The 257,778-nt window shown below is 40.1% G+C and overlaps 4 protein-coding genes, 2 non-coding genes and 1 pseudogene across 8 annotated transcripts; 5 read left to right on the forward strand and 2 right to left on the reverse strand.

The window, feature by feature from the left end:
* Nucleotides 1-339: 339 nt before the first annotated feature.
* Nucleotides 340-19,779, forward strand: LOC100751364 (bile acid receptor). Its single transcript, XM_027393819.2, has 10 exons — nucleotides 340-403; nucleotides 3,507-3,869; nucleotides 6,161-6,301; nucleotides 9,099-9,241; nucleotides 9,332-9,436; nucleotides 9,570-9,669; nucleotides 10,533-10,646; nucleotides 12,198-12,320; nucleotides 13,039-13,152; nucleotides 18,609-19,779. Exons 1-10 carry the CDS (start codon nucleotides 340-342, stop codon nucleotides 18,854-18,856), a joined length of 1,515 nt encoding a protein of 504 aa, XP_027249620.1. The 3' UTR covers nucleotides 18,857-19,779.
* Nucleotides 6,366-6,532, forward strand: LOC113833218. The gene has a single exon (XR_003480788.1). It is a non-coding gene; the product is annotated as a U1 spliceosomal RNA (small nuclear RNA).
* Nucleotides 19,780-24,458: 4,679 nt separating the features above from the next.
* Nucleotides 24,459-131,070, forward strand: Sycp1 (synaptonemal complex protein 1). The gene is made up of 32 exons (XM_027393520.1): nucleotides 24,459-24,566; nucleotides 26,702-26,786; nucleotides 26,951-26,994; nucleotides 27,321-27,377; nucleotides 28,863-29,027; nucleotides 30,741-30,808; nucleotides 32,464-32,537; nucleotides 37,061-37,119; nucleotides 46,212-46,281; nucleotides 46,864-46,937; nucleotides 49,770-49,878; nucleotides 58,143-58,237; nucleotides 58,670-58,854; nucleotides 60,852-60,919; nucleotides 62,688-62,749; nucleotides 83,482-83,586; nucleotides 85,169-85,272; nucleotides 87,549-87,666; nucleotides 88,597-88,667; nucleotides 93,428-93,509; nucleotides 97,154-97,216; nucleotides 98,999-99,061; nucleotides 99,214-99,276; nucleotides 107,348-107,464; nucleotides 107,932-108,042; nucleotides 109,419-109,511; nucleotides 110,085-110,159; nucleotides 116,016-116,072; nucleotides 122,446-122,625; nucleotides 128,492-128,635; nucleotides 130,761-130,838; nucleotides 130,933-131,070. Exons 1-32 carry the CDS (start codon nucleotides 24,459-24,461, stop codon nucleotides 131,068-131,070), a joined length of 2,985 nt encoding a protein of 994 aa, XP_027249321.1.
* Nucleotides 131,071-136,331: 5,261 nt separating this feature from the next.
* LOC100752615 lies at nucleotides 136,332-137,578 on the forward strand (annotated as a pseudogene).
* Nucleotides 137,579-167,167: 29,589 nt separating this feature from the next.
* Tshb (thyroid stimulating hormone subunit beta) lies at nucleotides 167,168-172,338 on the forward strand. Of its 2 annotated transcripts, none has more exons than XM_035451721.1 (3): nucleotides 167,168-167,309; nucleotides 171,424-171,586; nucleotides 172,014-172,338. In XM_035451721.1, the coding sequence occupies exons 1-3, from the start codon at nucleotides 167,260-167,262 to the stop codon at nucleotides 172,266-172,268; spliced, it is 468 nt and encodes a 155-aa protein (XP_035307612.1). In that variant the 5' UTR covers nucleotides 167,168-167,259; the 3' UTR covers nucleotides 172,269-172,338. The 2 variants fall into 2 exon arrangements, with proteins under 2 accessions (XP_035307612.1, XP_027249320.1); XM_027393519.2 differs by lacking the exon at nucleotides 167,168-167,309 and adding an exon at nucleotides 168,341-168,458.
* A 6,734-nt stretch (nucleotides 172,339-179,072) lies between these two features.
* On the reverse strand, nucleotides 179,073-216,551 carry Tspan2 (tetraspanin 2). Of its 2 annotated transcripts, none has more exons than XM_027393818.2 (8): nucleotides 216,400-216,551; nucleotides 199,305-199,407; nucleotides 191,374-191,471; nucleotides 188,834-188,908; nucleotides 187,514-187,612; nucleotides 186,300-186,371; nucleotides 182,655-182,738; nucleotides 179,073-181,443 (listed from the first exon to the last, which is right to left on the reverse strand). In XM_027393818.2, the coding sequence occupies exons 1-8, from the start codon at nucleotides 216,466-216,468 to the stop codon at nucleotides 181,378-181,380; spliced, it is 666 nt and encodes a 221-aa protein (XP_027249619.1). In that variant the 5' UTR covers nucleotides 216,469-216,551; the 3' UTR covers nucleotides 179,073-181,377. The 2 variants fall into 2 exon arrangements, with proteins under 2 accessions (XP_027249619.1, XP_027249618.2); XM_027393817.2 differs by lacking the exon at nucleotides 216,400-216,551 and adding an exon at nucleotides 202,621-202,730.
* Nucleotides 216,552-249,465: 32,914 nt separating this feature from the next.
* On the reverse strand, nucleotides 249,466-249,624 carry LOC113833217. The gene has a single exon (XR_003480786.1). It is a non-coding gene; the product is annotated as a U1 spliceosomal RNA (small nuclear RNA).
* Nucleotides 249,625-257,778: the final 8,154 nt, after the last annotated feature.

The following is a 257,778-nucleotide window of genomic DNA, read 5'->3' on the forward strand; positions in this document are numbered from 1 at the left end:
CATGGGTTCTGGGAATTGAATTCAGGCTGCCAGGCTTCTGTTGCATCTTGAGCCATCTAATCAGTTTAAAATTTTCATTAAAAAAGTGTAACTTTTTGTTGTATTTTTTGGACAGTCTTGCTATATTGCTCGGGCTGATCTTGAGCTTACTATGTAGTCCTGGAAGGAAGGTTACCCCGCCTTTGTTGAAATTACAGGCATGTACTACCATGCCTGGCTTTACATTTTATTTTAATAAAAACATAAGTAATCTGTTGCAGTTCTCCCCCACTGCAGGTTTTATTCTGAAAGTGTCTAGCATTGCTGAAGAAAACAAAACCGTGGACACTGGACCAGAGAATGGCAAATACCTATGTCACTGCATCTGATGGGTACTGTCTTGCTGAACCCACACAGTATTATGGTATGTAATAAAAAACTGCAGTACGACTGTTAATAGAATATTTGTGTGTGTGTATGTGTATGTGTATGTGTATGTGTATGTGTATGTGTATGTGTGTGTGTGTGTGTGTAGAGATGGCTTAGCAGCTAAACTAAGCAGAAAAGCACTGACTGCTTTTCCAGGGGAATAGAGTTTCATTCTCAGTACTCATATACTTTCTCACAACTGTCTGTACCAGTTCCAGGGACTTCAGTCTCTTTCTCGGTCTTCCTCAGCACCAGGCACACAAGAAGGGCACAGACATACATTAAGGCACAGTTCTCTCTCACACAAAATAAACAAATGTAAAAAAATGTGTTCAATTAAAAAATTAACTTGAAAAAATTGAAGCTAGTTTTAAGGACAAAAAGAGTCAAACTTTTATGTTAAAATGTACATGAGCCTTACAGTAGTCATGGTTGATAAATCGTTTTTCTTTAAAGATTTATTTGTGTTATTTTTAATTGTGTGTGTGTGTGTGTGGGGGGTTCCCACAAAAGCCAGAGGCATTGGATCTGCTTGGAGTTGGAGTTACAATAGTTGTGAGCTGCCATGTGGGTGTTGGGAATTGAATCCTGGTCCTCTGTAGGAGCAGAATTCATTTTAATGGCTGAGCCCCTCTTCAGTGCTTGCAAAAAAAATTGTAAAGATCTATTTACTCAGTTTATGTGTATATCGTGTGTGACTGCATGAGTCTTTTGTATACCAAATGAATGTAGGTGCCTGGGAAGGTGAGAAGAGTGTGTCAGGTACCCCGGAGCTGGCGTTACAAGTAGTTGTGAGCCACCATGTGGGTGCTGGGAACTGAACCCCTGATTCTTTGCAAGAGCTATATGGGCTCTTAGTTACTGGGCCATCTCTCCGACACCCAGCTACACTTGAAATTTTAATCTTAATAAAAATCTTGTAAAACAGAAGGAAATGAAGAAAGAATGCAAGGGACACTAGAAATTTTCTACACTTAGACTAAACCTGTGATATAGATGTAATCTTACATATAATTTAAAAAGGAACTTAAACTCTTATTTCCACAGGGGGAGAAAGAGCTAATTATTTAATTTGGACAGTCAGCAGCAATGGTCCTTTTCTTTTTTTAAAAAATAGGTAACTATTTTACTGATTCTTTCCTTTTTTCCTGGTTTGTTCATGGTGCCAGTGATTGGAACCAGGTCTTGTGGTGCTAAGGGAGGACTTTACTACTGAACGTTTACTTCCCAGAAACAGTTTTCTTCTATCAGGCTATTTGGTAGTATTCAACACCCCACTGTTATTGGATGCTATAGAATTGCAAATGATTTGTGTGAGTGATTTTATGTGAATAAAAAGTATCCTGCTTGCTGATCTTGATGGTAGAATTTTGAAGCGAAGTTTAACTCTAACCATCCAATGACTCAGCACCAGGAGAATACAATTACCAGGTACAGACACAGAGTAACCAAACATTGCTGGGTTCTTTTGGAGCTAATATTTTGAATTAAGTCCAGTAATTTTCCTGAAAGCAGGGAGTAAGTTAGCTCTTGGAAATTCTGATGATCATGACAATAATATACTGTGAGCCATCTTATAGTTTATATGTATTTTACATTTTTGTTTATTTATTTTCTTTGCCAAGCTTTTCACTCTAGGCTACTTGACCTCTGAGACTGTGGAAATTCAATGACTCTCATCTCTTTGTAGGAGTGCTGAGATTACAAATGCACACCATTGCATCAGGCAATGGACTCTGGGTATCTTACGGGCAGAGCCATTTTGAGGACCCCCCAGAATATGCTTTAAAAAAAAATCATGCGTGTGTGCGTGCATGCGTATGTGCATGCGTGTGTGTGTGTGTGTGTGTGTGTGTGTGTGTGTGCGCGCGCGCGCGTGCACGCTCGCGCTCACGCATGCTCAAGCACATACATACATACATACATACATACATACATACATACACACACACACACACACACACACAGGTATATTCATGCTACAGCATAAATATAGAGGTCAGAAGCCAACCTTGATTGTCATTCCATCCTGTTTGAGATAGGATCTCTTTTTGGCTATTGCCATTCTAAGTCCATCTTTCATCCGGCGGAAGGTGTGCTGGGACTACAGACGCACATCTCCAGTCCAGCCGTAAGTGGGTTCTGAGACCCATCAGGCCTTCACGCTGTACAATGAGCACTCTTTCCTTTTGGGATGAGTTAATTTGTTAATTTATATGGGTTATGGCCTGATTGTATTAAAAACAGTTGTAATGGGGTTAGAGACAGGTGTGGTTCAATAGGTGCATGGAGTTGGATTGTTTTTCAGACAAAGGTATTTTAGAGCTGATTGCCCGGTGGGATCTGAAACAAAGTCCAACAGGCTTAAGGAGCATGGCATTCTTTTATTTTTAATTAAAAATGTTTTATTTATTTATTTAGGAGACAAGATCTTATTATATAAGGGTGTTCGGTTTAAGGTCCATCATTGGGAAGTTGGGAGAGGGAGATATTGTGCCCTTAGGGAGTGGGTACAAAGCTGACATTACCAAATTAGAACAAGAGGCACTCTTCTGTGTGGCTTGGGTGGGCAGGTGTTTGCCAAGTCCCAAGAACATTTGTAGATAAGGAGCCTAGGCAATGGGGTGTGGCTGTGGTCAGCCTACTTCTGGGTGTGTGTGTGGGATGCTGAATGTCTTCTTACTGTGCCTGCAGCCTTCTCTGCTTAGGTATTTGCTTACTAGAAGGCATGTTTCCAAGAGGGGCAGACTTCCCATTTATGTGTTGTGACAATAACCATAACAAAGGAAATGCAAAAAGTAGGGGGAAAATCCCTCAAGAATCTGGGAAAGATTCACTTTTCCTTAAGGAGAGAGACTAGCACCACTAGCTACTAATGTCCTTTCTTCTGGCTACTGATCCACCTCTGTCACTTCTGGGGTGACAGCATTTATTAGATGTTATAGTTCCATTTACTGATTTCCTATTATGCTGGACAGCAAGCCCTAAGATGTAGTGTTGAACTAACTTTCTATTGAGTATAAAATATTCTGAAGTTTGAAAACAATTATGAGCATTTGACTTTCATGATTTATTCTTTTTTGTGTTAATAAAACTAGATATTTTGCCAGAACAAATCCATTATCAACTGTGTGACACCGATTTCCAAGAAGCATCCTATTGTCAGTATTCTACTGCTCAGTTCCCTCCAGCTTTACAGTCGCCATCTTTTCAAAGCCATTTCAATACATATGGCTTGGATCCACAGTACGGTAGTGGTGGTTGGTGTGGACTTGATGCCTGTGAAGCAAGTCAGTCCACTTACATGTTTGTTCACGATGATGAAGATGGATTCCCTGGGATACAAAGGTCCAGACCAACTTGTTCGTTACGCTGGAAGGGACAAGATGAGCTCTGCGTGGTCTGTGGTGATAAGGCATCAGGATATCACTACAATGCACTAACCTGTGAAGGCTGCAAAGGTAAGGGTTAAGTCACCACAAAATGGACAGCACTGTGCACACCTGGTGCACACACACAGGCAGAACACCTACAAACATAAAAAAATACTTCATAGAACTCCCCAGGAATATATCACTTCTTGGCCATTAGGCTAAGATCAAGTGTAAAACATGAGAAATGCCGGATGTTAGTGGCGCACGCCTGTAATCCCAGCACTCGGGAGGCAGAGGCAGGTGGATCTCTGTGAGTTCGAGGCCAGCCTGGTCTACAGAGAGAGTGCCAGGATAGACTCCAAAGCTGCACAGAGGAACCCTGTCTCGAAAAACCAAAAACCAAAAAATTAACAACAACAACAACAACAAAAAACAAAACAAAACAAGAGAAACAAAACCAGGGAGAAGCAAGTTTAAAGGGATCAATCTGTGATCAAAAGTAGGAGAATAAAATGCTAAGTTTAAGATTAAGTCCCTCCCTTCCTCCCTCCGTCCTTGCCTTCCTTCCTTTCTGTTTTTCTTTGTTGGCTTTTTGAAACAGGGTCTCAGTGTGTAGCTCTGCAGGCCTAGAACTCACTATGTAGACCAATTTGGCCTCGAACCCACAGAATTCTGCTTGCGTCTTCCTTCTAAGTGCTGGAATTAAAGGCATGCAGCACTATGACAGGTCCTAGGGTTAATTTCTTTTTCTCTTCCCCTTCCACTTATTCTCCTTCTTCTCCTTTTTTTTTTTTTTGAGAAGGTTTCTCTATGCAGCCCTGACTGTCCTGAAACTCACTGTAAAAATCAGGCTGTCCATCTGCCTCTGTCTTCAAAGTGCTGATATTAAGGGCACCCACTACCAGGTCTGTCTCTTCATTTTTGAAGATGACTTTCACATTTCAGTATAAAACTAATTAGTACAAGCAAAACTTTTCCCTATTCCTAGAAGAATTCCATACTGGAACAAAACATGACTTTTTTTTATTAAGATCAGTATGTTAGCCATGACATCTTTTTATGTGCTTGAAGTAATTTACACTCTTGGAGAAAATCTGAAATAAATGACTTCTCTGATACTGAGTCAAAGGATTCTTTAAAATGCTTTGTAAAGAAAGAACAAGGGCTGGAGTGGTGTGGATCAGAGGCTAAGAACACTGGCTGCTCTCCCAGAGGTCCTGAGTTCAATTCCCACCAATCAAATTGTGCCTTACAACAGTCTGTATTGAGATCTGGTGCCCTCTTCTGGCATTCAGGGATACATGCAGGCAGAACACTATACAGAAAAAAAAATCTTAAAAAAAAGAGAACAAACTGAAAGTCTGAAAGCAAAGGTCAGTGTTTGCAAAGAGTGAAAGAGTTTTCTATTCTAATAGTTGCGAAGCAGTCCAGCACTTCATTAATCAATAAATGTAGGGATGGGAATGCAGGCAGGCCATAGCACCCTCAGAAACAAAACAACCCAAACAAGGGAAAACAGGCCAATATAGCATAAATAAACGTGTGTGTCCAGGATTAAATTTTACCTCTAAATCTTGCAACTCAACACTTAACAAAGAATAGCCAAATGGAGACTATAGGAAATGAGATAACAGCATCCTGAGTAGGGTAGCTGGGCAAGGGATAGCCTGCTTTCGAAAATCAGCATTTCACTGTTGAAACCCACCAGAGGCAGTTTTAAAAACGGAAGCTGAGCTTTTACTTCCTTGGTTGAATTGAGATTGTGAAACTCCATCCCTCTTTAGAAGGGGCGTTGACTAAGCTTGGTCACCTCACTGGAGCGAGTCGGAAATGGCAGGGATTGCCGTTTACAATAAGGAGTGAAGGAGGAAAGTGAGGGAGGAGAAGAGCTTTCTCAAGGAGGTAGTTAGTGCTACAGAAGCGTGCTGGGGAACTCCTGACTTTGCCCGCCGAAATCAAATTGTGGGGGTCTTAGAAAAGAGAGGCTTTTCTGACATTTTTGTTTATGTGACCACGTATTGTCTCAAAGGAACCTTGAGCGATGCTTTGTGGGATCGATATTCTGTAGACTGTAATTTGAAAAATTCTTTTAGGTAATTTACCTATAGTAGGATAGAGTGCTGCCTTAATGTGGTAAGAGTATTTAGTTTAATCTCCAGATGTTAGGATCATCCTCAGGATGGATTGAGTGAGTATACCAACTGGAAAGAATTTGATAATTTTCCAGCTTAATTTATACTTAAAAAATTATTGGGAGAAAAAAATCCTCTCGTTTTATTGAAATAATCTAGTAAGCTTGATACCTATAAATGTAAAATGTTAATAAAATGAGAAGTAACTAAAATATCAATATTAAACTTTGAAACTTTTGTTGGTAGGTTTTTTCCGACGTAGCATCACCAAAAATGCAGTTTACAGTTGCAAGAATGGTGGCCACTGTGAAATGGATATGTATATGCGCAGAAAATGCCAAGAGTGCAGACTGAAAAAGTGTAAGGCGGTGGGGATGTTGGCAGAATGTAAGTGCCATTGCGTTTGTGGCTTGGTTTTGTTTTTCTGAGGGGAAGTTAACTTTTTCCAACTTTACTTACCTGGCAAAGGAGACATTGTGGTAACAGTGGTGGCAAGGCTCACCCAGGGCAAGGCTCACCCAATGCACTGGGATGTGCTGACCCCTATGATTTCCACCAATGTGGGAAACTTGCCTAAATTATTTGGATTAGTGGGAGGACTGCTTTTGCACTCTCCTCTTTATAATAACATTGGATTTAAAAATAATAAAATAAGCTTACTGAGGATATAAAGCATTCTGCAATAGTTATTTTGAACATTGTCATATTTTATATATGGGCACATGCACACCACACATATATGTACATTGATTGCTCAACATGGATGGCATTATAAATTTAAGTAGTGATTTCCATAAATGTTGCTCTGTACTGTTTTGCTCTAATCTTGGAATCGGTCATAGTTTCATCTTAAGTAGAAGTTCTTTTGACACTGGAGAGTTAGCTCAGCAGTTAAAAGCACTTGTTGCTCTTGCAGAGGGCCCAGTTCCTAACTTCTGCATGGCAGTTCACAATCATCCATAGCTCCAGCTACAGAGGGTCCAATGCCCTCTTCTGACCTCTACAGGCACCAGGCATGCATGGCAGTGTGCATACATACATGCAAGCAAGACACACACATAAAACAAAATAAATCTAAATAGTAATTTTAAAAGATCTTGTATTTGTATATTACTTAACCTAAAATTATATACTGAATGGAAAAGTGCAAAATTTAAAGTTAGTAGTTGTCAAAATCCAGGCATGTATAGTCCACTAATAGTTAACACATGGGTATCAGGACCTGTCTCCAAATACCCTCACATTAGAGGTTACTGCTTTAACATATGAGGTTTGGAGACACCGTTCAGTCCAAAGAAACCTTTGAAAATGTTGTCTTTTATTTCTTAATTTAATTTATAGACAAAACCTCATAATGTAGCTGGCCTGGAACTTGTTAAGTATGCCAGGCTGGCTTCAAACTCATAGAGATTCTCTTGCCTCTGCCCTCCAAGTTCTGGGATTAAAAAAATATGCCACCACACCTGGCCCAAAAGTTGCCTTTTAACCTGTGTCAGAAAATGTGTGTGGAAGGGAACTCAGAGTCTTCTGAGGGACTCTCTAATAAAATGAACCGTCCTTCACTTTAGCTTAAAGGAATTTTGGCAAGATGAAGCAAGAGAATTGATGGGTACAATTATCGTGATTGGTGAGCATAAGCCTTATTCACATGTTATTCCCACTCATTCAGACCCTGCCACCATTGCCATAGCTCTTCATACTACATTTACCCAATGGTCCTAAAATTGCCTTGTGTTCAGTATTTGAGCATCCATTTCCTCTTCTTCCCCTTCTCTTCTTCCCTTTCCCCTTATTCTCCTCCTCTTTCTCCTCCTTTTCCCTTCTCTTTTGACTCTTCTTCTTCCTTCTTATTTTTCCTTCTTGTGGCATTGAAGGTTGAGCTCAGGGTTCCCACATGCTTGAAAATGTAACCCTAAGCTACACCCATAGACTCCTTTTCTACTTTAAAAATAATTGAAGACAGGGTCTATCGGAGTTTCTAAGGCTGGCATTCAACATGTGATCCTCTTCTCATAGTCTCTTGAGTAGTTGGGGTTATAGGTGTGTACTACCATGTCCAATACTTGATATATTTAAAATGGTTTCCTATTTTTGGGTATTCTTGTTCTCTGACAAATAATAATATAGAAGGGTTTGAAGGTTTTTGTTTTGTTCTACATGTAAGTTCTTCATTTGTTTTTATTTAATAGTTATGTTTTAAATACTTATGAAAATGACGGGTATATTAATTAATACTTGCATAATTTTAGTAGTGATTTATGGTAGCTGTTGCTAGCCCAGTAAAGGCACTAATGGAAGATTAAACCTTCTATAAAAACAATAATTCCCAGGCTGGAGAAACAGTTCAGCAATTAAGAGCATGCACTGCTCTTGCAGAAGACCTGAGTTCAGTCTCAGCACCCATATTGTGTGGCTCACATTCAGCTATAATTCCAGCTCAAGGGGACGTGACACTTCTGGCTTCTGTGGGCACCTGCGCTCATGTGTGCATCCCACACACAGACTCATATAAAGAATTAAGAATAAATCTTTAGGGCTGGAGAGATGGCTCAGAGGTTAAGAGCGCTGACTGCTCTTCCAGAGGTCCTGAGTTCAATTCCCAGCAACCACATGGTGGCTCACAATCATCTGTTATGAGATCTGGTGCCCTCTTCTGGTGTGCAGATATACATGGAAGCAGAATGTTGTATACATAATAAATAAATAAATTTAAATTGATTAAAAAAAGAATAAATCTTTAAAAGCAAACAAACAAAACAATCTTCAAATAAATATTATCCACATTTGAAAAATAACTAAATGTTTTGTCTGGCTTAGAGGAAAACTTGACAGCTTATTTAGAAACTCCTCAGGTAGTTTTCCTTATGTCAAACCATTGATAAAAGTTATAAATAAAGTAGTTCTACTACTCTATAAAATGACAATCTATCTCACTTCCAAGATGCAATTAATGTGCAAATTTCTTATGTAAAAACCTAAACATAATTTGGAAATGAAGACTTATTAGTTTTGTCTGCGTAGCTATTTCAAGTAGAGGAGATAGATAGCTGTGACGGGAAAGGAATATAGGACAGTTAGTTGATGCACACAAGAAGTCTCTGATCATTTAAGAGAGTTTTTATCAAATCCTACAGTGTTACTTTCTGAGACAAAAATACTTTGTGTCAATTTTGTAACATCACAGGTTTGCTCACAGAGATCCAGTGTAAGTCAAAGAGACTTCGTAAGAACTCCAAGCAGAAGATTGCCCTTTACTCTGACCTGCAAGTGGAAGACGAAGGCACAGATAGCAAGCTTGTATCATCCACCACGAGATATGGAAAAGGGGCAAGACCTTTCTTCTATACGTTGCCAGTTTCTTTTTTGACAATGTGTGTAGTAGGCACACATTATAGGTGCCCCTCTGTTTCCTTACAGGTTCAGGAAAGCTTGGCACTAACTCAAGAGGAACATCATCTTATGAATACCATAGTGACTGCCCATCAAAAATTCATGACTCCTTTAGGGGCAGCAAGTCTGCTTGTATGTATCCATTAAGGGCAAAAAAGAACTTGTAATGAATGTTATTAGGAAATGATAGCAAAAATGGCTAAAAACTTTAGTAATTATATGAAAGAAAAACTACTTATTATTTTTATTTCTGTTTGTGGATTAGCTGCAGGAGTATTCCAACCCTGAAGTAAGTTTTCTGAGACTCTCAGAGGCAGCAGTTCTAAACATACAGGGGCTGATGAATTTTACCAAGGGACTGCCAGGTAAAGTTCTGTTTCATTATTTTTTAAGATTTCTTTATTTTTACTTTTGTGTTATGCATGTTTTGCCTGCAAATATATATTCATATCATTTACACACCCTATCATGGAGGCGAAAAGAGAGTGTGAGATTCTCCGGACCTGGAGTTACTGATGGTTATGAGTTACCATGCGGGTGCTGGGAACCAAACCCAGGTCTTCTGTAAGAACAACACATGTTCTTAACTGCTGAGTCATCTCTCCAGGCCCCAATTCCCTGTTTTTAAGATAAAGGGGTAGTATAGCAAAACAAAACCCTCTAATGTGGGGCTGGATATGCAGCTCAGTGGCAGAGCACTTAGACAAGTGTGTGTGAGGCTCTGGGTTCAGTAGAAAACCTTTATTTTCCAGTAATGCTTCTTCTAACTAAAAAAAAAAAAAATTCTTATTTTATCTACCTCAATTAATCATGTGGGTGAAAATCTAAATATTTACAAAATTATTATAATGATGTAGTTTTTTTTTAGATGAAACAGGAAACAAAGAAAATTCCCTGTATAATACTAGAACAAACCATAGTGGACTAAAACTTAGTTATATATAACTCAGTTTCATTATATATTTGCAGGTACAGTAACTCATTGTAAAATTATGTTCTTCAAGGCTAAGGCAACTATGCTTGAGTTGTTCTTGCTATAAAAAAGTGTCACCTAGTTCTGATAAAAGTGCTCTAAGATATTGCCATGTAGAATCAATAATTTATTCAAATTTGAATTTATATGCTATGGCTATTCCCAAGAAACATTTAGGGATGATGAGTAAAGAAATATTTTTAAACATTTAATTTATGAACATTATCTTTTGATTATCTTATTTATTTTTTTAAGGATTTGAAAATTTAACCAATGAGGACCAGACTGCATTACAGAAGGAGTCAAAAACTGAAGTGATGTTCCTTCATGTAGCTCATCTTTACAGTGGGAAAGAATCAACCTCTGGAAGTAAAAAGAAAAAAAAAAGATGCCATTTAACTTTAACATAGTCATGTTAAATTTAGCAACAAATTATATGTCACACACACACACACACACACACACACACACACACACACACACAGCCCAGGCCTACTAGAGCTCATTATGTACCCAAGGAGCATCTTGAATTCCTGATGCTCCTGCTCCCACCTGCCAATCAATGAGTTTACAGACGTATTCATGTACACTGGCTTTATGTGGTGCTGGGGATGGGACCTAGGGCCTTGTGCATGTTAAGCAAGAAGTCTACTGATTGAGTGGCATCATCAGTCTCTTTAATTTTTCATTTTACCAGTTAGTGTAGGAACACATGTCTCATGATAGCTGTTTATAGATAGTCTTCTAATATATCCATCCAGCATTTTCTCTCAACAAAGTCATTCTTTTTAAAATTGTAATTTTTTTATTCTTGGGAGAATTTCATACATGTATTCAAAGTATTTTGATCATACTCACCTTACTTCCTCCCCCACCAACTACCCCAGAATTCCCCACACATCTTTCTCCTAATTTCATGTCCTCCCTTATCCTTCTTAAAAATAATCCAGTGACTCTACTTAGTTCTACTCATATGTGGGCTCATCCATTGGAGTTTGTAACCTTCAACCCCTAAAGAAAGAAGCTAGACTCTCCCTCCTCTAGCAGCTGTCAAATGCCAAGAGCTCCTTAGCTTGGGTGGGGGCTGCTGTGCCCCTAAGCCGGGCTCTTCTAATGAGGAAGACTTTTACCAGCGTTGAAACACTAAGGTGCTGGTGACTTTAAGTTTAAGACACAGTGGCGCTCTGGGTGAAGGCTGAATGCTTGCTTTGAACTCACAACTAATTTGTGGAACACCTCTGTGGTGGTGTAAAGTGCTAGTTAGGCTAAGTGTTGAACCTAGTATCCAATCACCTCACTTCCATAAAAAATGAAACATGTTTTTTAAAAACCAACCAACCCTTTGAATAGAGCAGGAAACCCATCATTGTTCTAGTATGTGTATGCGATAATTCAAACCATAAAGTTCTGTGTTGGTTGAAGGTGTGGGAAGAAGCAAAACGACAAACACAAAAACAACAAAACATTTTGCCAGCCATGCCAGCTGCCTTCACTAACTGCACTTGCTACAGTGCTAACCTTTTAAAACTTATTTACTGGTTGTTTTCCCCAGCATATACTGTACGGTAGTGTTGCTAAAGGGGAGGCCCTTGATAACGTAGTCCATGATTGCTTGAACAGTGTTTGCTTAAGAGTCTCCACAGTCTCTGATGCCCTAGAGTAATGTGTAGAGGGTGTCTGTGTTTAAGAAAGTCATTCTTTATAGCATCATGGGAAACTCATTTTGGGGGGTCTTCTATATACTTTCTACAAAATATGAGCTATTAATCTGGGTTCATGTTCCAGTACCAAAAATGATATTATTTTAGGGGAATGGTTTTCACATAGTAGTCATGTTAGATTCTAAAACGATACTGCATTTACTCTCTGTATAATGATGAGAGTAAAAAATTAAGAGTTTGTATTTTTTTCTTTTGCTAGGTATTATGAGACCATCAAAGCCCTCAGCTCGTACAAGGGAGGTGCATAATCAGAGCAGTGAAGAAAATGTTTATTCTTTGGAAAACTTTTTCAAGCAAGGCAGTTCTTCTGCTACTCTAACTGGTAACATTGTGCAATACAAAGTATCATGCTGGGTGGCCATGCTTCCTTTTCTCCCCTTCGTTTCATTTTGTTACAAGGAGAATGCCCTGGGCTGTTCTGCCCACAGGTTTTCTGTTAAGAGTGTTTCAGTGGTGGTGAAAGGATTTGTAGACACAGTCAATGTATTTGTTAATGTTAGGTAGGTAACCAGTTAGCATTCTATTTGTAACTATTTTCGTTTGGCTACATCACTGCAATTGTTTCCCTATTTAGGTGGGAAGCTATTTGGGGCCTCTGGATCATTCTTTGGGGTGCTTTTCAAAGTTTTCCAGGATGCTGATGTTGTCATATACAGCCAACATCACAGTATCAACCACTTTTATAGATAGAAGGTGAGCCTTACCATGGATAATACAGAAACACCAGAGAGGGGCTTCTGCATGCTATAGCCTCTCAGTCCCACAGCCTTTTGTTTGGTCCATGTTGTGACTGACACCCTGCTATTGTTCTGGTCTTTCTTAGTAGCACACCTAATGAGCCCACTACTGAGGTTCAGGCATGGCGGTCCAGGGCACAGCAAAGGGAATTGTCCTTGCTGGCAGTCACACAGGCAGCCAGCTTGAGTCCCACCTTCATTTCATTTTTCTTATACTAGTTTGAGAGAGAACAAAAGATATTCATGATGTGTTTGCTTCTGTGCTACACTCTGATGAAAACGCACTTGTATTAATCTCTTTAGGCATTACTGAAGAATTCGTTACCTCACTAACTTACTTCTACAGAAGAATGAGTGAACTCAATATAACAGATACGGAATATGCTCTGCTTACAGCAACAACAGTGCTTTTCTCAGGTAAACGCTGTCAGCAAGAAGGTGACATCTGCATGGGAAATCATGAAGTTCTTGGTTATTAAACTTAATTGAGGTTGAATGTACCGATTATATTCCATCACAGTTTGCTGTATGAGTACTCCTTTAAGCACACCATTGTGTGGTAGTTTCTTACATATTTAAAAATGCTTTCATGTCCTTGGATATACTCTCCCAAGTCCTTGATAGAGAAAGTTTCTAGGGAGTTAGCTATATTCTAATCTCCATTTTACTCCTCTTACACTTGAATCGTCTACAGTTCCATTTCACTCCATTTTCTCCAGTTCACCACAACCTGTCAATAGCTTCAGGATCTTGGCATTGCTGATCCCACTGGCCAATTCTCAGTCCTTATCTTACTTGACCCATCAGCTATATTTGGTAGAGAAGCCCATAAGCTCTTAAAAGAAAACAAGAGGACATCCTGTTTCCTGTGAGTCTTTGGGTGGAGTTTTGCAGCCATGGTGAAGATCTCTGGTGTGTTGGGAGGAATCTTCATGCTATCTTCTTGACTTGTCTGTAGCATACATTACATACTGGCTCCAGGTTAAAGTGAGGCAGTTGATAAGCATGGGTAACTCACTGCTTCAAGCCAATGAAATCGTCCTGTCTTAATTGATCAAGACATATTTGTGTTCTTTTTCATTCTAACTTTCGATGGCATCAGGGTTCATGAATGCTCACTAAGTATGCTCATTCAAAGTTCAATCCCATAGGCTCCAGTGCAGCTACATTTCATTTTCCACTTTCTAGTATTATGCTTCATTCTCTCAGAGAAGCTTTGTAAGCCACTGTGCAGTGAAAAGGGTAGAGGAGATAAGCCTGGATTTAGAGGGCTGGAGGGATAGCAGTGTTTATTGTCATCTGGACTTGAATGTTTGGAAAACCAGCTAAGAGTGTTACTAGGAAAAGTTTACCCAAGTTGGACCATAAAACTCTTCTTTTTTTCAGTTCAGTGTAAGAATTAAGCAACAAATTCTGGATGGTGCTGCAACTTCAGTGCTCCACTCCCAGGAGTGGAGTTAGTGGCTAATATTGTCTGTGGCTAACATCGTTTACACATTTTTTTTTTTGAGACAGGGTTTCTCTGTGGCTTTTGGAGGCTGTCCTGGAACTAACTCTTATAGACCAGCCTGGCCTCTGAACTCACAGAGAACTGCCTGCCTCTGCCTCTCGAGTGCTGGTATTAAAGGCGTGCGCCACCAACGTCTGGCCAATAGTTTTAATTGAAGTTTTCTGATAACAACTTCATCACTTTTATCACTTCCCTTCAGTCAATCCTTGTTTAATATCCTTTTCCAGGGCTGGTATTTTTATTCCCAACAATTTATCCTGTCATAATCTTGGCATTCCTACTCACTGTTACATGGAAAATGTTAGGGTCTCCTTGTAGACTGTAGTCCAACTAACAACTTGCCTCCAACTTTGTTAATATTCAGCACTGTTGCAAACAGAACTAAAATCGTGCAAAAACCTGCAAAAACAAGCCACTCTCAGAACTTTCCACTCCAAACCAAACAACCTGACCACTATATTACTCATGTGTCGTGACCCACGATGTCTCAGCCTTAGTCCATGAGGTTCTACCTGAGTGGGGGTGTGTGGACTTGGAAGCTCCAAGCAACCCAACGGCGATAAAGACCAAACACAGGCATCTTGTCATCTTCAGAGAGCTCTCAGTTCCATGTTGTGGAACTAGAGTCATTTCTTTATTAGCCATCTTTTCTGGTGTTTCTTAACTGTCCTGCCAATACCACGAGGGAATCATCCTCTTTTTGTTCCCTCTCTGCTCTGGCTGCTCACCCCTTAACCCCTAACCTTCTGTCCTCACAAGTTATTCATACCTCTAGCTCCTCTGCCCAGGTGAGGGTCTATCCAGATGCTTAGGCACATACAGATGCAAATAAGAGGCATATTACCTTGAGGCTATGGTAAACAGTAGTAGCCTAGTGGCATTAACAATACAATGGTGACCCTGAGCTTCCTGGAGCCACCGCTGTTTACAGCAGCCAGAGACTGGGACCCAAAATATTCCATAACAGAGATATTCGGTCCCCCACATTCATGTAGGTGTTTTTCTTTTGTTAGACATTTAAAAAAACATTTATTTATTCATTTAGTGTGTGTGTGTGTGTGTGTGTGTGTGTGTGTGTGTGTATACATGTCACATATATGGAGGTTGGACAATTTATGGGAGTTGGTTCTCTCCACCACATGGGTCTTGGGGGTTGAACTCAGATAGTCAGGCCTTGAGAGCTTTCTTTTTGTGTCACTGACCCTCAGGAACATCATCCTCTCTTGATTTTTCCCTGTTCATTGGCAATTCTTCCTATGTCTCCTTTATTATTCTGTCTTCTTCATCTCTCACAATGAGAAACGTTTAAGTTGTTTTGAGATGAAGGTACCAGCTTCCCTTTTGGCAGCCATAACGGCCGAACACGTGCTCCATGACCTTGTCTTAGTCACTAGAAAGTCAGATGCCTGCCTCGTGACAAGGAACCAATCAGAAGTTAGTTGGTGGTGCTATGCTTTACGACCCTGGGTGTACTTTACGGACAAGCACACAGCAATGATGCAAAGCATAGCAACCACCCTGGGAGGGCCTATGGGCCATAACAACCAATTGGCCAATCAACACAGGGCAAGCCCTCCAAGCCTGGAGGCACACCAATCCTGAGCCTGTGCGTACCCCTAGACACTCCCCTTAAGCTGTCCTATAAGATCTCTCCGGAGGCCCTAGGAGCTGTCTTTGCTAGCCATCCGCCATGGCGGGTGGGTGAAAGACCCGAGCTAACATGGGATTAGCTTGTTAAATTACAATAAAGCCTCGTGCAGTTTGCGGCAAGCTCTCGAAGCTGCCTGGTGTTTGGGGTGACCACGGTCGTGGCCTGGGACCCTGATACATGAGTTTTCCGGGGGTCTAACAGAGACTCAGTCTACTTTTAGATTAACTCATTATTTTATGTGTGTGTTTTGTCTGCAACTGGTGCACCACAAGTGTGCCTTGGCTGCTGAGGTCAGAAGATGTCAGATCCCTTGGCACTGGGTTACAGATGGTTGTGACAAGGTTCAGTTTTCTTCTGCACTCACTTCCTTCATGACTTCATCCTATCTCTTGGCATTAAAGGTCTGTGTGTATCTGATACCAACTACATTTCATTTTCCACTTTAATAAACCAGAGTTTATTAAATAGCCTCCTGCAGATTTCCATATGACTGAGCAGGTATATCAGGTTTAAAATACCCAAAGCCAAACTCCTGAGACTTTTGCTACCTATTATATTTCTCCTGCACCTGTACTAAACTATATCTTCATCTTCCAAATTGCATGTGCAAATTTAAAAAAATCCTTACCTTTTCTTTCTCCTATACTAATATCGAATATGCACCAAATCTGTTGGCTCAACCCTAAAATATATCTAGCACTTAACCATTTACTGCTTCTTTCTTTTCTGTCTTTCTGTCTTTCTCTTTCTTTCTTTCTTTCTTTCTTTCTTTCTTTCTTTTCTTTCCCTCCTCCTTCTCCTCCTCCTCCTCCTCCTTCTCCTCCACCTCTTCTTCCTCCTCCTCCTCCACCTCTTCTTCTTCCTCCTCCTCCTCCTTTTCTTCTTCTTCTTCTTGAGACAGGGTTTCTCTGTGTAGCCCTGACTGTCCTGGAACTTGTTCTGTAGACCAGGCTGGCCTCGAACTCAGAGATTCATCTGCCTCAGCATTCTGAATCCTGGGATTAAAGGTGTGTGCCATCACTGCCTGGCTTGCTTCCTACTGTTTCTAGCCCGAGCAGTGTACTTGAATCTACTGATCTAACTAGATTTTCTGATTCTATGCCCTATAGATTTTCTCTCTGTTAGCACGGAGGGAGATTCTCTGAAAATGTAAGTCAGATCATGTCCCTCCTCTGTTTGTACCTATTCCTATTTTGCATAAATTAAAGCCCAAGTTCTTTCTGTTATTCTCTATTGCTCCTTTTCAGCCTCTATCTGGCTACACTGTTTCTGACATAGAAATCCATTGAGCACTGCAAGCTTGTGCTACAGGCCTACTATTCTGATGCATCTTTTCCTCTTTTTGCTCAGAGGCCCACACGATGCTCTCTTTCACCTTTGTGTTATTTTATTTTATTTATTTAATTTTTTTTGCCTTCACCATTTTGGGTTTCTGTTAAATGATGCTAAATTCCTAATCAGTCTTTGCAAAATAGCCACTAGCCCTCCACCCCAGAGTCCTATCTGTTTCCTTGTTTACTTTTATCTATAGCACATCAGTATTTTATTTTATTTTATTTTATTTTTTTGGTTTTTCGAGACAGGGTTTCTCTGTGGCTTTGGAGGCTGTCCTGGAACTAGCTCTTGTAGACCAGGCTGGTCTCAAACTCACAGAGATCCACCTGCCTCTGCCTCCTGAGTGCTGGGATTAAAGGCGTGCGTCACCAACGCCCAGCTAGCACATCAGTATTTTATTTTTGCTTTTTAAAAACTATTTTTTATTCATTTATTTTTATTTTTTCTCTCTCCATTTTTTATTTAAATTAGAAACAAGATTATTTTACATGTCAATCCCAGTTCCCTCTGCCTCCCCTCCTCCTCTGCCCACCCCCTCAACTGACACCCTACCTATCCCATACCTTTTCTTTTAGTTTTATTGATGTGTCTCACTTTTCTTTTAGTTTTATTGATGTGTGTCTCACTTGACTGCATACGTACTTCATGTGTGCAGTGCCTGTGAGTCCAGAAGAAGGTGCCAGTTCTCCTGGAATTGGAGTTACAGATGATTGAGAGCCACCATGTGGGTGTGGAAATTGAAGCCCACTATTCAGGAAGAGTGTCCAGAGCTCTTAACTGCTGAGTGGTCTCTCTAGCCTTTCTCTAGTCTTTGCTTTCTAAGATGTTTGTCTCTCCCCCTCTCTACCCATTATATATTAAGGATATAAGTACAATAAAAGGAGACAGTTTTGCCTGTGAGGTTCCTTGCTGCATAGTTAGCAAAGTGACTGGATGAATGAAGGCTGTTGAAGTTTTCAGAACTTCCCAGTTGGCTTATATCTTATGGAAGCAACCCAAAACCTTTCGCCCTCTGTTTCCTATTGACTGTAGAGACTTTACTTGCTATTTTAAAGTCTCAGGAAAGCCCTTCATGCCTGTTATATTCCCAACGTTACTCAAGGATCCTTTCCTTCCCATGTGACTTTATGGAAATTACTTAACTCCCTACATTTCAAAGAGCTAATCTGAAAAATGTGATTAAAGTAGAATGTAGCACAATAGAATATCATGAAGATTAAATAAAATGATGGACAAAGACAATTTGATCAGCAAATCTAATATGTATTAGAATTCTGTAAGTACTTGTGATTTAAATTATTTAATAACTGCATTGCTTTAAATGAATTCATTATTTCACCACTTTAATTAACATAAGATAAATACGATCTTTTTCAGATCGTCCTTCCCTTAAGAATAAGCAGCAAGTAGAAAACCTACAAGAACCAGTTCTACAACTTTTGTTCAAGTATTCAAAACTGTACCACCCAGAAGAGCCACAGCATTTCGCTCACCTCATAGGGAGGCTTACTGAACTGAGAACCCTGAGTCACAGGCACTCAGAAATCCTCAGCACCTGGAAAACAAAGGACCCCAGACTGGTTACAATACTCTCTGAGAAATGGAATTTGCACTCATTTAACTGAAAATTTAGAATGTTGAGATTTGTCTTAAAATTTCAAAATCAATATTGGATGACTAATTTGACAACAGTAAAGAAAACCATTGTGTTATCATACATCGCCATAAAATGGAGATCCTAAGGGTCATCATTTGGATTTGGATTCTCGGCAGAGGAACACCCTAGGATTCTTCCCAATGGAGCTGTGTGGTGGCACAATCCCCTTGCTTGGGAGATACAGCAGGGTGATCCCAAGTTTAAGGCCATCCTGGGCCGCATCTCAGAAGAAGAAAGAGGAGAACTGATGGCTATTGCTTTTTCATGAGTCGTCACCTGAAGAAACTTTTTTTTCATTTAGCTGACAATATCTAATGTACAAACATGAACAAAGGTTAGTTGTATTAGGATAAGGCAGTGCGTATGCCTCACCTTAAGGACACACGGATGGAATGAGAAGCTGATGCCTAAAGCTATCTTGTCACAGTATTTCATGACTGATTAAAGAGGAACAACACCTTTCAAATTGTATCTGCTTTGTATTTTTAATAAGTATATGCTAATTACACAAAACATGGAGTTTCATTATGAAAATTTCATACATGTATATATTTTAGTTGTATTTACCACACACTCTGTAATGCCCATATATTACTGATGCCCTTCTTGCACCCCGGTAGTCCCCATCTACTTCTGTGTCTTAAAACAATAGATTCACACATGCAAGCAAACATCTGATTCTAGTCTGAGTCTGATTTATCTCCTTTAACATGAAGATGTCCATCTATTTCTCTGCAAATTACAGTTTCATTCCTCTTAAGGACTGGATTGTGTGTGTTTATCTGTATATATCACATTTTATTTATCCATCCATCCATCTGTTGATGGCACCTAGCTTGATTCCATATCTTGGCCACTGTGAATAGTGCTGTAATAAACATGACTATGTAGGTGTTGTGACTTTATGTGGTTCTTGATTCAGGTGTATTCCCAGAAGTGGTATGGATTATTGGTGGGTCTATCTTTAGATTTGAAGAAAACTATATAGTGACTTACACAGTGACTACTACTTCTCAACAGTTTATAAAGATTCCTTTCCCTTTACAATTCTTGCCAACATTTGTTTTTCCCTTTCTTTTTTTTTTTTTAATTATACGAGTGTGAGTGTGTGTGTGTGTGTGTGTGTGTGTGTGTGTGTGTGTGTGTGCATACCAAAGCACATTTGCAGACATCAGAGGGCGACTCTGTGGCGTGTGTTCCTTCATGTGTTTTTCATGGATTGTCAGGTTTAGACACAAGAGCCTTTATCTTCAGAACCAGCTCACCCCACCCATATCTTTTTCGTATCCTCCATGGCTTGGTTCTGGAAGCCTGACTGGGGTGATGAGTGAATGAAGAAATGACAGACACAAAGACACAGTTCAGAAAAGCTGGGATTGGTTGGTGTCTTAGTCACTTTTCTATTGCTGTGAACAGACACCATAACTAAGGGAACTTATGAAAGCATTTAATTGGGGGCTTGCTTATAATTTCAAAGAATAAGTCCATGATGATAGTCGAAGAGAGCATGGCACCAGGCAGGTAGGCATGGCACTGGAGCAGTAGCTGAGAGCTTACATTCTCATCTGTAAGTTGGAGGTAGGGGAGATAAGAGGGGGGCTGACTGGGCCTGGCATAGGCTTTAGAATCTCAAAATCGATCTGCAGTGACACTTCCTCTCCAACAAGGCCACACCTAATCCTCAAATGGTCCACCAAGTAGGGATCAAGCAGTCAAATATAGGAGAGAGTTGGGGCCATGTTCATTCAAATCAACACAAGTAGGCCTCTGATGGAAGGCAGCAACTATACAACAACCTAGAAACTTAGCACATTTATTGTGCGTCACATAAGGAGTTAGGTTATCTAGACTTGGTTGAAGGTCTCTTAGCTGGGCAGTCTCAAGTTGTGGTCATCCTGGAGAAGGAAGCTTCAGAAGGTAGTTTTGCACACATGTCAATATTCACACATGGACCAGAGGAAGGCTTTGCTATTATCATGGGTTTGAGGCACTGGTCCTTGACATGGTGGTACTCCTGTCAATAATCCACATTCACTTGGGAATTCCTGTGATTTGTACTGCTAAATTTATTCCACCGAAGAAAATATCAGCTATAGATAAAGGAGTTCATTTTAATATTCTGCAATGTCATACATACAAAAACCCTGAGAATACCAAGGGCAGCTTGACTTCATAGCTGAATTTTTAAAGGCAGATCTGAAAAAATGCTGATGAGAGATCTGGCTCTTTGATGAATCCGCCAGGCTTGGTGAACTTGTCAAAATGAATGTAAAGCTGAGGAGGTAAAGCTGAAATGCTCTGGAAAGCAGTGTTTTTAAATAGCTCTACTTCCCTTTTAGAGCAGACAGATGCAGATAAAATGGTCTCTATGTGGATGCACAATGACGGCCTTTGAAACTGTTTTCTAAATGCAAACTGTGGGCTAAACAGCACGCTTTCAATTATATCCTACACACTGTAGTGTAGGATATAAAAAGCAGCACTTAACCCCCGTGAACATTATTTATAGAATGCACTGCTATTACAAGGTCACTATTGGGGAAAGAGAAGGGGAGAAGGAAGAAGAGATAGAGCAAAAAAGCAACTAAAACTAGCCAACAAGATACCTCAAGGAACTCTAGATTGTGGATGCCATGTGATCCACAGGAGCCATTGCCTCATGCTCCTGCTCCAGGCTTCCTCACCGTGTTGGGCCGTGAATCAAAGTTACTATTGGTATTTGATCACAAGGACAAGAGATGAAAATTGATTTGAGAAGTGGGATATACTAACAACAAATATACAGCAAATTTGATGTCATGATTAGTAGGCCTTTGCAAGGAGTTTGTGCACGGAACCAGGAAAATCATGGAATTGTTGGCTAGAGAAACCCTTGACTGCTCTAAGGAGAGATTAAGTGTGAAGTCCAGGCTCTCGGGGTTTCAGAGGGAAACAAAGACTATCAAAAATTGGATTAGAGACCACTTCTGTTACAGCTGGGCAAAGAACCTGGTCACACTATTCCCATATCCTGAGAAACTGAGGTTTAAATAAAAAAATGGACTGTTTTGGTATAAATTATTTTAAAGATAGCATGCATAGGGCTGTGGCATACTTGCTACTTACTGCTTTTAGTGATGTTTGTAGCAATTGAGCAGAAAGATATGAAAAATGTGCAGTTTTTTTTTTAAGGGAAAGGATCTTGATAAAGCTTAAAGGTGCAGACAAGAGTATATAATTGTTAAAAATATTACTACAGTTTAGGAGGAGCTTTCTGCTTTTCACTGTGACAGCAGGAGAGGTCATTGGGAACAATGGCTCACCCACTGGAAGCTCTAGCTTATAAAAAAACCAAATCCATTTGGAAAGGAGAGAGTGAATTGAGAATGTATTTGAAGGGGTTCTCTGCAGAGGTCCCTGCCTGAAAACATTCTCCTAAAGAAGTGTTTCCCTAGATTTGGCCTTGAAGATACAGTTGTGGTCCAAGGGACCAGCCTATGTCTCCAGATGTCAACAGAACTTGGCCAGCGGTGCTGATTTTGCACGCAGGCTAAATGCAAGAGTGAGGGGTCATGAAAATTTGTAATGACCACAGAGGCCAGGCTATGTGTGGTAGGGTCTGATTACTGGCAAGGAGGCCCCCAGAGGCCATTGTATGAAGCTGTGAAGGTGAAGCCTAAGTTATAATGGAGACTCAAACATGTTGGAGATGACAAGACTGTGAGGCATCTGCTGAGGAAAGTTGCAGGCATGAAAGTAGAGCCAGCCCAAGAAAAAGATTACCTGTGTCTTCCTTCGGGAGAGCTGGGTCATTTCGTCTGTCTCAGTACTGTAATAATGATATATCTAGCTATCCAAGCCTGCCCCTTTGCCTTCCCTCCCTTTTACTTAAAACACACTGATTTGACATACTAAATGTATTTTCCAGCTGATACCTCATCTCCACTGACCGTGTGATAATTCGAGTTCATACATCTTGTCCAAGCTATGAAAACTGTCCCACTGCATAAGCCGGAAGCATTCTTCATTGTATGAATTTTCTTCCCAACCTGCTCATGCCAGCCTTACTGCTCAGACTTTCCTCACGAGCCTCCTTTGTAAAGTCTAAATCTGTGAGACCCCCACCCCCCCACCCCACTACCCCGGCTTTGAGCCGCCTTCTTTTTATCTCCAGTCTCTGTTCTTGCCTCCCCCCCCACCCCCAGTCCTCATCACACACCTGCATCCTACCTTCTTGGACCCATAAGACTTGCAGACAGCTTACTGCTTTGCCCAACTTGTGATTTGTCAGGGGTTATTGATTGTGCGGCCACAGCAGAAGCCGTGACAAACACCTACTCCCCAAGCCATCTTCAGCACCACTTGCGGTGTCCTGGGGCTCCTTAGAAACAACTCCTTTTTAATGGGACTGGAGAACATTTATTGCTCTAGCCCATGACCCATGTTTTGTTCCCAGCTCCCACATGGCAGCCCAACCATCTGTAACTCCAGTTCCAAGGGATCCTATGCCCTCTTACGGTACGCCCAGGGCACTGCATGCACATGTGTTCATACACCACACACACAAGACACTTGTTTTTTTTTTTTTTTTTTTTTTTTGTGGGGGGGGGTGTTCCGAGACAGGGTTTCTCTGTGTAGTTTTGGAGCCTATCCTGGCACTCACTCTGTAGACCAGGCTGGTCTCGAACTCACAGAGATCCACCTGCCTCTGCATCCCGAGTGCCCACCGACGCCCGGCTCACACAAAATACTCTTACACACAAACCAGAAAGCAGTAAGTCCTCTGAAAAAAAGGGAACGACTCCGTTAAATGGCTATATGGCAAGGTAACTGTTGGCACGCTTAGGTGTGAGCGCCTCAGCTCATCCGTCTCATACCACGAGGGCTTTCCCAGCGTTCTCTGACAACACTAGGAAGAGACTAGGTGGAGAATCAGAACCCCCCCCCAGCCCCCCTCCGCGGAAAGCAAAGTCTCGCGAGATGTGCATCGTGAGATCCCGGCCAGCTGCGGAGCTGACCAGCCGTTATATTTAGCCGTTATCGCCTGGCTGTGCAGTCCTGCGCAGCGTCGCGCACGGTGCTGGCGCTCTCCGCCTTCTAGGAGGTTCCGCGGCCGAAGCCCGCGGTAAGCCCGCGGTTCCATTCGACGTTTTCATAAGGAAGCTCTCGCTCGCTCGCTCGCGTGGGGGGGGGCGCGGACGGAGAGGCTGTGGAGGGCTGCCTGGGCCCGGGGCCCCCACGCCGCTCCGTCGCGCGTGTGCAGGCGCGTGGCTTCGAGGCCCACAGAGGCCTCGTGGGGCCTGGGAGTGTCCCAGGCGGCCTTCGAGGTTCGGGCTGGGCCTGAGGCCGCGTGGCGGCCTGAGAGGGGAGATGGTGGGACCGTGGGCTTTCGCTGTAGGCTACGCGTGCGTCTTGGGGCGACACGGGGTGGGGGTGGTGGGGTGGGGGGGTGGGGGGGTGGGGGTGGAGGGGTGGGGGGTGGTGGGGTGGGGGTGGAGGGGCGGGACCCCCGACCCCACCGAGGTGCCGAGCTCACTTTACAGCGCGCCTTGTGCCCTCCCCCTCCTCCCCTCAAGGCCTAGGAGGACGCCATGGAGAAGCAGAAGCCCTTCACGTTGTTCGTCCCGCCCAGGCTGAGCAGCAGTCAAGTGTCGGCTGTGAAACCTCAAACCGCGGGAGGGGACTCCATCTACTTCAAGGTCAGTTCGCACAAGCATCCCTGCGGACAGGCGAACCGGCTCGGCGGGGAAGGGCGGCCGCCGCCGCCACCACTACCAAGCCTTAGGACCAGAGTTTTGTCCCTGGAACCCACGAGGTCAAAAGAATCCAATCCTGCAAGTGGTTTTCTGTCCTCGGAGACTCACCGCAAATAAACGCTAAAAAGAAAAGCGTGCGCTCTCACTGTGTATGTTATACTAATAGCTGATATCACCAAGGATTCTTTAAGATTTTATTCATTATGCTTCCTTGTATATCTGCACACCAGAAAAGGGCACCAGGTCTCATAACATGATGGTTGTGAGCCACCATGTGGTTGTAGGGAATTGAACTCAGGACCTCTGGAAGAGCAGCGGGTGTTCTTAACCTCTGAGCCATCCCTCCAGCCCATCACCAAGGATTTTTAATAGCTTTACTTCCATGGAATAACAGACCTTACTGTGTGTTGACAAGATTCATTTAAAGAGTCACTGCTGGGCTGATGGCTCGGCACCCAGTTCCCAGCGTTTCCAGCTGTAAGGAGACTTGATGTCCACTCTGCAGGCACACAACAAACACACATGCACGTACGAAATACTGCGGTAAAGCTCTGCATAGATAGCACCTGCTTATTTAAATTATCTTCCTGGTTAAATGAAACTTTTTAATGTTTTATTAAACTTAATTGTAGGTAATAATGGGTTTCATTCTGACATTTTTATGTCTGTATAACTTAAAAACTGTACATCAAAAATTTATAATTATAGTGGCTTTAAGCGGATATATGTTCATAAATAATGTATATTAGCACTGTTGAGTATCAAAGTGATATTTAACAGTGTTTTTAAGAACCACTATCCAGCTTGGTCTTCAAGAGCTAGTTTCAGGACAGCCTCCAAAGCCACAGAGAAACCCTGTCTGGAAACCCCCCATCCCCCCAAAAAAGAACCATTATCCTTTTTTATCCCCATCCCACTAATTCTTTTTCTCTTCCCTACTAAGTCCCCCTTCTATTTTGTTTCTTGTGTGTGTGAGACCCAGTGTGGTTTATTAGTGTTGCTTATAGCAGCTAGAGTACTTAAATAGTACTCTTAAGTCCGGCATTGGTGGAGCCCACCTTTAATACCAGCACTCGGGAGGCAGAGGCAGGCAGATCTCTGTGAGTTCCAGGGCAGCCTGTTCTACAGAATGAGTGGCAGTATTGGCTCTAAAGCTACACAGTGAAACCCTGTCTCGAAAAACCAAACCAAACCAAACCAAACAAAAAAAACCCCTAGTTCTCTAAACTGAAGAAAATGTCTCTCAGGATTTGAGGCAATTTATAAGCAAAAAAATACGAGAAAATTAGAGATTTTACCAAGGAAAATTAGGACTATTAAGACAAATGACTATGTGGGTAGTAATTAATATTGTGACTGAGCTTCCTGGTAGGTAGGGTAAAGGAGAAATTCATTTATTAGTAAAATTCTAATTGAAAAGAATTACACCAGATTTCTCAGGTGAAGCAGTTTTTTTTTTTTTTTTTTTTTTTTTTTTTTTTTTTTTTTAAAGATTTATTATGTATACATCATTCCCCCTGCATGTATCCCTGCAGGCCAGAAGAGGGCACCAGATCTCACTACAGATGGCTGTGAGCCACCATGTGGGTGCTGGGAATTGAACTCAGGACCTCTGGAAGAGCAGCCAGTGCTCTTAATCTCTGAGCCATCTCTCCAGCCCTGTGAAGCAGCTTTTAATATTATTTAATTTTCTCAAGTGGAATATAGAAGTAAGGATAATGTAGTTAATATTTTAATTTTACATGTTGCAGAAAATTTCTGCTGTAGCCAAGACATTGAAATTTGATTCAGTGGAGATTTGAAGAGAGATTGAAGGAAATGTTATAATTACTAATATTCCAAAATATCTACAAAGCTTCTGTTATGTAATTTATAGCTTAGGTACATCTTAATAGGAGAAATACATAATTAAAATTTTTATTTTGCATAGTGGAAGCATTTGATATTTTAAACACTATACATCAAAGGATTTATAATTATAGTGACTTCTTTAAGTAGATATGGATACTATGTGTATTATACTGTTAGGTATCAAAGTGGTATTGAACAGAATATTTAAGGAACCTCTGTATTTCTAGGCTGCCAGCAAATGTACAGAAAGTGATTTTGGTGTTCCCTTTGCAATGTCCAGTCTCTCAAAAAGTCGGGAAAACATTGATACAGGTAGGCTTGGACAAACAATGTATCAGCTTTAATAGAAACATTTTGTTATATACATTGCCAGTTACTGAAAATACAGTATAAGTATTACATTGATATTCTTAACATTCAACTAGATGAAATAATACAAAACATGTTCTCATTTTTTAATACCTTTTTTTTTTCAGATCCTGCTTTACAAAAACTTAGCATTTTGCCAATGCTTGAACAGGTTAGTGAAAGTTTGTATATACAATCTGTTAGACATTGAATTTTTGAAGAAAAAAATTGGTAGTTGTGGGATTAGTAGTCTTGTGCACTTTAATTTTTATTTCATTTATTTATGCATATATGTGCTTGTGTGTATTTGTATGTGTATATGTGTGCATATACCATGATATATGTGTGGAGATCAGACAACAACTTGCAGACCCAGGGTTCGGATCAGGTTATCATCATGATCAGTGCCATTACTCATGGAGCTGGCCACATGGTCTTGTATATTTAACTGTCATTAGCTTTAAAAATATAATCTTACAGGAAATATTAATTTTTTAGGTTGTTAATTCTGGCAGTTGCCACTATCAGGAAGGACTAAACGACTCTGATTTTGAGGTCAGATATTTCCTTATTATTGGAATTTCATTATTTGAATATACCTTTTTAAGTATAGATATTTGGTTCCTATTTTAAAATGTATTTTTTTTTTTTTTTGGTTTTTCGAGACAGGGTTTCTCTGTGTTGCTTTGGAGCCTATCCTGGCACTCGCTCTGGAGACCAGGCTGGCCTCGAACTCACAGAGATCTGCCTGCCTCTGCCTCCTGAGTGCTGGGATTAAAGGCGTGTGCCACTTTAAATCTTTCTTTTGGTGGTTCTGGAGACTAAATCAGAGCCTCATGCATTTTTTGGTAACTGCTCTACCAAAAAGTTGCATCCCCATTCCAAATATTTTTTTCCTCTTAAAGTATTTGAAGTGCTAAGCTTTGGTATTTTTCTGGGTAAAAGCATCCAGTTCTTTTGGGGAAATTTAATTTTAAATAAAAAATTAAGACTAGAGGAGTGGAGATGGATGCAATACTTGAAAAGGCCAATATGTTACAAAAAAATCTTTCCAAGGAATTGTTATCTGGATGCTTTATTGTGTAAGAAATTTATTTGTAGGATATGCCATAGTTTTTATATTATAAAAATCATTCTTGTAGCATGTCTTCTAAATTTATGGAAATTAAGTGGCCCTGATAAGTGCTATATGCCTGTTGCTAAGCTTTACAAGTATCATAAAATAAAAATTGGAACCAGTTTATATTTTGGTAAGAGGTTATCAGTAAACAAATATCAGTTTTATTTCTCTGTCTGTTTGCCTATCTGTTTGTCTATATATCTACCTACCTATTTATCTATGGTTTCAGAGACAAGGTTTCTCTATATAACAATCCTGGCTGTCCTGGAACATGCTCTGTAGACCAGGCCGGCCTTGAACTCACAGAGATCTACCTGCCTCTACCTCCCGAGTGCTGGGATTAAAGGCTATTTTATTTTACTTTTTAAAAATGAAGCTTGAGGATAACTTCATGTTAGAGTTATGTTATTTGCTTAGCATATGAGATGCCCTGAGTCCCCAGCTCCAAAATGTAAAACAAACTCAAATTCTTCTGGCATTTATAATATGATGTGGATAAAATAGTCAAGAAACCTAAATAAAATATTAGGCTCATTGAAAATTACATATTATATTTTTCTTGTCATTGTATTTTAAACATCTTATTCTTAATCTTTAAATTATTCCTCTAATCAAAGTACTTTAAGGTAATTGTTGACATTTATATATTTCATGTGGAGTGATGTATTTTAGCTTTTATCCAGTCAGATTCATTGATTAAATAGTTTCTAACTTTTGCATTTTTCAGTTTTGATTTTATTTAGTAATTTTAATGAAGTAGCATATGCTGCCTTGATACTATGAAATCAGAGTTAATCCTGTTAGAGTATAAATTGAATACACAATTTGTTACCATTAATATATATGTATTTGTGGTAGATAACTGTAGTTGGTTATATTAAAATCTTAGACAATTAACTTTTGGAAATTCACTTAAATAGAATTCAGAGCCAATGAGCAGACTGTATTCAAAGCTGTATAAAGAGGCTGAAAAGATCAAAAAGTGGAAACTGAACATAGAATCTGAACTGAAGCAGAAAGAAAATAAGTTGCAAGAAAACAGAAAGATAATTGAAGCCCAGCGAAAAGCCATTCAGGAACTGCAGGTATAATTAAGTTTTGAATTACAAATATGGCAAATAAATATTATTTGAATCACAAATAAAAGAAAAAAGATAAAAGTATGACACAAGTAAATATTAGCATAATACTGTTGGAAATAGAATATTAATTCAAAGCAAATTGGATTAATTTTGTTTATGTGATATATTTTGAGAACAAGGCCTTTTGAAATTGCATTAATAAACATTGCAGTTCAGCTTTAGGAATGAATAAGGACAAATTCCACTAAATTTAATGAAAATGATTAAGGGATGATTATTTTATATAATAACCAATTTAATGACATTAATTTATTACAAAATTTAAAATTTTAATTCTTATTATTGATGCTAATTTGATGTGATATATATCAGATTGTATTTACACATAAAAGTTTGAAACTGCTTAGTTTTACATACCTTAGAATGAGAAAAAAGTCAAATTAGAAAGCAACAGATAATACACTTTAAAGTTACTAGAGATAATTTGTGCTAAATATTATTGAATTCTTTTACTGGTCTTTCAGCAAATTTTAATCTGATGAAAGTAAAAGATTTCTTCCTTTTTACATTTATTAGGTTATGAATATGTGTGTGTGTGTGTGTGTAAGTCAGAGGACAGCTTGTGGGAGTCAGTCTTCTTCCTATGTCATGTAGGTTTTGAGGATTGAACTCAAATTGCCAGATGTGGTGGCATATGTCCTAACTGGCTGAGCCATCTTGTACTCCCCTTCACTTTTCTTGAAATCTCACTTTTCTTGAAATCTCACTTTTTCTTGAGATCAGGTTTAGTCTTGTGTAGCTCAGACTGGCCTCAGACTCATTGTATATATTGAAGTTGGCACTGAGTTCCTGATTCTCATGCTTCCACTGTAGTTGCTTTTTTCCTCTTTGGCTCTTTACTATTTAGGGGGCCCACCACCCAGCTCCCACATAATTACACATGGAGACTTACTTTTCTTATGAATGCCTGGCCTTAGTTTGGCTTGTTTCTTGCCAGCTCTTAACTTAAATTATCCCATCTTTTGCCTCTAGACTTTTACCTTTCTTTACTTCTTACTCCATGACTTGCTGTGTAGCTGGATGACTGGCCCCCAGAGTCCTCCCCCTTATCTTGCTTCTCTTCCTCCTTTTCTCCTTCTAATTTATTCTCTCTGCCTGCCAGCCCCACCTATCCTTTTTCCTACCTTTCTGTGGGCCATTCAGCTCTTTATTAGACCAATTAGGTATTTTAGACAGGCAATGTAACACAGCTTCACAGAATTAAACCAATGCAACATAAAAAATACAACACAAGCTGGGCGTTGGTGGCGCATGCCTTTAATCCCAGCACTCGGGAGGCAGAGGCAAGCGGATTTCCATGAGTTCGAGGCCAGCCTGGTCTCCATAGTGAGTGCCAGATAGGCTCCAAAGCTACACAGAGAAACCCTGTCTCGAAAAAAGCAAAAAAAAAAAAAAAAAAAACAACACATCCTTGCATCATTAAACAAAATGTTCTACAGCATAAACAAATTAACACATCCCAAATATTCCACAGCATCCCACCTTCCAAAGAAACCCATATTTTTATGGATAATTGTAATAAAAATTTCTTATGTGGAAAGAAAAGAATCTTATAGAACTTATATAATGTGCTAGTAAAGAAAACCTGCTTAATGATTACACTCACTGATTTTTTTAAACAAAATGTGATTAACTTTTTATATTTTTTTAAATTAGTTTGAAAACGAAAAAGTAAGCTTGAAATTAGAAGAAGAAATTCAAGAAAATAAAGATTTAATAAAGGAGTAAGTAGTAATTTAATGATTTTAGTTCCAAATTTATTATTAAAAGTTTTTATTTGTTGAGTATTTTCTTTGTGTTATGTAACTTAACAATAATTTCTGCCTGAGTGTGTGGGGAGCCAAATAAAGCCCTAAGTGATTGTGGAAGGAGTAGATAAAAGTCCTGAGTGAATATATATTGTTTGACATGGGCACAGCCTCAGACCCTTGGTAGTGGCAAAATCTTTCCAGGGTGAAATGTGAGGGGATGACAAAGCCTTCCTCTAGTCTGAAAGAGAATGCTGACTGTGTGCAAGTAAGAATATTTATGAATGATTGATGAGTGTTCAAATACTAGTAACTGCAGCTTTTTCCTACTGGATGATCAAAACCCATGTCTGCTCCTCCTCAGAGTCCTCCTACCAAGACTAGCTAGCTCCTCCTCCTGTGTTGTACATAATAAATTCATTGAGGTTCCCAGTTGTTGCATAGTTGGTATTGGTCCATCAGAGTGAGTGCAGCCCAACTGATGCTAGCTTTTCTGTATATGTGTCTATGTGTCCTTTCTTCATTCCCTTGCCACGTTAGTTAGGTTTCCAGGACCAAGCCATCAGTCATATCATGTCATCAGTGCTGTGGAAAAAGGAAATATACCCATTCTACCTTTATAGATTTAGCAAATGGCTAATGATGAATAAATTCTGACTTTCTAAAATGTTAGGTGTTAGGAGGAATCATTTCCTGGAATCAGAAAAGATGCCTAAAAATTTGTTATCTAGAACTACCTTTGCATATTGTCCATCTTCCTGTGTAATTTTTGCCCTAGGGGCAACACTTGTAAAACCGAGTCAGTCCAATTTGGAACTGCTCTTCCCTCTCAAATGCCTTTTTTTTGGTGGGGGGTCAGTGTAATAATTCATTTGTACCAAAAACTATGTTGGAAAAATTAAACCAAATTGTTCTTTATATTAGTAAATTAAAACAAGTAGAGATCTTAATTCACACAATGGATAGCTGCTGAGAAAATTACCTTACTTTTGGTCTGTGGTCAAGTCTGTGGTATATTTTCCTGATTGATTATTGATGTGGGAGGGTCTTGCCACTCTGGGCAGTGCTGTTCTGGGCAGATGCTTGGGGCTGTACAACAAAGGATGTTGAGTAAGCCATGAGGAGTAAGCCAATAATCATCACTGCTCCATGGTTCCTGCCTTTGCTCTTGCTTGGGTTCCTTAACTGATTGTCCTCAGTGATTGACTGTGATCAGGACATGTAAGTCAACCCTTTTCCAAGTTGCTTTTAGTTACAGTATAGCACAGCAATAGAACTCAAACTAGAACAGGCATCAAGAAGAGTTTAGGAGTAATTAGTAAATGAAAAGTTTAATAATGTTTTATCATTTCTCCTAGACAAATCTGGAAACTTTTTTTCTGAGAGGGTACTAATAGTAATAGTAACTTGCTAGAGACTGGGAAGGAGTTGTCACTTAGAGGGAAGCAGTTATTAAATGATTTTGCCTATAGTCTCTACCTTTTCTTGATATAATTGTTACTGTGTGATACATGGTGTATACAAAATATAATGTTTTAAAAATTTCTCTGAAATTGTAACTAAATGTCTGTAACTTCATGTATTATTTTGCTTTGAGATCAGATTACATTTAGGGAAACTTTTTTTTTCAGGAATAATGCTACAAGACATTTGTGTAATCTGCTTAAGGAAACCTGTGCTAGATCTGCAGAAAAGACAAATAAATGTAGGTGTCTTTCTTTTATGTGGTTGTATCAATTTATTACTCATTTAATGATGGAGACAGTAGGAGAAATTTAAGTTTTTGGAATTAATTTTGATTTTATTAAATTTTATGTGTCTCACTCAGACCTTATTTTTCTATGTAAGTAGTAGTTTTCTGTTTTTGAAAGGTAATAAATAAGTATACATATTTGCAGTTAATACTCACTTCAAGTGTGATTTTAACAGTACCCTCTTCTGTTAGAACTCATGTGGCATTGAATCAAGAACAGGATACAAATCCATGTCCATAATAGGAAATAATGCTGTGGGGTAGGTAAAGTGAAACGCAATTAATGCGGATCGCAGTGGAGTCAGAACTGGTTTGAAAAACAGATGGTTTATTAGGAAAGTACTCATGCGACGGAGCCAGTACTGTACAACCAGGCAGGAGAGGGAACAGAGAGAGCCACATGTGTGTGACCCTCATATTTAAGGCCTTGCTACATCACTCTGACCATGCCCATTTGGGTGTGGTCAGCATTTCTCCCATAGGATGGGCATGATATAGTGATACATTTTATAACTGCATTAAGGCTAATGGTAGTGTATACATAGGACATTGGTACCATAAGAATATAGAAGAATGGAAAATTTTTATCTACTAATGGAGCCTTTGTAACACTGTAGTATACAATAATTTGTAGCAATGCTGCTGTAAACAAGCCTCTAGCATTGTCAGTTGTATGAAAGTACATAACATATTAATTATATAATACTTAATAATCAAGTATATTACTGCTTTTTGTATTTTCTAGCCTAGGTTTCTAGTTAGAAGTGTACTTCCACATAAAAAAAGTTAACATTAAAACAGCTTCAAGCAGGTCCTTCAGAGGTATTCTAGAAGAAAGCATTGTTATCATAGGCGATAACAGCTCCATGTGTGTTCCTACTCCTGAAAACCTTCAAAACAAAACAAAACAAAACAAAAAAACACTAGGCATGGTGATATATGCTTTTAATCCTAGCTTTTGGGAGGCTGAAGCTGAAAGATTGCCAATTTGAGGCTAGCCTGAGTTATGTAGTAGTGAGAGATTCTGTTTCAAAGGACCAGCGGAAAAACGTATTTATGTAATAAGGATATAAAGAAAGAAAATATTTTTGTATGGCTGTACAATATTTTGTTTTGAGTCTTATAAAAAGGTAAAGTTGAGCTGGGCTGTGGTGGCACATGCCTTTAATCCCAGCACTCAGGAGGCAGAGGCAGGCAGATCTCTGTGAGTTCAAGACCAGCCTGGTCTACAAGAGCTAGTTCCAGGAAAGCCTCCAAAGCCACAGAGAAACCCTGTCTCAAAAAAACAAAAAACAAACAAAATTTAAAGTTTATAAAGTAAAATAGCTGCAACAAGCTTAGGTTAATTTATTATAAAAAAACTAAAACAAATTTAGTATAGTCCAGATGAACAATGTTTATAAAGTCATCAGTATGTAGTACTGTTCTAAGCCTTCACATTCATTGACTTACTCACTAAAACCCACATGGATTGTATTAATTAAGAATAACAAAGACAGGCATGGTGTCACTTCCCTCTTATTGCTGCACTTGGGAGGTAGGGGCAGGATTTTGAGTTCAAGGCCAGCCTGAGCTATGTAGTGAGACCTTTCTTTAAAAAGTGAAGAACTGGGTATGTAGCTTAGTGGTAGAATGTTTGCCTATCATAATTAAGGCCCTGAGTTCTGGTCCTAGTACTAAGCAATTTAAATAATTTTTACTTTCATGTATTTCTTCTTTGGTGTTTGTTTTTATGTAGATCTGAATTTCTTACCTATATTATTTTCTTCTCTCTAAAGAACTTGTACAATTTTGAAGCTTGACTACTGACAATAAATTCATCTTGTTTATGAATAGTTTTAAAAAATTAAATCACATATATTGCGTGTGTATGCTGTGGCACATTTGTGGAGGTCAGAGGACAACTTATAGGAGTTAATAGCTTTGATTCACCATTTAGTCCAGGCTGACCATCCTTAGGCCTCAGTCTTCTGATCCCAAACCTTGCAAATTAAAATGTTCTCATTAAAAAAAAAATGCAAGCTGTGTGGTTGTGTCCCACATCTTTAATCCCAGCACTAGGGAGGCAGAGGCAGGTGGATCTCTGTGAGTTTGAGACCAGCCTGGTCTACAAGAGCTAGTTCTAGGACAGCTTCCAAACCCTGTCTGGAAAAACCAAAAAAAAAAAAAAAAGTTCTCATTTACCTTTACTTCTAATTCTTACTTTGTTTTCTTCATTGGTATTTTTTCCCATGTAGTTCCTTTATCTTTGGTTTCATATAGTTTGAACATGATAGAATTAGATATAATTTCCCCCTTTTTTTTTTTTCTTGTGTTTATCTTGCTTTTGTTCTCAAATCTCATGGATATGTGGTTTAGTGTCTGACATTAGTTTGGAGAAATTCTTACTTGTTATTGTTTGAAATAGTCCTTTTGCTTCCTTTTCTTTTAATGTTTCCTTATGCATACATTTCATCTTTCATAACTTTCTCACAGTTTTATTCTGTTGTTTCTGAAACTTTGTGTTTTTCATTAAAATTTTATTACATTTACTATTTTTTATGTGTATGGGTAATTCCTATCATCTCTGTCCTATCTAGTTCTTGTTCTGATGTTTGCTCTGTGTTTTTTGTTGTTCTTGTGCCTTACTATTTTATTGCTGGACATGGAACTGATATCAGTTGGTCTTCAGTTCCAGTGGTATTGAATAGAGGATAGGGAGAGGTGCTGGAAATACTCTGTAGACTTGTGATTTTAGACCTCAGTCTTTTAGCAAATCCTTGCCTATGAGTTAAGAACTTTTTAAGTAGCTTCCCTTCCCTTTAGTTGGGACAAGAGTTTGGTATTTTCCATTTTCCTCCCTTTCACCTTCTCTTCTCTTCTCTTCTCTTCTCTTCTCTTCTCTTCTCTTCTCTTCTCTTCTCTTCTCTTCTCTTCCCCTCTCTTCTCTCTCTTCCCCTTCCCCTTTCCCTTTTCTTTTCCCTCCCCCTTTCTATTCCTTTCCCTTTTCCCTGACTTTTCTTTCCTTTCTTTTCTTCTCCTATATGGTAGTCTAGAGTGGTTAAAATAGTATATTTTTATTCTTCTGTATGGAGGGCTGGAATCAGTTCTTTCTTCCTTCCCCAGGTCAGTCAAGTCTGTTTTTGCCCTGGTTAAATAGTTTCTCCCACAGGGAAGCTCTATTAAGAACAGGATGCCTTCAGTGTATTTCAAATAGTCTCTCTTCATTTCCTCTTGTTGGAACACGAGATGATGTTTCTCTGAACCTAGGAAAATTTTAAGAAGTTAAACTTGTAAGGATGTTGTGCCTACCACTACTATCCCTTTGAGGTTTTTATCTTGGACTCATTCATATTGAGTGACTAGCAATGCCAATTACAGTTCAGGTGTTTTATTTTATTTTATTTATTTTTTAAACAATCATTTCTCATTTTACTTACATACATACAATCCCAATTCCCACTCCCTCCCCTCCTCTTGCTCTCCCTACTTCCCCCACCCCACCTCCTATCCACTCATCAGAGAGGGTAAGGCACAACACTTTGGGGCAGGATTAAGGTCCTCCCCACTATATCTAGATTGAGTAAGATATCCCTCCAAAGAGAATGGGCTTCAAAAAGCCAGTTCAAGCACTCGGCATAAATCCTGGTTCCACTGCCAGTGGCCCCACAGACTGCCAAAGCCATGCAATTGTCACTTGCTTTCATAGGGCCTAGTTTGGTCCTATGTAGGTTCCCTGGCGGCAGTGCAGACTCAGTGAGCTTCCACTAGCTCAGGTCAGCTGCTTCTGTGAGTATCCCTATCATCGTCTTGACCCCTTTGCTTGTATTATCATTCCTCCCTCTCTCTGACTGGACTCTGGGAGCCTGGCTCAGTGCTTAGCTGTGTATCTTTGTATCTGCTTCCATCAGTTGTTGAATGAAGGTTCTATGATGACAATTAGGGTGGTCATCAATCTGATTACAAAGGAAGGCCAGGTCAGGCACCCTTTCCACTATTGCTTAGGGACTTAGCTGGGGTCATCCTTGTGGACTCTCAGGAAATTTCCCTAGTGCCAGGTTCCTCTCTAGCCCCGTAATGGTTCCTTCAATAAAGATATCTCTATATCTCTTTCCTTGCTCTCCCTCTCTGTCCTGCTTTTTAAAGTGCTGGTTATGGTTTCCAGAGTTTTCTGTTTTTGCCTTTCAGCTCAGATAAATTGTAAATTGCCTATCCATGTCTCTAATTTTGAAGATAGTGACTTGCTCTGTGACCTTCCTTCTCTTTTGGGTCAAAAAATTTTCAATTTACCTTCTTTTTTATTTATGGAATAGAAACTTCCAAGCTTCTTGCATAGCAGACCAAAACCCAGACTTTTTCTGATGCTATTTTGAGAAACTCAGAACTAAATTATATACTCACAGAATTTTGTGTTTTAATGTTTTCCTGGGATAAGTATTATCTTGTTGATGTTATCTTTTAAAATTTAATTTTGATGTTTTTAATGATAATTACAGATGAATATGAACGGGAAGAAACCAGACAAGTTTACGTGGATCTAAATAATAACATAGAGGTAAGAGTTAGTAAAAATATGATTATTTTAAATAAAAGAATTTCTAAGCATGTTGATAGCTACAGAGGTCTTCTCAACTGTAATTGATAAAAGATCATTATTTAATTTATGCATGATTCAATAACCAGTAAAACTCTTAAGGTTCTAAACTATGAATACTAACTAATGTTTTGTGTATAGTAGCCTATTTTGGAGGGGGCAGTGTGAGACATGGTCTCACTATGTAGTTGAGGCTCACTATCCTCAGGCCTCAGTGTTCTGAATTCTGAGATTACATGTGCGTAACACCCTGCTGGATTGTAGGAGCTTTTCCCCCTTCTCTTTTTTTCCTATATCTGTATGCGTGGTGTTCACATATGTGTGTATATGTGTGTTTACATGAGTATGGGTGCATGTCTAGGCATGTGTAAATGGAAGCTTACAGTTGATGTTAGGAATTTTCCTTCTGTGCTCTACCACGTTACCATTTGAAGTGGGGCATCTCAATCAAACCCAGAGTTCACTGATATGGCTAATTTCCCTAGTCAGCTTGCTTCAGGGATCACCTGTCTCTGCCTTCCAAGACTGGAGTTATAGGCAGGCCACCACTTTCACTTAGAATTTACTTAGGTTCTAGGGATTCAAATTCTGGTCCTCTTTCTATATGGCAAGTGATTTCACTGTAAAGCCCCCTCTCCAATTCTGTAAAACCTCTTAAATTAACATGTTAGCAGTATTAAATATTTATTGGCTGCTCTTTGTCAGAGACTAGCAATTGTGACATATAATTGTTGATTTGAAGAAAAAAAGTTGAGTATTACTAACCTGTATTTTGCTCATGCTTACCTTTGTCTTATCTTCTGCCATTCACTGCTTTGTTTTTATGCTATAATCCATTTCTGTTTTGTTTCTTAGCTTTATTAGATACTTTCTGATTTTGATTCTTTGCTCTTTCCAGAACCTGTGTGTTCAAGCTCTTATGTATGCTTATGACATTGTTTTTTCCCTCTAACTGTGCTAAACATCATTATTCAGTTATACTCTATCTCCCTATTTTATTTAACTCTTATGAAGACTATTGAAAACTTCATGACAGTTGTGTGATACACATATCATGGCTTGTTATCTGCCATAAACAGTGGCCTCCAGCATTTCAGGAAGTATCTGTCCTTGGGAAAGGGTTGGAGGCATTTGGCTCTCACATTACCCCCTTTAGTTGTATTCTAGTCAAATCCTTGACTCTGTGATGGGTACCTGTTTATATTGAGATCTAATAACCATCAGCTTAACGATATCCAGACAGGAATTATCATCTAGTTAAGGTATTAATGATGCAGGAGCCAACAGGAATTATTAGTAGAAACAGGGTCCAAAGCCCTGAAATGGCTGACATCAGAGTTACTATCTATAAGGAGTCTGGAAATGAGAATGGTTACCAGTTACTTATTTCATCTCAGGTCCCCTTGTTTTGCTGTTTCTTTGAGTACAGCCAGATTATCTATAATTAATCCCAAATAGTTTTATAGAAACAACAATTTTCTCTTAAAGTTATACAATAACTTCTCTGTTTTACATAGAGCAGGTCAAGTGTCCTATCATGTTGTAGAAATATTCTAGTGAATGCTACCTGTTGATAGATCTGGGCCCATTTTCCTGGTATGACAATTGTTGATAGCTACAATTTCCTTTAGACTTAGTATTTCAGCCTGTTGAGGACAGGGGGAGATATCTCATCTGTAACTGCTTCTGGCTGAAGCTAGGATATTGTTGTCAGGGATCAGGAAGGCTGAAATCCTAGTCTGAAACTGGGAATGGAATCAGGAAATGGGGTGTTCAGATGATTTGGTTAGCTGACCAAGCTGAAGAGAGAGGGATCAATCACATTGGCTGAACTGGTTCATAATTAGCTTTCAGCAAATCCAGAGCTCAGCATTTAGCATTCTGCAACTGATTCCTGGATGGTGTCTTTCAGCCAAGTAGAAGTCTTCTGGGACAGATGCAGATTAGGGACAGAAGTTAAAGTTTAGGAATTTAAAGGAAAACCTTACTTTTGGAACTTTCAGGCCCAGGATCCTAGTGATTGGGGGAGGGGAGGAGTCCTAAAACCAGGAAAGAGATCCCACTCAGGAATATGCATATGGGGAAACTTAGGCTGCACTTACCTGGAGTCCCTTTGGTAAGGATTCAGGCATTATGCTGGCCTGCCCCTGTCACCTGGCAGAATGCACTCAGGCAGTACTCTGGTCAGCCCAGGGTTCCATGACTACTTGTCTCCACGAAGGTGCAAAGGACCCTTTAAAAGACAGACCCACCCACTTATGATCTCTTTTTTCCCCCCTTCTCTTTTTGCTTTTCTCTTCCCCCTCTTTTCCTGCTGTTCCCCTGGGGTAGACAGGGTTTTTCCTGTCTCCCTTTTTCTCGTCTGTCCTCTCCCTGTTTGTCTCTTTACCTCTTTTCTCTTTCCTCCCCTCCTTCCCTTTCTAATAAAACTTCTCATTTAAGCTCCTTGTCTGCCTCGCATGTTTGTCCCTCCACTTTGGTCACCCTCTCCTGCCATGGAATCTGCCAATCTCCCCTCAAGCTTTCTCATAACATTGGCTCGCTTTATCATAACACCTTTGACCTGTGAGAGGTGGATCCAAGTCTTACAACTCCTTTGATTCTCTGAAGCTTAACATAATTTTTTTAGTTTACAAAAAGATAGAAGTTTTAGATATATTAGCATTAATGTGTACTGCAATCTACATTGGAGTAAAAGCAGCTAACAGGCGTCTATGTAACAGCAGGAGTAGACTCATGCCTTTGAGTCTTAGCAAAAACTATAGCTTTGGGTTAGAAAGCATGAACATTTTTTTTTCCTCTGTCCAGAGAAGCAGGTATATAGATTGGACAGAAATGCTTTTAGTCTGATAAGAAGCACTTACAGGTCTATACTTAGGAAACAAAGACATTTAAAATCTTGAGCTTCTGACTGATATTAGTAATCAGTACTCTACCAGCTTATCAGAACTCTATTGATCAATGTTAAAACTCTGAACTTTTGAAATCTTAGTATAAGAATAGCATAGAAGGGGGAAAGAAATCTGAAACATTTCTCATTTTTCACACACCTTAAATATACCTTTACATATTAAATATACCTTTAAATATACTTTCTTATACCTTTACAACTTAAATCATTTTCTCCCTTAGAACTTAAGTTTTCATATCCTTAGACCTCTATACATTTTAGAGCACTTACTTAGACCCCTGGAATTTGCATAGACTTTAATCCCTTTTCTTTCCATCTAATCATTTACCAGAGGGTAGTTATTACTCAGAATGGTCATTGCGAAGGAAGTTCTTTTGTTTTATTTTTTGTTTTTACATCCCAACTGTAGTTTCTCCTCCCTCCTCCCAGTTCCTCCTTCTCACTCCCTCTCCACTCCTCCTCCTCTTTCTTTTCATGAAAGGGCAGGCCTCCTATAGATATCACCCAGCCATGGTATATTAAGTTTCAGTGGGACTAGCCAACTTCTCTCCTATTAAGGCTGGATGAAGCAACCCAGTAGGAGGAAAGGGTCCCAAAAGCAGGCAAGAGTCAGAGATAGTCCCTGTTCCCACTGTTAGGAGTCCCTAAGAAGACCCAAGTTACACAACTGTAGCATATATGCAGAGGGCCTTGGTCAATCGCATGTAGGCTCTTTGGTATTTGGTTCCATCTCTGTGAGTCCCTATGAGCTCAGGTTAGTTAATTCTATGCATTTTCTTGTGGTGTCCTTGACCACACTGGCTCCTACAATCCTTCCTCCCCCTCTTTCACAGGATTCCCCAAGCTCTGTCTAATGTTTGACTGTGGGTCTCTGCATCTGTTTCTATTAGTTGCTGGATGAATCCTCTGATGACAGTTGGACTAGGCTATAACAATCTGAGTTTAGCAGAGTATCATTAGGAATCATTTCATTGACTTTTTCCTTCCTTTCTTCCTTCCCTCCCTCCTTCTCTCCCTCCCTCCCTCCCTCTCTTTTCTCCCTCCCTCCCTCCCTCCTCCTTTCCTCCCTTTCCAATCATATTTAGTTCTATTCTAGGTCTCTGGGGTATTCCATCTCTGAGTTCTGGCCTTCAGGGGTGAGCTTCCTTTCATGGTATGGGGCCAGTCATTGGTTGCCCACTCTCAATTTCTGTACCACCTTGCACATCTTGTAGACAGGACAGATTGTAGGTTGAAGGTTATGTGGCTGGGTTGGTGTCCCAATTCCTCCACTGAAGTCTTACCTGGTTACAGGAGATAGTTCAGGCTCTGTAACCCCTATTGCTAGGAGTCTTAGCTAAGGCCACCCTCATAGATTGCTGGGAGTACAAAGAAAATTCTTTTAAATAGAGGAATGGTAAAAAGTTACATCTGTGTGATAGTTTGTAATTGGCCCCCAAAAGCTCATAGAGAATGGCAGTATTAAGAGGTATGTATGGCTTTAGTAGGGAGAGGTATATGTGAGAGATTGGAGGGAGGAAGGGGAAAGAGGGAAATGATGTAATTATACTGTAATCTCAAAAATAAAAGAAAAACAACCTGAAAAAAAAAAGGTATGGCCTTGTTGGAGTAGGTATGGCCTTGTTGGAGGAAGTGTATCAGTGTGGGAGGGGGTTTGAGGTCTTATATATGCTCAAGCTCTCCCAGTGTCTCAGTTCACTTCCCATTGCCTGAGGATCAACATGTAGAACGCTCAGCTCTGAAGACAGAGGTTTCTGTCCCACCTGGTCCCATAGCCCTAAATAAACACAAGGACGCTATATTAATTATAAATTATAAAACTATTGGCCAATGGCTAGGGTTTCTTACTGGCTAGCTCTCTCTTAATTATTAATCCATAACTACTAGTCTATATATTTCTACATGGCCTTATCTTGCCAGAGAACATGGTGCATCCTATCTTCCCAGTCTCTACATGGCATCTCCTTCTGGCTCCTCTATGCCTCTCCCCACAGTATTCTCCTTGTCTCCTAGCCCTGCCTATCTTCCTGCTTCTACTGGCCAATCAGTGTTTTATTCATCAGCTAATAATAGCTGATAACATACATCCAGAAGAACATCCCCATCACAGCTCCTTCTCCAGTACCATGCCTGCCTGCATGTCATCATGTTTCCCATCATGATGATAATGGATGCCTCTGAAACTGTACACCACCCAAAATAAATGTGTTCTTTATAAAATTTGCTGTGGTCATGGTGACTCTTCACAGCAATAGGAACCCCAACTAAGACAATCTGAAACCTGCTTATCTTTTAATATGAAGCCTGTCTGTCTTTTCTCAACAGGAGACCTAATAGCTCCAGAAAAAGCAAGGCTTGGTTTGTTTGTTTGTTTGTTTTTGTTTATTTATTTATTTATTTATTTATTTATTTATTTATTTATTTTGGTTTTTCGAGACAGGGTTTCTCAGTGTAGCTTTGGAGCCTATCCTGGCACTCGCTCTGGAGACCAGGCTGGCTCAACTCACAGCAATCCACCTGCCTCTGCCTCCCGAGTGTGCTGGGATTAAAGGCATCCCCCAATGCCAGAGCAAGGCTTGGTTTTTACATATGAAATGGACTGACTAGGTGGCTACAGCCTTGGGCATGGGGAGCAGACTGCCTGCTGCTGCCAGGCTGACAAAGCTACAGTTAGTCTAGCTGTCAATGCCATCAGAGATCTGAGAAGGAAGTCATGGCAGGGAGTATAATCCAAATGGTTCAAACATCAATTAAAATGACAGAGATTTGCCTATTACCTAGACAGTCACCCCACCAGCTCCTGTAGTCTCCATGGCTTTGTTTGGGGCAGAAGTTCCAGGACAGCATTAGTATTAGGCTACCAGGCCCAGAAAATAAGTCTTTCCTGTAGAGGAAGAACATGGGGGACTGACCTTTGTCTAGGCAAAGTAGGAAAACCAACTCAAGAGTGTCCTGTTTGTCTACAGTTTGAACTGGATCTTGGTGGCAGGTGAGGCCTTGGGGTAGTCCTGCCTAGTGCTTGGCCTTACCATAATCCAGATAGACTTGTGGTCATGTCCCATCATCTTCTTGAAGACCTTGGGGTCACTGCTAGGAGCTAGATTAATTTACAATCCTTTGTGCTTTCCCAAGGGGTTTGGGTCATCTCTCTAGTCCCATTTTTGGCAGCATACATAGCCTACCTTCTACGTTCCAGCTGACTCCGTTTCATTGCAGCTGGTGTTTCTGGTGACTGTTACATGACACTGGCATCTCCAAAACTGATAGGGTCCCCAATTGCAACTGGGCTTTCTTTAGGAAGTCCAGCCCTGCCACACAATGGCAAGGTTCTGCTGTTCTCCAAGATCCCTTTTTGTCTTTAAAATAAACACCACCTGGGTGACTCTTATGTTACAAAGTTTGCTTGCCAGTGCAAGGGTACATTCTTGTGTATGAATGTGTGGTGGTGCAGTTTTATTTTTATTAGACAAGCATTTTAAAGTCCTGTTTTCAGGACAGGACAGGAATTATCATAAAAAAAAAATCCATTCTAAAGTATCCTGGAGGTGTGTTGTCTTGTTGGTTGGGCCACACCAGGTGGATTACCTTTAATCAAGATGGCAATGAAGTCACATGATATCTGTCCTCTCCAACACTAGCAAAGGTGGCTACCTATAGATGATGGCAGGTCACATGTTGTTTCTATCCCAAAATGGAATCATGCCATATGGTTCCCTTAGTATTACCTATGTATAGATTTTTAACTGTCAACCTCATTACAAGTTTTAAGTTAACTTTTTTGTTAAAGATATTATAGATTTTTAACCATACCCAATAAACTTACAAATCTTGAGATACAGAAAGTTCATGTAATAGTGCTAGGCAATTAAATGAAACCAGTAAATCCTTTAGCTGCTCTGTCTTGCTCTTTTCTCCCTGTCATCGCTGTTGACCCAGACATGGAGACTTTAAAAGCATGCCTGGGTCTGAGAAAGGGAGAGCCATAACCCAGTTCCAGAGCCAGCTTCTCAATAAGGTAGAACAGCATAAAACAACTTTAATATTATGCATATCCAAAAGACATTTGCATCCCTCTTACATTAGATTAGTGTGTTAATTTGTAAAAGTTTAAAAATATACCTCTAGGTGAAAACTGGTTCAATGAAACACAAACTATAGAGAGTACATTAACCAGTTTATTACAGGGCAGGAGAGCAAGAACAGGAGGGGGTGGGGGAAAGAGGGGAGAGAGAGAGAGAGAGAGAGAGAGAGAGAGAGAGAGAGAGAGAGAGAGAACAAGGAGAGAGAGAGAGAACAAGGAGAGAGAGAGAGAACAAGGAGAGAGAAGAAGGCAAGAGAGTGGGCAGGGATCTGTTTTTTAAAGGGGTCCTTTACACCTGCATGCCGACTTAGTTCCCATGGAACCCTGGGTTAACCAGGGTACTGCCTGAGTGGATTCTGCCAAGTAATAGGGCCAGGCCAGCATAATGCCTGAACCTTTCACAGTGGACAGAAAGCTTAAGAGATAAATTCTGAGCCTGCGTGCCTAACAGCAAGAGAAATAGCACAGCAAGCTCACACATTAAAAGAAAACAAATCAGAATGTGGTGGCCACCATACACTTACACATTCACAATTCTGTCTGAGTTCCACATTTGCAACAAAACTTATGTACACACCAGAAAACACAGACCCATCCACAGGGTCCCAGATCCAGATCCCACAGAGCAAACCAGACCAGATTGACTCACTAGGAGTCCTCTTTAGATGTTTGCTGCATTTCTCAGCACAGTAGTTCATGCAGATAGTCTGTGAACAGAAGGCAGCCTTGGAGCTTTGGGGTGCCTCAAAGTCATTTCCCTCCTGAAGTGGCCCCTCAGCTCTGGAGTTCCAGGAGTGAAGGTCAGGCTTTAGAATTTGAATGGGTGGATTGAATCTCACTGAGGCCTCCAGAAAATGTTAATTCTACCAGGCGAGAATAAGACAGTTACAATTCTAAGACAAATTTGAAGCAAGCTTTATTTGAAGCAAGCTTTATTTAAATACTGGGCAGGTTGATGGATTCTGGCCAGGTCCATTCCAGGGTTCTCAGGAAATGGTGACTACTCACATTTTACTGAGGCTTAAAATGGCAAACCCATAAGGTCCAATGGGGGAAGCACACATCCTGATGCACTTCCTGCCTGTGTACCTCCTGCCTACATCTAATCAGGGGCAAGCATACATCCTGACATATTTCCTGCTCATGTACCTCCCTCCTGTCAGTGTTCTGTGTTACGTGATGTTACGCGACCAGTTGAAGAGAGTCACTCCAGCATGTTTAAGGGCTTAGCAGCACAGAAGAGTCAGCCTCTGATGGAGTGACTGCCTCATGGCTTCACAAAAAGCCTCTCTATTGTTACACAAGAGAAGACACCTTTAGCAAGTTAGTTTCTGAATAGTAAAACCTCTTACCTGTAATTGTTTGAAGGAGCCATTATCTAAGCAATTCTCAGCCATACTAAACTTCCTGTTTTATGTCTCAGGACTAGGTTATACAAAGGCTCTGTGAATCCTTCAAAAGAGCAATTCAGATAACAATCACTGACTACAAAAGATTACTTCAAAGCCAAATACAGTGGATCTGTTGAAATTTTCACTACACCTGCCTACATGTGATCAAGCACATCTAGTGCAGATGAGTCAAACAAACTTGTTAGGGGATTGAAAAAACATGGCTAACTTTGTCCCATAAATATTAGCCTCCAGCATTTCAGTAATTAACTGTCTTTGGGCAAGGGGCTTACAAGTTGGAAGCATTTTTATTTTATGGATCTCATAGGCACAGTAAGTAAAACTTAAAATAGTTTGTATATGTGTGTGGGTGTGCCTGCCACAGGGTGCATGTAGAGGTTGGAATTGGTCCTTTCTACCTACCATACGGATTCCAGGGATCAAACTCAGGCTGAAAGGTTTGTTAGCAGATAACTTTGTCAGTTAAGGTATCACACTGGCTTCATTATAGACGTAGCATATATCTCTTTAGTAAATTATGTTAGTGTTTGCAGTTTTCAAAGTTGAATGATTTATATCCAATGATTATGTAGTAAAATTTATTAATATTTTAGAAGTCTTAAAAAAGTTTTAAAAGATCTCATTTTAAAAGTTAAACTTTGTATTCTAGAAAATGATACTAGCTTTTGAGGAACTTCGTGTGCAAGCTGAGAATGCCAGACTGGAAATGCATTTTAAGTGTAGGGTTCCTTTTTAACTTTTCATGTTGCTTTTCTGCTATTGATGTTTTATTAGATTCTATTAATATTTATATCCCTTTAACTTAATGCCCTCAACTATTTTATATTTCATATCTTTGCTTTTGTAAGCCTCTCAAAATCTTGTTGATTGTGGCAGGAAATTAATATATATGTTAAAATTTCTCTTGTTTTTGAAACCACCTTTTCTATGAAATATTTATTATAGCTTGTATTTTGATTTTTTAGAGGCATAGTTTTGCCTTCCTTATATATTTCTTGGTAAATTATTAAGATATATATCTAAGATTTGATACTTAATGTAACTATTATATAAAGAATAAAGTTTTTTGTAAGTACTGTTGTAATAGCTATAGAATTTTAAGCTATAGCTTTGATACTGTATATAGTCACTATTTTACTAAACGGAATTAGCAGAAAGAAAATACTAGTTTTAGTGTACTAGAAACTTTTGAGGCTTAGTGTAATTTTGAGATAAACAAGGAAATGAAATATTTAAATTATATTGGCCATGGTAAAGTTATACAATTGTGTTGACAAGGTTTATTTATTCTATTTTTAAAGTAAAGGAAGATCATGAAAAAATTCAACACCTTGAAGAAGAATATAAGAAGGAAGTAAATGACAAGGAAAATCAGGTTTTAAAAAATAAAAATAACCATCTATTTATATTCTTTTAAAAAGGAACTCAATTTTTGATCAGTATATAATGTTTATACATATTTATGACATACAGTGTGATGTTTTGGTTTATGTCCATATTGAGTAGTGATAATAGGTTAATTGGCATATTTATTACTTAAACTTTATAATTGGTTCATTTAAATCCTAACTATTCTGAAATTAATGTTACATTCTTTATATTTGCTACTTTATAAAATACCTAAAATATCAAAAGCATTGTGTTTGCTGACATGATAATTTATATATTTGAATATTATATATTCAAATATTTTGCCTTTTGCTTAATTTTCATGATTCAGTTATGTACTTATTAGGTCAGCCTTCAGTGGTTTTGAATCAATGACTCTAAAATGTTTAAGTCAGTTTACATTGCTGCAAAAATATGGGAAATTTTGTTCAAACAAAAATATCCTAATGTAAAGATGATCATTGATAACTGTACATTTGAAATTTACTCTCTATAACACTGATGAAAAAAAACTAATACATTGTGTTGTTTCTTCCTATTAATAATTCACATAGTGGAAGACTTGAAATGTTAAGTCTGTATTTCTTATTGCTATATCTTTTTCATGACAAATAGAAAGTGATATATAATAGGGGATCCTGGCTGAGCATAGTGGTGCACTCCTTTAGTCCTCATACGTATGAAGCAAAGGCAGGCAGAACTCTGAATTCAAGGCCAGCCTGGTGTACACAGCAAGTTCCAGGACAGCTAGAGCTTTATAGAGAGACCTTGTCTCAAAAAAGGGGAAGAGATCCTCTTTTATTTCCTCCCATCTTCTCTGGCTTTCCAGAAGATATCTTGTAATCATAGTTAAGGAGGGTATATATTTAAACAATAATAAAAATTAATTACAAGTACAGAAAGGTTGCTTAGAGATTTAAATTGTGATTGAAATATATTTCAGTTATAAGCTATGTTTATGTTGTATGAAAGTCTTTAAACAGTCTTTTTATATTTTAACTTTATTTTTAAACCAGATTTGTAGAAGAAGGAAGTCTTCTTTTAAAATTGTGCTTATTTCACAAAACGTAAAGATGGACTTAAATGCTTAAAAGGATCATTTTGGAATTCTTGGTGCCATGTTTGAGACTTTAGATTGTTGGACCTTCTTGCTAAGTTATTGGCCTGCTAGTGTTTTTTCTATGGATTTGTAAATACCATTGTTTGTAAGAATTTTTCAGACATTCTAAATTCCTTTCTGGAGATAGAATGTGATAGATAACTTTATTCAGCAGAGCTTGACAGGGTAGGAAAGGTTAGCTGAGTGTCCTTATTTTTATGCTGACTTTTCTATTCTTTTATACCCCTTTCCTTACCTTTGCAATGTCCATTTTACAGATGATCTTTTTTGTTTTGAGGTGCTGGAGCTTGAACCCAGGGTCTTGGGTATGCTAAGTAGCTCTATCCCAAACCTATCTTTTAAAGTTTGGATGCCTGTGTCATTTGCAAAGGTGGAGCAGGGTTAGTTTTCTGATGGCATTGGCTGGTAGGTGGTAGAATCCAGAGCTAAAAAGTTGATTTTTTTTCCCTTTGTACTTAGTCTTTGGTTTTGAGTCCATATAATGACGTGTCTGTGTCCTCTAATTCTTCAAAATTTGAGCACTCTTTGGATTAAGTTATTTTGCTTATAATTATTTAGTTTCTCCCTTTCTAAGTTCTTAGGTTTTACCTTATTTTTCTAAGGTAAACCATTTTCCATTTCTTCCAACTGCTTTCCTTCTTTATATATTATGCTTTGGATTATAGTTGTCTTGTGACTTTGTAGAGAAAAAGTTTGTTATTTTTCTGGCTGCTTTTTAGGTGAGTTGGAGATAAAAATAGGGAGGTTGGCTTTTTTTTTTTTCTAGTTTGAATCTTTAACTTCTGCTGTTTCTTTACATTAACTGTAGCCTTATGAATACTACTGATTACCTAAATAAAGATTTTTCAATAGATTGTCTTCCTAAATCAGCCTAGGGCAACTGTTTCTCCACATTTGTCTGATTGTTTTCTTTCTTTTGAGACACTGTCTTTTTATGTAGTGCTGGCTGTTCTGGAGCTTGCTATGTAGACTGGGCTGGCCTTGAACTCATATTCTCCTTCTGCTTCCCAAATTCTGACATTAAAGGCCCATGTTACCATGCCTGGCTTGCCTGATTAATTTCTATATATCAAAACTATTTTAACCCTTTGAAAGTTTTATTGCTTTCCATGAGACTGATTTAGATGCTCCTTTCTTAGCCAGGCTTGGTGGCACATGCCTTTAGTCCCAGCATATGGAAGGCAGAGATAAGTGGATTTCTGTGAGTTAGATGCTGTAGAGTTCTAGTACAGTAAAGGCTACACAGTGCCACATCTGTCTCAAAAACAAAAACAAAACAAAAAACCCTGATATCAATACTAATAAAAGATAGATTCTTCTTTCTTAATTTTGAAAACATTTTTTTCTATTACTGGTGATGCTCAGGTGTAGGTTGTTTGTGTGTTGAGTTTCTTAAAGGTCAGTTCTCTCATTTCTATATACTTAATACTTACAGTTTCTAGTGTTTGAGTGAATGAATCATATTTCATTATGTAACTTTCTCTAAAAGTTTGAAATGAGTAGTTTAATATTGAGCATATTATACAAGTTTACTAATTCATTCAATAAACGTTTATTTTATAAGCATGTATTAAATAACATGTAGAGCTGTATAAAAAGCATATACAGTAAGCATATAAAATAATTATAGGTGATAATACATGCTAAGGTGATAATTTTAACTATTTACATCTACAATGTTTTTTAAATTTATTTTAGGTATCACTACTATTGATCCAAAGAACTGAGAAAGAAAATAAAATGAAAGATTTAACATTTCTGCTAGAGGAATCCAGGGATAAAGTTAATCAATTAGAGGAAAAAACAAGTAAGAATTTACATAAAAATATAACCATGTCTTTTTTAAAAAAAATTTTTAGGGGGGTTTTGAGACAGGGTTTCTCTGTGGCTTTGGAGACTGTCCTGGAACTAGCTCTTGTAGACTATGCTGGTCTCAAACTCACAGGGATCTGCCTGCCTCTGTCTCCCGAGTGCTGGGACTAAAAGTGTGCACCACCACTGCCCGGCTGTGTTTTGTTTCTCTGTTATTATACCTCTCCATTTCCAGTTACCAAGTTATTGTACAAAAGTTTACTTCTTTTATTCTTACTACCTTTTATAGTTTTGGGGTTTCATATTTTTTGTTCTCTTATTTTTATATTGGATTTAACTTTGCCAGGATCTACAAATACTCTCAGGTTAAAAATACCTTATAGTTACCATATTTCTCCAGATTTCCATTTTTCCTTTATTTTTGCCTTGGCAAATTATTACTTTATCAGGAGTTAACAGTCATTGAGTATCAGTCTGGCCTTAAATTCTATATCTTCCTGTGGAAGCTTGCAAAGGCTGGGATTACGGGCATATAACATGCCTGACTTCTCTTATTATTAGTAGGTCATGTAACTTTATGTATTATTTGTATATGAGTTTTTTGCTTGTATGTACATCTGTATACCATGTATGTACCTGATACTTATGGAGGTCAGAAGAGGGCTTTGTATCCCCTGGAACTGGAGTTATGTATGGTTGTGATCCACCATGTGAGTGCTGGGCATTGAACCCAGGTCCTCTGGATGAACAATGTGTTTTAACTGTAGAACCATCTCTCTAGCCCCTCATTTGTAGAAGTTTTAAAGTCTCTAAAAATGAGATAGGCCTTTAAAAAACTTCTAAACGTGTGTGTGTGTGTGTGTGTGTGTGTGTGTGTGTGTGTGTGTGTGTGTGTCTGTCTGTCTGTCTGTCTGTCTGTCTGTCTGTCTGTCTGTCTGTCATCTGTGATAGGGTCTTGCCATGTAGCCATGGCTGTCTTGGAACTTATATAAAACAGACTAGCCTTGACCTTAAAGCAGTCTTGTCTTTGCTTTGGAGATTACAGGTATATGCTACCATATCTGGATTAATTAGAAGTATATTTTTGGCTTAGAGCAGTATACATTTAGTTTTGATGCATGCCTAAAGGCAGACTTACGATTATAACCATTTGGAAGATCATAATACCTACTTTTAAATAACTTGGTGATAGTTTTATTTATGATTATAATGCTATAGTCATTAGTCATTATACTCTTTTTCTTCAAATCTGTTTTTCCTTCACAGTTGGACATCAACTTTTGGGGGTGGGGTTTGAGACAGGGTTTCTCTGAGTAGCTCTGGCTGTCCTGAAACTTACTCTGTAGACCAGGCTGGACTGGAACTCAGAGAGATCCGGCTGCCTCTACCTTCTGAGTGCTGGAATTAAAGGCATGCACCACCACCATCCAGCAACATTTTTTATTGTTACAAATTGTCTTTTTTTGTTTTAATCAATATACAAAATAATAGGGTTTATAATGGCATTTTCATACATACTTGGGATTGAATCTCCCCTATCATCTTTACCCCCTAAATTGTATCCCTCTACTTACTTACTCCCTTTCTACTTCCATGTTCCATATATTTTGTTTTCCTCTTTTTAAAAAAACACATTTTACCTCCTCCTCCTGTAGTCCCCTTTCTATTTTTTTGACCCACACTTAACACCCACCCTCATTTATACAGAGATATAAAAATTAAAAGCTAGTGTCCATATATGAGCATGTACATGCAATGTTTGTCTTTTTTAATCTGGGTTAACTCAATTTCCAGATGCATCCATTTTCCTGCAACTTTTACAATGAACATCTAGGCTGATTTCATTTCCTTGGTTTTGTGACTAGAGCAGCAATGAACACTGATATGCAAATATCTGTGTGGTAGGATTTAAGAGTTCTTCAAATACATATAATGTAGGCTGCCTTTTACCCCAATGTATGTTTTTAATACTTTTATAAAAATATTAAGTAGATATAGTTGTATGTTTAATTTTGTGTTCTATATTTTGTTCTGTTGTTCTACATGTCTGCTTTTGGATCCGTATTGTACTGTCTTTTTCACTATGACTCAGCAGTATAATTTGAGGCATTGCTGTATTTGCTTTACAGTATTTACAGTATTTTGCATTTCCACATGGATTTTAGGGTTATGTTTTTCTAGTTGTTTGAAGAATGTCATTGGAATTTTGTTGTGTACTGCATTCAGGCTATAGTTTACTTTTGGCTATATAGCTATTTTCACAATATTCTTTCAGTTGAGGAGAGTGGAAGTTTTTCTTTTTTAAAAAAATAATATATTTTATTTTGTGTGCATTGGTGTGAAGATATGAGATCCCCTGGAACTGGAGTTACAGACAGCAACTGTCATGTGCATGCTCTGGAAGAGCAGCCAGTGCTTTTAACTGCTGAGCCATCTCTCCAGCCTGGAAGTTTTTCTATAATCTAGTAAAGTTTTCACTTTTATTTTCTTTATTAGGTTTATTTCTAGGAATTTACTTTTTGGAAGCCTTTATGAGTAGGATATTTTTCTTACTATTTCTTTCAGCAAGTTGTTAGTGGTGTAATGAAAACTACTGAGTTTTTAGTGTTGATTTTTGTTTTTTTGCAACTTATTAAAAGTGTTTCTCAGACCTGAGAGTTTTCTGGTATAGTAAATAGAGTATTTTAAATATAGAATTATGTTGTCTGCAATTATGGATGATTTGACTTCCTCTTTTCCCATTTGTATTTCTTTTGTACCTTTCTGTTATGTTACTATTTTAGCTAACGTTTCAAGTACTAAATTGAGTAAGAGTTGAGAGAATGCCTTATTCCAGATTTTAGAGGAAATACTCTTTAGTATAATGATGGTTATAGGTTTGCCATTTATAGACTTTATTATGTTGAGGTATATTCCATCTATTTTTCATGAAATGTTGAACTCTGTCAGATACCTTTTCTGTATATATTGAGATGATCATGTATTCTCTCTGTAAGTCTTATTTGTATTGTATTTGTATTGCATTTATTTATTTGCATATCTTGAGCCAACTTTGCATCAGCTTGGTTATTTTTTTCATTTTTAAATTTAAATTAGAAACAAGATTGTTCTCTTCTCCCCCTCTCTTTCTTCTAGCGCCTTCTCCCCTCGCCCCATGCTCCCAATTAGCTCAGGAGATCTTGCCCCTTTCCCCTTCTCCAGGGGATCATGCATGTCTCTCTTAGAGCCCTGCTTGTTTCCTAGCTTTCTGGCAGTGTGGATTGTAGGCTGGTAATCCTTTGCTCTATGTCTAAAATCCATATATGAGTGAGTACATACCATTTTTGTTTTTTTTTAAATTCTATACACAAGGATTTATTGCCTATACAAATTTAATATTTTCTTTTTTGCTTATATATATGTATATATTTATATTTATATAAAAAGAGCAATAATGGCAATATGTTATGCATCAATAGCAGCAACAGCTTCCATTTTTGTTTTTTTGTGACTGGGTTACCTCACTTAGGATGATTCCTTCTAGTTCCATCCTCTTGCCTGCGAATTTCAAGATTCCATTGTTTTGTTTTGTTTTCTTTCTTTTTTTTTTCCCCCCTGAGTAGTACTCCATTGTGTAAATGTACCACATTTTCTCCATCTATTCTTCAGTTGGAGGGCATCTAGGTTGCTTCCAGTTCTGGCTATTACAAATAATGCTGCGATGAACATCGTTGAACAGATGTCCTTGTTGCATGAATGTGCTTCTTTTGGGTATATGCCTAAGAGTGGAATTGCTGAATCTTGTGGTAGACTGATTCCCATTTTCCTGAGGAATTGTCCTACTGATTTCCAAAGTGGCTGTACATGTTGGCACTCCCACCAGCAGTGGAGAAGTGTTCCCCTTTCTCCACATCCTCTGCAGCACAAACTATCATTGGTGTTTTTGATTTTAGCCATTCTGACAGGAGTAAGATGGTATCTCAGAGTTGTTTTGATTTGCATTTCTCTGATGGCTAAGGATGTTGAGCACTTTCTTAAGTGTCTATCTCAGCTTGGTTATAATGTATGATTTTCTTAGTGTGTTCTTGAATTTGATTTGCAAACATTTTGTAGAGAATTTTTGTACTGTCATCATCAGGTAAATTTGTAGTTTTCCTTCGTTGCCTTCCTACTTCCCTTCCTCCTTCCTTCCCACTCTCTTTTTTCTAATAAAATGTTTGTTTCTATTTTTGGTGTTAGAATAATACTGGCTTTGTAGAATGAAACATGTCTTCCTTTTCTATTTTGTGGGATAATTTGAGAAGATTGGCATTAGTTTTTTCATAAAACTTTGGAAGAATTCAGCAGTGAATCCACCTTGTTCTGGACTTTTATTCATTGGGATGGCTTTTAGTTATTGCTTTGGTATTATTGCTTGTTATGGGTCTTTTTAAAAATAGTTTATATATTCTGAAATTTGCTATCTCTACTATGATTTTTTTAATTATTGTTCTGGTTTGATGGATTATTGATTGCTCTTTTCTTCTTCCCCTATTAGTATTAGTTGTTTGGTGGTTTGCTATGTTAGAACATGACTGGTTTCTTCCTGGCTTGCTTGTCTTCTTTTGTTTCTTTCATAAAATATACTTATTCCTGTCTCCTTATGGGTGAGAGTATTTTTCTTCTTTTGCTGTGCATAATGTTTCTTTAAGGATTTTTCTGCAGTGCTGGCTTAGTTGTCATGAATTGCTTTAATTATGCTTGTCTTGAAATGTTTTATTTCTTCACCTCACATTTTTTAATTTTTTTTCCCCCCGAGACAGGGTTTCTCTGTGTAGCTTTGGAGCCTGTCCTGGCACTCGCTCTGGAGACCAGGCTGGCCTGGAACTCACAGAGATCCGCCTGCCTCTCCCTCCCGAGTGCTGGGATTAAAGGTGTGCGCCACCAACGCCTGGCTCACCTCAAAATTTTTAAATAAAAAAGTTTTGAGAATTTAACTGAATAAATTGTCTCAACTCTCTCTTGTTTGTACTCCATGAATTTTAATTTGATCTGTTGAACATTATTTCACAGTTCTTAAATGTTTTGGTTACATTTACTGTTTTTTCTTTATATGTATCTATGTATATCGTCATCTCTACTTCATTCTCCATCTCTGAAATTCCTTCTGCTTATTCTCATCTGTTGATGGTCCTTTCCATTATTTCTTTTATTTGACTGATTCATTCTTTTCTAGTATTTCTTGCTATAATACGACACAAAGTGGAACTGTGGTGATTCCAGTGGTGGGTGAGGGGCAAACACGCCAGACAGACAGACCTTAAGTGGGAAGTTTTATTGGGAAAGGGAAGGGAGTGGAGAAAGAGAAAGGAAGGGTGAGAGAAAAGTGAAAGAGTGGGAAAATTGATAAGAAAAGTCCTGTCTGCCCCTTCAGAGGGCCAGTGGGAAAGAGAGAGCAGAAGTGACTAGATGTTGCCTTTTAAAGGGACCTTTGTACCTGTGTGCAGATTACATAGTGACATAGCAGCCAATAGACCCTGGGCTGGCCAGTGTACCGGCTGAGTGCATTGTGTCAGGTGGCAGAGGGCAGGGCAGCATAATGCCTGAATCGTAACATTTCTGTTTGGTTCTTTTTCTGCTTCTCAACTGTTTTTAAATTTTTCTTTCAAGTTATTGACATTTTTACCCAGGATAGGTCCTTAATTAATTGACTACTTACTTCATTTATCTGCTTATTTAAGTAATCCATATGGTCATTGATCCTTTTTAAAAGTAGAACTGGGATATACTTTTTGATATTTTAGCCATATTTCATTATTTTTGTTTTCCAGTATTGAGAAGTCATGTGCTTGTGCGGGTATTTCAGCTGATAGACATCTGATTTTTGTGTTCCTTTGTTGAGTTTTGGATATTTGTTGAAATAAATGTAATCTTCATTTTTCCCTTTCCTCACTGTTTTTGTTTGTTTTGTTTTACATGACTCTTCCAGTTGAGTTTTCTTCACTTGGATTTATTTTCAGGGGAGAAGCTAACCTCAGTAACAACAATAACAACAAAAATATTTGATAATAGAAGTTCTAGTGCTAATTATAGGAAAAGACAGTTAATGTACTTTACTTGTTTCCCTGTAAAATTCATAGACAATAGGCTGGATGCCTTAGCTGGTCATCAGTCTACATTGGAATCTGGAAGAAGTAGTTTGTAATACTAAGGAAGTAATTCTCAGTGGCATAATAGATAAACTTGACAGTGCAAACGAGGGCAAGCAGGCAAAAAACCAAAAGCTTTCTTATTCCATATCTTTTTATGTCTGCTGCCACCAGAAGGTGTGGCTCAAATTTAGGGTGGTTTCTGTCTCAGTCACTATTATATTGATGGGAAGAGACACCATGACCAAAGCAACTTTTTTTTTTTTTTTTTTTTAAGAAAGCATTTAATTTCAAATTTGCTTACAGTTTTAGAGGTTAGTTCATTATTATCATGGCAGGGAACATGGTGGCATGAAGGCATGTGCTGGAGCAGTAGCTGAGAACTAAACCCTGAGAGATTCTGGGCCTGTCATGGGCTTTTGAAACCTTAAAGCCCATCCCCAGTGACATACTTTTTTTTATTCCTCTAATCCTTTAAATAATGCTACTTTGTGGTGACTAAGAATCACATATATAAATCCTATGGGGGCTATGCTTATTCAAACCACCAGTTTCTGACCTCAGATGATTCAGATTTAAGATGAATCTTTGCATCTCAAATAATCTGAATTTAGGGTGAGTCCCTGATGTGCCCAGCTTAGTTAATTACAGTTGTAGTCAAATTGAAAAGCAACATTGTCACCACTGCTGGGAATTGAATCTAGATTCTCTGCAAGAGCAGCCAGTGTTCTTAACTACTGATCCTTCTTCCAGCCCCTATGTAATACTTCTATAACTTCTAGTAAGTACTTATCAGTACTTGTCATTTTTTATCAGTCTCCCTGGTGAGTTAACCTATTTAAGCTCATTTTCTAGCATACACCACCATTATTATCATCATCATAATAGCTTTATTGATTATATATTATACACATTGTGGTTGAACATTTTAAGTTGTATTACTTGTTTAATCATAACAGCAAGTCTTTAAGATGTCATTAATTGATATTATAATTTCCTAAGTGGGTGGAAGTAGTAGAGTCAAAATAGTTAAATATTCTGGTAGCTAATAAGAAAAGACAATAGTAGATGGTGAAATGGCTCAGCAGTTAAAAGCATATGCTGCCAAGCTTGATGACCTGAATTTGGTTCCCAGGATTCACATGGTGGTAGGAAGGAAACCAGTCTGCAAGTTTTTTCACATGTATGCTGTGGTACATGCATGCCCCACACAGACAGATAGGCAGGCAGGCAGGCAGGCAGGCAGGCAGGCAGGCAGGCAGGCAGGCAGGCAGGCAGACAGACAGACACAACACACACACACAACACACACACACACACACACACACACACACACACACACACACACACACACAAATAAATGAATAAATGTAGTAAGAAATTTAAAAAGAAACAATAGAATAATTTGAATCCAGAAAAGATGATGGACTTTTCCCCTTAGTATTTATATATGAGATTTAAAACACATAGAAGGCACATAAACTACTAAGTGATACTTTGAAATTAGAAGTGAAGATAGGAAATTGTGAAAATAAAATCATAAATAATTTTAGCACTGGAATGTAGATGAAAAAGTACTTTTTGTATATATTTTCCTTGATGTTTATGGTCTACAAAAAAACTATTTTAACTTGTCATTTTTTCCCTCGTTTTTTGACAGTCAGTAAGATTTCTATTATTATTTTTAGTGACTACATGATACACTAGTCCATTTATGTATAATCATAATTTATTGTTAACTTGTGGATATTTTTGTATTACTGTTTTGCTATTCTAAAATATTTCATTCTGGCATGGTGGTGGTTCATGCCTATAAACGGAGGTAGAACTTTTCTTTTTTTTTTTGAGGGAGGGTTTCGTGGTAGGGTTTCTCTGTGGCTTTGGAGGCTGTCCTGGAACTATCCCTTGTAGACCAGGCTGGTCTCGAACTCACAGAGATCCACCTGCCTCTGCCTTCTGAGTGCTGGGATTAAAGGTGTTGGACACCAACTGCCCGGCAGGGAAAAATATTGTTATCAAATTTAGTGTGTATGTTTGAATCTTATTTTGGACTATATTCTAGTAGAGGAAAATGGAGTAATTGTTATAGTAATTAGTTTCCTTGAAAGCCATTTTCTATCAAACAATGCCTATATATAATTTTATCTTTTAGAATTACAAGATGAAAACTTCAAAGAAGTAAATGAAAAGAAGGATCATTTAACATCAGAACTTGAAGATATTAAAATGTCATTGCAAAGAAGTATGGTATGATACTTCTAACTAGTGTATAATGTTTATTACATAATCAGTTAACATTTTTATTGGATATGACTAAAATTCATAGATTTGAATAGAGAAGACACAATCCTACTCTAAAAATGCTTCTAATAAAAGGCATTGGATGAAAATACCCAAGTACCAATAGAGTGACTCAGGCTTATAAATTGTCACAACAGTTCTAAGAATGTGGGCTAACCTGTCTGGGAAAACTCTGTGGAGGGATCAAAAGAATAGACAACGTTGATTTGAAATTTGATAATGGGTGGATTATTCTAGTATGCCAAGGAGAGACAATGGAAAGGGAGAAAGTATGGAGGGCAAAGGGGCAACCAAATTTATAGAAGCAGATGACTTAAGCCTTTTAAACATTTTAGCCCTTTGCATTTTTCTTTCTGCTTTATCCATTATTTCACTTAGAACACTCAGAAGGCTTTAGAAGAAGATTTGCAGATAGCAACAAAAACAATTTATCAGCTCACTGAAGAAAAAGAAGCTCAAATGGACGAATTTAACAAAGCTAAAACTGATCACTCATTTGTGGTTACTGAACTTAAAGCTACTACATGTACCTTGGAGGAATTACTAAGAACAGAACAGCAAAGGTGAAACATTACTTAATTTAAAAAAATAAGTGAAGACATAAAAATGATTTACTTTTACTATTCAGTACCATTTAAAGTCAGGTATTTTCTTGAATTGTTCCCATGCATGCTTTGCAATGGGGTCAAGCTATATAGAGGATTGGTGCAGTTATAGGACATATTTATTAATACTGTGGATCAGTGGTTCTCAAACTTCCTAATGCCGTGACCCTTTAATATAGTTGCTCATGTTTTGGTGACCCCCAACCATAAATTTTTTTGTTGTTGTTACTTCATAACTGTGATTTTGCTAAAATTACGAATTGTAGTAATAGTATTTTTGGAGCTAGAGGGCTGTCACAGGGGTTTGACCTACATGTTGAGAACCACTGCATGTGGATCAGCTTCATAGGAATAATGTCTTGGTTGAAGAATTTTTTTTTTTACTGAGGTCTGTAACCTAACTTACCATGTTTAAACTTAGTAACTATCTTGGGATAGAGCAAACATTACTCCATATGAGATAAATCACTCATATGCTTTTAACACTAAATAGTATTTTATTTAAAATTAGAATATTGACTAGTTCTTTTTTTCTTCACTTTATCTGATTTTTATATAAAAATATGTTGAGGCCTAGATAATTATTTTTGTCCTAGGTAATTATTTTGTTAGCACAGTGCTTAATTAAATTTGGCAGAATAAAGGAGAGGGATGAATTTTTCTCCCAATTTATATCCTGAGTCTACTGTAATTTTTTTCACTCCTGTACATATTAAGGAGAAAACATAGCTTTTCTAAGTCTTCTAATACATGTATTTCTGATTAACCTGTTAAGGCAATTTTCAAAAGGTAAACTTGCAAATTACTATACAATCATTTGTTCCAACTGCCTTATTAAATTTTTTATTTACTACATTAATTTTTTAAAAATTTGTATGTATATGGGTGTTTTGCCTGCATGTATGTCTGTGTATCACATGCATGCAGTGCTTACAGGGGCCAGAAGAGGGTGTTGGATCCCCCTGAACTGGAGTTAAAGAGTATGAGCCCACATAAGGGTACTAGGAATCAAACTCTGGTTCTCTGGAAGAGCAGCAAGTGCTCTCAAAACACTAAGCCATCTTTCCAGCCCTGAATTTACTACATTTATGGATGTATGTATGAATGATGTATGCCTCTGTATGGAGATCAGAGGACAATATGTAGGAATAGGTTCTCTCCTACACGTTGAATTTAGGTTGTTAGGCTTGGTAGCAAGCCCTCTTATCTGTTGAGTCATTTCACTGGCCCAGCAGTTACCTTGGGTTTTTTTTAAATATAATTTATTTAACTTTTATTTTATGTGTATTGGTGTGAAGATATCAGATCACCTGGAACTGGAGTTTCAGACAGTTGTGAGCTGCCATGTGGGAGCTGGGAATTGATCCCAGGTCCTCTGGAAGAGGAGACAGTGCTCTTGACCTCTGAGCTATCTCTTCAGCCTCAGTTACCTTAGATTTATGGTTTAAGAAAATGGAACATCAGAGAAGCCAATATTTTTTAAAAGAATTTATTATAATAGATATGCATTTAATCTAATTACATATCTAATAATGCATAAATTTGATTATTGTCAATAGTTAAGATATTATTTTTAAGTTTTGTTTTTGATTTTTGAGACAGGGTTTCTCTATGTAGGCCTGGCTGCTCTGGAACTCTAGACTAAGCTGGTCTTAAACTCATAGAGATCCACCTCCCTCTGTCTCCCAAGTGCTGGGATTGAAGATGTATTCCATCATCGCCCTACAGTTAAGATACAAATTATAAGCCTTAAGGTTTTAGGTAGATTTTATATAATTAAATATTTATTATAATTGTCATTTTAAGCTGTTTTATGCAGATTAATATTAAATAATGTCTAATAACTGAATAAGTTTGTTAGATATATCAGTTGTTACATTGTGCTGGTTTTAGTTATTAGATGAATTATTCTGACTAAATAATAATCTAAACTTTAAAATAATATATCTTGTAAGACTGAAAAAAAATGAAGATCAACTCAAAATACTTACCATGGAGTTGCAGAAGAAATCAAGTGAACTGGGTAAGACTTAGACAATAGTGTACTTTGATAACATATTGATAACTAATTATAAAAATAAAAAAGAATATCTGCAAAGATTTCTGGCTTTGAAAACTATATTATTAATTCAGGAATAGAATAATGTTGTGTCCTTATGTAATTTTTAATTTGCACTTCCATACATAGTATTTTCAACAATCTATCATCCTATACAACTATTCAAAGCCTCTCTCTATACTTTAAAATCTATCCTTAACATTTAACTCTTCCTTAATGCATTTCCTAACTCTTTTGCTTCCTTTTGATATCACCATTAACATTCAATAAGAAACCTTAGCATTTATCTCAAATATATAAATATGTATTTATATTTTATACAAAGCTGTGTTAGTCACCATAAATATAACAAAAATGGAAATTTTCATATTTTCACTTCTTACTCTAAAATAATTTTTGCTTACCACCCCCCCCCCATTCTGGATACTATTACCCTATTGGTTTTATGTGTTTAATCTTTCTCTTATAGTAACTAAAGATTTCTCAAGAACATGGTATTTTACTTTCTCATTCCCACAAACACATAACACTGCTTCACAGTTCTCAAATTCCTTATCTTCCAAACTTCTCATAATACTTGGTATGAGAAAATATTGAAATTACAATGTGATAGATATTAGCTATTTAATGGTAAACTGAATTGTTACAAATTCACACTACAGATCATTTTCTTCGGCTAGTCCTCAAATTAAAACAATAAGGTATATTTTACCTCAAGTGAAACTTTTGGTTAAATAAACTTTTCATGTGACGTTTCTCCTTTAGCATCTATATTGATATTTTGAGTTTTGTTGATTTGTGGGAAGCTATTACAAGTGTTTTTTTTTTTTGTTTTTTGTTTTTTTTTGTTTTAAAGAGAAGTCTGAGAAACATTTAGAAGTTCTGTTATATTTCCAATAATTAAAACTTTAACAATGAACAAAAATAATATGTCAGATACAATTTAGGTGACAGCTGGAAATTAGTAGGAGACTGTAGGAAGTTAAACATGAAAAAAGAAAAAGAAATGGGACGGTTGAGCTGAAAAAGATTTTTTAAATTAATACTGAATTCACAGAAGTATAGATAAGCACTATAAAGCAGTAGGAGTAGGAGTTAGAGAGGAAATATAAATAATGCAAGATCTTGGTACTTGAAGGGGGAAAAACAGTAAGAGTGTGTTTAATTGTATTAAATATGACCCAGCTACACAATAAATAAGACTGGGAATGGCATCAGAAAGTGCTTATTGTTGATTTTCAAGATCATAATTTCATTAACATCATGGAGAAAGGTATTAGTTTTACACGGAGTTAAAGAAATGTGTAGTTAGCAAATAGGGATTTGAAAGATAACATGAGAAATAGTAGCTTGAAAGAACAGAGACATTTTAATCAGTTATCTTTGTTTTTATATTCATAAGGGGTGCTTGGTGGTATAGGAGAAAATAAGGATTTCTGTGCACAGAGTTGGTATGTTGAAATTAAATGAAAAATGATGAGAACTAGCTTGAGAGAAGATCAGTTCTTTTAAATTTGGAGAGAAACTTGACAGATTTAAGTAGTAATGAGTTGAAAGTAAAGGTACACACTGACACTATTCGAAATTAGTTTGTCCCTAGGCCGCTTATCCTGGAGTCTTGGTCTGATAATGGTGCCAGATATGAGTTGTTTCTTCTTGTCAAATGGTACTATTCTTATTTCTTCTTTCCTATCTTTTAATCTAGCTACTAACAAATTTTATTTTATTTCAGATGAGATGACTAAATTTAAAAATAACAAAGAAGTGGAGCTTGAAGAATTGAAAAAAATATTGGTAAGTACATATTTTTCTTATTATTACCCAGCAATTACTTTAAAGTAATTTTGAAATTACTGGCCTGTATTTTCAAACTATAAATATTTCATAGTAATTTTTCTGTTAAAATATAAAAATTTTACATTTGTTTTTGATTAAAGCTTCAATCTTGTCTGTATCTATTTTTATAGGTCAGAATGTTTATATTACTTAAACATGTTGATAGCACACTTAAAATAGGAGCAAATATGCATATTATGTTATACCATAAAGGTCTAGTGAACAGTGGACACACTTGTCTTCTAGATCTTACTGAAAATATTTTCAGGTTTTCTTTTTTCAGTGTGATATTGGCTATGGGCTTGTTAAATATAAGTTTGCTACACTGGGGAATTATCCCTCTATACCTAATTTATTCAGTGATGTTATCATGAATGGATGTTTAATTTTATCAAAGGCCTTTTCTGTATCTGTTGGAATAATCATGTGACTTTTATCCTTGATTCTTTTTAATGTGCTATATTATTTATTGATTTACATATGTTGAACCATTCTTGTATTCCTGGAATGAAACCAACTTAGTTTTGGTGCATGATCCCCTTAATTTGTATGAATTTGATATGCCAGTATTTTATTGAAGTTTTGAACTTTTACTTATTAAATATTTTGTTCTTTAATATTCTTTTTTGTTGTCTCCTTACCAAATCTTGAAAGTAGGGTAATATTGGATTTATAAAATGATCTATTCTAGATAAAGTCTGTGGACTGCTGAGAAGAATATATCCATTTAATAGCCAATGGGTGGGCTATTCTGTAAATGTATATTAACATTTGATTTATATTATGTTAATTATGAAGTTTTGGTTTTTTTTTGGTCTGGATGATATATTTACTCATGGAATTGGGTATTATAGTCACTTATTACTACTTTATCTTGGCCTGCCTGTCCATTTCTGTACAGTAGATTTTGTTTTATGAAATTGTGTACACCAATGTTTGATGCATATTTATTTCCAATCATTATACCTTCTTGTTGGATTGTCACCATTATTTGTGGTGATGTAGTTCATCTCCTCTGCTTTGGATTGAAGTCTGCTTTTTTCAGATACTAATATAGCTGCCCTGGCTTGTTTTCAGTTTTCTACTTGCTTAATATGTCAACTTGCATTTTTTCACATTTACCTTTTCCAGTTAAGTATGCTTCTTGCAGTGAGCAAACAGTTGGAAATTGTTTTTTAATCCAGTTATTTGGTTCATGTCTTTTTTAAATAAAATGGGTATAAAAAGAAATATGTAGAAGGCATTTTGATAGCAAAACAATAAGTTCTCTACTTGGACCTATGTTACCCTTAGTCAGGGGTTTTTCACCATGTTTTACATACCAGGCATGAAATCCTTCCTTGGAGCAGACCTTGTACCTAATCAGAAAGTGGTCAGTTATCCCTATAATAGTTTGGCAAACTATTGCACATGTAAACACATCTTGGTAGGCAGGTCAGTATTTTAGTATACAGGATTCAGTGCTGGGAGAGACCATTAATCTCTTCTTCACTAGGAACTGTATAACACATTCTGGCACTATATAAATTAGCCAGCAGGGAGAGAATTTCCTGGCAAGTTAAGTTTGATTTTTCTATGTTCTGCATCCAAAGTGAATGTTGTGTTCAGCAATAGGGTTTTACCATTTGGTTATGTTGAACAGTCAAGAGGATTGGTAATAGTCTGTGTTGTTTCATGCACTTCAGAGCCTCCTTGGTCAATAACTCCTAAGGAGGTAGTCCATGCCTGGGACTGAGATTTTCATTTAGTAACCCAAATTAGGAGTATTATTGCTCATAAAAGCAGGATACCTCTGTTCAAATTCCTGTATTTTATATATACTGTATTTAAAAATCAGCATATAAATTAACAGATTTCTATAAAACTTCTTCATACATCTTTACTTTTGGCTTATATACCCCCCAACTTCTCCTTTCCCTAGTCTCCCTATTTCCTGGAGAATTCCCCTGATCTTCTTTTTTGTCACCTGTATTTTTCTATATCTTCTAATTAACATTGGTTTCTTGAGTTGGAAGATTTTAGGCTTCCATATAGCTTTTCATATATTATTTATTTTGGTTAAGCCTTCTGTCCCTCCCTAATTTCCCCATTTCCACTCCCCATTTATGACTTATTTATCCTCTGAGTGTTTATCCTTCTTTTCTGTCTAAAATATTCCTTCCAGTATTATCTATAGAGATGGCTTAATGGTAATAAATTACTTTGTTTTTTATCATGATAAATTTTATTTATCCTTCAACCTTTTAAAGGTACTCATTTTTATGTATATGTGTGAATATTTGCATGCATGTATGTGTACCACATGCATGCTTAGTGCCTGCAGACGCCAGGAGAAGGCATCTGATTCCCTGGAACTGGAGTTACAGATATTTGTGAGCCTCCATGTAGGTGCTATAAAGTATTATATACTGTTTCCACACTGCTTGTGTCCTCTTTGAAATCACTGGTTACTTTTACACGTGGACTTTGGAATTCTTTTTCTGGCATTTTAACCTCTTTAAAATTGGTTGATTGGTTGGTTGGTTGATTGTGTGTGTGTGTGTGTGTGTGTGTGTGTGTGTGTATGTGTGTACCCATGTGTATGTGTTTGATGGCATATGTGTGGAAATCAGAGAACAACTTAAGGAAGTAGGTTCTTTCTTTCTACCATGTGGGTTCCAGGGATCCAACTCAGGCTTGGTGGCAAATGTTATTACCTACTGAACCATCATACCAACCATTCAGTTTCAGCTATTTGGATTTAGTAAAAGATTAGTTATGATCCCTTATAACTGTCATATTGCTATGATTTTTGTAATTATGTTTGTGTATTATGAAGACAGAGTTTCTGTCCCACCTGGTTATAACGAGAGCCTATCCATAGTCTGTAAGGCTAAGATACATTTATTCAGATAAACACCAGCCAAACGCAAGCCAGAGTGTGCCATGGACAGCAAGACAGGCAGGCCAGAGAGAAGGGCCCCCATGTGCCTTGAAGCCCCTTAAAAACCTATCACACGTTATCCTGACCTCACCTTGACCACACCCTGACAGGCGTAGTCAGGCACACCTGTAGCCAGCCATTAGGAGGCTTGGTTATGGTGTCTCCCTACAATTCCCCTTTTAGTCTAAAAGAGGATTAAAACTTAACAGTGTAAAGTATCCAAAATTAACAATCATAAAGGTGAAATACAAGAAGATACAATAATCTGCTATTGCATAACCTAACCATGTCTATTTTAGCTAAGCCCTAACGTCATATGAAAGAGGTGTCCAAACCTGAACACCTCCTTCCAATCCCAACCCTAAACAATAGGAAAGTGGCGTTAACTAGGTGTATATTATCCTTAGTGACAACAATGGGAGGAAGGGAACGTAGCATTCTCCAAGTTACTTCCTGCTGAAATGGGATGACAGTAGCCTCGTGGGGTTCTGTGGGAAGAAAATGTTAGTATAGTGAATGTCTCTAATGGATTATATCCAGTCCATGTTAGATGGGATTTGGTTGATTAAAGATATAGGTTGAAATCCTCAACTTGATTGAAGTCAGTACTTGAAGCTCTGGTCAGAGTATCAGTTGAAATGGAGTAAGTTGTATCCAGTATAGTCTAGGAAGTATGGCCCAATTTCCTTCTAGAGTGTCCAGGGATTGCTGTCAGGCAGGTCTTCATTGGCTGTTTGGGACTCAAACATAAGTGTTAGCAGAGAAATGTTGGCTTGCATATGTATGCATCCTGGAAAAGTCAACTGTGGAAAATAATGATTATGAGACAGTGTACCCCTTGAAGGAAAGAACCAAGAAAGACAAAGACAAAGTCCCCAAATTCTTCTCTCATTCTGTATTACATCAATTGGCTTCTTGATACAATACAGAAACTCTAAAGTTTAGTTAAACAACGTGCTTGGATTTTAGAGGAGGAAAGCCAAATCCAACTCTAAATCCAGCATTGATTTACTTGAATAGGGACTAGAAAAATAAAGAGAAATAGAGTTATTTGAGAGACAGCTTGTAAAGTTTACCGTATGTCACGTTCCTTTTGTTTAATGGTTATAGTTACCTTCTCTTCTTAAGCATCTACCCATGTAGTGTTCTTGGACTTCTGGAGATGAGTTTTCCTGTGAAGATAGAAGCAAAGCTTTCCTTTCCTTTGGGAGGTTTCTATTTAGTGTATGAGATATACCTCAGTAAAATACCTGTCACGGTAGAGCATGAGACTCTTAATCTCAGGGTCGTGGGTTCATGCCCCCCGTTGGGCGCTAGGTATAAGGAGAGCTGATCCGTGGTCCATAAGGTTAAGATATCTTTATTCAGATAAACACCAGCCAAACGCAAGCTAGAGCGTGCCAGGGACAGCAAGGTAGTCAGGCCAGAGAAAAGGGCCCCTATGTGCTTTGCAGCCCCTTAAAATCCTATCACTCATCATCCTGACCTCACCTTGACCATGCTCTAACAGGCATGGTCAGGCACACCTGTAGCCAGCCTTTAGGAGGCGTGGTTACAGTATCTCACTATACCTGGTCCTGCAGCCATTTGGTCCCAAATAAACATGCAGAAACTTACATTAATAAAATGTTGGTGTTCTCTCTCTCTCTCTCTCTCTCTCTCTCTCTCTCTCTCTCTCTCTCTCTCTCTGTCTTTTGAGACAGGGTTTCTCTGTGTAGCTTTGGAACCTGTCCTGGAACTAGGTCTTGTAGATCAGACTGGTCTTGAGTTCACAGAGATCTGCCTGCCTCTGCCTCCCAAGTGCTGGGATTAAAGGCATGCACCACCACTACCTGGTTTAGGCTAGCTCTCTCTTAATTATTAACCCATTTCTATTAATCTATGTATTTCCATGTGGTCTTGGCTTACTGGAAAATGCTCAGGTGTCCTATCTTCCCAGTAACTACATGGCATCTCTTCATTGACTCCTGTTTCCTTCCTCTTCATAGCATTCTCCTAGTCTGGTTGTCCTGTCTATACTTCCTGCCTGGCTAGTGGCCAATCAGCATTTATTCATCAACCAATAAGAGAAACATATATTCACAGCATCCAGAAGGACATCCCCCATCACTGTTATGACTTGCATATTTATTGATATGGATATTTCTTCTGACTTTATTTGGTGATCCTCTTAGTGAGCAGTTTTCTTTTGAGGGCTCAGTACTGTATGGAGAATGGGGAAAACAAATTGCTGTAACAGCTGTAATACTATACCTAACTAGATAAGTAAATCCACTTAAAATTTATTAAAGCCAATCAGTTCCACTAGTGGCTATTGTAGATGGAAGTTTCTGTCCTGCTTGGTCCTGCAGCCATTTAGTCCAAAATAAACACACAGAGGCTAATATTAATTCTAAAATGTTTGGCAAATGGCTCAGGCTTCTTATTGGTTAGCTCTCTCAATTGATAATCCATTTATATTAATCTATGTATCTTCACGTAGTCTTGGCCTACTGGAGAATGCCCAGGCATCCTATCTTCCTGGTAGCTACATAGAGTCTCCCTCATAACTCGCTCTCTGTGTTCCTCTTCCCAGCATTCTCCTTATCTGTTTGTTAGCCCTGCCTATATTTCCTGCCTGGCTACATTCTGCCTGTCCATTGGCTGAAATAGCTTTATTCAATAACCAGTAAGAAAACATACATTCACAACATGCAGAAGAACATCACCCATCAGGCCATAGGATATAAAATTGCAAAAGTGACATAGAATTAGCTATAAAGTTAAAAGGGTAGCAATAAAAATAATAAATAATACATGGAATAAAGGATGGGATCAAAAGAAGGTGAAAAAAAGAGCAAGATTAAAAGAAATGAGAAATGTTAGGAAATGGTGGAGGAAATAAGTATTTTTTTTCTTTTTATTATTTTATTAGTTCTAGTTAGGGAACAAGCTTATTTCAAGTCCCTTCTCCCTCTCCCTCCCCTCACCCGTCTACCCCCCACCCCATCCACCCACCACTCCCCAGGCAGGGTAGGGCCCTCAACTGGGGCTCTGCAAAGTCCACCAAGTCTTCCTATGCTGGTCCTGGGCCCTTCCCCATGTGTCCAGGGCCAGAGTGTAACCCTTCATATGGGATGGGCTCTCAAAGTCCCTTCTTGCACCAGGGAAAGATACTAATCCACCACCAGAGGCTCCCTGGAGTGCAGAGGCCTCCTTATTGACATCCATGTTCAGGGGTTTGGATCAGTCTTGTACGGGCCTCCCGGACAGCATCTGGGGTCGATGTGCTCTCCCTTGTTCAGGTCAGCTGTTCCTGTGGGTTTCTCCAACCTGGTACAGACCCCTTCGTTCTTCATTCTTCCCTCTCTTCAACTAAATTCCCGATTTCGGTTCATTGTATGTCTGTGGATGTCTGTCTCTGTTTCCATCAGCCACTGGATGAAGGCTCTAGGATGGCATAAAGAGAAGTCATCAATCTCATTTTAGGGGGAGGGTTTTTAGGTTATCCTCTCCACCGTTGCCTGGATTGTCAGATCGTGTCATCCTTGTAGGTCTCTGGAGATCTCCCTGGTTCCAGATCCCTTCTCGGGCCTATAGTGGCTCCCTCTGATATCGTATCTCTCATCCTGCTCTCTTTCCTCTATTCTTCCCCCAACTCAATGTTTCTGCCCCTCCATTTCCTCTCCTCTTCTCCTCTTCTCTTGCTCTTATTGTAGCAGCTCCTTCCCCCCCCCACCCTCATGCCCCCAATTAGTTCGGGAGTTCATGCCACTTCCATTCCTGGGGACCATTTATCCCTTAGAGTCCTTCATGTTTCCTAGTTTCTTTGGTGAAGAGCATTATATACTGGTAATCTTTTGCTCTATGTCTAAAATTCATATATCAGTGAGTACATACCATGTTTGTCTTTTTGTGACTGGGTTACCTCACTCAGGATGGTTTCTTCTAGTTCCATCCATTTGCCTGCGAATTTCAAGATTCCATTGCTTTTTTTCTGCTGAGTAGTACTCCATTGTATAGATGTGCCACATTTTCTCAATCCATTCTTCAGTAGAGGGGCATCTAGGTTGCTTCCAGGTTCTGGCTATTACAAACAATGCTGCTATGAACATGGTTGAACATATGTCCTTGTTGTAAGTACATGCCCTATTTGGGTATATACCCAAGAGAGGAATGGCTGGATCTTGAGGTAGACTGATTCCCATTTTTCTGAGCAACCGCCATACTGATTTCCAGAGTGGTCTTACAAGTTCGCACTCCCACCAGCAATGGAGGAGTGTTCCTTTTTCTCCACATCCTCTCCAGCATAGATTGTCATTGGTATTTTTTATTTTAGCCATTCTGACAGGCGTGAGATGGTATCTCAGAGTTGTTTTGAGTTGCATTTCTCTGATGGCCAATGATTTTGAGCACTTTGTTAAGTGTCTTTCAGCCATTTCAGATTCCTCTGTTGAGAATTCCCTATTTAGTTCTGCACCCCACTTTTTAATTTCATTGTTTGGTGTTTTGGTGGCTAGCTTCTTGAGCTCCTTATATATTTTGGAAATCAGTCCTCTGTCAGATGTGGGATCGGTGAAGATCTTTTCCCATTCTGTGGGTGGTCGTTTTATCCTACTGACTGTTTCCTTTGCCTTGCAGAAGCTTCTCAGTTTCAGGAGGTCCCATTTATTAATTGCAGACCTCAGTGTCTGTGCTACTGGCGTAATGTTCAGGAAGTGGTCTCCTGTGCCAATTTGTTCAAGGGTAGTTCCCACTTTCTCTTCTAGAAGATTCAGTGTGGCTGGATTTATGCTGAGATCTTTGATCCATTTGCACTTAAGTTTTGTGCATGGTGACAGGTATGGATCTATCTGCAATTTTCTGCATGTCCGAATCCAATTGTACCAGCACCATTTGTTGAAGATGCTATCTTTTTTCCATTGTATAGATTTAGCACCTTTGTCAAAAATAAGGTATCCATAGGTGCGTGGGTCAATATCAGGGTTTTCAATTTGATTCCATTGGTCTATCAGTCTATTTTTGTGCCAATACCAAGCTGTTTTCAGAACTATGGCTCTATAGTAGAGCTTGAAGTCGGGGATGGTGATGCCTCCAGAAGATCCTTTATTGTAAAGAGTTGTTTTGGCTATCCTGGGTTTTTTATTTTTCCATATAAAGTTGAGTATTATTCTTTCAATGTCTGTGAAAAACTGTGTTGGGATTTTGGTGGGGATTGCATTGAATCTGTGGATTGCTTTTGGCAGGATTGCCATTTTTACTATGTTAATTCTACCTATCCAAGAGCATGGGAGATCTTTCCATTTTCTGGTATCTTCTTTAATTTCTTTCTTTAAAGTCTCAAAGTTCTTATTGTACAGATCTTTCACTTTTTTGGTTAGTGTTACCCCAAGATATTTTATGTTGCTTGTGGATATTGTGAAAGGTGATGTTTCCCTGATTTCTTTCTCATTGGATTTATCATCTGTATATAGTAGGGCTACTGATTTTTTTGAGTTAATTTTGTATCCTGCTACCTTGCTGAAGGTGTTTATCAGCTGTAGGAGTTCCCTGGTAGAGTTTTTCGGGTCACTAATGTAGACTATCATGTCGTCTGCAAATAGTGAAAGTTTTACTTCATCCTTTCCAATTTGTATCCCTTTGATCCCCTTTTCTTGTCTTATTGCTATAGCCAGAACTTCAAGTACAATATTGAAGAGATATGGAGAGAGTGGACAGCCTTGTCTTGTTCCTGATTTTAGAGGAATTTCATTGAGTTTCTCTCCATTTACTTTGATGTTGACTGTCGGCTTGCTGTTTATTGCTTTTATTATGTTGAGGTGTGTTCCTGTTATCCCTGATTTCTCCAAGACCTTTATCATGAAGGGATGTTGGATTTTGTCAAAGGCTTTATCAGCATCTAGTGAGATAATCATGTGGTTTTCCTTTTTCAGTTTGTTTATATAGTGGATTACATTGATGGATTTTTGTATGTTGAACCATCCTTGTATCCCTGGGATGAAGCCTACTTGATCATGGTGGATGATTTTTCTGATATGTTCTTGGATTCGGTTGGCCAATATTTTATTGAGTATTTTAGCATCGATGTTCATGAGGGATATCGGTCTGTAGTTCTCTTTCTTAGTCATATCTTTGTGTGGCTTGGGTATCAAAGTGATTGTAGCCTCGTAGAAAGAGTTTGGCAATATCCCATCTGCTTCTATTGTGCGGAACAGTTTGAGGAGTACTGGAATTAGCTCTTGTTTGAATTTCTGGTAGAATTCTGCAGTGAAGCCATCTGGTCCTGGGCTTTTTTGGTTGGGAGGCCTTTGATTACGGCTTCTATCTCATTAGGGGTTATAGGTCGATTTAAACTGTTTATCTGATCTTGATTTAATTTTGGTAAGTGATATTTATCCAGAAAGCTGTCCATTTCCTTTAGATTTTCCAATTTTGTGGAATACAGGTTTTCAAAGTATGACCTAAAGATTCTCTGGATTTCCTCAGTGTCCGTTGTTATATCTCCCTTTTCATTTCTGATTTTGTTAATTAGCATGCTCTCTCTCTGCCTTTTGGTTAGTTTGGCTAGAGGTTTGTCTATCTTATTGATCTTCTCAAAGAACCAACTCTTTGTTTCATTGATTCTTTGTACTGTTTTCCTAGTTTCTACTTTGTTGATTTCGGCTCTCAGGTTGATTATTTCCTGGTGTCTACTCCTCCTTGGTGTGTTTGCTTCTTTTTGCTCTAAAGCTTTCAGTTGTTCTGTCAATTCTCTAATGTGACTTTCCTCCAGTTTCTTCATGTGAGCACTTAGTGCTATGAACTTCCCTCTTAGCACTGCTTTCAGGGTGTCCCATAAGTTCGGGTATGTTGTGTCTACATTCTCATTAAATTCTAGGAAGTCTTTAATTTCTTTTTTTATTTCTTCCTCAACCCAGGAATGGTGCAATTGGGAGTTATTCATTTTCCACGCAAATGTAGGTTTTCTGCAATTCGTATTGCTGTTGAATTCTAGCTTTAATGCATGGTGGTCTGATAAGATACAGGGGGTTATTTCAATACTTTTGTACCTGTGGAGGTTTGCTTTGCTGCCAACTATGTGGTCAATTTTTGAGAAGGTTCCATGTGGCGCTGAGAAGAAGGTATATTCTTTTGTGTTTGGATGGAATGTTCTATAGATATCTGTTAAACCCAGTTGTGTCATAACTTCTTTCAGATCCTTTGTTTCTTTGTTAAGTTTCTGTCTAGTAGTTCTGTCCAATGGTGTAAGGGGGGTGTTGAAGTCTCCTACTATAAGTGTGTGTGGTTTTATGTGTGGTTTGAGCTTTAGTAATGTTTCTTTTACAAAAGTGGGTGCTTTTGTATTAGGGGCATAGATGTTCAGGATTGAGACTTCATCTTGATGGACTTTTCCTGTGATGAGTATGAAATGCCCTTCTTTATCTCTTTTGATTGCTTTCAGTTTAAAGTCTAATTTGTTAGATATTAGGATTGCTACCCCAGCTTGTTTCTTGAGCCCATTTGATTGGAAAATTTTTTCCCATCCTTTTACTCTGAGGTATCGCCTGTCTTTGAAGTTGAGGTGTGTTTCTTGTAAACAGCAGAAGGATGGATTCTGTCTTCGTATCCATTCTGTTAGCCTATATCTTTTTATGGGTAAGTTAAGACCATTGACATTTAGGGATATTAATGTCCATTGTTCATTGGTTCTTCTTTGTTTTGGATTTATTGTTGGTGGTATCATTGCATGTGGATTTTGCCCTCCTGTTTCTTTTTGTGTTTGGTGAAATTAGATTAACTACTGCCAGTGTTTTTGTGAGTGTAGTTATGTTCGTTGGGTTGGAATTTTCCTTCCAGAGCCTTCTGTAGTGCTGGATTTGTTGATATGTATTGTTTAAATCTGTTTTTGTCATGGAATATCTTGTTTTCTCCATCTATAGTGATTGAAAGTTTTGCTGGGTACAGTGGTCTGGGTTGACATCCATGTTCCCTTAGTGCTTGTAGGGTAGCTATTCAAGACCTTCTGGCTTTCAGAGTTTCCATTGAGAAGTCGGGTGTGATTCTGATTGGTTTGCCTTTATATGTTACTTGGCCTTTTTCCTTTGCTGCTCTTAATATTTTCTCTTTACTCTGTAGATTTGGTGTTTTGATTATTATGTGTCGGGGCGACTTCTTTTTGTGGTCCAGTCTGTTTGGTGTCCTGTAAGCTTCTTGTACTTTCATAGGCATATCCTTCTGTAGGTTGGGGAAGTTTTCTTCTATGATTTTGTTGAATATGTTTTCTGTACCTTTGAGCAGTGTTTCTTCACCTTCTTCTACACCTATTATTCTTAGGTTTGGCCTTTTTACGGTGTCCCATATTTCCTGGATATTTTGTGTTAGGGTTTTGTTGGACTTGAGGTTCTCTTTGGTTGATGAATGTATATCCTCTAGCGAGTCTTCAGTAGCTGAGATTCTCTCTTCCATCTCTTGAATCCTGTTGGATATACTTACATCTTTAGTTCCTGATTGTTTATCCAACCTTTCCATTTCCAACATGGTCTCATTCTGTGTTTTCTTTATTGTGTGTATTTCAGCTTTCATGCTTTGAACTATTTCAAGAGCTTCCTTCACTTGCTTGAATGTTTTTTCTAGGCTTTCTTTAGATTCTTTAAGAGATTTATTTATTTCTTGAATTTTTTGGTTTGTCTTTTCCTCCAATTCGTTTAATTTTTTGTTTGCTTTCTCTTCTATTTCTTTAAGGGATTTTCTTGTTTCCTCTTTAAAGGTCTCTATCAACTTGCTGAGATAATTTTTGAGGTCCATCTCATCTTCATGCTCTGTGTTGGGCTTTTCAGCTCTTGCTGGAGTGGAGTCCCTAGATTCTGGTGGTGTCATATTGGTCTTTCTGTTGTTGGGTGAAATCTTATTCTGTCTTCTCCCCATATCTTCTTTTAGTGGGTGCAGGTGGGTTCTCTCTATCTCCTCTTGTGGCCCAGTGGTGTGTGGGGGCTAGGAATTCAATGTCCACAACTCTAGATGATCTTGACGCTCCTGGTAGTCTCCTCACTAGTTCCTAGTTCCTCGGTTGTTTGGTGGAATGGAAGAATGGGGTGCTAGCAGATTTGGGGCGCAGGGAGCTCCTCCCTGCCTGGGTGCGTCTGGCCCAAGCCCGCAGGCACAGGCGGGGGTGGGGAGATGGGGTGGTCGGGGTGTATGCTGTTCTGGCCTGGGGTCAGGAGCGGGCAGAAACTCACTCACCTAGTTCCAGGTCAGTCGGCGGCGGCGGCGGAATGGAAGAATGGGGAAATAAGTATTAAAATCTAATTGTACAATAAAGAAAAAGTATGGGTAAAACATTTATGAATGTAAGAGGAATAAAAAGTAAAAACAAAGTTTTTTTTTTTTTTTCTTTTGGTTTCGTTGAGACAAAGTTTCTCTGTGTAACAGCCCAGGCTATCCTAGAACTCACTTTGTAGACCAGGCTGGCCTTGAATGCATAGAGATCCATCTGCCTCTGCCTTCAGAGTGCCGGTATTAAAGGCATGTGCCACCACTACCACCTGACCAAAAAAAAAAAAAAAAAGGTTTTAAAGGCATATCTTACATTTTTAAAAGTATGCTTTAAAATATTTATAGTATAATAGAAAGAAAGAAGAAAAGAGAAACATAGTGGACAAAACAACAAACACACAAAAATCCAAACAAAACACCTAACGTCTGTCTGTTAGAGATTAATTTCAAATATCTTCAACTCAAAAAAAAAAAAAAAACTAAAACAAAAGACAAAATAGTCAATTGGATTTACTCCAGGTTTTTAATGCTGGATTCTTCTAGGTAGATTAATTTATCAGTTGATGTTGGAGTCTTTTGAGTTTTCTAATGTTTAGACTGGTCTTGAGTATGGACCCTGCTTAGGGTCATATGTATAGTAGAATTGCCTTCACTTTAAGAATTTTCCTTCTTTATGTATCAGGAATCTGCTGGCCAGACTTAGCTTTGCAGCTGTGGATAGGGTAGTTTCTAAATGTTTTAGAGGACTCTCGACAGTTGTTTGTACACACTGTAGTCTAATAAATGGAGTATCTCCTGAGTGCATTGGTTTCTGAAGTATCTGAAGAGTATCTGAAGCAAATAGATTATTGAGATCTGATTGGTTGGTTTTCAATCCCACACAATATAAACTACCATGAAGGAGGGAGATGGCTGTGGAAATCGAAAGGTTAGATGAAAGAACAGCATCATCCAAAAGGTAAGCCAGATTACCTCAACCAAGTTTCAGAGTTCTTAGTCAAGAGTGATTCACTTAGTAGGTGGGTGGCTCCAAAAGTTCAGCCATTCACTAACTTCAGACTCAAGCCATCAATCTCTGTGTTATCCTCAAGTAATAGGATCCATTTAAAAAATGTATTTATTAATTTTTACCATGGAAGGTTTGGCTACATCCCACTGTGCTCTTCATTGCTTGACCCCCTAGCTCCCATGAACTTCTTAAAATGTCTGAAATTGTATTAGGACTACTGTATGACTATTGTCTCACACCTAAGATCTTTGGGCAGGTGATTGCCTGGCTTTCAGATTGTGATTATGTCTTGTTTTCAGACACCGAGAGTAGCTTTAGTCTCAACCAATAATCTAATTCTCAAGATGGCACCCAGGGACAGCCATCTGAGATAAGAGGAGTGACAAAATGGCCCTTTTCTTCATGGTCATTGTCTTTTTTTTAATTAGAAAGAAGATTATTTTACATGTCAATCCCATGTCCCCCTCCTTCCCCTCCTCCCCTGGCCCCCCAACTAATATCCTACCTATCCCATACCCTTTCTGCTCCCCAGGGAGGGTGAGGCCTTCCATATGGGGTCTTCAGAGTCTGTCATATCCTTTGGGATAGGGCCTAGGCCCACCCCCTTGTGTCTAGGCTCAGGGAGTATCCCTCCATATGGGATGGGCTCCCAAAGTCCATTCCTATGCTAGGGATAAGTACTGATCCACTACAAGGGGCCCCATAGTTTTCTGAGGTCTCCTCACTGACCCCACCCTGTAACGAGAACCGATCCATAGTCTGTATGGTTATGGTATCTTTATTCAGATAAACACCAGCTAAAGGCAAGCCAGAGCATGCCCAGGGCAGCAAGGCAGCAAGGCCAGAGACAAGGGGCCTCCCATGTGCTTGCCACCACTTAAAAGCCCATCACGAGTCATCCTGACTTCACCTTGACCACGCCTGAATAGGCATGGTCATGCACACCTGTAACCAGCCTCTTAACAGGCGTGGGTTACTGTCCCCTACAACACCCACATTCGGGGTCTGGATCAGTTCCATGCTGGTTTCCCAGCTATCAGTCTGGGGATCTAGAGCTCTCCCTTGTTCAGGTCAGCTGTTCCTGTGGGATTCACCAGCCTGGTATGGACCCCTTTGCTCATCAGTCCTCCTTCTCTGAAACTGGATTTCAGTTAAGTTCAAGATTTACTGTGGGTGTCTGCTTCTACTTACATCAGCTGCTGGATGAAGGCATATAAATATAAAAAGATGGCATATAAATCAGTCATCAATCTCATTATCAGGGGAGGGCATTTAAGGTAGCCTCTCCTCTGTTGCTTAGATTGTTAGTTGGTGTCATCTTTGTAGCTCTCCAGACATTTCCCTAGTGCCTGATTTCTCTTTAAACCTATAATGGCTCCCTCTATTATAGTATCTCTTATCTTGCTCTCTTTTGTTCTTCCCCCAACTCAACCTCCCTGCCCCATCATATCCTCCTCACCCTTTTCTCCCCTTCTCATTCTTGTAGTTCCCTCCCTCTGCCCCCATGCTCCCAATTTGCTCAGAAGTTCTTGTCCTTTCCCCTTCTCCAGGGGACCATGCATGTCTCTCTTAGAGTCCTCCTTGTTTCCTAGCTTATCTGGTGGTGTGGATTGTAGGCTGGTAATCCTTTATGTCTAAAATCCACATATGAGTGAGTACATACCATCTTAGTCTTTTTGTGTCTGGGTTATCTCACTCAGAATGGTTTCTTCTAGTTCCATCCATTTGCCTTCGAATTTCAAGATTCCATTGTACCCACCCTCCCCTCGGTAGTACTCCATTGTGTAAATGTACCACATTTTCTCTATCCATTCTTTAGTTGAGGGGCATCTAGGTTGCTTCCAGGTTCTGGCTATTGCAAATAATGCTGCGGTAAACATCGTTGAACAGATGTCCTTGTTGCATGAATGTGCTTCTTTTGGGTATATGCCTAAGAGTGGAATTGCTGGATCTTGTGGTAGACTGATTCCCATTTTCCTGAGGAATCGATTTCCAAAGTGGCTGTATGAGTTGGCACTCCCACCAACAGTGGAGTAGTGTTCCCCTTTCTCCACATCCTTTGCATCATAAACTGTCATTGGTGTTAACTGATTTTAGCCATTCTGACAGGAGTAAGATGGTATCTCAGAGTTGTTTTCATTTGCATTTCCCTGATGGCTAAGGTGGTTGAACACTTACTTATGTATCTTTCAGCCATTTTAGATTCCTCTATTGAGAATTGTCTATTTAGTCTGTACCCCACTTTTTAATTGGGTTATTTGGTGATTTGGAGACTGGCTTCTTGAGTTCTTTGTAAATTTTGGAGATCAGCCCTCTATCAGATGTGGAGTTGGTTAATATCTTTTCCTAATCCGTGGGCTGTCGTTTTGTCTTGTTGACTGTGTCCTTTGCCTTACTTCTCAGTTTCAGGATGTGCCATTTATTAATTGTTGATCTCAGTGTCTGTGCTACTGGTGTAATGTTCAGGAAGCGGTCTCCTGTACCATTTCTTTCAAGGGTATTTCCTACTTTCTCTTCTAATAAGTTCAGTGTGGCTGGATTTATGTTGAGGTCTTTGATCCATTTGGACTTATGTTTTGTGCATGGCGATAGACATGGATCTATTTGCAGTCTTCTACATGCCATATCCAGTTATGCCAGCACCATTTGTTGAAGATGTTTTCTTTATTCCATCGTATAGCATTAGCTTCTTTGTCAAAAAATCAGGTGTTCGTAGGTGTGTGGGTTAATATCAGGATTTTCAACTTGCTTTGGTCTACCTGTCTTATTTTTGTGCCAATACCAAGCTGTTTTCAGGACTATAGCTCTATAATAGAGCAGGAAATCAGGGATGGTGATGCCTCTGGAAGTTCTTTTATTGTGTAGGGTTGTTTTGGCTATCCTGGGTCTTTTGTTTTTCCATATGAAATTGAGAATTGTTCTTTCAAGGTCTGTGAAGAATTGTTCTGGGATTTTGATGGGGATTGCATTGAATCTGTAGATTGCTTTTGGCAAGATTGCCATTTTTACTATGTTGATCCTACTTATCCAAGAACATGGAAGATCCTTCCATTTTCTAGTATCTTCTTTAATTTCTTTTTTTAGAGACTCGAAATTCTTATGGTACAGGTCTTTCACTTTTTTGGTTAGTGTTACCCCAAAGTATTTTATGTTGTTTGTGGCAATTGTAAAGGGTGATGTTTCTCTGATTTCTTTCTCCACGAATTTATCATCTGTATATAGTAGGGCTACAGATTTTTTTGAGTTAATCTTGTATCCTGCCACTTTGCTGAAGGTGTTTATCAGCTGTAGGAGTTCCCTGGTAGAGTTTTTCGGGTCGCTTATGTAGACTATCATATCATCTGCAAACAATGAAAGCTTGACTTCTTCCTTTCCAATTTGTATCCCCTTGATCTCCTTTGGTTGTCCTATTACTCTAGCTAGAACTTCAAGGACAATATTGAAGAGATATGGAGGGAGTGGACAGCCTTGTCTTGTTGCTGATTTTAGAGGAATAGCTTTGAGTTTTTCTCCATTTACTTTGATGTTGGCTGCTGGTTGTACTATATATTGTTTTTATTATGTTCAGGTATGTTCCTGTTATCCCTGATCTCTCCAGGACCTTTATTATGAAGGGGTACTGGATTTTGTCAAAGGCTTTTTCAGCATCTCGTGAGATGATCATGTGATTTTTCTTCTTCAGTTGGTGTATATGGTGGATTACATTGATAGATTTTCGAATGTTGGACCAACCCTGCATCTGGGGATGAAGCCTGATTGATCATGGTGGATGATGTTTCTGATATGTTCTTGGATTCAGTTTGCCAGTATTTTATTGAGTATTTTTTCATCAATGTTCATGAGGGTTATTGGTCGGTAGTTCTCTTTCTTAGTTGTGTCTTTGTGTGGCTTGGGTACCAAGATAATTGTAGCCTTGTAAAAAGAGTTTGGCAATGAACCTTCTGCTTCTATGGTGTAGAACAATTTGAGGGAGTATTGGTATTAGCTCTTCTTTCAATTTCTGGTAGAATTCTGCACTGAAGCCATCTAGCCCTGGGCTTTTTTTGGTTGGGAGACTTTTATTGACTGCTTCTATAGGTTATAGGTCAGTTTAAGTTATCTTTTCTTGATTCAGTTTTGGTAAGTGATATCTGTCCATAAAATTGTCCATTTCCTTTAAATTTTTAAATTTTGTGGAGTACAGGTTTTCAAATATGACCTGAAGATTCTCTGATTTCCTCAGTGTCCGTTTTTGTGTCCTCCTTTTCATTTCTGATTTTATTAATTTGCATGTTCTGTCTCTGCCTTTTGGTTAGTTTGGATAAAGGTTTGTCTATCTTGTTGATTTTGAAGAACCAACTCTTTGTTACATTGATTCTTTGAATTGTTTTCTTTGTTTTGATTTTATTGATTTCTGCCCTCAGTTTGATTATTTCCTGGCATCTACTCCTCCGGGGTGAATTTCCTTCCGTTTGTTCTAGAGCTTTCAGCTGTGATGTCAACTCTCTGGTGTGACTATTCTCTAGTTTCTTCATGTGAGCATTTAGAGCTATGAACTTTCCTCTTAGTACTGCTTTCAAAGTGTCCCATAAGTTTGGGTATGGTGTGTCTTTATTTTCATTGAATTCTAGGAAGTCTTTAATTTCTTTATTTCTTCATTTACCCAGGAATGGTGCAATTGTGCATTGTTCAATTTCAATGAGTTGTTAGGTTTTCTGCAATTTGTGTTGTTTTTGAATTTAACTTTAAAGCATGGTGGTCTGATAAGACACAGGGTGTAATTCCAATTTTTTTGTACCTCTTGAGGTTTGCTATCTTGCCGAGTATGTGGTCGACTTTAGAGAAGGTTCCATGTGATGCTGAAATGAAGGTATATTCTTTTGTATTTGGATGGAATGTTCTATAGACGTCTATTAATTCCAAATGGGTCATAACTTCTGTTAGTTCCTTTGTCTCTTTGTTAAGTTTCTATCTGGTGGTCCTGTCCAGTGGTGAGAGTGGGGTGTTGAAGTCTCCCATTATAACCGTGTGAGGTCTTATTTGTGATCTGAGTTTTAATAATGTTTCTTTTACGAAAGTTCGTGCCTTTGTATTTGGGGCATAGATGTTTAGAATTGAGACTTCTTCCTGATGGAGTTTTCCTGTGATGAGTATGAAATGATCTTCTTCATCTCTTTTGATTTTAGTTTGAAGTCTAATTTGTTAGATACTAAGATTGCTATCCCCGCTTGTTTCTTGGGTCCATTTGATTGGAATATCTTACCCCAACCCTATACTCTGAGGTAATGTCTGTCTTTGAATTTGAGGTGTGTTTTTTGTATGCAGCAGAAGGATGGATTCTGTCTTCCTATCTACTCTGTTAGTCTGTGACTTTTTGTAGGCGAGTTAAGACCATTAATATTGAGGGAAATTAAGGACCATTGAGTGCTTATTCTTGTTTGTTTTTTATTTGTTGTTGGTAGTGTTATTGTATGTGGATTTACCCTGCTTTTTCTTTTGGGTTTTGGTAAAGTGGGATTATCTATTGCCTATGTGTTTGTGAGTTTAGTTAATTTGTTTAGGTTGGAGTTTTCCTTCCAGTACTTTCTGTAGGGCTAGATTAGTGGTTACATATTGTTTAAATGTGGTTTTATATTTTACTTGGCCTTTTTCCTTTTCTGCTCTTAATATTCTTTCTTTATTCTGTATGTTGGTGTTTTAATTAATATGTGATGAGGGGACTTTCTTTTATGGTCCACTCTGGTGTTATGTAGGCTTCTTGTACTTTCATTGGCATGTCTTTCTTTAGGTTGGGAAAGTTTTCTTCTAGGATGTTATTGAATATGTTTTCTGCACCTTTGAGTTGGGTTTCTTCACCTTCTTCTATACCTATTATCCTTAGGTTTAGTCTTTTCACGGTGTCCAGTATTTCCTGGATATTTTGTGTTAAGGATTTGTTGGACTTAATATTTCCTTTGCTTGATGAATTTATTTTATTTCCTCTAGTTTATCTTCAGCGTCTGAGATTCTTTCTTTCATCTCTTGTATTCTGTTGGTTATGCTTGCATCTATGGTTCCTAATTGTTTACTCAGCTTTTCCACTTCCAGCATTCTCTCAGTTTGTGTTTTCTTTCTTGTCTCTATTTCAGTTTTCAGGTCTTGAACTGTTTCCTTCAGCTGTTTAATTGTATTTCCTTGGCTTTCCTTGATTTCTTGCATCTTTTGGTTTGTCTTTTCTTCCATTTCTCTGAAGGATTTTCTCATTTCCTCCCTTAGGGTCTCTATCATCTGCATGAAATTGTTTTTAGGGTTGCGCTCTTCTGCGTCATTTGTATTGGGATGTTCAGGTCTTGCTGGTGTAGAGTCCCTAGATGCTGGTGGTGTCATATTGGTTTTCCTGTTGTTGGATGTATCCTTACATTGTCTTCTTCCCATCTCTTCTTCCAGTGGGTGCAGGTGGTTTCTCTTCCTTTCCTGGTGTGTATGGGTCCAAGGTTCTCTTCTGGTGGGTGCAAGAGGGTCTGATACTCTGATGGGTTTCAGGGTGTTTGCAGGCGGCTCTAAGGCACTTGCTCTCCAGGTGGGTGGGAGTGGGACTAGCACAGAGATGTCAGCAGATTCTGGGTTATTTGGTCCTCAGGGGCTGAGGACCATCTGCCTGCAGATCCCAGGATGGGAGTTCCCAGAGTGGGCAGGTGGAAGTTGGGCCCAAGGCAGGGGCTGAAGCAGCTCACCTCTGCCCTCAGTGGGGGCAGGAGTAGCCCATTGATCTCAGCAGACTCAGGGTTGCTTGGTTCTCAGGGGCTGAGTCGATCTGCCTGCAGACCCCGAGACAGGAGTTCCCAGAGTGGGCCATAGTCACTGTCTTATCAGATTTAAAACTGGATTCATTTCTTAACAAGCATGTGGACTTCCTCTGTGTGAAAGACTGGCATTTTCTTTTCTCTAGGGCCATCTGACTTACCTTATGGATAAAGCTTTTGTTTCTCCTTTCAGTGCTGGAGACTCAGCTGGAGCGCAGTGCATTGCCCATTTCTGTTTGCTGCTTAGCCTTTCTGTTTCCTTGTGGTTTTCATCTATCCTGTCACCTCCATTGTGATTTCCCTTGCTCTCCCAATTATCCCCTTCTTGGAACAGAGCCTGATTTTTGTTAGCCCCACCTTTCTCATTTACCTTGTCCCATCAAGGTAATTTCTAACTCACTTATCATAAAAAAATCTCAGTTTTTAAATAAACAATTTATTCTTTATTTTAGGGCTCTGTCCATTAAATGGTTTTTTTTTTTTTTTTTTTTTTTGAAACAGTGTTTCTTTGTGTAACAGGCCTTGCATTCCTGGATCTCGCTTTGTACACCAGCCTGGCGGAAATGGAAATCCTCCTGCCTCTTCCTCCCTAGTGCTGGAATCAAAGGTTTTCTCTGTTCAAGCAGCTTGGTTTTCTCCGTTTAAGCATTTTTAGCCAAGGAAATACACCGTAGTTCTTTCTTTTACTCTTTGGGAAGTTTAATTATTTTCTATATGTATGTAGTTTGACAGTTATGCTTTTTTTTTCTCTACTGTTTTTAAACAGGTAGAAGACCAAAAACTTTTAGATGAAAAGAAACAAGTTGAGAAGCTTGCTGAAGAATTACAAGGGAAAGAACAAGAACTAACTCTCCTTTTGCAAACCAGAGAGGTTTGTTAAGGATATGTTTGTTTCCAATGTTTTGTTAAGAGAATATAGATTTATAAAATAGATTATGGTGTAGTAATTGTTTTCTGAAGGATTTCTTCACAAAATTCTTCTTAAAAGTACGTGTTTCTGTTATATTTAACATGTTAATTATTGATTTATAATAGGGAACCTTCATATTATAATGTGGGAGAGAAAGGTCAACATACAAAAAATCTAGCTTATGCATGCTATGGTTTATAATAATTTTGTTTCTTGATGTTTTCAGTATTTCTTGATACATTTAAATTTAGCCCTAATTAAGCTGGATTCTTTTTTAAAAAATACTTGTTTATTTTATGTGTATGGGTGCTTTGTTTTCATCCATACCAGAAGAGGGTGCTAGCTCTCATTACAATTAGTTGTGAGCCACCATGTGGTTGCTGGAAATTGAACTCAAGACCTCTGGAAGAGTAGCCAGTCAGTTCTCTTAACCACTGAGCCATTTCTCCAGCCCCCCTTAAGCTGGATTCTTATGATACTCTTTATAATGCTTATATTTAAACTTATCTTTAAATTTTTAAAGTGTATTTGTAGACCTGTAAAAGAATTGGAACTTCTTTTGATAATATTAAGAACATCTTAGTCTATAAGACATTTCCTGACTTCACTAATATATTTTTTCCTTACTAATATAAAATTTTAGGCCAGGTATAGTGGCATACTCCTTTATTCCTATTACTCCATAGGCAGAGACAGGCAGATCTCTGTGAGTTTGAGGCTAGCCTGATTTCAGTAGAGGATTCCAGGCTAGCCAGGGCTATATGGAGAGAGTCTGTACAGGAAAACAGAAAAATTAACAATAAATAAAACTAATATAAATTTTTAATTGGAGTTAATTACTTGGTAGATTAAGATGTTTAAAAATTATGTATAAGAATAATTTTTAGGATATCATAATAGAATTTACTTGTATTGAATTTGTCATTGCTAATTTAAAAAATTATATTTATAATGACTATCACATTATCTACTTAAAATATATGTCTGGACATGGTGTTTGTTATTTATCTATAACCCTGGTACTTTGGAAGAAGAGGTAGGAGAATCAAGAATTCACGGTCTTCAGGTAATGGTTGTACACAAATTTAATCCCAGCACTTTGGAGGCAGAGGCAGGTGGAACTCTCTGAGTTTGAGGCAGCCTGGTCTACAAAGTGAGTTCTAGGACAGCCAGGGCTACACACACAGAGAGAAACCCTGTCTTAAAACAAAACAAATAGGTTCAAGGCCAGCCTCATTTATATAGTGAGTTTGAGACCAGCCTGTGCTTAATGAGACTCTAGCTCAAAAATATTTTTTAAATATCCTGCCAGATTTTCTCCAAATGTATCGCTTGATTACTTGGAGCAACAAGGTCTTACTCTGTAGCTCTGGCTTTCCTGGAACTCACTATGTGGATTAGGCTGGCTTTGAACTTACAGAGATCTGTCTGCCTCTGCCTCCTAAGTGCTGGGATTGTATCACCATGCCCAGCCTAATTATATCTTTTACATAAAAAAATAACAAATGGTAGATAACTTGTCATAAATACATTTATCTTGCAGAAAGACATCCATGATTTAGAAGAACAATTAACTGTCACTAAAATAAGTGATCAGCATTATTCAAAGCAGGTTGAAGAACTGAAAACTAAACTTGAAGAAGAGAAGTACGTTTTTCACATAACTATGTATAGTTTAATTTCTAAGTTCTATAATAAAATAGTTTATTATTTGTATCAATGGATTGGAAATTTAGTTTTATTCCTAAATAAAGATAAAAATGAAAGCCAGACATGAGAGTGCACAAACGAAAAAGAAAATTATGAATTTAAGGATTGGGCTTTGTAGTAAGATGTTTTTAAAAAAAGATTTTATTTATTTATTATGTATACAACATTCTGCTTTCATGTATATCTGCACACCAGAAGAGGGCACCAGATCTCATAATGGATGGTTGTGAGCCACCATGTGGTTGCTGGGAATTGAACTCAGGACCTCTGGAAGAATAGGCAGTGCTCTTAACCTCTGAGCCATCTCTCTAGCCCTGTAGTAAGATCTTGTGTCAGAAAAGAAATGATTTTACATATCTCATTGCTGAAGAAAGTTTTTATCATTTATAAAAGAATAAATAACAGTTAAATCACTTCATATTAGTATGTAGTAATCTCTTGGTGTTTATGAGCATTGGTTCCAAAAACCCAAAAGATACACAAATCTGTAGTCAAGTCCTATATGCAAACAGCACAGTATTTGCATATAAACTATACATAGTCTCTTGCAAGAGAAGTTTTAAACTACCTCTATTCTTCTTAAAGTACTGAATATAATGTAAATGCTATTCACATGTTTGTTTTACTGTATTTGGGAAATAATAGCAAGGAAGAAGTTTATCTGCTTAGTTCAGACATATTTTCCTGAGTAGTCTCAAACTCTAGTTGGATAAGTTCATGAAAATGAAATTTCTAGATATAGAAGGTCTAACATTAATTTTGTGGAGGGATTTAGTTTCCCATAAAAAATTATTTGTGGTTCTGCTTTTTTAGTTTGATAAATTATTTTATAAGTTTGTGTTGATAAAATTCAATATATAAATTTATTTCTAATAATACCTAAATAAAATTTAGTTTGATAATAATTGTCACCAAGAAAGAAGTAAATTCAAGTTCCTGTTGGTGGTAAACACTATTTTTCCCATTTGATTGCTTCTCAGATATAGATAAAAGTGGTAAATAAAGTATTAGGTATGATGCCTCATGCCTGGAATTCTATCACTTAGGAGGCTGAGGAGGAGGATTTCTGTATGTTTGAGGCCAGCATGAGTTATATCATAAGTCTGATACCAATCTACAGCCTAGTCCTTTTCTTGTAGCTTTATTCTCCTTCTGATATATATATTATATAATATAATTTGTTTTTCGAGACAGGGTTTCTCTGTGTAGCTTTGGAGCCTATCCCTGACACTCGCTCTGGAGACCAGGCTGGCCTTGAACTCACAGAGATCTGTCTGCCTCTGCCTCCTGAGTGCTGGGATTAAAGGCATGCGCCACCAATGCCTGGCCCTCCTTCTGATATTCTTTCAACAGTGTTTTTTTTTTTTATTTTATTTTTTTTAAGGAGACCTAGGTAACATTCATTTTATTAAAAATCCCCCTAAGAATGGAGTGGTTATTTATATTTTAGTATTAATTTATGTTGTCCTTTGTATATATGCTCTTTAATCTCTGATTACTTAGGAAAAAACCCTTTATTTTCTCTACTATATTTCCAATAATATTAAATAGGAGGAAGTAGTAGATGCTTCTGAAATCATTTTGTGGTACCAGGCACTATACTGCACTTATTTAAAATTGGTACCAGCTTCAGCCAATAGCAACAATTATTTCTCTTTTGGTATGGATTTTTTTTTAAGTTTTGTTTATTGTGTATATGGCTTTCTGCGTGCATGTATCCATACAAGCCAGAAGAGGTCACTAGATCTCATTACAGATGGTTATGAGCCACCATGTGGTTGCTAGGAGTTGAACTTAGGACTCGGGAAGAGTAGTTAGTGCTCTTAACCTCTCTCCAGCCCCCAGAATGGAAAATTTAAGACCTTGTAAGAATAATTGCATTCTAATTACAAGTAATTTATGCCTCAAGGACTATTCTAATCAAACTTTCAGAATAATGTGCCCTTCATATTTTGTGAAAAATTGAGTATATAGGGAATACACAAAGAAATATGATGTATGACATAATGAAATGTTAATATGGAAACAACTGAAAAACATTTGAACAAACTAATGAAGTAGGTAGTATAAAACTATAACCTTGCTTCAAGAAATTATGGTCAGTATTACCTTATTTAAATCCTGCCTTTTCTTTCCCCTAAGATTATTTTGAATTAAATCTTATATATCATATTTCATATTTAGTTATTTCTGTCTATGTTTCTTAAAAATAGATTTAAGTTTGCTGAATTAACTGCAAGCTGTGGCAAGCTTTCCCTTGAGAACAATAAATTGGCACAAGAAACAAATGATATGGCCCTAGCACTCAAGAAGTATCAAGAAGATATTACTGTGAGTTGACAGTTATCAGTGACTTTCCTTCAAAATTAGAGGGACTTTAAAAATAGATGATCTCTGAGTACTCTTTTAGCATAAAATTTGGATTATCTTAGAGCTGGTATTGTTTCAAAGAAAAGGTGCATACTATTCTTTCATATAGTAATAATGGGCAACGGAATATAGAGACTACCAATATATGAAGTTAATCTAATTTTAAGCATTAAAAGTTTGTATTTAGTAACATTCTGTCTAGTCATAGATTTCTATGAAAGATAATAATGAATAATCTTATCATTTTTCTTCAAGAATATGTGAATTAATATAAAAATAGTAAGTGTTTAAATATCTTAAGTAAAATATGTCATATGTTGATGATGGTATGTAAAGTGTTAATGGGGTTCAGAAGTTCATTTTTGCCTTTATGGAAGAGAAGTTGTCAGAGGACAACATTGATTTTGTTCTTGAAAGATGAATTATGACTTTAGTAGGTAATGGTTAGTGAAACATTATGAATAAAGGATACAAGTTTCCAAGTACCACTGGGAAATCAAACTTATTTTATTACCTGCTACATATTATTAGGATTTCTGGTAATATAAGTCTATAAAGCAATACTGTACAATTTAAATAGCTCGCTGTATTGGTTTGCTTCCTAATGCTGTGATAAAACACTATAACAAAAAGCAGTTTGCGGTTGGGGGAAGTTGGTTTGTTTGGCTTATATATCTCAGGCATAGTCCATCATGAAGGGAAGTCAGGGCAGGAACTCAAGGCAAGAACCTTGAGCCAGAAACTAACAAAAAAATAATAAAGAGCACACTCATGTTCTTTTTGTGTGATGAAACAAAACTTATACTGACAGATGAAGGTTTTAAATATTAATTTCAGTTATATTTTTGTTGAAGAAAAATGATTAATAAGCATTGTTGATTATCTTCTTAGAATAGCAAAAAGCAAGAAGAAAGGATGTTGAAACAAATAGAAAATTTGGAAGAAAAAGAAACGCATTTAAGGCAAGAATAATGAGTTTGTCTCTGTTTCAAAAGGGACTTTAGAATTTCTTTTCTATTGATGAATATTGTATAGTGAAGATACTAGTTTTAGGTTAATGTTTTTAATTTCTGCCTAAAATGAAGTTATAATAATTTTATGTTTAAACAATTAAAAACAAATTATTTTATATTTAGTATTTAAACAGTAAAATTATATGAAAATTAAAGCATCATAAACCTAATTCTTTAAAGTTTAAAAAATTGTGCTAACTTTATCTAGAAAATTTATAATAAAAATTTTTTAAATTATTTTTAAGGACATCATCTATTATGTTGGAATATTTATGTGAACTCTGTTTTAATAATATATTTAACTCTTAATCATATAATTTTATATTAAATGAAAAATTTTCCATTTAATATTTTAAGCATTATTTATATTTCTTGATGTTTTCACAATAATTTATTTGTATATGTGATAATATTAACTTTTTATTTTTGGATGTTTATATTTGCAGTTTTTCACTATTACAAGTCATACTGAAGTAAACAAGGAGCATGTGTATTTTTTCTTTATTTTAAATTTGAGAGAACACCTTTTAGTTTGAATTTATTAATAAGATCATAGAAATAATGATTCTAGTGACTTGGTAATCAATTGTTTTCCAGTAATTTTTATTAATTGTAAAATGAAAATTCAACCAAGACCATGTTGAAAGCTCTGGTCCCAAAATGTTTGAATTGTTATTTAGTATCATCACTAATTTATGAATAATTTAAAACATAATAACATTTCATGATTTACTGTTACTACCTTTTGTATATTTTTGGAATTTTTCAAAATTTGCTTATAAGGTTTGTTCTTTGTAAAATTACCTGGAAATATCTATACTCTTTAATCTTTGAAGGGTTTTATTATTTACTTTTGACTTAAGCATTAACATAGCAATCCTTTATCCATTTTATTTGTAGAATTTCTATAACTTGTTTTCCTTTAATGCTTGCAACCACATCTATGAATTTCTACATGGCATTTTTATTTTCTACTTTTTATTTTGACATGACATTTTAAAAATATTATTTTTATTAGTTCTTTGAATTTTGATCATATTCACCTCCTCCCCTCAACTACTCCTAGAATCCACCCCATCTCCTTACCTACTGAACTTCATGTCCTGTTTTGTTTTTCTTTAAACCCACCCAATTCAATTTGATCCCCAAATATTCATGTGAGGCTAATCCCTGGAATGTATCAATCTACCAGGGGTCACATCCTTAAAGAAAATTTGCTGTTCCTCTCACAGCGGCTATTAGTTGCCAATAGCTTCTAAACTAGCATGGGACTTTGTGCTCATCTTTCCTGTCCTTGCTGGAATTTTGTTCAGCTTGAGCTTGTGTAGGTCTTATGCATGCTATCAGAATCACTAGAGTTCATATATGCAACTGCTCTGTTGTGTCTGGAACACACTGTTTTCCTGTAGTCATCTGCCATCTCTGGCTCTTACTTTCTTTCTACTCCTTCTTCCACAATGATCACTGAGCCGTGGGAGAGGGTGTGTGATACAGATATCTCATTTAGGACTGAGCACTCTGCAGCCTCTTATTCTCTACATATTGATGCGTTATGGAAGTCTCTGTGTTAATTGCCATCTACTACAAAGAGAAGCTTTTTTAGTGGGGTTGAGAGCTGCACTTAACTGTGGGTCTAGCAATAAGTCAGCAGAGCTAGTTTAAAAGTCTATTTAGCAGACTAATAGTAAAACAGAATCTGGGTGCCCATCAACTAGAATGGATAATGAAAATATGATACATTTACACAATGGAATATTATTCAGCTAATGAGAAAAAGGAAACTATGGAATTCTTATTTAAATGAATGGAGCTGGAAATAATCATCATGAGTGAGGTAAACCATACCCAGAAAGACAAGTGTAGCATGCTTTCTACCATATATGGCTGGTAGCTTTGAATCTTTAAATATGTGTGTTTCATTTGGAATACCCATAGTAGTCAGGAAACTATTAAGGAGCCATGGGTGGGGGATTTCCTGGGGTAGAGAGATAGAATGAAGTGATAAAAGATGGAAAGGGGAAAAATGGGACAGAAAGGGTTAAGTAGGATAAGGATGGGAGGACAGGGTGTAGAGGAGGGAGTAAGAGGAAGAGTAGCTAACACTAAAGACCTTTAATAAGCTCATAAGGGAGCCTTTTATTAAAGGCTTCCTAAAATACATATAAACATGAAAAGAGTTTAAATAAGAGTTACACTATGGTAGAGGGGACATAGCCATACTAGATACTACAGGCTAGCAAATAAAAAGTCCCTACAAGGAATGGGTGGCACTTTTGAAGATGTTGGCCAGTGGGATTCCATAGACCACCAAACAAAACATAGGCAGTTGTCATTTCAGTTGTTACACTTCAGAACTTGATGGCAAGACACTATTTGCTAAGGACAGCACATACTTGAGTATGCAGCATGGAGAGTTCAAGCTGGTAGACCTGGAAACTTTATCCCCATTGGCTAGATTTCATAGTGTTGTAAAGTACTATGTACACTATAGAAGGATAAAAGGTGTCAACAGTCTTGCACTTCTGTGACCAGTTTGCATTATATACTCACTGGTATAATAGTGACATGAATGTTATGGGAGTAACCAGCCACATTTTGATTGGATTTAAGGACTACTCTACAAAATAGAAACCCATATCTGGTACCATTACCAAGGCCGAGAATCCATAGCTAGATAGTAAATAGGTCCAAGGGGAAGGGCCTATGTAAACCAGGCTGGACTTGAACTTGTAGTGGTCTCCGTTGTCTCTGCCTGGTTGTTGGAAATATGAACTTCATGCCTGACTTGATAATGCAGTTTTACTATTATTTTCTAAAGTGTGTGTGTGTGTGTATTTTGTTTCTTTTTAATCCATTGGTAACTTGAATGATTTCCAAATATTGTGTGTGTGTTCTTATTTACATTGAAATTTGGTCAAGGAATGCTTTTGAAAATTTCTATTTTAATTTATTTGAAATCTTTACACCTAGTACAGCTCTTCATAGAATTGTTTGGAGACTATATGATATCGTGAATAGTGTTGAATATAGTACTTGATATAGTCAGCACTTAATAAATTATTAGCTGTTAACTATATTCCAGATTTAGAAAATCATCTTTTGCCATACCTATAATGATTGATTTTGTCCTCTTTTTGCTAAGCTTTCTTCAGAAGCAGCTGTTACTTACAGATAACTGTGATTAAACCACTGCACTTTTTTGCTTACAATATGGAGACAAATTTTAAAGAGAAGCTGTTTGATTTTTTTCTATGATTTTAAAAAAGTTTAAATTCATTCACTTAGTTTTTGAGATGGGGTCTTAACTATATAGCCCAGGATGGGACTTAGCTGATCTTCCTGTTTTAGACTCCCAAGTGTTGGGATTTACAGATGTGTGCTATCACACCTACATCAAGAGCCTCTGTGTGTATACTATGTGAGTGTGTGGAGGCCAGAGAACAGCCTCAGATGTCATTCTTCAGGTGCTACATACACCCTTTTCCTCCCTTTTTAAAAAGGCATGGTGTCTTACTATTCTGGAACTCAGCATGTAGGTTAGGCTGGTCAACAAGCAATCCTCAGGATTCTGCCTGTCTCTCCCTCCCCAGCATTGGGATTACAAACATGCCCCAACAATCTCTGTCTTTTTATGTAGTTTCTGGGGATGAAACTCAGGTCCTTATGCTTGCAAATGAAGCACCTTATCTACTGAGCTATCTCTTTAGCCCAAGAGGCTGTTTTTAAAATACAATTCAAATTATCTGAGTAATATGGTTTGAATATCTACCTACAGTATAGGTTTATGGACCTTTAAGTGTAAATTATTTTCGAACAGTGAACATATTGGTTATAAATTTGTACTCATTTAAAGAATAAAGCTGGAGAGATACCTCAGTGGTAAAGGTACTCACTGCTGAGCCTGATGTTTCATGTCCAATCTCTGGAATCCACATGGTGGAAGGAAAAACTGACCTTTAGAAGTTGTCCTCTGACCTCCATACATGTATCATTGAAAATACATATTTTCTTTCTTTGTCTCTTTCTCTCAGTAAGTAAACATAAATACATGTGAAAAATTTTAAGAAAATTCATTACCTGGATTCAGCTTTTTTAAGGTCAAATCACTGATTATATTGCCAATGTAGTAGTGGTAAAAACAGAAACTACAATTAGAAAAATATCTTCAAGTACATGCTGAGATAATCACCAATATTTTAATCAGTAATATACAAGATTTTAATGAAAATACTTTTAAAGGAGTAATACGTGAATATAATATAAAATTCCAAGGGACAAAGGAGCACATCGGGGAAAAATAGTATCTTTTTTTTGCCTTTCATCACTGTTCTGTATGTTTCTGGAAATTCTCTGGGCATGTACAATGATAGGTATATGTAAATAGTATTAAAATAAATTGTACTTATGTTTTTTATTTATTTTTATAACATTTTATGTATGTGTTAGAATGATGACAAGATAAAAAATGAAATATTCCTGTGGTTTTTTTAAAAGTAGGAAAATGATGACAAGGATGCATATAATTTAAAGATAAATAGTACAGTAGCTTAAATGTGGGAATGGAAATGAGCCTATTAATAGCCATGCATGAAACATTGCCATCCACAATGAGAACTCAAATCTAAAAAGTTAATAAGCAACCATTAAAAAATCTTCAGAGATGAAAATGTGGTTTGGATGATGATGTTATTCTTGTATTTTCTTTTTAGGGATGAACTGGAATCAGTAAGAAAAGAGTTCATACAGCAAGGAGATGAAGTTAAATATAAATTGGACAAGAGTGAAGAAAATGTATGTTTTATTTTTAACAATAGATTGGATTAAAAAATTTAAATCATAAAAGCAATACAGACAATAAGGTGACTAAATAACTAGTGATCTAGGTACTAAGCCATTAACATTTAAATATAGGTTAAAGGAAGCTAAAGAGATGACTTAGCCATTAAAAGCACTTGCTGCTCTTGCCAAAGACCACCAGGTTCAGTTCTTATCACCCATATGACCCATAATTGTCTTGAAATCTGATATCATAACTGTTCTGTGAGATCTGATACCATCTTCTGAGTTCTGTGGACACTGAAATATGTGGTACATATACATACAAGCAAAACACACAAAATCTTTAAATGTTATGATTTAAGTTGGGTTGTTTTACTTATGATATGTATTTGTAAGAAATAGTCTTATAATTCTAAACATATTTGAAAAATGTTCATTTAAGTTTTATTCTATTATGTATATAGGTATTTACCTATGTGAATGTGCTTGCTCATATTTGGGTCTATGGAGGCCAGAGATCCCCTGGAACTCGAGTTACAGATGGTTGTGAGATGCCAATAAGTACTGGGAACCCAGGTCCTCTGGAAGAGCATCTCTCTAAATTTAGTATTTAATTTTAAGTTACATTTCTAGGCTAAATTAAACGCCCACGCTGTGATAATACTTAATGTACTAAAAAGACTGTGTTGTACCTTGAATATGTTTTCAATAAGTTGAGATAAAATGTCACAAAACTATGAGAGTATAAAGTATGTCACATGATTACACAGTATAGTGCATATAGAGTGAGTGGGAGAAAATTGTGCCAAAGTTGAAATACCATGCTTGATATGAAGGCTTCTTCAGTATTCAGCAAGTATTATCTAACACCGATTATGTCCCCAGGTATTGTTCTAGGTGCCAAGTTTAGATTTCATTTACTTTGGTATGCAGAAGTAGTCTAAAGTTTTATTGGAGTGGTAAAATGTTTTAATACTTGTGGATGGGATGAGTAGAGTTGAAAGACACTAGAATTATTTGGAAGGCTACTAAAAAGTGTCTTAAAATTACTGAAAAAAATGGAAGACTCTGGTCTTGTTCAGCTTATTTACTTATTTCTAAGTCGGTCATTGTGGCTAGTGGATATTCTGCACAGAATTACTGTGGAATTTACAATAAAGGAGTCCGTTGAAGGAAGGGCACTGCAAAACTGTGTAATGTTGGTCCTCTGAATAGATTCTACTACATAGAACAACATTTAATCAAAACTTAATAAGTCTGGGCATGCTTTTTAGAAGAAGAAATACTCAGTTGGCTTAAGTTAACAGAAATTAGTAGAAGGTAGAGTTTAACATGCAGAAGAAGTATATTCCAAATTTAAAAAAAAAAAACACACATAAATTTGGGAAACCCTGGAAGTATGAAAGACTATTACAAATTTAAGCAATTAAGATTTATTGTGGCTAAAGATGGGAGGTTTAGGTAGTAACAGTGGGGAGAATAGGTAAAGATGAAGATGGGTAGAGAGAAGAGTAGAGGAGTATTTAAATGTATTAAATACATTAAATACATTTAAAGCCTCAGTAACTTGTATTTAGGAATTCAAGAACAGTGAAGAGTTTTGACTTGGGAATTGTTATATTTACCTTTTAGAAATCTTAAAGACTGTTAGAATAGCTTAAGGATGAGCTGACTTTTTTTGAGGTCTTATTACAGAGCAGACATATTCAAGGTTCTTTGTGTGTGTTATTTTACTTAACTGCAATTTAAGCATGGGGACTGGGGAGATGGCTCATTTGGTAAATGCTTAACATGCAAATATGAGGATTTGAATTCAGATTCCTAGCATCCACAGAAAAACTGAGCATAGTGGCACAAAGTTAAATCCAGCTTTAGGAAGGAGGAGACAGGCACATTTCTGAAACTCATTGGTTAGGCAGCCTAATCCAGTTGATAAGCTTCAAGTTGAGTGAACAATTCTATCTAAATTTACATGCACACAAGCATGTACACACACACACACACACACACACACACACACACACACACACACACACAGAGAGAGATATAGACATACATGAACATAAAAAATTTAAAGTATAATCTGTTTTGCTAGTGTAGAAAATATGTAGGGGAGGAAGGGAGGGAGAAAGAACTGGGATTGTCATGTAATTCAATCTTGTTTGTAATTCAAATAAAAAAAATATGGCTCAGCCCTTAAGAACAAGTAATACTCTTACTGAGGACCCTAGTTCTACAGTACCCATATTGGAAAACTTACAGTTGCTTATAACTCTAGCCCCAGGGGATCCTACATGGTCCTCTGAACTTCATGGGTACTTGTATATATGTGCACAGGCACACATACACATACACACATACAGTAATAAGAAAAATCTTTTTTATTATACTTATTAATTATACTTATTATAAGATGTATTATATTTATTATACTTATTATAAGATTATTATTAATCTTTTTTATACTAATCAGTACGTAGGCATTGTGGGAAGCTGTCTTTGCACGGCTGCAGTCAGAGCCATCTGGGAATCCCATGGTTTGGGGAGTGTGGATAAAGAAAAGCTAGCTAAAGGGGTTAAGAGACAAGACACAGAGGCACAGAATAGTTGTCAGGAGGGCAGAGTCAGTTAATACTGAATGCACCCTTAGTTTATTCTTTAACCATCTTAAGTATCCAACCAAAAGTGGGGACAATGTCAGAAGACTTCTATTATCATGTATAAGGGCAAAGAGACCTACTTCCCTTAATCCTACAGGTATTTGGTAGCCACACCTGCCATCTGGCCTTGCCTTCAGGGTTGAGAGTAAACATACCTGGGCCCAAGTCTGTTATTTAGATAGAGACATCCACTACTAAGGCCAAAACATCCTGTAGCCACAAAGCTATAGACTTAAAGGCATTTTTGAACTCTCTGACCTTTAGTCAAAATGAAATGGACTCTTTTTCATGGGTCCTGACAAGGCATGAAATTAAATGTATGATGAATATATTATTTCTATTTTCTGTGGCTGGACTTTACCATTAAAACATTTTACAGACGTTCAAATTATAAGTATTTCTAGATAGTTTGCTTGACATATAGTTGAATTACAGTCCTGTTTTTCCCATTCCACTGCCTTAGTTACTTTGTACATACTTTACCTATGTGAGCTTCAGTTTTCTCATTTCTTAAAATAAAAATAATAATATCTACCCTTTATATTTTACTGAGTAGTGCATGCTTCATATAAATACTTTTGTTAGATATATTTAAGACATAAAGGTTTATGTAAAATATAATTTCTATGCCAGGCAGTGGTGGTGCATGTCTTTAATCCCATCACTCAGGAGGCAGAGGCAGGTGGATTTCTGTGAATTTGAGGCTAGCATGGTGAAGCCAGTTCCAAGACTGCCAGGACTACATAAAGAAATGTCTCAAAACCCATATATATATATATATATATATATATATATATATATCATATAATGAAATATTAAATCAAGGCAGCTAACATCTTATAAAGGTATAATTTTTAGAAGGACAATGAAATAAACTGGATGAGCTGATAAGTAATTTGTTAATATATAAAACTATAATTTCATTTTAAGAAATATAGGAAAATGAAATTCTAATGATACTTTAAATATGATTTGAAATCATATATATATTTTTAGGCTCGAAGCATTGAATGTGAAGTTTTAAAGAAAGAAAAACAAATGAAGATACTAGAAAATAAGGTATTATCAAATTGTGAAAAATGTTTGGGAATAAGAACTTTGTGAAAATCTTATGACTAGATTTTGAAGGACTGTCCTTTCTATTATTCTCTAGAAGGCTTTGTGGAATAATACTAGTGTTTTTACTGATATTTCTTGGAAGAGATTCATCAGTGTTGAATAGGCCTTTTAAAGACCAAAATTTTATTAAACTCCCTACTTAAGCTTTTTCTTTAAAATTTCATGCTCAGAAGTAGCTATGTTCATTGTGAATAGTCTTAAAATGACAAGATACTTCTAGAAATCATTCAGCTATTTTGCTCATTTCTAAAATTGACCTGCAGAAAAATTCCTGCTCTCTTTATTTGAAGTGGTTTTTTTATTTACCTGGGTTTCCTTTTCTCTAATCTTACTATACATCTTGCCCTATACTTAATCTATTTCCATATAATGAACAATCCTCTGGAAAGTATAGTTCACTGTCTGAAATTCTGACTTGTAATGAATAATCATTTGTTTTTTATCCAGAGGAAAAAATTTATTTCAACTGGTAAATAAGATAGTTGTAGATTTATTAAGAAGTGTATCACGAGGATCTAAGTAGCTTTTTTGCCAAAATAAAAATGCTTGATTTTTTTTAACTAAATAAAAATTTCATGTAAAGATAGTTTCATCTGTTATTGTGGATTTTGTTTATATTTATTTATTGAAACAGAATCTTACAGTGTAGCCTTTGCTGGCCTGGAGTTCACTACAGAGCAGACTGGCCTTGAACTTACAGAGATGAGTCTGACTCTGCTTCCCTAGTGCCCAGTATTAAAGGCATATATTGATAATTCTGGTGTTAATATGTCAAATCAGTGAAAATCAGAGAAATGCTTGTCATTTTTTTTTGTAGATTTTTTTTTACTTTTGAAATTTTTCTCAATTAGGCTTGAGACATGCAAAATTTTAGATAAACTGCTTGTAGCCAGGCATGGTGGTACATCTCTGTAGTGGCAGTTTATAGGAGACTAAGATGGAAAGATGGTGGTTTGAAGTAAGCTTGGGTGCATAATGAGATGCTAATTAAGAAAAGTATCACTTATGCCAGGTGATGGTGACATACATTTTTAATCCCAGCACTTGGGAGGCAGAGGCTGGTGGACCTCTGTGAGGTTGAGGCCAGTCTGGTCTACAGAGCAAGTTCCAGGGCAGCTAGGGCTATACTGAGAAACCCCTGTCTCAAAAAAAAGTCACTTGTAAACAGAAAAAGCAATGCTATATAAAATTAATTTGTATGTAGAATATTAACTTTGGCCATGTATGAATATTATAAAAATATTTAACAATATTTGGTGCTAATGAAGGAGACTGAAGTTTTTTTCTTGTGAGAGTTCTTTTACTGAAATTTGAGGGTCTCTTAGAAATTTGTGCTGTTTTTATGGTACTTAAGATGTTCCTTGGACTAATTTATTTTAATTTATTTCTGCATGTATTCAGATGAAATACTGCCACTAAGTAAGATATTAAAAAGTGGCTTAGTTGGTATTTCAATAAGAAGAATTGGAATTCTGTCAGGAGATAGAATATCATATTATACTTCTCTTCCAACTTTAATAACATTAGAATCTCAGAAATGAGAATGAGCAAATAACAAGTAATGAAGGAGACAGATTATATTTTATTTTTATATTAACAGAATGACTTTGGAAATCACATGTGAGCCTTATGTTATATCATGCAATATTTTATTAGTTTGAAATTGCTTATTTTGATCAGACTATTGAGTAAAATTATGTAATTTTTAAAATAATTTTACAGTGTAATAATTTAAGGAAACAAGCTGAAAATAAAAGCAAGTATATTGAAGAACTTCATCAGGAGGTATGTTTTCTTAATAATATAAATATCCTCAAAATTATCCCAATAGTTACACTATAGTTTTAGAGAGCAATGCTTTTGTTTCTAGTGATTTAGTTGTAAGTCATTTCATTGTTAAGTCTTAATCACCTTAGTAACTAATTAACTTTCCATAGAATAAGACCTTGAAAAAAAAGAGCTCAGCAGAAAGCAAACAACTGAATGCATATGAGATAAAGGTATGTGACATTTTTAGTTTTGTTTTCTTAAATACTAGTGGATACATGAGGGTTTAGAAATACTGTATTTATTTATAGTTTAATGATTACCTTTAGATACTGTTATATTTTTGGATTGAACAGATTAATTCTTGTAGGTATGATTAAATGTTCATTGTGATTTAGTTGGGTCAGAATCATGTGATCAGCTTAAAAATACATGTGTGCATGATATGTGTGTGTTATTTTCTTTGCCCATATATTATAAAGCAATTAAGCATGTATTCTATTTTTTCTTTAAATTTTTTCCATATAATACATTTTGATTATGTTTACCCCCCTCCGATTGTTTCTAGATCTTACCCACTTCCCTACTCACCCAACTTTATGTTCTTTTTTCTCTCTCTAAAAAAAAACAAACAGAAAAAGAAGCACACACAAACCTTGCAAAACTCAAGTCAAAATATATAAGCAAAAGACTAATAAGACAAAAAATGCCCAAACAAAGTAGAATGTGATTTTAAAAAAGCTTATAAAAACATGATTGAGTTCATTTTGTATTGGCTAGCTACTCTTGGGCATGGACCAGACCTGGAGTGTGTTAATAAACCCCGTGAGACTCCATTGGAGAAAACTGATTTTTTTCCCCTTTGTCATCAAGTATCATTTGCAGATTATTTCTTGGTGAGGGGTGGGAACCTGTGTCCACTGCTCCTTCTCAGTGCTGTGACTGTCTGGCTTGGACCTGTGTAGGCCTTGTGTGTCTGTTCCCACAATATTTGTGACTTTATATTGTTAGAAGATTACCATACACAGGATAGGGGTGAGACAGGTTAATTTTATTGGTGAGAAATCACTTATGTGAGAAATTGATAACCCAGCGTCAGGGCTCAGATCAGCCAATCTCAACTGCCCTCCATGATCTGACAGGAACCCAGAGAGAGAGAGGGAGGAGGGAGGGAGGGAGGGAGGAAGGGAGGGTGGGAGGGAGGAAGGAAGGTAGGGAGGAAGTGAGTCTCTCTCCTCAGACCTGTATCTCACATGCCCCGCCCCATATGCACCAGGGGCCACGCCCAAATGGGCGTGGTCAGCACCACAGGTACCTTGTAAAATTTCTCCCTACATCATATTTTCATTATTCCTATTGTGACTGGAAGACACTGTTTCCTTCATCCATCACCTCTCACTTTTACAACCTTTCTTCCTCCTCTTCCTCATGGATTCTCATGCTGGGGAGGGCTTTGATGAAGATATCTCATCAAAGGCTGAGTGCTCCAGAGTCTCTCACTCTGCATATTCACAGTTGTTGTCTGTCTCTTGTAACTTCTCATCTATTACAAGAAGCTTCTTCTCTGATGAAGGTTGAACAAGGCATTGATCTAGCAGACTGTCATGAGGAGTCATCTATTGCTGTGTTCTTTTAGTAGAGTAATAGTATTAGGTTTCCCCCTAGGCCTAGGCCTAGGCCTCAGGTTTTTGGCTTCTTTGGCAGAGTCAGATGTGGACTGCTCATGCAGCAGACCTTAAACCCAACCAGTAACTGGTTGGTTACTTTTATAACATATTTGCCACTGTTGGCACCAGTACATATTGCAGGAAGGTTGCAGTAAAATATGGTTATCCTGTTGTACAAAGTATTTGAGACCCATCAACTTTGTAGAATATAAAGCCCTAGAGTTTAAGCCTGTGATATCAGGACCAAATTGTGTCATCATTCTCTTTAAGGCAATGATTAATACCAAGTATTCAATAAATATTTTTGAATCTTTAATGGAGAACAGTAGTTGTCAATATATTAAATGAATATTTTGATGAAAATAAAGTATTTTATAATATCTTGAAGTAGTACCTGAAACAAGAAATGTAAATATTGTCATTAAAAATGAAGGCAAGTAAGAATTATCATAAACTTCTGAAAATTACATAGAAAAGTAACCAGTAGATACATTCTGTAATTATGCACCTGAATTCCTTGAGACAGAAATTGCCAAAAATATTCATAGCAGTATTATTCACAATAGCGCAAAATTGAAGATAATACAGATATCCATTAATAGTATGAAAATCATTTAAGAAATGACCATAAAATAACCTAAAAATTAGACTTTTAATTGAAAAGTGGAATATATTATGAAACAAAAAATTCATAGGGTCCTGATATTATATTTTTAAAATGAATAAAGTATTAGTAAAATTAAAGCTGTGTAGGCAGAAAAAAGCATCACAGAAAAATTTTTTGTAAAGAGAATAGTCTTTCACAGGCCTGTAGAATAGCACCAAGTGATTTAAAATATGTAATTAGAATCTCTGAGGAAGAGAGGAGAAAAAAATGGCAAAAGGTAATTATTTGAGAAACTTATTAAATATTTTTTTGGAGGGTTGCTCTGTGTAGATCTGGTGCCTGTCCTAGAACTTGCTCTTGTAGACCAGGCTGGTTTTGAGCCCACAGAGATTTGCCTGCCTCTGCCTCCCAAATGCTGGTGTTAAAGGTGTGCGCCACCACTGCCTGGTGGAAATTCATGGCTTGACAATTTTGTACATGTTTATAATACATTCTGATCACATACACATCCCCCACTTCTTGTCCTATGCCCCTCCCAACCCACTAATTTGCCCTTCTCTTACCTAGTACCCATTTCCTTTCTTATCATTTTGTTTGGTTTTTGCTTTGTGACCCACTGGGTTTAATCAGTGTGTATGTATATAAGTAGGAAGATATCCACTGAGGCATGTGTAACTTGCCAGTGGCTACATTACAAAGCTCTTGGTTTTTGATTATGTCTGTTTGTTTGTTTTTTAAACTTGGCTATCAATAAGCCCCAAACAGGATAAATAGAATGAAAACTATATCTAGGCAGCCATATATTTGTCAAAGTGCTAAACAAAGGATAAAGAGGAACTTAAAAATCACACAGAAAATTGTCACACTGTAGAACTGTAACACAAATGATGATGACTGATGTTTTATAGGGCTCATGGAAAGATTTTGGGAGATGGCTCTGAGGATAAGAGCACAGGCTCTTATCCTCAGAGGATGTGAGTTCAATTCCCGATAATCACAGCTCACAGCCCTCTGTAATGAGATCTGGTGCCTCTATTTGCTGCCCTCTTCTAGCACACAGGTCATGCATACAGACTGAAAATGATATACATAATAAAGGCTCATTGATACAACACAACAAAGGAATGGCATGTTATATATATATATGATTTCTTGAGGCTGAAAAAAATAAGCAGAAATACAGATTAGTTAGAAGACTCAAAAGCATCAGAAATGGTAAATGTTAAATATATAAAATATAACAAATTTTATATTTTACTTTCCTTCTTTAATTTTTAAAGAGATACACATATTGTTTCTTATAAGGTCTGTAACATCTATATAGTACCTAAGGCTTAGGGAACACTGTGGAAGAGGGGGTAGAAAGATCGTAAGAACCAGAGGTTCAGGGAATTTGCTGTGAGATTGTATTTCCTAGTAGCATCACAAGATATACCCATAAAGATTCACTAACGTGATTACCCAAATGTGAGCTGAACAAAGGTGACTCAAATGGACATGCCTAACTGGATAGAGAAAAAGTCCATGAGGCCTCAACCCTACACAAAGAACTATAGTTAACTAAAGAAAGCTAGGAGTGGGAGAAGTAATCTTCCCCATGGCAGTGCACACTAATTGGTTGTTCAGTGCCAGATGGTGTGAACTTGAAAGAGATCAGGGAGAGGTATATAGGAGGGTTTGGAGAAAAGGGAAGGGTTATAGTATAATGTTATATTATAAAATGTTATAATATAAAAACATTTTTTACTTTTTTCTCATTTTTAATTTAAATTAGAAACAAGCTTGTTTTACATGTCAATCCCAGTTCTTTCTCCCTCCCCCTTCCCCTGCCCCCTACCAACTCGCTATCTGGTCCTCTGGTCCTCTTTCTGCGCCCCAGGGAGAGTGAGGCCTTCCATGGGGATCAAAGTCTGTCATATTATTTGGAGCAGGACCTAGGTCTTCCCCCATGCGTCTAGGCAGAGAGAGTATCCCTCTATGTGGCATGGGCTCCCAAAGTATTCTACTAGAGCCCCATAGATTGCCCAGGCCTCCTAACTGACACCCACGTTCAGGGGGTCTGGTTTGGTCCTATGCTGGTTTCCCAGCTATCAGTCTGGGTCCCATGGGCTCCCCCTTGTTCAGGTCAGGTCAAAACATTTTTTAAAAATTAGGGTTGTAGAGTTTAAGATCTGTAATGTCTAACTAAATAGCACAAAGGTTTGAGGAAATAAATACAATTTTGCTGAAGCATATATTAATATGAACTAGTACATAGTTAATTTCTGTGTGTACATATGAGTGTGAGTGTGCACACATTTGCATGCGTGTATACATATGTGGAGGCCAGAGGATAACTTGGGTGTTTTGCAAACTTGTACCTTCAGATAAAGTATATTCTGCAATTGTTGGGTGAAGTAGTCAATTAAGAAGATTATTAATCATAGTCTTTATTGTAAGGCCACATTATTGTGTGGTTTTCTTTCTTTTTTTTCTTTTCTTTTCTTTTTTTTTTTTTTTGGTTTTTTGAGACAGGGTTTTTCTCTGTGTAGCTTTGGAGCCTATCCTGGCACTCGCTCTGGAGACCAGGCTGGCCTCAAACTCACAGAGATCTGCCTGCCTCTGCCTCCCGAGTGCTGGGATTAAAGGCGTGCACCACCAACGTCCGGATTATTGTGTGGTTTTCTGTTTTTGTTTTTGTCTTTACTTTTTGTGGTTATTACTAATGTGAAGCTTTATTATTTAAGATCGAACTTGTTAGTTACATTTGGTATATGTTTTATGTACTTATATATGATAGAAGGTTAAAGTTAACTTCTTTATCTCTAATATATAGTGCTTTAGAACACAAATTTCTAGTCACCTTTTAATACATTTGTTTGATACTATGAGCTCTTGATGAGTATGTGAAACAAACAATTCATATTCTGCTGTTAAGAGACTAACTCCTTTTTAAAGGTTTTAAAAATTGTGTGTGTGTGTGGGTGTGTGTGGTGTTCATGCATGTGTGGCACAGCACACATGTTTAAGTCAGAGAACAATTTTGTGGAGTTGGTTCTCTCCTTTTACCATTATGTGGGTTCTGAGGATTAAACTCAAGTTGCTATGCTTGCACAGTAAGTTCCTTTGCCCACCAAGCCATTTCTAGGGGCCCCGCTGCTGGTAATTTAAATTGTTAAATGCTTAGGAAGATAATGACAGTATCTAATAATAAGGCTGAACATGCAACATGTTCATGATCCAGCCATTTCAATCTTAGGTATGTATCATAGGAAATTTCTATACATTTGTACCATAAGATGTTTAAAAGAACATCAAATCAATTAAGGATCTAAAATAATTAGATACATAAGTAATCTATGATATATTCATGTAGTAGAATGTTAACCAGAGAAAATGAATATATATATATTTGGTGTGGTGATATTTTGTTTAATATCTAACAGATGAAGCTTGCCTGAAGATCAGAGTCCAAAACTAGCCACACTAGTTAGCCATAGAGGCCAGGCAGTGATGGGACACACTTTTAATCCCAGCACTCAGGATACAGAGGTAGACGGATCTCTGTTAGTTCAAAGCTATCCAGAGCTCACACAAAGGTGATCTCAAGACTTGGGATCCCACACCTTTAATCCCAGCACTAGAGAGGAATATAAGGCAGGAAACAGGAGCTCAGTGCAGTCTGAGGAGCAGTGCATTCAGAAGCAGTCTGATGTTTGGTGGTGCCCCTTTATTCTGAGCATTGGTAGAGGTGAGAACTCTCTAGTGGCTGGCCTTTTTGCTTTTCTCATCTTCAGCCTTAACCCCTATATCTGTCTCTGGTTTTTTTTTTTTATTAATACCAACTAGAATTTGTGCTACAATTTGGTACAATCATTGAATAATAGTAAAACACACACACACACACACACACACACACACTTCACACACACACACACACACACACACACACACAAACACACACACACACAAGAGAAAGAACACATGTACCATGAAGATATTGGATAAATAAAAAAAAACCAAACAAATAGTATTTGAGGAAACATATAAAACAGAGCTAGAAAAAAGTATTAAATAATATTTACTGAGCTGGCAAAATGGCCCAGTAGCTAAAGGCTACTGCTCTAAACCTGACAACCAGTGTTAGATCCCTGGGTGGATCCACTTGGTACAAAAAGAAAACTAACTCCTGCAAGTTGTCCTCTAACCTTCACATGCATGTGGTGGCACACTTCTGACCCCCTCTATATAAATAAATAAGTATAATAAGAGGTCTAAAAGGCACTAAAACAATCTTACTTGTAAATATGAAGAATATTTTTGTAATATTTTGAGGAGACTGAAGGGGAAACCAAAGATGAACAGAAACCATTATTGATATTGGTAATATCTATACCTTAAAGTTGATAGTTGATTTATGGATATTGAATGCATTCTGGTTCACTTCTTCTTTTTGGTTTTTCGAGACAGGGTTTCTCTGTGTAACTTTGGAGCCTATCCTGGCACTTGCTCTGGAGACCAGGCTGGCCTCAAACTCACAGAGATCCTCTTGCCTCTGCCTCCCGAGTGCTGGGATTAAAGGCGTGCGCCACCAATGCCCGGCCTAGTTCACTCTTAACACTACCTATGCCTTCCTGATGGAATTCTTGTCTTCTGCTGTGACACATTTTCTTAGTTAAAATTTAACTCTCAGTTAAGGTGAATCTAGGCTATAGGTGTTAATTCAGGGTTCTTTGTCTTTTTGATATTACTATATTTGAGGCATAGCTATATAATATATAAGATATGAGAAAGAAAAAAAGGATTCTTTATAGAAAACATGGAATATGTCTTTTATTTGAATGCATGAGGTTTCAGTGTAGGAGTTACTGATTATCATAACAATGAATTAAAACTTACCAACTTAAGTATTAACAAATTTTTTAAAGGCTGGGCTTGGTGTGATGTGACATCCCTTTATTCCCAACACTCAGTAGGCAGAGACAGAGGCAGGTGTATCTCTGTGAGTAAAGGACAGAGTGATCTACATAGCAAGTTTCCAGGATAGCCAAAGCTACACAGACATTATCTAAAAAACAAAGAGGAGGAAAAAAAGTGGGAGTGGTGGGAAGAAACTCATTAAAAAATAAGTATGTGTAATAACCTGGAAACAAAGACAGCAGGGGAGGAATCCACATCCTTGAGAAAGCCCCCCACCTCCTTTGGTTATAATAAAGCGCGTGTGCTGGTGGATATGCTTGTGGATGTTGATGGAAAGGAGTCTTTGATTGGATTTATACTCATAACAGATACCAAAGAGCCGTCCTAAGACCAGTTATGTTCTGTCAATGCTAGTGTTTTTTTCTGCTTTGATTTCATGAAAAGAAGTTGTACCTTAGCTGATATTAACCAAATGGAATGTGTTGATTTAGAGTCATGTGTAAGGAACCTGTGGACTCTGCCAGGATTACTCTGCAAACTCTTAAGACTCTTTCAAAGGAATGCATTATTGCTTAGGAGATCCTTTGTGGGTGGGTTAGCTGCAGTGAATTTTCCTCTATTAGCCTTGCTTCCTGCTGCCTTGCTTCCTGCAACTGCTCCTTATCACCTCATGGGACATGGTAGACCCTTTTATTCATGTGCCTTAGTAGTAAGTTCGTGTATATAGTATATTTACATACTTCACTTTGAAGGAAAGGCTGAAAGCTACTCAAAGTTAATTCAGCATCTACAACTTTAATTCAGGCTGATAGAATTTGCTAAAGTGTATCAGTGGAAGCTTGTACATATTTTTTATGGAGCATTACTTGTAATTTTTGAGTAAAATGTTTTGAAACAAAAAATGTGACTGTGTATATTACATTGCTTGGCAAGACCAAATATATATTTTAAGAGTCAAGATGGACTGTGAAAGATGAAGCACATCTCACTCAGTATATGAAAAATCTAAGAAAATGATTCAGCCTTAATTTCCATGAATCTTTAAGGGTTTACAAAACTGCAAATTAGGATGAATATTTTTGAGTAACCTATGGAATTTACTAAAATAAATGTTACTTTCTTTACTTATAGGTCAACAAATTAGAGTTGGAACTAGAAAGTGCCAAACAAAAATTTCAAGAAATGACTGACAACTATCAGAAAGAAATTGAGGTCAAAAAGATATCAGAGGAAAAGCTTTTGGGAGAGGTAGAAAAACTTAAATATTAAGAACTTACTGTGCTAAAAATGTTTTAGCTCTAAAAAAAAAAAGTCAGTATTTTGCTGAGTGCTAGTGGAGTGGTGCATGCCTTTAATCCCAGCACTAGGAAGGGAGAGGCAGGTGGATCTCTGAGTTTAAGGCCATCCTGGTCTACAGAGTGAGTTCCTGGATAGCCAGAGCTACACAGAGAAACCTTGTCTCGAAAAAAACAAAACAAAAAAAGTCATTGAAGTATTTATAATGCAGTCATTTTACTTTTGAAACATACTAAAAAAAAAAAAACCAAACAAGTGATGCATTTTAACTTAATTTTTTTCTAATTTTCTGCTGTTTAAATTTTATATTTTATGTAAGTAGAATATGTGCTTCTTAAAGGAAAGTTGAATTTGTTTGTTTTTAATTTGTATAAGGTCCAGTACCAATAAATAAAGACACACTCTTTTTTATTTGATAGGTTGAGAAAGCAAAAGCAACAGTTGATGAAGCAGTAAAGTTACAGAAAGAAATTGATTTACGATGCCAACATAAAATAGCTGAAATGGTAGCACTTATGGAAAAACATAAGGTAACTTAATATAATACAATTATTACTTAGACTGCCTTATACTTACAAATAAGGATGTATGCTCTCAGATACTTATCCAGCATCATGCTTGCCTGCCTCTATGTTCCCTGCTATGATGGAATAGACAATCTGTAATTGTAAAGCCCAGTAAACTTTCTTCTATAAAAATTATTTCTTAGAGCATATTTCTATTAAAATGATGAGCTCAAGGTAGTCTTTTGGTTTATTAAGGAAGTTATTTTCTATACAACAGTAACTAATTATAGTTTGACTATTATTGGTCCCGTTTCTCTAAGTTTAGATCTTAACCATTCGAAGCTGAGCTGAGGTGTCACTTCCTCCAGTAAATAGCTTATCATTTGTAGTAAATGGAAGGAATCATGCTTTCTGAATTTTTCTAGCAGTCTCATAGTACTTACCATCTTTTATTAACTACATACCCAGGATATTTCTCACTAATATCCATACTCTCTATATGTATCTAACACTTATCATGTTGATAAATTCTTAACAAAGGAATAAATAGATGAAAGACTTTTGGTTGTAGCCTACCCTTTAATGGCTGATCTATCTTTCCAGCTTGGGGAAAGACTTAATATTTGTTGTGAGTACCTTTTATTTTTCTGTTGTTTTTTTTCTGTTAGTAATTCTCTAAACTTCACTTTCCTTCATATTTGGAGAGAAGTAGGGTGTCCTTACCTATTAGTTTTAAAAAATTGGAACCAGAATCTAACATTACTATGAAGTAATTTATCAATAAGAAATTGAATGTAGAATTTAAATAATATTATAAACTCATTTAAATTCAGAATGTTTCAGTCTAGTGCAGTTTGTAATCCATATTGAAAAATTGTTTTGCCTTTGTCTAGGGAGAACCTTTTCAAACTGATAGGCAAGTCCTTTTGACCTGAATTGAATAGTCTTTGATAGCTTTTTTTTTTTGTCATGACAAAAATTTTCAAGGATTGTATTGTGTTTACAGTCTTAGATTTTTCTAAGACATCTTGGTGTTATATTCATATTGAACAAGACTTTTTACTTTGTAGCTCAGGTTGGCTTTGAACTTGTGATATTCAAGCCCCAGGCTCCTGAGTTGTAGGTATATGGACATGGTGAGCTTACCCAACTCAAATTATGAAATTTAATGCTTCCAATTAAGATAACTATTTTTTGTTTTTGTGTTGTACTATGTACAAAACTTGTTTATGTTTCACTGTTTAGGTTTTTAGAATATGTATATGAAAAATGAAAATACATATTAACTCAAATTTATCATGATAATTTTTTTCAAATATTTAATATTTAGTGTATCATCTTTTAAAACATAATCTATTCCATTTTAATATGCCTAAAATGCCTTCTTTGTTTAAATATAGCACCAATATGATAAGATGGTTGAAGAAAGAGACTCAGAATTAGGACTTTATAAAAGCCGAGAACAAGAACAGTCATCGGTGAAGGCTGCTTTGGTAAGACAGACAAATATCAATAAAACCCAACTCTTAAAATACCAGCATTTAGGAAAAAGGATAATATTAAGTAGAACCATGATATTTGAGCTATAGAATCACACTCTTAGATCAAAAAGATTTTTACGAATTTTCTAGTAGAATACTTTTCCAACTTATGTTGTAGCCTAAGGTGTCTTTTGAACAGAAGTGTTAAAAAGTCAGTTAAAATAAATTTAAAGCTTTGGTGTTTGGACAGGAGAATGGGGTGGAATAAGAAAATATAAGTACATGTATATATTCATTTGTTGTAGTATACATGTATGATTTTTTTTTTCTGAGACTGTTTCTCTGTGTAGCCTTGGCTGTCCTGGAACTCAACTTTGTAGACCAGGCTGGCCTTGAACTCAAATAGATCTGCCTGCCTCTGCCTCCAGAGTGCTGGGGTTAAAGGCATATGCCACTACTGCCTGACTACATATATGATTTTTAAAAGGACATTTCTGAGTTAATTTTCTCTAGAGCAGAATTTATTTGAAGCAGTAGATTACAGTTTCATTGTCTTGAGAAATATTCATCTTTCTTTTTCTTTAGGAGACTGAACTATCTAATATCAGAAACGAAGTTGTATCCCTTAAGAAGCAACTTGAAATAGAAAGAGAAGAAAAAGTAGGTTTTGTACCAGTACATGTAAGATAATTGTAGGATTTTTGTGCCACATTCATTATATTTTACAAATGTCATATTATTCAATAATTCGACAAATTTGGCTAATTAATAGTAAGAAAGCACTGCTGTTCTCTACTTTTTCCTGCAAGCATTTAACACATTTCATTTAACAAATATATATGTACTTTCAAGAATAGAAATGCTTTGAAATATGCTGTATTTGTTTGAGAAATATTATATTGAGGGTTGAAGATATGATTGTCAAGTTAAGAGCATGCACTTGCTTGTAGAGTATACAAGTTCAGTTCCCACACCCACTGAGGTAGCTCACAATTGTTTATAACTGTGCTCTAGAGGGAAATTCAGTACCTCTAGTCTCTGTGAGCACCTGCACTCTACCGCACATACCTAATTTGGATACGTACCCATAATTAAAAATAAAATAATTCTTAAAAAAAAAGGAAATACTATATGTAGAGGGTCTAGGTTGGTCCCATTCAGACTCCCTAGCTGTCTGTCTAGAGTCTGTGAGAGCCTATCAGCCCAGGTTAGTTGTTGCAGTGGGTTCCCTTATGATGACCTTGACCCCAAGGCTCGTACAGTCCTTCCTCTCTCTCTTCAACAGGATTCCTGGAGCTCGGTCCAGTTCTAGGCTATAGAAAGCTACTTATGTGTGACAGTTATGTAGCTTGGTCTATTTGTGGACTCCTAGCAGTGGGATCAGGGCCTGTCCCTAATGCTTTGGTTGGCTTTTGGGAACCTATGCTTCCTATGAGTTTCTTGTGCAGCCTTAATACAAAGGGAGGAGTTTAGTCCTGCCTCAACTTGATATGCCATGCTTTGTTGACACGCATGGGAAGCCTGCTCCTTTCTGAACAGAAACAGAGGAGGAGTGGATGGGCAAGGAGCAGGGGTGGGGTAGGGTGGGAGGGAGAGTGGGGGGAATGGCAGGAGAGGAGGGAGGGGAAACTTTGGTCAGGATATAAAATAAATGAAAAAAATTGAATTAATTAAAAAGAAAAAGACTAGAAACACATACATAAAAGGAAATACTATTTCTCAGTAAATGGTTGTATATTTAATATGAGTTTTTAAAAGCTACTGAAAAATGTCTTACCTCCTTATGATATTTTGTAGTTTGCAAGGTGCTGACTCACACTTAAAAATACCAAATCGTCCTTTTTAAACTTTTTGTATGGCAGATACTCTGCTGAGCATTTATATCTAGCTTAATAATTATTAACATGCAATATTTACTGTCTTTTTTGTAATGATTAGGTTATTTATTCAAAATTACGTAAGAAAATAGAATAGCCTAGAATTCAAATGTTTATATTTTGCATGATTTCAAAATCTGTTCTATTAACTCTGCAACAGTTTGGTAAAGAATAGTTTCAATTTGAAGTCTCAGTGAGTTTGTTAACTTTACTTCATACTTAAATCTTTTATCTTTTTCATTCTGTGGAAAATTTCACACAAATGTCAATTTTATTATATTTAAGTATTCTCATACACACATACTTTCTATTATTTCACAAGTTTTTAAGGCTAGGATTATATCTTATCTCTAGTGTTTTGAAATTTGTGTATTTCTAATAAATATTAAATAGATTAATAAATTGATTTCATTTCACCTGTAGTAACAACATTGATACTTTATCCTGTAAGTTTCAATAGAAAAATCTTTGTGTCTTGACTTTTTGTTTGCTTGATTAAACTCTGAACTTTCTTAACATTTTATGTTTAATTTATTTTGTTTTGAGATGCTGGGAATTAAATCCATTTTTCCTCTTCAATAAACACAAATAAAACCTCACCTCACTAAAGTCTTAAACACACATAATATTCCGTGCTGTATGTAGATGTCAGTCTCCATGTATCTATGTAGTTTTCCATGCTATGAAAATTTCTAATTTTATTTTTTCAACGAGTTGATTTGTGGCCTAGATTGTGATCCATTTTAACAAGGTTCAGTAGGCTCGTGTGGAATGCATGTTCTGTATTTGTTGGTTGGAATATTTTGTATCAACTAAGTCTATTTGTGTGTAGTTTAACTCTGAAAATTCTGATTTTTACTTTGGATGGCCCATGTAGTGGAGAAAGTTAGACATTGAAATCACTCCTGTTGTGTCAAGATTTGTTGACCTTTTATGGTTTTGTTTGTTTGATTTTTTTAAATTAGATACCTCAGTGTTTGGTGGTTATATAATTACAGTGCTATATAATTTTGGTGATTTATTCCTTTTATTAATATATAATAGCCTTCATCCTTTTTGACTAACTTTTGTTTGACATAGACTTTACCAGGTGTCAAAATAGCTATACCAGTTAGCTTTTGTTTTCTGTTTATTTGGTGTATTGTTTTTCAAACTTTGACTCTTAGGTGTCTTTAGTAGTCATATGTGTCTTGGAGACAATACATACTTGTATCTAGGTTTTTAGATCCAGTCCACAAGTCTATATTTATTTATTGGTGTATTGAAGCTATTCACATTTAAAGTAAATACTGAGAGTTTTTTATTATTCCAGTGATTTACTTGCTGCTTTTGGGTTGGTTGGATTTTTGTTCTTTTCTTTTTTCTATTAGTATTATTGCTTGCTGGTTTACTGTGATGGACGTAGTGGATTCCTTCCTAGCTCTCCTTTGCTCATCTTTTCCTCTCATATAGTTTATTCTTTCCTGTGCTTTCTTGATTGAGAAAGTATTTCTTTTCCCCATGTGTATTGGGTTTCTTGATCTACTTTAGTACAGTGGACATAAATTGCATTAGTTTGTGCTTGTCTTGACACATACTTTATATGTCAGGTTTTCTATGTGTGTGTGTGTGTGTCAGGGTTGTTTATTTTTGAGACAGGGTTTCTCTGTGTAGCTCTGGCTGTCCTGGAACTTGCTGTGTAGATAAGCAAGTTTGAACTCACAGAGATCTGCCTGCTTCTGCCTCCTGAAGGCTGGGATTTAAGATATGTACCACCACTGTCTGGCTTATATGTCAGTTTTAAAAGGTAATTTTGCTGGATGTAGTGATCTTGGATTGGACTGTTGGCAAGTGCATATTGGACAAGTCTGAAGTTCATCAAAGTTATCTACATTTTGTTAGTTTTTCTTTTTTCTGTATGAGATGCCACACTTAACTTTGCAGTCTGTGGTCCAGCCAGATTCTTTGAACCTTCTAAGACTCCTCAGATCAAAGTCCTTGTAGTGGTTAATGTTTTTGATGGCAGGTGTTTCTTAAGTTATTGGGAGGGATTGAAAGCAGCCACAGCCTTGAGATTTGTTCAGGTGAAGGACTTGAAAGATGCAGCTCAGTATCCTGTACACTCCTGGTACATCAGTATTCTCAATCTCTTTAGTAGTGAATAGCAGATTGGTGTCTCCAGAGTTCAATCCATCTGCTGGTGTAGAATAATCAAACTCAAGATCTGTTCACATCTGGAATATTGGAACTATCTCTGTTCACTTCCAGCCAGATCTGAGCCTCCTGTCACTTGTATCCTTTGTCTTGTCAGTGTCTGGGTTTCTTTCCATAACTGTCATTTTGGGCCTTCTCTTACCTGGGTCCTGTAATTGAGGCTTCTTGATCTGTGGTTATTCCCTATTTTAGGTCCTTGGAATAGCTAGGTTTTTAGTAGTAGTAGATCTGGCTACTGCTGTATGAATCATGTAGGTGAAAAAATGAGATTTCTCTCCCCTTCACTAGCTCACACAGAGACAATCTCTAGTTTATCTTCTTACTTAGAACTTCTAATTTTTTTATTATCTTGATATGAACAGAGAGTTTCGAAATCTTCAGTTCATCTTTTCTTATTCTGTTGGCAGTTTATTCAGATTGTATAATTAGGATTTAAAGATTGATTATATCAGGTTTATGGTCCAGTGTGCTCTTGAAATAGACCTAGTTCAATTTTTTAATCTCTCAACCCTGATAATACTTTTACTCTTCACTGGTAAGAAAGTTTCAACATTATGTGCTCTAAGTATTAGTGTTAGCTAAGAGTTCCATATTTGATTACCCGTAAGTCTGAAAGTTTTATTCTCAGTACACAAATAGTAGGTTAGATACAATATGTATTTGTGATTATTATTGCAGAATGCTTCCATAAGACTACTTTCCTTCTTTGTAAGTTGATGCTTAAAGTTTGGACACGGGGCTGTTCTTTTCTACTTTGGCATTAGTCTTGTTTACCAAGACATATTTTAGGCACATTTTACTTACCATGTTAGACTTTTTTAGACATTTTGGTACTAAGAAACAATGATCAGTTATCCACCATCAACAATATGTTTGTGTATATGAGCCAGTTCACAGCTTAGAAATACATCTTAGCTGTGTGTACTAAGGGTTCATACCAGAAAAATTCATAGTTGTTGTGACTGTAGAGTGAGAGTGCTTTTTCTTTACTCTAGGAGCCATGGTATCCCTAGAATAGATACAATATTGCTAGTTTAACAAATATGTGTTGCCCTGGAGTAAAACATTCTAGATCTTTAAAGTAGATCCCAGTTGTCAGTATAACTGAAGGTTATTACTGGTAGATAATACATAATAAGAAAGAGAAATACTGTTAAGCCCATTTACTGCCAAATTCTTTCATAATGAAGTGAGTTCTTTTGGTTAGGAGCAATATTGTGGGAGAGAGAGCATGGTGTATACAAGGTGAATGATTCAGCTTAGATGTATACTGGCATAGATACCAGCAGGCAGAGCAAGTTTGTCTAAAGTTCTGTGCACTAGGACCATTTAGCGTCTCTTGAGTCCTTTATACTTCCTGGAGGCTATCATCAGTTTGTTTTATATATTACTGTCATATTAAAAATGTTCTATATGTCTTAGCTAAGGTTTTCATTGCTGTGATAAAGACTTACCACCATAAGCAAGGGTTTATTTCATCTCACAGTTCCATATCACAGTCTGTTATTAAAGGAAATCAGGACAGGATCTCAAGCAGGGCAGGAATCTGGAGATGAGAACTGATATAGAGGCTGTAGTGGGGTGCTGGTTACTGATGTTGCTCCTCATGGCTTTGGTCACCCTATTTTCTTATGCACCCCCAGGACCACCAGCCCAAGATGGCACCACTCACAATGGGCTGAGCCTTTTCACATCTTCAATTAAGAAAATGTACCATAGGCTTGCCTACAGGCCAGCCTGGTGGGGGGCATTTTCTCAGTTGAGGTTTCCTCTTCTAAAAGGACTCTAGCTGTGCCATGTTAACATAAAACTAGCCAGAAGCACAATACATTTTCATTTCTGTAAGCAAGACTTAGGTTTTCTATTTTAACTACTGAATAAACCCTATAGTCTAGCTTGTTATACTTTTATCAGAGTCTCTTCATTTTTCTCTTGGCTGTTTCTATTCTGTACACACACCCTATTTATCCAAAGATAGATATTGTTTGTTAAGTTTGTATGTTAATATGACTTTTTGCTGCTCAGCATATTTTATATATCATCTTTATTTCATGTTAAAAGTTAGTTCATTATTCAAAGTATCATTGAGATATACTTTGTTAACCTCAGAGGAAAAAGATGATTGTATCTCTCATGACAGACCATGATTTGGATTTCTTTGCAACTCATTGTTGTTTAGTTACTTGTATGTGTCCCTTACTCTGTAGTTTTGTTCATATATTTCATTTTACAAGTAAGAGAGTTGAGATTCAGAACTTAAACTCACTAATAATTCCACAGATTTGCAAGAGAAAGGGAATAGAATCAAATTTGGCTAATGGCAAATAATGACTCTATAGAAATGAATTTTACTCTTCAAGAATTATTAGAAAATATTTTGACAAGTCTGCTTTATTTTGTATTGATAGTATTCATCATTACATATATAATTTGCTATTTTTAACAGGAAAAACTAAAACTTGCAAAAGAAAATACAGCTATCCTCAAAGAAAAAAAAGACAAGGTAAGAGTTGTATGTCATTCTGTTTTCTTTATAACCAATTTATTTTCAGTCCAGGATGTTGGACTAGGGCCTTGAGTGTGTTAAGCAGGTTCTGCCACTGGGGTATATCTCAGCACCAACTCATTTTTCAAACATTTATTTAGAAATAATTCTTGTAACTCATAAGAAGGAAAATAATTCAATGTCATACTATTTCATTTCCAAAATTATTTCTTGCTATATTAACTTAAAGGCATTAGCTAAAATTTTAAAAATTTGTCATTTTGTTTTGGAGACTTAGAGATGACTTCGATATAATTATTTAAAAACTTTTAATTACATTTATTCACTGTGTGTGTGTGTGTGTGTGTGTGTGTGTGTGTGTGTGTGTGTGTGTGTGCTTACCATAGTGCCTGTGTGGAGGTCAGAGGATAACTTGTGGGAGCTGGTTCTCCTTACATCATGTGTGTCCATTGGATTGGATTAAGGTTGGTAGGTTATTTGCTGAGCCATCTTGCCATACACATAAAAATAATAATAGTAATAATGATGGTGATGATGATGATGATGTTAGTAGAGCTCCTTATAGTGGAAGCAAGTTCCATTGTAGGGAAGAAGAGTTAATCCAGAGCCTCCAATTTACCAGTTTTGGGATTGAACTGTTATTTTTTTATAATGATGACATTTTCTAACAGACATTACTATTATTATAGATACATTGAAGTGAGAGACAGATTAGTCTTGGAATAGCTTTGTGACCTTGGAGTTAAAGAAAGAGAAAAAGGAAGTGTTGAATCTGTTGACAATACTTGCTGCTTTATTTTTCCAGAGACTGCACCAGACTCTTGAGATTATTATTTGAGAAATTATCATCATAATAAAATTATCCAGCAAAGTTGTAGAAGTCACTATCTGATAAAGATAAAAATATTTAATCACTGATATTTTGTAAATATAGAACATTCATATAATTAAATTATATATTGTTTCCCTAGAGATATGCTGATTCATGTTTAAATTTATAGTATACACAATTATATCTTAATGACATTTACAAAGAAGAGTCAGAGATAGGTTGATAAACAATAGTTTATTGGGGAAAAGTACTCATGGAAGGGAGCCAGTGGTCAGGTTTGCACCTGAGCAGGAGGGACCCACAAAATACTTTCTAGTCAGCTCAGCCAGGTGGAAGAGAGCCTCATGGGCACCTCCCTCTTTCTTTCTTTCTTTCTTTCTTTCTTTCTTTCTTTCTTTCTTTCTTTCTTTCTTTCTTTCTTTTTTTTTTTTTTTGGTTTTTCAAGACAGTGTTTCTCTGTGTAGCTTTGGAGCCTATCCTGGCAATCGCTCTGGAGACCAGGCTAGCCTCAAACTCACAGAGATCTGCCTGCCTCTGCCTCCTGAGTGCTAGGATTAAAGGCGTGCGCCACCAACGCCCAGCACCTCCCTCCTACCCTTGTTATATAACTGACCACACCCAAGTGTTTGTGGTCAGCTGTACCTGTGACCAGGCCCATGCGGGCGTGGTCAGAGGTACCTCTAATTAGGATTTCTCCCTACCATATCTGTTATCAGATAGACAATTCGTCATGTGCTATATCTTTTATCTGGGGAATCTGCATGTTATGTATGCTGTACAACTGAAAAAAATAATCATTGACAAATTGAAAAAAATTAACCAGGCCTTTGAGAATTATACTTTTTCCCCCTTTTTTATTTAAATTAGATTGTTTTACATGTCTATCTAAGTTCCCTCTCTCTCCCCTCCTGCCTTGCACCCCACAATCATCCTATCCCATACCCTTTCTGCTCCTCAGGGAGAGTGAGGCCTTCCATGGGGTATCTTCAGAGTCTGCCATCCTTTGAGATAGGGCCTAGGCCCACCCCCGTGTGTCTAGGCTGAGGGAGTATGTGGAATGGGCTCCCAAAATTCATTCCTATGCTAGGGATAAGTACTGATCCACTACAAGAGGCTCCATAGATTTCTGAGGACTCCTCACTGACACCCACATTCATGGGGTCTGGATCAATCCTATGCTTGTTTCCCAGCTATCATTCTGGGGACTATGAGCTCCCCCTTGTTCCGGTCAGCTGTTTCTGTGGGTTTCACCAGCCTGGTATGGACCCCTTTGCTCATCAGTCCTCCTTCTCTGCAACTGGATTTCAGTTAAGTTCAAGGTTTAGCTGTGGGTGTCTGCTTCTACTTCCACCATTGCTGGATGAAGGCTATAGGATGGCATGTAAGTTAGGCATCAATCTCATTTTCAGGGAGAGCATTTAAGGTAGCTTCTCCACTGTTGCTTTGATTATTAGCTGGGGTCATCCTTGTTGATCTCTGGACATTTTCCTAGTGCCTGATTTCTCTTTAAACCTATAATGGCTCCCTCTATTATGGTATCTCTTTTCTTGCTCTCCTCTATTCTTCGCCTTCCCCCACTCAAACTTCCTGCTCCCTCATGTCCTCCTCACCCCTCCTCTTCTTCCCTTCTCATTCTGCTAGCTCCCCCTTCTCCCCCCCTTCTTCCAATTTGCTCAGGAGATCTTGTCCCTTTCCCCTTCTCTGGGGGACCATGTATGTCTGAATTATACCATGCTAGAATATCATAGATCTAATATAATCATTCAATTGATCAAATGTTTCTGATTTTGTATAAGTTAGTTAAATTCTTTATACTTTAGTTTTCTCAATTCTTTTTTTTAAGATATTAATCAGCATATCTAATTATTATTCGGTTACATAGCAATCATAGTAATTAGGTATTGGTGGCAAACAATTCCTGTTGTAATTAGCTCAGCTAAATTACATTTTTTAAAATTTATTTATTACTTCCAGTTAGGGAACAAGCTTGTTTCACATGTAAGTCCCTTCTCCCTCTCCCTCCCCTCACCCCATCCCTCATCCCCCACCCCCAGCCTACCCCCCACTCCATCCACCCACCACTCCCCAGGCAGGGTAGGGCCCTCAACGGGGCTCTGCAAAGTCCACCAAATCTTCCTGTGCTGGTCCTGGGCCCTTCCCCATGTGTCCAGGGCCATAGTGTAACCCTTCACGTGGGATGGGCTCTCAAAGTCCCTTCTTGCACCAGGGAAAGATACTAATCCACCACCAGAGGCTCCCTGGAGTGCAGAGGCCTCCTTATTGACATCCACGTTCAGGGGTCTGGATCAGTCTTGTACTGGCCTCCCGGACAGCATCTGGGGTCCATGTGCGCTCCCTTGTTTACCATATAAGGTAAATACAACAGAGAGAATCAGTGCATGTTCTGAATCATTTGAAAATAAAATATTCAGAAAATTATGGTGTTTATGGAAATGCATATTTCTGTCATTATTTCCATTATTGTGAAGAAAGATGTACTCTACAAGGGATATGTGTGGAAAAGCCAGGATTGTCTTTTCTTTTAGACAGTCAGATAAATGGCATTTCCCTGACATGGCCACAAGGTGGTGGAACAGTGACTTTAAATTGCCTCTCTGAGATCTAGTTGGGAAAAATCTGTCCTGGAAAAGCTACAGTCTTGGGGATTCCAAATATGTCTTCTGATGAATTCAATCCAGAGAGCAGAAAAAATATGAGCTTTCAGTTATGGTATAGAAACATGTATGAAAAAGATACGGAAATGCAATTGAAAAAAAAAAAGTACCAGGCCTGTACTTCTGCATTTGGGAGGCTAAGATTGCTGCAGGTTCAAAGACAACTTGATATACATAGGTGTCCCAGATCAATTCTCATGAAAAGTCCAGAAAAATTAAAAATTCCTACCTGCTGTAAAAATGGTTATGAAGTGATAGATCATTAGCATGAGGCAATAACTGAATCATTTTCATTTAGTAGCTTGAGTTTTCTAGATAGGCAAATTTAAGCCTGGAGATGTGCTTGTAATTACCTGGCAAGATAATTAAGTACCCAGAGAAGAGAATATTATATGCTCCTACTTAAATTTTTTCTAATACTGCCTGTAGTCACTTAAATTTTAACTTTTATTTTTATTTAACATAATTTCTTTACTGATTCTTTGGGAATTTCATATCCTGTACTCCAATTCCACTCACCTCCCTGGCCACATGCCTTCAGCATGCCCACATCTGGCCCTCATGCCTTCAGTATGCCCCCAAAAGAAAATCTAAAAAAAATTTTGAAAAACCAAACCGAATAACTAAATAAATACCCTAAAAAATAAAAAAAAAACAAACAAACAAATCTTCGCTCTTCCATCTTTCCTGCCTCTTCATTACCTTTTCATTTGTTCTGGTGGCATTGGAAGCTTCAGTGTGGCATACAGTGTACTCTTTTGTACAATCAGCTTTACCTGGAAATGTTCATTGCAGTGTCACTTGTGTAGTTCAAGGTCTCTGGTTTCTGGTACACCATCATCACTGGATCCTCACGGAAACTCCTCTCAGATATACTTTGGCCACCCTGAGTCATGGAGATCCTGTGGATCTTCTTCCATAGGACCAGTCCCTTTACAAGCTCCAGCAGGTCCTAGAGGGGGGAGATGTTATGGTAGTCTAACCCAGGAACTGTGAGCCTGGGTGTTGGCTGAGATGATCACTCCAGTCCACTGGGTCACCTCCTCAGGTGACTGGCAAAGCCAGCTCTTGTATGCCATGCCATCAGGACCAGTTCCCCCTTGCCTATGTTGAGGCATGTGGTCATCTCCCCTGAATGTGGGGGCCAGCTCTTTTGCTACAGTGAAGGTCAAGACCAGCTTTCCCAGGGCCATCGAAGGGTGGGGCTGGCTCTGCATGACCCGCTAATTTCATCATGCACAGTTCCTATGGCCCCCCTTGGTAACATGAGCCACAGACATCAAACATAGACTCCAGCTGCAGCAGGACCACAGACTCAGATATGGCCCTCAGCAGCAGCTCAGACCTGGATGACATCATGCCTCTGGGTGGCAACACAAGCCACTTAGATCAGGATGGCTCTGGTGCAGCACAGCCCACAGAGACCAAGGCCACAGGTTGTGGTCCAGACCTTGGGATTCCATGTGACCTTTAGTGGTGACACAGGCCTAGGACTTCAACACAGACCCTGGCTGTGGTAGGACCACAAAGCCAGACGTAGTCCTTGGCAACAGCCAGGTCTGGAAGTTACCATTGCCCCAGGTGTCAGTACAGGCTACTCAAAAGGGCATGTCCCCATTGTGACTCTGGGACACTAACATGGCCCCAGGTGGCGGCCTAGACCCTGGGCTGTGATGGTAACAAGAACCTCAGGCCTCAACACAGACCCTGGCTGCGGTAGTGCCACAGACCCAGACTTGGCCCTCTGCTGTAGCTCTGGCCCAGTCATCACCATGGCCCTGGGTAGCAGCACAGACCACTTAGATTTGCATGGCCCCACCTTTATTTTATGTATATGGGTGTTTGTCCTTCATTCATTTCATGTCTGCACACTATGTGCTTATAATTCCCAAGAATGCCAGAAGCTCCCCTGCAGCTGGAGTTAAAATTGGTTGTGAGCTACCATGCAGGTGCTGGGAATGGAACTGGGATACTTTAGAAGAAGAACATCCAGTGCTCTTAATCGCTGAGCAAACTCTCCAGCCTTTTTTGATCACTTTTTAATCATTCACCTTATATCCCCTAGTTTAAACTCATTCTCCAAGTTAAAATTCCCAACTTTTAAAATACTGTATTTTAGTCCTGTGTGTATATGTGTATACATAAGCATATCTGTGTGTATTTCATTCTGTCAATTATTTTCCATAATTGTATTAATGGAGATGATGGTGACCAAAGAAAGAGACAAAATGGAATATGTTGTACTTGGAATTCATATAATATTCCAATAGAGTAATTATTATTACCTTTGAGGGCTTAGGATGTAACTCAGTCATAGGGGACTTCCTAGCATGTGTAAGGCTCTAGGTTTGATCCCAGTACTCACTCTCTCTCTCTCTCTCTCTCTCTCTCTCTCTCTCTCTCTCTCTCTCTCTCTCTCTCTCTCTCTCTCTCCCCTCTCTCCCCCCCTCTCTCTCCCCCTTTCTGTCTTTCTCCTGTGTGTGTGTGTGTGTGTGTGTGTGTGTGTGTGTGTGTGTTTTACTAAGAAATTTGTATAATTTACTAGGTTACATATGTAATGTATATGGAAAGAAATTACTAGCAATTTACCATGTGAATTGCTAAAGGAAGCTGAATACAAAGATAGAGTTGAGAAAATCATCAAGTTGAGTAAATTTGTAACATATTTACTCTCAAAAAATGGAGCAAATGCCATTTCTTTCAGGTTTTGTTTTTCTGAAAATTTCCCTGTAGGCATTTTTTCCTCCCTTTAAAAGATGAATGAGCCCAAAAAGCTCATTTGAGGCAAACATGGGCTTCATACTGAGAAATTATTTTAAAAAAAACAAACTAATATGGTTTTATTCATTTTTGTTCAATGTAGAAAATACAGGCATCTTTGCTGGAATCGGCGGAAACCAGTTGTCAGAAATTTGATTCTAAAACAACTCCTTCACAAAATATATCTCGGATTTCCTCATTAATGGATAGTGGCAAATCCAAAGATAACAGAGATTGTTCGAGGACATCTGCCAAAAAAATTTTATCTGCAGCATTCGTAAAGGTTGGTTGATAAATTTCCAAGGTAACAGTAACTTTTTAATAAAAAATGCTTTGGTATTATATGCCAGAGATTTGTACACATATATCCCCCCTTTTTTGCAAAGACCATTTTTTTGTGATATCAGCATGAAATGGCTTGCCTGCCTGCCTGTCTTCCTTCCTTCCTTCCTTCCTTCCTTCCTTCCTTCCTTCCTTCCTTCCTTCCTTCCTTCCTTCCTTCCTTTCTTTTTAATTTTTTGAGGCAGCATTTCTCTGTATTGCTTTGGAGCCTGTCCTGGAACTCGCTCTGTAGACCAGGCTGGCTTCAAACTCACAGAGATCCTCCTGTCTCTGCCTCCTGAGTGCTGGTAACAAAGGCGTGTACCACCAACACCTGGCCAAAATGGTTTCATTTTTTAAATCATTTTTTCTTATTTGTCCAAACTTAGTGGCATCTTGGGCAGATTCCATAACTGGCTTGTCATTTACCAATGCAAAGTCTTGGATGTGGGAGATCTGGTTCTGATTTGATGCTTTACTGGACTGCTATGGTTACCACTGGAATTGCTATTTGTTGTATATCATTTGTCCACTTTTTATTTAGTAGTCATCTTGGAGTAATTGTCATTAGCAAGATGACTCAGTTTTAGCTTCCTTCTACATGTTTACTTCTTTTGGTTTTATGGGACAGGGTCTCTTTGTAGTCTTTCCTATCTTTGCTATGTAGTCTTTGCTATGTAGACTAGGCTGGCCTTGAACTCACTGAGATTCTCCTGCCTGTGCCTGTGCCTGTGCCCCTGAAGTGCTGGGCTTAAAACACTGCACCCAGCTCACATATTTATTTAATCTGCAGGGAACTCATATAAGCTTGCCACACTAACTATAAGTGCAGAATTTTATTCTGATAACCCATCTTTTATATGCTGTCCAACTTTTTAAGTTTCCTTTACTCAGCCAGATACATGGATGGCTAAATAGATTTATTACCCAGGTTTATAACGTAAGAGAATGAGGCATTCCTATCCCAGTGTTGAAGACTGGTCTTTACAAGGACACTTTTGCAAGTTTAGGTGAAAAGTATCCGAACCTTTTTCCACTCTTTTAAATTGAATTTTTTTCTCATTTTCTTCATTTCCTTGAAATAAATGGGAAGAAGTTTTTGTTCATCATAGGGCCAGTTCTTTCACTTTTAAATAAGACACAGAGATGGATTTGGCCTCAAATATATTTCATATTCTTTATGATGTGGGTTCTTATTGACCATTCCAGCAAGAAAAAAAAATGATAAATACACACAAATATTATTCAACTTGTGAGAATTAGTCAACTTTAGTTCTAGTGTTCTTTCTCTTGTTGTGACAGAGTCTGTTATGGAGGAAAGTCAGGGCAGGAACTAAAGCAGAAGCCAAGGAGGAATGCTGATCACTGGCTTGATTTCCATTGCTTGCTCAATTTTTTCTCTCTCTCTCTCTCTTTTTTTTAAATTTAAATAAGAAACAATTTTGTTTTACATGTCAATCCCAGTTCCCTCTCCCTCCCCTTCTCCCCTGCCCCCCATCAACACCCATTTTCTTTTCTTATACAACTCAGACCCACCTGCCCAGGGTGGCAGTCTTCCAGTGGACTGAACTTTCTCACATCAATCAAGAAATTGATGCACAGACTTGCCTATAGTCCAATCTTATGGAGGAATTTTCTTGATTGAGGTTCCCTCTTTCTAGATCACTCTAGTGTGTGTCAAGTTGACAACTAACCAGCCAGCATGACTATAAAGCTTAGAAAAGACTTTATGTTAAATTACTCATAACCACATTGTTTAAAATGTGAAACAATATTAAAGAAAGCTTCACTTTAAAAATTTAATTGAAATAATTCTAAGAAAAAATACAGATCTTAATTATTCACCTTAAATTAAACCAAACACAACTTTGTAACCAAGACTCAAATTAAAATAGAGTTTTACTGTTATTTCAGAAAAGCTCTAATCACTAGTCCTTCCAAGATAATCTTAACTCCTCATGTAGCAATACTCTTTATCTGTATTTCTTTTATTGAATATTCTGTTTATTAGGTTATCTATGTTGACGCTTAAAGTTACAGACCATTTTTACATATATAATATTCTAGTGTGTGATTGTGTTACAGTTTTTTGATCAATTGTGTTAATGAATATTGGATAGTTTTCAGGTTAGATTTTTATGAAAAGTCTTGTTGTAAAATTCTAGTACCTGACATACACACTTTAGTTATGTATGTATAAAGGGATGAAATTGCTAAATTGTGGAGATATATGTATTTTAGTATATACTGCCACTCATTTTTTTAGTAATTAGATCAATTTAAAGAATTTGCATTGTTCCTGGAGTTAATGAGCATTCCAATGACACTATATTCTTAGTCTTTTCATTCTAGTCATTCTAGTGGATGTAGTTATTTTTTTTTAATTAACTGCCATTGATTTTGTATTTTCAGAAACTTGCTAAGGTAACATATGGAAATTCTGTGTATCTTTCATCCAGGTTTCCCCACATCATGACACATTTTTTAAAATCAAAAAGCTTACATTAGTATATTACTTATACTAGTATATTAGTATATTACTAAACTTGAGCTTTTACATGGATTTTACAGGTTTTTCATCTTTTCTATTTAAAATACAAGTAATGTACCAATTGCATTAAATTGTCATATTCTTTGCCTTTTTTGTTTTTATAGAGACAGAGTTTTGTACTGTAGCCACAACTAGCTTTATATTTGATATGTAACCTGAGCTGGCCTTAAATATATTTGAGTGCTGGGAGTATAGTTGTGAGCCATCATGCCTGGCTTCTTGATCTTAATTTTTTTTTAAGGTTCAGTATTTTACTTATTAGTGAAATTAAATCATGGGACCTTTTACCCCCCTACCCCCACCCCAAATCACAATTATAATTTGTTATTTAACATAGAATATAATTTTATAAAAATTTCATATGTACATACTTAATTATTTGTTAGAGGGTATTTGTTTGCATTTGAAACTTATGATCAAGACTTTTCATTAATTCAAATCATGGAATAAGGGACTGATATTTTTAAGTATAATGTAAAATCTCAAATCAAGAAAGAACAAACAAATTTGCTTGATCTTGATTTTTAATGGAGGCATTTGTAGCTACAGTTTTTCTTCCAAGCATTGGTTTTACTATATCCTATAGATTTTCTTTTCTTTTTTCTTTTTCTTTTCTTTCTTTCTTTTTTTTTTTTTTTTTTTTTGCCTTTTCGAGACAGGGTTTCTCTGTGTAGCTTTGGAGCCTATCCTGGCACTCGCTCTGGAGACCAGGCTGGCCTCAAACTCACAGAGATCTGCCTGCCTCTGCCTCCCGAGTGCTGGGATTAAAAGCGTGCACCAACAATGCCTGGCCTATCCTATAGATTTTCTTATGTTATGTTTTCAAGCTTCCTTTAACTCTTTTTTTAATTTTAATTTTTGATTTTTTTGAGACAGGGTTTCTCTGTATAGCCCTGGTGCCCTGGGACTTGCTCCATAGCAAGTTAGCAAGGTTAGCCTCAGATTCAGATCTGCCTGTCTCTGCTTCCTGGGTGCTAGTATTGAAGGTGTGCACTACCATGTCTGGGTCTTGTAACTCTTCTTAACCCATTAGATATTTATTATATGCTATATATATTTCCTTAATATCCATTTGATTACATTATAGAATCTTTAAACATTGTTTCCTTATTGTCTGCTTAGCTGATCTACTAATTAGTAAAAGTGTAAATTTGAATTCACTATTTTTCCTGGTTATGAGCTCATGTGTTTGGGGGGAGTCTGCTTGTCTGCTTATAACATATTTTAATAGACTGAGTTCTTAAAAATGCCATTGTTTATCTTAATACAATTCATTACTTTCTACCTTTAACTGCTAATCTCTTTGCTATTAGACTTAAAGTTTGCCTTTAGTGAGCAGCATACAATTCACATCTTTTCCACATTGTTTATTCTACTAGTCTTTGTTCTTTGATTAGAGTGATTATTGACATTGAATTAATTACTGAGATGGTAGAAAGTACTTCCATCATTTTGTTGCTTGTGCTAAATCTTATACCTATTTTTTTTTCTTGTATCTCTCCTAGGTTAAGTAGATACTTTTTAGAGTGAAATCTTAGTTTTGAGGTTTTTACTGTTTTTAGAGTCATTGCTTGATGGTACTTTAACAGTTATAACACCTTAAATTAAAATTATTTAATTTGAATTAGTATTAATGTAATTTCAACAGTGTTGAAAAATTTGCTCCAATATAGTTTTATTCCCTTTCTCCTCTTTTATTATGTCATTTTTAGGTAAACCATATGTTGATATATTATAGGCATTATATAGCATTACAATTGTTACTTTGTGTTTAAAATCAGATAGGAATATAAATAAACTTATTTATTAATAAGTAATTTCATACTTTTTCATACAAATAAAATTCACACTTTTATGGTTTGCTATACAGTTGTCTTCACCCTAGTATCTTGAATTTCTTCTTGTGGATTTGAAGCTAGCGTCCTTTCATTTTAGACTAAAGGGTCTCACTTTAGTACTTCTTGTATGAAAAACCTATGAGTGACAAGTTCTTTATCTAGAAATTATATATTTGTTATACTATATTATATATTAGTTATTAATACTTCACATTAATACATTATATATTAAGTTCTCTTTCATTTTGAAGGATATTGTTACTGGTGATTGGGGTCTGGGCCTGGTGTTTCTAAGTTCGTGGCCTCTTATCCAAATAATTTAAAACAAGGCCTCATACAGATTTACAAAATAAGCCAGGTAATCTTATTTGAAGAAAGGTGATATTGCAAGTTATAGAGGGATTCATTGTCAAGAATGACAGTGGGGCACATGAGTGAAAGTAGTCAAGAGTCTAATTATTGTTAAGGTTACTCCCCATGTAATTATTTTTTAACAGTTGTAAATTATTTCACTTGTTAATTCTGAAGAGAATAGTTCATTTAACAATTAGCGAAATACTATGTCAAAAATATTGTAAGGCAGTAAAATACATATTATATTGCATTGTCTATGTATGGGAACATTATGACGTGTATAGATGTTTACAAAGTGGAGTCAGAGATAGGTTGATAACCGGTAGTTTATTGGGGAAAAGTTCTCATGCAAGGGAGCCAGGGACCAGGTTTGCACCTGAGCAGGACAGACCCAGAAATGCTTCCCAATCTGCTCAGCCAGGAGAAAGAGAGCCTCATGGGCACCTCCCTCCTTCTTAAACCCTTGTTACATAACTCTGACCATGCCCAATTGGGCGTGGTTCCTGTGACCAGGCCCAAGCAGGCATTGTCAGCGGTAACTCTAATTGAGGTTTCTCCCTACAGAAGTATACTGGATGAATCATGAAAAATTATAAATATTTTAGCTTTATACATCATAGTGATCCATCCAGCAAATTAGAATCTGTACCATCATATATGTGTGTCTTTATGTTCATCTTACCTGTAAAAAATTGACTGATGATAGTGGTAAAGCAATGATGAGTTAAATTGCATCCTGCTCCTAAGATGTTTGCTTATTTCAAGTTTTGCTTCCTCTGGCAAGTCTTCCAAAGTCAACCAGTAGTAAACAGTCTATACATAAGCAACTTTACAAGTTTTGAATATCAGTAAAATACTTTATCAGAAGGTTAACTTTTAGAAAACTTTAAGAACGTTGTTTACAATAATGGCCATTTCCATAGTTTCAAAAAAGATGCAAGTTATTGATAATGACCAGTCTTCCTCTACTGGAACTTCTCCCTGTCATATACTCTACATGGACACATGAGAACCCCCCCCCCCCCGATGGTTATAGGCGTTACCATATTAAGCACTTATGTATGGTTCTTTTTATTTTTGCACAGGAATATACAGTGAAGACACCAACTAAAATGCAAATATATCAAAGAGAAAACAAATATTTACCTACTGGAAGAAGTAATAAAAAGAGAAAAGCAGTCTTTGACTTTGAGGTTAATTCAGATAGTTCGGAAACTACTGATCTCTTGGTAAAAATATTATAAAGAACCAGCATTTTTACTTGCTTATATTATTACTTGTGTTATTTCTTGATATAAATGTATAGCATATGTGCATAGTTATCTATCATTGTGATAATGAAATACAACAAAACTGGCACAACACAGAATCATATGTTTTCATGTCATTTGACAGACATTAAAGTTCAAACAATTCATTTCTAAATTTCTGAAAGCATGATACTTAAAACACACCGTCTCATATACTTGGCATATGAGATGACTAATCATTGTCTTGTTTTCCAGAAAAATATTATGAAGTTTTTCTACATTTAAATCATAGAAGTAGAATTGATATTTTAATAGTTTCACAACCAAATTTGTTATTAAGGGTCTCATCTTTTTTGTGTTATTTGTTGCTTTATTTTATACCACTAATGATTGATATTTATGTTACGGTATTGATTGGCAACTGTAACATTCTGTCACTCCTAAGGAGTAATGTAGTAAGGATAGCATGTTTAAGGAAGCTACTTCCCCTACTATTTATAGGAATGTTTACTTTAATTTACGAATACCAATACTTTCTTAAAGGATCATCAAAGTTAAAAAATTAAATGTAGAATGACTTAAGAGACTATACTAAATTGAGCAATAAACCTTATTTATCCTTTGTGACAAAATTCTGGTTAAAGTCAACTGTTCCATTATTTCATTTCACTTCTTTTTTTCCTTCATTTTTTCTTTTTCTTTTCTTTTCTTTTCTTTTTTTTTTTTTTTTGAGAATGATCTTTCTATATAGACAGCTATCTAGCTGTCCTAGAACTTACTATGTAGATCATGCTGGCCTTGAACTCACAGAAATCTACCTACCTCTGCCTCCCTGTTTCATTATTTTCACTTAAAACTAAAGGCTATTATTGTTTAGGAGCCTCTAATTTGTTGTTTTGGAATACTGAGTAGTTGAACATTAGAACCCTGTTATTGAAGTAAACATATGGAGTCCCAGAATCCTACAGATAATGATTAACATCTTAATAATTAAAATTATGAACTAGGACCTATTTAAAATGTTTCCTGTAGATTATTTGAATTGTTTACTACAACATTTTCATTCTATAAAAGAGTCGAGAATGTTGTCATTTTTGTTTTATAGTTGAGGAAACTAAGTTCCTTTTATAAGATCATAATACCATAAGGCATGAAACAAAAGTTTGCATACAGGTTGGTACCATAGCTATGGAAGTCATTATATGTAATATCTTCCAGTGAAAAATGTAGTCCAGAAAAATGCAAATGTAATAAGAATGGCTAGAAATAGCCTGGATTTTGGAGGTAAAGATCCAATGTTTTAATTTCTGCTATATTTCTAGCAGAGTGATCTTGGCCAATTTTTTAGCTACTGTGATACTCAAAAAATGACTTTAAATTATTTCATTTTCATTTTTAAAAGAGTTGCATGGGCAAGGTTATAGGTCAGTGGTAGTGTTTGTCTAGTATTATTGTACTAGTTTTAATCCCCAGCACTGAAAAAATTTGGGAAATTAAAATAAATAAAATTATTGTGCATGACCTTGAGAACATTGTAAAGTGGGATGTACCTGGAACCTCTGTCTCCTAGGCAACAATTATGCTCGAAGAAATGAAATGAAATAACTGTTTTGTAACTCTGGAATCTTATTTCAATTCCTGTATATTCCAAAGGAAATATTGGCTGGCAATTTTTTTTTTTGTCTAGTTCAGCCTTACACCCCAACCAACCCACAGAGTTGTAGCAGACAGCCACAGTTGTGTTTTTGGTATAGCTTTCTAAAGTTTTGCACACAATATGTACTTTTCTTTCAAATCTCAAAGTGCAAGTGTTACAAGCCCTATTTCCCTTTTTATCTTCTCTTCATCTTTCTTTCTTTCTTTCTTTCTTTCTTTCTTTCTTTCTTTCTTTCTTTCTTTCTCTCATTCTCTCTCTCTTTCTTTCTTTCTTTCTTTCTTTCTTTCTTTCTTTCTTTCTTTCTTTCTTTCTTTCTCTCTGCTAACCCTCCTTCTGTACTTCTACTTGCTCTTCTTCTCAGTCTACTTATAGGTGTTGTGTTGACAAAATTTTACTAATATAAGATTGATGATAACTGTAATATTGCATTTTTGTGTTTTTCTGCAGAGCATGGTTTCAGAGGAAGAGATATCAAATAGACTTTACAGTAATAATTCACCAGATTCTCATCTAACCCCCAAACAGGTAACTTTTAAATTTTATTTCAGAAAGCAAAATATAAAAGCTGATTTCTTTTTAAAAAATATTAAGATACTGTTTTACTTTATTTTGTATTTAGACTCCTTTATCACTATCAACTCCTGAAACTTTTGTGACGCTTGGAAGTGTGAGAAAAATGAGAGAGGACCGTTGGGCAACAATTGCTAAAATTGATAGGAAAAGAAGACTAAAGGAAGCAGAAAAGTTATTTGCTTAATTTCACGAAATCAATGCTGATTGTAGAGTCTAATAACATTAAATGTTTAATTATTTTATTATTTACCAGAGAACCAAACTGTACTCAGGAATTTAGACTTTAAAATACTTGCATAAACAATTTGTGTTCATGTTATTAAATTTTTGGTTTAAATATAAGATAAGTATATGTTATCTGAAATTTTAAATTATATTCAGATAATTACGTTTTGTTGCTTTTACTTGCTATGGATATTAAAGTTCCAAGTTTTTTAACTTGAGCTTTTGATTATTAGAAATGCATTATTGAGATTTATAATTTATTCTTTACTATTAAAATATTTTGGATGCAAACAACTATTTTTTATTGATTCTTTGAGAGTCTTTGATCATTATAATTTTTGAGAAAAGGGAATGATAAATTATATTAAATGTTTCTCAGAGATACAATGAAATTGATGGGAGACCATTGGTAATTTTTCCAGTAATTTTCAGTAATTCCAGACATTCCATCTGGGAAATGGAATGTCAATTAAAAGTGCTTCCATCAGATTGCTTGTAGGCAAGTCTGTAGGGCATTTTCTTGATTAATGATTGATCTGGGAGGTCCCAGCTCACTGGGGGCAGCCCACCCCTGGGCATATGGTCTTGGGTCATATGAGAAATCAGGCTGAGCAAACAATGGAGAGCAAACCGGTAAGGAGCACTCTATCATGGTCTCTGCTTCAGTTTCTACCTCCAGGTTCCTACTTTGAGTTGCCCTCAATTTCCCTTCATGATGGACTACAAGCTATAAGGTGAAATAAATCTTTTTCTTCCAATGTTGCTTTTGGTCATAGTCTTTTTGTTGTTGTTTGTTGGTTTATGTTTGTTTTTCGAAGCAGGTTTTCTATGTATTGCCTGGGAGCCTGTCCTGGAACTCGCTCTGTAGACCAGGCTGGCTTCGAACTCACAGAGATCCTATCACCTGCCTCTGCTTCCCAAGTGCTGGCATTAAAGGCCTGCGTCACCAGTGCCTGGCTTTGGTCATAGTCTTTATCACAGCAATAGAAACCAAACTAAGACAATAATAGAGGAGTTAAGGCCATTTACTATGAGTGAGTACAAGGGTGAAAATGTTGAAGATTGAGAGAAGAGTGGGTATGAAGGATTTTAAGGAGGGAAGTAAATGGACTTTATGTAAAAAATGAACATAAAATAGTTTTGGAGCTGTGTACAAATAATAATTATGGTATAATGGAACATATAGTCCTCTTAAGGGGTAGACTTTTTTTTGGTAGGAAAGGCTAGACAAGAGAAAAATTTAGAAATTCTGTAATGTTATAGAAGTTATGTTCCAGACTCCGAAGATCCCCTATGGAAGGCCTCACCCTCCCTGGGGACCAGAAAGGGTATGGGATAGGTAGGGTGTTAGTGGGATGTAGGGGAGAAGGGGAGGGAGAGGGAACTGGGATTGACATGTAAAACAATCTTGTTTCTAATTTAAATTAAAAAATGGAAAAAAGTTATGTTCCTTCAATTCATGTAACTATAGATACTTGGATAATTTAGTTATGATGTTAGAATTTCTGATATCTTTTTTTGTTGTTTGTTTTTGTTTTTTCGAGACAGGGTTTCTCTGTGTAGCTTTGGAGCCTATCCTGGCACTTGCTCTGGAGACCAGGCTGGCCTTGAACTCACAGAGATCTGCCTGTCTCTGCCTCCCGAGTGCTGGGATTAAAGGCGTGCACCACCAACACCCGGCTGAATTTCTGATATCTTTAATTAAAGCTTCATAATTAGTCCCCCACACAACAACTTTTGAGGATTAAATAAATCTTTAAAATATGATATTTAGTTTAACTTAAAGTTTTTATTTTAAGAATTTAATTTGAGTACTATATTTAGATTATTGCTACTCTGTGCTTCCTGCTCCAACTCATCCCATGTTCCCTCCTTCCTTCTCAAATTCATGACCTTTTCTTTAATTCCTACTGACACACACACATGGGCACACGTGCACGCACACGCGCACGCGCACACACACACACACACATACACACACCTGAATCCATTTAGTGTTGCTTATACATACAAGTGTTTAAGGCTGACCACTTTGGATTGGATAATGTATTAGTGGCTCATCTCTGGAGAAGATTGATTCTTTCTCTCTCAGCAGTCATTGATTTCCTGTAGCTCTGTATTTAGGTGTGGGACCCTGTGAAATTTTTCCCCATCCACATTGGGATATCACCTGGTGTCATTATGCCAGTCTTGTTTAGGTAACCATATTGCTGAAATTTTATGGGTGCAGGTTCCTTGTCATGTCTAGAAGACTATTTCACAGTTGTCATTCTGGTTCTCTGGCTCTTACAATGTTTTTTGCTGGCCCTTACAGTGTTTCTGCCCCCTCTTCCACTATTTTACCTGATCCCTAAGTGTTTGTGATGACTAATCATGGTTATCATCTTGACTACATAAGTGATTAACTGTGGGGCTCAGGATGCTGGGCACTCCAGTGGGGAATTTTTTAAGAATCAGATAATTTGAAACAGGAAGACCCACATTGAATCTGGGATAAACCTCTGGTGGCTATAAAAACATGAAAGAAAGAAACTGCATTTTGCTTGCTTGCCCTCACTTTCACTGGCAAGTTTATTTATTCTGTTGCTGCCAACTTCTTCAGGATTTTAACTTAGACTGAAGACATCATCATCATGGATTGAATTACTTCCACATTCTCTGCATTTCCATTATTGTTAGACTACCCAGACCACATCCTATAAACCAGCCTAATAAACTACATTTTAATATATATTCTATCAGTTCTGTTCCAATAGAGAGCCCTGATTCCTAGGGCTTTAGGAGTTTCCTAGGGGGAATCTTTGAGATCTCTTATGCATGGAATTGTGTTACCTACGAGTAAGGACACTTTCCCTTTTCTTTTTGTACCCTTTTTATTTTCTTGTCTTAGTGTTCAGGCTAGATACAATACTGAATAGGAGTAGTAAAAATGGACACCCTTATGTTCCAGATTTTTTTTCTTTTTTTAAATTTAAATTAGAAAGAAGTTCTTTTACATGTCAATCTCAGTTCCCTCTCCCTCCCCTCCTTCCCTGTCCCCACTGACCCCCCTATTCCAAGGGTGAGGCCTTCCATGGGGATCTTCAAAATCTGTCATATCATTTGGATCAGGGCCTAGACTCTCCCCAGTGTGTCTAGACTGTGAGCAAGTATCCCTCTATATGGAGAGGGCTCCCAAAGTTCATTTGTGTACTATGGGTAAACACTGATCCACTACCAGTGGCCCCATAGATTTTCCAGATCTCCAAACTGACTTCCTCCTTCAGGGGGTCTGGAACAGTCCTATGCTGGTTTCCCAGCTATCAGTCGGGGGTCCATGAACAACCCCTTGTTCAGGTCAGCTGTTTCTGTGGGTTTCTCCAGCCTGTCATCACTCCTCCCTCTGCAACTGGATTCCAGAGTTCAGCTCAGTGTTTAGCTGTGGGTGTCTGTGTCTGCTTCCATCAGCTACTGGATGAAGGCACCAGGAAGACATATAAGGTAGTCATCAATTTCATTATTGGAGAAGGGCTTTTAAGGTAGCCTCTTGACTATTGCTTAGATTGTTAGTTGGAGTCAACCTTGTAGGTCTCTGGACATTTCCCTAGTGTCAGAATTCTCTTTAAACCTATAATGACTCCCTCTATGATGGTATCCCTTTTCTTGCTCTCCTCCATTTCTCACCTAGCTAGATCTTCCTGCTCCCTCAAGTCCTCCTCTCCCCTATGTTCCAGATCTTAATGGAAATGTTTTTAGTATTTCTCCTTTTAACATGATGATGGCTATTGTTTGTTACAGGTAGCCTTTATTACCTGTTGAGATATGTTTCCTCCTTCCCTAGTCTTTCAGGATTTTTATCATGGAGAAATGTTATCAAAGACCTTTTTGGCATCACATGAAATGATAATGTGATTTCTGTTCTTGGATGGATTGTGTTTATTGATGTATGTGGAACCATCTCAGCATCTCTAGGGTGAAACCAACTTGATTGTAGCAAATGATTTTTTTTTTCTGAGGCAGGATTTCTTTGTATTGCTTTTGAGCCTGTCCTGGAACTCGATCTGTAGACCAGGCTGGCCTCGAACTCACGGAGATCCACTTCCTCTGCCTCCCAAGTGCTGGTACTAAAGGTGTGCATCACCAACGCCCTGAGTATGGAAAGATTCCTTTGGATGTGTTCTTGAATTGGTTTGAAAGTGTCTTATTGATAATTTTTATGTCAGTGTTCATTGAGGAGATTGGTGTATAATACTCTTTTTGTTTGCTGTTGGATCTTTATCCGATATTAGGTTTAATTCCGGCTTTGTAAAAAAGAGTTTAGAAATGTTTTTTCCATTCTATTTTACAGAATAATTTGAGTTGTCTTGGTATTAGTTCTTTGAAGATCTGGTGGAATTCTGTACTGACTCCATTAAGACTTGGGCTTTTGTTTTGATATTTTAAGTTATTGCTATAACCTCATTTTCTATAGAAGCTTAATTTTTTATTTCATGTTGTATTTAAATTTTGTATGTCACATGAATCTAGAAATTGATCCATTTTTAGATTTTTAAATTTAGTGAAATATAAAATTTTAAAGTATGCCCCTAATGATTCTCTGAATTCCCTTAGTGTCTGTTGTTAATCTCACTTTCAATCTCTAATTTTATTAATGTGGGTCTTTTCTCTTTTCTGGTTAATTAGGCTAAGGATTTTCAATGTTATTATTTTAAATGACCAATTCTTTGTTTCATTGATTCTTTTTATTGTTTTTTTTTGTTTTATTAATTTCTTCCCTAATCTCCATTATTTCTCTGTATATTGCTTTTTGTTTTTCTGATGCTTTAAGATTCATTACCAGTTGTTCGTTTGGAATCTTTCTGCTTAAAAAAATTATTGTATTGTTTTTATGGGTGTTTTATGTGTATAGTGCTCAAGGAGGCCAGAAGAGGGTATCAGATCCCTTGGTACTGGAGTTACAGATGGTTATCAACCATGTCGGATCTCTCTTGATTTTTGAATGTAGTTATTTAGAGCTTGTCTTAATTACATCTCTATTGTTTTGACAAAACACCATGACCAAGGCAACTTATAGAAGAAAGTCTTTATTGGGGGTTTGCTTATAGTTTCAGAGAGTTAAGAGTCCATGGCCATCATGATGGGAAATATGGCAGCAGGCAGGCAGGAATGGTGCTGCAACAGTTTCTGAGATATAATTGAGGCAACAACTATCAGGTAGAAAGAGAAAAAAGCTAACTGGAAATGGTGTGGGCCCTTGAAACCTCAAGCCCTACCCCAAGTAACACCCTTTTCAAGGAGGCTAGACCTTCTAATTCTTCCCAATAATTCCACCAACTATGGACTAAGTATTTAAGCATATGAGTCTATGGGACCATTCTCATTCAAACTACCACATTGCACTCCCTAACCACCATGGGCTCATGACCATATCATAATACAAAATGCATTTAACCTAACTTAAAAACTCCATAGTCTTTAACAGCTTCAACACAGTTTAAAAGTCCAAAGTCCCTTCTGAGACTCAAGGCAAGCTCTGAATTGTAACCCTCTGTAAATAAAAAACAAAAATCATACTTCCAACATACAATGGTACAGAACATACATTGCCCTTTGAAAGTGAGGGAAGGGGAGCACATTGAGGAAATACGGGACCAAAGCAAGACCGAAACCCAGCAGGGCAAACTCCAAATCCTATAGCTCTGATGTCAAAGAGATAAGATGACCCTTCCCTTCCTGCTTTGCTAACTGCAACACACTTCTCTCTCTCGGGTTGGTTCCATTCCCTGTGTGCATCTTGTGGGCCAATACCTCATGACTCTGCCACCTCCAAAATTCTGGGGTCTCCAATGCAATCCAGGCTTCACTTTTACATCTTCATGCAATGGCCTCTTTCAGCCTCCATACAGGGACTCACCTGCCACATGCGTGGCCTCAGAGGCTTTCCTTAATTACAGAGGAGGATTCCACAACTACTTTACTTCTATATTCTTCATGACTGTAAAGCCAGAACATATAGCCTATGCTGCTAAGTTCTGCAGCATGCTTGCAGTGGAACCTGGCCCTCTCCGTTATTTACATTTTCATAAATTTGGTTTGTTATTGCTCTATAGGAACAGATATTTCCTTAAGCCTTTTCTTTTTTACAAGGTCAGGGGTCTAAGTTTATTTGAAAAGCTAAGGAGACACCATTTGTCCCCATTGGAATGGCAGGGTTTGCAGCAATCGTTGTGTATGGGCTATACAAACTGAAAAGCAGGGGAAATACGAAGATGTCCATTCACCTGATCCACATGCGTGTGGCCGCCCAGGACTTCGTGGTTGGAGCCATGACTCTTGGTATGGGCTATTCCATGTTTAAGGAATTCTGGGCCAAGCCTAAGCCTTAGAAGACAAGCTGCTGCCTTGGTCTGAGAAGTGCTTGCTTAGTTAGACGTCTCATATTGAGGTTACATGTTTGTGTCTACAATAAATAACATGGATTTAGACAAAAAAAATAAATTATAGGATTAGCTGGAGTTCTCACCTTTAGAACTCCCCCCTTCATTCCACTTCTCCTTATATCTTCCAGAACAAAACATGCCTCCAACATTAAATTTCTTAATGCTTGTTATTTTTTCTCAAACATTTCTTTTTGCCCAACTTTTTCATTGTAAATCTACAGAAATATGATTGCTAATAGCCAAACAACAGAGCCAATATTAGTCTGTCTTGAAATTTCCTTTCAAGACAAAAGGATAGCCTACAGAATGGGAAAAGTCCTTCACCAACTTCACATTTGATAGAGGGCTGATCTCCAAAATATGTAAAGAACTCAAGAAACTAGGCATCAAAAGACAAAATAATCTAATTAGAAACGGGGTACAGATCTAAACATAATTCTCAACAGAAGAGTCACAAATGACTGAAAGACATCTAAAGAACTGCTCAACATCCTTAGGCACCAGGGAAATGCAAATCAAAACAACTTTGAGATACCATCTTATACCTGTCAGATGGCTAAGATCAAAAACACTGAGGACAGCTTATGTTGGAATAAGGGAAACACTCCTCTACTGCTGGCGGGGATGCACATGTACAGGCACTTTGGAAATCAGTATGGCAGTTTCTCAGAAAATTGGAAATCAATATACCTCAAGATCCAGTGAAACCACTGGGCATATACCCAAAGGATGCCCAATTATTATACCATAAGGACACTTGCTCAAATGTTGGAAGAGATGTTGGGAGATGTTTGGGCCTTCACGGGGTCTCTGTGAGTTGCTTGTCAGCCAATCACAGTTGCATCCTGTTTTCTAGTCCTGGATTACAGCCCTGGCCATACCCCACTGGCATTAAAAACTTGAGCTCTTACACCTGGGTTTTTTCCACTGTGCTCCAAGTCTATATCTAAAGCTGCTCCCTCCCTTCAAAAAGACGTGCACGCACATTCTCCTAGCACAAATGACTGGACATCTCTGCTTTTAACTAAATCTCCAGGCTTTTGCCCGATACTCGGACTTAGTCATGGTGCCGAGAGAGAGAGAGAGAGAGAGAGAGAGAGAGAGAGAGAGAGAGAGAGAGAGGGAGGAGGGGGAGGGAGGGAGGGAGGAGGGGGAGAACACTAACTAGACTAACTAGGAATGATATGGGCTCTTGAAATCTTAAAGTCCATCTTCATTAACATACTTCTTCCAACAAAGCCATACTTCTAATCCTTCTCAAATAGTTCCTTCCACCACCTGTGGATCAAGCATTTAGATATAGGAACTTATGGGGTGCATTCTCATTCAAACCACCACAGAGCTATAAACTACCTTCTTGGTACTATCTTCATTATATTCCATAAATTTGAATATGTTGTGTTTTCAATATCAATTTTAGGAACTTTATAATTTCCTCCTTGATTTCTGTAATACCCCACTTATTATTCACCAGTGTTTACTCTGTATGAGTTTGTATTTTTTTGTAGTTTCTTTTGCTGTTGATTTCTAAATCTATCTCCTGTGGTCAGATAAAATATGGGAAGTAATCTTAATTTTCCTTTATTTTTTTGAGACTTGCTTTGTGTTCTAATATATGATCTATAAAGAGGAGGTAAAGAAATGTACCCAGAAATCATAAACCAGGTCTGTCTCCGGGTTTCTGGAGATGATAACAGTATTTGGAGTGAGTATAAGAAAAGAGAACAGAAGAAAAAGGAAAAAACAGAGAGCCCAGGAGAAAAACAGTAAAGGGTGTGAACAGTAGGGGACAGTGTTGGCCTGCTACAGAACCCTCCTGAACTGCTGTAGAAATGAAATAGCTGCATGGGAGGGAGGAGAATTGGCTGGAGACACAAGATAATGGAATCAATCACAGGGCAAATAAAGGATAGTTGCAGTGGGAAAGAAAGGCTGGGTGGAATGTAAGAAAATGAGATAACGTAAATTGATTATTTAATTTTGAAAATTTTACAAGGGAACTATTCTATTAATCAAGATTTTAAAAAATTAAGTGTATTAGAGGTTATCTTAGGAAGAAACTTCTATTTTTGGCTGGTTGGAAACTTTTTGTCTTGAGCTATGTTAAAGAATTGACTTCATTTGATTAAGTTTAGAATGAGCTGGTGGTGGCACACACATTTAACCCAAGCACTCAGGAGGCAGAGGCAGGTGGATCTCTGTGAGTTTGAGGCCAGCCTGAACTCCAGGACAGGCTTCAGAGCTACACAGAGAAACCCTGTCTTGAAAAAACTCATCTAAAAAAAAAGTTTAGAATGAGTTGGGCTTAGAGGATACATGTTCTTCTATGTCTCTCTTGGGCATGGAGCTTCTTGCTGTGTCTTCATGCAATGTCTCATATGGTGACTTTTATAATGCAGCTAGAAAGGTGACTGTTGTGAGGGGATAAATTTAATTTAGGAGACTATTTAAAAATCCAAGTATTTTGATAAATGCAATGGCTACTTTGTGAAGGAAATACATTAGCCTTTAATGGAACTAGATCTGATACAATTATTGAATCCCTGATGTGACTTTGGTGGTAGTATCTGAACATAGCCTTATAAGATCTCTTTCTCTTGTTGAGTCATTGAAGCCTATAGTAGCCTCATATTTACTGGGTTACTGGTTTTATCTTACATTTTTATTACATTATTTATTGTGTGTGTGTGTGTGTGTGTGTGTGTGTGTGTGTGTGTGTGTGTGTGTGTACATGCCATTGCACATGTACGGAAATTGGTTCTCCTACCATTTGGGGCACAAAGATTGAACTTTGGTTGTCAGGCTTGGTGGTAAGTACCTTTTCTTATTAAACCAACCATCTTGCTGGCCTAGAAATTATTGTTTTTAATTAATTTATTTTTATTTTATGTGCACTTATGTTTTGCCATGGATGTTGGGCCCCTGGAACTAGAATTACAGATAGTTGTGACCTGCCAGGAATTGAACCTGGGTCCCCTGGAAGAACAGTCAGTACTCTTAACCACTGAGCCATCTTTCTAGCCCTGAATTAATTGTTTTTATGGATTACTGATTTTAGTGGATATTATATTAGCTTTATGGGCTCTTGTATACATGACATACAGCATACACACACACACACACACACACACACACACACACACACACACACACGTCGGGGGAGGGCACACACACAGAGAGAGAGAGAGAGAGAGAGAGAGAGAGAGAGAGAGAGAGAGAGAGAGAGAGAGGAGAGAGAGAGAGCGCAAGAGACCCAGAGACAGTGAGATAGACAACAAAACCTTTAAATAATCAAGTGTTGGCTGGGCGTTGGTGGCACATGCCTTTTTTTTTTTTTTTTCCGAGACAGGGTTTTTCTGTGTGGCTTTGGAGCCTATCCTGGCACTCGCTCTGGAGACCAGGCTGGCCTTGAACTCACAGAGATTCTCCTGCCTCTGCCTCCCGAGTGCTGGGATTAAAGGCGTGTGCCACTAATGCCCGGCAAAATGTGTAGTCCAGGCTGGTCTCGAACTCCAGACCCACCTGCCTCTGCCTCCTTCAGCAAATCCTTCCGGCCTGCGCCACCAAAGCCGGTGAAACAGGCCTTTAATTCCAGCACTTAGGAGGCAGAGGCAGAGGCCGGTGGGTCTCTGTGAGTTTGAGACCAGCCTGGTCCATAAGAGCTAGTTCCAGGACAGGCTCTAAATCTACACAGAAAAACCCTGTCTCCAAAAACCAAAAAAACACAACAACAACAAAAAAAAATCAAGTCTTGGACTGGAAGCACACATTCTACAGATAATATGTAATTATAGAATTGAAAGGAGTTAATACTAGAGCTTGAAACAAGAACATCTGAAAAGGGGGGTTACCTAAGAAAGAAGGGCTAATAGAGAAAGGGAAAGGCTAAGGAGAGCAAGGGATTATTGAAACCTAAGAACAAAGTGATTCAAAGAAGTATTTATTCCCTTCCTCTCTTTTTATGAAATGCACAGAATTTACTTCTAATCTGAACACATCTAAACAATCTTACTCAGTTGTGGTGTAACTACTCACAGAAAGACACAGATAATTCTCGTTATCACATCAAATTTCATTGTTGCCCTTCCTCTCAATTTTTTTAAAATTTATTTTTTGTTTTTATATCCCAACCAAAATTTCCCCTCCCTCCTCTCCTTCCAGTTCCTCCCTGCCATCCACTGCCCTGCACCCCTTTTTTCCAATCCTTCTCTACGGTATATAAAATTGCAGTGAGACTAGACATCTCCTCTTCTATTAAGTCTGGACACGGCAACCTGGTAGGAGGAAAGGGTCCCAAAAGCAGGCAGCAGAGTCAGAGACAGCCCCTGTTCTCACTGTTAGGAGTCCCACAAGAAGATCAGTTACACAAGTGTAACATAAATACAGAGTGCCTAGGTCAGTTCTATGCAGGATGTCTCGTTGTCAGTTAAGTCTCTGTGAGCCCCTATGAGCCCAGATTAGTTGGTTCTGTTGGTTTTCTTATCCTGCCCTCCCTCCACTGGCTCTTATAATCCTCCTTTCCGCTCTTCTGCAGGATTCCTTGAGGTCTGCCTAATGTTTGACTGTGGCTCTCTGCATCTGTTTCCATCAGTTGCTGGTGAACCATCTCTGATGACAGTTGTGCTAGGCACCAATCTATGAGTATAGCAGAATATCTTTAGGAATCTTTTCATTGACTTTTTTTTTTTTTTTTTTGCCAGGGGTACTTGGTTCTATACTAGGTCTCTGGGATAGCCCATCTCTTCTCAGGGTATGGGTCTCCTACTGATCCAGTCATTAGTTGGTCACTCTCACAATTTCTTTGCCATCTTTACCTCAGTGCATCTTGTAGGCAGGGCAAATTTTAGGTTGAAGGTTTTGTGGCTGGGTTAGTTAGTGTCCCAGTCCCTCCATTGGAAGTCTTGCCTGGTTGGTTACAGGAGATGACTAGTGCAGGCTCCATATCCCCTATTGCTAGGAGTTTTAGCTAGGGTTACCCTCACAGATTCCTGGGAGTTTCTATTGCTCTAGGTTTCTAGTTCATCTCAGAGATGCCGCAGATTTCAGTTGCCTTTTCCAGTACTCTCTCCCTTTATCCTCCCCGCACCTGATCCCTCTTTCCATACAGACCTCCTTCCAACTCCACCCACCTGTGATGTCTATTCATTTTCCCCTTCACAGTGAGATTCATGCTCCACCCTTTGAGCCCTACTTGTTACTTAACTTCTCTGGGTCTGTGAATTGTAACACGGTTCTCCTTTACTTCACCACTAATATCCATTTATGAGCGAGTACATACCATGCTATCTTTCTGGGTCTGGGTTACCCCACTCAAGATGATCTTTTCTAGTTCCACTCACTTGCCTCCAAATTTCCTGATGTCATTGTTTTTAACAGCTGAGTAATATTCCATTGTGTAAATGTACATTTTCTTTATCCACTCTTTGTTTGAAGGACATCTAGGTTTCCAGTTTCTGGCTATTATGAATAAAGCTGCTATGAACATATTTGAGCAAGTGTCCTTGTGGTATGATGGAGCATCTTTTGAGTATATGCCCAGGAGTGGGATAGCTCTGGGTCTTGAGGTAGATTGATTCCCAATTTCCTGAAGAACTGCCATATTGATTTCTATATTGGCTGTACAAATTTATACTCCCACCAGCAATGGAGGAGTGTTCTCCTTACTCCACATCCTCTCTAGCATGAGTTATCACTGTGTTTTTGATCTTAGCTATTCTGACAGATGAAAGATGGAATCTCAGTGTCATTTTGATTTGCATTCCCCTGATGGCTAAGAATGTTGAACATTTCTTTAAGTGATTCTCATCCATTTGAGATTCTTCGGTTGAAAATTCTGTTTAGATCTGTACTCCATTTTTTAATTGGATTGTTTTTTGATGTCTAGTTTCTTGATTTCTTTATATGTTTTGGATATTAGCTCTCTGTCAGATGTGGGTTTAGTGAAGATCTTTTCCCATTCTGTGGGCTGCCATTTTGTTCTTTTGACACTCACTGTCCTTTGCTTTATTGAAGCTTTTCAGGTTCATGAAGTCCCATTTGTTAATTGTCAATCTTAGAGCCTGAATGATTGGTGTTCTGTTCAGGAAGTTGTTTCCTGTGCCCATGCATTCAGGATATTCACTGCTTTCTCTTCTACCAGGTTCAGTGTATCTGGATTTATGTTGAGATTTTGATCCACTTGGACTTGAGTTTTGTGCAGGGCGATAGATATGGATCTATTTGCATTCTTCTTCTTGCTGACATCCACTTATGCCAGCACCATTTGTTGAAGATGCTTTCTTTTTTCCATTGTATAATTTGGGCTTCTTTGTCAAAAATAATGTCCATAGGTATGTGGATTTATTTCTGGGTCTTTGATTTGATTCTGTTGATCAACCTGTCTGTTTTTATGCCAAATACCATGGTGCAGTTTTTATTACTATTCCTCTGTAGTAAGTGTGAAATTGGGAATGGTGATACCTATAGAAGTTCTTTTATTGTACAGGGTTGTTTTTAACTGTCCTGGTTTTTTTTCATATGAAGTTAACTATTGTTCTTCCAAGGTCTGTAAAGAATTGTTTTGGAACCAGGTGTTGGTGGTGCACGCCTTTAATCCCAGCACTTGGGAGGCAGAGTCAGGTGGATCTCTGTGGGTTCAAGACCAGCCTGGTCTACAAGAGCTAGTTCCAGGACAACCTCCAAAGCCACAGAGAAACCCTGTCTCGAAAAACCAAAAAAAAAAAAATTGTTTTGGCATCTTGATGGGGATTGTGTTAAATCTGTAGATTGCTTTTGGTAGGATGGCCATTTTTAGTGTGTTAATCCTACTGATCATGAGCATGAGAGATCTTTCCATCTTCCAATATCTTCTCCAATTTATTTCTTCACATACTTGAAGTGAAGGTCTTTCACTTGCTTGGTTAGAGTTACACCAAGATATTTTATATTTTTTGTGGCTATGGTGAAGGGTGTTGTTTCCCTGATTTATTTCTCAGTCTGTTCATTGCTTGTATATAGAAGGGCTACTGAGTTTTTGAGTTAATTTTGTATCCAGCCACTTCAATGTAAGTATTTATCAGATGTAGGAATTCCCTGGTAGAATTTTTGGGGTCGCTTATATATACTATCATATCATCTTCAAATAGCTACACCTTGACTTCTTCCTTTCCAATTTGTATTCCCTTGATCTCCTCAAATTGTCTTACTGATCTAGCTAAAACTCTAAGTACTATATTGAATAGATATGGGGAGAGTGGGCAGCCTTGTTTTGTCCCTGATTTTAATGGAATTGCTTTAAGTTTCTCTCCACTTAATTTGATGTTGACTATCTGCTTGCTGTACATTGCCTTTATTATATTTATGTATGATTGTGGTAGATGATATTTTTGCTGTGTACTTAGATTCAATTTTCTAGTATTTTATTGAGTAGTTTTGCATCTATATGCATGAAGCAAATTGATCTGTAATTCTCTTTCTATGTTGAGTTTTTGTGTGGCTTAGATATCAGGGTGAGTGTGGCCTAAAAATGAATTTGGTAGTGCTCCTTCTGTTTGTATTTTGTAAAATAATTTGAGGAGTATTGATATTAACTCTTTGAAGGTCTGGTAGAATTCTGATCTAAAACCATATGACCATGGCTTTTTTGGGGGGCGGGTGTTGGGAGACTTTTAATGACTGCTTCTATTTCCTTAGGGATTATAGGTCCATTTAAATTGTTTATCTGATCTTGATTTAACTTTGGTAAGTGGTATCTATGGAGAAAATTGTACATTTCTTTTAGACTTTCCAATTTTGTGGAGTACAGCTTTTTGAAGTATGACCTACTGATTCTTTGCCTTTCCCTGGTGTTGGTGTCTATTGTTATGCCCCTCTTTCATTTCTGATTTGTTAATTCAGATATTCTCTCTCTGCCTTTTAATTAGTTTGGATAAGGGCTTGGCTATCTCGTTGATTTTCTCAAAGAACCAACTCTTTGTTTCATTGACTTTTTGTATTGTTCTCTGTTTCAATTTTATTTATTTCAGTCCTGAGTTTATTTCCTGTGGTCTTCTCCTCTTATCTGCTTCCTTTTGTGTTAGAGCTCTCAGGTGTGCTATTAAGTCACTGGAATGAGAATTCTCTCATTTCTTTAGTGCTATGAACTTTCCTCTTAGCACTGCTTTGATTGTGTCCCATTGTGTATGTTGTACATTCATTTTCATTGAATTCTAGGAAGTCTTTCTTCTTTGACACAGTGATAATTCAGTAGAGAGTTGTTCAGTTTCCATGAATTTGTAGGCTTTCTATTGTTTCTGTTGTTGAAATCTGACTTTAATGAATGGTGATAGGATACAGGGGATTACTTCAATTTTCTTGTATCTGTTGAGACTTGTTTTGTGACTGAGCATATGGTCTATTTTGGAGAAGGTTCCATGAGGTGCTGAGAAGAAGGCATACTCTTTTGTGTTTGGGTGAAATGTTCTGTAGATATCTTCTAGGTATATTTGAGTCATAACGTTTGTTAGTCCCACTATTTCTCTGTTAATTTCTGTCTGAATGACCTGTCCATTGGTGAGAGTGGAGTGTTGAAGTCTCCTACTCTTAGGGCATTCAATGTGTGATTTAAGCTTTAGTAAAGTTTCTTTTACAAATGTGGGTACCTTTGTATTGGGGCATAGATGTTCAGATTTGAGACTTCATCTTGAAGGATTTTTCCTGTGATGAATATGACATGTCTTTCTACATCTCTTTTGATTAATTTTATTTTGAAGTCTATTTTATTAAATATTAGGATAGCTAAACCAGCTTGCTTGTTAGTTCCATTTGATTGGAAAATCTTTTTCTAACCCCTTTACTATGAGGTAATGTCTATTTTTGATGTTGAGGTATATTTCTTGTATGCATCAGAAGGATGAATCATGTTTTTGTATCCATTCTGTTAGCCTGTGTCTTTTTATTGGTGAATTGAGTCCATTGTTATTGAGGGGTATTAATGACGACTCATTATTTATTCCTGTTATTATGTTGTTGGTGGTGGTTTTGTGCATGTGTTTCCCTTGTTTGGATTTTGCTGGTGTGAGATTATCTATTTTGTTTTTATGGGTGTTAAGTTCCTTAGTTTGGAATTTTCATTCTAGTACCTTTTGTAGGGCTGGATTTGTGGATAGATATTATTTAAATTTGACTTTGTCATGAAATATCTTATTTCCCCTATCTATGGTAATAGAAAGTTTTGCTGGGTATATTAGTCTGGGCTGGCATCTGTGATCTCTTAGATCACAGGCCTTTCTGGATTTTAGAGTCTGTTGAGAAGTTGTGTGTAATTCTTACAGGTCAGATTATTTCTAATTTAAATTTAAAACAAAGGAAAAAATTCTTACAGGTCTGCCTTTATATATTACTTGATTTTTCCCCTTGTAGTTTTTCTTACTGTATCCCCTGCCCCTATCAAGGCTGAGCAAGGTATCCCACCATAGGGAACGGGCTCCAAAAAGCTAGTTCATGCCCCCAGGGTAGGTCCTGGTTCCACTACCAGGGGCCACCTCAATAGATCAAGCTACATAACTGTCACCCATGTTCAGAGGGCCTAGTTTGGTCCCATGCAGGTCTCTCAGCTGTCAGTTCAGAGTCCATGAGCTCCCACTTGTAGGAAGCCGGTTCCTGCATTATAATGCTGCCTGAAGACACCAAGGTGTGAATTATTTCACAGGCGCTGGGTAATCTCCATTCCTTTGATCTCTGTCTATCCCGTGGCTCATTCTTGCCTGAGGAGCTGAAGCCATTCATAGGGTAATACGTCCCAGGCGGCTGGTCAGCCTTTTATATAGGGATAGTTTTCTTCGTTCAATGTCTCTGCTAAGTCTCTGCTTAGTCTCTGCTCAGTCTCTGCTCAGTCTAATGCATTAAAGCTTGTCTGCAGAAGGATCCGAGTGTCCTGCGTGTGTTTCTTGCTGGCGAGGAATACAGAGCGGGCGCGGGACATATGGTGCCGAAACCCGGGAAGCTTAACATCTCCAGCACCTCAGAGACCCCTCTAACGAGGCGGATTCAGAACTGCAGGGTGGTAAATTCGGAGAGGTATGATTTTTCTGGACTTTGGCTTGGGAATGTTGCTATTTTGGGAGGTTAATCTATTTTGACTTTTCTCACTGTTGTAACAATCTTAAAGAAGTCCAAAATTACATATCAGAAACCGAATGTAATGAGAAAAATTCGGAGAGGTATGATTTTTCTAGACTTTGGCTTGGGAATGTTACTATTTTGGGAGGTTAATATAGAGGCTTCTATACTTTTACTAGGAGCTATTTTGACTTTTCTCACTGTTATAGCAATCTTAAAGAAGTCCAGAATTACATATCAGAAACCAAATGTAATGAGAGATGGGGCGCGCCTAACAATAAAATATAAGAAAAAAGGACCTCCCGGGATGTCTAGTGACATGGGAGTGTATATAAGAAGAGAAACTACAACATATAAGAAAAAAGGACCTCCCGGGATGTCTACTGACAAGGGAGTGTATACAGCAACAAATAAGAAAAAAAGACCTCCTGGAATGTCTACTGACAAGGGAGTGTATAAAGCTTTAAATCTTGATAGCTCTGATAACTCTAAAAGCTCAAGAGATAAAGTTTTAAAAGAAACAGCTCAGCTGGATGAGGGAGAGACAAAAAAGGAGGGAAAAAGAATGGGGAATGGCCGGTCACACCCCGGTAAATTTAGAAGCTGCCCTACAACGAAACTGGAAGCCTTGGAGCTGAGCAGCTCAGACTCTAAGATTTTAGACTCTAACAAGGAAACAGAGCTAGAGAAAGAAGCAACACGGCCAAAAATGCCAGCGGGTGTGCTTCCATCAGCACCCCCACTATTTGAAACCGACTCCTTCTTACCATCAGAGGAATGGAAAAAATTACAGATGGCTTTCCCAGTCTTTGATTCAACACTTCTTAAAGGCCTGGGGCTTTAAAGCCTCATTTACATTAACGCTGGGGGCCATACCGAGGCCAAGCGTCTCACCTCAAAAACTAAAAGGCCAAAAGGAAATGGTAAAATGGAAAGATATCTTAACTGATTTTTGGAAAGGCCCGGATCCTATTCTCATAAGATCCAGGGGAGCAATATTATGTTTTCTCACAGGATGAAGAGAATCCCCTGTGGATCCCAAAAAGATTCAACCCGAAGAGCCTCTGCAGACCTTCAAAAGTCGAAACTCCACCCTCTACCCCCGGGAGTTGAGAGCCGCTATTGTTATCCAGATTAACTCCTGCCCTTGGCGGAGCGATTGTCTCTACTTAAGGGGTGGGGGTAATTGTTCGATGCAGCCGTTTACAGATTGCTGTTATTTTTGGCTGGTCTGTGAGAAAAGGGGTGGGTATAATTGTTCGATACAGCCGTTTTTTGGCTGGCCTGTGAGAAAAGGGGTGGGGATATAATTGTTCGATACAGCCGCTTATGGATTGCTGTTACTTTTGACTGGCATGTAAGCTCCAGGGCTCAAACCAAGAGATCATCCAAGCGCTTATATTTTTGGCTACTAAGCGATAGGCCGCCGGCCAGACAGCTCTTGCACACCCGGAGCCTAGGCTCACTGCACAGGGTAGAGTGTCTGGTTTGTGCAGCCCCAAAAAGAGGGATGCTGAGCATAGGCATCGCACAGAGTTGCCTATTATACAGGCTTCTCTGGGAGGTACGTTGACCTGCATAAGGGTTACCTGCCTTGAGAATCCCCTTTCCCAGAAAAACGGCAGAGGACAGGTCGGGAGTACTTCGGGTCAAACTGACAGCCTGATGGTGACTCTCGTACACAGTCTTAATGTTTGATTTTGGGAAGGTCAACCCCTGCCTCTATCCCTCAACATATGGGTGACCTATTTGCTTGTAATAATATAAAGCCTTTTCATTAATTAATAAAAAAAGGGTGATATGTAGGAAGCCGGTTCCTGCATTATAATGCTGCCTGAAGACACCAAGGTGTGAATTACTTCACAGGCGCTGGGTAATCTCCATTCCTTTGATCTCTGCCTATCCCGTGGCTCATTCTTGCCTGAGGAGCTGAAGCCATTCATAGGGTAATACGTCCCAGGCGGCTGGTCAGCCTTTTATATAGGGATAGTTTTCTTCGTTCAATGTCTCTGCTAAGTCTCTGCTTAGTCTCTGCTCAGTCTCTGCTCAGTCTAATGCATTAAAGCTTGTCTGCAGAAGGATCCGAGTGTCCTGCGTGTATTTCTTGCTGGCGAGGAATACAGAGCGGGCGCGGGACACCCACTAGCTTGGGTCAGCTGTCTCTGCGGTTTTCCCCATCATGATCTTGACCCCACTTATTCATATGATCCCTTCTCCCTCTCTTCAACTGAATTCTAGGAGCTCAACCCAGTGCTTGGCTGTGGGTCACTAATCTGATTATAGGGGAAGGCCTATTCAGGCACCCTCTTTGCTTATTGCTAGGAGTCTTAGCTGGGGTCATTCTTGTGGATTCCTGGGAATTTCCCTAGCACCAGGTTTCTCCCTAACCCCATAATGGCTCTCTCTGTCAAGATATCTCTTTCATTTCTCTCCCCCTCCATTCCTCCGTTAACTCAACCATCCTGATCCCTCATGTTCCCATCCCCTTTCTACTACCCCCTATGTTTATAGCAGCATTAATTGTAATAGCCAGAACCTGGAAACAACCTAGATGCCCTCAACTAAAGAATAGATAAAGAAAATGTGCAACATTTACACAATGGATAAAGTGATTAAAAAAAGAAAAAAAATGACATCTTGAAATTTTCAGGCAAATGGATGGAACTAGAACAAAACCATCCTGAATGAGGTAACCTAGACCCAGAAAGATAAACATGGTACTCACTCATAAATGGATATTAGATGTAAAATAAAGGATAATCAGGCTATAATCCACAACCCCAAAGAAACTAGGTAGAAAGGAGGACCCTAAGAGGGACACATGTAGAGGACCCCCCCAGAAGGGAAAATAGTTGATCCTCTTGCAACTTTTAATAGTCTTTCTTTGTTCTGTATGTTTAGCGTTTTGATAATTATGTGACTGGGAGGCTTTCTTTTCTGATCCAATCTATTTGGTGTTCTGTAAAGTTCTTGTATCTTTGTAGGCATATCCTTCTTTAGGTTTGGGAAATTTTCTTCTATGATTTTGTTGGATATATTTTCTGAGATTTTGAGCTGGAATTCTTCTCCTTTTAGTCATATTATTTTTAGGTTTGGTTTTTTTCACGGTGTCCCAGATTTCCTGGATGTTTTGTGTTAGGTGTTTTTTAGATTTAACATTTTGTTTGACTGATGAATCTATCTTTTCTATTGTATCTTTAGTGCCTGAGATTCTCTCTTCCATCTCTTGTATTCTGTTGGTGATGCTTGCATCTGTAGTTACTGTTTGCTTACCCAGATTTTCCATTTCCAGAATTCACTCAGTTTGTGTTTTCTTTATTGCTTCTATTTCAATTTTCATGTCATGAATAGTTTCCTTCACCTATTTGTTTTTTCTTGGTTTTCTTTAAGGGATCTGTTGATTTCCTCTTATTTTTTGGTTGTCTTTCCTCAATTTCTTTAAGGGAAATTTTCATTTCCTCTCTAAGGACCTCTGTTTTCATAAAGTCGTTTTTTATGGTCATTTTCTCTTGTGTTGGCTATGTTGGAATAGTCAGGTCTTGCTGTTGTAGGATAGTTGGGCTTTGGTGGTGCCATATTGTTGCTCTTGTTGATTGTATCTTCACGCTGGCATTTAGGCATCTGGGTTTGGGATGATTAGTTCTAGTCCCTGATTTCTGTGTTTGTCTTTGTTGGGTGGGTATTTTGTTTCTTGGTTTCTCATTGTCTTTGGTTTTCTAGTCTTTGTGGCCTGGATTTCTGGCAGCTGGCATGACCTCTGATCTAATAGAGTGTCTCTGGCCAAGTTGAGAGTTGGCCTTCTGGTGGTTAGCTTGGTCTTTGGTGCAGTAGGGGGGGGTCTCTGTTCTTCTGATTGGTGTGACCTGCACCTGAGCAGCTAGTTAGGAAAATCAGTCTTCGTTTATTTATGTAGGACTATGAGTTTCAAATGTTGTGTTGCAGTTTTGATTTAGAAAATGGAATAGAGTTTAAGCAAAGAGAGACTTTATTGTTTAAGATACCATCTTTTGAAATTTAAAATTTCAAAGATTTTGGGTGTTCTAATCGTGCCATTCATCTTCTCAGCAGAGTAAAAGACTTGTTTAGGAAGATCACAAAGGATAACAGGCAGGATAAGGCTATTGTCATCAAAGTAGTTGTAAAAGTTGCAAAATTCTTAGATTGAAAGTTTAAGTTTGGGGCTTTTGGATTAGACCTAATGCCTGTCCTAAGACAAATATTCATAACTTCATCACTCTGACTGGTAATAAAATGTCTTCTACTTCATATAAATATAATTTAATGATGTCAAAAACCAAGTTGCTTTGGTTGATATAAAGGTTAGAGATACATTATTCATAATTTAGTCAACCTGAATTCAAACTGTAGTAGTCCATTAAGAACATCAGAGACAGGTCAGCTGTGGGTTACAAACAGAAAATGGCAAAGAAGAAAGGTAAGGCTTAATTGCATTTCAGTTACAAAATCAGAGTTTAGAACTGAAAGAAACCCAACAGATCATTTAATTTCAACATATCTTTAAGTTGAGGACTATAAAAACAATTAAAGTTAGAAGATAGCTGTAAAATATTACCTTTAACCTCTATAGGTATATGCATAATTTACATGAAACATAAATATTACCATATAATAAATCATTTTATAAATATAAGTAGAAAACATATTCTTTGACCAAATATATGTCATTGACAATCATGTTTTATAAAACTAACAAGCCAGGTGGTAGTGGTGTGTGCCTTGAATCCCAGCACTCAGGAGGCAGAGGAAGATGGATCTCTGAGTTTAAGACCAGTCTGGTTTACATATCAAGTACCAGGACAGCCAGGGCTACATAGTGAGACCTTGTCTCAAAAACACAAGGAACAAACAAAACACTAGACAACAAAATGAAAACAAAACATCCCCCAAACTAACAGATTAGCAAAATCCATAGAGCAAATTGTCATTCTATCAATTTCCAGTTATTTTTTAATTTTAAAAAGTTGTTATTTGTTCGATACAGCTTTTTATGTAGTTAAAAGAAACCTCTGTTTGAGCTATAAATTGGAAAAAGAATCACTTTCCCCCATTTACTTTTCATAAAATCAGTAGTATTTAAACGACATACAGTCTCATGATCCTCCTGCCTTGGCCTCCTTCAGCACCACAACCAGCGACATACAGTCTCAATAAGTAGAATTTCTTTTCAACAATAATATTGTTTACATTGTTGAATTTTCCCACTCTTTGCTAAATTAATAACTATTACATTAAAACATTCTTTGTCTCTTATAGTAGTATCTGAGATTTTTATTAATTACTCACTAAAAACCAATATACTTTATTGGATTTAGAGGAACTATTTAAGTTCAGACTACTGTTGACATTAATGTGTTAATAGCATGGATTTGATTCCTAATAAACTTATTGGAGTGATATAATAGTAACTGTTACAACTCTGAGTGGAAATGTATCCTGGCAGTCAGGAGCCAAGGAATACCACAAAGTTATACCACACAACAAACCACACACAGAGATTTATTGGGAGGGAAGAACCCAGGAGAGTGGCTGCCTCTGTTTGGTCGAGAAGCAGCAGAGAACTGAAGAGACAGGATTTATATGGGATTTCTGTAGGGGAGTGATAAGGCTTTCCATGGGAGGGATTGATGAGATTTCAAGTCCAGAGCTTGGGGTGAGCCCAGGGATTGGTGGGGCTTCAAATCTTGAGTTTGGGCTTTTTACTTAACTTCAGGGTTGGGGCTGGGGATGGCCATTAGGGTTGTTTAGAGTGATCTGTGGGTTGGAATCTGGCAGTTAGAGGTCTTCAGGGGAGGGGCCTGGCCATTTGTGTGCCTCAAAGGACTTAACAGTGATAACTAGAGGAGATGAAACGTTATACATTTTAATGGAAGGGGGCTATAAGCTCTTTTAAAACCAGGCTGGCTTCAAATTTTTAGTTGTCCTAGTCCTCAGCTTCCTGAGTGCTGCTGGAGTTACAGTCATTCATCATGACACCTAAGTTTTAGCATACATTTTCAATTTGATTCCATTGATCTATCTACCTGTCTGTTTTAGTAGAGCTTGTTAGTAAACATTTAAAAGATGCTTGTTCCAAAGCAACTGTTAACAAAATATCTCTAAGATTTTAAATATATTAATTTTTAGTTAGTATATAAAATAGTAAGTTTCATTGTGATATTTCACATGTATATAATTATGCTTTGCTAATATTCATCTCCCCATTGCCCTTTTTTGTCACCTTTATTCTTCCTGCTGGTTACCTTCTTCCTCCCAAATAGTCTCTTCTGCTTTCATGTGACATATATTTAAATCTAGATTCCACACACAAGAGAAAATGTGGTATTTTCTACCCTCTCTCTTTTACCCTTCTGCTTCTCAAATGTGAATGTGTCTGAAACAAATGGGCCTGTAGTGAGTTTTCATAAATTTGATTAACTATTCAAGGTGATTACTGGTGTTTATGAGGTCCCTAGTTCCAAATTAATTTTATGTACTTTTCTGTCTTCAGAAACCTCTTTCCTATTCTGGAAGTACTCCCAATATTGGCAGTACCCATATTACCTGCTTAATGACTCCAATAGCCATTTTTTCTTTTTGAAAAATTTATTTCTTGAGAATTTCATACATGCATAGAATATATTTTTATCACATTCTCCCAATTTCTCCCTCTTTTACTGGATTTCCCTTGTGGTGATTTGATGAGAAATGTCCCCTTAGGCTTGTGAATTTGAACATTTGGTCCCTAATCAGTGACCCTGTTGGGAAGGTCATGGGACTTTTAGGAGCTGAAGTCCTGCTAGAAGAAGTATGTCAATGGGAGTGGCTTTGAGAGTAGAAAGTCTGGGTGTCCTTTTCTTATTCTTTGCTTCCTGTGTGGCTAAAATGTGCTCAGCCGGCTTCCTGCTCTTTTACTACCCTTCCTTCTTGTCTGTTGCCATGGTTTCCCTGCCATGTTAGACTTTATCCCTATGGAATTGTAAGGCAAAACAAACGCTTTCTTACCAAAGTGGATTTTTGTCAGGTTTTTCTGCTATAGCAGCAGAAAAGTAGTGATATATTCTTCCCATCTCCCAACTTCATTCTTTTAATAAAATAATTCACTGATTTCAATTAATGCTGCCCATATATGAAGAGGTGTGGAGCTATCCTTTGGAAGCACATATCAGGAACCACACCCCTGAAGAAAACTGACCTTTTCTCCCTTAGCAGCTATTAGCTGTCAAAAGCTACTCAACTAGGGTAAGGTTTCACATGCCCTCCCCCATTCGTGTTGGAATCTTGACTGACTTGATCTTGTACATATCTTGTGTGGGCAACCATAGCTGCTGTGAGTTCATGAATGCAATGGTCCTGTATGTCCAGAAGACAGTTTTGCTTCAGTCCTCCATGACTTCTGACTCTTACACTTTTTCTAACCCCTTCTCCCATAATGTTACCTTGGGGGCAGGGATGTGATACAGATATCCAATTTATGGCAGAACAGACACTTGTTCTTTGCACTTTGACCAGTTGTGAGTCTCTGTATTAACCATTGTCCACTGCACAAAGAACTAGTAGCCATAATTATCATCTATCTGCTTTGCCCAGGTTCATTAAACCAAAGTAACTTGGATAAAGCACTTCCTATACATGAACACATGAAGGCTAAAATAAGTCAGCTCTGACCATAGTAGATATTTATAATGTAATTCAACTTATTATAAGAATGTCTCAAAATATGAAGAATAAACAAGATCATGGAGAATAATTTCCTAACTCAAAATTTGAAGATTGTACCAAATTAGCATTTTTTCTTTAATGTTTTATAAAATTCACTTGTAAAATCATTTGAGGGCCATAATGGACTTTTCCTTTAACTATGGCTGGGTCAGACTGTCTTCTTAGTCATGACAAGACCATTACACCCATTCATTATGGCTAGAAGATCTTGGAGCATTACCTACCAGTAAGCTCCAGTGATGGAATGCCCTTTTCATATATATTTATGTGTAACACAGTTTACATATTATATGCAGATTACATATAATATACAATTTTATATGTAAACTGTGTTGCTTATAGATAGCATTAGTATTTTATTTTACTTTGTTACATTTTAATTTATTTTGTGTACATATATTGTGTATATAGTTGGACAATGTGTGCCATGGCACATATTTGGAGGTCAGAGGACAACTTTCAGGAAATTAATTCTCTTGTTTCACTGTAACGATAAATCTTTCCGACAGCTGCCTGAGTTCCACCCCAACAGTTTAGGACCCCAAATAACAGACAGAGACTTATATTAGGTACATTGCTGTTGGCCAATGACTAGGATTTATTATCTGCTATCTCTGTCTTAAATATCAACCATAATTATTAATCTATATATTTTTATAAAGACTTATCTGATTGAGGATGCTGGCGGCATTTGTCCTCTTTTGTTGAGTTTACATGGTGGCTCTAGAAAGAGAGCAGGAAGAAGAGGAAGAGAGAGACTTCCTGATTGTCCCTGTTTATATTCTGAGTCTGCTGGCTATGTCACTTCCTGCCTGGATCACAAGACTTCTTTTTACTACATTTCCCAGAATCCTCCTTGACTCCTAGTCCTGCCTAACTTGCTTCCCTATTGGCCAACAGTACTTTATTTATCAACCAATAAGTCAATATACACAGAAGGACTTGTCCCATCATTTCACCATGTAGGTTTGTTTTGGCTTTTTTGGGGCGGGGTTGAGACAGGGTTTCTCTGTGGCTTTGGAGGTTCTCCTGGAACTAGCTCTTGTAGACCAGGCTGGTCTCAAACTCACAGAGATTCTCCTGCCTCTGCCTCCCGAGTGCTGGAATTAAAGGCATGTGCCACCACTGCCCGGTTTCACCATGTAAATTTATTAAGCTTAGTGGCAGGGTGTTAAGCTGGGTGGCAGGCATCTTTACATGCTGAAGCATCTCACTGGCTCCTATAAAGGATACTTTAAAGGTTTTGTCTGTCATCTTTTGCCATCTCCAGTGTCAGGAATGAGTTACATCTAGTTAAATCATTGGCCAAAGGGAACCCATGGAAATCACAAAATATCGCAGGCTATTGTTTGATCCCCACAAACTGATGAACTTGGAGAAGTTGAGATGGTGCCTAGAGCCTGCACCACTACATCAAATTGGAGGGCACTCTACATGTTACCAGAGGAGAAAGCTAACCACCAACTTGGCTACAAGCCCTGTGATTAGCAATGATGACCTGCCTGCACGACATGCTGGTGCAATAGTAGCACAAATGCTGTGGGAGGAACCAGCCACTCTCTGATTAGATTTAAGGCTTACTCCACAAGGTTGAACCCATGAGTGACAATGCTTGGATAGCCAAGAACCTGGGACTAGATAGGTCATGGGATTAGGGGAAAACTGAATACCATTGGTATGCTAAAGGAACATAACAATAAAATGACTCTTAATGGGTATATTCTGCTATACCTATAGATTAGTACCTCATTCAGTCATCAGAGAAGTTTCCTCTTGCAGTACATAGGAACTAACACAGAGATACATACAACTGGATGGCGTGCACAGAGTGAGAGATTTTGGAACACTCAGCTCTAGATGAGATGCCTTCATCATACTTATCCCTTCAGGACTCAGGGAGCTATGTGGAAGGGGAGGCAGAAAGATTGTAAAGGCCAGAGGGGATGGATGACACCAAGGAACCAGTGTTTTCCAGACACAACAGGACTGATGCACATATGAACTTATAGTCAGCCACAGCATGCATAGAACCTGCACAAGATCAAGCCAGACAGGATCTTCATGCTGAGAGTGGGAAGTGGACACAAGCTCCTATCCCTAACCAAGAAGTTATCTGCAACTAATACTCACTTGCAAAGAAAAAATTAAGTTTTCTTCATTGAAGTCTCACTGAGTATATTAACCACACTTAACCTCATGTCCAGCAATAGATGGCCAACACAAAACAAACTCAGTGGTATTTTTATAGACTTTTTGTCTTATATTGCTTTGACTGGGCATTTTTTGTCTTATTGGTCTTTCACATGTATATTATGGTTTCTGAGTGTGTTTTTGCGGGTTTTGTTTTTGTGTGTGTGGTATGTGAGTGTGTCTCTCTGTGTTTCTTGTGGGGTTTTTTTGTGTGTGTGCCTGTTTTCTAAAGAAAGAAAGGGTATGGTATTAGGTGGGTGGGAAGGTGGGGAGGATTTGTGAGGAGCTGGGGAAGAGGAAGCAGGTAAAAAAAAAAACCCAGTTTTTGTCTGTTTACTACATTACTTCTGTTTGTTTCTATATATTAATTTTGTGTCACATACTCCTATTTTTGCATATGTAGTAATTTATTGTGTGACAAATATAGATTTTACATCTTAATGTATTCAAATTTGTGTGTTGCATTTTGTTACATTTTCTTACAGAATGCCAGAGTTGGCTCTTGCACACATTTATATTAACTCCTGGATATCTTTTTTGAAGTTGTCTTTTTGTGGTTGTTGTTCAGAACAGCCTTAATATAGCTGAAATCCTGAAAATTCTAGTTACTCAACTTCTTTGAACTTTGATACTTGTCTTCTAAACTCAGCAAGACTGTCCATCTCTGTTTGGTTTCTGCTGTCTGTGCTGTGGCCTAGAAACTGCCTCTGGGCAACAAGCTAGGAAAATCACAGGGCTTATGTTATGTTTCTTTTTCTTTCTGTATCAGCCTTTTGTCTGTTGTCCAATGCCTCAAAAGTTGGTTCATATACTTTATTCTTTTTTTTTAATTCCTTGAAGAAGGAAAAAAAATCCTGGATTTTAATATATGATAGATGGAAGGAAAAAAAAGGTATGTAGGACAGTAAACAACAAGAATGGTTGCTAATGGGCTAGAGACTGAGAGGCCTCCTCTTGTACATGTCATAGAAAGTCTTTTGTGTTTATGGTTTCACTGAGGAATATTTTCTCTTGAATATATTTGGTCTTCATTTACTTCCTATGTTGGGAAGCTCACTAAACCTGGTTAATTTGGAGCAAAAACAGCAGGCTTTGTTTTGTTCTGCCTTTTCCTAGAAGCAAGCCCAGAAGCAAGCTGATCCAAGAAGAAGACACACAGCCCAGCTGGGGCATTTGGTGGGCACATTGTATCTGAGGTCCCTGTTCAATTTCTAGTTAGAGATACCTAATATAGGCAGTTCCATATGTGGGTCTGGATCTCAAAAGTGTTCTGGGCTGTTATCTTAGAGGACAGTGGATGTATTGGTTACTTTTCTCATTGAGTATTTGCTGTGACAAAATACCACACAAAAGCAACTTAAGGAAGGAAATTCTTATTTTGTCTTACAGTTTGAGGGTAAATTCCATCATGATAGAGAAGGCATGATGGCAGGACACGAGACAGAGATTCCATTGCATCTGTAGTCAGGAAGCAGAGAGAGATGCATGTGGGTGCTCAGCTCAATTTCTCCTTTTTATCCATTTTGGAACCCCAGGCAAAGGGGTGATACTCCCCATAGTTAAAGTGAGTCTTCACCCCTCAGTGAACTCAAGGCAGGAACTCCCCCACAGATATGCTCAAAGTGTGTTCTTCCCTTGGGTAATTTATATCCTGCCAGGCTGACCATGACCATGAACCACCACAGTGGGGCTGGTGGATGACTGGTGAGAATGAACTCAACAGCAGCTTCTGCCATTATGTGGGACTTCCTGAGCAAGTGAGTTAATGGTTTCCTGAATAGCCATCATCCTCAGTTAAGGGTAATCCTAAACAAGGGGACAAATTCACACATGCAGTGAGGAAAGTTGGTTGCATTATGAGTTGGTTATTCATTGGTTACTACTGATTAATTTTCTAGCTGAATTTTTTATTGATTTTTGAAAATAACAGTGCTTTTAACATTTTTTAAAGTAAAATAATGCAGAACAAAGATAAGGAGAAGTTAATTTTTAGTAATATCAATAGCATATTGTTAGTTAGCTGCTGAGAAGTAGTTACACTTGTTATTATGAGTACAATTAATTCTGCTCATATTATTCATCCAGAGAAATATCTAATTACGGAGGGGTTATATAAAGTAATATAAGTAGCAATGAAAAATATTATATTAAGGAGCAGGGGAACTGGTGATACACAGGAAACACTGATGCTGATCTGACTTTATAATACTATGAATTTTATTACAAGAGATTTTAACAATTCTTATTAACATTTATATATGACCTTAATTTAAAAATGTTTTTTGAATAGAGTTTAGAGAGATCATGTAAATTCATATGAATTTGGTGTATTGGGGCTTTCATCTGCTACCAAAAGAGAGAAGCAAATTGCCTTGTTCCATATTTAAATCAAATTTGTCATCCACTTAGGAGCTTTACAGGAGAAAATGATCAATCTTATTAGGGCCAGCTCTGCTTGAGTTATATGTATTGCCTATGAAGCAAAGATTAGAAGTTAGGTAAACAAATGGCTTTGTTTTAAATGGCAGGTCATTCTAATGTGACTCACAGGTAACTCAGAGTTACCTGCCACCTCCAAATTAGAATTTTATGAAAATAGAACATATTAGAATTCTAGAAAAACACCTATTCTCTGAAGAGGGGAGGGTGAAAACAAGTCTGTTTCAGATTATAATGATACTCCGATTTTAGCGACTTAGGATGGCTGGGTAGTTTTTTCTTTTTTTTGAAAATGAATTAAGCTGTCAATGTAATATAAAAAGATGTCAAAAGGCTTGCCTTTAAGCTTGGCTTTGCCTATAGCTATCTGTAGAATATCTGAGTGTTTAGAGATTTGTGATGAATTTAATTATGTACTCTAGTGTTTCCATTTACTTATACAACCAACAAGTATTTATTGAACACCTAATGTGTCCTTTTGCTGATTTGATTTCTGGGTATGCACTGTGAGTGAATGAGACAAAGCCCTTCCCTTTTACAGTACTTACATTCAGTTTTGCAGGGGAAGACAAACAGTACACATTAGCAAATAGTAAACAAATTAATATCAGGAAATATGTTATGAAATGAGGGGATAAAAATGACAGAAAATGTGCCTTGTTACATTTGGTGCCTAGGAAGGCTTTCATCAAGCTGAGATGATAAAGAGGAAGTTGTTTTAAAATATGATGAAAGGGCTTTTCATAAGGAACAAGTAGGGAGTAAAAGCCCTGATGCAAGAACCAACTTGTATTGTAAGTCAGACTGTGTTCAGGTGTGTGGATACATGGGAGTGGGGAGAGCAGAGAAGTAAGTAGGTCATTTGTACTACTGGACTTTAGAAGAGCTTTGTTAGGTATTATTGAACAGTAAACTTCCTGTATTGGTTTCCTGTCTCCTACTTCTGGCTGTCTTTAGTTTGTAGACGTTTTTCTCTAATCTTCGCATGATATTCTCCTGTGTCTAAATTTCCCCCAAACACACCGAAAGGGGCCTATTCTATTCCAATATGACTTAGTCTTAATTGCAATCTGATATACTAGAAGTTAGAATTTCACAGGAGAATTGTGGAGTTACACAACCCCTAATACTGCATGCATTTGAAGTGCACAATTTGATGAGATAGATATATCCTGTGAGTCATCTTAAATCATGATGACACATTTTTTCTTTTCCAATGGTCCTCTGCCCTGTTAGTAATCTTTTTTCCTTTGTTAACCCCGAGATTTCATAAGAGAAAGATCAGTTCTACAATTATTGAGCCAAATTTGAAGCAAGCTTTAATTAAGTACTGGACAGGTGGATGAACTCTGGCCAAGATCATTTTGGGGTTCCCAGAAAACGGCAACAAGTCACATTTTGCAGAAGCTTAAAAAGACAAAACCACAAGGCCACCATATTTCCCATAAGGTCCAATCAGAGTCAAGCATACATCCTACTTCCTGCCTGCATACCTCCTGCCCACACCCAATCAAGCATATCTGCTGTAGTTGGGTTAAGCAAACTTGTATAGAGGAGCAAGAACATGTGACTGGTTATCTCCCAATCAAGCACAACCCCAGCATTCCAAGAAGTTATCTGTCCTTGGGCTGGTAGGGCTTACAGGGTAATTTTGCCCTTGAACCTTATCTACCTTTCTCCAACCTTAGGCAGTCATTAATTTTCTTTCTGTTTGATTTATTATTATTAGAATCAGAGAGCATATACTTGTCTTTTGGATCCAGCTTTTCTGACAAATAATAACTATTTTGGAAACTCAATGACATTGCTGTGTCCATGGTTTATTTTTATTTATTATTGACAACTATCCTTCTATATGTGCCATGACTTATTTGTTACTGTGGATGACCACTGGGTTATTTCTAATTTTAGTTCATTACAAACAAAGGCTTTGTGAATGTTTGCATACAAGTCTGTGTATGGCTGTGTATGGGCACATGCTTATGTTTCTCCAGAATAAATACTTAGGAGTTATTTGTATGTGTATATGTGCTATTATGTTAAATATCATGCAAGAATAGTAAACTAAAGCCATGAAGGAAGGAGTCTGGGAAGTGAGGAAATACAGGAGAAGCAAGGTTAAATAAATGAAAAGAAGTCGATTTGAGAAGATTGTTACAGAAACAATATAACAGAAGATTAGAAATAATGGGGAAAAACAAGACATGATTCCCATAAACATAGAAAGGGGAATAAAATAGCATTTCTTTAAACAGCAGCAATAGCAAATGCTACTAACAATATAGTGGAGGGAGGAAAGGGGACAAGCATAGACGACTTCTATGAAAAAGAGAGAAACGAAAAGAAAAGAATGAAGATTGTCCAATAATAGAAAAGATAAAATTAGAGGAATGTAAGAAAACGAATAAAATGTAATAATGTATAATTGAAAGGAAGCATGGTGTGTGTGGTGTGAATGTGTAACCTAAAAAATAAAAATAAAAATAAAGAAGTAATAAAGGGCGAGGCAGCTTCTTTCTGGACCTTCATAAGTTATAGATCGCTGGTTATATGCATGGCAATGGGGAGGGTCAGCTGAATTTGTAGATGCTTGTCTTTGCTATTGATTATCCAATGTTGAGCCTGTGTTAGATAAGTATTTACCAGAGCTATCTTTATTTTAGTGGCTTCTCTTCTTTGTCTACAAGGGGCCTCTGCTGGCCATAATTAGCTTTGCAGTCTGTGGGCTGGGCAAGTTCCCTCACCCTCTGTGAAACTCCACAGATCATACCCACTGGGTGGCTACTGTTCTTGGGGGAGAGGGATTGTAGGCAAGAACTAGAAACAGTCACAGCATTGAGATATGTGCAGGAGGAGAGGACCTGACTTTGTTTTAAACCTTTATGAGTATCAATCACCCTGCTAGAGAGATGCCATGGTATATATCAACCAAAAGCACTGGAGCTTCAGCTTTGGAACCCTGTAGCCGTGGGTGATGGGTAGATGAGATGAGATGTGAGAGCCATGGGCTTGTCCTGGAGGCAGTACTCCTGGCCTTTCTTTAGGGCCACCTGACTTTTTGGTGGAGCCTTCTGCTTCCTTAAATAGGCGCTTTAACAATAGTGTGAATACCTACCTTACTTTCAGGCATAATTATCATTTTCAGTGCATTTCAACCCTCAGTGTGGATCTTGATTTATGATCTAGTATAATTTCCTTCTGGGCCAGCCTTTTGGTGATAAATTCTTTCAGATTGTATGTATCTATATCTCCTACACTTCACATTTTCCCTTCATTTTTGAAAGATGAATTTTCACTGAAGAATTCTGGGTTGACAGAAGTTTTTCCTTCAGCATGGGTGATCCACAGCCTTCAGGCTTTATCATTCTCATTAGAAATTGGATCCTTATGTTTTCTACATTATGTGTAATTTTCTATCTGTTCTTAAGGTGTTTCTCTTTATTATTGGTGTTGGTGATGATATGTTTTAATTTGGGTTTCTTTATAATTTTATACTTGAGTCATTGGGGTCTTTGGATCTGATTTATTATTTTTATAAGGTCTGTAAACCTTTAAAGCATTGTGTCTACAGTTTTTTTCTGTCTTCCTGTCCTTTGAGGACCTTGCTTTCTTATATTTAGAACCATGGCATTTTTTCTGAATTCATCAAACCTTAGTCATCTTTTCAAATTGTTTTCACTGTGTATTTCATTTAGAATTGCTTATATTAAATATCTTCAGTTTCACTTATCTTTTCCTTTGAAGTATCTAATCTGTTACATATAATCTATCCATGACAGCTATTTTCTATGAAAATACTGTTGCTTTCATCTTTAGAAGTTAAGTTTGGTCTTTTATGTTTCTACTTAGTCTTTTCCCTAGTTACTTGAATTTGTGGAAATTGGTTATATATAATGCCTAGTTTGTTGTTGTTATATATTAATTCTGTTATGTTTACCAGTTCTGAATCAATTTCAATTAATCAATTTCCTCTTCATTATGAATTGTACTTTCCTGATTCTTTGCATGCCTAGAGTTTTTTAAATTGAATGTTTCATATTATAGATTATACCTTGTTGGGTGCTATATTTCTGCATTTCTATCAATACTCTTTAGCTTTGTTCATAAGTTGTGTTTTTTGGAAATAGATAATCCATTTAGGCATCGTTAGAAAAGGTCAGAACAGCATTTAGTTAAAGACTAATCTCTCTAATAATTGAAGCAAAACCCTCTGAGTACCTGACCTCATTTTCCATAAATTAGGAGCTTGCCACTGTTGCAAGTTGGAAAGGATGCTGTGCCCCATCCTGGATCTGTCTGGGTGGTTCTCTTTCATCTTTTCTGGATTCTCCCCTGCCCTTCAGCCTCAGCTAAGGTCTTCAAATGAATGTATCAATCACTTTTCATCTAAGTACAAAAAAATCTTCTGAAACCCTCCAGAATTCTCTGTGCATCTCTGTTCTTTTTTTGTGAGTTTTTTTTTTTTTTGAGACAGTTTCTTTGTAGTCTTGGAGGCTGTCCTGGAACTCTCTCTGTAGACCAGGCTGGTCTCAAAGTCACAGAGATCCACCTGCCTCGGCCTCCCGAGTACTGGGATTACAGGCGGGCGGGCACCACCACCTGGCACATCTCTTTCTAGAACTCTTCTGTGTGAATTCCTGGTGCATTGGGTTCCATGCACTCTCAGGCTTACCTTGTTAATCTAGAAGTACTTTTTCCTCTTTCCCTGTACCATACCCAAGACACTGTCTTCATGGAGTAAAATTGAGATCTTTTGTTTCCCTTCTCTTTGCCATCAGTCATGGGAAACTCTTTGATCCTCTGGCTCTCACAATCTTTCTGCCACCTCTTCCCCAATGTTCCCTGAGCCTTAGGTAAGAGAGTGTTTTGTAGATGTACCTATTGGGACTAGGTTCCACTTTGCATTTTGATTGGGTGTGGTTTTCTGTCTGTTGCAAAGAGAAGTTTTCTTGATGAGGGGTGAAAACTATACTTATCTATGGGAATGAGGACAAATATTTAGATTGTTGTTAGGAATTATGTTGGTTTAGTAATTTAATAGTTATAGACTCTCCTCCAATAACCATGAATTTACTAGCACTGAGTAGTTTGCTAGGTTTCTAGTACAAGAGGTGGTTTAGAGATTATGATGGTAGTAGCTTGTATTTAGATTTACAGTCCCTGGATCAGCTAGCTGTTCTGGTTTCATATCTGTTAAACTATGTGTTTTCTCTGAACACCTCCAGACTGAGTTCCTACTTAATGAGCTGCAACCAAATTTAGTATGTAAACTAGCTGAAGATCCAACTTAGTACATTTATGGCAAATAGCTGTCAATCATGAGCAGCCAACTGATCAGAACACACTCATGTAAGCCACACCCTGAACAGCATCCAGTCAGACTATTTCTGTGCCTCCCTCTGCTTTCTGTCTACAGATGCTGCCTGCTTGTGTTGCTGAGCTAGCTCTTCTAACCTTGTCTTTTCAGAGCCCTGTCTGATTTGTGAGTCTTTCTTTGTTCAATTGGACTCTGTTAAATGTGTCTTTCCCTGAGGTTTTTCCTTGATTCTGCCTTAATTTTGCCTTCATCCTTTGGGGAGACTCGCCTATGCCAGAAATTACATTTTGTCTGCCATTTACATTAATAATAAATTATTAATAAAATGGAGACAAGTGGGATTTTCAATAACCCCTAGAATATCTAGGATTTTATTCAGCATCTACCATATGCCAGGGGTTGTATATACTTAATTCTCTTAAAACCTCTAATCATTAGAAAAGCCTTGGGGAGTCAGAGAAGGTTTTGCATAAGTGGTGTTTCTCAGATAAGCCATGAAAGATGAACAGGAGTTATCTGAGATGAGGCATGGGATGAAGCCCTGGGCAGGTGTTCCAACAGAGGGAACAGAATATTCCCAAATGGAAAAGGAAAAATATAACTAACTTGAGAAACTCAGCTCAGCTTGTCTAAAACCACAGGAGGCAGAAAAAAGGGTGTGGTGTGGAGATATGGGGAGGATTGGGAGATGGACAGGCTAAAACCAGAGAGCCAGGATAGATATGAGGGGCTTTAAAAAAAAGTCTGGACTTTTTTCCGAGAGCAATTTGGAAGTGCTCAGTGCAAGTTTGGGGCATGATACTTTAGTTACAGTGTGAAAAAAGTAGATTAAATGAGTAAAATTAATACAGAGGTATAGAGACTAAGAAAAGTATAGATTAATTCCGAATATTGAGTAATCATCTACACCCTTGCCCAGCCATTTATACATTTGATGAATATATTGGCTAAAATTTATCAAACAAAGTTTTTGTGTTATTGTAAGTTAACTTTTTCTTTCTCTCTCTCTCTTTCTCTCTTTCTTTCTTTCTTTCTTTCTTTCTTTCTTTCTTTCTTTCTTTTTTCTGAGACAGGGTTTCTCTGTGGCTTTGGAGGCTGTCCTGGAACTAGCTCTTGTAGACCAGGCTGGTCTTGAACTCACAGAGATCCACCTGCCTCTGCCTCCCGAGTGCTGGAATTAAAGGCGTGCGCCACCAACATCCAGATAAGTTAACTATTTCTTATGGAGTCCTTGTTATGTGTCACTTATTTAAGCAGTGACATTCATTATTTTGAGACAAGATGATGCTACATACTCCATTTGGGCCTGGACATTCCATCCTCTACTTCCTGAGTTCTTAGGATCACAAACACATGCCATTTGATAGGTGAGGAACCTGAAAAAAAGCAGCGCTCATAAATGCAATGATATTGCTAGTCAGTGACCAAGCCAGAATTTGATCTCAGGTCAGTTTGACATCCTGCCAGATTGAGCCAAGCTGCTCAAAGAAATGTTTCACACTGTAAGTTATATTAACATCCTGTAAAATTCAAGAAAAAAAAACCAAAACATTCTGAACTAAAATGCTTTTTGTTGTCAGGGATGGACCAGTTGACCTAGATTTCCAGAAAGAAGTTACCTTAGCTTTATAGATGAATAATTTTGTATATATCTCTACATAAATAGACGACATTTGAAGCCCTCAAGCCCCAAATAAATTTGCATTCTCTGCATTTTTCACCACTTCTTCCAATTCTATGGTCTATTCTCTATTAATATTAACAGATACTAATAAGGGATATATTTGAAATAAGAGAGAGGAAGGTGCTTGCTATAATAATGTCTGAGTTTCCAGGGGAAGGATATTGTGAACCTGTTTGTATAAACAAGTTTTATTTGGGGTTCAGTATGAATTTTCAATAGATGCTTTTCAGATAAGAAAGCAGCAATTCAAATGCAATTATATAAACAAGAAGATCAGAGGGGAATTATCCTGGAGGGTATAAAATGAACAGAGTCTGGGTCACCACAGCATTAACTCGCCAATGCAAAGTAAGGTAGGTGTCTACCCTGAGCAGGACCTGTAAACGAAATGCTTTTATTATCATTTCATTTCATTTTAACAATTGTAGCATTTATTTAAAGATTGCAAATGCTGAGAAAGAACTGATAAGCTCTAAAATTTTTAATTATTGCTCTAAATCATGCAGTAGTGGGTGAATGAGAGTGAATCACCTATTGGCAGATGGGGAGAGATTCCATTGACTTAAAAGATGGAAACAATCCATCAGTCTTCCAATGAAGAATAGTGTGAACAACTTTCTTCTACTTACATTTTGACTTAAATGTTTTAGTCACTTGGATAATCTGTGTATTTAATCCTCATAATTACTAATATATTTTGGGAGAGTTTTAGAGTAAACTCAGTTTTGAGTGTGTACAGGGATACCAGTGTTTTCATTACCACCAGGGACATTCTTTGTTAAAAGATAGTTTTCAGTTAATTAACAGTGAAACCCTCTTGGATAGTCTCCAATACACATACCTTATTAATATAATATTTTTTCTTTCTAGAAAAGCATTCTGCTTTAGTGAAATGCTGGGGTTGCGCATAAGTAGAGAAATTGATTCTTTTCATTGTATAGTAATAACTTCAAGTAGAAAAGAGAAGTAATAGGTATTAGCAGAGCAGAGAGAAATGTGTTTAATGATGAGAATAATAAAAGCAGAAAGAAAATATGGAGAAAGGTTATGGGAATGAGCACAGGGAAACTGTTGAAAAAAGGAAGGTATTAACATTGGTTTATGTAGTGTTATTTAGCTAAGGAAATTTTCTTATGTAGGGTTCACATGAATTACTTTATTTTTTATGAGAGCAGCATTGTAGATTACTAATTCTAATTTAACACAGAATCACAGATTATTTGTGCTGTGAAGACTTTCCTGATAATCTTTTGATGCTTAACTTTTCTTTTATAGATGAGGAAGTTGAGGTGCAGGAAAGCTATGTGATCAGAGTTTTACTATGTATGATAAAGAAGTGAAAGAGAAAGCATCATTCATACTGTTTATCTTCACAGTATTATATAAGCACTGTGATTGGTGAGCCAGGCCTTTTGTTAGCTTAAACTTCTATATTTATAAAAAGGGAGTCTTGCCGGGCAGTGGTGGTGCATGCCTTTAATCCTAACACTCAGGAGGCAGAGGTAGGTGGATCTTTGTGAGTTTGAGGCCATCCTGGTCTACAGAGTGAGTTTTAGGACAGCCAGGGCTACACAGAGAAACCCTGTCTCAAACAAACAAACAAACAAACAAACAAACACACAAAAATACCTTAAAAAAACTCAAAAGGGAGTCTTAAAACACTGTTACTCTTGAATAGGACAGCAATGGGGGAAAGTTATAATGCAATTTTTTATCTTAAAGATTTTAGAAGAGATTTTTTTTTAAATTATGTGTGCATGTGTGTATTGTGTATGAGGGTGCCTGTGTAAGCCAGAGACATCGATCTCCTGGAATTGGAGTTACAAGGGGTTGTGAGTTGCCTGATGTGGGTGTTGAGAACTGTATTCAAGAGAAATACAAGAGAAGTACCTGATTGTAGCCACTGAGCCATTTTTGCATCTGTATCTTACGATTTTTGAAAGGGTCAGATGTGTTCCTCTATTTTTATCTAGCAGATGAATTAATAAGATTAAATATTTCCATCAGTTTCTTATAGACCCACGGGAAATTTCTGCTCCTTAAATTCTGAGCCAATATTCTGATTATAGGTTACTGCATATACTATTTCATATAGAATTGTAGAGCTAGAAGTTGTTTTCTGTGATGAAACCCACTGAAGAACTGTGAATAGATGAGCAGGAAGGGCAAGTATCCTGTCTCACTTACCTGGTTGCTATTTCTAAAATCATTTAGAGAATCCTCTAGGTCTGTGTCACTAAAATAATAGAACTAACCGAATAGTATAGAGGGAGCTTGTACTTTCATGAAACACTTAGAAAAAAATCAGAATTCCTGAGAAAGGAATTCTTATGGTATTAGCTGGCACGGTATCTTAACTGTAGAGCTAGATGTGAGGTTCAGTATGTATGAGGCTTGGGTCCAACGTTGGAATGCATCAAACCACAAAACCAGGAATTCTTATGTTTTTACTCCCAGTGCAAACATTTAAAAAAATATGGCAAGGGATGCTCTCATATGTAATGCCTTGTTTAACAGAGTTTACTCCCAAGCACTTTTCCCTAAAGGGTTATTTCACTTTCAAGTCTAGCAAATGCAAGGAAATCTTTGATAACCAGAGAACGTCAGAGTCATAACTTGGACTTTCTCAGAGAATTTAGAACAAACTATGTTTTTACATGGTGCTTATCCTTGACTGTTCCTGAGATGTTGGTGCTTTGAGTCAAGCACTATATCAATACATCTCTCAGTGTATAGTCCAGATGCTTAGTATATGTGTGTTTATCCCACTTCCGCAATTCCTGTGCTAGGAATAAAAGAGTGTTGACATGGCTGTAGAAACTGACATTTAGAATCAATCCTTAGTAACTATGTAATACTTTATTTTTGTCTTATATATTTATTGAAGGCAAAATTCTGGTTACCTGAGACTGATTGTGCAAGCTTTCAATAAGTAAAGATTTTAGAGTATGCAGCTTAGAATTGTTGTTGACACAACTGACAGATTTGAGAAATTCTTGATGCATTTTTGATGATTTAATCAAATGTTTAGTGGATAATTTTCTACAGCTATTTGTTGTGGGGGGTGGCCTTGGGGAAGCACTGCAGCATGCATGTAGAGGTCAGAGGACAACTTCCAGGAGGGAGTCTGTTCGCTCTGTCCACCATGTGTTTTCTGGGGACTGATACAGGCTCCCAGGCTTGAGCAGCAAATGCTTTTTTACCTCTGAGCCATCTTGGCAGTCAGTGAAGAATAATTTAATAGAGTAGCTTCAGTGAGGAATATATATATATATCTGAGAAGAAAAAAATCCAAATATACCTAGCTAGTTGAACAATATTGGTAAAAGGAAATAAAAAGTCTTCTTAATCTTAGAGTTGATCAACCTACATCTAAAAGTCTGAAATTTGATTACTCTCTTTCAGTGTTAGAACCAAAATAATTATAAGTCATAACATTCCCCAGATCATTACAATGCTCAACTGATACTGAACAGTCTCTCCATTAGCCAGGCTTGATGAGATGCACTTTCTGCTCAGTGGCCCCTTTGCTGCCTCCCATACAGCTGTGGAGCCTATCCTAGCACTCGCTCTGGAGACCAGGCTGGCCTCGAACTCACAGAGATCCGCCTGTCTCTGCTTCCCAAGTGCTGGGATTAAAGGCGTGCACCACCAATGCCTGCCCAGTTCTCTATATACTTTTAAATAATGAGTGCCATACAACTTCTGTATAAAATAATCTTTTATTTCAACTTGAATTTTTTTCAACCCTAAAAGATATCCTAAGGATTCAAAGGGGCCTTCTAACTGGTATTATTACCTAACACTAGTCATAATTTTAGCTGAACTTTTCAGGATCTTCTACAGCTTCCTTGACTAGCAATAGAAGAATTATAGGCAAGACTACAAACACTAGGTGGTACCAAAGTCTGGTTATAATTTTTCTTGGTTTCTTTATAATTATGGAAATCTTTTAAGCTGTTTAACCAACATTTTTAGAAACTTATAGTTTTGGGAAAGCTCTTCCTAAAGAATATTTATTCATTTACTCCTTATAATGATAGACATTTTACTACAGCTCCATTGATGAATTATTTCACACTTAGTTAACAGAAAGTTGTCAGTTTTCTGTTGTGATGTTGCAAGCTTGCATGTCATTTCCCAGGGGAGTTCAGTGGCACTTGTAGGAAAGACCTCTAAGATGTGACCTTCTGTACTATGGGTGTATAAGGTCATAGCTGCGTTTCAGTTTATATGAGAAGGTTTGAGAAGATTGGATATGTAAAAACACCTTATGCAGGGATCAGAGATAAGTAACCATTCAATATATTTTAGCTGTTCTCTTTATTGGATATATATATATATATATACATATATATATATATATATATATGTATATATATATATATATATGCTTTCCACAGATATGTCTCTGAGTGTACAGAAAGGAGACGGGTAATGAGTTCTGTGATTTTATCTTTGATTCAGCATGAGTGCTATAGTCCTGCTCTCCGTGCTTTTTGCTCTTGCATATGGACAAGCAGCATCTTATTGCATTCCAACTGAATATACAATGTACGTGGATAGGAGAGAGTGTGCCTATTGCCTAACCATCAACACCACCATCTGTGCCGGGTATTGTATGACACGGGTATGTTGTTCACTATATTTCTTTCAGCTGTAAATTATATAGGCCTATTATATATAGCATTATTTTCCAGATCCAATGGTACTGTCTCCTTGGGGGAGCCAAGAGCATTGTTTTCAAAATATAATAGTGTGAATTTGTTTAGAAAAAGAAAGACAGATATATTTGTAATAGTCTACCCCCAATTTATTTAAATCTTATTTTGTTCTTATGATGAAAGGTAAATGAGAAGAAAGGGTCTTTTTGTTGTTGTTTTTGGTCTCTGAGGGGTTAAATGTAGATGTGTTAAGCTAGTATTGAGTAACAGAGTTCAAGAGTCCTCTATAGGTCATCACTGAAATAAAGGGGTATCAGTAAATTATGGCCTTTCTATTGCACTCTCCAAAGCAGTGTGAAATTTATCATGTTATGATCCCTTTTCTTTCCATAGGATATCAATGGCAAGCTGTTTCTTCCCAAATCTGCCCTCTCCCAGGATGTTTGTACATACAGAGACTTCATCTACAGAACTGTGGAAATACCAGGATGCCCACACCATGTTGCTCCTTATTTCTCCTACCCTGTTGCCATGAGCTGCAAGTGTGGCAAGTGTAATACTGACTATAGTGACTGTATTCATGAGGCTGTCAAGACCAACTACTGCACCAAGCCACAGACATTCTATCTGGGGGGATTTTCAGTCTAACTTTAACAACATTGCCACTTGCAATCTGGTTAAACGTGTTTACCTGGAATAGAACTAATAAAATACCATTGATACATTTTTGCCTGCCATTTAATTCATAGGCACATCCACACAGGCATAAGGGAGCTTAAGAAGCTTTAGAAGAAGGGGTGCACGAAAGAGGCTGTTATGGTTTCCGTACAGAGCAGAGTGGAGGCAAAATGAAAAGCGGGAATATGAGCTGCTGCTGCAAGCCAGCCCAGGAGATGTTTCTTGCAGACAACAGGGGGTCTATCTTGACCTAAAAAGCAAATGTGAAGCTACTACAGAGTTCTAGGAAGAGAGGACTGCCATTAGAAGTTGGAGGGATACATGACATCAGGGTACTAGGAACATTGTCCCTTTAAGGGTTAGCAGCAGGGTTGGAGTGCAAATGGTGAGACAGGGGCATATGAAATCTGTCACAGAAAATTTTATCCTTGTCATTCAAGTGCTCTGGATAAAACTCTACCAAAACTCAGCCAAGAGCATGGGCACTATTCTCTTTAATTTAATTACTCTGGTGGGCCAACTGACCTATGAAAGGTATACCCCGGAAGGTCAGCTTATAAAGCCGAGAAAAGAGGCCACGATCATTTTACATGTGGAAGCCTAAATCCTTCATAGTCCCTCAAGTAACAAGAGATACTTTCCAGCAGTTATACTGAAAGCAACTTGTGCTTTGGGGCTTTGGATATCATAAAACACTAGTACAACCACCACAGATTTTAGGGTCAGGGGGAGAGGGCTAAGATTCAATGGAGTGGATTGTGTTGTTTTAACCTTAGCTTTCATTCATAGGGAGACATTGCTTTGGGTGAATGGGCTTAGGAGGGGGTTTTTCCTTCATTAGATGTTCCTTCTTAAGAGTCAAACTTTAAGTGATATTCTGTGGACTCAACCTTAAAAAGACTGCCTTTTACTCAGCCATTAATTGTCACCATGAAGTTGAAAACTACTTGTCAGTAGGGCCATGTAGAGTGACTGTGTTGCACAGCCCCTGGGTAAGCTCAGCTGGGCATCTTGTGAATGCCTGCATACTCACAGGGCCATAGTGGATGGGGAGATGGTACAGATAGAGAGGTACCAAACACACACTTTGCCTAGGATGAGGGAGTAACTGTGCACTTCCAAACAAGAAAGAGATAAACCTACAGTTCTTTTATCTTAGTACACTTTTATGACCACTAAACCTTGAACTGGGTCTTTTGAGTTCTCATGTCAACTGATAATGATTATTTAAGATTATTTGTCAAATATAGATTTTTGATGGATGTGTAAAATGTGTAAAGTTCAAACCTACCTGGCATTAGCTATAAATGATTCTCAAGCATCCTGAAAGTGATTTTTGTCAAAAGATTTGGACTCTAAGAAAGGACAAGTTGTTTACAGAGGCTACTTACAGACAGCTCAGCTTTGATAGATTTTATTTTTTTAATTACTTTAATAAATTTCCTAAATATGCAGGGAGGAGGGCCAGCTCAGAACATGGGTATAACCAGGCGCAGTATCACTGGCACAAGAGCCTAGAGTGGGTGTGTGACTCACTTCCTTTCACTGAAGGAGGTGGGTTTGGAAGATGCACTTGTGAATTTTATTAAACTATCGTTGGATCTGGAGCTGTTCAAAACACAAAAACCCTTAGGGTGGAGCTCAGGGATTGAGGTGCCCAACAACTTATCTTAGCTGGGTCATTATGCTTGGCTATATGGTAACTCTGTTTTGAGGGGCCTTAGTGTCTTTTTGATTTAACACAAGGAGAATGGGTAGAGAGGCTCAGAAATGGGAAGATGAAGGACTGGAGAGATGGCTCAAAGGTTAGAGCACCGGCTGTCCTTTCAGAGGACCTGGTTTCAATTCCTAGCACCCACATGGCAGCTCATAACTGTCTATAAATCCAGTTCCAGGGAATCTGGTACCTTCACACAGACATACATGTGGGTAAAACACCAATGCACATAAAATAAAAATAAATTATTTTAAAAAAGAAATGGGAAGATGAAGAATTATTGCTTATAATGTGGGAGAAAGGTAGACACTGGAGCATCCCTGGAGTGATTATTAAATCCCCTGTAAAGTTTAAAGGAGTCATCTCTCACCAGAGGAACTCAGTGCTTCAAGAAAAAAATCTTTCTCATTTGACTGAAATACAAAGAACTCTTTCACAACTCAAGGATTGGGGTCACTGCTGCAGCAGCCTTTAATGGTCAAACTCATTGAGAATTAGTGGAATGTACCAGAATGGATGTGTTGCAACTTAACAGCATAGCACGATACTTCTTGGTAATAGGAAATTCCAATAATAGAAATTCTCCTTTATATAACAAAACTGTCCTTGAAACTTAAGAGTAGCAAGCCTGCGCTAAACACAAAAAGTCTCTTATTGAGGTAACTTCCTCTCTCTCCTATTTTTCAATGCTGTTTTTTCTTGTCTGCTGTAGTTAATTTCCCATTTTCTGTTTTTTAAAGACAATTTGGTGTCAGATTCTTTTCTTTAGCTCTCCTTCATCCACTGCCACAGCTTCTCGGTATACATGCCCCTCCTGCTGGTGGCCCTATGTTGATTCAGGTACTTTCAGGACTCAAGTGTTCAGTCAAGTGGTCTGAATGGGACTGATGGGGGTAAGTGTGGTACTCGGGTTATGAGCTGGCCATATAGTTGACTACAATCCTCCCAGTAGGAGTCATTCCCGGAACTTGATTTCACCTGTTGAAAAGGAGTGCTTGGTTTGGGGGTTGATAGAACAGGAGCTTGAAGCTTGGAGCTTGGCATATCTTAGTAACAGCCTAAGACAAAAGAGTCAAGCCAGAGGGGAATGAGAAAGCTCAGGGACCTCCTGATTACATTTGAGCATAATTTGAAGCCCTCACCCTTAAAGAAAGCCATGCTTTCCTTCTTTGACACTTGCACTTGAAAAAGCCTAGGCTGATGCAGCAGCTTTAGTTTCGGGCATTCCTAATGTCATCCCCTAGGTGTTCATCTTCCCTTGCTGTTTCTCATGTTTCTTTTCCTCTTTCTTGACCATTCTGCTTGGTTGGAAGCATCTGTGATCTCCCCAATTATACCAAACAAACAAACAAACAACAAATAAACAAACAAAAAAAAAAAAAACGTCTATGACTTGGTTCAGTGTTCTAGTTACTTCTCCCATGAGTTCTTATTCTAGGGCTATAAAAAAGTCCACCACAATAGCCACACACTTGCTTACTTCTCATTTTCCTCTCAGTCAACTACAACTTTGTTGCCACTCCTACTATTTGTCCTTTGAAGCTGTTTCAGTAAGGGTGGCAGTGGCTAGCAAGTGAGCCAATACACACAGCTCCCGTCTGGACCCCTTTGCTTCCAAAGGGCCTGCTGAAGGACACAAACGTGCATTCACAATGCTATAGAGCTACAGCATTTATAATTAGTCCTAATGAGGATGAAACCAACCTTATCTTTTTTCTTTGAGACTGAGTCTCAGCCTAAGCTGGCTTTAACTTTTATGTAGTCCAGCTGGCTTCAAGCTTGTGGCGCTCTTTGTTTCCCAAGTGCTGATGTTGCAGGTGTGGATCACAGTGCCTCACTTATTTTTAACAATGCATTTTCTTTTTAATCTTGCTTCTCAAAGATGACTCAAAAATCTATGTTATCGTCATTATCTGGTAATATAGATCTGGACTGTATTTTGGGGATAATTTGGCTTGATGCCGCTCTAAATATGAAGATTCTACTTTGAAGGAAAGTCTAGATCTATAGTAATCTCACGTCTTGTTGGTCGTTTGGACACTGCTAAATGAAGAGCATATAAAAATTTGAATTTGTAGTAATCTGTGCTTGGATGTCCTAAGGAAGTACCTATTTCAGTTATCTGAAGCTGGCTTCTCCTTTTAAAAAACCATAGCTTTCTTTTTCTATTTAACTAGAGGTGAGGTTAGATGTCAGATGTCAGTTACTGAAGGAACACAGGCAGCTCGGGGAGAATTTATGGCTATGTGGGGAATAAATAACTGTTGCAGGATTTTTAACTTACTAGCATAAAGCTCTCTAATTATTTTAGACTTATTTATTCTATGGGAAGAAATATTTTGCCTTCATGTATGTGTCTGCACCACGTGTATACTTGGTACCCACAGAGGTCGGAGAAAGGCATTGGATCCTCTGGCTGTGATGGTTGTGAGCCACCACGTTGATGCTGGGAACCAAACCTGGGTCCTGTGTAGCAGCAACAAGTGTTCTAATTTCGTACATTTCACTTTCTCACTGAGGATTAAAAATTATTGTTTCTCTGTGTATATGTGCCTACAAGAGTTTATGGGCACCATAGGCATGCAGGTGCAATCTGAGTTACAGCAGCTGTGAACCACCTGATGGAGATGCTAAGATCCGCGTCGTCTGCAAGAGCAGCAAGCACTTTTGACCTCTGAACCTCTAGCCCCTCTCACTGGAGTTTCAGTCATAAGGGGTGGCTTATCTTACTTGAAGCTGGGCACTATCACTTTTATATAGAGATTCCTTTACAGCAAATTTAGTTTAGAGTTCTTTTTCTGAGCTTCAGTGTCGTATATCCAAAGGCAGTTTATTTTTCCTCTTTTTAAAAATGTGTGTGTGTGTGTGTGTGTGTGTGTGTGTGTGTGCACGCACGCACTCAATCTTGTTCACACATATCCTGTGTACCATGATATATTTCTAGAGGTCAGAGGACAACTTGTGGGAGTCTGTTGTCTCTTTCCATTATGTGGGATTTTGGGATTGGATTCAGGTCATCAGGCTTGGTGGCAAGGGCCTTAATCTCTGGAATCACCAGCCTCATCCTTTCACTTAAATGTTCTGTAGTTCCCTCTTCTCACACCGTTGCTATCTGCTTTTCCTCCTGTATATCACTCTTCCAGTGGCCAACTCAGAAGCCTGGGTGTCACCCTCACATCCAGTCTCTGTTGTGTACTTTGTGTTAGGGTGGGTGTCTAGTACATCAGTTAAAATCTTTAGGACTGGTCTTTGCCATCTAATCTCCTCATTCTGAAGCTTAGTCATCTTTAAAGTTTGATACTTGAAAGCTTGGTTTGTTAAAAGTTTTATTTCATAACTCACTATTTAAAACTTTTCTCATTACCTTGGGACAAAAAATGAGATTTATGTATAAAACACGGAAAACCAGGGCTATTTATTTATTTTATTAGTTTGGACAAGCCTCCTTGAATGTTTTCATGTACTGTTTCAGAGTCTTCTTGTGTGCTTTCTTCAGAAAACAAAGCACATTTTTTTCTTTTATCTCAACCTTGGCCAGTGTGTAAGTGTTTTTAAGGATTCAGGTCAAAGATGTAAACATCAAGAAGTTTTTCTCTGAACCACTCTTCCCAAATTTGAGTGGGCCCACTCTGGGTTTATGATTATTATAGCACTTATGGAAAATCATGTCTGCTTTTCCAGTCTCAGCTTGTCATGTCCGTATTCTGCTAAGGGATCATCAAATCATAAAATAACTTCAAACTGTAAAAAAAAATAAAATAAAATCAGAATGTATATTATGAGGAGGAGCAGGCCCAGAGAAAATATACAGATGCCAGCTGTGACTACTATATAGTTTTTGAATTAAAACAGATTTGGAAAATGTATTGAATGTTATTAACAAGTTCAACAAATGCTCATATAGCTAATTGGGATTATGTGGAACTATTTTGTTTTGCATGATTTTTAGAAAGTGATTTATAACATACCTCTCTTTCAGAGTATCAACACAATTTTAAAAGCTAATATTCAGTAGTTCCTAGGTATGGTAAGTATTTTATATTCATTATTGACTTATTTAATAACTAACATGTAATGTAATTTTCTTTAACTACAATTTTCCTATTTGACAGAAGTAAAAAAAAAAAAAGCTAATAAAATATACACAAAAAAACCCCAGAACACAAAAAGGTTTTGGTATATTAACTCAACACTTTCTGAAGCTAGCATAGACTCGGCTTCGTAAAACACAGGGCATGGTACTTGTATTCATGATGTTTTCCCTGTTTCCAGTGGATGGGATCTGAACTGTGAATCCCTTCATTGGTTATAAGGACACTAAGTAATAACATTTTGTATTGCTATAGTATTTTCACCTTTAAAAGACATCTATACACAAAAAAACCCTCTTTCAGTTAAATGGGGTATGTTTAAAGAAAATGGAATTGTCAATTTGATTCAGATGAGCTCAAGCCAGAGCTACCTTTAAGAGTGATAAACTGCTCTTTCTCTGTGATGGGGAAATGGGCTTGGTGTTCAAGAGCATATCAATGGAGCCATGAAAACTGGGCTTTGGGGAGTCCTAGTGGCTGGCCTCTGGGCCACAGAAGCCACCTTTACCAGTGACAAGAGAGCAACTCACTGAATATTTGGTAAACTTATTTCAGAAGGGAGAAAATGCCATGTTCCTTATTGATTATTATTGAGATTATTATCATCTCCTCACGAGTCTCATTCTCAGCCAGCAACATCTATTAGATTCCTCACAGGGAAAGGACAGCTATTGATGTAGGAGGACCACACTAGGCCAGGATGAATTTTACAGGCCAAGCCACAGATAACCATGTTTTTCTGGAGTGAAGAGGAACAGTTTGGGTGAAGTGGTGTTATTTGAAACACAGCTATATGTAATTAGAATACTCGGGGTGCCACTTTTGAGTCCATCTCACAATGACAGGATGGAAAGATTACCAGTCTGTTTTTACTATATCGTCTGGGTAAATTGGATAACTGGTTTAAATAAGTGATGTGAAGATATATAAGAAGATACACTATAATTTTAAGATAACTCAAGCAGAGTAAGTACATAGAAAATTTAATTTGAAATAACTTAAAATGTTTGGGTTTGATTTCAAATTAGTTCAGGTATACAGAAATAACTGAAAATGTATACACATGTGCATGTGTATACATACAAACATTTATCTCCATAATTTCATACAGGTACACATGTATTAAAATTACATATGTATAAATCCTCTAGAGATATGTATTTAAGATATGTATAGATTCCAGACATAGGGATTATATATCTCTATAGATATAGCTTTATCTATTCACATAAAGATATATATCCATCTTTACTCAGAGATGGAATTCTCTATTTTTACTCCGCACATTCTTTGGAAAGCTTAACCCACAAAGAGGTACACTAATCACACATGACACAGATTTCTAGACTTATTCCTCTGCGGTAAAAAATTATTTCTATTCTTCTGCTTATAGTTACTGTAGTTTTCTTTAAAGTTGTTCATTCAGATAGAGAATGAAACTCACTTCTGCAGAGCAGGGAAAAAATTCTGAGCTGGAGTAACCTGAGTACATGCTTCAGCCTGTTTTCTGTCTTCAGGTAGATTTAGAAACTAATGGTATAAGAAAGATTGACCTCTTTGCTTAAAAGGTTGCATTTGTCAACTCCTGGGGTCAAAAATCATGAAGTGATTTTTTAAAAAATAATCTTTTGCTTAGGTAAAGTAGTCACACACAGTTAATTAAGCTTGTAACTCCCTCACATTTTTCTCTAAAGCTAGTAGCAGTAGCAAGAATGGCGGAAAGAGAAAAGTAGCCGGTGCTCAGTTGTCGAGACCATTTGAGCAGATGTGTGTTTTCAGCAAAATACTTTGTAACGGTTTCTTGAAGTACAACACTTTAACACAAACTCAAAATTCCTAGTGGGCACAGAGGCTCCTCTTAGAGTTTACAAAGCCCTCACACCTTCACTTTTGTGTGGCCAGATGCAATGCTAAAAATCTGTAATTTATGTTCTTTAGCAAGTTGTTGAATCATGACAAACATGCCAATTTAGATCCCTACTGTTGATTCCCCACTTGCAGCCAAAAGGTTGAGAAGTGGCTGGGTTTTCCCACTTAAAATTAACCACTCAGGTCCCCAAAGAACCTGCACATTTCAGAAAATCCATAGGGATTTTCTGAAAAAAAAAAATGATCTGTAGCTGTATGCATAAAAGCATTCTTGATTCATTAACTTGCCTTTGTTGTGTGCACACATCTTGGATAAGGTGTTTATCTTGTTTTGGCCAAGGTACTCATAACATAATATCTGAGTTACAGGGGATTTATTTATTTTAAAGGATGAAAACTGTATTCTTAATTTATAAAGAATTCTCTACGTGGAAAATTAGAAAAATGCAAAAAAATTAAGAAAACATGTAAACTCAAGTTATGAGGTATTCCAAAGGTGCAGTGCCAGGAGGGTTCTCCCACCGTCACACTGCAGAGCTCTTGCTGTCTGTCACAGCATCTGGAGAAGCACTGGAGAGGAGTGCGAGATAAAAGCCCTTTTGGGAAGGTGAGGCTTCCAGCATTCAAAGCAGAGTCAGGAAAGAAGAGGGGTAAAGCAACAGCTACATGTCTTTGTATAGCAACATTCCCCCCTTGAAAGTGGTTATTTTTAGTTCTAAGAGCACCCACTTTTATGGGGCACAAGCTTGTCTATGTAACTTCTCTTTCCAGAGAGAGGTTTTCTGCTTTTAAATACTAAGGAAGCATGATGTTTTCAAATTGGATTTTCCATGCTATATTTACTTTTAGCTCTGAAACTGTGGTTTACTGTATTCTGGGAAAATATATGTATATATTATGTACTCCAAGAAACCTTTACACTCAACTCAGACACAGTCAAATCTTGACATTGCTCTGTGACCCCTCAATTCTCATAGCTTATTGCTTCCATTAATAAGAAATTCTGCATTCTCTTTATGTATCTAACTTTCATGGCTAAAATCTGAGAAATGGACCCATTATCACATTTCCTAAATAGCCAGGTTTTGTAAGTATTTTAAAGCTTGATCGCCTTTTTTCCCTGGAACTGCAATAGGTTATTCTCCCTGCATACAAGAACTAGGGATTCCTAGGGAACAGATATCAGTATGTGCAATGCATATACCAGAAACACACAGACCACACATGACATTCACTCAAGGGGAAAATCAGTAATGAGTCAGACATACATACATGTGCAAATATACAGTTAACAGCAAATTATTTTAGCTTCTAATATCCTGAATATTAAAAATGAGCTGAGATCGCTCTTGTGACATTTAGCATGAAAACTCTCGATTGCAATTTTCATGATGAAGTATCTTCAAATCACATCTCGTGAGTTTCTTATTGCACAGCAAAGCACCATGCTGAAGATCATGCCAAAAATCTGCAACAGAAAGAAGCACATTAGCAACTTCCACACGTGGATTCCATAAAAAGATCAGCAAACTATGGCCATGCCAAGCTCAAGTTACTAAATAATCCTAACCAATGACACTGGCTGTAAATGCCAATTTTTGTATGTTCTTTGAGGATGGCTATAAGTAAAACTTCTGTACCAACCTTGCTGAATTGCTGTTATCTTAACAAACAAGTCTATTTGAAGTAAGGGCTCTGTTTCTGGCTTATAGTTCTTAAAAGTGATGAACGATTGATACATTTCTGGTCTTTGAATTTTATATTTTAGGTGAATCTCAGATTTATTTTATTCATTCAGAAAAACATGTTCTTAATTTCTTAGGTAAATGGGCTTAAGGTCTAACTCAGAAAAGCTTTAGTTCCTACAGCAGTGAAGTCTTGTTAAACAGTGGGGTTTCTCTTCATTCTTCATTGTCTATTTCCACACAAATGATAAATGACTGTTTAACTCAGTAGTTCTATCAAAACATAAATGGAAGTTATTGAACTATAATGTTCCTGACGTCTGTCTCTTGGAAAGTTTTCTAAGAAACCAAATACCTGGACAGAACTATTTTCCCTCTGGTTTGAAGAGAATACCAAAAGGTCCTTTTTGTCCTCAGTCATTACCCCTACAAGGCCACAGCCAGAGGAACCCTGTCTGTGGGTACCTCTAAATGACTGGTAATGTTCATTTTTAAAATTTGGTGCCATGACCCTGATTCTCTCTTCGATCCCATCCTAAGACAACTAGGATCTGTGAATGTTCAGTGCATCAGGGAAGGAGCAATGGGAGGGCAAGGGCAGACAGAGCTAAGGGCTCAGCCAGCAAAGAGTTCAGGCCTGTGGCTGACAGGACCCAAGCTAGGGTGTGGCCAGACGATAGCTAATGGGCATTTGGCTAAGTGATTACACTGTACAGTCCTTCCCTATGGAAGAAGAACTCAGGAAGAAACTCCTGGGGTGCTGATTCCAGACAGATAAAGCAAGGGCATCCCCTTTCTCATGGCTACAAGTTTGGATGTGACCTCCACCTCATCCTGGGTATAGTCTGAGGAGTGCTGTGAACAAAGGTTTTTTTTATCCATTTTGAGAATCCCCACTTAAGATACCACCATCTCCAATGTGAAGAGAAATAAGATGTAAGGTTCTAATGCTTCTTAGATGACAAAAAACGATTACATTCTACAGCTTTCTTACCGTGAGACCGGCAATTCCAATACCAACGATTCCAATGAGCTGGAGCTTAACACTAATTATGGTTTCAATTGTGTCGATACAATTCTGTTTTGGAAAAAAAAATAAAGTCAGCATAAAAACTAATTGTGTGACTCATGTCCTGACCCAATCCTTCCGTTTTCCATGATGGGTCTGTAAGCTCATCCATGTCAGCTTCTGCTCATATGTAAACCATCTCATGGGTAACATTGACATAACTGTAAAGCAAAAATGTAGTGATGGGGAAAATGCAAGTCCCCTCCCCCTTTGGTACCACTGTCCTGTTTAGGCCAGTGGTCTGCCTCAGAGATCCGAAATATAGCTTCACAAAGCAATTTCTAGGGGACTTCAGGCATTCCAAAACTTGAGGCCTTTTCTTATTTTCAGCAAAGAAAGATATTTTCTAAATAATAGCCCCCTATAGTCATCTACAGTTTAAAAGGCATTTTATACACTTGCTCTATGCAAGGCGGGTGTTACCTACCTATTATGAGACTAAAAAGTCTGCATGGAGTCAAGTTAAATTATGGAAAGTCAATACGTAGGAAAACCAGGTCTTGAGAGTTAGAAGATCATTGTTCCAATGTTAGTTGAGCTGTGGGTTCCTATCCTCGACTCTTAAGAGATCTGTGAAGCATGAGTTTGAAGAACCTTCATAGACAAGGAGGAGGCTGAGCAGGGGACAGTGTGGACCATCTATGACCACTATTATGTCCCCAGTGCCAACAGCTTCCATTTGGAGTCTTCCTACATAGAGGTGTGCTCTCAGCCCGGATGTACCCTCGGGGTACACAGATCTTTAGCATTCTCTGATATTGAGTTACATGGAATGGTGACCACTTTCATGCCTCCCTTTCTATTCAATGGTCCTGCAGACCTTGTATCAGCCACTGTAGTGGATTGGTGTATGTGCAGCAGTAAACTATAGCTTCCTCTCTCCAGAGGAAGGGAGGATGCAGTCTCCTAGAAGAACAATGATGCCCTCTGGTGAAAGCCTAGAGCGCTGCTGGAGACAGCAGCTTCCGGGCACACCAGAGAAAACCAGTCAATGTGCAGCTCTTCTCGCATTCCTCTCCACCTGGGCTCTGAGACACTGCCTCCCTTCTGTGCCAGGCAGGTAGTGAGCACACAAAAGGCACAAGTTTTCCTTTGTAACTTTTCTTCCTTTCCTCAGAGATAGTGAGGTGCCCTTCTCTGTAGAAAGCTAGCCCCTTCGCTGGCTCTGGGTCGCACTCCCTCTCCTCTCTCAGGGAGCCTGCCAGTCACTCTCTTTCAGCCTCTTTTCTGTCTATTAACATTTCCATTGGCCAAGTGACACCACACTCAACGTTTTCAGTCTAAAGCAAGCAAAGCAGCCTGTCCCCTGCCATCCCCCTCCAACCCTGCGGACAGCCGTTCTTTCCATTCGGAGATAGCTTCTTGTGTGAAAAACAAATTACAAAACATGTACTGGCTTTCCTTATTCACAAGGGAATACACAGTCATTGAAATTTGGATAATAGATATTAATAAAATGAAACTAAGAAACATCTGTCCTCTAAGATCATAACTAATACTGTTGATGATTTTTGGGTATAAAAAGACCCACATACTCAGCTCACTTTTATATTAATCTGTGTGCTTTTACACTTAACATGAAGAAACTTAAAAAATACTGTCTTATTTTTTGGAAATTGTGATTCCTAGTGGCAATAAAACATCATATGAAATGATAATATTTAAACAATATCCTATTTAGCATGTTAAGAGACCAGTATTTGGTTATTAATATATATTATTTGTAATGAATACTGCACAAAATTTTCTACCCACATTTTCCCCGTGTGTGTGTGTGTGTGGGGGGGGGCACCACAGGAGCTGTCAATCTTGTCTTTTGATACTGACTCTCTCGGGGACCCTAGAGTTCACCAATTAGTGTAGGCTAGCTAGAGAGCCCTGGGGACCATCTTCCTCTGCCTTCCCAGCACTGGGATTTCAGGCAGGTCCACCACATGCAGATTTTTTTATGAGATACCAAGGATTAAATTCAGGTCTTGTGCTTGTGTAATTTATCAGCTGAACTGTCTCCCCAGTTCCTGCATATATTAAAAAGATTCCATTTTTTTTTAGGATAAATTCTGAGAAATAGAGTTTCTAGACCAAAGGGCATGAGCACATTTAACATTCTGGGCTCCATGACTGTACTAATCTCTAAGACCATTGTACCAATTAAAAAAAATCTTAATTTCATATCATTCTTGCCCATATTATGTTATTAATAGGAGAAAAAGAAAACTTGGCTAATTTCACATGTTAAACAATGGTGTCTTGTCACTTAAAGTTTCTGTTAATTTAAGATTGCTTCTGATTACCTATGCTTTTTTATGTGTTTAAACAGTCGTTTGCCTTTCATCTTTTGTGAGCTCTTTTTTTCTTGTACTTGGCTCAAACTACATAATTACCTCTCAGTGCAGAACATAGTTGAACTGTCATCATCCACAGAGTCTTTATCTGGTTACCCTTCATCGGGTGTCTTCTATATGCCTTCCCGGGGCTCTTGGAGCACCATGCAAGCTCTGTCTATAACCCCACTGTGCACTGCGTCAACTCTAGTGTTTACATCTCCTAATAGACAGTAGGTTCCTTGTTGGTAGGGACCTTGTCTCATTCATCTTTGTATCCACAGTGCCTGACAGGCACCGCGCCAATCTCCTCAGCAGCAGTTCCTTTGTGTCTGACTCCTCCTCCTTTTTAGCTGCTGGCCTTTGCCCAGCCTTAATAGTGGTGTTGCTTAGACTATTATTCACATTTTTCTTTTTTTTCAAAATCTCATGAGTCAAATACATGTCTCTAACGCTAAGATTACAGGTCATTGATACTTTAACATCTCTTTTAAGCCACACACCAGATTTTCCAAACCGCAATGTTTAAAACACCAAAATGGGACTGAGGAACGAGCGACCCATGGTGAAGAGTAGAGGGGGAATCTGGTTCCCAGTAACATGTCAGGTGGTGCACAACTGCCTGTAACTACAGTTCCAGGGGATCTGACTCCTCTGGCTTCCTTGGGCTGTGCAAATCCACATCTTTCTTTCTCTTATATGCATAAATAAAACAGATCTCAAAAAAATTTTTTAACAAACCCACTATACTGTCTCTTTTCTCCATAATAGGCTCTTTCTCCTCTATTCATTAATTCAATGAATGGCATCATCCTCTGTACCCGTGGAGAAGCCAGAACCCAGTGGTGAGTTCTCATCTCTGCTATCTATGCAGTCATCAATACTGAAGTTACTGAGGGAGGGACTGTTTCTTCTCTTATACTTGGAGAATATGGTGACAGAGCAGTTAAATTTATCAGTGCTGTGACTGTCCCAGAAAGACATGGGGGAAGGGGGACACACAGACCGCTGGCCCTGGTGAAGTAAATTAATGTACCTTAAGCACGTGGCGTAGGCACTGGCAAGCAAGCCTCCCATTATTCCCTGGGGTATGAGGAACCTGACTCAGGGTTGCTCTCTTGTTCACATGGCATGAGTAAGGCTCAAGATCCACAGCCCCCCTAGACTTGAAGGAAGGACTTGAGCCTCTACCCTGACACCAAAACCTCCTCACAACAGCTGGGGGAACCAGAAATACCCAGCTTACCTTGTGGTCGGGAAGCTCCTTTGGACAGGTCGGCTGAACTTGTTCAGAACTTTCTTTCCCACAGCACTGAAACTAGAGAGCAAGAAGAGGCTTTAGGGCATGGGGCGGGCGGTGGGGATGACCACATGATAGGAGTGCTGGCTCCCAGGCATCACTGCTGGCTGGCAGTGCTGAGGCTGAAAGGTAGCTCTGAGGCCCAAAGAACGAAAGAAGAATCACAGAATTGTGCTAGCAACTCAGGAACAGGACTTCTCCAAAGCTGCTTAAGTTTTATGATAGGAAGTGACTTGAGGCAAGGGGCTAATTGATGGTGTCGTCCATAAAGGGCCACTTTAGAGACAGGAGCGGGGCCTCACATGCCATCCTTCAGACATGAAGTCTGAAAAACCTGCTGAGGAGCAAACCTTATGAGCTTTGGAAATATCTCATTAGTCAGGGACTATGAGAAGAGAGGAGAGGTAGCCACAGGGAAAGCCCAGGGCTAGAAGAGCAAGCATGAGTGCTGGCTGGCAAACTGGCAGCCTGCCTCAGGGCTGGCTGTTTAAGACAAAGGGGTCTGTGTGCTGCTTGATGTCTCTGAAGAGCCTTCTCAGACACTCTTGTCATATAGAGCCAGGTATTTGAACACACTGGCTCAGAAGTTCACAGTTACTTCTCTAGAGTACAGTGCTTAAGAAGACAGAGCGGCCTGGTCTGACCCATTTCCTATCTAAGCCTTTCTCAACTATATGCAGCTCTAAGCACTGCTCTCTAGCACATTCCCATGGAACATTCTAGAAGGGAATATCGTTGTTTCCCCACAACCTTTGTTTTGTAAATAAGGAGTGAGGTGAGCAGATATCAGAGAGGCTAACTAATCCCTTTAGCATCACAGGGCTGAAGCTTTCCTGGCTTGAAGGACACCATGATTGCTTCTGTCATACCACAGTGTCACCACTGAGAGGAAATGACATGCATTTGGGTGGCTTTCTCAGTGCCCTGCTCATGCTTTTGGTCTCTTTTTGGGCACACACCCTGACTTCTTGTGAATCTGTGGTAGGTCTCATTCTAGCCAAAGGTCTCCACAAAACACAAACTATAGCATCAGAGCTAAAATAGGCATCTGTTTCCACTTGTTGGATTTATTTTATTTTAAATTTAGGCAATTAGAGAAAGCCTGGCTCATGCATGATATGTAGAAAATGTGACATCAAGGAAGAAGTGAAGTTACTCACTGCTGAGTGGAAGGTAATGAGAGTGCCATTTCCCCTTCCCCTGTCTTTAAGGTAATCGCTGTATGCCTCCTCATACATGGTCTGTACATGTCGTATAGCCTGAAAAAAATACCAGGACACAGTGAATGGGAAGTTGCAGACATTTCCTTTTTACCAAGAAGAGCCCCCTTTTCTGCTTCCTTTGGGAGCACTGCTTTCCCACACACTCTTCTGAAGATGGAGGACACACCAACTAAGAATGCTTTCCTAGGTCAGAGCCATCTCTCTTTTTTTTTTTTTTTTTTTTTTTTTTTTTGGTTTTTCAAGACAGGGTTTCTCTGTAGCTTTGGAGCCTATCCTGGAACTAGCTCTTGTAGACCAGGCTGGTCTTGAACTCACAGAGATCCACCTGCCTCTGCCTCCCGAGTGCTGGAATTAAAGGCATGTGCCACCAATGCCCGTCGGTTAGAGCCATCTCTTAGAGTAGGGATTTCTAAACCTGATGGGCTTCACTGGCAACTAGGCACATCTAGGAGATCGGTGGAATCTGTGGAAGCATGCTTTCTTGCCAGCTGAAAGTCCTTCTAAAGGCCACATGCCCCGTGGGCTCCTCTTATAACGTGTTCTGGTCACTAAGGATTGTTCTTGCTTCTCACAACAGTGTGGCCCCTGTCTAAGCCAAGCCTTTGGGACAAGTGACAGAGGGATGAGAAGATGGGGTCTTTCTCCTTGCCCCATTCTTGTATCTGTAACCTAATGCCTGCCTCATTTTGAACTAGGGACAATCTTAAAATGGAAAACCAGTTAAAAAACAAACAAACAAACAAGCCGGGCTGCGGTGGCACACACCTTTAATCCCAGCACTCAGGAAGCAGAAACAGGCAGATCTCTATGAGTTCGAGGCCAGCCTGGACTATAAAGAAAGTTCCAGGACAGAGCTCCAATGTAAACAAGCTGGTCAGTGGTGGCACACGCCTTTAATCCCAGCACTCAGGAAGCAGAAACAGGCAGATCTCTGTGAGTTTGAGGCCAGCCTGTTCTATAAAGAAAGTTCCAGGACAGAGCTCCAATGCTACAGAGAAATTCTGTCTCAAAAACCAAGCAAGCAAGCAAGCAAACAAACAAACAAACAAACATAGACCAGTTTAAACACTTGAGTAGAGACCATATATTACCACTCATATATACATGTTGAGCCCTAAACACTACTAGGTTAAAAGGTTTATTTACACATTTTGTGAGCTATTTTGTTTCTTAATAACATTTTGGGGTGAGTAGTCTATGTTGTTTTCCACAAGATGAATGCCTTAACAACCACAAAATCATCTAGGTTTTACTTACTACATCCTTGCCTATAAAAGCAAACACTCCAGTGGTTACTTCCGCAGCAAATATCACCAGCAGACAGGTAAAAAACTGTTGAGAGAAAATACTAATTTCATTAATTTAATACCTTTTCAAGTCATTTAGCCTGTTTGCATCTAGTCCCACTGGCAAGGCATTGGGTAAGAAGGGAAGCACTTACATACTTTGTATCCCTCATGCAACTGTCAAGGCACTTTTGTGTGGCTTGTCTGTTATTTCACTGAACAATTGTTTACTGAGAGAGTGTTCTGTGCCAGGCACTGTCCTGTGTGCTGGTTATACAATGGCAGGCAAGATCCCAACCTCTCCGCTATCATAAAGTTTATATTGAGCAGAAAAGATACAGCAAATGAATAAAGGTTTTAAAAATGCATAAAGAATATGAGATAGCTACATAGAAACTCTATCACCTAGCACAGTACCTGGTAGAGACATATTTCATAAATACTTGATGACCAAGTGAGTTCTACAGAGAGGAAATATGGTTGGACACAGAGCTGCTGGTGAGGCAGAGTGTGATGTGAGCATTGTGATCTGGAAGGCTTCTCTGAGGAGACGAAGAGAAGAGTAGCAGTCTGTGCAGGGTGTGTGTGTGTATGTTGGGGGGTATTGTGAGGTGTATGTGGGGATCTACATGTTCAGGGGGTGTGTGTGTATGTTGGGGGGGGCGGGTTTGTGTGAGGTGTATGTGGGGATCGACATGTTCAGGGTGTGTGTGGGTGTGTGGACATTCGGCGTGTGTGTGGGGAGGTATGTGTGCAGTGTGTGTGTTTGTGTGTGCAGAGCATGTGTGTACAGGGGTTTATGTGTGAGGGGTGTGGGGGGTGTGTGCAGGGTGTGTGTGTGAGATATGAATGCAGGGTGAATGTGTTGGGTGTGTGTGTGCAGGGTGTGTGTGTGGGGTGTGTGTGCAGGGTGTATGTGTTGGGTGTGTGTGTTTGCAGGGTGTGTATGTGGGGTGTGTATGCAGGGTGAATGTGTGGGGTGTGTGTGTGCAGAGTGTATGTGTGGGGTGTGTGTGTGCAGGGTGAATGTGTTGGGTGTGTGTGTTTGCAGGGTGTGTATGTGGGGTGTGAATGCAGGGTGAATGTGTTGGGTGTGTGTGTGCAGGGTGTGTGTGTGGGGTGTGTGTGCAGGGTGTATGTGTTGGGTGTGTGTGTTTGCAGGGTGTGTATGTGGGGTGTGTATGCAGGGTGAATGTGTGGGGTGTGTGTGTGCAGAGTGTATTGTGGGGTGTGTGTGTGCAGGGTGTATGTGTTGGGTGTGTGTTTGCAGGGTGTGTGTGTGGGGTGTGTATGCAGGGTGTATGTGTTGGGTGTGTGTATGCAGGGTGTATGTGTTGGGTGTGTGTGTGCAGGGTGTATGTGTTGGGTGTGTGTGTTTGCAGGGTGTGTATGTGGAGTGTGTATGCAGGGTGTGTGTGTGGGGTGTGTATGCAGGGTGTATGTGTTGGGTGTGTGTGTGCAGGGTGTATGTGTGGGGTGTGTATGCATTGTGTGTTGGGTGTGTGGGGGGGGTATGTGCAGTGAGTGTGTGGATGCGAGAGTGTGTGTATGCAGTGTTTGTGTGTGGGGTGTGTGCAGGGTGTGTGTGCAGGACGGGGGTATGTTTGGGATGTGTGTGAGGGGGAGTCTCCTTATGGATAGAGTCTGCCAGGTCTTAGGTTTTCTGATCAAACTCAGCTCTGTGATAAACAAAACGGAGCTTTATTTGGAGAAAGGAAGAATGGCAGGGAGAAGAAGCAGACATTTCACATAGCCTTAGATGGGAATCATCGGTCAGACATGGAAAACCCAAAGACTGCAATGGGAATGAGAAATGAGGGGCTTCAGTGCACCCTGCTTCAGGCTCCCTGTGAGAAATACAAAGCCCTCCCTGGGCTCCCCACCTCCTTCTACTTCAGAGTATCTGCTGCTAGAAGGTAACAGGTAACAGAAACTTTTTATTTTTAAACAGAAGCTGCTGGTGAAAATAAGGCACCAGATGCCAAGCAGTGGTGGCGCACACCTTTAATCCCAGCACATGGGAGGTAGAGGCAGACAGATCTCTGTGTGTTCAAGGCCAGCCTGTTCTACAGAGCATGTTCCAGGACAGGGTCCAAAGCTACACAGAGAAACCCTGTCTAGAAAAAAAATTAGGCACCAGAGGGATGTTTCACTAAGTTATTGATCTTAACCAGAAATGCTTTCCTTGTAAACAACAGGTTTTTCCTGGCTATGGGAATCTTTACGCTGACACATCACAGTTGAATATTATTTTTTAAAAAACAATCAATTCGTAAGCACTCTTCCCAAATATCTTTATACTGATGGTCTCATTGTTTTCACATTTTCCATATGAGCAGGAACAAAGATAATAATACTATTCTCATGCAGGAGATGGAGGAAACAGACATCACAGATAGGGTCCAGTGCCAAAGCTTCAAGTCCAGGAGGGTTTAACACTTCAATCCGGGGCTCCCTCCTCCCTCCAGGGAAGTTTACCAACCCACCCTGACCCTCATAAAGCCCACTTACTGATCCGAGCACACACTGTGACTCACGCATGGCTCCACAGCACCCGAAAAATCCCACAGCCATCATCAGGGCTCCAGCTCCAACCAACACATAGAGCCCTGTGGATGAGAGGCCAAGGAGACATTCAGAGCCTGACTAAGATTATTAGTCCAGTGGAGCAAGCACAGTGTGTGAGACAACAGCCCTGCCTTGCACACCATCCGGGCTCTGGCTTTCATCTCTGCACAGCATTCTGCTGAGAGACTTGAGGCCAAGGCTTTGGGAGGGAGCAGTAGCTGCTGAGTGACAGGGGAGGAGAAGGAATGGAGCAGGGATTTGGGTAAGGACAGAAGCATAGGACATAGTAACGAGTCATCAGTTTTGTGTGACTTCTCCTTTAGAGGGCACCACAGATGGGCGGCCATGTTACGAAACAAAACACAACAAAATAAACAACCAAAGAGGATGAATAAGGTAACGGACACTCACGATACTGTTACTAGAACCATGTTCTAATCAAGAGCTAATTGTCCACCTGATAATTCTAACACAGTTGCCATGTGTGACAGGCTCTTCTTGTCTTGCTCTTTTGTGTATACCTAGTATAGGTTTACTAGAGTAGCTTTTGTGATGGTTGTGAAGTACTGAGTGCTGCTGTTACCTCCATTCTTAGAGGAGCTGAGCCCCAGAGGGTCAAGCTATTGTCCCAAGGTCACAAGCTGCTGTCCCCTTCCCCCACAGAGGCCATCCTGCCTTCTGAGCCACAGGGGCAGCCTTACTTTGAGTGGTCAGAAATTTCACCTCCTAAGTCAAGCCCTAGGAGGTTTTCACCACAGAGAAAAAGGACAGCAATGTGCTGGTTCTGGGAGACTTGGGCCAAGCCTTCCTGATTTCCTTCTCAGATCCTGAGATAAGGGAGAACACAATGCTTGGGCTGGTACTTGACTCACTGTGAGTAAGGCTAATCGGCTGTTTTTTAATTTTGCATTTTAGTTAGATGAGTCACCTGGAAACCATTCTTATTCACCCGGAGGGAGGGGGGCAATGGGGTCCCACCCCTGTGGGGAACCCTGAGTCTTGCATGCAGGCATTTCCTGGGGCTCCTGGGGGTTGCTCACAGCCGGTTTGTGGGCAGGCCTATCTGTGAACAGACCTAGATGGGGTTATAGGGTGGCTATACTGCTTCCTGCACCACCCAGACCAAGACCAAGAGGCCCTCAAGGTACTCCTGGGTTCTGAAGGGGAGAAGGGTTGACTTTTCAGTCTGGAGGGGCCTACACACTCCCAGCTGTTCCAGCCCTATCACTTCCTCCAGTTCCCTTTTCTCTAAGAGGATCATTCATGGGGGAATGGATGTGGTTACAGGAGAACGGATACCATTTTAAAAACAAGTGTTGACTCCACTGCTTGAACACCTTATTGTCTTGACGTCTTCACTTTTCAAAGCTTTTTCTTTTCCATCATCTCCTCCGTTCCTTGAAGCAGTCTGCTTAGGTGAGAGAACATTCTTGACACCACAAAGTGTCAGAGGAGGCCTGACTCCCACCCTACACTCCTTACCCAAGCAGGCTGAATAAGCAGCCCCGACAGCGATGGCTGCAGCAACAACATCCTATCAGCTCCTTCCCATAGTGCCTCAAGGGAGAGCCATCTTATACCGATTTCTTGCTTAGAATGTCATTGCCTCCCATCACTGCTACCCAGCTGTCATTGATCCAGTGTGAAGATACGGTTAGGTTCCAGCTCCCTAAATCCTCATCTATCCCACACTCTAGGAAGCTGGAAAGCATTCTGGCATGACCACACCCTGCTCTGGTGTGTCTTAGACCTTCATGGGGTCCCATAGTTCTCAGCAGATTTCATGTCTAAGAGTCTTCTTTTACCCTGTCTACAAGTGCACAAGTGTGAAACCTCAGTCAGTTTACATTTCTCCCATAGATAAAGTGAAATAAATTCAAAGTTCCAGACTGGCTGCTTCATCCCACTGAGCATCTGTACTTAGACATACATTCTGAGATCCCATTGCAATGAACACATATCAGGTCACCAAAGGGCTGTGTTCTCCAATGTCAGCTAAGTGGGATGAGGGCCTCATATCCCAAGAAGGTCTGAAACAGAAAAGTGATGCTGCTGAAGAAGCAGGTACCCAATGTGTAGGGGGCCCAGTGGGCACAGTTCACTTGGTCTTTCTGGACCAAGGATGGTTCCTGGCAACCATCCTGGCTCTTCTGAAACAGTGAGATAGCTTCCCAGGAGATTGGATACATTGGAACTGTATCCAATGCCCCAGTATGGGCAGAACAACTTGAATGTACTAGTAGCTTCTGCTCCCGAAGCCTCTCCACAGCAAGCCTCTGGTTGCATGAAGAGAAGCAACTGTCCTTCTGGTTCTAAATGAGGCTCTCTCTGGAGCTGGAGAGAATCACAGGGAACTTCCAGATGAAACCAATTCCCTGGGCCTGCCAAATCTGTCTATAAACCTCCTGCGGTTTCCAAGGATACATATCTAATGTACGGTTTCAAAAAGAGCTGCTGATACATCAATTAGCTTAGAGCTACACTTTAATTCCAAGATGGCTTCTGTAGAGTCCTTTTCCCAGCAGCAGGGGACACAGGACAGACACATGACCTACTTAATGAATCCCATATGTTTTCTAAGCCTTGTTTTCCTTAATCTTAAAAAGAAAACCCTTTGAAATTGCATTTTTATCATTAAGGGCTGGGCTTTGTGATGCCAGTGGAATGCTACCTGGGGACAGCTTCTTCCCTGATGATTCCACCCCTCCTTCTTAGAGTTGTGTTCCTTCTAGTACAGCGAGGAGTTACCATTTCGGCAGCAAAGGATCAAGAGGGCGTGTCAAAGGGCCCTTGGCAAAAATCATTTAAAAATCCTTGTTGGGAATGGATGTCTCGGCATGCTCACCAACTCCACTGATCTTGGCAGCAGATGGTCTTATGCAACCTGCTAATGATCAATTTTTCATCTTTTTTTTTTTTTTTGTGTCTGCAGACATCTCCCTTCCAGCTTCCCTTGACTATACATAATTACAGCCATCACTCAGTCTCCATGGGGATTAGTCCCACGAGCCCCTCATAAAATGGCATCGTATTTTCATATAACCCACTCACATCCCTCTGTATCCTTTAAATAATCTCTAGGTTATTTATACTGTCTAGTACAACACAAATGTCCTATGGTTGTTAGACTGTATTATTTAGGGGTAAATGGCATGAAAATGTCTATACATGTTCAGAAGAGATCCATTAAAAAAATATTTGATCTGGGGTTGCTTGAATTTGTAGATGTTGAACCAACGGATGTGAACCCATCAATTCTAAGGGTTGACTGTATCTATGTGTTTATACTAATATATGAGTCTGAGTTCATGGGAAAAGAAAAGACTGTTTGATGCTTTCTAAGTAACAGCAGCAGCAGCTACCAGTTAGCAAGTTCTATTCTAGGCGCTTTATGTTCTCACTCCGCATCACTGGTAGGAAGTACCACTTCCTGCTGCCCCAGCCCTCTCTGGGTGGTACCTATACTATGCACTTGACACTTATCATCTCAAGAACCTATTTGATGACAAAGCCCATGTTATAAACTGGTCTTTAAGACCACCCCAATGGCTCCTCTATCTCTTCATGCTGTCTTTCCTCATCAGGTGGCCTTTTGTTAGCATCCCCTAGTACATGAATAGTGAGAGTTAGTATTTACTCACAACTCATACCTAGTTATGTTGGTACTGTACTCAAACATTCACAGCTAAAGAATCAGAAATGCAGTTGCATTTTGGAAGTTGCACAATTATAAGGGATAAACTGGAATTGAGCCAGAGTGTGTACCCCAAACCCCCATGCTATGTTTTTAGTAGACACTCAGAGCAGTGAATTTCTTAGCTAGAAATCATCCATGTATGAATAGTAGGGAAGTTTTTGAGCAAAGTTCCTGGGTGTTTTTCCCAAAAGAACAGGCTAGGGTCTAGAACTCTAGGCTGCCAAAACTGGCTGTAGGAAAGTCCTCTCCTTCAGGGTTTTGACCTTCAGTGCTGGGATGATTATCTATTCTGATTTCTTGTAGAATGGCTTTGGAGAAACTGTCCAGACACGGTAGTTAGTCTCTCTCTTTCTGTTACCCAGCTAGCATGGTGTCAGGTATGAAGTTAAAAAATATTACCACAATGAGTCAGAGTGTTTATAAAGGCAAGCCAGCCCTGAATGTTTAGCAACGGAACACTTTCCTTCCACACAACCTCCAGCCACAATCAAAGCCAGGTTCCAGGACTCGGAATTCAACAGGGAGAGACAGATGCAGCCAGGCAGTGGCTCCTGTTTGTGCGGGCACCCCCCAATGGAGAATCCTGCTCACATCCTCTGCTCACAGACATGAGCTCATGTGCTCCAGCCCAGGCTCCAGCTTCCTGAGGCAGAGAAGACCACTCCCCACTCTATGCTCCTAGAAGGAAGACCCTGAGGCATCTGCCCATCCAGCACTCTGGGGCAGACTGGCACAGGAAGTCAGATGGGCAGGTTGTTGGGTCAGGAGGAAGCAGGGGCTTCGCCCAAGAGTTCCCTGGAAGGAATTAGAATGGAGAAGGTCTAGAAAACCCCAAGTAGCCCAAGCCCCTTCCTGCCAGTTCCGCTCTTGCCAGCCTCTTCCTTCCTCACCTAAGCAACCAAGGACACAGAGAACCTGGGTCAGGCTCCAGGCCTTGGCCTAGGCCCAGAGGGATACCAAAGGGCAGCAGCAGGCGGCACTCAGTCTGACTACCCTCTCTCCCTGTCCTCATTTCCCATAACCATGTTGTCCCGCGTTGGCTACTGCCTGCTACTCTGTCTGGCTTGAACATTGGGTACAGAACACTAGAACAGAGAGAAACTTCATTAGCATGGTGTGAGAACTAGGATGTCAGAAGTGAGACCATCCCTACAAACATGGTCCTACAAAGTCTGCCTGCCGTCTCCCTGGAAGCAGGGAGCTATGCAATGTGTCTTCTTGGAGGTTTCCTCACTCTATGCTGAGTGATGTCTCTTTTCCTTCCCTTCTCTTCGATCCTCCTCATCTTCCCAAGGAGCTAGGACTACAGGCAGGTGCCACTGCACCTGACTGTAGCTTTACACCTTGGAGAAACTCTTAAACATGTTAAACCTGTTTAGGACAGTGTTTAACAAAACGAGCAATGAGTCTGAGCTGATGACTCTAAAACATAGTCTAAAGAAAAATACACAGATCATTTAGGCATAGTGGCTCACACCTGGAATCCTAGTACGCTGGAGGTAGAGGCAGGAGGATCAGGAGTTCAAGGACATTGTCAGCTATAGAGTAAGTTCTAGACCAGCCTGGTCTACATGACACCCTGCCTCAAGAAGCCCCAAAGTAAAACCAAACAAGCACCAGCTTCCCCTCCCCCAGGTCATATGAGTGAGGAGGTGACTCCGGCCCAGCAGAAGGGAGGATGGGGCTCTGGGGCTGGAAATGGACAAGTGAACCAGGAGAGGCCCATCTGTGATACTTCAGATATGAGGTATAAGTAAAGGTCCACAGATACGGTTTTGGGTTCAACCTACAAACATCTTGCAGTGATCTATTAACTCAAAAAAATGCTGAACAAATGTAGCAGGCACAGGTGGGCTCTGTTTTACGTTGTCATTTAAACACTGGGACAAAAGTCAGGGTTGGTGATTTACCAGTCTGAGAGTTTCCTGTATTGAGCAGGACAGGGAGAGGCTGTACTCAAATATTCCTGTTTTGTTTCCTAAATTAAGCCCAATGGGACACACATGGCCTGAGACACCAGAGATGTGTTTTCATGTCATATTTGTGTGGCCATGTATGTCAGGAATCTCTCTATGATGACAAACCATAGAAACCTGCTTTAGTGGACTTGAATGCAATGGAAATTTGTGAGCCATGTAACTAAACGTCCAGGCTAGCACTCATCTCAGGGACTCAAATGATGTGACCAGAATCCAGCCATCTGGCCTTGGCTTTCCTTCAGTAACATGTCAGGTCTCCTTTCTGCCATGATCAATGGCTGCTTGAAGCTCTAGGCTTCTAATTCCAGTAGAAGATGCTTCTTTCCTTTCAACAGACCCCGTTACACTCCCCAGCCTAACTCTAGTGCTGGTCCCCAACCCACTCATGTAGCCAGCTGCTTATTGGCCTCAGCACTCTTTTTTTTTTCCAACTTTTTAAATTTGAATTAGAAACAGGATTGTTTTACATGACAACCCCATTTCCCTTCACCCACCCGTCCTCCCCTACCTGCCCCCCCCCAACTAAAACCTTATCTGTCATATATCTTTTCTGCTCCCCCTGGATGGTGAGACCTTCCATAGGATGTCATCAGAGTCTTTTGTATCCTTTGGGATAGGGCCTAGGCCCACCCCCATGTGTCTCGGCTCAGGGAGTATTCCTCTATATGGAATGGGCTCCCAAAGTCCACACCTATGCTAGGGCTAAATACTGGGATTCTACAGGAGGTCCCATAGATTTCTGAGGTTTCCTCACAGAAACCCATGTTCCTTGGGTTGGCCTCATCACTCTTAAGCTATTTGGATTGGGAATGAACAAGTTACCCAACAGAGCAAAAGAGATGAAACAGTCCACAAATAGCTGGAATCCTTCTTCGAATCCTTGGTGCTGTGGGGCATGAGTATGGGTTTATCTCCCTTGGCTCCTCAGGCACATCTTCCCTTGCTGTTACCATGGTGAGTAACAGTAAACAAGCACATAATCAGGCTCCAAAGTTGGAGGGCTGGGTTTTTGTAGAAACAGCAGTAGGCACCACAAGGAAATGAAGGGCCAAAATTAAAGAGACAGCCATCGCCATTCTCTTCTGGGCCATGGTTGGTTTAGGATTAACTATATGATGCAATTCTGGTCAATGGGTTGCAAGAGGAGACTTCTGGAAGAGGACACATGAAGTGAAACTTCCTTTTCCTCCTGTGGATTCTGCTGTATGAGGACGCAGTGCTGGAGTCAACCATAGGATGGCAGAGCAGGGCTAAAATACCAGAGGGACCAAAGCCCCTGAGAAGAGTGCCAGCTTTATTTGCAAGACATCCCATTCCCTCACCCCCATCTCCTCCCTATCTTGGCAGGAAGTGTGGCTGTGTCCCCTCCGTCTGGATCTCTTCTCCAGGGTCAGCTCTCTCCCATCCCCATTATGGGGTCTTTTCCGTCGCTCAGCAGTCCCTACTCACAGAAGTTTTGAGATTAATGCCAATCTTAGTTGGGATTTCTGTTGCTCTGAAGAGACACCATAACCATGGTAACTCTCCTCAAGAAAAACTATTAATTGGGGCTGGCTTACAGTTCAGAGGTTTAGTCCATTACTGTCACGGAGGGAAACCTGATGGCATGCTAGCAGACATGATGCTGGCGAAGCAGCTGAGAGGTCTACATCTGGATCTGCAGGCGTCAGGAAGAGACACTGAGCCACCAGGCCTGGTTTGAGCTTCTGAGACTTCAAAGCCTGCACCCAGTGACACACTTCCTCCAACAAAGCCACACCTACTCCAACAAGGTCACACCTCCTAATAGTGCCACTCTCTATGAGCCAAGGGGGGGCATTTTCTTTCAAACCATCACAGCACCCCAAAACTCTGAAGCATCTCTCCATTTTGAGTTGTTTCCATGTTAAAACGCCACACCACAAAGTAAGATGCCTACTCATCAGGGCCCTTGTGGCACTCTGAATGGACCGGTGACTGTCTCCTGGGACAAAGGATGCTTCCAAACTCCTTAAGATAAATTTTAGTTACATTCATTTCCTTGAGACTTCGTTAAGTAAACAAATCAGTCTCACTGGGGCCTTCTATCCTGGAGCAAGGGGCCACAGAGGGACATTCCCCAGTACCAGGTGAAGGGCATAGGTGCGTAGGCTCAGGCAGTGGCTCATGCCTCTACCTATCCCTCAGACCCAACCTTTAGGGGAACTGAAGTCACTTACCTACATAGAAATACTCTGGGGACTTGTCCTCTGAAGATAGATCCTTTATGGGGCCTCCGAACCGAAACCATAATCCAAACGCAATGACGGCTGAGCCAGCCAGCTGGAAGATAAGCAGCAGTGTGTTTACTTTGGAGGAGGAGAGTGTGTACATAGACTGGTGAGCAGGCTGTGGGCACAGGGTGTCCAGGCCTCAAGGGGCCTGGGACTGTTGTCCCTGTAGAGATCATCTTGCCCCCTCTTCATGTCTTACCAGGGTGGAAACCAGGCTTAGAGATAAAAGCATGGGCTCGGTGCCTCTCAGGTCCCTGAAGTAACTAATTGACTCTGCACTGTCTTGATTCCAGTCACAGGGTTTGCTGTGCCATTGGGCTTTCCCGTGGTTATTTGGCAGCCATGAAATGAAAGTGTGTGTCAAAACCACTGCTCCAACAACACTCTCCCTGCTGGGCATCTATCCTATGCACTGTTGTTTCTTGCTGGGTATACTGGACTTCCTCACCAACACCTTAGTGAGTGGTGGTGGCCACTGTCTCAGGGGGTCACCAAGAGCAAGAAGAACTCTAAGACCTGGGGGAAGCCACCTTCTAAATTAGAAAAAAAAAAAAAAAACCACCAAAACAAAACACACACACACACACACACACACACACACACACACACACACACACACAAAAGAAAAAAGAAAAAGAAAGAAAACCCAAACAAACCCACACCAACCTGGGAGCCCACCTACACTTCATGACAAAGTTTCCAACTAGAACTCTGTTCGGAGACTCCTGTGACCCCTCTCTTGATTCCTACATGGTGCCCACTGCCCTGCCTGTGCCCAGGCATGGTTTTGCAGACGGGGAAAGGTTTTTTTTTTTTTTTTTGGTTGTTGTTGCTATTTTGAGTTTCCATGGAAAGCAAGAAAGGAAAAAATATTTTTCTGAAAAAGCAGGGTCTGTATTGCCATGTGGCTCATGGAGAGGCTGAGTGGTTGGCACAGGCAGAGGCTGGGCAGGCTGGCGGCTGGTAGAGTCATCACCAGGCTTCCTCTCCTGAGGCTGAAGGCTGTCACAGGCTCCATGTCTAAGCTGGCAGCCCTGCATGTCAATCGCAGGACTGTCGCAACTGCAGGCCAGCAGGCTCCAGCCAAGGTGCTTTCTCTACAACACCACTCTTGAATATCGCTGTATCAATCAATTAATAGTTATTTACAGAGTACCTTGTGAGTACAAAGCACTATGGGGAAATCAGCAGAGATGTAAAAAGAGCATCTTGCATCTCTAACTCTTTAGTTACTGTTGGGCAGCCCTAGCCTTTCACCAGACAGTGAGGGTCTGCTCTTATCTGAAAAGAGGAGAGCACCCCAAGATGCTGGCAGCAGAAGTCAAGGAGAGAATGCAGAGCAGAGGTGTAATAAGGAAAAATCCAGGGGGATTAGGCCAGAGGCCTTCCTGGGCAGGTTCCTTCTCTCCTGTAGGGCTGCTTGAGAGGGATGTGTGCTACCCTGGCAAGGTTACCTGGCTATATTTATGAGGGCTTTCCTCCTCTTCGTCTCTTGTTTCCCAGAGCCAAGTCCCTGTGTGACTGGTTTCTTAAGAACTATGCAGGCCTGCCTTTAGTGAGGGCTCTACCCCCTGGCTACTCCCATGTGGAATAACTAAGGCTTCCCAGCCCTTAGAGAGGACACTAACGGGGTAATTTATGGGGCGGCTAAAACAGCTGGCCTCAACTGTCTTTTGAAAGGGTTTTTAAAAGAAGAGGCTGATGTGGAAACATGAGATGAAGTCATGCTAAGGCATAACATTATTTATCTTTAAGGGTGGAATTGCAGGTGATGCTTCCCTTCTGTCTTCTAAGGGCTCTCCATCAATTATGCATCAGTCTTCTAGGCTTGAAAAAAATAGCTTTCTGAGAAGCATTGCATACTAGCTTTTTTGTCCAATATGGGAACTGGAGAGTCTTCTTGAAGGTGCCAGCCTTGGGGTCCCTGGCTATTATGTGCAGGGAGGAGCACTGTCCTCGGTTAAACCTGTCCCTAGAAATGCCTGGGGCTGCCTGGGATGAGTCTGCCCAGCAAACCTCACAGGCTTCCCTGCTTTCATGCCTCTCTAGTGCCTTAATGGAAAGACAGTTTCCAAACACAAAGCAAAAATCTATTGACGGAGGCCCTGGGCCCAAACCAGCAGCCACCACACAGACTATGGAGGAGGTGACTAGTCTCAGGGACACCCTACCACGAGGCCACATTTTTGGAATCTCTGAACACAAACTCTAATTTATAGCTGTCTGGATCATCCTCCCAGACAGAATCCATTCGTCTAGTTTTGGCACAGATGTGTTTGAGGCATAATGGAAAATGAAAAGAGAGGTTGCAATTTAGAGCCACTGGGCAATGGGGAAAAAATCTGCGCTTGCTCATCCACATCCCCAACCCCAAACCACACACAAGGCTTTCCTCCTTGGGTCAAGGAAACTGTGGCTTAGCTGAATGTCTTCACTGTGTGGCAGGGAATCCTCCCCGAGTGCTATGGGCTGTGTTAGGGACGTGTGGGTAAGCAGCTGGCCAGGGCTTCTGTGAGGAGAAGCAGAATGATCTCTGCTTCAGAAGAAGGCACAGCAGCAACTATGTAACTCTTCTGCCCTTCTGAATGCTCCAGCCCTGTCAGGCTCATGAGATTCCATGTTTGTTGCCCTTGAGGTTGGTGTACTGCACACTAGAAATTGCTCAAGGGGGGAAAAAATCACACTAACTCCATCCCAGTCAAGAGCAAAGGAAGCAAGCTTCCCGTCACACAAGGTTCTTGTTACTATGTGCATTCCCTATAGCTGGAAGATGTTCTCCCCCACATTTAAGGGAAGCTTTCAGTCCTAAATTTTAACTCAGTAGAGCCCCACGTCTCCCATGTCACACTGCTTTTAATTTCAGCCCATTTTGCATTTAGACATACTGTATCTACATTCAGCTAAGGCTGAAGCAAGCAAGAAAGGAGAGCACCCCACCTCTATCTCCATTCACTGATTTTTCTTCCTTGTGCTTTCAGTAACAATCAACCATGGCCCAACCCAGGTCAGGTACTGAGCTCCTTATCAGAGGCATGTCAGACAATCACATAAAGGAAGAGAGGCATTAAGATGTGGCAGCCGTGCTGAAGAGGAAGAACACACGCCACCAGGGGAGGACGCAGAGCACACCACCTGTGGGCAGTCATCCCCATTCCGAGTTAGATCCTGAAGAGTGAGGTGGACCTCTGGAGTAGCAAAGAAATCAAGGGCTGAGAAAGCTTGAGGCAGAAGGAACAGCACAGGGATAAGAGTCTTCTCTTACCTCCATGCTATGCTGAGGAAGAGACCAGGGTTGGGGAGCACATTGCATCATCGTCACATGAGTGCAGGACAGCCATGGCATGGCCTGACATCATCCTGGGAAGGCCGCTGCAGGGCCCCCCCGGGGAGGGGAGAGAGGAACTTAACTCATCTTTCGGTGGGAGTGGGCAGGAGGCTGAATGTTGCTTGGCTGCCAGTGAGCAGCCACAGAAAAATGCTCAGGTGACTGAGGAGCACAGTAGGGATGACAAGGAGGGGTTTGGAGACCCATGAGGGCCGGGGAGAATCACTATAGCAGTGAAGGAACATTGTTGTGGCCTTTCTCCTTCTAGGGGAGGGATTACCACCAGTGTACCTAGCAGGATTATAGGAAGCAATGCTGTTGCTTTTAGAGGAATGGACTTTTGTTTTCACATTAGTCATGCATTGTGTGTGGGTGAGGGGCAGGGCATACACATGCACATGCCACAGAGAGTGTGTGGAGGCCAAGGGACAACTTTTGGAAGTCTGTCGTCTCCTGCCACCTCGTGGGTCCTAAGGATTGAACTCAGATTGTCAAACTTGGTGGTAAACACCCTCATCCACCGAGCCACCTCACTGGCCTAGGAATGGACTTTTCATACAACAGAGTGAGCTGAACCTTGGTGGTAATTACTAAAAACAAATGAGTAAGAGCACTAAAACCCAAAAACCAACAAACAAAAGGCTTAATGGAACATCCATTATGATCTAGGAGGCAAGGATTCAGATGAGAGGATGAATTAGCACTTCTGAAATTTTCTGGGTCCCACAGAGAAGCCACTGGGCGAGAATCTATTCAAGGCCAGCCTGTCACAGACCCAACTGCTAGGTGGTCTTGTGGGTCAGTTATACACATGGCATTCCAAAAATGCAATGAGAAAGAAAGCTGGGTGTGATAGTGTGTACCTGTAATTCCAGGATTTAGAAGGCTAAAGCAGGAGGATTACTGTGAGTTATGTAACTAGCCTGAGTTATGTAACTAGTGCTAGCCAGCCCGGGCTACATTTCAAGTGCTAGGCCAACCTGGGCTACATGGCAAAACCCTGTCCCCAAAACAGCAACAAAAAATTAAAAGAACTGGAAAGTGATGGCATTCACCTTTAATTCCAGCACATATGAGGCAGAGGCAAGGAGATCCTTTGTGGGTTAGAAGCCAGGCTAGTCTACATAGTAAGTTCTGGACCAGCAGAACTAGCTATACAGTGAGACTTTATCTTAAATAGGAATAAGAAAATCAAAAAGAAGGAAGAAAGAAAATGTTATAAGACAGCGTAGGTTTGGGGACCACAAGTGAACTTACTGCATAAACACACACGAAGTAAAAGGGGGAAATGGGGACTGAAACACAGTACAAGGAACAGACAGGGCCACAAAAACCCATCATTAAACAGGACAACCACAGATATTATCATGGGCAAGTTATTTCAACAGCTACCCCTGGTCTGGAGAGTTTGAAGGACACAGAAAACTGCCAAGATGTCTTTAAAGAGACAGTGTATGGTCCAAAACTCAATGGCAAAGGAGACCAGGTTTAACGTATTTTGAAGCAAAGTGGATGGACAAAATGTTTCTACCAGATAGCAACTGTTTGCAAAAAACATGTCCTTCAGCTTGAGGCAAGGGCTGCTCACCTAGGACTGCTCACCTTGGACCGCTGGTGCGTTTCAGTTGTATTTTCCTGCACTCATTTCCCTCTTTCAGGGATTGCTGATGAAAGCCCCATCTTTCTTTCCTATTTTTTTTTCAGTTATGAATAACGAACAAGAGAGGCGTGTACATCCAGCTGCAGGGAGGGAGGGATTTCTGAGATGCAGAATGAAGACATTATTCCCTATGCTGGCTTGCCAGTGTGCCCTGCTTTCCCCTCCTGACCACAAGCCACTTGCAAGACAAGGAGCAAATGTAAGCTGCCACTAGGCTCTCTGCTGATGAAGCCCAGCAGAGAGGATCCTTTCTGGGCTGAAAGCATCCCCAGGGGGAGATCTAGCCACACATGTGTGCTTATACCCCAGTGGGAAACAATGGAAGGACCCACAGATGCCTGAGTCTGGCTGCTTCCTGGGCCAGAGCGCTCTTCTGCACCGCCTGCAGCAGGGTGACTCCCCTTCTCTCTCAGCTCTCAGGTCACTTCCTTGGGGAAGCCTGGCCTGGCCTAGATATGTGTGTTGTTTCATAGCTCACATAACTACTGCTATTTAAATATTTCTGGGTTTTAAAGGCCTGAGCTCTGTGAGAGCAGGGACAGCTCTCAGCTGCTGGATGCTAAGCATTCTCCTCTCAGCCTTGCAGAGTGAAGCTAAGGTGGGGGAAGGGATGCAGAGGCGCTGCTCAGTCAGCTGTGGAATGGATTGTGCCCTCCTCCTCAAACACACATGATGAAGGCTACCCTCAGCATGGAAGGTCTTGGAGACTGGACCCTAAGGGCGGTGTTTGTGTGTGTGTGTGTGTGTGTGTGTATGTATGCACATGCTGGTAATCAGAGCTAGGTGAAAGTGTGTGGGGGGGCTCATAGTGGGGCAGTATATTTATAGGAAGTGACATCAGAAAGCCTGCTTTCTTTCTGCCCACCATAAAGATGAATTGAGAAGATGATCCTCTGAAAGCTGAAGTTCTGGATCCTGACGCAGATGCCAGCCTCCATAGCATGTGTACACAAACACAACTTAATTAATATAATTTAAGCAACCCATTCTAGGCTTTTTTGGTGTTGTTGTGTATGTTTTGGTTTGTTTTGAGGCAGGGACTCACTGCTTGGCTCAGACTGGTCTTGAACTTGTGGCCCTTCTGCCCCAGACTTTTTGCTGGGATTACTGATGGTTACCACCATGTTCAGCTCTAACCCATATTTCTCCTCTTCTCCATCCTCTTCAGTTCTCCCTTCCCTCCCTGTCCTTCCCTCTTACTCCTTTTTTCTTTCTTTCTTTTTCTGGGGTCGGGGTTGAACCCAGGGCCAGGTGCATCTTTTGTATGTTAGCCTGGACTGAAGGCTGGCAGGAGTCCCTGGAGCCCCCCCCCCACCCCAATTCACAGCTAAGGTGGGACTTCGTAAAGTACTATTTTCAAATGTACCTTCACCTCAGGAACACAGCAACTGCAGTTCAGATACAGCATTGGAGGCACTCAGCAAAATACCTGCCAGAAGCAGGAGAAAACACCACCGCAGCACTGGCTATCAGTTTTCCTAAGCCTCCAGGGATGCGAGAACCATGTATGGTCATGGTAGCAAAGAATGAGCCCATAGCCCCTCTTCCTGACCAAGGTATGCACACTTCATGTGGTTACTATAACACAGGCACACATGCTGCCCTAAACAAAAGAAGGACAAATCTAGCCCTATGTTCTTGCTTCCCTGTGGTGAACACTATATGCACACAAACCCAGCTCTTTTGCCACTCTATCTTTTGGGATGCAGCTACATAAAGTTGAAATTGAGGCTTCTATCCTAGAGTCTCCATTAAATGCTTTCAAGCTAATACCTGCTTGTGGTGGCAGTTCATGTCCTAGATGGAGTTCTAATGAGCACTCACCATGCCTGATCTGATTGAAGCCCCATTATGCCTCCACGAAGGCAGGGCTGCCTCTCAGCCTTGCAGCAGGCAGATGTCACAAGATGACACTAATTTGCTCAAAGTGGGAAACCGGCTCCCCAGGCTTTCATCGCATTGTGTAGTGAAAGCAAGTCCAGGATTCAGATGGCACTGTCTCAGAAGCAAGGGTTTTTATAGAAAAAAAAAATTACAAGGGCTTAGAACTATCCTGCATTCATACCAAACGGCCTCCAAAGGACCTGTTGCCCTGTTCTTGATATCACTAGGAGGAAGGACTGCTGTGGCAGCAGATGGTGACAAGGCTGTTTGAAAATGGCTGGTGGCACCTGAGACTCCAGTGTTTGTGATTTGCCCTCTTATTCCTTCGTAAAGGCAAGCTTGTGCTTCCTTCGGGTAAGAGCATATATTCAAATTATTTGTTTATCTACTATGTGTGCATGTGTGTATGTGAGGGTACATGTGTGCACTGAGTAGGGGACTGCATATGGAAGAGAGAGGACAACCTGCTGGCTCTCATCTTCCACCATGTGGGAGCCAGGGCTGGAACTCAGGTCGTCAGGCTAAGCAGCAAGCCCCCTTACCCACTGAGCAGCCCCGTGAGCATACTTCATGATGACTCAGTGTTTATTGTCTACACTGCAGTCCAAACTTTGATAGGATCAGAAGTGCTCTGTTTTCTGGAAAGAACACTTGACTGCGTATTTGTGACAAACACACCCTTTTCTGTTTGTTGAAGTTGTTATGAAGTGGACTTGAGTGGATCATTTGACCTTGCTGGGAGGCGGTTTACAAGTGCTGTGGGGAAGAGAAGTTTCCGGGAAAGAAAAGAACCTGGGGAAAGAGGCTGGCCAGGAAAGAGGATGCTGACAACCTATTGATGTCTGTGTGGGGTGTGCTGTGTTTATTCACAGCATGTACATGGTACCCTGGGTTGAAAGAGTACGGGGCCGGGGAGAATAGACTAAGGAAGAGTGTGAATTTGGAGGAAGACGATGGCTTTGTAGTTTTCCCTATACAGTGAAACAAAGTTCCAGGCACTGACTAAGGTCAGGGAGCAGATGGCTTTATCAGGGAAGATCATATAGACTCAGAACTCAAGCCTAAATCTATTAAGCCACAGCCTTGAGTTAAACTCACCACTCACTGCTTGCCTTTTCTCACACAGGGCTGAGCTGTCTTTGCTAAGGTCTCTTGAGCTACCCCCACCCCACCCCTTATAGTGCTTCCCTCCCCATAGTGCCCACTGGGTCTCCACCTCTGGTCTTGCCTCTGCATGCACAAACACTGGTCTTGACAATCACAGTGACTGATGTGTACTGAGCTTTACATAAGCAGAGTGGGGACATTAAATGACATCTATGTGCTTGCCTATCATTCTTCAAGGATGCTGAGAGGATGGCCTTGGGAAGATCACTAGGATTCTTTTTTTCTTTTTCTTTTCAGATTTATGTTATTGTTTTTAATGGTGTGTGTCTGTTTGTGTGTATGCTCAGGTACACATATATCCCTTCATGCACATGAGTGCAGATGCCCACGGAGGCCAGAAGAGAGTCAGACTGGAGTTACAAGTAGTCACGACTTTCCCAATGTGGGTACCAGGAACCAAAGGGCTCTCTGAGTCATCTCTCAGTCACCAGGACGCGACCAGTATTAGTGCTTTTTACCCAGATTTTCATGATTACAGTGAGAAACGGTGGCAGAAAGTAAATGCTATATGTAGAATTCAGATTGGAACAAGCTGAGACATTTTGTTGCCCAGAAGTTACGTTGGGTGGAATAGAGTAGACAGCACAAAACCTAAGCTGGTGTTCTCTAATATTAGTTTTCTTAGAGCCTGCTTTGAGGTCACTAAGGAGCTGTGCCAGTCTGTTTCAGGATGAAGGATGCATCGTACAGCTTTCTAAGCAACCTTCCCCTCTCTGGCCCTTGCCCTACCCTCGTGGCATTACCCCCCTGTTCATTACCACACACACACACGCATGGGTGTGCTCACATTTATAAGCTGGCTCTTTCCATTCACTTTAGGAATAACTCTTTTTTCTAGAAATGTTCTCTTTTGAGTGTTCAGACTGAATAATGATGCCCATAGACAAGATGGCAACACATCCAGGGATTCTAGGCAGGAGGGAATGTATGATCAGACCTTGGTCAAGACACTAAGCTTCTCTAACTCTGGGCTCACCTGTCTGCAGAGGCTCACCAGTCTGTCTGCAGGGGCTCACCTTTCTGCAGGGGTCACCTGTCTGCAGGGGTCAGTAGGGAGTGTGCTTTTGGGAGTTCAGCTACACACTTAGAGCTGGGAGTACCTGGCTCTTGGCCTTTTCATGCTGATAGATTCACTGTTCCATTTGAACTGAAAGCTTAATCTTTAAGAAGGCACCTCCCTCCCCATGGTACTTAGTTTTCTGCCACTGCCTTCCATTTTTCATCACTTACTCTCCTGCTTTTGCTGACAGCTGGACTTCCCTTCAGCTTTGAAAACCACACCAGAAAGCTGGTGCCCTTTGGAGGCAATGCCTCCAATTCTTTAAGTTTAGTTTATTTAAGACCTAGGAAGAAAAAAGATGAAAATGTAGTTATGAGACAAAGAATAAGTATACTCAGGCTGGAGTTGTCTAGTAGAACTTTCTCTAGTGAGAGTTGAGGAGATGACTTAGTTATATTAAAGTGCTTGTTTAGCAAGAATGAAGATCTGGGTTTGATTGCCAGAACTCATGTAAAGAAAGCCAGTTGTGGTGGTTCACCCTTGTAATCCCAGTGCTAGGGAGGCAGAGACAGGTGGATCCTTGGAGCTCACTGGCTAGCCAGTCTAGCCTACTTAGTGAGCTCTGGGCCAGTGAGAAACCTTGTCCCCCAAAAAACCCTAAACCCCCCCAAAACAAAAAGGTGGATGGCTGGCACCTGAGGAATAATACCTAAGGTTGTCCACATACACTCACGTATACTTATACATGGGGACAGCTGAGCACAGATATGGAGAGGCGCACACACACACACACACACACACACACACACACACACACACACACACACACACACACGAGATGTGCCCAGTCTGTCCTGTATTGTAGCCACTTGGCAACGATGGCTACTGAGTACTGAGTACTTGGAATGTGGTAAGCAGAACTGAGGGCAAGAATATTACATGTTATTTAATTTCAAGTATAAACAGACCCAAGTGCCAAAATCAAAAACACCAATGACAGTTTATGCTGGAGAGGATGTGGAGAAACGGGAACACTTCTCCACTGCTGGTGGGAGTGCCAACTTGTACAGCCACTTTGGAAATCAGTATGGCGACTCCTCAAGAAAATGGGAATCAGTCTACCACAAGATCCAGCAATTCCACTCTTAGGCATATACCCAAAAGAAGCACATTCATACAACAAGGACATCTGTTCAACGATGTTCATAGCAGCACTATTTGTAATAGCCAGAAACTGGAAGCAGCCTAGATGTCCCCCAACCGAAGAATGGATAGAGAAAATGTGGTACATTTACACAATGGAGTACTACTCAGCAGAAAAAAACAATGGAATCTTGAAGAAACCATTCTGAGTGAGGTAACCCAATCACAACAAAGACAAACATGATATGTATTCACTCATATGTGGATTTTAGACATAGAGTAAAGGATTACTATCCTACAATCCACACTGCCAGAGATACTAGTAAACAAGGAGGACTCTAAAAGAGACAAACATTGTCCCCTGGAGAAGGGGAAAGGGTCAAGGTCCCCTGAGCAAATTGAGAGCAAGGGAGGAGGGGGGAGGGAGCTATGAGAATGAGAAGGGAAGAAGAGGAAGGATGCAGAGGTCATGAGGGAGCAGAAAGGTTGAGTCAGGGAAGAATAGAAGAAAGGGTATGTGATAGGTAGGGTTTTAGTTGGGGGGGTGGTAGGGGAGGACGGGAGGGAGAAGGGAACTGGGATTGTCATGTAAAACAATCTTGTTTCTAATTCAAATAAAAAAATCTGAAAAAAAAAAAACAACAAAAAACCCAGCCCCAAGTGTTCAGTAGCATGGCCACCATAGTGGATGAGCAGGTGTAGAAGTCACTTGCACACTCGTCCTAGCTCTCACCTTCTCTCTCTGTTAGTCTGGGGGCTCAGGAAGGCTAAGGACAAAGATGTTGGCACCTCAGCTGCTGCCAGCCAGTTCTGTGTCCTGTACGGAACTCTGTATCTCTATTTTCTGGGGTGTAACTTGGGGACAAGAGCTACTGCTTCACAGGGCTGTGGTGAGGACTGAAGGGGTTAACATGAGGCTGTGCTCATAAAAGCAGTAGTACTGGCCTGATGCTTGGGCAGGCTTTTGTCCTTCAAGCCTCTGATGCGGAAATTAATTTCTTAAATGGTCTCTTAAGAAATTACCTCTCTGTGTAGCTTTTCTCAATTTCCATCTTGTTTTCACCTGCCTTAAACTGATCAGCTTGCTCCTCACCCAGCTCCTGTTTCTGCCACATGCTATGGTATTTTTATGCATGTCCTTGTCCCAGTATCTCTAGAATGTTTCAAGACTGAACCTGACACTGGCTATAATCACTTTGATCGAAGACTATATTTTTCCAAGTCAACAGAAATTTTGTTTTGTTTTGTTGAGATAGGGTCTTGTTTTGTAGCTCATACAGGTCTTGAACTAGATAACCCTTCTGCCTCTGCCCTCTGCATGCTGCGGTTATAGGTGTGAGCCACCATGCCTGATTCCAGTAGTTTTTCATTTCTTTCTGTGTTCTATGCCCATGTGTGTATGCCTGGTGCCTATTTATTTCTGTCTTATACCTCTGCCACCAGAGGCAAGGCCTCTAATTGAATCTGTAGCTAGGACAGCAGCTAGTAAGCCCAGTGATCTTCTGGTCTTCATCCCAGAACAGTGCTAGGTAAAGGCAGCAAGCCACCATGCTCAGCTTTTTACATAGTTTCTGGAGGTTGGAGCTTGGGTCCTCAGCAACTGTCCTACTCACTGAGCCATCTCCCAGCCCTCTAGTTTCTTTCCTTAAGGTTTGTATTCCCCAGACCAATAGACTAATAATGTGAAAAAGTTCTATTTACTGCATCTTTCAGCTTCCATACTTTAAAACAGGGCTAATTAAATTATTGTGAAAACTAAAAATAAAAAGGCTGTGAAGACAGAGGTAGCTAATAATTCATTATCAGATGAGATCATGTATGTGGAAGCATTTTGTAAACTAAAATCATGTTTGCATGGTAATTATGAAAGTTGAGGATGGTGAGAAAGGCAGCCCAAGGGAACTCCTGTTTACCTGTATGAGGTGCCTCCAGCCTGTGGATGTTCCCATCCCAAGTCCACCTCCTCCACCTCTTACAGACCCTGACACAGTTTGATTTGGTCAGGGCTGGGCTACTTGCTTTAACAAGAACAAGCCTGCCGGGCAGGCTCTGTCAATGTTAAGGCTGGAGGCTGGAGGGTTGCCCAGAGACGCTTCAGGCAGGGTAAACTAGAATAACTCTGTGAGACACACTGCATGATGGCAATCAGGACTGCTGAGTATTAGTGGAGGAAAACCCTTAGGACAATGATGATAAAGTGGTAACCGGAAGTAAGAACCATGGAAAGCAAGCCCTATGGAAGGGTCACCAAGCCATCAAAAACAAGGGTCTCTGAGCTCTTGCAACCACCTCCCAAACAAAGGCCCTCGAAGTGTCTTTAGAGTACCAATGCCAGTGTCACCTGGGTGCTTGTTATAGATGTGGACCTACTAAGTAAGAATATATAGTTGAATAAAGTCTCCATTATACCAGGAGCTGCACTGAACACAAAGCCAAACCCATCTCCTTCCCTTGGCCTCTACCTGGCAGTACAGAAGAATAGCAGACACTTAGAAGTTCTGCTCTAGGGCAAGTGCACAGGGACTTTTATCGAGAACCCTCTTGACTCTCTCAGGTGCCAAGGGACCAGAAGAGAGGATGCTGGCTCATAACACCCCTGCCAGAATCCACCTTTCAGGGTTAGCTTTCTGGATTTGAATAGCCATACTGCAGGCACTGCCTAAGGTCTACCCCAACACTAGAACTAGATAGAGCTCTGGCCTCTCTAGACTGGCCATGTTGTGAACCCCTAGCTTCTCCTAGCATCCCTAGGTCCTTCTGGTGCACAATAGGGGAGTTTGGCCACTGCTTCTGTCTTCCCACTTAAACAGAATTCAGCAGTGTGGGTCATGGAGAGACAGCAGGCTGTCTGGGAGACCCCAAAAGGGATCCCTTTACCATCCTTTCTAACAAGTGGCTGCTCTGCAGTTGCTGTTGAAAATGTGTGGGAGAGAGAAGGGGCTATAAGCTTTGTTTGAGTCAAACAACTTCCACCCCCCCCCCACTCCCAGCAACAGACAGTCTTTTCAGAAGCACCTAGTAGGCATCACCAAGTGAAAACCCAAAGTTGCATCAATCATGGTGAGGGAGAAAGGACACCACCTTCCCACTTGCCATATATGGCATGTGACTTTCAACCAGGAACAGTCTTGCTTCCTGTTGGACACAACCCTGAACAGCCCAGAGCAGCACAATGATAGGAAAACGCTGAGCAGACAACAATAAACCAAGGAATAAACAGTGCCTAGGTTTTTCTTCAAACCAACATATGTGGCTGGGTAGGTTGTAGTGTTTTATTTATATTGCTATGCAACAGAGGGGAAGGGAAAAAAAAAGGTGATTTCAGCGCAGTCAGGATTATACCAAGCGCTGTGACTGTAGTCCCCAAAGTTAGACCTGATAAAGGAAGGGCAGACATTAACTAGCAGATCAGAAGTTAATTTAGTCAGGCCAGGGACCAGGCTTTACTTTGGGTTTTAAAGCATTCATCACTTGGTGTGAGAACAGCTGAGTTCCCTGGGCCGGGAAGCGTTGTGCTGTTTCTGAAAGGTGTGGTTGAATGTTTAGCAATCTAGAAACACAGCTGAGGGGAACGTCAAGCCAGCTGCCTGGACGAGGCTCCAAACAGATCTGTGAATCGCAGACCACAAAACACACTCTGCAGCTTCCTTGCCTGCCTCCTGGTCAGCTTCTGGCAGGACAGGAGTATTAATCACCCGGGGAGACCCTGTACCTCAAAAGGAAAAACATCTATGTGTGTATAGATATACTCAAGTCACAGCTGAAGTTTTCCTTCCAGGAAAACTCCAGTCAGTAAAGAAACTTTAGAAGCCAGGGTGGAGCATCTGTGGAATCCGGTTCCCTTAGTGACAGGAAGTCAGGTGCATGAATAATTTATCCCATACAATTGACTTCCCCAAGGGGCTAGCTATCTGTTTCAGTTTGTCCCTTTCTCTTTACCAAGAAGGTTGCCTGCACCTGCTGCTCATCCAGGGCCTGCCCTCTCACTGGGAGCCACTGGGTTCTCTTAGCTCTCTCCTGGTTCAGTCTACGAAAGCAAAGTTCAACATCTATACAATGAAGTTAGGCCTGAGAAAGGCAGGCCGGCACTCTGATAAAGTTGGCAATTAATGTCTAAATGTCAGGAAGGCTGTTCGCATCCATGTGTCGCTCATTCACTCTACAGAGAGTTAATAGGTCCTATGTGCTGGACACCAGTCTAGTTGCTGAGGGCAATGGCTGTGAAAACAACAGGAAATAACTTCCTATTCTCAGGAGTGGTAAGCTTTAGTGGGGAAAATACCCAAGTATAAGTTATGGTATAGTTATCCACCAAAGCACTTAGCACACATGGATACAATTTGCCAACAGTAAGGGTATCAGGAGGAAGACGGTTACTATTTATCGAATGGTTCCTGTGTGCCAGACAGTTAGTAAAATAAAAATAAAAATAAAAATAAGAAATAACTTTAAGCCCCTACTATGTAGGACTGCCATAAGAAGGTGGGATCAGGTACTTCACACATTTCCTTTGAATCCTGCCACAACGCTGTCCCTCCAACTGTACAGATGAGAAGCTCTCCTGGAAGTAGGACTAGTTTGCTCAGGCATGCCCCCTCTGTCTAAGTACATCTCTGCACTCAGGCCTCATGGCTTTGTTACTCAGAGGTCTCACAGTTCTTGGCTCTGCTCCTCAGCTGGTGGCTTGCCTTTCCCACCTCTATCCCCCCAGCAATTCAGAGGCTGAGCTCCATGTCTCCCAGAAGATTTTTAGGCTTCTTGTTGATATTGGGGTTCCTTCTCTGAATTCTGTATTTGGGTCACATATAGGAAAAGCCATCTCTAACCTCGGACAGACACCCAAACCTCACTGGACTGCTGCTTTTCTTCCTCACTGGTGTGAAACTCGTCCCTTGGTCACACTCTGCCTAACTTTATTCTTGTTGCTCAGCATGCGCTGTTCTCCTTTGCTCAGCTGGAGTGGTAGCTTTGAGAGTAGTGCTTGAGGCTAATAGACACCATCTATCTAACAACTGTTTAATAGTGGTCCAAAACATGCCTGTGGGGTAGGATTACCTGGATGGTCTTCTAGAATGGCTTTCTGGGCCCCTTCCCCCCACGGTGTCTGATTCAGTAAGTCTGGCTTGAGGTGAGAATGTCCGTTTCTGAAAAATTCCCAGGGGACACTGATGCTGTTCATCCAGCAGCCACATTCTGAGGACAGCTTGTTAACTGGATCACCCACAGGGTTAAGATGGAGTAGGCGGTTTTGGAGTTCTGTCTCTGCCACTCAATAGCTGTGTGACCTGTTTGAGTCTCTGTGTCTTGCATGTCTTAAAATGGGGATGACCCCGCTTGCACACAACTGTAGTGAGCAAGGGGTGCAAAGATAGATGTGAGGTGCCTAGCACTGTCCCTGACCCATTGCAAATGTTTGATAAGTCTGGGGAAGCTGGCAAAAAATGAGCACTACGCCCAGCCAGCGACTTCCATCTTGAGCTCACATGAAACTTCGAATTTGTAAGCAGCGAGAGTGAAGGGTGTCAGTGTGGCGCGGCATCTATAATTAACAGCTTTTGAAATTAAGCCAGACTTCTAAAAAAAAAAATACAGCACAAGGACACTCAGAAATACTCCTTCCTGGAGTGTGATAGATGCAAATGCTCAGGTGTACAAAATCTATGTGTGTTTTTAAAATTCAGGGGATGCCCCCGATACTGCCTCGGAACTGTCTATTGCTAACCAATGTTGGTCATGACCTCGTGGTCTCTGAAGAGCTTAGAGCTGCTGGAGTCACCCAGGCTAATGGGTTGGTAGACACAAGTGGAGCTCACTGTTCAATAATTAACTACTGATTGTCCAGACAGCCTTCTCAGAGCAGATGAGACAACCATTGCCTCCAGCCCAGTAGGTTCAAAGCATCCTTGCTCCTGCTATACCCACTTCCCCCAAAGCAAGACTCCTGTCTCCCCTCAGGGTCTATCTAAGCAGCAATGCTAGCTAGCATTCTCTTAAGGGAAGGCCAATAGGGACTGTTCAGAAAGGACCTCTGATAGTTCTCCAGGGCCTGGGAGACAGTATTCCGGGCATGGTCCACCCCTAACCAGGTCCTGCTAACACAGGAGACTGGGACCAGGGCCCTTTCTCTGGCTGCCTCTGTGCATCTCTAACTGGGGACTGCTGCCAGGTCTACACCACCCTGCAAAGTTGAATGAGATCATTTCAGGAGTACTGGTTGTAGGCAGAGAGCCTGGTGGATGCTGCTGCCCTTCCAAACCCCCTCCATTCTCCAGCCTCTCATAGACCAGCACCCACCACTGCCCACCCCGCATTACCATCCCCTAATGCTCAAGAAAAGGACGACCCTTTCCCACTCCCTTAATTTTCCCAACTGTCCGTTTTTTCCCAACAAACCACCAGAGCCAGGCGCTGTGTTCACACACTCTTGGGAAGGGGCGCCACCCCAGGCAGCCGCAGGGTAGGGATTTCCCTCCCAGCTCCCTGGACCGGCCGCCGGGCTCCCCGGAGAAGGCAGAGCGCGAAGGGGGTGTGTGTGCACAGCAGGCTTCAGGGAGCGCCCGCCGCCAGGGCCCCAGACCTCGGGATGTGGGGGTCCGCTGGCTCCCCGCACCTGGTGCCACCCGCCGGGCGATGCCACCGAGGATGATGGCTCCTCTCGGGGAAGCACGGCACCGTGTCTTCTCTTCTCACTGGCTCTGGTGGCTCAAGCGTCTTTCTGTCCTTTCCCCCTCCATCCGTCCCCTCCCTCTTTGTCTGCTTAGCGCCTCTGGAACACCCTGCCTTCCCCCCAGGGCCCAACTCTATTGCGGTCACCTCCCTGGGGACCCCGGCCCCCTAGCTGGCCCGCCGGTTCGGGTCTCACCCAGAACAGCAGGTTGAAGCCGAGCAGCAGATACTTGATGCACCGCAGGCCCCCGCGAAAGCGCCCCATACTGCGACCCCGGCAGCGGGCTCCCGATTCCCCAGGCCCGCGCCGAGCCCCGGGAGCAGCGGGCGCCGGCGGGAGGGGCGGGGCGGGCTGGGAGGGGCGTGACCTGTGGGCGTGGCTTGCGGGCGGGGACCGGGGACGCGAGCGGCCAGCTGGGCTGGGATGGGGGAGCCCTAGGGTGGTGATCCGGGTCCCGCGCACCCGTTCCAGCCCCTCGGAGGTGGCACCACCTTTCTCCGCGCCGAAGGGTGCGGGCTCCTGTAGCTATCCGAGCATCTGTGCGCGAGCAGCGCACACCCGGGACGCGGGGTCCTTTTAGTCAGTGCCGAGTGCCCAGACTCCTTTGAGGCCGGTGGTTATGGTTGAAGTTATTCTCGGTAGCTATGGAAACGTAGGAAGGTGACTTCAGGTGGTAAAGCTAAGTAGGACCCGAAACCGGTAGACCCAGTGGCGAGGCGTCAGGAAGAGGGTCCCCAGGGCTGCGGTTAATCAGAGTCCTCCAAGCGCCCAGGCCGCGGAGGGCGCTGCTGAGGACCCTCCTTCCCGTCGCTGCGTTCCTAGAGGACTCTTACCTTAATAGGCAAGAACTGGGAGAACGCGCACCAGGAGGCGGCCCCTGAGCCCTGACTGCTCCCCAACCCGGCCCAGCCCAGCCCACCAGGCCAACGAGGAGGAATCAGACTTCCCACATCCTGCTGGGTTTGACAGATTGGGGACTTGAAAGGACTCCAAATTCTCAGGGTCTAGATTGAGATGTGAAGATGGTGGTGGTGTGGGGGGGGGGTTGTTCTGTTTTGGTTTGGTTTTATTAAGTTAGGCTACTGGCGAAGAATCCCGCACCCACTCCAGTTGACTGTCTACAATATGTGGTGTCAGACGACACGAGGGAGACAGGAAAGTGTAAAATCAGGGAGCTTGTGCATTAATTTAGCAACACTCTAAGTGCCAATTGTAGGCCAGGCATAGTAGCAAGCTCCAGGGACACCAGAAGAATGCCAGGCTTGCTATCACATCTTTACTGGAGGGCACGGATCTGTAAGCAAATCATCTGAGGGAGGTGCGTGGGCTAGGCGCTGGGCAAGAGCTTGGTCTCTGCCTTGACCAAGGAAGGCTTTCCTAGGAAGAGTGGGCCTGATCCTGACTTGGAAAATGAATGAGTCCCAGTAGAGAGGGACACAACCTAGCCTAGGATCAGGAGTGGGGGAGATAGCCAGGGTGAGGGGACTCAGGGGGGCATCAGAGCAAATCACAGTGGGCAGGTAGCTGACTGGTGTGCCATACTGTCCCATTATCCTTGGGCCTCTCTTTCCCATCTCAACATGGAGATTGTAGTACCTGATTCAAAAGAGTTGTGAAGGTTAACGAGTGAATATATGCAAAGTGCCCAGATCAGTAATGGGCATGAAGTACGATACAAGAGGTAGCTAGGACACTAGCAACCATTCAGTCTCTACCATGTTACTATTGCAGCCTGTATCTCCATCTAGTGCATTTTATTTATGAAAATGAGAAGAAAAATGAAAGTGCTGATCCTCATAGTAACAGTGAGCTAGAGACAAAGATAGAAGTCATTAGGTATGCAGAGGGGAAGCCTTAGTTTCAGTCACACAGCTCTCTGTCTGTCACCTGTTTTGCTATGAAAGAGGAACTAAATTAGTGAGTAGTCTCCACTACCCAGTAGGCATTCAGTAACTCAACAGGGAGCAGTGATGTTATACTGTTGTGTTAACTGATGTTATATTGTTGAATTTTATGCCTGTAATATTTAGAGATTATATATTCTGTTGTCTCTGGGAACAGAACTCCTATTATGATGTATAATAAATCTACTGTTCTTCCATCCTGTAAGCCTCTGGCATTTATTAGAAATGTCTCATTGCATGCCTAGTGTAACACTTTTAGATCTGCAGTATACACTCAACCAGTATCTCAGGAACTTTTCCCATTGTTGTAATAAAATAGCCAGACAAAAGCAAAGGAAGAAGAGAAGGGCTTATTTTAAGTCATAGTTCAAGTACACAGCCCATCATGGTGGAAGTCACAGCAGCAGGAATTTGAAGCAAGTTGTCTATATTGTATTCACTGTCAAGCAATGGAGTTATGAATGCTTGGGCTTGCTCCAGGATCTCAACCCAGGGAATGGTGTCACCGACAGTGGGCAGGTATTCTCACCTTTAACCTAATCAAGCTACTCCCTCACATGCATGCCTAGAAGCTGTCTCCAAGATGATTCTAGAGCTCAAATTTTTGATTGAGATTAATCATCTCAGTTCCCCTTCACAAAGTTAGGTCTTGGGCTGCTTGGCAGGACTAGCTTAAGATAAGGGGAGTCACCACCATCCTCCTTAAGGCAATCCCATTTCCCCTTTAGTCTGCTGCGTATGGATCTTTTACTTGAAGTTGCTGTATCCTTCTTGGTACTAGGCCGGAAACAGATCCAATACTGAGGACAATAAAGCGGAATGTTGGAAAAAATCTAGATTGCAGATGGCATTACTTCCATCATCAAGTCAGCCAATTCTAAAGCCACTTTTAAGTCTAGTTTTATATTTTAAAGATCTGTCTGTCTGTATATGCAGATATCCTCAGAGGTCAGAAGAGAGTGCCATATTCCCTAAAACTGGTTATGAATCCTCTGACATGGGTGCTAGGGACAGAATTCAGGTGCTGTGGAAGGGCATGTGGCAAGCACTTTTAACCACTAGCCATTTCTCCAGTTCTACTCCAGTTTTTAGTATGGGTGTGTATCACGTGTCATTGTGGCTGAGGGCATCCTAGCTAATGACACATTTCAAGATACAGTATGACATCCAAGTAAAGGATACGTTAAATGTCACAACAAGGACGTTAGCCTTTAAGCTAATCTCAGTGTTATCATTTCACTCTTCTCTTGAACCCAGGCGTGGTTCCTGAAGCTCTAACACACTGGGACTATGAGGGATGGCCAAGAGAATTGCAGACTTTAAACTGTGGGATCAGCAACATCATATCCCTACTTCCATCTTTCTTGTTATGTAAGAAAAATTCCTGCTTGTGCTGAACTCTGTGCCTATTACCAGGAGCTGAGATGGTCCCACCTGGTAGAGGGAAGACAATAAATTCAGTTTTGAATCTACTGAATTTTGGATCTGGTGGGAAGTAAGACTGCAATACTGAAGGGAGGTTTGTGCTGCAAGTTAAGGTGAGAGTTCACCAACCATCAGTTTTAACTTTTCTCAGACATGTGCTAAAAATAATTATGGAAAAGTATTTCCTCTTGCCCATTTACCGAAATATTTTATGATGAGCATTTTCAGATAAACAGATAAGTCAAAATATTGGGCCGCAAACACCTTATCACCACCATCTAGACTGCCCAGTAAACATCCTGTTTTGATTCCATTACTATCTGTACAGCTGTCCCCTTGGTAACGCATTACTCCTTCAGCATTCCAAGTGTTTTTACCCCAGTCTCTAGCATAGATGACATTAGAGTCTCAACATTTGCTTATGTTTTGTTCCCCCCCCCTAATAAAATCAACCTCCACAAAATGTGTAGACTTCAAGTATACCATTTGCTAGCCCTCAGCAGGTATCCAAACCCTTTTAGGGCCCAAGCATCACCACCATCACGGAAGTTCCTTGTGCTAGACCCAGGACATCTGTGCCCCCACTTCCCTGGGAGGCAGCCTTGCCCCAGTTTGATTTGGCTGCCCTGGATTTCCACATAATTGACACTGTACAGTACTTAGCCTCACACATTTAAATGTATACCTAAAATTATTTCTTGTAAGTTTGGATGTTTTTAAAGGATGTTATTTCTGATGTATCTTAAATATTAAACATTTTAAGGAAAATTGTCACAATTCTTGTTTCAATACTTGCACTAGAAACTGTGTGCCACTGTGACCTGCCACCCGCTGTCAACCTTTTGAAAACACAGGAACAAGTTCATCTTGAGCAGGGTGGAATTTTACAGCTTTCCCCTTTCTTCTTGAACACATCTTTTTTTCAGGTAAGTCTAAAATAATGCATTTTTATGCTTCAAAGATTTTTTCCTTGGGTCTTTTTTATTTTTAATTTTTATTTTTAATTTTCAAGACAGGGTTTCTCTGTGTAGCTTTGTAGACCAGGCTGGCCTTGAACTCACAGTTTTTTGAGTCTTTTCATACTTGTCTGAGCAAAAACAGCTATATGATGGTCAAAATGAATGACTTTTCTCTTGAGACGTGTAAGACTCTGAGTGTTAATTAGTTTCTTAGTGATTGAGTTATTTTTCAAATTATGTTTAGTGTGCAGTTGACTAAAATAACATGCAATTTTAAATGAGCCGTCATTAAATATCAAGGCAAGATGGTACTGGCGATTCCTCTACTTGATATGACACAGGTTGTTTTTGTTGATTTAGTAGTGGGTTTCAACATGGTGTCTTCATACATTATGTGTCACTATACTTAGTTTTCATTCCTTCCCTCTTTCACGGTCCTCTCTCTGTGTCCCTACCTCTTCCTGATGGTTCCCTTTCTTTTTCCAGAGTCTCACTTTCTACTTTCTTATTGATGTATTCCATTATCTAATTCCCACTTCCCCTAGATTCTTTGCTCTCCTCTTAGGAGTCCTTTGCTAGTTTCATGGCCTACACATACATATACACACGCATATATACTTGCATATATGCATACATATACTCTTAAATCTAGGCTCTGCATATGAGGGAAACCTGGGATCTGTCTTTCTGAATCTGGTATATTTTGCTTAACACAGTGTTTTCCAGATACATCTATTTTTCTGCAAATGTCATGATTTCATTTTTCTCCAAGGCTATAAAAATGCAAGTGATTCATGTGCATATGAAGCACATTTTCTTTATCCATTCATGTGTTGATGGACATCTAGGCTTGCTTCCATTTCTTGGCTGTTGGAAACAGTGCAGCAATAATCATAAACGTGTAAATGAGTATGTTGACCTGCCTAGTTCACATTCCCAACAGCTGTGCAAAAGTGATCCCTTCCCCAGCACAGGTCCTCACCAGCATTTATCGCCATGTGTTTTCTTGGCAATAGCCATTCTGATTACGGTTGAGACGAAATCTTAAAACAGCTTTCATTTTTATTTCCCTGTTGGCTAAGGATGCTGAACACATTTTCCATTATTTATTGTATTAGTCCAAGTATTTATTGGCCATTTCAATTTCTTGGTTTTTTTTCTCTGTCTATTCAGTTCATTGGCTCACTTACTAATCAAATGATTTGGAGTTTTTGTTTAATTTTTGCAGTTCTTTGTGTATTCTAGTATTCTGTCTATAAATCCCTGGTCTGGTGTACAGAGATAAACATTTTTCCTACTCTCCAGGCTCCTTCTTCACTCTGGTGACCATTTTCTTTGCCCTGTAGAAGCTTTTTAGTTGCATTTAATCCCATTTGTCAATTATTGGAATTATGAAAATTCTTCCCTTAATGCAATTGGTGGATTAGTGTTTGCTTCTGTTAGTTCATGCATCTATGAATAGGAGTTATTTATTGCTAGCCATTATTGCTAGCCATATAACACAGCATTCAGCATAAATTCTCTTAATATTTTCATAGTGGTTTGTTGTTATTGTTGTTTAGACAAGGTCTTGTTATGTGGTCCAAGTTGGCCATGAGCTTGTGACCTCCTGCTCTCACAGAGTACTATAGGTGTGTAGCACTCTGGGCTTCCTTAAATTTCTGAATTAAATACCTCATCACAGATTTATCTATTATTTAAAACTTTTATTAAGTTTTGTATTTCTCCTCCTCCTCCTCTTCTCCTTCTTCTCTTTTGTTTGAGACAGAGCATGGTCCTGACTGACCTGGTACTCATTATATAGACCAAACTCATCTTGAACTTACATGTGTAAATGGAGTTCTTAATTGGTCTAAGTAATAACAACCCAGAGTCAGATATAGAGGAAAATACTGAGAGATCAGAGAGAAGGAGCAAACCACAGCCACACCTTACCTCCTTAGCATCTCAGCAGACAAGAGAGTGAGTTCCTGTTTCTCCCTGCTTATATCCACCCAGCTATCTTACTTCCTATCTTCCAGAGGATTTCCAGACATCTATGGTTAGCTAGTGGCAAGCTCCATTCTCTGACCCTCAGACAGGCTTTATTTGTACAAGCAATATATCACCACACACATGTGCTTGCTTCTGTGTCCCAAGTGCTGGGATAAAAGGTGTGTATCACCTTAACCAACAGAAACTATTTGTAATGATCAATCCGTTTGGCTGGTCTTTCTTCAACATTATCACCCTTTTAACTTATGGGGATATTTATTGTTCATGTTGTAGTTTTATACCCTTGGGAAATGTACCACAGACAAGTTCAGGATGGTCAAGTGATAGCTCCTTAAAGAGGGCACCTTCCTCACAGATACAGTGTCAATTGGCTTTAGGGAGGAATATAGCTGGGGATGGAAGATCTAGAAGTAAGTCCTCTCAGAACTGTTAATGCTGCAGTTCTCTCTGGAAAAGTTTCCTCAATCCCCAGATATACATTCCCCCAAGACAGATGGCTGTTTCATCCAGGAGAATGGAGGCTATGCCTGTGGAGATGGTACCAAGTGCTGCGATCAGGGACTCAAGAGCAGCACCCTGAGTGGGCCAAAGAGGCCATTCAGTCAGCATTCCACCACTACACCAGATGCCTGAGGTAGCCAGCTAATAAACAGAACTGTTTGTTTTGTCTAAACAGTGTTGATGTTCCTTGAACAATTGGTCCCATGGCTTTGGGCCTGTGGTGAAGCATGTCTTGGTGAAAGCCTATGATGGAGCAAAATCTTCCACTTCGCTCAAGGAAAAGATAGGAAAGGAGAAAGGGAAAGACTGGGGGTGCCATTATCCATTTCCAGGAAGACCCCATCTCCTAATAGCACCAGACATGGGAAAAAACCTTTCTAAGTGAATCTTGGGGAGATGTGATAATTACTATTACATCAGATTGACAGGATCTATGGTCACTCAGGAGACAACTGCTGGGAAGGGTTGTCTGGGCTCTGGGCATGCCTTTGAGGGATTGTCATGCCCATGCTAATTGATGGGGGAAACCCACTTAACCTTGGGCAGGACCATTCCCTGTGCAGGGGTCCTGAACTGCACAAATTGGAGAAAGTGAACTGAGCACTGGCAGTCATCATTCTGTTTCCTGACTGTGGGTGTGACACAACAAGCTGCTGCAAGCTCTTGCTGCCGTTGATTCTGAGACGTGATGTACTGTACCCTTGAACTGGGAGCCAAAGTAAACCCTTTTTTCATTCAGTTGTGTTCGTCACGGAAATTTATCCCGGTTACAGGAAAAGAAACCAAGACAGGGACATTTCTTTTCTTTTCTTTCTTTTCTTTTTTTTTTTTTAAGATTTATTTATTATGCATACACTGTTCAATCTGCATGTCAGAAGAGGGCACCAGATCTCATTATAGATGGCTGTGAGCCACCATGTGGTTGCTGGGGATTGAACTCAGGTCCTCTGGAAGAGCAGCCAGTGCTTTTAACCTTTGAGCCATCTCTCCAGCCCAAAAGGGACATTTCTACAAGCCATAGTCAACACCAAGAAGCCTGTGAAGAAATGACCAAAAAACATAAGAGAAAACTCAGAAGAAAGCAGTGCCCCTGAGGCCGAGTCAGGAGACCTTCTGGAAGGAGGGAGTGTGCAGTGCACATTGCCTCAGCAATGGCTGGTAATGGTTCATTGGGTTTGGTGACCGATACCTCAGGGCACTGCAGCCTTTATAGCCTGGCTTAGGGACTTTTTAGAAGGTTTGGGCAGGGCCCAATGGACTGCAGAAAGTCACAGTGAGTGTAATTTCAAGAAGTTTAGCTGTGAGGATGGTGGAGCAAAATGGTGGGAGTTTATTTATTTCCTTCTTATTGTGCAAGGGAAAGCTGTGCTTATAGACACTGGGAAAAATAAGAAAATCAGGAATATGGCCAATGAAGGACAAGTCAGGAGCTGAGAATGGACACTGCAGGTCCATACCTAGAAACGGGGGGAAATAGGCAAAGGTGGATGGTGGTGTCCCCTCGATTTCCTTGAGCACCTGGTGATCTGCTTTTATGATCTGTGGAATTTTCTGCCTATTGTTTTAATGCCTTGTGCCTATCTATTCTGTGGTATGCTGTTTAGTTTTAATTTTTGCTACATCTGCTTGTCTGTCTCTGTGTGTGTGTTTGTACCTGTGTGGTGTGCGCTCATCACTACGCACATGTAGGGCCAGAGGCCAGCTCACAAGAGTAGGTTCTCTCCTTCCTTCATGTTCATCCTGGGGTTGCATCGTCAGGCTTGGCACCTCTACTGGTCCTATTGTGTGATTTAAAAAAAAATGAATGAAAAACAAGGTGAAGTTGCTCATTTTCCTAGTAAGTTGTGGGACAGTCTTGAGTTTGCAACTGGAGTTTTGTCGTCCGTTCCCCGCCCCCCCCCCAAGATCATCTCAAGGCATTGGCACAACAGTAACTCAGACAGCGAAGTCCCGGGAGGGCTGGCTTGTGGTTGAGTTCTCAGGGAAGGTTCCCTCACACCCACGATCAAATCCAAATGCAGGTGTTTCCTTGCCCTGTTTTGCACAGTTTATTTCTTACCTTTAGAATGTAGCTCCTGGGATGGGGCAAGTTTGGGTGGGGCATCCTAACAGACTATTTTAGTAGGGTTTCAGGCTTAACGTCACAAACCCCAAGTCTTGGAAACTGTCAACAGAAACTCAGGGCAGAGGGCAGCTTTGCCAGTCACCTGCCTGTTTCCCAAGGTTCTTGCTTTCACTTCATTTCGCAAAATGAAGAGAATCTACAAAGGCCAAAGTATGTGTGTATGTGTGTATATGTATGTGGGTATGTATGGATGTATGTGTGTGGTGTGTATGCATGTGTGTGAATGTTTGTATATGTATGTGTGTATATGCATGTGTGTATGTGTGAGGTATGTGTATGTGTGTGTATGTGTTTATGTGTGTGAGGTATATGTGGGTGAGGTGTGTGTGTGTGTGTGTGTGTGTAGTGCTGATGTATTTATCTCCCATAGTGTTTTGTATTTAACAGAGAAGGTAGCTCAGAATACCAGTGTGCCCTCCTGCTAAGCAAGGCAGCCTGGTATGCCTGCTGTCATAACTCTGGTTTTGATAATCAGGACATAGGTGGTTTTGACTGCCAGGTTTGTCGTGTATGGATTTGGTTGCTATGTTTCTGGGAAACAGTCTGTGGGCTTGGGGTTTCTAAACCAACCATTTTATGGATGCCCAGAGAAGGAAGGAAAGCAAAGCCTGGGTTTGCTGATTACACAGCGTCACCATGGTCACCGGCTGCTGGGCTCTTCTCTTGCAATCTTTTTCCAGCAGCATTCAGGCAGCAACAGCTTCCTTTTGCCATTTTTTTTAAGCTTCTGGTATTAGCTGCTGAGAGAGGGCATTGTTTATATGTTTGGGGGGACAGGTAACCCAAGAGGTGGAGCAAAGACTCAGGAGGAGAGAGCACACAGAAGCAGAATGAAGGCTGGAAACAACTGGCCTGTTTTACTTTCACTTTTGCAGGAGGCAGAGAGGGAAGGAACAGAAGGCCCTCAGGTCTGAGTACTAAATCTAAATATTCACTCTGCCTTATAGGTGATTCCCATTGGAAATGTGTGAGTTAAAAGGGGCTCCTTTAAAAGTTACAGATATGGGCCCTCGAGATGGCTCTGGAAGCAAAGGCACTTGCTGCCAAATCTGGTGATCCCAATGTGATCCCCCAGGGCTCATATGGTGGGAAGAGAGAAATGACTCCCACCAGTTGTCCTCTGACCTCCAGACATCCTCTCTTTCATTAAATAAATCTAAAAGCAATGTCGACTAAGAATGCAGCATAATTTTAGCATGATTTTCTTCTTGTCTATAAGTTTCAGTGAGCTCCAAACCAAGACCAGATTATTAGTCCTTCTACATTCTAAAGAGCACCCGTGTGTGTCAGTCATTGTGTGTTCATTCAGGAGATCTACTATATAGAGAGCTGAATCCTGTGGTTATGAAAGGTTCAAGGTCTTGATTGACCTGCCGAGCCAGGAAGGCACAATACATATATCTACATTTGGTTCAGTGACCTGAGAACCAGGAGACCCGATGCTATAAACTCTAGACTAAAAGTTTGGAGGCTTGAGACACACTGGGAACACAGCTACCCATGAAGCTCTCCCAGCCAAACAGCTAACTCCACTCCCAGAACCCAGCCAGGCTTAGGTGAGATAAACCTGGATACGGTGGCCCAAGCTCATGAGTGAGAAGAATTTTTGTTTTCAGTCACTGATTTTTGGGTGGAGTGGTTGACTAACTCACTGAATGTCATACAGGAAAACATCTATATAACTTCTTAGTTTATCTTGGCCAAAAGGCTGAGAAGTGATTAGATAGGAAAATGGGTTCATTACAAATCATCCACATGCCTAAGAACTATGCATGCTAAGGTGCAAGACTTTATGCACGTAAGACACTAGAAAGTGAAGCATCTAATCCACGTAAGACAGGAAGAGGTGTCTATAATTACTCAACCAATGGTACTGAAATCACCACCCAGTATCCAAATGGACAAAAATAAGAAACAGAAAGTAGTGCAGCTGACCTAGTGTCCATGGGATCTCCATCTGTGGTTGTAACCAATTGTAGATCAAAGGTATTTAACAAAATGGTGTCTACTGAACAGATACAGATGTCTTGTGCCAGCCTTTGAGAACACAGCATGACAACCACCATGTAGCATCTATCTGTGTTTGGTGGTATAAATAGTCTAGAGATGATTTCAAGTATGTGGGAGGATGTATACAGATTATAAGCAAATAAACCATTTTCCACAAGGACTTGGGCATATGTGGATTTGGGTATTTGCAGGAGGTTGTGGGGTTCTGAAATCTGCACTGGACACCAAGGGAAAACTATCAGCAGAATATTTTAAGAATTCCTACACAGAAATTAAAGGCAAGCAATCCATATTAAAGAGAGTGACAAACCTAAGTGGAAATCCAAACAGATAGCAACTGCGTGTCTCCTCAATCTTAGAAAACAGGGAGTTAGACACCAAAGTCCTAGCTTCAAGATGGCAGCGTAGGGCTCAAGACTTAAGTATTGCCTGTGAGAAAATTCCAGTCTCAAGGCTAGCCCAGAAACATAAGAAACAGGATGCACAAGGCTAGCTCAGAAACTTAGGAAACCGAATGCCTGACATGAGTCATCAAACATGTGCTTAGCTGTGCAGTGTCGCACCAGTCTCCCTGTTACAGGCTGGCCCTAAACTTCCAACCAGTGGTGTTTTCTCTGGGGACTGAGAGGAAGGGCTTCATTCTTGGGTTAGTATAAGGCACAGAGAATATTGAAGGAGCTAACGGACTAAATAGAACAGAGAATATTGAAGGAGCTAACGGACTACATAGAATAGAAAGTCCACTGTAGCCTGAAATACTTGCTACGTCTTCATGGGCCCTTTCCCCTGTCTTCATGGGCCCTTTCCCCTGTTTTGTGATGTGGTGGCCATGTGTTGGGGGTGAGGCTGCCTCCATACACCTGCAGGGATAGAATGTGGTAGGACTGGGCCACTGACCACAGTCCCACTGCACTGGCCACACATGGGAATATTCAGCCTTCCGATCTGTAAATTCAATCAATTGGGAATGAAAAGTGTTGGGGGGGGGGCAGTTGCATCTGTATTTAATAAGTAAAGATTTTTTTCTTGTTATTCCCTAAACACTGTAACAACTACTTACATAGCATTGGTATGGCATTAGGTATTACATGTAATCTGAGAATGATTTAAAGCACGTGGTTATATGCAATACTATGCCATTTTATTAGACAACTGCAGATACTTTTAAGATTTATTTTATGCTATGTTAATGACTATTTCATCTACATGTATGTAAGTGCACCACCATGCATGCTGGTGCCCTCAGAGACTAGAAGAGGATGTTGGATTCCCTGGAACTTGAGTTACAGATGATTGTCAGCTGCCATGGGGATGTTGGGAGTGGAGCCTTGGTTCTCCTAATCACTGAGTCATCTTCCCAGTTTTACATCCGCTGGTTTCTATACCTGGGGGTCCTAGAACCTCACACTGCAGACATGAATACAGACAAGAAGATTTGTCAGTGTGTGCAGGTCAAGTTACAGTTTATTAGTTAGTGCTTTATGGCAATATACATGGGAAATTGTATTTGGGCAACAATGATAATATTGATTTTGCTTTTGCTTTTGTTGATGCAAAGTAAAAAATTAAGATAACTGAGTCAATATTCAGGAAACAATCATACAGACGTCACACAGATACAACTGAAGTCATCAGCAGGGAGGAAGTTGCTATTCCACAGTGGGAGGTTTCCTTTCAAGGAGTTGGTACAGCCTTTCCTTAGCTTGTTCTTAACATACATTCAGTTCTTCTTCCTTTAAACATGTGTGTGTGTGTGTGTGTGAGAGAGAGAGAGAGAGAGAGAGAGAGAGAGAGAGAGAGAGAGAGAGAGAGAGAGAGATGAGAGAGAGAGAGAGAGAGAGAGAGAGAGAGAGAGAGAGAGAGAGAGAGAGGAGAGAGATGCACACATATGCACAGGTTCATGTACCCACATATGGAGACCAGAGGAGGCTGTTTGGAGCCCTGCAATCACACTCCACTTTATTCCCTTGAGCCAGGGTTTCTCACTGAATTTGGAGCTAGGCTGGCAGCCAGCATACCTGAGTGATTTTCCGATCTCTGCTCACCCTGACCAGTGGCACTGGAGTTACAGACATATGTGCATGTGCCTGGATTTTTACGTGGGTGCTGGGAACTTGAACTTGAGCCCTCATGCTTGTACAGCAGCCACTCTTGCCCACAGAACCATCTCTGCCCCCCAAGTGTGCTTGGTTCTCATTGTAATCTCATCAGCTTGCTTCACATGGGAGTAACATGTTTGTAAATGATAGGCATTCTGAAAAACAGATATCTCTTTATTTTGGCAGTGAGGTTTTGAATATTTGACACATTACATATCACAGTTTCATCTATATTTAGAATCAGACATTCTTACCGCACCAAAAAGTTTTCATTTAAATGCAGCAAAGGAAGTCTTCATGGAAATGAAAAGGATGTTTTTCAGAAGCAATGAAGCTGGAGTCTCCAATCTACATGAAGACACCTGAACTGTGCTTCAGGGAACCATAACCCAGGAGGCAAATGGAGATGCCCTGTTTCACCAGGATGCTCAGCTCTTGGGCAACTTCTTTTATCTTCAGAGCTTTTGCAATGTCTACTTTCTTTGAAGCATTGTGGGTTTCTTAGGGTATTGCAATCCACATTAAAATGTTCTTCTTGCCTGAATTACATGTTGAATTAGCACACTTTGGGCAAAGCTTGCCAATTCAGGAAGGAACTTGCCATGCCATCCTAACAGATCTTTTGGGGAGATGTGGTTCTGGCTCATCTGGGGCACCTCCTCCCTCTCGGCCCATTTGTAGACCTCACAATTGGGTTTCCCTGGCATGTTGTCCTGCACACCCAGAATCTCATCTATAGCCAGTACAGACAGCTTCTTCATTCTCTCTAAAAAGGGGAACACTTACAGATCAGCCTTCATCCTTGGATGGATGGGTGTATCTGTAGTTTTGATGACTTGGTGGGAGTCCTACTCAGTTTCTCCTGCCATTTCTTACTGTGTTTGGCAGCTTGTAGGTTTTATGAGGTTGCTGTCTCTTCAAGAGCTACAGACTTGTCAGAGAACAAAGCCTGGGAGAGAGCTTTTATGATGTGTGACCTTATTTAAGCTGCCATCTGGAAGCTTCTTTCTCTGCTTCTTCTCTCCCAAACTTCCAAATGGCCTGCCCACTTGACAAATAGGTCACTTCCTTGGTAAGACACCAGAACCTCTAGTTTGAACCTGATCACCCTATAGATGTTTCTTTAGAACCGGCAGTAGACATTTGATGGCCACTCTACCTTTTGGTGCTGAGGATGGATGCCAGAGTGATGTTTGTGCTAGGCAAGTAAGTCTTCTACCACAGAGCCACACCTCCAGCTCCGGATGAGTTAGTTCTTGTCTAGAATTCCTTCTAAATTCTTTGGGAATGCTACCCAGCTTCCTTGTGACTTTCCTTGGGGGAAATCCCTTCCCTCTTGGAGGCTGTTTTATCGAGAAACTGTCAGGCTAAAAGTGGCATCTGTGCTTTCAGATTTGTTCCCCAGAGAACTTGATTCTTGGGAGGAGTGACTAAGGACTGGAGACCAAGAGTGAGTGGGCCCTTCCTGGCTGTCCCAGTCTATGGCCTAGCCTTTGCCTCTGCCCTTAACAAGGCGAGGCAAACTAATGTAAACTGTCTTTTTCCAATATACTAGTGTTATACTGAAGTCAACCAGATTCTGTTACTGTTGCTTATGACCAAAGAGCCCCCAATAAGCCATCTCCAGTTCTCTTTTCTCAGTCCTTTTCTAGGCTTCATCTCCACCAAGGCTCTTTAACAGCACCGAAGCCCAACAAAATACCACAAACCAGATAGCTTGTAAACAGTGATAGTCATTTCTCATATTTCTAGAGGCTTCCAGAGGAAGACCAAGATTAAACACCAGTAGATTTGTTGTCTAGTGAGGCCCCTGTCTCACAGGGGCATTTTCTAGCTGTCGCCTCACATAGAAGAAGGAGTGAGCCATCTCTCCGAGGTTCTTTATGGTGGCACTAATCACATTCACGAGGGACCCCCCTCACATCCCTCCGTCTCTCACTATGCTCACACTGCTGGTTAGTTTTCAGCATGTGAAGTTTTACTAAAACTCACAATCCAACCACAGCCTGCAAGGTCCACACTGGTCTGGTCACTAGTAGCCTCTCAATCACCCTGCTCTATGTCTCCCGACTTCTTGCCCTCTTTGCCTTCCTTGGACATTGCAAGCTTACCGCTGGGTTTTGACACATGTTGTCTTGTGCCTGCAGTGCTCCTTGAGTGAGCCCCAAGCATTCTTCCCAGATGCTGGCCAGGTTTCATGGCTTAGAAGCTTTCCTGGTACATACCTGATATGTCTCTATCATAACACTTATCTCAGTTTGTAATTATAGTCAACCTCTTGTGTGCATTGTTTTCACACCCATGGGTCCAATCACCAGTGGATCAAAAACATTTCAACAACAACCTGTGTCAGTACTGAACACAGACTTACTTTCTTTCTACGTCATTATCCCCCGCCCCAAACCTACACAGTATTCACAGTGTTTAAGGTGATGCAACGAGTCTAAAGATGATTTGAAGTGTCAGGGAGAATTGTATAGTCATGGAAACACCATGCCATGGTACAGGTGAGACTTGAGAACCTGCAAACTTGGTATTTGCAGAGATCCTGGTGCTGGTGCCCCATGGATTCTAAAGGATGACTGTGTGTACCTCTGGGTGGATTATTTGACCTTGTCTGCCTTGAAGGCTGACGAGCTCCTCAGAAGTAGGATCCGTGCGTTTTCTTTGGGACTGTATTCTGACATAGTACTTGGCATACACAAAACATTTTCTATAATACATGCATTTAAAAGATTCCTGTCTCATCTGAGATTTGGGCCCATGTTCCCAGTCTTCCCTCATGATGAGTTCTTAGCTGCATCTGTTCTCTCTAGGGCCTTTGAATGTAGTGAACAGTGAAGGCCGACGGCTTGATCAAACATGTAATCACGGCTGACTAACACGCTTTCCCTTTTCTGACCTCTTGTGCCCTCCTTTGATTTCATCCTATATGACTTGATTATAGTCTCCCATTGAGAACCATATCATGATAGTGTTAATGTCCTTGGAGGTAGTAACCAGAGTTATGAAGAGTCATTTTTTTTTCCTGGTTCTTTTCCTGAGTAGCTGGGTGGGTGGACTTTGGCTAACTTATCTAATCTAGAATCTTAGCTTCTTCATCTTTGAAATGGTAGTGAAATGTGTCCTGCTGAATATCACCCAGTTCTGGTAAAAACTACAAAGAGATATGACTACCAAAGCAATCAGAAAGTTGCTAAATGAACATAAAAATCTAAGAAATATTTATCATTTTATGACTTTTGAAATTCATTATAATGCCTGGCCATTGCAGGCACTCTCCAATTACCGGAGTGCCTTAATATATTATTTTAGGTGGCAAGGGGTATGGTATGGCAGTATGGCACTTGTTACCGCGAAGGAGCTGCTAAAAGCCACACTAGGGCATGATGTCATCTCATTCAACCCCTCCTCATTTGACACATCGGAAACTGAGGCTAGCAAAGGTTAATCAATGTATTCAAGGTCACACAGCTCACAAGAGTTGGAATCAAGACATGAATGTCAAAGTTAGTGCTCTCATGGTGTTCCCATGCCCTTTCAGAGGCTTGCCTCTCATGCTCCAGGTTTCTTACTTGTCATTGAATGTATTTATATTTCTATTCCTTTCACAAATGAGGAAGTGGGAGCATAGAGAGATAGCCTGGACTCTTCACTTCCAGGTAGAACACTTCCACATACGGCAATAATAGAAGAAAGTCGAATGGCTGGGATTTGAATATGAGGAGGTACGTTATTAGCAAGCAGTAAGTCTGAGCTGGAAGAAGTCTTTTCGCTTCCTTCCTGAGGTTTTTGACTCTTCTGAGAGTGGGGTGACCCTGACCTGAGTGAGCTCAGATACCGCTGAAAGAAGGAGGAAATAGATTGTGGTTGTCTGGTGGAAGACTGACAACTTGAGTCATCTTAAGGCCAGACTGGATCTTCCCAGGTGACATTTGCTTAACTCGGGGGTCAGTAATCCGAGCTGCAACATCCGCTAAGCCTGGGCCTGAGTGCCTGCATCACCAGCCAGTTTGTTTTCCAGTTCTTTCCAAGGTATCATTTCCTGACTGTTTCTTTGGCAGTTTCCTCTGCACCGGCAGGGTTTATCAGGTATTGGCGCCCCCTGCTGTCAGAGAGAAGCTTTGCAAGGACTTTTGCAAGTCACATGTCTTCCAAGAATCAGGACCACGCCTGAGAGGGCATTTCTCTCATCTTCTCTACCTAACATTGACTGTCCACGTGAGTGGGTCTCTGCAAGATCCCCAGAGCCAGCACGGCTCACTTTACGCTGCTGTTGGTGCATTAAGGGAGTCGGTTTCTGAAGCGCGCAAATGTGGCTTAGCACATAATGCTTTCCAACTTCTGAGAACATGGGTGGTTGTGGGTATTGTTGTTAGGCCACCTCCCATCGCACTTGGTCTCCTCAGACCAGCACGGGTCCTTCTGATCATGGTGGGAGCTGGATCAACCTTGGGTTCCCTGACACTCTGGGGTTGTTTACGGCGGGGCATCAGGGACTGGAGTCGCAGGCTCAGAGCGGGGAAGAGAAAGGGCTTCATCAGCCTCCTGGCTGCTACTGGCTACATTCAGGCCGCAGGGTTGTAGGGGCTAAGCTGTCTTCTTGTTGACATTGCTGAACTGTCCTAGGATGTTTGTGGGCCTTAGCTGCCCAGCTCCACTGGGCTCTCTCAGCTCTTAGCTCAGCTTCAGCCCAGGCTCCCTCTCACCGGCTTCCTGTTGTCCTGCCTTTCAGGTTCCCACATTCTTAAAGTCCCAGCAGCTATAGGTTCCACCAAGTATCCTTCCTGAGCACAAATATCAACGCCCACTACTCTTTGCACGTTGCAAGCACACAGTGTCCCTTGGCTCCTCCTGATTTGTGTGAATCATGGCTTTTCTTACCCCCATGGGTATTGCTTGGAACTCTGTCTCCCAGGGTGCATGGTCTCTGCTCAACTGGAGTACAAACATCTGGCTGTCCAGCGCCTGGGTCATTCCACCAGGACCTCAAACTCGGTCATCCAGGAGCAACCATAGAGATGGGTAGACTCTTGGGCTTTTCCAGACGACCTGTGTCCCTAAGCAGCCACCAGGCCCTGAGTGTAGATTCTGTAGATTCCAAGCAAACGTCTTCTTTTTCTTCTTCTTTTGTTGTTGTTGTAGGGTTTTTTTTGTTTGTTTATTTTATTTTATTTTTTTGAGATAGGGTTTCCTTGTGCAGCCTTGGCTGTCCTGGAACTCACTTCGTAGACCAGGCTGGCCTCGAACTCACAGAGATCTGCCTGCTTCCCCAGTGAGCCACCACGGCCCTGCTTAAGCAAACTTCTTATTTTGTCCCCATCTGCATTATGATACAGTTTGTGACACCCTCCAGTCCTGTGTTCAGTGTGGTAGGGAATGAAGCTGGGTCTGGCCCTGTTCTCTGAACTGATGGCCGTTCTCATTGATGGTTTGTGCTTCATCCCAGAACAGGGGCAGCTTCTGGTCATGCTAAGAGGTAAAGGATTCAGCTAGGTCAATGGGTCAATTAAAGGGAGACCCAGGACTGAGTGAGGCCTGCTGGCTCTCAGTCCTGGGCTCAGCTTTGGGCTCTGGTTCTGGCAGAGGTAGACACCTGAGCAGGAAGGAGGCTGAGGAGAGAAGCACTCTTGAAATAGCTTCCGTTCTCACCAAAGATGACAGACAGACAGTTTCAAAGTCAAACATTCACTGGAGGCCAAGTGTGAAGACTTCAAATGAGAGTCACTGAAACATTCCCTTCGGGGTGGGGAGGAGGCAGGGGGAGGGACACTCAGGAATCACAGTGGGTTGTACGAAGATAGCCTGGTCAATCTCAGCATGATGGACAGGGGCATCTTCTGCCATTCATGTTCTGAAATTCCTCCTCTTCCATAAAGGAAAACAAAAATTATCCTTAGGTCATGAAGTTGAGGTGGGCTCAGGAAGCCTGTGATCAGAGAGAGAGAGAGAGAGAGAGAGAGAGAGAGAGAGAGAGAGAGAGAGTCTGTTCCAGCCAGCTCTCAGCCTTTTGGCCCTCTCACTTCCCCCACCTCTCCCCTCTTTCTTGGGAGCCTATACAGAGGTGCAGGTGGCAGCAGCTGGCCTTGTTCTCAGAGGCACAAGTCAGCTTAGTCCCCTTCTCTCATGGGACTCATCTGAGAGTGTTCCTTTCTTCAAAATGTCACCTTCTCTGTTTCAGCCTTGCCTGTCCCCTTCCCCATTATTACCATCCCCTCTGCTAAGATTCACCCCCAAGTCCTCTGTTGGGACTTGCTCGAATTCTCCTGACAGTAGAGGGGTCTTCCTGCCTGTTTGGTATTTCTCACCAGCAGCCCCTTCCCTTGGGCTTTTCCCCCACCCCTTGCCCACCTGACAGCTTTAGAGATGATTAATGATTGAATCTCTCATCTAGTTGCTAGAGGGCAGGAGGAGGAAGGGGCTCCATGAAAGCGAGGGGGGCCCTAGGTCTAGAAGTGGGTGGGCTTGTCTCTCCAGAAGCCCCCCCCCAGGTCATTTATAATACCTTGAATTTAATATACTGATCCCTTTGTGGTCAACACAGTATACCTAAAATATTTTCATTGAAAATAGCTCACAGGCAGGACACCCCCAACACACACACACAGTTTGATGCCCCAGCAGGAGAATACTTATAAGACACAGCAAGAATTTACAAAAATACTGATCATATTAAATTAAAAGGGTTCTGTTCATTAGATATTGTAAAGATGAGTATCATACTGAGAGAAGGTGTTTGGGCTGTGTGTCTACCTGCAAAGAGATCAGTCCATGTTACACACATGGAGCTTCTGTAATTCATGTAAAAGAGTTGATATGGGAAAGGCTTCAGAGAGAAGAAACACGTGCCATGAGAAAATATGAAGTATTGGCCTCATCATCAACCAGTCAAGCAAAGCAGTTAGAGAGCGATGAATTGATGTGTTTGTTCTCTTGGCAGCAGTCACGGCCTGGTACTGTAAGAAGAGCTAGACAGTCTCTTACTATTCTGTGAAAATGGATTAAACACTGGATAATCTTCCAGGTGCTTGGCATGTAACAGTGGCCGAGAAAGACAAAAACACCATTTCTTCTGCTGTCTTACATTCTCTTGAGAGACAGATAGTAGGCCATCAATGTGATTTTCAGCTAAATTAAAGGCATGCTGGAAAGGAAGATAGAGAAGGGGACGAAGAAGGGTATTAGGAAGGTGATGGTGGTTCAAATGGAGCACTCAAAGCACGTCTTATCAGGAAGGGGACTCTGGAGAAAGATGTGAAGGAATGAGGGAATGAATTGTGCAAATTTCCCAGGGTGAAGACACAGGCTATAGAACCTTCAGTTCATAGGGTGTGCAATAACACACACAAGAGTCACTGGGCCATGGTTATTCTGAAATTTAACCAGGCTCTTAGGTGTTACAAGGATTTGGCTTAGTTTTTTCAGTAAGTTGTTTTTGTTCTCTGACTTTACTCTTTATACACAAAATATCTCATTTTCAGTTGAGTGGCTTTCCAACTATACTGTTGGCACTATAAAGTTTTGGTTCTAAAGTTGTCTTAATTTTGTATAGTCTCTCACCTTTAACCCAAGATGGTGTAATTCTTTAAAAACTTTTTGGGCTTTTTATTTATTAATTTATAATCTATTCATCAAGAACCATCTTAACAATGATCTTTGAAGTAATGATCTTAATATTTTAAGATCCTCCCCTACCCCAGTGTTGGGTCTCACTATGTAACCCTAGGTGGTCTGGGACTCACAGTGATCCATCTGCCTCTGCCTCCCTGTGCTGGGCTTAAAGGCATTTGCCACAAAATCAGCCAAGAAACTCAATTTTAATAGAGAGAATCGGTGAGACACACCTTTACACCCTTACAGGAACACACCTTCACACCCTTACAAGGGGCACACTTTCACACCCTTATAAGAACACACCTTCACACCCTTATAGGGGGCACACCTTCACACCCTTACAAGGGGCACACTTTCACACCCTTACAAGGGGCACACTTTCACACCCTTACAAGAACACACCTTCACACCCTTATAGGGGGCACACCTTCACACCCTTATAGGGGGCACACCTTCACACCCTTACAAGGGGCACACTTTCACAACCTTACAGGAACACACCTTCACACTCTTACAGGAACACACCTTCATACCCTTATAGGGGGCACACCTTCACACCCTTACAAGGGAGGATTCACTAAGGAATGGCAGAGGACTCCTGAAAATTCATTTCTCTCTTAAAGAAATCAGAACCCTGGCAAAAATGGACATAATTGATGTTTACAGAATTCTATAAAGTAGCCAAAGGCTTGAACAGTCTAAGAAATATTTACTAAAGAAAAATGGCTGAATCTTGGCAAGAAAACAGGTTCTGTGCCATGCTCACTTGTCCCATTCCCATACCCCTTGTTTTAACTCCAGGGCAGTCTTGTGTTTTAGTTTCTTTTATGTTTCTGTGATATATTAACCCAATGAAAACCAGGATAGTGGAAAAGGGCTTCTATTAGCTTATAATTCTGGGCTACAACCCATAATAGTACAGCAGTCAAGAAACCAGGAACTTAAAACAGCTGGTCACATCACAACCAGTCAGGAGTAGTGAGACATGAATTTGATCATGCTTACCTGCTTGTTTGCTTATGCTCAGCACCATTTCTTTAGTCTTACACAAATCAGGCCTCCTTGCCTAAGGAATGGTGCTGCCCACAGTGGGTTTGGGTCTTTCCCAAATTAAGGCAGTCCTCCAGACATATCCACAGTCAGCCCAGTGTAGACAGTCCCTCACTGAGACCTGCTTCCTGGGCAATTCTAGTTTGGGTCAAATTGATAATTAAAATTAACATGACACCTTGAAGCTAGTATCCTTGGATGCCTGATGCTTGTGAAAGCGGGGCTTGCAATACCTCTAAAGCCCTGTCCCCAGAGCACCATCACTGTTTGACTTAATGAAAAAGCTCTCTATCCCCTGATTTATCTTTATTTCATTCAGTTAGGAAGGCCCCATTCCTAGGTCAGTTTCCCAAAACAGGTCACTGTAATCATTTAACATTAAGCTGCATGAGAAAGTGATTCTCCTGAGGGGCAAAGCTGGCCAAAAACTGAGAGTGAGATGGGGTGTAGGGGACTCTGCCATGCTATCACCTATTCTTGTGGATTCAGAAAGTGTGTGATAAGCATGTGCTCCCGAAAGCCCCAAGAAGGCCATGGCTACTCACCTTCAGCTAGTGCTGATGTGGTGCCTCAGAGAATAAAGGTGAAGACAGAGTTGTAAACTACCAGCATACTGAAGACATGCTGAAGAGCTCACAGAGTGCATGCACGGCAAAGGATAGGAGATCCGTGACTCCAAGGCATTTAAAGAAGTTTCTGTCTAAGTTGATGACTACTGGGGGGAGAGACAGTTTTATTTTAGGGTATGGCACCTTGTAGATCCACCTAGCACCAGGTGATGGCCCCAACCCATGAGTATATGAGCAGTACCAACTAGGCTATCTTAAAAAACAAACCAAGAAAGGGGTTAGGGAGATAGTTTAGTGGTTAAGAATACTGGTTATTTTTCCAGAGGACCCTGGTTCAATTCCCAGGACCAACATGGCAGCTCACAATGTCTGTAAATTCAGTACTAGGAGAATCCAGTGACCTCTCTGGCCTCCTCAGGCACCAGGCACATACAGGTACACAGACATATATATATACAGGCAAACACCCATAAATAAATAAATAAATAACAGGGAGATTTGAGGTTGGGAGGAGGTGGGGAAGTGGGGTGTAGATCTTGGAGGAGTTGGGCAGAAGAGGGAGGGGTAGATATGATCAAAAGACATTGTATGAAATTCTCAAAACATTAATATAAATATGATAGTTAAATAAAAATGAATTCTGTCTAATTATTAGCTAATGTCTAAGCTAGCTAAGTAGAAACTGTTAGATCCAAAGGAAATTCCATTTCCCCAAATTCCAAAAGGCAGAGGGGACAAATGACTATCTGTGGTACCTATTAGCATACCAAAGTACATGCAGGCTCCAGGCTTCCACAGTACCACAGTACCTGTTGGACATTTCAAAGTCCATGCTAGCCTCTAGCTCTTCTCATTTCCTCCCTACCCTAAACTCAGAATAAGCTCAGGGGCTTCCCTCCACAGCTGCTTATTCTCCTTATAGCCTGCTATTTTGGCTATGCTCCCTCTTGTCATCTCTGTCTTCCTCTCTGTCTCCCCTCCCCCTTTCCCTGGTACTCTCCTCTCTATGTCCCCTACCCCCACTCTGCTCCTGCTTCCCTCATGCTCTTATCCAGTTTTCTGTCCATGGTCAATCTACTACATTCTCTCTGCCTTGGACTCTTCCAGTTGCCTCTGACTATTCTCTCTTATATCTAAAATAAAACCTTCTCCTTAACCATACCATGGAGTGGTCACGTCATCAGTTTATAAAGAAAGCTCAGTGACTGCATGTGACAAAGATTACTGAGTTCATAGAATTATTCCAGGAAGAAACAGAGCCACTTATTGTGCCACTAAACAAGCGGGCAGTGGTGGCAGTGGGCAGCAGCAGCAGCAACAGCAAGCATGGGCAGCATGGTTGTGAGAAAGGCCACTTTAAAACGTACTCAGTTTTCAACCAAAGGTTAGAAGGCAAACAAACGTGTTATTTTGTTGCGTTCACAGAGGAAAAATTCAGATAAACTCTCCCAGGAGGGGAGGCATATGTGTTGGATTTGTTAGACAAAGACTTTAAATTGGCTTTTATAAATGTATTCAAAGAAGAAAACTCTGACCCAAGAATAAGAGTAAATAGGGTAAGGATGTTAAGAGAATTGGAAAGTTTAGTAACTGCCGAGGACCAGCGGCTTGGACTCAGATCAGGTTTGAGCAGACAGACAAGCAGGTGACTCAAAGACAGGTGAGAAGGACCAGGATTGCAGGAGCATCCCTTTAATCCTAACGCTTGGGAGACAGAGGTAGAGGCAGGCTGATCTCTAGGCTAGCCAGGTCTACATAGTGGCTTGCAGGACATCCAAGGCTACATCCCATGTCAAAACAGACAGACAGACAGATAGACAGACAGGTGAGTTAGAAATTACTCAGCCTCAGAAACACAAATAAATAATAAATAATAAACAAGTAAGCAGAACCTCAGGGATTTGTCGGTCTTCATTAGGCATACCAACATACTCCTAAAGACACTCGAAGGAGAATTGAGAAAGAATTAGCAAGTTGTTTTTCAATAAAAGGAATGTAAAAGAAACTAAAACTCCAAGGAGGATCGATTTAAAGAGATTTACATTTATCATAATCACAATGTTTAAAAGTCAAAGTTAAAGAGAGAACATTGAAAGTGGCAATAAAACCCAGTTCATCACATGCAAGAGTTTCTTCCTAAGATTAAGGGCTAAAAACACCAGGAATTGTTGACATCAGAAGACAGCAAGATGACAAACTGTTGGGAGAATTAGGTTGTCAAGAGAGAACTTAATATTAAATGCAGTATTGTTTAAAAAAACTAACACGAACTTAAAACACCAAGATAAACAAAAATTAATGAAAAATGGCTTCGTGTAAGAATTCCCCTGTAAGAAATACTAACAAATGTTCTTTCTTGCTGAGAGTAAGGGTGGCTGGCAGTGTCTTGACTGTACATGGAGAAGAAAGCCTTCATTGTGAAAGGCAGCTACACAGGCAAAGGCAAAGACAGCATACCCAAAGTTACAAACAGGTTTCTGTTCGTAGCTTTTTTCTTTTCCTATCTGTTTTTAAAAGGAAATTTATGAAACAATAGTCATTTTATTTTTATTTTTTGAGACAGAGTCTTCTGTAGCCCAGGTTGACCTTGAACTCACTATGGAGCTAAGTGTGAACCCCTGATCCTCCTGCTTTAGCCTCCTCAGTGGTAGGATTATAGGCCTACAAGGCATGCTTGGCTTGAAGCAATGGCTATCAAACTGCTAATAGCTTTACAGTGTATGAAGATGCTTGAAAGAACTTTTTTTAAAAAAAATCAAACACAACACTAGGTACAGAGAACTCATTCTCAAAATTAAAAAAGAAAAAATGTCTACTTGACAACAAAGATGACGATAATGGAAGAACAGAGGAATGACACATGGAAGACAGACAATGGAGACTGACAGGGCGTGTGTAAGGTTTAACCATGTAAGTAATTGAATGATGTGGGAATGGATTAAAGCACTAATCAAGGCAGAGACCAGAAAATAGATAAGAACTACATCCAAATGTTTAATGCCTATTCAATGACATAAATAAGTTCTAAGAAAGTGAAGAATTTACTGTGTAGTAAACAAATGAAAACTGGAATAGCTATGTCAACATCAAAGAAACAGGCTTCAAGGCAAAGAGATTACTAGAAAAAAAGACATTTTGCAGAGATGGAAAGATCAATACACTGGGAAGAAATAATTATAAACATATATGTATCCACAAGAAGAAAAAAAACTGATGAATTATGAAGAATTCAATAATTCAACAACATTAGTTGGAAACTTGGTGTGGGATAATGCTCTTGTTCACTGTAAAGATTTGTCACTCATATCGGTTTAATAAAATGCTGAGTGGCCAGTAGCCAGGCAGGAAGTATAGACGGGGCTACCGGAGTAGGAGAATTCTGGGAAGAGGAAAGGCTGAGAAGCAGTCACCAGTCAGACACAGAGGAAACAAGATGAGAAAGCCACACTGAGAAAAGGTACCAAGCCACGTGACTGAACACAGATAAGAATTATGGGCTAACTTAAATTGTAAGAGTTTGTTAGTAATAAGCCTGAGCAATAGGCCAAACAGTTTATAATTAATATAAGCCTCTGTGTTTATTTGGGACTGAATGGCTGCAGGACCAGGCAGGACAGAAACTTCCATCTACAGAAACTTCAATATCACAGTTTCTTGTGTGAATGTTGTTGTTGTTATATGTGCACATGTGAGTGCAAGTGTGCCTGTGCCTGTGCCTATGCATGCAGAGGCCAGAGGACAACATCAGGTGCTATGTCCTGCCCTGGAACTCTCTACCTTACCCCCTGAGACAGGATCTCGCAATGAATGTGGAGCTAGGCTGGCTTGGCTGGCAACCATCGAGCCTCAGTGATCCTCCTGTCTCTGCCTCACGCAGCCTCTCCTGGCTTTTTATGTGGCTTCTGGGATCAGAACTCAGGTCCTCATGCTTGAACAGAAAGCATTCTTACCCACTGGGCCATTTGCCCAGCCCCCAATACCACTCTTTCAGTAACAGGCAGGACGACTAGACAGAAGAACAGGGGAAGGAAGATGTGCAGATGACTATAAACGCCCTAACAGGCGCCCACAGGACACTCCCCACAGCAGCTGAGCCACACTCTTTCCAAGTGCACATGGAGATTCTCCAGAACAAGCCCTTATGCCAGAGATAAGCTTTCATAGGCTTAAAGAGATTAAAATCATACAAAAAAAATCTGTTTTCTGACCACAATGGGATTAAACTACAAGTCAATATTAGGAGCAAGTAGGATAAACTCAGAAATAATGAGACATTAAACAACATATTCATAAATGACTACTAAGTCAGAGAGGAGACCACAGAGACATTAGAAATACTGTGAAATGAATGAAGACAAAAGTCACAACATAGCCGACCTCATAGGATACGGTGGAAGCAACAGTCGAGTGACATTTATACCTCTAAATACAGAGTTTTAAGAGAAATAAAGATCTCAAATCCATAACTTGACCTGACTAGGGAAAGTAGAAAAAGAGCAGTCTGGACAAAGGGACCAGAAGGAAGGAAAGAATAACGGTAGATGGGGTAGGGTAGGGTGTGGTATGGTGTGGTGTGGTGCGGGTAACAGCCTGGAATGAAAGAGGAGACATCACTACAGAATTCATAGCAATGGAAGCAATGATAAGGATTATCATCTTATACTCGTATGCCAACAGATTAGATATCGTAGATGAAATGGAAGAATTCCTAAAATGATACAGCTACTTAAACTGACTTAAGGATATCAGTCAGTCTATAATAAATTCTCCGGCCTTAACATGTGTGTCCCTCACAGTCACATGCTAACGCCCTAGTCCCCCGTGTCATGGAATGGTCTTTGGTGGTGTGGCCTTTGGGAGGTAACTAGGTTTAGATGAGGCCATAGGGTGGTGCCTCTTCCTGTATAAGAATAGGAAGGCACCAGCATTCTCTCTGCCATGCTGAGGGAGGCAGTCATTAAGGTCTGTGAAGACTCAGGAGAGAACACAGAACTCCTCATGCCCCTCAGAACTATTGAAGATGAGCTTGTCAAAATAAAATCCACCACAGCCACACATTTATGTGAACTGTATTTAGGAGGGAACAGCTCCTTCAAGATGCAGGACTAGGTGGGAAGGCCAGAGGCTTGTTTTGATTAGTAATCTGGTTCCTGGATGGTGACAGGCATGGCTACCTAGGATAGCTGTGCAGGCTGGATTTCCAATTACTCCAGAAGCATTGTAAATTACAGAGATTTCCTTGAGTGGTATGATGTGACCACCTGGATAAGCTCACATATGTCCATTGTATTAGAATATGATATAACATATTAAGACAACAAACAATAGAAAATAAAATACAAAATAAGAGAGTAGAGGATAACGTAAGCTTTGGGGGATGAGATGGTAATGAGGACTTCCTGGGAATGGTTCTGAGACAGCTGGCTCTCTGGAGAGGTCAATGGGGTGCCAGAGCACTACTTACTTGGAATGAGCCCATCTTCCTTTCTGGGAACCTGCAGGGGTAGGCTCTGAGGACTCCATTTGTGCTTCATGATTTGGCCCTCTCAGTGGATACCCTCCTTTCACCCACAGGGAGGATTGTCTGACTAACTCAGGCCTGTAGGCTAGTTCTCAAACATTTCCAAACTGGACTGAAGAAAGGTGCACCCTCCATGTGGCTGTGAATGCCAGGAGCTGAAATGTTCTGAGGTCTTGGCTTCCTACACCCAAGGAAGACAGCTGGTCCACTGAAGAGAGTGAAGCAGCCACCAGAGAGATGCAGGAAGCAGCTTTCAGCTCCTGCCCTTCGTTTGGGTGCATGATCCCAATATGCTCCTAGCGGCTTTCTTCTTTGGCCTAGCCTGGTGAGGTTAATGCTGAGAGCGTCTGGCACACTCCTAGAATCCAGCACTTGAGAAGTGGAGGCAGGAGGACCAACCTTAGCTATTTGAGACACTGTCTTGAAGGCGAGGATGTAATTATTTTACTAGACCCAAGATAAATGATAAATGGTGTTTATTGGGGAACAATTACACAGAAAAATACAAAGAACCGCGGAAGCCTTTTTTCTGCCCTTCTTACCAGATCAGCTAACCAACCCACCAGAAAGAAAACACAAAGGCAAGCCACGCCTCAAGCTTCCCTCTTTTTGCTTTTGTCTGCGTGAGGCCACGCCCAAGGAGGTGTGGCCGCTACTACAAGCTCGCTGCAAAATCGCTACACTGCTTGAAACAACAACAAAAACTAAACAAGCAAAGATTGTGATGCTAAGACACCACATAGAGGGGAGGAGAGATGGCTCAGTGGTAAGAACACTTGTTGCTTTTCTGGAGGACTGGGATTTAATTCTGAGCACCCGTTTGGTAGCTCGCTATGGTCTGTGACTCCAGCTCCAGGGTTTCAGACGCCCTCTTCTGGCCTCTGAAGGTATCAGGCACGAATGTGCTGTGCAGACACACATTCAGCCGAAACACTTTACTGTAAAATAAAAATAAATAAATCTAAAAACAGAAAAGCAAAAGAAGCCACATAGCAGTGGCCAAGAATGGCTTTAACGGCCATGATGTAGCACACCTTTATTTGCCAGCGCTTCAGTTCCTAAGCAGGACTGTAAACATTTGGTGGTCATCTTGGAAGCACCTTGTTCATTCTTTCAGTCAACATCTATTGAGCACCTACTGTCTGCTAGACAGAAAAGAGCCCAGATTGTTTAGAGGTGAGCAAACCTGCCAGGATACTGACCCTCATGGAGCTCAAGTCTGGTGGAGGGGCGGGCATGAAGCGAAGCCAGCCCCCATGTCAGTGATGTTAGACATTCTAACAAGTGCACCAGAGGAAAGGCAGAAGATGCTATGAAAAAAAAAAAAAAAAAGGAATGGAAAGAGTCCAGAGCTGGTGGCTGGAAGGCCCTTGTGAGGAAGGCCTGATGGGTAAGAAATCTACCAGGTAAGAGTGAAGTGACATTTGTGCTCTGCCGAAGAAGCAACGGGGAAAGCAATGGCGGTGAAGATAGTGTGCCAGGCACAGTCCTCACAATTATCTCCTCTTATGAGGTCTTTTGTCTTTCAGCATTAGCAACCAAGGCACAGAGAAGTTAAGAAACCTGCTGAAGGTCACACAGCTGTAAGTGTTGGGGACTGTGTTCTATATCAAGAGGGTGACTTTGAGGTAGAAGCTGGAGGGTGATGTCCAGAAAGATGAGGTACAGCGGGCAGGGGGAGGGTGTCTGGAACTTCTCCACACCTTGAAAGGCCTTGCTGTTTTAGCCTATGTGTCATGAGGAGCAATTGAAGATATGTAATCAGGAAAGCGTATGATTCAATGTGTGTGCTAAAAGGCCAGGGGTGAACTTAAATATATATAATCATGCTTTACGACTACAAAACTTATATCTGCTCTTTTGGAAAACACAGAAAAGCACCACGGAGAATTGATTTATTCTAATCTCCTCTAGTCTGACGCTCAAAAGCATCGCTGATAACCTGGGAATATGGCCTTGGAGTCAGTCATTAGCCAATATTCATATTTAATAGCATTCTTGGAATGTTTATACTGCACACCCTGTCCCATCAACCAGCACTTAAGGAAACATTGTGTCATGTGATGGTATTAGTCCAAGGTTTTGCAGGAAGAGGCAGGCATTGGTGGGAAGGGGGTTGGAAAGTGGCTGGCTGCTCTAGCTCATCAGCCCAGCAGGAAGTTGGGTCCTGTCCAGGGCACAGGTCTAGGTTGTTGCTGGGAGACTGCTTCTGAGTCCCAAGTGGCCTCCCTAGAGCTTCAGTTCCTGAATTCTCTAGGAGCAGACATGTGCTAGGACCTCTTTTCCCTCTGCACACCTGACCATCAAAGGGCAGCTGTCCCATGCAGCTCACAGGGTGGGGGACTGGTCCTTCGGTGCTGCTCGAGGTACCACTTGAGCCTTCATCTTCCCTTTTGCCTTCACAGGTCAGGATGTGATGAGGCCTGGTGAGTCCAGCTGTTCATAGTCATGATAAATCACCAGCTTTGTATCTACCTGCATCATATTGATGAATCCTACCCGCCATCCTGTGGCTTGCCGGGGCTCAGAAAAAGGTGACAGAGCCACCCAGTGTGAGGATGTTGGATTCCACGTGCTTAGCTGCTGCTTCATAAAGCCCCTGTCGCCTCTATGCTAGCTGATATCCTGTTCTGTTTGGGGCAGAAGTTTATTCTTTCAGTGTGGCTCTGTGACTGGGCTGGACCCAATCACAAAAGATGACCGTAGGCTAGAGGGGAGGCTGACCAGGGCCCAGTGATCACTGTGTTTATGACCTGCAAACAATGGGGAGGTACCCAGAATAAAGAGCTACAGCACAGGTCCCTCAAGGAGAGGAAGCTGGCTTTGGGAGCAGGGCCCTTAGGAGCACTACATGATCAGAGCTGCCCATCCTTGTACACCTTCGGGGACCTTGGCCATGGCTCTGTTAGATTCCAGTAACTTCACCAGATCTGGCTGGAAAAATCTCCAGAATGCCAGGCCACCAGGCAGCCTTCCTGGGAAAGCCAGTCTCGTGCTGACCCCTCCCTCCGATTCATGGAAAAGTACAGGCAGATCGGTGCCCTTCAAGCCTGCAGGCAGATGTACTCTGTACTCCACACATGCTGCCCCCGTACTCTCCAACTGTGAGTGCTGATTGGCTTGTCCTTGGGCCAGGGCTGGAGGAAAACAGCCTCCCCCAAAAGCAGTTTTTAAAAAATATCTGGAAAATGTCCACAGTCTAAGTGGGGGTGGGATGCCTTCTAGACAGGCTTGTATTGCAGCTGAGGACTCTGTGGTCCTCCAGCAAAGAGGCAGGGAAGGAATGTGAAACCCTACCCCCATGGAGCAAGAGGGTTTCTTTTTTTTTTTCTTCCCTCTTTCTTTTTGCCAGTTCCGATAGGGTCAGGCTTGTGGAGCCTGCTGGGAGTCTTGGCCTCCTGGAGGCTGCTTCCCAAGTGGTGGGCAAGTCAGGACACCTGGCTGGATATCCCAGGTGCTCACAGGCCTCCCAGCTCTCCCCTCCCTTTCCCTCTCTCCTTCTTCCCTCTCCTCTCCCCTCCCTTGGTAGTGTGATACACAGTTTTTATACGTGATCTCATGTGATACCCTAATCTTGGCAGAGCTGTGCTCGGCCCATAGCAGGCTTATTGACAGTACCACAGAGTGAATGAGTGTCCATGCGAGTCACTTCATCTCTTCAGGCTGTTTTCTCACCTCACAATGCTGGTGCCGAGTTGGATGAGCTCTGATGTCTCAGTTCCTTCTGCTCCAAAAGCTTTGGGGGTCTCTACCTGCTGATCACAGCCCAATTTCCTAGCCTGTGCTGGTAAAACTGTTCCTTTCCACACAGGCCATCTGCCTCATTCCCCAGCACACAATCTGCCATGACCTTTCCAGATACTCACCTTGACTGGATGGAGCCAGCCAAATGCCAATTCCGCAACCCCAAGGCCTGCTCTTTCCGGCATCCCCCCACACAGTCCAGGCTGAGGTGCTCACATGGAACACTTTGCAGCACCACAGAGTCCTGCAGGGCCAAGGCCTGGGACAACAGACTGAGGCTGGGATTGGAGAAAAAGATTAAAATGTGCAGATGGAATGGGTGCGTGCGTGCGTGCGTGCGTGTGTGTGTGTGTGTGTGTGTGTGTGTGTGTAAAATCATGGGCTCAATATCAGGGTCAAGGGTGAGGGATTTGGAGTATGGATCTTGGTAAATGGTCAAGGAAGACTGAGCAAAAGGAGGTTTTTGACCAGGACAGAGGGAGTACTGTGGCAATTCTCCCTTAGGCTAAACTTCTTGATTTGGGCTGAATGGTTTGGGGGTGCATTTCTTTTTTTCTGAACCAGGTGGCTAATGTTCTTTGAACTAACAGCATGGGAATGGTAGCCCTGAGCATTAGTGGGCTGGAAAGGTGTGAGGGCTTGACTTTTCCCACTGGTAATGGCAGAGCGTCAGCAGGACTGGCTAGACTTGGTCTGGTGGCCTGGTGGGGTAGGGGAGCATGTGTTGAGATGACTTGGGGAACAGGGAGGTCTTGGCAGTGGAGAAGGGTGGGCTGCCTTTTTGTCTTCTGTGTGTGACAACAGAGGGAGGGTAGAGCTGGTGGTATGGCTCCAGGCTCTCCTACCACCCCCCATGTTCAAAATCCAGTTTATTGAATTTACAGTAAAGGTTTTATGGGCTTTCCTGGAAGCCTCTCATTATGGAAACTCTTGTGCTAGCAGTTTGGTGGCTGATGTCTGGTTTGCTTGGGAGAGGTTGAGTCAGGCCCTGTCTTGATGGAAACTTCCTTTGCTGGGTCACCCAAGGGGAGGAACCAGGGGCTTCCCTTGAGGAGATGGGCCATCTTGTAGTTCGGTCTTCACTGGTCCTAACTTGCTTCCTCTCTGACCCTTTTCTGTGGGTTCCTGACAACTGCTCCTTAGTGGAAATGTGTTGAAAAAAGGTCACCCCTATAATTAGAGGCATCTTCATTATTTTTCACATTTTTTTTTAACAAAGCATCATATGATGGTCTACTGGGGAAAAAGAAAAACCATCTCCACAAGAAGGGACTTGATAACTATCAGGAAGATGGGACTAAATTTATAGGCCACATCTAGATTATAGTCCTTGGCCCTGGCATGAGGTGTCACTAACTACCTGCCTCCAGGCTGCCACTTGGAAATTCCTTTCTTGGCTCTCCTGCAATCCTTTGGGACTCCCTCTCTGTGGTTTCCTCTGACTGCAGGATGGCCGGCTTCTTCAGACACTCTCTAGGATCTTTGACAAGCTCCAGAAAGACAGATTATGAATGTGGGTGGTTGTGACACAAGGAGACCATGAACTAGTGCTGATTCCCAGCTCTGCGCAGCCCCCCTGGGTGTCAGTCCCTGAAGCACAAGTCACTCGGTCTGTCCCGGGTACTTCTAACTTCAGCATTTGAAGGATGATGTTCATATTCTTCAAAGCCAGGGGCATCCAGGAACCTGAATAGGCTGGTAACTGTGAAGTTGGGTTTTGTTTTTTATTAAAATTTGTTTTTAAGCAGGAGAGAGTGTGGATGAAGTGCCCCACTACCACAAACTGTGTAGGCAAGTTTCTCACATTTGGGAAATCACAGGGGTCAGCACATCGGAGTGCAATGGATAAGCTTGTCTTGGAAATACCACCTTTGTGATCATGGTGTCCCCTGCCAGATAAGTACTGAAGCTGGATTAGTAACCCCTCCAGACACTCATGTGCTGTGTGCACTCATGTGCTATGTACCCTGTGTATACTCATGTGCTGTAAGATGGGTGTTGTCATTGCCATAGTCATCCATAGTAGACAGACAGTTGGCCTAGTGAAGCTTAGAGCCCCACCCCCTCCCCCAGGGGCTCACTGTCTAAAATAGAGAGCCCAGGCCTACATGCTAGAAGCATGGACAGTGGGAGAAATGAAAACAAGCCATACTGTGCTCTGGTGTATACACTAGGTATCTAATGAGGCCAAGCAGTTGTTTATTCTCAAAACAGGTTTGTTTCCAGTGCCCCTGTCATCACAATGGAAGAAGGGAGGAGGGGGTAATTCCAGCCAGCACCATCGTAGTTCCAGATGCTCTCAGGTGAGTTTGACTCATGTGGAATATTGCCAAGTTACCATTGCCTTCCTTTTTACAGAGAAGGAAACTGGGTGTGAGGAAGAACTGAGACTCGCTCACACCGGTACATCTAAAAAGTTGTGACACAAGGAGACCATGAACTAGTGCTGATTCCCAGCTCTGCGCAGCCCCCCTGAAGCACAAGTCACTCGGTCTGTCCCGGGTACTTCTAACTTCAGCATTTGAAGGATGATGTTCATATCATCCTTCCCCAGGGGTGCCTCAGACCAGCAGTCTCAGAGACTGCCCAGGTCAACACTTGCAGGGTGGTAGTAGATATCCCAGCTGGGTGTCTCTGGTGACACCTACAGCAGTGTGATGATACCTGGACACCAGGGACTGATGGAAAGGTTCCATAGCTCTAAGACAGTCCAGATTTACCTTCAATAATAAAGGGGACTCTGACACTGTTCTTGACACCTTCATAGAGAGGGCACACAGCACATGAGTGTACACACATGTGCACAAGCATGTGCATGCACAAAGACCGGAAGTCAATGCTGGATGTTTCCCTCTCTTGCTTTTCACCTTGGTTATTTAAGACGGGGTCCTGTCAGTGAATCGGGAGCTTGCCATTTTCACTAGTTTCCATGTGGCCTAACCACGAATTATGTTCATAAGAAGGGCTTTCTCCTGGGACTCTCCAGGGCAAGTGAGGGCTCAGTCATGGTGCTCAGGGAGGCAGAGCCATAAGCTAAGGTCCTGTTCCTGTTTCTGCATCCCCGAGGGAGGAGCAGGGCAGAAGATCATGGCTAGTGTGGCTGCAGGTCTGTCTTGCATTGAACCCTGATGGGAAGACAGTCACCCTTTCCCTGAACTAGCTGAATGTGCTCTGTCTCATGCTTCTGGCCTTCCTGACATGTTCCATCCAGTGACTTACCACACACACAGGGAATGTGAGAGCTTCTCTGACTGTGCAGGCTTTGTAATCTGGTTGATAAGTTAACAAGACAATGGAAGTAGGCTAATGAATGCTCCAGAGAATAACAGAGGGAGAAAGAGAGAACACAGAGAGATAGAGATTAGAGAGAAAGACAGGGAGAGAGAGAGAGAGAGAGAGAGAGAGAGAGAGAGAGAGAGAGAGAGAGAGAGAGACAGAGACAGAGACAGAGACAGAGACAGAGAGAGAGAGAGAGAGAGAGAGAGAATATCAGAGCAAGAATAAAGTTTAGATTCTGGCTGAGTATTGGAAGCATATTAACAGGCTACCTGGAATTCCAGGTGTGAAGTAGGAAGGCCATGGCATTGGGCCATCAATGGAGGGAAGGAAAGGCACACCTGAACACAGGGAGTGGGTGGCATTGTGGTTCTACCCAACTTCCCTCATAGCTCCAGGCTCTGGCAAACACATGGCTTTTATTTTCCTACAAGGCCATTCCCTGATTGGGAGGGTGTCTTAAGTAAACTGTAGGCTTGCCCAAGGCATGGCTTGTGGGAAAAGATGAGCCTGGCCAGCTTCATGTCCCCTCTAATGGTTTGGAACTGGAAAACACAGGAAGAAGGGGATAGTGATGGATGAGAGTGCTAGCTAATTTCTTCACGGCTGGGATAAAATACCAGACAAAAGTAATTTAAAGAAGGACAGTTTGTTTTGACTCGTAAGGGTACATCGTGGTGGGGAAGCCTGGTGGAAAGAGCATGAGGCAGTGGGTCACGTGGTGTGTGCAGCCAGAGAGGAGAGATGCTCAGATTACTTTTCTCTTTCTGTTAAAAACAAATCACCACAGGGAGTTGGAGAGATGGCTCAGCAGTTATAATCCCTTGTTGCTCTTTTAGAGCACTGGTATTTGGCTCCCAGGACTTATATGTGGCTCACAACCACCCATAAGTCCAGTTCTAGGGTATCTGACACCCTCTTCCGACCTCCATGGGCACCAGGCACACATGTAATACAATACCTATATCCAGGCAAAGCATTCATACACACAACAGAAAATAAATATTTCCACTATTTTTACATTTCTTTCTTTATGTTCACACGTGAAGGTCAGAGCACATCTTGTGGGACTCGGTTCTCTCCTATCATGTGGCCATTGGCATTGAACTCAGGCAGTCAGGCTTGATGGGAAGCAGCTTTACCTGCTGAGACAGCTTGCTGGCCTACACCTTCTCTTTTTTATTCAGTGCGGAACTCCAGCCAATGGGATGGTACTGTCCTTATCACTTAAACCTCTCTGGAAACACCTTCAAGGAAACGCCCAGAGCTTTATCTCTTAGACGATTTTAAGTCCTATCAAAGTTGACACTCAAGCTGAGGTGGAGAGAAGCCGCAGACTGGGGAACTAGAAGGCCATGCTGTAGAAGACAGTAGGGAAAGGCCCAGGAGGAAGTCATAGTACCAGAGGAATACTGGGTAGAAGATGGTCAGACTCTTACTGTCCAGGCCTGGAGGCTGCTACACAACCAGAACCAACCTCCTGCTACTGTCCTCACTGCCCCGTTGGCTTGCCTTTTTCTGGGTTCCTGAGTCTATGCTTCCCTTCAAGAGACACAATCTTACTCATGCAAACAGAATTTGTGTAGCCTAACTGAAGCCTTGGAGGCCTGGAGAGGGAGAGGCAGACACATGTGCTTTGCTTTTCATGGAAATGCATGTTCAGACTCACTTCCAACACAGGGGTCCTGTGAGCATGGAGTAAGCGGTCTGGGCTCTGGAGACTGCTGAGGGAGGGGACATGCAGGAGCCAGCCCGGAAGACTTCCTGTGGAGTCCACTTGGCAGAACTCTTGGTTGTAGCAGTAGAAACGCTAATGTCACTTTCCTCCAGAAGGTAGGTGCCATTTGAGACCAAAATAATATGGCCTCACATGTTGAGAATCTGATTGATTGGAGAATGATAATGTGGCCCTTAGAGTCTGAGGTGGAACAATACGATAAGAGGATGGTCCAGTTCCCCAGCTGTCCTGAAATCTATTTCTGGGTGTTTACCTTCTCTCTGTCCAAGACTCCAGAGTGGCTGGCTCCTATCCACTGTGATTCTTTAGATACATCAAATATGTGGTCATGGTTTGTGTCTTCCTGGCACCCCCACCCCCCCCAACCTACTGTTTGAATTACAGTCCACAGATGTCTGTGTTTGTGTCTGGGTGGTGGTGGTGGTGTCTTACATTCCTAGACTCTACAGTTAGGGTCTCTTCTCTGACACTCTGCTGGAGACCTTTGGCAAGTCATGGATATCTCCATGCTTATTTCTGGGTGTGAAAATGGGAATGCTGCCATTGGCTGGCCTGTAGCAATGTCAGCCTTTCTTCTGGCAGTGGGGACAGAATGGCAGTGTTTGAGAAAGGTTTGTAAATGGGATGTGGTGCCAGGTGAGGTGACATTGCTTTCTCTTTGTAAGGACTGTCCTTTACAATTTGCAGCCCACCCCCAGGCCCAGCTGGGTAACATTAGCACACCATAGAGTGGATAGGGGAGTTCAGTAAATGGCTGTTGAATGCGATCACCTGCTGCTCACACACTCCTTGTTAACACTTGGCTGGGGCCTCTAGAGGACTCTTCCCGTGCTGCTGACAGAGCTACTCAGGGTGCACGTGACCAGAGAAGGTTTCAGAGCCTTGCCAGGAGAGAATAGACATCAGCCTATACCCAAGTTTAGTGTGTTTTGGAGGCACAAAAAAAAACCGGTTGAGGTGAGAAAGCAGCTCATGGGAGCCACCTCACCATTCAGACTGAGGTAGGGCGGGGCGGAGGAAACTTTTATTGAATTCTTCTGAAAGCTTCCAGTGGAGGTGGCTTCCAGGAAGCGGTGGGCTGAGGGTGGGCTGGGCTTGAGGAGAACTTGTCACAGAACATTCCAAACACCAGAGGGTCAGTTGCTTCTGTGGCTGAGGTGGTGAGATGCCTTCAGGATCGTTCATTTCCCTTGATGACAGATTAGTTAGAGGTGTGTATTTATGTAGCACACATGTGTGAAACATTTTTTAGAGAAATCCCAAATAGAGATTTCTGTACTTTGCATCTGATAAAGACGCCTGGGGCCTTTTTATTTAGAACTAGGACTTAGAAACGGGACCTGGAGCAGTGGCAGAATAAAGAGGGCAGGCCCCATGGTTCAATCTAGCTCAGTTCAGCTGCAGCTGGCTGCTTTTCAGCTGATGGTCCATCGAGCTTCCTTTTGGTTGTTGTTTATTGTGGAGAAGAGTCACTCTTCCAACATTCCCATTTGTCCTCAGCTTCAGAAGTGGCTATAGTGAGTGTCCACAGGCATCCACACACTGGTTTGGAGCTTCCCAGTGTGCCCATCTACTTAGACTGAGGTGAAGGACAGAGCCTTCTCCCTGTCTAACTGAGCAGCCCATTCTGACCTTCCTCCTATAGTTCCCAAAGCCTCAGATATGACTTCAATAGGTTTACTCCTTAGGAAGGAAGAAGGGAAATACCAGACCTTTATTCTCATTTCCCACAGGGAAACTGAGGCACTGATCAGGGTGAGGGACTTGGTAGGATTGAGAGGAGCCCCTTGAAGAACTAAGAACAAACTGGGATTTGGTTAAGAGTGGCTGCCATCCGGTACGTGTGTGTGTGTGTGTGTGTGTGTGTGTGTGTGTGTGTGTGTGTGTTCATGTTCCTCTTTGACCCTCACTATTCAAATGGGACACCCTGGAGATGACAGTTTAGAAAGGGACCCCTTTTCTGAGGAGTATGTGCTGTTAGGCACATTGCACAGTGTTTCTTAATCGACGAGCTTATCCATAAATAGGAAATATCAGCCATCCCTACCTTGTAGCATTGTTGAGGGGGGTCATTGAGGTTACTCAGAAATAAATATCAGGATCCATTTCTGAACTTGAGTGAACACATAAGTCAGCAGTGCCCACTTGGTGGAGATCGCACACTGGAGGAGGGCCTGACTTAGCCCACTCACCATCCCCTGGGTGGGAGGAGCCATGCTAGTCAGCCTGGATACAGACTGGAATGTAGGTCTGTGCGGTGTTACAGTGACTTTCCTGGTCATGCTGCTGCAGTAGGGGATCTAGCTAGCTTTGGATGCCGACCACATGCTGAATGTTACATAAGTGATTGTTAGTCCTCCTGGTTCCACGAGGAGCTGTTAAACTCCTAGGAATTGCCTAGCAGGCTCTTTCTCGGCCTTTCTTCCCAGCCCTCCTGGCACCTGTTTTTCCTCTGCTGTCCTCCTAGAAGCCAGCTTTGCCTCAGAGCCTGCCCCCAGCTATTCTCTTTTCATGGTGGCTGCTACCTTGGAAGACTGTTTCCCTCCCAATGCCATAGACTACTGCCAGCCCTACACCAATTCCCCAGGCTTCAGACTAAACAGTCAATTACCAATTACCTCCCAGAATTTTCCTCTTAAGCACATCCAATTCCCCACATTCCAAATAGAACTTACTGTCCTCCTTACACACTTTTTCACGATCCCTAGTCTTCTGCACACACTTTTTCATGATCTGGCGAGCAACACACCATCAAGCTAGCCCCCACCCCCTTGCTGGAGCTAGAAATTGATTGGAGCCTTTCCATTCTGTCCCATCTCCAGATCCACTCTGTAACCAACTCTTGCTGATCTGCTTTCCTCTATATCTCTTCCTCCATCCAGCTTCTTGTCCTGGTTCTAATTTAGACCCTCATTTTCTGCTGGCCCTCAGTCTTGTTTCCCTGAGGATCCATTTCAGTTCCCTTTATATCAGAGTAATGCATTCATGACTCTGTAAAGTAGCGCGCTGCTTGTCTAGCTTCCTATTGTGTTTAAATGAAAGAGAAACCAGCCATGGGCTTACCTTACTCTCTGGCTTTCTATTATCTCTCTCCCCGGATAGGAGAACATCCCTGGCCCCTGCTTTCTGGCCCGACACACCTATCTTCCTCTTGTTTACCTGCTGAACATCTCAGCGTGATGTTTACCTGCCCATCTGTTGGGCAGGCCCTCCTGACTTACCTCCTCTGCCCTACCACAAGTTATCTAATCTTGTCACCTGGTTGAAACTCTCTTGAGAGTGATGGCCAAGCCTTAGTCATGTGTCTCCCTGGTGTTCACACTGGTGTTTATCACATAAGGGGAATTCGACTCATGCCTACTGACTGAATAAATGACAGAAGAAGTTATAGAAGATTTAAACTCAGGCTGAACAGAAAGGAGTCAAGCTCTGGTTCCTTCCACTAGAGGGCACTCTCGCTGTGCTATTGACAGCCTGTCTATCAACCAGCTATGAGAGGAGCTGGCAGAGGGAGGGGCTCAGGGCTCTGGAGCTGGCAGCCTGGCTCCTTGCTGATCTTCTGTCAGTCTCTTCAGAGAATCCTTTATTTCTCTATTTACTCTTCTCTCACGCCATGTTTGTCCTGGACACACACGATGCTTAATTCCAGCAAATACAGACCTTTTTTCATATCTTTAGTTCTGGCCAAAATTTGTTCAAGACATCAGAGAGCATTAGTTATTGGCAATGTTTGAGGGGTCCAGCCTCCTGTTGCTTTAATGCTTTTGAGCAACACAGGATGTTACTTTGTTTTGTAAGTGGACATATGTTTTTGGTAGAGGGGTTGGGGTTGTCTGAGAGACCCTGAAATCATACCTCATTGCCAGGGTTGTCTGGCCATGCTTAGCCCTGCCTATCATTCCAGGCCACACATTTATCAGTATGCATCTCACAGAATACCTGGGTGCCAGGTACACAGGCCCCTTGGAAGCTGGTGCCCAATTGTGAAATAAGCTTCCCTATTATTTTTTAAACACTATTGTGTAAGTATTGCACTCTAGCCTTATTTGTAACGGCTCCTCTTCATGGAGTTCCATAGGGCTTTGTGCTATGAAAGGACACTTAAATTCTTGCATTCGGTGTCATGTGTCTCTTTTTAGAGACAGTGGGGATCATACACGGGTGATATCAAAGAAGAACTATCAAGTGATTTGGGCTTTGTGCCACTGGAAAGTCAGTGACAGCAAAGGGGGCTGGGGAAACAAGGTGCTGTCTTCCTGTGCCATGGGGGCCAGTTCCCATCACCTCATGATACTGGGTTAAAGGAGGAGTGTTTTCATACTGAGGAAGTTCCTGGGACTTGTTTGTAGGGCAGGGATAGGGGAGTGGGAGAGGAAGGAAATTTAAAAGCTGTGGGCTAAGTAAGTTGTATCAGGAGTGCTGGTGAGGTGGGGTCCTGTGGAGATGGCTTCAGCCTGCTTGGCCAGAAACAATAAAAAGAGAGTGTGTGGGGGGGCTCTACTTTGATCAAAGGCAAACATATGGGGAAAGGAGATTATAAAATACCTATGGTTTATTATTTGATTGCATTTTAATAATCAGAGAAATTCCAGAACATCTTGAATCATATTTTCTCCCCTTCTTGGTTGTTAGAATCTTTTAGATGAGCCTTTATTGAGCGAGGAGCACAGGGAACGCTGGGATTGTGTGAGTTAAGTGAGGATTGTGGTGTAATAACTGGATAGCTGGCCACCCTCGCATAATCCCCCCTTGTCTCTGAAAAGAGATACACAGAACTGAACGTAGGAATTTAAATGAAGTTTTACAGCTCAAAGCCCCGTGGAACTCCATGATGAGGAGCCGTTATGAATGAGGCTGAATACTTATATACTGTTCTCTAAAATATAATAGTGAAGCTTATTTCATAAGGGTAGGGCTCCTCCTTTATGATGTGAGATCCACTGTTTGACTGAACATCTGTGGAGGAGGTCCAACAGCTTCTAGAATCCCTTTCAATTCTGAAGCCCAGGCTTCATTAAAATGGCAAGTTGCCAGGGCAGTTGAG

The sequence above is a fragment of the Cricetulus griseus genome (genome assembly GCF_003668045.3).
Source record: "Cricetulus griseus strain 17A/GY chromosome 1 unlocalized genomic scaffold, alternate assembly CriGri-PICRH-1.0 chr1_0, whole genome shotgun sequence".
Lineage (NCBI taxonomy): Eukaryota > Metazoa > Chordata > Mammalia > Rodentia > Cricetidae > Cricetulus > Cricetulus griseus.

Coding starts and splice junctions, on each gene's coding strand:
- LOC100751364 (XM_027393819.2), top strand. CDS start 340: ATGGCAAATACCTATGTCACTGCATCTGATGGGTACTGTCTTGCTGAA. Junction 9,670..10,532: donor TTTTACCAAGGGACTGCCAG/GTAAAGTTCTGT, acceptor TATTTTTTTAAG/GATTTGAAAATTTAACCAAT. Junction 12,321..13,038: donor TTCTTCTGCTACTCTAACTG/GTAACATTGTGC, acceptor TAATCTCTTTAG/GCATTACTGAAGAATTCGTT.
- Sycp1 (XM_027393520.1), top strand. CDS start 24,459: ATGGAGAAGCAGAAGCCCTTCACGTTGTTCGTCCCGCCCAGGCTGAGC. Junction 30,809..32,463: donor AATAAAGATTTAATAAAGGA/GTAAGTAGTAAT, acceptor TTTTTTTTTCAG/GAATAATGCTACAAGACATT. Junction 46,282..46,863: donor ACTGGAAATGCATTTTAAGT/GTAGGGTTCCTT, acceptor CTATTTTTAAAG/TAAAGGAAGATCATGAAAAA.
- Tshb (XM_035451721.1), top strand. CDS start 167,260: ATGAACAGAGTCTGGGTCACCACAGCATTAACTCGCCAATGCAAAGTA. Junction 167,310..171,423: donor ACTCGCCAATGCAAAGTAAG/GTAGGTGTCTAC, acceptor TCTTTGATTCAG/CATGAGTGCTATAGTCCTGC. Junction 171,587..172,013: donor CCGGGTATTGTATGACACGG/GTATGTTGTTCA, acceptor TTCTTTCCATAG/GATATCAATGGCAAGCTGTT.
- Tspan2 (XM_027393817.2), bottom strand. CDS start 202,701: ATGCCATGGCTGTCCTGCACTCATGTGACGATGATGCAATGTGCTCCC. Junction 199,408..202,620: donor TTCCTCAGCATAGCATGGAG/GTAAGAGAAGAC, acceptor CTTATCTTCCAG/CTGGCTGGCTCAGCCGTCAT. Junction 182,739..186,299: donor AGGAGCTTCCCGACCACAAG/GTAAGCTGGGTA, acceptor TTTCCAAAACAG/AATTGTATCGACACAATTGA.